General features: G+C 47.6%; 86 protein-coding genes and 1 non-coding gene across 93 annotated transcripts; 49 read left to right on the top strand and 38 right to left on the bottom strand.

Moving 5' to 3' along the window:
- Nucleotides 1–232: 232 nt before the first annotated feature.
- E1B28_002826 (uncharacterized protein) lies at nucleotides 233–774 on the bottom strand (the record flags this gene model as incomplete). The annotated part of the gene is made up of 2 exons (XM_043159773.1): nucleotides 233–302; nucleotides 362–774. The coding sequence occupies 2 exons, from the start codon at nucleotides 772–774 to the stop codon at nucleotides 233–235; spliced, it is 483 nt and encodes a 160-aa protein (XP_043003379.1).
- A 408-nt stretch (nucleotides 775–1,182) lies between these two features.
- E1B28_002825 (uncharacterized protein) lies at nucleotides 1,183–2,364 on the bottom strand (the record flags this gene model as incomplete). The annotated part of the gene is made up of 8 exons (XM_043159772.1): nucleotides 2,120–2,364; nucleotides 1,931–2,065; nucleotides 1,817–1,867; nucleotides 1,660–1,756; nucleotides 1,599–1,606; nucleotides 1,410–1,533; nucleotides 1,265–1,351; nucleotides 1,183–1,201 (listed from the first exon to the last, which is right to left on the bottom strand). The coding sequence occupies exons 1-8, from the start codon at nucleotides 2,292–2,294 to the stop codon at nucleotides 1,183–1,185; spliced, it is 696 nt and encodes a 231-aa protein (XP_043003378.1). The 5' UTR covers nucleotides 2,295–2,364.
- Nucleotides 2,365–3,202: 838 nt separating this feature from the next.
- E1B28_002824 (uncharacterized protein) lies at nucleotides 3,203–11,259 on the bottom strand. The gene is made up of 34 exons (XM_043159771.1): nucleotides 11,057–11,259; nucleotides 10,869–11,000; nucleotides 10,680–10,788; nucleotides 10,583–10,612; nucleotides 10,501–10,516; nucleotides 10,206–10,441; nucleotides 10,126–10,142; nucleotides 10,045–10,072; nucleotides 9,963–9,975; nucleotides 9,859–9,901; nucleotides 9,738–9,803; nucleotides 9,338–9,668; nucleotides 9,102–9,279; nucleotides 9,018–9,047; nucleotides 8,749–8,932; nucleotides 8,604–8,672; nucleotides 8,497–8,540; nucleotides 8,317–8,438; nucleotides 7,995–8,254; nucleotides 7,900–7,934; nucleotides 7,773–7,842; nucleotides 7,678–7,714; nucleotides 7,466–7,609; nucleotides 7,321–7,404; nucleotides 6,689–7,260; nucleotides 6,279–6,630; nucleotides 5,554–6,221; nucleotides 5,090–5,491; nucleotides 4,784–5,028; nucleotides 4,655–4,724; nucleotides 4,572–4,591; nucleotides 4,406–4,514; nucleotides 3,643–4,344; nucleotides 3,203–3,589 (listed from the first exon to the last, which is right to left on the bottom strand). Exons 1-34 carry the CDS (start codon nucleotides 11,104–11,106, stop codon nucleotides 3,325–3,327), a joined length of 5,733 nt encoding a protein of 1,910 aa, XP_043003377.1. The 5' UTR covers nucleotides 11,107–11,259; the 3' UTR covers nucleotides 3,203–3,324.
- A 249-nt stretch (nucleotides 11,260–11,508) lies between these two features.
- Nucleotides 11,509–12,201, bottom strand: E1B28_002823 (uncharacterized protein; the record flags this gene model as incomplete). Its single annotated transcript, XM_043159770.1, has 2 exons — nucleotides 11,509–11,813; nucleotides 11,865–12,201. 2 exons carry the CDS (start codon nucleotides 12,199–12,201, stop codon nucleotides 11,509–11,511), a joined length of 642 nt encoding a protein of 213 aa, XP_043003376.1.
- A 355-nt stretch (nucleotides 12,202–12,556) lies between these two features.
- On the top strand, nucleotides 12,557–13,316 carry RPL20A (60S ribosomal protein L20A; the record flags this gene model as incomplete). Its single annotated transcript, XM_043159769.1, has 4 exons — nucleotides 12,557–12,690; nucleotides 12,758–12,809; nucleotides 12,922–13,098; nucleotides 13,167–13,316. The coding sequence occupies 4 exons, from the start codon at nucleotides 12,557–12,559 to the stop codon at nucleotides 13,314–13,316; spliced, it is 513 nt and encodes a 170-aa protein (XP_043003375.1).
- A 327-nt stretch (nucleotides 13,317–13,643) lies between these two features.
- Nucleotides 13,644–14,813, top strand: E1B28_002821 (uncharacterized protein; the record flags this gene model as incomplete). Its single annotated transcript, XM_043159768.1, has 3 exons — nucleotides 13,644–13,718; nucleotides 13,772–14,185; nucleotides 14,253–14,813. The coding sequence occupies 3 exons, from the start codon at nucleotides 13,644–13,646 to the stop codon at nucleotides 14,811–14,813; spliced, it is 1,050 nt and encodes a 349-aa protein (XP_043003374.1).
- Nucleotides 14,814–15,742: 929 nt separating this feature from the next.
- On the top strand, nucleotides 15,743–17,761 carry E1B28_002820 (uncharacterized protein). Of its 2 annotated transcripts, XM_043159766.1 has the most exons (10): nucleotides 15,743–16,055; nucleotides 16,120–16,132; nucleotides 16,197–16,251; nucleotides 16,318–16,515; nucleotides 16,574–16,656; nucleotides 16,723–16,830; nucleotides 16,883–16,942; nucleotides 17,008–17,122; nucleotides 17,197–17,504; nucleotides 17,560–17,761. In XM_043159766.1, the coding sequence occupies exons 1-10, from the start codon at nucleotides 15,958–15,960 to the stop codon at nucleotides 17,629–17,631; spliced, it is 1,110 nt and encodes a 369-aa protein (XP_043003372.1). In that variant the 5' UTR covers nucleotides 15,743–15,957; the 3' UTR covers nucleotides 17,632–17,761. The 2 variants fall into 2 exon arrangements, with proteins under 2 accessions (XP_043003372.1, XP_043003373.1); XM_043159767.1 differs by having other exon boundaries at nucleotides 15,743–16,132.
- Nucleotides 17,762–18,549: 788 nt separating this feature from the next.
- On the bottom strand, nucleotides 18,550–19,734 carry E1B28_002819 (uncharacterized protein; the record flags this gene model as incomplete). Its single annotated transcript, XM_043159765.1, has 1 exon — nucleotides 18,550–19,734. One exon carries the CDS (start codon nucleotides 19,732–19,734, stop codon nucleotides 18,550–18,552), a length of 1,185 nt encoding a protein of 394 aa, XP_043003371.1.
- Nucleotides 19,735–20,523: 789 nt separating this feature from the next.
- E1B28_002818 (uncharacterized protein) lies at nucleotides 20,524–20,907 on the bottom strand (the record flags this gene model as incomplete). Its single annotated transcript, XM_043159764.1, has 2 exons — nucleotides 20,524–20,831; nucleotides 20,886–20,907. 2 exons carry the CDS (start codon nucleotides 20,905–20,907, stop codon nucleotides 20,524–20,526), a joined length of 330 nt encoding a protein of 109 aa, XP_043003370.1.
- A 30-nt stretch (nucleotides 20,908–20,937) lies between these two features.
- E1B28_002817 (uncharacterized protein) lies at nucleotides 20,938–21,309 on the bottom strand (the record flags this gene model as incomplete). The annotated part of the gene is made up of 4 exons (XM_043159763.1): nucleotides 20,938–20,949; nucleotides 21,003–21,077; nucleotides 21,134–21,157; nucleotides 21,217–21,309. 4 exons carry the CDS (start codon nucleotides 21,307–21,309, stop codon nucleotides 20,938–20,940), a joined length of 204 nt encoding a protein of 67 aa, XP_043003369.1.
- Nucleotides 21,310–21,863: 554 nt separating this feature from the next.
- On the top strand, nucleotides 21,864–26,291 carry E1B28_002816 (uncharacterized protein). Its single transcript, XM_043159762.1, has 6 exons — nucleotides 21,864–22,569; nucleotides 22,650–22,856; nucleotides 22,918–22,955; nucleotides 23,019–23,226; nucleotides 23,280–25,188; nucleotides 25,247–26,291. The coding sequence occupies exons 1-6, from the start codon at nucleotides 22,286–22,288 to the stop codon at nucleotides 25,415–25,417; spliced, it is 2,817 nt and encodes a 938-aa protein (XP_043003368.1). The 5' UTR covers nucleotides 21,864–22,285; the 3' UTR covers nucleotides 25,418–26,291.
- Nucleotides 26,292–26,470: 179 nt separating this feature from the next.
- On the top strand, nucleotides 26,471–29,273 carry E1B28_002815 (uncharacterized protein). The gene is made up of 5 exons (XM_043159761.1): nucleotides 26,471–27,206; nucleotides 27,267–27,368; nucleotides 27,422–27,499; nucleotides 27,555–28,427; nucleotides 28,479–29,273. The coding sequence occupies exons 1-5, from the start codon at nucleotides 26,531–26,533 to the stop codon at nucleotides 29,123–29,125; spliced, it is 2,376 nt and encodes a 791-aa protein (XP_043003367.1). The 5' UTR covers nucleotides 26,471–26,530; the 3' UTR covers nucleotides 29,126–29,273.
- Nucleotides 29,274–30,336: 1,063 nt separating this feature from the next.
- Nucleotides 30,337–31,185, top strand: E1B28_002814 (uncharacterized protein). 2 transcript variants are annotated; one of them, XM_043159760.1, is made up of 3 exons: nucleotides 30,337–30,734; nucleotides 30,798–30,902; nucleotides 30,958–31,185. In XM_043159760.1, exons 1-3 carry the CDS (start codon nucleotides 30,586–30,588, stop codon nucleotides 31,025–31,027), a joined length of 324 nt encoding a protein of 107 aa, XP_043003366.1. In that variant the 5' UTR covers nucleotides 30,337–30,585; the 3' UTR covers nucleotides 31,028–31,185. The 2 variants fall into 2 exon arrangements, with proteins under 2 accessions (XP_043003366.1, XP_043003365.1); XM_043159759.1 differs by having other exon boundaries at nucleotides 30,798–31,185.
- A 290-nt stretch (nucleotides 31,186–31,475) lies between these two features.
- Nucleotides 31,476–31,940, top strand: E1B28_002813 (uncharacterized protein; the record flags this gene model as incomplete). The annotated part of the gene is made up of 1 exon (XM_043159758.1): nucleotides 31,476–31,940. The coding sequence occupies one exon, from the start codon at nucleotides 31,476–31,478 to the stop codon at nucleotides 31,938–31,940; it is 465 nt and encodes a 154-aa protein (XP_043003364.1).
- Nucleotides 31,941–33,368: 1,428 nt separating this feature from the next.
- E1B28_002812 (uncharacterized protein) lies at nucleotides 33,369–33,727 on the bottom strand (the record flags this gene model as incomplete). The annotated part of the gene is made up of 2 exons (XM_043159757.1): nucleotides 33,369–33,650; nucleotides 33,707–33,727. 2 exons carry the CDS (start codon nucleotides 33,725–33,727, stop codon nucleotides 33,369–33,371), a joined length of 303 nt encoding a protein of 100 aa, XP_043003363.1.
- Nucleotides 33,728–34,664: 937 nt separating this feature from the next.
- On the bottom strand, nucleotides 34,665–35,095 carry E1B28_002811 (uncharacterized protein; the record flags this gene model as incomplete). Its single annotated transcript, XM_043159756.1, has 2 exons — nucleotides 34,665–34,920; nucleotides 34,965–35,095. The coding sequence occupies 2 exons, from the start codon at nucleotides 35,093–35,095 to the stop codon at nucleotides 34,665–34,667; spliced, it is 387 nt and encodes a 128-aa protein (XP_043003362.1).
- On the top strand, nucleotides 35,032–38,696 carry E1B28_002810 (uncharacterized protein). Its single transcript, XM_043159755.1, has 6 exons — nucleotides 35,032–35,082; nucleotides 35,141–35,435; nucleotides 35,497–35,734; nucleotides 35,791–37,745; nucleotides 37,802–38,392; nucleotides 38,444–38,696. The coding sequence occupies exons 3-6, from the start codon at nucleotides 35,593–35,595 to the stop codon at nucleotides 38,525–38,527; spliced, it is 2,772 nt and encodes a 923-aa protein (XP_043003361.1). The 5' UTR covers nucleotides 35,032–35,082; nucleotides 35,141–35,435; nucleotides 35,497–35,592; the 3' UTR covers nucleotides 38,528–38,696.
- Nucleotides 38,697–41,448: 2,752 nt separating this feature from the next.
- On the top strand, nucleotides 41,449–41,973 carry E1B28_002809 (uncharacterized protein; the record flags this gene model as incomplete). Its single annotated transcript, XM_043159754.1, has 1 exon — nucleotides 41,449–41,973. One exon carries the CDS (start codon nucleotides 41,449–41,451, stop codon nucleotides 41,971–41,973), a length of 525 nt encoding a protein of 174 aa, XP_043003360.1.
- Nucleotides 41,974–42,287: 314 nt separating this feature from the next.
- E1B28_002808 (uncharacterized protein) lies at nucleotides 42,288–43,040 on the top strand (the record flags this gene model as incomplete). Its single annotated transcript, XM_043159753.1, has 1 exon — nucleotides 42,288–43,040. One exon carries the CDS (start codon nucleotides 42,288–42,290, stop codon nucleotides 43,038–43,040), a length of 753 nt encoding a protein of 250 aa, XP_043003359.1.
- A 25,694-nt stretch (nucleotides 43,041–68,734) lies between these two features.
- On the top strand, nucleotides 68,735–69,515 carry E1B28_002807 (uncharacterized protein; the record flags this gene model as incomplete). Its single annotated transcript, XM_043159752.1, has 4 exons — nucleotides 68,735–68,933; nucleotides 68,988–69,101; nucleotides 69,158–69,327; nucleotides 69,384–69,515. The coding sequence occupies 4 exons, from the start codon at nucleotides 68,735–68,737 to the stop codon at nucleotides 69,513–69,515; spliced, it is 615 nt and encodes a 204-aa protein (XP_043003358.1).
- Nucleotides 69,516–69,628: 113 nt separating this feature from the next.
- Nucleotides 69,629–72,042, top strand: E1B28_002806 (uncharacterized protein; the record flags this gene model as incomplete). The annotated part of the gene is made up of 10 exons (XM_043159751.1): nucleotides 69,629–69,889; nucleotides 69,949–70,119; nucleotides 70,175–70,330; nucleotides 70,390–70,545; nucleotides 70,613–70,772; nucleotides 70,852–71,035; nucleotides 71,276–71,373; nucleotides 71,445–71,599; nucleotides 71,660–71,786; nucleotides 71,849–72,042. 10 exons carry the CDS (start codon nucleotides 69,629–69,631, stop codon nucleotides 72,040–72,042), a joined length of 1,662 nt encoding a protein of 553 aa, XP_043003357.1.
- A 2,428-nt stretch (nucleotides 72,043–74,470) lies between these two features.
- Nucleotides 74,471–75,799, top strand: E1B28_002805 (uncharacterized protein; the record flags this gene model as incomplete). Its single annotated transcript, XM_043159750.1, has 2 exons — nucleotides 74,471–74,985; nucleotides 75,049–75,799. 2 exons carry the CDS (start codon nucleotides 74,471–74,473, stop codon nucleotides 75,797–75,799), a joined length of 1,266 nt encoding a protein of 421 aa, XP_043003356.1.
- An 81-nt stretch (nucleotides 75,800–75,880) lies between these two features.
- E1B28_002804 (uncharacterized protein) lies at nucleotides 75,881–77,148 on the top strand. The gene is made up of 3 exons (XM_043159749.1): nucleotides 75,881–76,508; nucleotides 76,575–76,661; nucleotides 76,737–77,148. The coding sequence occupies exons 1-3, from the start codon at nucleotides 75,974–75,976 to the stop codon at nucleotides 77,138–77,140; spliced, it is 1,026 nt and encodes a 341-aa protein (XP_043003355.1). The 5' UTR covers nucleotides 75,881–75,973; the 3' UTR covers nucleotides 77,141–77,148.
- A 630-nt stretch (nucleotides 77,149–77,778) lies between these two features.
- E1B28_002803 (uncharacterized protein) lies at nucleotides 77,779–80,077 on the top strand. The gene is made up of 7 exons (XM_043159748.1): nucleotides 77,779–78,154; nucleotides 78,241–78,280; nucleotides 78,342–78,564; nucleotides 78,652–78,765; nucleotides 78,823–78,926; nucleotides 79,004–79,331; nucleotides 79,409–80,077. Exons 1-7 carry the CDS (start codon nucleotides 77,962–77,964, stop codon nucleotides 79,988–79,990), a joined length of 1,584 nt encoding a protein of 527 aa, XP_043003354.1. The 5' UTR covers nucleotides 77,779–77,961; the 3' UTR covers nucleotides 79,991–80,077.
- A 158-nt stretch (nucleotides 80,078–80,235) lies between these two features.
- Nucleotides 80,236–82,339, bottom strand: E1B28_002802 (uncharacterized protein). Its single transcript, XM_043160718.1, has 2 exons — nucleotides 81,775–82,339; nucleotides 80,236–81,716 (listed from the first exon to the last, which is right to left on the bottom strand). Exon 2 carries the CDS (start codon nucleotides 81,574–81,576, stop codon nucleotides 80,467–80,469), a length of 1,110 nt encoding a protein of 369 aa, XP_043003353.1. The 5' UTR covers nucleotides 81,577–81,716; nucleotides 81,775–82,339; the 3' UTR covers nucleotides 80,236–80,466.
- A 125-nt stretch (nucleotides 82,340–82,464) lies between these two features.
- On the top strand, nucleotides 82,465–86,146 carry E1B28_002801 (uncharacterized protein). Its single transcript, XM_043159747.1, has 13 exons — nucleotides 82,465–82,667; nucleotides 82,720–82,869; nucleotides 82,937–83,847; nucleotides 83,932–84,105; nucleotides 84,163–84,250; nucleotides 84,316–84,566; nucleotides 84,621–84,733; nucleotides 84,792–85,118; nucleotides 85,177–85,222; nucleotides 85,318–85,469; nucleotides 85,543–85,700; nucleotides 85,759–85,774; nucleotides 85,841–86,146. The coding sequence occupies exons 3-13, from the start codon at nucleotides 83,629–83,631 to the stop codon at nucleotides 86,142–86,144; spliced, it is 1,848 nt and encodes a 615-aa protein (XP_043003352.1). The 5' UTR covers nucleotides 82,465–82,667; nucleotides 82,720–82,869; nucleotides 82,937–83,628; the 3' UTR covers nucleotides 86,145–86,146.
- A 1,183-nt stretch (nucleotides 86,147–87,329) lies between these two features.
- E1B28_002800 (uncharacterized protein) lies at nucleotides 87,330–87,851 on the top strand (the record flags this gene model as incomplete). The annotated part of the gene is made up of 1 exon (XM_043159746.1): nucleotides 87,330–87,851. One exon carries the CDS (start codon nucleotides 87,330–87,332, stop codon nucleotides 87,849–87,851), a length of 522 nt encoding a protein of 173 aa, XP_043003351.1.
- A 4,475-nt stretch (nucleotides 87,852–92,326) lies between these two features.
- Nucleotides 92,327–93,845, top strand: E1B28_002799 (uncharacterized protein). Its single transcript, XM_043159745.1, has 4 exons — nucleotides 92,327–92,777; nucleotides 92,850–92,913; nucleotides 92,984–93,353; nucleotides 93,410–93,845. The coding sequence occupies exons 1-4, from the start codon at nucleotides 92,614–92,616 to the stop codon at nucleotides 93,658–93,660; spliced, it is 849 nt and encodes a 282-aa protein (XP_043003350.1). The 5' UTR covers nucleotides 92,327–92,613; the 3' UTR covers nucleotides 93,661–93,845.
- Nucleotides 93,846–94,328: 483 nt separating this feature from the next.
- Nucleotides 94,329–97,907, top strand: E1B28_002798 (uncharacterized protein). Its single transcript, XM_043159744.1, has 14 exons — nucleotides 94,329–94,415; nucleotides 94,474–94,493; nucleotides 94,554–95,034; nucleotides 95,120–95,467; nucleotides 95,525–95,751; nucleotides 95,840–95,999; nucleotides 96,059–96,182; nucleotides 96,247–96,479; nucleotides 96,545–96,565; nucleotides 96,625–96,740; nucleotides 96,815–96,838; nucleotides 96,895–97,448; nucleotides 97,528–97,603; nucleotides 97,666–97,907. Exons 1-14 carry the CDS (start codon nucleotides 94,341–94,343, stop codon nucleotides 97,736–97,738), a joined length of 2,532 nt encoding a protein of 843 aa, XP_043003349.1. The 5' UTR covers nucleotides 94,329–94,340; the 3' UTR covers nucleotides 97,739–97,907.
- A 2,797-nt stretch (nucleotides 97,908–100,704) lies between these two features.
- E1B28_002797 (uncharacterized protein) lies at nucleotides 100,705–101,480 on the bottom strand. Its single transcript, XM_043159743.1, has 3 exons — nucleotides 101,267–101,480; nucleotides 100,846–101,180; nucleotides 100,705–100,791 (listed from the first exon to the last, which is right to left on the bottom strand). The coding sequence occupies exons 1-3, from the start codon at nucleotides 101,358–101,360 to the stop codon at nucleotides 100,735–100,737; spliced, it is 486 nt and encodes a 161-aa protein (XP_043003348.1). The 5' UTR covers nucleotides 101,361–101,480; the 3' UTR covers nucleotides 100,705–100,734.
- A 1,093-nt stretch (nucleotides 101,481–102,573) lies between these two features.
- E1B28_002796 (uncharacterized protein) lies at nucleotides 102,574–103,930 on the bottom strand. The gene is made up of 5 exons (XM_043159742.1): nucleotides 103,752–103,930; nucleotides 103,316–103,705; nucleotides 102,972–103,261; nucleotides 102,677–102,905; nucleotides 102,574–102,621 (listed from the first exon to the last, which is right to left on the bottom strand). Exons 1-4 carry the CDS (start codon nucleotides 103,834–103,836, stop codon nucleotides 102,696–102,698), a joined length of 975 nt encoding a protein of 324 aa, XP_043003347.1. The 5' UTR covers nucleotides 103,837–103,930; the 3' UTR covers nucleotides 102,574–102,621; nucleotides 102,677–102,695.
- A 1,366-nt stretch (nucleotides 103,931–105,296) lies between these two features.
- E1B28_002795 (uncharacterized protein) lies at nucleotides 105,297–105,858 on the bottom strand (the record flags this gene model as incomplete). The annotated part of the gene is made up of 3 exons (XM_043159741.1): nucleotides 105,297–105,404; nucleotides 105,455–105,547; nucleotides 105,604–105,858. 3 exons carry the CDS (start codon nucleotides 105,856–105,858, stop codon nucleotides 105,297–105,299), a joined length of 456 nt encoding a protein of 151 aa, XP_043003346.1.
- Nucleotides 105,859–106,909: 1,051 nt separating this feature from the next.
- E1B28_002794 (uncharacterized protein) lies at nucleotides 106,910–110,097 on the bottom strand. Of its 2 annotated transcripts, none has more exons than XM_043159740.1 (13): nucleotides 109,880–110,097; nucleotides 109,192–109,820; nucleotides 109,055–109,131; nucleotides 108,979–108,999; nucleotides 108,624–108,918; nucleotides 108,476–108,565; nucleotides 108,097–108,419; nucleotides 107,917–108,035; nucleotides 107,803–107,862; nucleotides 107,667–107,752; nucleotides 107,604–107,610; nucleotides 107,509–107,551; nucleotides 106,910–107,455 (listed from the first exon to the last, which is right to left on the bottom strand). In XM_043159740.1, exons 2-13 carry the CDS (start codon nucleotides 109,523–109,525, stop codon nucleotides 107,195–107,197), a joined length of 1,716 nt encoding a protein of 571 aa, XP_043003345.1. In that variant the 5' UTR covers nucleotides 109,526–109,820; nucleotides 109,880–110,097; the 3' UTR covers nucleotides 106,910–107,194. The 2 variants fall into 2 exon arrangements, with proteins under 2 accessions (XP_043003345.1, XP_043003344.1); XM_043159739.1 differs by having other exon boundaries at nucleotides 107,509–107,610; nucleotides 109,192–109,625; nucleotides 109,687–109,820.
- A 2,581-nt stretch (nucleotides 110,098–112,678) lies between these two features.
- Nucleotides 112,679–115,167, top strand: E1B28_002793 (uncharacterized protein). Its single transcript, XM_043159738.1, has 12 exons — nucleotides 112,679–112,797; nucleotides 112,859–113,026; nucleotides 113,088–113,228; nucleotides 113,287–113,940; nucleotides 114,001–114,082; nucleotides 114,135–114,271; nucleotides 114,325–114,408; nucleotides 114,469–114,575; nucleotides 114,647–114,791; nucleotides 114,846–114,875; nucleotides 114,939–115,050; nucleotides 115,112–115,167. Exons 2-11 carry the CDS (start codon nucleotides 112,891–112,893, stop codon nucleotides 115,034–115,036), a joined length of 1,614 nt encoding a protein of 537 aa, XP_043003343.1. The 5' UTR covers nucleotides 112,679–112,797; nucleotides 112,859–112,890; the 3' UTR covers nucleotides 115,037–115,050; nucleotides 115,112–115,167.
- Nucleotides 115,168–116,291: 1,124 nt separating this feature from the next.
- On the top strand, nucleotides 116,292–119,102 carry E1B28_002792 (uncharacterized protein). The gene is made up of 11 exons (XM_043159737.1): nucleotides 116,292–116,452; nucleotides 116,507–117,146; nucleotides 117,197–117,337; nucleotides 117,386–118,018; nucleotides 118,074–118,155; nucleotides 118,212–118,348; nucleotides 118,400–118,483; nucleotides 118,536–118,642; nucleotides 118,701–118,845; nucleotides 118,902–118,931; nucleotides 118,999–119,102. The coding sequence occupies exons 2-11, from the start codon at nucleotides 117,041–117,043 to the stop codon at nucleotides 119,097–119,099; spliced, it is 1,566 nt and encodes a 521-aa protein (XP_043003342.1). The 5' UTR covers nucleotides 116,292–116,452; nucleotides 116,507–117,040; the 3' UTR covers nucleotides 119,100–119,102.
- A 395-nt stretch (nucleotides 119,103–119,497) lies between these two features.
- E1B28_002791 (uncharacterized protein) lies at nucleotides 119,498–121,904 on the bottom strand (the record flags this gene model as incomplete). The annotated part of the gene is made up of 10 exons (XM_043159736.1): nucleotides 121,756–121,904; nucleotides 121,087–121,704; nucleotides 120,949–121,006; nucleotides 120,521–120,897; nucleotides 120,169–120,451; nucleotides 120,014–120,098; nucleotides 119,901–119,943; nucleotides 119,776–119,831; nucleotides 119,631–119,718; nucleotides 119,498–119,566 (listed from the first exon to the last, which is right to left on the bottom strand). Exons 5-10 carry the CDS (start codon nucleotides 120,242–120,244, stop codon nucleotides 119,498–119,500), a joined length of 417 nt encoding a protein of 138 aa, XP_043003341.1. The 5' UTR covers nucleotides 120,245–120,451; nucleotides 120,521–120,897; nucleotides 120,949–121,006; nucleotides 121,087–121,704; nucleotides 121,756–121,904.
- Nucleotides 121,905–122,468: 564 nt separating this feature from the next.
- On the bottom strand, nucleotides 122,469–125,134 carry E1B28_002790 (uncharacterized protein; the record flags this gene model as incomplete). Its single annotated transcript, XM_043159735.1, has 13 exons — nucleotides 122,469–122,522; nucleotides 122,579–122,681; nucleotides 122,735–122,845; nucleotides 122,896–123,184; nucleotides 123,292–123,331; nucleotides 123,381–123,487; nucleotides 123,540–123,598; nucleotides 123,654–123,712; nucleotides 123,768–123,845; nucleotides 123,913–124,071; nucleotides 124,128–124,782; nucleotides 124,836–124,975; nucleotides 125,030–125,134. The coding sequence occupies 13 exons, from the start codon at nucleotides 125,132–125,134 to the stop codon at nucleotides 122,469–122,471; spliced, it is 1,959 nt and encodes a 652-aa protein (XP_043003340.1).
- A 290-nt stretch (nucleotides 125,135–125,424) lies between these two features.
- Nucleotides 125,425–125,979, bottom strand: E1B28_002789 (uncharacterized protein; the record flags this gene model as incomplete). The annotated part of the gene is made up of 3 exons (XM_043159734.1): nucleotides 125,425–125,505; nucleotides 125,564–125,735; nucleotides 125,792–125,979. The coding sequence occupies 3 exons, from the start codon at nucleotides 125,977–125,979 to the stop codon at nucleotides 125,425–125,427; spliced, it is 441 nt and encodes a 146-aa protein (XP_043003339.1).
- Nucleotides 125,980–130,133: 4,154 nt separating this feature from the next.
- Nucleotides 130,134–130,883, bottom strand: E1B28_002788 (uncharacterized protein; the record flags this gene model as incomplete). Its single annotated transcript, XM_043159733.1, has 6 exons — nucleotides 130,134–130,202; nucleotides 130,267–130,354; nucleotides 130,409–130,464; nucleotides 130,534–130,576; nucleotides 130,650–130,734; nucleotides 130,805–130,883. The coding sequence occupies 6 exons, from the start codon at nucleotides 130,881–130,883 to the stop codon at nucleotides 130,134–130,136; spliced, it is 420 nt and encodes a 139-aa protein (XP_043003338.1).
- A 688-nt stretch (nucleotides 130,884–131,571) lies between these two features.
- E1B28_002787 (uncharacterized protein) lies at nucleotides 131,572–135,213 on the bottom strand. Its single transcript, XM_043159732.1, has 10 exons — nucleotides 134,652–135,213; nucleotides 134,527–134,595; nucleotides 133,977–134,468; nucleotides 133,911–133,921; nucleotides 133,806–133,846; nucleotides 133,267–133,755; nucleotides 132,546–133,206; nucleotides 132,375–132,500; nucleotides 132,242–132,317; nucleotides 131,572–132,182 (listed from the first exon to the last, which is right to left on the bottom strand). Exons 1-10 carry the CDS (start codon nucleotides 134,947–134,949, stop codon nucleotides 131,926–131,928), a joined length of 2,520 nt encoding a protein of 839 aa, XP_043003337.1. The 5' UTR covers nucleotides 134,950–135,213; the 3' UTR covers nucleotides 131,572–131,925.
- Nucleotides 135,214–136,929: 1,716 nt separating this feature from the next.
- On the top strand, nucleotides 136,930–139,113 carry E1B28_002786 (uncharacterized protein; the record flags this gene model as incomplete). The annotated part of the gene is made up of 6 exons (XM_043159731.1): nucleotides 136,930–137,610; nucleotides 137,663–137,732; nucleotides 137,782–137,966; nucleotides 138,022–138,610; nucleotides 138,673–139,036; nucleotides 139,098–139,113. The coding sequence occupies 6 exons, from the start codon at nucleotides 136,930–136,932 to the stop codon at nucleotides 139,111–139,113; spliced, it is 1,905 nt and encodes a 634-aa protein (XP_043003336.1).
- A 507-nt stretch (nucleotides 139,114–139,620) lies between these two features.
- E1B28_002785 (uncharacterized protein) lies at nucleotides 139,621–142,201 on the bottom strand (the record flags this gene model as incomplete). Its single annotated transcript, XM_043159730.1, has 3 exons — nucleotides 141,973–142,201; nucleotides 141,524–141,897; nucleotides 139,621–141,462 (listed from the first exon to the last, which is right to left on the bottom strand). The coding sequence occupies exons 2-3, from the start codon at nucleotides 141,887–141,889 to the stop codon at nucleotides 139,621–139,623; spliced, it is 2,208 nt and encodes a 735-aa protein (XP_043003335.1). The 5' UTR covers nucleotides 141,890–141,897; nucleotides 141,973–142,201.
- A 3,446-nt stretch (nucleotides 142,202–145,647) lies between these two features.
- Nucleotides 145,648–146,041, top strand: E1B28_002784 (uncharacterized protein; the record flags this gene model as incomplete). The annotated part of the gene is made up of 2 exons (XM_043159729.1): nucleotides 145,648–145,801; nucleotides 145,854–146,041. The coding sequence occupies 2 exons, from the start codon at nucleotides 145,648–145,650 to the stop codon at nucleotides 146,039–146,041; spliced, it is 342 nt and encodes a 113-aa protein (XP_043003334.1).
- A 217-nt stretch (nucleotides 146,042–146,258) lies between these two features.
- E1B28_002783 (uncharacterized protein) lies at nucleotides 146,259–148,322 on the top strand (the record flags this gene model as incomplete). Its single annotated transcript, XM_043159728.1, has 11 exons — nucleotides 146,259–146,312; nucleotides 146,366–146,536; nucleotides 146,723–146,906; nucleotides 146,960–146,995; nucleotides 147,053–147,130; nucleotides 147,153–147,196; nucleotides 147,250–147,353; nucleotides 147,412–147,615; nucleotides 147,675–148,110; nucleotides 148,163–148,234; nucleotides 148,293–148,322. The coding sequence occupies 11 exons, from the start codon at nucleotides 146,259–146,261 to the stop codon at nucleotides 148,320–148,322; spliced, it is 1,413 nt and encodes a 470-aa protein (XP_043003333.1).
- Nucleotides 148,323–148,674: 352 nt separating this feature from the next.
- Nucleotides 148,675–149,714, top strand: E1B28_002782 (uncharacterized protein; the record flags this gene model as incomplete). Its single annotated transcript, XM_043159727.1, has 8 exons — nucleotides 148,675–148,722; nucleotides 148,776–148,828; nucleotides 148,889–149,084; nucleotides 149,150–149,188; nucleotides 149,235–149,272; nucleotides 149,345–149,374; nucleotides 149,516–149,554; nucleotides 149,612–149,714. The coding sequence occupies 8 exons, from the start codon at nucleotides 148,675–148,677 to the stop codon at nucleotides 149,712–149,714; spliced, it is 546 nt and encodes a 181-aa protein (XP_043003332.1).
- Nucleotides 149,715–154,251: 4,537 nt separating this feature from the next.
- On the top strand, nucleotides 154,252–158,417 carry E1B28_002781 (uncharacterized protein; the record flags this gene model as incomplete). The annotated part of the gene is made up of 5 exons (XM_043159726.1): nucleotides 154,252–154,539; nucleotides 154,604–155,587; nucleotides 155,644–158,109; nucleotides 158,172–158,255; nucleotides 158,307–158,417. The coding sequence occupies 5 exons, from the start codon at nucleotides 154,252–154,254 to the stop codon at nucleotides 158,415–158,417; spliced, it is 3,933 nt and encodes a 1,310-aa protein (XP_043003331.1).
- A 46-nt stretch (nucleotides 158,418–158,463) lies between these two features.
- Nucleotides 158,464–158,998, top strand: E1B28_002780 (uncharacterized protein; the record flags this gene model as incomplete). Its single annotated transcript, XM_043159725.1, has 2 exons — nucleotides 158,464–158,469; nucleotides 158,723–158,998. 2 exons carry the CDS (start codon nucleotides 158,464–158,466, stop codon nucleotides 158,996–158,998), a joined length of 282 nt encoding a protein of 93 aa, XP_043003330.1.
- A 1,275-nt stretch (nucleotides 158,999–160,273) lies between these two features.
- On the top strand, nucleotides 160,274–160,562 carry E1B28_002779 (uncharacterized protein; the record flags this gene model as incomplete). Its single annotated transcript, XM_043159724.1, has 2 exons — nucleotides 160,274–160,333; nucleotides 160,392–160,562. The coding sequence occupies 2 exons, from the start codon at nucleotides 160,274–160,276 to the stop codon at nucleotides 160,560–160,562; spliced, it is 231 nt and encodes a 76-aa protein (XP_043003329.1).
- A 410-nt stretch (nucleotides 160,563–160,972) lies between these two features.
- E1B28_002778 (uncharacterized protein) lies at nucleotides 160,973–162,578 on the top strand (the record flags this gene model as incomplete). The annotated part of the gene is made up of 10 exons (XM_043159723.1): nucleotides 160,973–161,036; nucleotides 161,093–161,279; nucleotides 161,335–161,421; nucleotides 161,479–161,512; nucleotides 161,581–161,652; nucleotides 161,713–161,840; nucleotides 161,901–162,080; nucleotides 162,141–162,205; nucleotides 162,281–162,318; nucleotides 162,381–162,578. 10 exons carry the CDS (start codon nucleotides 160,973–160,975, stop codon nucleotides 162,576–162,578), a joined length of 1,053 nt encoding a protein of 350 aa, XP_043003328.1.
- An 878-nt stretch (nucleotides 162,579–163,456) lies between these two features.
- E1B28_002777 (uncharacterized protein) lies at nucleotides 163,457–164,028 on the top strand (the record flags this gene model as incomplete). The annotated part of the gene is made up of 3 exons (XM_043159722.1): nucleotides 163,457–163,647; nucleotides 163,700–163,950; nucleotides 164,000–164,028. The coding sequence occupies 3 exons, from the start codon at nucleotides 163,457–163,459 to the stop codon at nucleotides 164,026–164,028; spliced, it is 471 nt and encodes a 156-aa protein (XP_043003327.1).
- Nucleotides 164,029–164,058: 30 nt separating this feature from the next.
- E1B28_002776 (uncharacterized protein) lies at nucleotides 164,059–164,365 on the top strand (the record flags this gene model as incomplete). Its single annotated transcript, XM_043159721.1, has 2 exons — nucleotides 164,059–164,243; nucleotides 164,296–164,365. The coding sequence occupies 2 exons, from the start codon at nucleotides 164,059–164,061 to the stop codon at nucleotides 164,363–164,365; spliced, it is 255 nt and encodes an 84-aa protein (XP_043003326.1).
- A 526-nt stretch (nucleotides 164,366–164,891) lies between these two features.
- On the bottom strand, nucleotides 164,892–165,248 carry E1B28_002775 (uncharacterized protein; the record flags this gene model as incomplete). Its single annotated transcript, XM_043159720.1, has 1 exon — nucleotides 164,892–165,248. The coding sequence occupies one exon, from the start codon at nucleotides 165,246–165,248 to the stop codon at nucleotides 164,892–164,894; it is 357 nt and encodes a 118-aa protein (XP_043003325.1).
- Nucleotides 165,249–166,158: 910 nt separating this feature from the next.
- On the top strand, nucleotides 166,159–168,271 carry E1B28_002774 (uncharacterized protein). The gene is made up of 5 exons (XM_043159719.1): nucleotides 166,159–166,291; nucleotides 166,344–166,551; nucleotides 166,612–166,654; nucleotides 166,709–166,881; nucleotides 166,952–168,271. The coding sequence occupies exons 1-5, from the start codon at nucleotides 166,244–166,246 to the stop codon at nucleotides 168,238–168,240; spliced, it is 1,761 nt and encodes a 586-aa protein (XP_043003324.1). The 5' UTR covers nucleotides 166,159–166,243; the 3' UTR covers nucleotides 168,241–168,271.
- A 227-nt stretch (nucleotides 168,272–168,498) lies between these two features.
- Nucleotides 168,499–171,786, bottom strand: E1B28_002773 (uncharacterized protein; the record flags this gene model as incomplete). Its single annotated transcript, XM_043159718.1, has 4 exons — nucleotides 171,380–171,786; nucleotides 170,960–171,315; nucleotides 170,727–170,888; nucleotides 168,499–170,663 (listed from the first exon to the last, which is right to left on the bottom strand). The coding sequence occupies exons 2-4, from the start codon at nucleotides 171,231–171,233 to the stop codon at nucleotides 168,499–168,501; spliced, it is 2,601 nt and encodes an 866-aa protein (XP_043003323.1). The 5' UTR covers nucleotides 171,234–171,315; nucleotides 171,380–171,786.
- A 75-nt stretch (nucleotides 171,787–171,861) lies between these two features.
- E1B28_002772 (uncharacterized protein) lies at nucleotides 171,862–174,335 on the top strand. Its single transcript, XM_043159717.1, has 2 exons — nucleotides 171,862–172,407; nucleotides 172,471–174,335. The coding sequence occupies exons 1-2, from the start codon at nucleotides 171,946–171,948 to the stop codon at nucleotides 173,944–173,946; spliced, it is 1,938 nt and encodes a 645-aa protein (XP_043003322.1). The 5' UTR covers nucleotides 171,862–171,945; the 3' UTR covers nucleotides 173,947–174,335.
- Nucleotides 174,336–174,675: 340 nt separating this feature from the next.
- Nucleotides 174,676–176,166, bottom strand: E1B28_002771 (uncharacterized protein; the record flags this gene model as incomplete). Its single annotated transcript, XM_043159716.1, has 11 exons — nucleotides 174,676–174,750; nucleotides 174,832–174,869; nucleotides 174,942–175,006; nucleotides 175,066–175,177; nucleotides 175,235–175,293; nucleotides 175,352–175,425; nucleotides 175,482–175,535; nucleotides 175,592–175,660; nucleotides 175,716–175,749; nucleotides 175,810–176,074; nucleotides 176,133–176,166. 11 exons carry the CDS (start codon nucleotides 176,164–176,166, stop codon nucleotides 174,676–174,678), a joined length of 879 nt encoding a protein of 292 aa, XP_043003321.1.
- Nucleotides 176,167–176,800: 634 nt separating this feature from the next.
- On the top strand, nucleotides 176,801–177,307 carry E1B28_002770 (uncharacterized protein; the record flags this gene model as incomplete). Its single annotated transcript, XM_043159715.1, has 3 exons — nucleotides 176,801–176,919; nucleotides 176,982–177,048; nucleotides 177,107–177,307. 3 exons carry the CDS (start codon nucleotides 176,801–176,803, stop codon nucleotides 177,305–177,307), a joined length of 387 nt encoding a protein of 128 aa, XP_043003320.1.
- A 5,240-nt stretch (nucleotides 177,308–182,547) lies between these two features.
- Nucleotides 182,548–185,517, top strand: E1B28_002769 (uncharacterized protein). The gene is made up of 19 exons (XM_043159714.1): nucleotides 182,548–182,698; nucleotides 182,754–182,763; nucleotides 182,819–182,836; nucleotides 182,891–182,951; nucleotides 183,001–183,160; nucleotides 183,219–183,259; nucleotides 183,323–183,353; nucleotides 183,406–183,447; nucleotides 183,493–183,539; nucleotides 183,593–183,683; nucleotides 183,731–183,853; nucleotides 183,910–184,147; nucleotides 184,216–184,400; nucleotides 184,451–184,496; nucleotides 184,548–184,571; nucleotides 184,621–184,671; nucleotides 184,725–184,819; nucleotides 184,877–185,029; nucleotides 185,087–185,517. The coding sequence occupies exons 1-19, from the start codon at nucleotides 182,576–182,578 to the stop codon at nucleotides 185,414–185,416; spliced, it is 1,869 nt and encodes a 622-aa protein (XP_043003319.1). The 5' UTR covers nucleotides 182,548–182,575; the 3' UTR covers nucleotides 185,417–185,517.
- Nucleotides 185,518–185,696: 179 nt separating this feature from the next.
- Nucleotides 185,697–186,928, bottom strand: E1B28_002768 (uncharacterized protein). The gene is made up of 2 exons (XM_043159713.1): nucleotides 186,106–186,928; nucleotides 185,697–186,051 (listed from the first exon to the last, which is right to left on the bottom strand). Exons 1-2 carry the CDS (start codon nucleotides 186,395–186,397, stop codon nucleotides 185,753–185,755), a joined length of 591 nt encoding a protein of 196 aa, XP_043003318.1. The 5' UTR covers nucleotides 186,398–186,928; the 3' UTR covers nucleotides 185,697–185,752.
- A 435-nt stretch (nucleotides 186,929–187,363) lies between these two features.
- On the top strand, nucleotides 187,364–187,783 carry E1B28_002767 (uncharacterized protein; the record flags this gene model as incomplete). Its single annotated transcript, XM_043159712.1, has 4 exons — nucleotides 187,364–187,426; nucleotides 187,477–187,578; nucleotides 187,633–187,669; nucleotides 187,725–187,783. 4 exons carry the CDS (start codon nucleotides 187,364–187,366, stop codon nucleotides 187,781–187,783), a joined length of 261 nt encoding a protein of 86 aa, XP_043003317.1.
- Nucleotides 187,784–187,847: 64 nt separating this feature from the next.
- Nucleotides 187,848–188,489, top strand: E1B28_002766 (uncharacterized protein; the record flags this gene model as incomplete). Its single annotated transcript, XM_043159711.1, has 4 exons — nucleotides 187,848–187,861; nucleotides 188,099–188,281; nucleotides 188,336–188,378; nucleotides 188,424–188,489. The coding sequence occupies 4 exons, from the start codon at nucleotides 187,848–187,850 to the stop codon at nucleotides 188,487–188,489; spliced, it is 306 nt and encodes a 101-aa protein (XP_043003316.1).
- Nucleotides 188,490–188,946: 457 nt separating this feature from the next.
- Nucleotides 188,947–189,666, bottom strand: PPI1_3 (cyclophilin peptidyl-prolyl cis-trans isomerase Cyp2; the record flags this gene model as incomplete). Its single annotated transcript, XM_043159710.1, has 4 exons — nucleotides 189,636–189,666; nucleotides 189,303–189,534; nucleotides 189,116–189,250; nucleotides 188,947–189,053 (listed from the first exon to the last, which is right to left on the bottom strand). Exons 1-4 carry the CDS (start codon nucleotides 189,648–189,650, stop codon nucleotides 188,947–188,949), a joined length of 489 nt encoding a protein of 162 aa, XP_043003315.1. The 5' UTR covers nucleotides 189,651–189,666.
- A 661-nt stretch (nucleotides 189,667–190,327) lies between these two features.
- Nucleotides 190,328–191,099, bottom strand: E1B28_002764 (uncharacterized protein; the record flags this gene model as incomplete). The annotated part of the gene is made up of 5 exons (XM_043159709.1): nucleotides 190,328–190,438; nucleotides 190,651–190,693; nucleotides 190,755–190,770; nucleotides 190,833–190,988; nucleotides 191,063–191,099. The coding sequence occupies 5 exons, from the start codon at nucleotides 191,097–191,099 to the stop codon at nucleotides 190,328–190,330; spliced, it is 363 nt and encodes a 120-aa protein (XP_043003314.1).
- A 1,929-nt stretch (nucleotides 191,100–193,028) lies between these two features.
- Nucleotides 193,029–194,557, bottom strand: E1B28_002763 (uncharacterized protein; the record flags this gene model as incomplete). Its single annotated transcript, XM_043159708.1, has 10 exons — nucleotides 193,029–193,296; nucleotides 193,347–193,395; nucleotides 193,457–193,600; nucleotides 193,656–193,743; nucleotides 193,808–193,939; nucleotides 193,996–194,188; nucleotides 194,243–194,271; nucleotides 194,334–194,347; nucleotides 194,401–194,429; nucleotides 194,480–194,557. The coding sequence occupies 10 exons, from the start codon at nucleotides 194,555–194,557 to the stop codon at nucleotides 193,039–193,041; spliced, it is 1,014 nt and encodes a 337-aa protein (XP_043003313.1). The 3' UTR covers nucleotides 193,029–193,038.
- An 820-nt stretch (nucleotides 194,558–195,377) lies between these two features.
- E1B28_002762 (uncharacterized protein) lies at nucleotides 195,378–197,744 on the bottom strand (the record flags this gene model as incomplete). The annotated part of the gene is made up of 12 exons (XM_043159707.1): nucleotides 195,378–195,539; nucleotides 195,600–195,814; nucleotides 195,865–196,029; nucleotides 196,080–196,149; nucleotides 196,195–196,237; nucleotides 196,292–196,474; nucleotides 196,533–196,848; nucleotides 196,904–196,940; nucleotides 196,990–197,091; nucleotides 197,141–197,264; nucleotides 197,318–197,366; nucleotides 197,426–197,744. The coding sequence occupies 12 exons, from the start codon at nucleotides 197,742–197,744 to the stop codon at nucleotides 195,378–195,380; spliced, it is 1,785 nt and encodes a 594-aa protein (XP_043003312.1).
- A 443-nt stretch (nucleotides 197,745–198,187) lies between these two features.
- On the top strand, nucleotides 198,188–200,091 carry E1B28_002761 (uncharacterized protein). Of its 2 annotated transcripts, XM_043159706.1 has the most exons (11): nucleotides 198,188–198,491; nucleotides 198,572–198,857; nucleotides 198,910–198,943; nucleotides 198,995–199,063; nucleotides 199,117–199,170; nucleotides 199,229–199,302; nucleotides 199,365–199,423; nucleotides 199,488–199,605; nucleotides 199,661–199,728; nucleotides 199,798–199,835; nucleotides 199,898–200,091. In XM_043159706.1, exons 1-11 carry the CDS (start codon nucleotides 198,407–198,409, stop codon nucleotides 199,979–199,981), a joined length of 969 nt encoding a protein of 322 aa, XP_043003311.1. In that variant the 5' UTR covers nucleotides 198,188–198,406; the 3' UTR covers nucleotides 199,982–200,091. The 2 variants fall into 2 exon arrangements, with proteins under 2 accessions (XP_043003311.1, XP_043003310.1); XM_043159705.1 differs by having other exon boundaries at nucleotides 198,188–198,857.
- A 33-nt stretch (nucleotides 200,092–200,124) lies between these two features.
- Nucleotides 200,125–202,251, bottom strand: E1B28_002760 (uncharacterized protein). Its single transcript, XM_043159704.1, has 5 exons — nucleotides 201,637–202,251; nucleotides 201,348–201,588; nucleotides 200,572–201,297; nucleotides 200,400–200,497; nucleotides 200,125–200,318 (listed from the first exon to the last, which is right to left on the bottom strand). The coding sequence occupies exons 1-5, from the start codon at nucleotides 202,217–202,219 to the stop codon at nucleotides 200,170–200,172; spliced, it is 1,797 nt and encodes a 598-aa protein (XP_043003309.1). The 5' UTR covers nucleotides 202,220–202,251; the 3' UTR covers nucleotides 200,125–200,169.
- Nucleotides 202,252–202,335: 84 nt separating this feature from the next.
- On the top strand, nucleotides 202,336–202,426 carry E1B28_002759. The gene has a single exon. It is a non-coding gene; the product is annotated as a tRNA-Ala (tRNA).
- Nucleotides 202,427–202,978: 552 nt separating this feature from the next.
- E1B28_002758 (uncharacterized protein) lies at nucleotides 202,979–208,166 on the top strand. The gene is made up of 8 exons (XM_043159703.1): nucleotides 202,979–203,851; nucleotides 203,920–204,871; nucleotides 204,946–205,024; nucleotides 205,097–205,287; nucleotides 205,460–205,484; nucleotides 205,543–205,637; nucleotides 205,801–205,930; nucleotides 206,188–208,166. The coding sequence occupies exons 1-8, from the start codon at nucleotides 203,359–203,361 to the stop codon at nucleotides 207,844–207,846; spliced, it is 3,624 nt and encodes a 1,207-aa protein (XP_043003308.1). The 5' UTR covers nucleotides 202,979–203,358; the 3' UTR covers nucleotides 207,847–208,166.
- Nucleotides 208,167–208,484: 318 nt separating this feature from the next.
- On the bottom strand, nucleotides 208,485–209,655 carry E1B28_002757 (uncharacterized protein). Its single transcript, XM_043159702.1, has one exon. The coding sequence runs from the start codon at nucleotides 209,375–209,377 to the stop codon at nucleotides 208,631–208,633; it is 747 nt and encodes a 248-aa protein (XP_043003307.1). The 5' UTR covers nucleotides 209,378–209,655; the 3' UTR covers nucleotides 208,485–208,630.
- Nucleotides 209,656–210,737: 1,082 nt separating this feature from the next.
- E1B28_002756 (uncharacterized protein) lies at nucleotides 210,738–211,303 on the top strand (the record flags this gene model as incomplete). Its single annotated transcript, XM_043159701.1, has 2 exons — nucleotides 210,738–210,740; nucleotides 210,809–211,303. 2 exons carry the CDS (start codon nucleotides 210,738–210,740, stop codon nucleotides 211,301–211,303), a joined length of 498 nt encoding a protein of 165 aa, XP_043003306.1.
- A 469-nt stretch (nucleotides 211,304–211,772) lies between these two features.
- On the top strand, nucleotides 211,773–212,889 carry E1B28_002755 (uncharacterized protein; the record flags this gene model as incomplete). The annotated part of the gene is made up of 8 exons (XM_043159700.1): nucleotides 211,773–211,947; nucleotides 212,011–212,145; nucleotides 212,202–212,252; nucleotides 212,315–212,411; nucleotides 212,465–212,472; nucleotides 212,534–212,660; nucleotides 212,723–212,809; nucleotides 212,874–212,889. 8 exons carry the CDS (start codon nucleotides 211,773–211,775, stop codon nucleotides 212,887–212,889), a joined length of 696 nt encoding a protein of 231 aa, XP_043003305.1.
- Nucleotides 212,890–213,177: 288 nt separating this feature from the next.
- Nucleotides 213,178–214,048, top strand: E1B28_002754 (uncharacterized protein). The gene is made up of 2 exons (XM_043159699.1): nucleotides 213,178–213,597; nucleotides 213,656–214,048. Exons 1-2 carry the CDS (start codon nucleotides 213,372–213,374, stop codon nucleotides 213,910–213,912), a joined length of 483 nt encoding a protein of 160 aa, XP_043003304.1. The 5' UTR covers nucleotides 213,178–213,371; the 3' UTR covers nucleotides 213,913–214,048.
- An 873-nt stretch (nucleotides 214,049–214,921) lies between these two features.
- On the top strand, nucleotides 214,922–215,827 carry E1B28_002753 (uncharacterized protein; the record flags this gene model as incomplete). The annotated part of the gene is made up of 5 exons (XM_043159698.1): nucleotides 214,922–215,024; nucleotides 215,082–215,148; nucleotides 215,206–215,250; nucleotides 215,312–215,426; nucleotides 215,480–215,827. The coding sequence occupies 5 exons, from the start codon at nucleotides 214,922–214,924 to the stop codon at nucleotides 215,825–215,827; spliced, it is 678 nt and encodes a 225-aa protein (XP_043003303.1).
- Nucleotides 215,828–216,529: 702 nt separating this feature from the next.
- E1B28_002752 (uncharacterized protein) lies at nucleotides 216,530–217,761 on the bottom strand. Its single transcript, XM_043159697.1, has 3 exons — nucleotides 217,213–217,761; nucleotides 216,702–217,142; nucleotides 216,530–216,644 (listed from the first exon to the last, which is right to left on the bottom strand). The coding sequence occupies exons 1-3, from the start codon at nucleotides 217,418–217,420 to the stop codon at nucleotides 216,619–216,621; spliced, it is 675 nt and encodes a 224-aa protein (XP_043003302.1). The 5' UTR covers nucleotides 217,421–217,761; the 3' UTR covers nucleotides 216,530–216,618.
- A 2,152-nt stretch (nucleotides 217,762–219,913) lies between these two features.
- On the bottom strand, nucleotides 219,914–221,027 carry E1B28_002751 (uncharacterized protein; the record flags this gene model as incomplete). The annotated part of the gene is made up of 8 exons (XM_043159696.1): nucleotides 219,914–219,929; nucleotides 219,996–220,082; nucleotides 220,144–220,270; nucleotides 220,332–220,339; nucleotides 220,393–220,489; nucleotides 220,555–220,605; nucleotides 220,664–220,798; nucleotides 220,853–221,027. The coding sequence occupies 8 exons, from the start codon at nucleotides 221,025–221,027 to the stop codon at nucleotides 219,914–219,916; spliced, it is 696 nt and encodes a 231-aa protein (XP_043003301.1).
- Nucleotides 221,028–223,030: 2,003 nt separating this feature from the next.
- E1B28_002750 (uncharacterized protein) lies at nucleotides 223,031–225,767 on the bottom strand. Its single transcript, XM_043159695.1, has 5 exons — nucleotides 225,065–225,767; nucleotides 224,903–225,004; nucleotides 224,772–224,849; nucleotides 223,844–224,716; nucleotides 223,031–223,792 (listed from the first exon to the last, which is right to left on the bottom strand). Exons 1-5 carry the CDS (start codon nucleotides 225,735–225,737, stop codon nucleotides 223,158–223,160), a joined length of 2,361 nt encoding a protein of 786 aa, XP_043003300.1. The 5' UTR covers nucleotides 225,738–225,767; the 3' UTR covers nucleotides 223,031–223,157.
- A 327-nt stretch (nucleotides 225,768–226,094) lies between these two features.
- Nucleotides 226,095–228,340, top strand: E1B28_002749 (uncharacterized protein). Its single transcript, XM_043159694.1, has 5 exons — nucleotides 226,095–226,901; nucleotides 226,957–227,420; nucleotides 227,482–227,778; nucleotides 227,838–228,022; nucleotides 228,092–228,340. Exons 1-4 carry the CDS (start codon nucleotides 226,269–226,271, stop codon nucleotides 228,016–228,018), a joined length of 1,575 nt encoding a protein of 524 aa, XP_043003299.1. The 5' UTR covers nucleotides 226,095–226,268; the 3' UTR covers nucleotides 228,019–228,022; nucleotides 228,092–228,340.
- On the bottom strand, nucleotides 228,341–229,362 carry E1B28_002748 (uncharacterized protein). The gene is made up of 5 exons (XM_043159693.1): nucleotides 229,201–229,362; nucleotides 229,083–229,149; nucleotides 228,981–229,025; nucleotides 228,805–228,919; nucleotides 228,341–228,753 (listed from the first exon to the last, which is right to left on the bottom strand). Exons 1-5 carry the CDS (start codon nucleotides 229,301–229,303, stop codon nucleotides 228,541–228,543), a joined length of 543 nt encoding a protein of 180 aa, XP_043003298.1. The 5' UTR covers nucleotides 229,304–229,362; the 3' UTR covers nucleotides 228,341–228,540.
- A 114-nt stretch (nucleotides 229,363–229,476) lies between these two features.
- E1B28_002747 (uncharacterized protein) lies at nucleotides 229,477–231,883 on the top strand. The gene is made up of 8 exons (XM_043159692.1): nucleotides 229,477–230,003; nucleotides 230,059–230,483; nucleotides 230,549–230,630; nucleotides 230,708–230,932; nucleotides 230,989–231,139; nucleotides 231,200–231,400; nucleotides 231,470–231,645; nucleotides 231,709–231,883. Exons 2-8 carry the CDS (start codon nucleotides 230,260–230,262, stop codon nucleotides 231,799–231,801), a joined length of 1,152 nt encoding a protein of 383 aa, XP_043003297.1. The 5' UTR covers nucleotides 229,477–230,003; nucleotides 230,059–230,259; the 3' UTR covers nucleotides 231,802–231,883.
- Nucleotides 231,884–232,278: 395 nt separating this feature from the next.
- Nucleotides 232,279–233,160, bottom strand: E1B28_002746 (uncharacterized protein; the record flags this gene model as incomplete). The annotated part of the gene is made up of 1 exon (XM_043159691.1): nucleotides 232,279–233,160. One exon carries the CDS (start codon nucleotides 233,158–233,160, stop codon nucleotides 232,279–232,281), a length of 882 nt encoding a protein of 293 aa, XP_043003296.1.
- A 465-nt stretch (nucleotides 233,161–233,625) lies between these two features.
- On the bottom strand, nucleotides 233,626–234,987 carry E1B28_002745 (uncharacterized protein; the record flags this gene model as incomplete). The annotated part of the gene is made up of 2 exons (XM_043159690.1): nucleotides 233,626–234,095; nucleotides 234,150–234,987. The coding sequence occupies 2 exons, from the start codon at nucleotides 234,985–234,987 to the stop codon at nucleotides 233,626–233,628; spliced, it is 1,308 nt and encodes a 435-aa protein (XP_043003295.1).
- Nucleotides 234,988–237,416: 2,429 nt separating this feature from the next.
- Nucleotides 237,417–238,727, top strand: E1B28_002744 (uncharacterized protein; the record flags this gene model as incomplete). Its single annotated transcript, XM_043159689.1, has 4 exons — nucleotides 237,417–237,462; nucleotides 237,515–237,738; nucleotides 237,810–237,868; nucleotides 237,920–238,727. The coding sequence occupies 4 exons, from the start codon at nucleotides 237,417–237,419 to the stop codon at nucleotides 238,725–238,727; spliced, it is 1,137 nt and encodes a 378-aa protein (XP_043003294.1).
- A 2,121-nt stretch (nucleotides 238,728–240,848) lies between these two features.
- Nucleotides 240,849–242,107, top strand: E1B28_002743 (uncharacterized protein; the record flags this gene model as incomplete). The annotated part of the gene is made up of 7 exons (XM_043159688.1): nucleotides 240,849–241,026; nucleotides 241,073–241,317; nucleotides 241,367–241,404; nucleotides 241,456–241,523; nucleotides 241,573–241,649; nucleotides 241,701–241,757; nucleotides 241,808–242,107. 7 exons carry the CDS (start codon nucleotides 240,849–240,851, stop codon nucleotides 242,105–242,107), a joined length of 963 nt encoding a protein of 320 aa, XP_043003293.1.
- A 1,166-nt stretch (nucleotides 242,108–243,273) lies between these two features.
- On the top strand, nucleotides 243,274–244,288 carry E1B28_002742 (uncharacterized protein). Its single transcript, XM_043159687.1, has 4 exons — nucleotides 243,274–243,373; nucleotides 243,433–243,585; nucleotides 243,642–244,007; nucleotides 244,060–244,288. The coding sequence occupies exons 2-4, from the start codon at nucleotides 243,471–243,473 to the stop codon at nucleotides 244,113–244,115; spliced, it is 537 nt and encodes a 178-aa protein (XP_043003292.1). The 5' UTR covers nucleotides 243,274–243,373; nucleotides 243,433–243,470; the 3' UTR covers nucleotides 244,116–244,288.
- Nucleotides 244,289–245,939: 1,651 nt separating this feature from the next.
- Nucleotides 245,940–246,926, bottom strand: E1B28_002741 (uncharacterized protein; the record flags this gene model as incomplete). Of its 2 annotated transcripts, XM_043159686.1 has the most annotated exons (6): nucleotides 245,940–246,255; nucleotides 246,319–246,406; nucleotides 246,459–246,514; nucleotides 246,587–246,668; nucleotides 246,709–246,787; nucleotides 246,848–246,926. In XM_043159686.1, the coding sequence occupies 6 exons, from the start codon at nucleotides 246,924–246,926 to the stop codon at nucleotides 246,187–246,189; spliced, it is 453 nt and encodes a 150-aa protein (XP_043003291.1). In that variant the 3' UTR covers nucleotides 245,940–246,186. The 2 variants fall into 2 exon arrangements, with proteins under 2 accessions (XP_043003291.1, XP_043003290.1); XM_043159685.1 differs by having other exon boundaries at nucleotides 245,940–246,406.
- A 2,850-nt stretch (nucleotides 246,927–249,776) lies between these two features.
- E1B28_002740 (uncharacterized protein) lies at nucleotides 249,777–250,834 on the bottom strand. Of its 2 annotated transcripts, XM_043160717.1 has the most exons (2): nucleotides 250,556–250,834; nucleotides 249,777–250,508 (listed from the first exon to the last, which is right to left on the bottom strand). In XM_043160717.1, exons 1-2 carry the CDS (start codon nucleotides 250,767–250,769, stop codon nucleotides 249,838–249,840), a joined length of 885 nt encoding a protein of 294 aa, XP_043003289.1. In that variant the 5' UTR covers nucleotides 250,770–250,834; the 3' UTR covers nucleotides 249,777–249,837. The 2 variants fall into 2 exon arrangements, with proteins under 2 accessions (XP_043003289.1, XP_043003288.1); XM_043160716.1 differs by having other exon boundaries at nucleotides 249,777–250,564.
- Between the last annotated feature and the right edge of the window lie 3,774 nt (nucleotides 250,835–254,608).

Below are 254,608 nucleotides of genomic sequence, written 5' to 3'. Positions count from 1 at the left end.
GTCGTTCGAGTCGTTCAGGCAGAGGTGTTATCCCATCTGATTCATCAATCCATGTCTTTGACGTTGGTTCTGCGGTTCATCTCGGGAGAAGTTTCTTAATATGTGCAATGCCACCTTGCGTTATCTATATCACCGTTCATCGTGATTCCTTCAGGCACTTCGTTGTTATTCAATCGTACAATTTTTGCTGTAATGACATCCGTCCTTTGTTCAGAATCATCACACGTCCTTTTCAGTACTTCTTGGCCAGTAAATTTCCGCCATGAATTAACATTGCAAATGTGGGGATGGCGGCAGTATTACTATCCCGGACCCCCGCGTTAGCTCTTCTATACAGGAACGACAGGCAAAAAAAACTCACTAGAAGATAGACCTAAGGGTTCCGTTTCCCTGAAGATACGCCCACTTATACGCCGCACGAGAAAGGAACCATATAATATGATACGCGTTCTGGTATTCGGGCTCCACTCCAGCCAACCAACTGACAAGACTGGCTACGATAAAAAGCGGCATGTTTTCCGCCAGATTAGTCGCTGCTGCTTTGGCTCTGGTGATTTTGACCAGTTTCTCCGGAGGAACGGCTCCCTTTTCGTTCTCTGCGCGACGGAGAAGACTTGCAGGGTCTTCGTTGTTCTTTCCAAGTATGGGGCCATAGTACTGGCGAGGGGTAGCGACGGCGTTGATACCCCAAGTGAGGATTAAGGAAAGTATGGGAGTGGGTGGTAGACCGAATGGTCTCAAAGTGGAGAAGACGCCAGCTTGAGCGGTGGTCATTTTTCGAGTGGGAGGAGGTTACTGTGGTGGGGATTTCTGGGGGGGGATCGTATGAAGGTTGCGTAACATTTATGTATCATTATCAACCGGCGTGCCGCACGACGCGTACTATGTTCTAATAATACGAGTTCAATGTGTTTCCGCATCACGAATTTGAATGATCGTCAGATCAAGCATCAAAGCGGTGACACCACGATTTCCCGGCCTGGAGGAAAAAGGAGTTTGGATCAATGGACGCGCCAAGGGTTCGACTTCCGCTCATGATCATGTTAAAGTAATTTATATTAATAATTAAATTCAAGGAAAAGGGTATGTACTCCGAGGAATCATTGGAGAATAAGAAGCTTGAACGTTTACTGCCTCACTTCCACTTTGAGAAGTTCGACTCAATATATATATAGGATAAAGTTATCGGCCTGTGGCGATCCTGCCAGTGCAAGTTTCGGAATTAATCATCGGGGTGTCTGATTGAAACTAGTGGATTGCTTACCGTTTAAGCCCTGCCATATCACCGTTGAAACTATCTTGATCGCCAGGATTGCTACCATGATCCGCAAATTGCCAGAAGGTGTGGAAACTGATAATCGACCTCATACTTGAGCTCAACTGTCCAAATAGAAGGCGAAAGAACTCACCCCCAACCCGCTGGCAATTCACCAGGGACAGAATTGTAGCGAGCGATCCAAAGTGGATTTGTAGAACCGAACGCTGCGCTGTTGCCGGTGCATTGTTTCCACCAGTTCGTATTTGTGTAGATGACTGCGTAACAGAAGAGTGTAAAACCTAACTTCGTCCACAAATATGGGGTAAGATGGTCTACTCACTCGGGTACCTGGGAGAACGCATCAGTATCAAGAATTAGAAAGTAGCAAGGTGCCGCTTTACCTGCTGGTCTTGGCGTGGTACGTATTGGAAAAATCCTTGATCCAGCTGACCATGGCAGCGGGACTCAGACCGTAACAAGTGGGGCCACTTGGATTGACTGCCCGTTGAACGTGTCGTCAGATATCAGTGCATTCACTGCAAGATGAATGGATCTTACACTCCATGTCCACCGCACCAGGGAGAGTGATTCCATCAGGGGACCATCCACCTATGAACGAATATGATAATTCAGGTCTGAGTTGAGCTGAGCCTTAGTGCGGAAATTGCTTACCCCCATGAGCCAAAAAGAAATTTGCCTGCGTAGCTCCTGAACTTGCACTTGGACGGGCAAAGTGGTATCCTCCACGAATAATTCCAGCCTTTGTGGCGCCAGAGTAATGAGACGAAAACGAGGGGTCCTGGAACGCTAGATATCGATATCAGTCAGCAAATTGTCCGGCATCGTTGCACAGGAACGTACTAGTTCCGTCGGTTGCTTTGATAAAAGCGAATGAAATCCCATTCGATTTGACCTGTGCCCAGTTGACATTAGATTGGAAGTGAGAAACATCTATGCCTTGCGGGCTGGCCCGTTTCTCGACAGCGGTAGCCAAAGCGAGGGGGAGTAAGGGTAGAAGAAGATGCAGAGATTTCATGTCTGTGATTGAGAGATGACTTGAAAAAACCTTTGCTTTTATACCAAGTTTGATTGAATGCACCGGTGAGTTTCAGTTCTTTAAGTCTTGATGTATCATGTCATCAGTCACTTGCCAGAGCACCTGACAGCTGGCGAGACATATGGATACCAAATCATTAATGAAAACGCCAGTATTCGTTCCCAGGTATGGGCAGATAGAGTGGGTAGTGGGTAGAAAAGCATTTGATGGCCATATTCTCCGAAGGCACCGGTTTATACGGATGAATCAAATCTATTTCCGAGTACTGCCTACATATGTAGTGCAGGTAACGATTTTGGCTATATTGCGACGCGTAGAAAGTACGACAATAGTAGTGTGCGGCAGGCGAGTGTGCGGTAGGCGGGGATGTCGATGAAGGGTGGAACGCCACTAGAAGGCTTGTAACACGTTAATCTGCAGAAACCAAAAAAAAAGGGTGGAACGCGTATTAGTGGCGGTTGCGGTTTGATATCAATGGTTCGGTTCCGAAGCGATCTGAACCAAAGCCGAAATTGCCGAAAGTTATACAGCAAGTGACCGTCGAAATATACCTGGCTCTTGACCCACATTCTTAACCGAGATAGGAGGTCCATCATGATTAAGGTAGCTTTGGAACGACAGGAGCTATGGAAGATTGCCCCGGATTATACTTGCCAAACTCTTCTCGCTTTGCGGGCGGAAACACGTCATTTATATGCAAAAAGCCGAAAAAATCTGACAAAAACCAGGGCAAACTTCAATACGGAGCGGTCTGGTTGGTCTGGAACAGTGAGAGGTTCCCGAGCATGCTTCGTGAATTTGAATTTGCCTCGCTGCCTCTAGTAATACCAACTCGGTTCATCAGGAAGTCAGCACTTCAGTACTTAATAGTCGACGTCAGCGGTCTGGTGAAACATATCAAATCGTACTCTGGCGAGATGAGGGCATTGTATATTACAACCAGTATCATAGACGTACATTCCTACATAGCTAGATTGATTCAAGAGACAGCGAAAAGGTAACGCAACCATCAATCTAAATCTTCGGTGTTGAGGGGTGGATTGACCTTCGGCGCCTCTACTGGCTTCACAGGTCCTACCAGGACACTTTGCACCACAACCGACAGATCATCGTTCACCTCGTTGAGTACGCCAGGATGCGTAGCGTGTACCCGTGAGAAGAGGTCTTTTAGCTCACGTACATGGTTCTTCAACTGAACGATATCCCTTCCCTTGTGAAATTTGCTTTTGGGTTCGAGTTTTGATTTCAGTTCCCGGATAGTTTTGAGGAATTGACTGGCCAATAATTCGATTACTCTAGGTGATATAGAGAAGGCTGAATGACTTACACGACTCCCGTTAACGCCTTTCCATTCGTCTCAATATCTTCATGACTCCCTTTCGCAAACTTCTTCTTGTTCTTCAGTTTCTGAGCCTTCGCCCATCCATCAATAGTATCCAAACACACCATAGCGTGTGGTATAGCACCAAGCAACAGGAAACGGTAGCGATTACTTTTCCACGGAATGGATGACGCTTCAGCTTGAGCAACTTTGAAGAAAGCAGCAACTCGAGCATTCGAAGAAGGTTGCCTGTGTCGGCGAATTCGTCTATACGCCTGCTGGATCGTAATGACTGCCGAAATCTCTTCCTCCGTGCGTGGACGAGCATTCGACTCTTCAGCCTCTTCCTCCTTGGAAAGTTCTACCACATCCTGAGGATCGTCCTCCACCACTCTGACATCTTCGTCCTGATCCTCGACCTCGACTTCCTCTGCAGGCTCGGTTGGAGCGGCAGTTGAGTTAATCGACGGCTGAGCGAAACTTGGAACGAATTTTGGTGCGTCAGCTCGCAGCTTTGAGGTGAACGGAGCAGGTTGGCCGAGGAGGAAAGGAATTTGCTTGAAGTCGGGGCAGACGATAATGCTATGCCCTGGCTTTTCTCTGGCTTCCCCTCGGCTGCTCAAGGTGATGATACGATCCATCGGTGAATCCGTTTCGGGAGTATGGATCATGCGGGCGACCTCTCCCCATTTTCGAGCGTCAGCATACCTGGACGATAGTTAAGGTAAGCGTTCAAAATTCCATGTAACTCGGTCATCGAGGTACTTACTTGGCGAAGATGGGATGTACACGAAACCGCTGGTCAACAGTACGAAGCTTGTTAAGGATCTCGATTATACGGAGGCGGTGGATTCCAGCACATCTTTCGTTGTAGCCGACTACAGACAATGCACGTTAATCAATGTTTTATTATTTAGGAATGCAGAGACACGAACGAAAACAGATAGCACGACATCTGCGGCGGATGTAAAAAGATTTTGAGCAAAATCGGACAAGCTCAAAAGGAGATATGCCTTACAGCCGAGCAACAAGTACATTCCTCACACTGGTGGAGTGTAGCAAGTCATGGCCTTCGAAGCTGAGGAACTCTAGATGGCGAAATCGACTTGAACATGCGACGAAACCGCTGTATGAAGTACCGACATACCTCCAAGTCCTGCGTGAACGACGTTCAATATTTGCCCAATGAGATTGACCATCTCCAATGGTGGAATGACATCCACCCTACTCGCAGGATCCAACTTGGGGAAGAGCATCAAGAACCAGCTTCGTGGCATGGTGAGGTTATGGAAAGGTGTAGGAGTCCGAGCAACGATGAGCGCTGCACAGGTGAGATCAACCACATCGCACAACATGCCGATATCGAAGGGTATCTTGGTATTAACTATGTGCCTTTAAGAACAAATCAGTCAATCATTGTCCAATAAAACGAGATTTCTAGGAGATTACAGACTTCACAAAATTAAAACCATGAATGATGGACGTCTTCTCCGTAACCCGTATTGTACATAGATAATCTCGGAAGAGATCCTTTGTAAATCCATTCGGTGTCACTCGACGGTAAACCGGAAGGGAGGCACATGTAGTGGCTGCCTTTGAATTGTAAACATACGATGTTTGACCGTCTTCGCCGAACGAAAGTGCGATATTCGCAGCTCTCGAGACCCGAGTCAAGAAGAATCGGAGTTGGGCAGCTGAAGGAGGAACAGCCTTTTCGAGGGTGTCTTGGGACCAGTACTTGAGTACTTGCATCCCACGTCGTGCTTCAGGAATAGAAGACGCTCGTAGACACGATACACTGCCGAGTGTGTGGTAAGGCGGATAGAGCACTTGGAAAAATCCATCCATCCATTCCCTGGATGGGAGCGAAGGATTTCAATAATCGTGTCAAAAGGAACCCCATAGAACTTGACTCACCGACGTTTGATCCGTTGCTCATCTCCCTCTCCGGATAATGGGAATGACCGGAGGATGAGAAATTGCTGTAAGTAGATTCGTATCTGAGCGTTATACCTCTCGGGTGTCAAATCGCCTTTCTCGATATGAGGCCGCCGACAATCCATCCTATTACACAACCCAAGAATGGTATGAGCCAGGCAAGGTGGTATGAACGCTTGAGCATTCCAACAAGCCAGATTTTCTTCCAAGATTCGACTCCGCGCCCGGAACTTCAACTCGTGATGTAAACAGTGGAGTAGGTCAGCGTAGGTCACAGATATCCCTTCATCTGAAGAGGAAATGATGCGGGTAGGGCCGTTCAGCACTGCAGAGTGCAAGTAGGAGCCAGGCGCGAGAAGGAAAACGTTCTGCGTCGTCATCTTGAAATTGAACAGATGTTGTACTTCTGGAAGACTACAAGCGTCGGATCTCGAAGCAATGTCGGAAAGTAAACTGGCATAAGTGGTGAACAGTTTTAGGACTGGTGTGATCTCCACCGCATTCATGACTTGGATGTTCGGAAAATGAGTGAACCTTTGGTCGAGACACAACAAGGCAGAATGATGTTGTTTCTTCTTGTGAAATGCGAGACCGAGTCGTTCGAGGGGTGATTTCTGGTTCTCGAATATCGCTCGGAACATTTCGAGCTACAAAAGTCAGTGTTAAAGAAAGATGGGGAAACATCAATTGTCGAAGTACAGTACCTCTTCCTGTTGATTCAACGTGAGCTTTTGAGCGTTTATTTTTCCTACCAACCCAAGAAGCTTCTTTACTCGAACGTCATTCGTAAACTTCTCAGCCGAAGATCCAAATAGTCCAAGTCCCCAAAAACCATCCAGAATGTAATCTGCAGCTTTGGCCTGAGACGTTTCGCTATCCGTGTCCTTCAAGAGAAGGGTAATAGCCTCCATTATCCGACCTTCTTCCATGTGCAGTTGCGCTGCACCGGCCACATCCCCTATGGCTTCTAGAAGGGATGCCTTGGCAACGTCAAGGTCGTAGTCTTCGCAAAACTCCAGCTCTTCTTCAACGGAATCGAATAGTTCGTTAGCAGCCCTGTAAAAGATATCTTATCAGCTTCAAAAATATCATATTGTTTCAGAGAAACCCTCACCGCAACTTGTTCTCTCGGAAGTAGTACAGCCGAGCCACGAATATGATAGACTCAGCTGTGTCTTCCGCCATACGAGACCGATACCGCTTTACGACATCCACAGCTTCATCAAAGAACCCATGTTGACGATAAAGCAAGCCAGCAATCCCAAACTCCCCAGCCAAAACATACGTCTCCGCAGCAACTTTAAAATCCTCCGCCGTTTCGAAAGCCTCAGCTGCATTCCGATAATACGTCAACCGATCCTTGGACCCCTTTTTCGTAACGTCCACACAGTCCAAAAATGCTTGAGCAGCTTTCCGAAACGCAAGAGCCCTTGTCGCGATTTCGCCTTTACGCGTGGATTTGGGGAGTCGTCGAGCCAAGAGTCGGAGATGATAGGCTTCGGAGATCATAGTTTCTCGTTTCATAGAGGCTTTTTCGTAACATTTCATGGCGTGGAAGAACTGTTTGCGGTCGAATAACGCTCGTGCAGTTTCTGCCCATTCCGACGAGGTGGAGGAAACTGCTAAATCGGGAACGCCTGTCTCGGGTGTGCAGTCTTCGATTTGGTCTCTGCTTGCCCAAAGGAGCTGGTGGGGATGATGGTTAGGATATCAGAATTGAAAGTCGAAATGGGTGATGGTACATACTCGCATTGGTTCACCTCTACCAGACCTGTCGACAATCCACATGTTTTTACGTGCTCTAGTGATAGCAACGTAGAGAAACTTGAGCTGAACAGGAAGACAGTTTTTCCCGTAAGAGAATGTGCATATGCTTTTCCCATGAACTCACCTCACTGTTTACACCAGCATGTTGAGTTTCTTCAAAACGAGGAGCGGAGATGAAGTTCCGATCGCTGGGAGGGATGAGATTGAGGACAACTCTCCATTGACTTAGGTCGACGGCAGAATCTTCGAAAAAGTCGAAGAGGAGTACCTGAGCGACAAATCACTTGGTCAGACACCTCATCAATCTTCCCAGAGAGAAAAAAAGGGATCACGAACATCGTCAAATTCCAGCCCTTTCGATTCATAGAGCGTCCTGAAGGTCACATAATTGAACGTCAACAGGGGTAGGAAAGAACAAAATGTCCACGAACATGATAAGGCCAATATCGCCTACGTGTTGTCGAAGCTTTTCGCGAGCAGCTTCATTGCGAACTAGGATACCTAGTAGAAGGTCTTTAATTGTCCGTGTCCTTGAGGAGCCTGGTATGGGAACCTTACACTGTTTAGCACCAAACTCGATGTAATTTCCGCTTCTAGAAATGAATCGCGACAGTCAGTCGAACATACCACAAAACCAAGTTGCAAACACTCACGAAGCTTTAAACAGAAACTGCTCATAACGAACATTGGACTGATCCCATCCTCTAAAAAACACCGGCTTAATACCGTCCACCAACCCTTTCCCAGGTTTTAAAACATCAATCGAATACGGCCAAAACTTGACGATAAGTTCAATGACCGTATGAGCACAGTTCAATATACCCGAATGCGATCGGTAATTGGTGGTAAGTTGAAAAGTCACCGGTTCGGATGAACGAGTTGACATCCCAGGTTCATCTTTGAAGCTTTCTTCCTAGTAAGAAAAGACGAGTTTTTACGTGTGAATCGACAAGGGAGAAAATCGGGTTTACTGACCTCAAGTCGGTATAAAAACGATTTCAGGTCGTTAAACCGGAACGAGCTCCCAACGGAAATTGTTTGTGCCGTATCCCCGGCCCAGAATAAGCCAGTTGGGTTGCGACACAGGAGTCGCATGACTGTTGTTAACGACATATTGAGGTTCACCCCAATGAACGGAGTATCAAAGAAACCCACGTAGAGTGTCAATCAAAAGATTGTCCTGAACCTCGTCGACGCATCTAAAGTCACCACTGAGATTAAAACCATATCCTCGACAATCGAAACAAAAAGCAGGTGCTTACAGATAATCAAACCGCTGACCAAGAGCCGGAGGTGTCCCATTTTTGAACGCCGCGAGTAACTTGTGTGTTCTAGTGTCCGGTGGGTTTGAAAGTAGCAGTATGTCAGCAATTTAATCAATGGAAAGGCAAAAGCAATTATGCTAACCGATCCGCAGAATCAAAATCTCCATTTAACCGCTTTTGCCGAAGGTACTGCTCAAACAATTCGTATACACGGGACCGTTGAGTAGCAAACGTGGCTTGCATCCTGATACTCAGGTGTTCGTACGCATCGCGTGAGAGATATCGGTCTTCGGAACGACAGGCTTCTTCAGAACCTTTGATTACGCCTACGGAAGGAAACGGTCATCATCCGACGATACCATTAGAACATATTCTAAGGAGCAGCCAACGTTGGTAAGAGATTAGACGTACCCATGATTTCACTAAATACGAGCGAAGGGTCTATTGGGTGATCTGAGAAGATTCGGTAGCCATAAAACGCAATTGAACACGTACCCAACCCTTTTGTAAGGCTCTGAGAAAAATGAGGCCAATACCTTTCCAAGAACACCTCATACGTGATCAAAACCCCCGTACTTTGTTCCACGGCATCCGAAGGGAGAGCACCAGGAGGTTGAACGGGGCGGGCGCGGTGTTCTGAACCGAAAACGTCAGCTTCCAGGAGTTTACATAACTGGTTGCACGATATCAGACAATAAATCTATACTTATCGATGGGAACGAAACACACACCTTATCAAAAGTAACAAAAAGCGGGAAATGTTCGTCCTTGAGTTCACTGAACCTCGTGGGTAGCGTGCTCCGGTACTCCTCTTCCTCATCTTGATCCACCAGACATTCCTCCTGTGTCTCCTGATTGATTCTAGCAAGTTGAACGAGTTCTTTGTTGGTTTTCCCTTGAGTTGTAAGAGCCTTTGTAAGTTTTAAAAATGACTCTTCAACACGGATAGCCAGAGACCGAGATTGGGTAACGAAAACTTGTCTTGGTCGAAAGGCAACGCTGGTCATCTGTTGGTAGGCTCTCTCAATTCCGAACATTTTCCACATCATGGTAGCAGTTTTTCTGAAATTAAGTCGGGGTATAATCAGCGTTATGAAAAGGCTCCCTTTGAGCGTTGAAAATCAGACTTACCCCGTCCCGCTACGGCCAAGAACATAACAGGATTGAGAGTGACGAACGATCTCTTCTTCCTCCACACTGGGGCAATTTTGATCAAAAGGCATGGACTAGGGAAAACTGTTGAAACACGTACGATAACTTGGGAACATAGGAGACATCCAGATCGGCAAGAATACCTAAAATGCGTGATTCACTGATATGTAGAGGGGTGCATGAGATAGACGGGATTTTTCCTACATGACAAGAGAGTCTGCAAAATGTCATTCACTCCCATCAGTACCGAAAGTATTTCAATGTGAAAACGCGCAGGGGCACCTACGTGGGTGAAGGGAACAAACTTTTCCAGTCTACACGGAACAATCGTTGTCAAGGAATCATCTATCATGGGAGAAAGACGTACACCAGAAGCGAATGAAGCTGAGGCCATGATGAAAGTCAATTTTCTTCCCAGTACGCAACTCCAAGAAAAAGGGAACGAACCTCTTCCAAATCTTCCTTCGGCAACACCGGCAACTGACTCCCATCTTCCTGCTCCTCTCTCTCCACAGGCGGAAACGAAGCAGGAAAATAGACGTTATCGCGGTCAACCAGAGGCCGAGTTCGATAAGTGACGCGTCTTCGATATTCTTTGCCGTTACGAGCGAGGTGGTTGCCTAGAGATGACCATAGACGTTTGTCCAACTGCGCGTGGGTGTAGATTCCAAATATTTTGAGGGCTGTTGTGGTTTTTTCCGTCTTCTTCTTCAATATGAGGATATTGCGATTGCTGACTTACTTTGACGTTCTCGGTTCTGATAACCAGGCGATTTTGAATCGTGTAAGTAAGTAGTAAATTTTCAGGAAACGTAAAAACTCACCTCGTCTTCCGGCACACAGTCAACTTGATACTACAAGTTCAGACACGTTATCTCGCACCCGTTCTGACTTGAGAAGAATTTAAAGCCCTGTACTCACAACAAGACGCGTATCTCTCGTCATCTTCGCTTCAAAGATCGGCACTTCAACCGCAGAATGGTTGAGTCGTTTCTGGTTATCATCGGAGAAATGCCCGTTTGATAGTTCCCTTGTTGCCGAAGCGCAATTCATGATCAGTTCGAATCAACATATAGGAAAACGCTCAAAAAGAATTGACTGAAAACTTACTTGATCTTCTTTACAATGATAGTAAACAATTTTGGATCTCGACATCTCGCATCTCGCAAGTCTCGATTGGCTCTTGTAGATATGTAGATTCGCCACTCTCCAAAGCCTTCCGCGTTGTCAAACTGAAGTGCGCTACAATAAAAATAAAAAATCTAGTGAACTATGTCGGATAATGACCAAAAGCTCACGCTTTCATGGGTAACACGTTGGAAATCGGAGAAACGGTGTGTGGGGCCATGATGGAAAGAGGGAACGCGGCGAAGGGGATTATATGGAAAGTTGCGGTTGTCACATTAACGATGAAGCTTTGAAGCTTTGAAGTTTACTACGCTAGAAGTGGGGGATCCAATTGAAACGCAAACAAAGCAAGGTGCGGGTCACTGTGGCGGAAGTACTAGTTGTGCTACCTTAGATAATTGAACGACTTCCGTACCACGTTGTTGCCTCGTTGTACGCCTCGTTATGTAAATAAAAATTGCATTCACTACGATATTCATCGATTACTGAAGAGAACCCATCGAGCACCTTCGTAGAACTCTTTCAAGTTGGTATTCCACGTAGACGATGGCTCCCGTTTACGACCCGTTGCACCATGGGCTAAGGATTCGTCACTAAGAACGCCGAGCGCGTAATTCAAGCACTAACTTGATGATTCTATCCTGCTACCGACACCCAACCCAGACGGTGACTCTGGCTCTGACTTTTGCGCCTTCAACTGTCTTTCCATCTCCTCAAACACACTCAACGTCACGTCCTGCCTACCGTCTCTCCTCGAATCTGAGTCTTTGCCGTTGTCAGTGTCGCGTAAAGTCCTAGGCCACTCGCTCTCCGGAATATTCATGGACCGAAGGGTCGTTTTAACCTTCCCAACTGCGTCATCATACGCGGACAGCGCTTCGTCGTATAGGTCGTATACGCAGATTGCGCAGCCGGACATGCAGCATTCTGTGATTCATGCGTGAATTGAGAGTGACGCTCGGAAAGTCAATAACCCACCATCAGAAGAGGGCTCTTGTGGTTTCACAGGTATCACTAGCCCTCTGAATCTTTGCGTCCCGTTGGCTGGCTTGTCCGAAGTACCTGCGACCGTCGAAGTCAGGTTCCTCAACTCCTCTGCCCGATTTTCCAAAGAAGTTTTCCCGATAAGGGACTGTTCCAGACGAACATGCCGATTTGAGAGATTCTGGCCACCTCGTTGCGGATTCCTTATATGTGAATGCCGGAACGCGGAGGAAGTGACGGTCGTCTGGCCCTGACAACGGATGCGAATGCAGTGAAATTTGAAGAAAGTAGAAGTGAGTTTAGGTTTTATGAGGTTTTTTAATAAGGGCATGTATACATGATCGGGACCAAGAACCGGAGGGGGAGACAGTTGAAGAGAACTCGAGGGCGGGTAACACGGCCGAGTATTGTGAGATCACGTTTGCTCAGTGGCAGTGCATAACTAAACACTATCAAACACCGAAAACCTTGCTCTATCCGCCCACAGAAACCACCACCTCAAGAACACCATCCAAATCCTTCAAGGTACGCCTTCATTTGACTCTTTTAGCCTACGTTCGAGCGATCTCCCTCGTTCTATGCGTTATCTCTGTCACTTTTGGAGGGAAACGAGATGGATGGGAGGGATCGCGATCGGATGTTCACAGAATCTCGGCTGACTACTCCTTTCGAAACAGACAAAAAGAATGGGCCTTCAAGAATACCAAGTCGTTGGTCGCCACCTCCCCACGGAGGCTGACCCTACGCCTAAAATCTACCGTATGAGGATCTTTGCTCCCAATGAAGTTGTTGCCAAGTCGAGGTTTTGGTATTTCTTAAGGTAAGTTTCACTATCTTCATCTTTTCCTCAGAAGTACCTCTAATGCAGATGTTCCATCCCTCGATAGGCAATTGAAAAAGGTCAAGAAGGCCAGCGGAGAGATCATCGGCGTCAACGTTGTGTGTAGAAATCATCCCCTGGACCAGTAGATCCAATCCCTTGCAGCCCTCAAGAGGCAGGCGGAAATGGGATTACTGACCGCCTTCTTTGGCACTTTGTTTTATCACCTAGATTCATGAAAAACGACCCTTGAAGGTGAAGAACTTCGGTATCTGGCTCCGCTACGACTCTCGTTCCGGTACACACAACATGTACAAGGAGTATCGAGAGCTGACTCGCGCTGATGCTGTGAAGAGCATGTACCAAGACATGGCTGCTCGTCACCGGGCCAGGTTCCGGTCGATTCATGTATGTCATTGGAATTTTTTGGTCGTTGGGTACACGTTAACCCGCGTTTCTTTTCTTTCCCTCTCTAGATCCTCCGTGTCGTCGAAATCGAAAAGACGGACGACGTACGCAGGCCTTACATCAAACAACTGTTGACGCCCAACTTGAAATTCCCGCTTCCTCACCGTGTAACGAAGGCTCGTTCGACGTTTGTCGCTCGTCGTCCTGCCACTTTCTAAAGTGTTTCGTGGCATGCGAAGACATGTGATCTGGCGTGGTGTGTGGTGAAAAGGTTATGCTGGGCGTGTCGGGCGTGTGGTTTGAGGTGTGTAGACATCCATCGCATGCGCGTATACGATTTTGTTCTGTGTTATGTAGTATATACTCTTCTCCACTGACCAATGATTTATGGCTCATGCTATTATGCGTTGGATTCACACAATGCCTCGTTCCGGAAGTAAGTAAACTTGCGATCGTGTGGCTTCAAACATCAAAGCTGTGTGGCAGCGTGCCAGCGTCAGCTCAGAATCGTCACACACTTTCCATGCGCAGCTCCCACAGCGACAATGATCATCCAAAACGAAGAAGACATGCACGATAAAGCTCAGGCTCCCAATCTGACTGTCATACAACGACATGAGGTATGTCCTTCTACATCCTTCAGAAAGAAGAAGCTCGAAGAATAGCCCTATAGGAAGCACCACCACCCCAATATGAAGAATACGAATTCTCAACATATCGACCGAATCGCACAACAGGCACTAGTTCTGCACCTCGATGGTCCACTAGCTCGTCTTCATTTTCATCCTCAACTCCAGGTCCAGTTCCAGCGGACAGCAGAGCCGTCAACTACATCTCCATAAACAAACCCCTTGGCTCAATCGACTGTACATACCTCCTGGATCCCACCATCCACATCCCTTCCTCCCTTCTCCCCAAGTTAGAACCAGGCCAGACCGAAGATGACCGCAAGAATCTCAGTTTAAAAACCAAATTGGGAACGATAGTAGCCAACATCCACCTGCTTCATCGCGAGGGGTCGGTTTCGACTACCAAAAGGACGACGTTGGAGTGTAAGACGACTCTGGGTACAATGGTGGTGAAAATTGTGCGTTACCAGTGGCTTTTGTTTCCCGATTCAAAAAAACCGACTGACGATAATTTCTTTCAAAAAGGATGCAACACCATCTAAAACCCGACCCCCATTCCATCTAAAAGCTCAAACCCAATCCGGAACCATCGACCTCCAGCTCCCCCGAAGTTTTCGCGGTTTTCTAACCATCACAACCACCATCGGAACTGTCACACTCTCACCTGAAGTTCACCAAGCCAATCGATGGATCCACACCGGGTCCGCAGGAAGAGTCAGAAGAGGGTTTTTAGGCGACTCTTCTTCTTTGGATGATGTAGGGCTGGCTTCGGGTTCGTGGAATGGGGATGAAGTTGTGATTGAGACGGCGATGGGGAGTGTCGATGTCAGTTTTGTTGGTGGTATTCCTAGCGGGGCTTATGGGTTTTCGGGTATCCCTCCGAGGACGACTACGTCGTCGTCGTGGCACTCATCGTCGTATTCGTCGTCATCGTCATCGTGGTCGTGGTCGACGTCGTACCGTGGCGGAGCGTCAGCTTCCTCTCCTCAGGGTTTTCCTCCCTCTTCTGGTGCCGGAGCTCAGACTGGTAGTTCGACTGGACCTCCTCCTTTAGCGGCACTTTTGGGCTATCGTGACCATAAGTAAAAAGTCCGGGGGAGTAGTTTGATGTTTTCTTTTCCTTTGTCTATACAATTACCGTTTGCGTTCTTCCGGTTTATTCGAAAGTTTCTGCTCTATTTATGAATGTATGTACATATCTTTCGTAGCTCTCAGTTCTACTACAATGCAGCGTCTTCGTGATATGTTTGGGCACTATCTTGATTCTTTAACTTGGTTGACTACGGTCCTCGGTTTCCGCCTTCGTCGCACACCGCCTCGTGGGAATTCAGTAGTGGTCAACCTTCCCTTCGACCATGATCCCTATCACTACACAGCATGATACTCGCCCTTTTGGTGCCTGTGTATTGTATTTTCTTCTCTCGCCCACACATCTTCCGACATATCCGATACACATAGTCTAGGCACGTTTAAGATATGTACGTCCTTCTGCTACAGGGATTTGATTAATTCCGTGAACACGCGAACTCTGCGTTTCACGCTCGGCAGGGTCGGAATATTCAGCGATATTAAAACTCCGCTGATAGTCGCTATACAGGCGAATCAACGTGTTCAAGTATCTTGCATCCTCAAATACACTGTACTTAGTCTCCTACCAACTCGAATACTATATATTGTGTACCATTCCATTATGAGAGTTTTTCAACCCCTCGGAAACAGGCTCCTGGAGGCTGGACATAGATGTTTGAGGCTCGAGACTCCTAGGGAAAGGTGCGAGACGTCCTATCGATAACGTCGGATTTACTTCGGAACAGAGTCGGAGTTTCAATCTCAATCATCGGCCGTATGTATGCCACGTACAACCGCCCATTACCCGAGGGCGCTTGCTTAGCCGACAGGCGCACCAGGGAACGCATGTTCACGGAATTAATCAAATCCCTGTAATGATAAATCCGTGATTATGATAATAATAATAGTAGGCCACGGAAACTCATCCAACACCAGAATTGCCATCTCGAAATCTGATAACGATGACTTGAACGACTCCAGGCGTGCCAGTGGACAGCAAAACACTCATTTCACCCACCGTGTCGACGCCGGTCATGATGGTCTTCACCCACTGAACATTTAATTATGGGGTCCTCGGGGTAAATGAAGATGACCGCCTTTTAATAATCAGGTTGAATCAAAAAAAAAACAACAGTTTTCCCCTCCTTCCTGGACTCGAAGGATGCTGAAGCCTGGCGCGACGTACGATTATAATAATGACGGTACGCTGGCTCTTACTTCTGCCGTCGTAACTCCCATCCCCCCGAACATTGGTAACATGTAGGTCGTCTATCCTTTCAGCAACGTGACTCGTATACGTACTGATTGGACAAAACCAATCCAGAACAGGACCACTCGTGCGTTTTACTGTGTACCTTCTTGAGGTCTAGATGATGCTGAACAAAGATCGGATGAATATAGCTCATCGGATACCTGGTCAACTTTGGTCTGTTTGGCGTCTTGTCTGTACAGACGTGTACGTTATTCAAACACCTCCCTCCTTACTCAGAGCGTTTTGACTGATCCAGCTTGCTACTTGAAGATATCTACTATTTAGCATTTCCGAACGATGCCAAAAAATACAAGGTTTTGGTCTTTGGTATTTACCTTACCGAGGTGGTCCAAACATTGATGGTCGCCCATGATGCTATGCAAACTTTTGGGCACGGATTTGGCCGCCTGGACGTATTGAACGATGTTCAAAACATATGGTTCCATGCATGTGTTCTCGATGGCATCAGTAAGTTGGAACTTTTGCCTCGTATCGCTGCATCACTGATGAACGGTCTATCTTACAGTCGCCTGTGTGATCCAAATCTCCTTTGCATACCGAATATACCTTCTATCCCACTCGAAGATTATTCCAGCAGTCGTGTCTCTCGTACGCCATTTCCAATGATTTGAAAACTAGCTTCTTCTGAACTGATATAATTCTTTCTCTTTTCAGTTGGCTTTGAATCAATGTGCAGCAGCTGTTACGACAGGTGCACTGGCCAAAATCAACGGCACAGTTTCGAACATATCGTTCGATCGTACCATGCGACCGGTTGCGGGTGTGAGTTTTTCTATCCTTCTGTCTGCACCGACAGCTGATGGGCCTTCCTAAGCTTTGGCTCGGGGGCAGTGCGCTCTGCGACATCTTGATTGCACTTACCTTGACATACGTGGTAAGTGAACTTCAGTGTAGCCCATAAATTATTAATGGTTAATAGCCGTCTTTCGCTGATTCCAGCTCTCCAAGTTCGAGCTCTCCAAACACGAATTTTCCAAGCACAGCAGCTTCACTGAGACTCGCGATCGCATAAAACGAATCATAAGACTCACAATGGAGACCGGTAGTTTGACGGGTGAGCACCACTTTGAGCTTTGACTTTCTCATTCCCCCCGATGACTGATTCCAATCGTTTTCATGTGTGTGTAGCGATCATTGCGACCACTGCCCTCATCCTCTTTATAGTGTTCCCATTCGAGGACTACGAAATCTGTCCCGCAATCATCTTGGCCAAAATGTACTCTAACTCGCTCATGGTCATGTTTAACAGCAGAATACAAACCCAGACTGGCCTCGGCCAGCGAGTAGATGCCAGTGGCGAGTCAAAACTCGAGGCCACTGTCGTCAGTTTGGCTCATCGGAATACGGACGCAAGAATGGGAAGTGGGCCCGTCGGAGTGAGGGTGGATGAGACCACTTCTGGACTGATTTTTTGGAACGGCGCGGCATTTGCTATGGTGGGATTTCCTCCTGTTCGCTCCAGAACAATACCTATTATACTGCCGTCTACAGGAACCAATTCCCGCTCCTGGCGAGGCATTGTGTACGACGTCAAGGTCTAGTGGTTTATCCAACAATGTATGAGGATCTGAGGTCTACCCTATATGTCCGAGATCACCTCTTGAGGTGTCTATTATAATCATTAGGTGGTAAATCCTTGGACCCCGTAGGATAGAGTATTTATGTATGTGTTTATGTAATTTCAGGGTGGGCCCTCAGACCATTGGTGTTGTACAGTAAGGTGGATTTGGCAGGTTCTGGGTGCCTAATGGACCGATTTCATGTAAATTATCATTTTATACATAGTTATCATTTCGGTAGAATGTGATTGCGATCGGGACTCGGACCCAGTGAGGTGGCACTTGAACGTTGAACGTTGAAACTTCAAGTTGATGAACACAGCAGCCATGCCATGAGGATCCTTGAATGTCCATGCCAGCAAGTCGCACTGAGATCAACTTGGAGCAATGGCAATGGTGATGGTAAAGCAGTTACTGCTTGTCACCGGGAATATGAGACGGGAGGATATCAAGGAAGAGAGACCATGGGGTAGTTGGAGCTGAAGTCGGGACCCGGTACCGGTGCCAGGAAAGGTATGATTTAATTGACGTCCGAGAACGACTAGCCGTACTGTACAGAGGAGCATTAAAACGGGAACATTGCTCAACGGCAATGTAGCGGGCTTATAAGCGTTGGGAGACTGTATAAGATTATAATCCGTGTTCCCTACATTATACATGTCCCTTCAGAAATTGACTAGAAGAATCGAGGCTGGGCAGATCATCGTCCTCGATTCCCATTCGAAAAGCACCGTTCAACATAAACTCATATCCAAATTGAAAAACGTTTCAAAAAGTGAGGGTGTAGATACGTGCAAACGAAATCACGACATAAAAGTACATATTTTGGATAGAAGATTTACAAATATTGTGTGAAATACCGTTGATTTGAAGTAATAAGGGTAGCAAGCATGTAGAAGAACTAAAGTCCTTGGTTGTCGCTTCACTGGGTTGGCAGGGCGTCAACATCGACCGTCGGCTGTGTGCCAGTAGCTGGGCGGTTGAAGTTCTGGTTGAGTGACACATAGTCGGCGAAGAAGCCGCCGTTGCGGAGGTAGAAGCGTCCGTTCTCCAGGCCACCCGCATAATCCATGCGCTGCGCGTTGGTTGCAGTAGCATCACCTGTGAAGTAACCAGCGGTGACCTCGGACCAGGTCTTGTTGACGTTGCGTGCCCACTGGTTACCGTATTGCACACGGCGACCAGTATAGCCTAGAGTATCGATGAAATTCTCCAGGAAGGAGTGGACGCCGGACTGGTATGTGTTGGTGGAAGGACGCTTCCAGGTGGCGATGTAGCGCCATGAGTTCGACTCTGGTGTAAAGAACCACGTTGAGAAGAGAGTGCTGCCTGAACCATCAGGACGAATGCGCGTGATGAACTTGTAGGTGGTACCGGCCGCCCATTTGAAAATGAGGTATGCCTGGCCTCCGGTCCCCTCTCCACCAAAGGTATTGTCGACAACACCTGCACCCTTGCTCACGAGCGTGGTCTTCTGGCCGTTTTCTGCGTCCCAGACGGAGAAGAGGATCCGACGTTCAGTTGTCGAGTTGACCTGAATGCCGGAGTAGCCACCAGTAAAGCCCGCGACCATGAAGTACGACCCAACGACATCCTGGCCTGCGGGAACGGTCACCTCGTTGTAGAAGTACTCGCTGTTGGCCGGCACGGTGTAAGTCATGTGGACTGATGGGCCGCGGCGCGACCAGTAGTAGTTCGCTGGGTCATTGGCGTAAACGAGCGCAGAGGTCGTGGTCACGCTCAAGCCCGACACGTCGCCAAAATAGCCACCGTCCTTAGTCACACCCTGCATGTCCACCTTCACGTAGCCAGGAGCGGTCACGTTGACGGTGCCAACAGGATAGGTTTTGGCAGTCGTGCCAGCGAGCTGGACCGTGAAGGCGGTCCCATTGACGGTGACTCTGACAGTGCTGTTGTTACTGCCCGCTAAGTACGCGTTTAGCCCGACAGTCACCGAGGCGGCAGAGGCCATGCGAAAATAAGCGCTACAGATAGTGTTTGGGTTGCTCCAATTGGCCAGGCCATTGTCGTTGATGACCTCAACAGCTCCTGCTGGCACCGTCGTGAGAAAGGCGTTGCCTGATAAGGCCACCGTCTTTGTCGACATGGTAGTAAAAGAGTAGCTAATGGTTCTAGATGTGATTCAGCTGGCTGGCGTTTTATAGCGGACTGGTAGGGGAGTCATGGGAGATCGATGAGAAGACTAATCGAACACCGTTCGATGCTAACCGTCAAACGGTGACAGACAGAACGAAGAATACAATGCACGATTGCCGTACAACGGTAGAAGCTGGTACCACGCAAAGGTCAGAAGGGGCCAATTTCGGGAGCTTTCACTCACCAGGGACAAATGGAACCATAAATCATCCCGTGCATAAGTGCTTCCTGTCGCCCATGGCTTAGTTATATTAATGTGTAGGGGCCCGAGCAAATTCTTTTGGGGTCTCCATGTCGTGGATAGGCTGAAGTTTTTGCTGTATCGTAACACAAGTATAGCGTTCCTCGTATTCGCCAAGCCTTACCTGCGCTTGTGCAGTGTTCTTGTCAAAAGGCATGATACGAGACGGCGAGATACGCGGAAGATGCTTTTGAACCCACTCTCCATCTTTTTCTGTGGCGAGTTCGAGATCAGCCTTGACCAGTTCGTCCTCCGTAACTCTGCTGGTGAATGGAAAGCTCTTCACTATTGGGGGCCCCTTTCAACACATTCGCGTCTACCATTTCCACATTTGCATTAGCACGATCGTACCACGGCCAATAACACCATGACGGGCGAATATGAGGCGAGCGAGTCGATACGTTCCTCATATCCTCCAAGGGACAATTCTATGCCAGTGAAGGGATCGTTTCTGAATGCCTTTTCCGAGTTGTTGGCTTCTTCGCCTTCAACGTACGTCTACAGATTCTCCTCGCCACCATGTAACAGGGAACCCCATTCCGCCAGAGTTAACTGGTAGAGCTCAGCGATAAACGACTGCCGCTCATTCTCGTCGAATGAGCAGATCCCGCGTGTCTTGACGTCACGGAGTGAACCAGGATTGAAGTTGGACGTTTCGCCCATCGACAAGCATTCCGAACGAATAAGCGAATTCGACCACTCGTTAATGACTTGAGAGCAAAACCAGCATGGCAATCTAACATGACCAGGGTGGTCGTTATCCGTTGATGGTATGCCTCTTCGGTCCAAAACCCAGCGCGAGACAGCTGCAAAAACGTTTCAAAACGGTTTTTCAAAATAACTGTGTCTGTAGACTTAACGGGAATAGGGGTGGATATGCATTGTCACTTCTGTGTCTACTGACCAGACTGATTACTGTCGAATCTGGTGCAGTGGTATCTAGTGCTGGATTGAAATGAAAACAGGTGAACGCTGACCTGACCACGCTTGTTCCAACAAGATGAAAAAGGAACACCCGAACTGGCCTGGGAGCTTTCACTTCTTGATGGCTGCTTTAATTTGTGGAGAGGTCAAAGAGGAATAATGAAGATCTAGGAATTCCACGAACATCCGCATTTGCGCCAAGATTTTCCTGAATCCTTTTTTATCAAATCCCAGGTGAACGTTTTTGGCGTTCTTGAGCAGCCCAACTTCGCCAGAGTGTATCAATAACGTCGGGCAAGTGTCGAGCATAACCGCAGCTCTAAAACCCTTGTCATGATTGCACACCACCAGCGACTTCATCCCGGCGTGTCCTGTTATATTTGTTGCGATAAACCATAACTTTTGAAAAGGACCAGAGTCCGATCTTGAGACTGAGCCAACGGTGGCGATGCTGAGTACCGGGCACCACAAATCAGCCCTTCGTGACTTGCTGCTTTTGACGCTGTATGGCGTTAGGTGCCAGGAGAATATTATATTGGGTTTGTACGAGAATGAGGCAGGAGGACCTTTTGTGCGCGTCACGCGTGACTGCTGTGGTCTGTCACAAAGCGTTACCATCTTATCCTTATCTAGTCGGTCTTATCATGACCCTAAGACGCACTCCTTATACTCCACATAGCCCTCCTATCTCCCTTGCTGGAGTATCATTTGTGCTGTTAATAGTCATGAAACACCCAACGCCACCCAGCGTTGTTCTTCACGTTATTCGATCTGATCCTCTGTCGGAGTTGTTTGTTATTGAAATTGTAACCACACAATACATGTCCAAGTGGAATTCGCTGCCATCCCTGCGCTCTGGAAAAGTAGAAATATCCGAATTCTGGGACTACGCCGTGTAATCTATCTATATATCTTTCTAAGTTATCTGAATACTTGTGGGCAAAGTGGAGCTGTGAGGAGGATCGGACAGAATCACGTGGGTGGATCCGGCTTTTGCTTGTAATGCCATCTTAACCCTTCTTCGATGGTACATCCTCTAGGTTTACCAATCCGAAATCTTGTTCCACTCCCATAATAGTCCCAGCCCAACGAACAAGAAACCCCTCTTTTGCATAACGACGGGGGACACACAATTGAATTGTTCCAACGTCCCTCTTCAATCACTGTCTCTACTCAATACCACCAGTCGCTCGTTTCAACACACTCTCGCAAGAAAGGGCGGCATTGGACCGACTATCGACTATATTACGAGCTTACGCCACCCGAAAAGTCAAATTTCCATTCTTCCAACCCTCCCAGCTGGATATTGGATGATCACACGTTTGACATTTAACAAATGCCTTCAACATTTCCCCGACGTTGTCCTTGGTCCGATGGCAGGACGCCAGAGGAAGTCTCAGACAATCCAACAGGAGCTTCTGGAAAAACATTCCAAGATTTTATTGCACATGTTTTTGGCTATCACCATTATCCTCATCCTCATCCTCATTCCAAGACTCTCTGGATGGAAGAGTCCAAAGGACGAGCTGGAGGAGGGGGAGAAGGAGGGGAAACACACGTGTCTGTGTGTGCTGGCGGCAGTACCAAGAATCTGAAGGGAAAGGGATGGAACACGAATACGTAAGTCTGTCACCCAGGTTCAGAATTCAAATATTCACGATTTGCACGCTGACGATTTTTTCGGGATTGTTTTTTACCAGGCTGCCGTTCCACCTAGCCGATGGTTCTCGGACTCAACCACCACCACCACCATGCCTTTTTGTTGACGACCACCCGTCAAAACCTTCTTGGGGTAGTCGTCCTTCAGCGGATGCCAAAGAAGATACGGAGTCGAGCTCAAGTGCTATTGATAAGGCTAACGGTGTTTGGAGGGTTTCCGGGAAGCGGTTGAAAAGGCAGTTTCAGTCGTACGTGCTTCGCTTACCCCATTATATCCATATTACTCGTTTACGTTTGAACTATCCCCAGTATTACTATGACAGAAGACGAACCAACGATATCAATTGGTATTTCAATTTCCATCGGATCACCTACGACAACGAGCTCTAGTGATGAAACTCTTCCACCAGAATCAACTTACACAATGACGAGTTCGAGCTCTGAAACTTCCACTTCCACTTCTTCTTCTTCTTCGTCGTCGGCCACAAGCAGTTCAACCTCAACCTCGACCTCATCTTCATCAAGTGGTTCTTCATCGTCGTCGAGCAGTTCATCATCATCCTCTTCGTCGAGCAGTTCTTCTTACTCTTTGTCAACTAGTTCCTCATCCTCCTCGTCGTAAGTTACAAGTTTTTTGAGCCATTACTCCATGGTGATTGATCATATGGCAGCTTCTCAGCATCTGAATCCTCATTCTCGTCATCGTCTACACGCACCTTCCACACTCATCGGTCCTCCTCCTTCTTTTCTATTTCAACCAGTACCTACACTACCATCTCCGCGGAATCGACACAAGCACAAACACAGACGCAAACTTTAACGAGTTTCACTACCACGACCACGTTCAACACCAGCCCAGGTACCACCACTATCACCCAATCTACCACGAGCGGTGTGCTCAATACCGGGCAACCTGGTCCAGGCTCCCGGTTCTCACAGAACAAAGGCGGGATCATCGGTATCTCTGTGGGCGGTGTTGTCTTTGTGATCGCTCTAGTCATGCTACTCTTTTTCCTATGCAGACGGTGGAGGAAATCTGCTGTAGTACTTGGAGTTCCCGTCGGGGGATCCATGACAACGGACGTTACGGGTGATGGTCTAGGTGGTAGTGGCGGAGCATTGACAGCGGGCGTTACACGCAGTGCCGGGTCTAGTTCTCGAAGGTTATTGGTGAGGGATTATTCATCTAGTGAGACTGGCCAGTGGAGGTCTCCGTTGAGTGATGAAGACATTGAAGATGCACGGCCGCCACCTTTACCGAAATCGCCTTCAACGATTATGGCTGTCGGTGGTATGGGTATAGGAAGTCAGGGGCATAGCTCGAGTGAGGAAGGAGAGGAGTTGGGGAATCTGAGCGTTAGTGGGCATGGTCATAGTTCGAGTCATTCGAATCTACATGACTATCCTTACATTCAACCCACTACTACCGGGAGTGCGGTTGAGATTGGACGGAAACCCTCCGTTGCGCGACAGAATGCGAGTGTTTCCTATATGCCCGGGTTCGGGCAGGCTGCGGAACATATGCATATCCCTGGTGGTGTCATTGACTCTTCGAGGATATCGCCCACTATTCCGGCTAAAACGCCTACTTCCCCCGTAGTCTCTATTCCTGTTGCGCCTGGTTTCTCGACGTCTTCCTCTGCCCAGGCTGGATCTCCTACTTCTCCCCCTCCTCCAAGTGCATACACAAATATGGTGTACTCATCTTCTTCACATTCCCATGACCATTCGTCTTCTGGGCATCTACATGATGATAACGGTCTTGGAGGGTTTAGAGATTACAGGAATGGAGGTTCTATGTCGTTGAAGCATACGAACACGATGATAAGTTCCAGGAGTCACACTTCCTCTTCTGAATCTCATTCTCAGTCGCATTCGCATTCACTATCGCATAACCATTCATCTCCATCTCCAATACTCCCGAGTGTCCCACGTGTACGAATACACGAAGCTTCAGCTTTTCCTCTAAACGCGGCCTTCAACTCCAATGGGAATCGGAATCGGAATCGAAGGCAATCATCATCCAGTCTAAAAGGTTTTATCATGAGATTACGTGGTGGTGACGGTGGACCTCGAACGCCGTCGTCGGGCCAGGGGTCGAGTCTGTCGAGAAGCCGGAGCTCTACTTTTTCTGGTGCTCCTCCTCCTCCAGCGTCATCGTTTTATTATCCACTTACAGCGACGACACGCGGCCCTCCTTCGTCGTTGCTTAACCCACCTTTACCACCACCACCACCACAACCACTTAGTCTGGCTTTACCTCCACCCGCGGTTCTTCATGGAGGAACGGGCAGCCTTGATCCGATGTCGTTACCGTTCCCCTCACCTGTACCAACGGAAGAATCGACTGATATTCGCGTCACGGAGGGGCTGTTGGATCCTCAGCTCGTTCTCATGTCCTCAGGTGCTGATTCTGGTGCCGATGGTGGTGGTGGTGGTATGACGTCGTTATCGTCTTCGGCAGCTCGGGGGAGAGAGATGGATGGGAGCTGGGTTTCAGATGGACTAGGTGGACTTGGAGCGACGCCTAGTTTGACCAGTTTGAGGGATCATGTTGATTATTCGAGGCCTTATCGCGGGGTGAGTGGTTGGCTTCCGCCTCATGGGTTAATTACTAACTCTTTTACTTTCTTTCTAGTTTGTATTCAACAAATTGGGAAGTTCAGCAACGTTTGATACTGTTACCACTGCCGCCACTCAGGGGCGTACTCCGGGAGTGGATACTCTGGCTTCGATCCGAGTGGATGGTGCCACACCGGCCATGAGGATTGAGGAAGGGTCTGAGTTTCCTTTTGGGATCGCACGATGACCGCGGACCGCGACCGCGTTTTACATTCTATGGTCGTCGTTTTCTTTCGTCCCCTCCTCCCCTCCCCTTTTTCATCTGGACGCCTTATTTCCAATCCTTCTCCGTTTCGTTCACCTTCACCCCTCCTTAAGGCCCTTTGACCGGCGGTCGCTTCAAGCGTCCTTTTTCTTTTTGTGCGACCACGATGACCGGTAACCGTAACCATTGTTGCTATCTAATGTCTATTCCCCCCTCCCGTTCTCATACATCTTCCTTCCCTCCTTTTCTTAATCGCTGCATCAAAACTTCTCAACGCCACTGTCACGGCCTTGTCTTTTTCTTTTATTCTATTTTACCCACCTGCTTTGTGTACACATATAGTTTCTATATCGCATTTACGCAATTCCTTTACGACCTCCTTGTTTTTTAACGACCGATCAAGGCCACTTGTTTGCTGATACACGGCTAGAAGCACGCTTTCTGATTCTCAAAAAGAGGGACGTAATTGTCGTTGTTCTCCTTATTTTAATAGATCTTAAGCTTTTGCATCACGCACTGCTTTTTATGATATTTTCCGTTCCTGCTGTCGCTTGTCACTCCTTTTTCACATACACGCGTACGGGACGTTTACTACAAATGATCAACACACGCTCACTTTTTTTTTTTAAAATCGACGATCATTTCTTATACACGCTCTTTTTTGTTTAGTTGATACCCCCACACTGTCGCTTCCCCTCACCTCATCACACACGCCGTTTTTCCAGTCACATACATTATACCTCTGAACTCGTTGTAGATAAGGATAAAGTCCATTACTTCGAACTTGTATTAGTAGTTCATTTGATAGTATTACCGGTGACCGGTTGTAAATATAATAATGTGAATACTGCTTGAACTCTCAACTTGTGGTTAGGGGGGAAAACAATTTGTATGTCAACTGAAGGATAGCTAGGAAAAGTGCACGAAGTGGCGACAAGGAAATTTCTGGGTCGGTATACTTAAAGTTAGTACATATTCCTTCGGAAAAATCACCTGCCCCTTCAGTAACAGCGGCGGTCACGTGGCTTGGTTCCAGGTTGATATATCACACCGACGCGCTCTTTTCTCGCCACTATCATCCATCTCCCAACGGTCATGGCAGACGCACAGGGTCCTTCCGCAAAAGCCCCAGTGACACCTCCCTCAAAAACTAAACCGATCCCTCCCAAACATACTCCGCACAGCCTCACAGCAGCGAGTCACCAAAGGGATGACCACTATGGAGGTAGGATCGGTACTGAGCAGCCTCCCACCGTTGCGGTAGAAACTGTAAAGCAGCATCTGGTGGAAGATTGTAATACCGCACAGTTGGTTTCATTTGAGGTCTTCGCCACCCAGATTCTTGGTCTACCGAACGATTGGAAGGTTAAGTGGTCCAAGCAGCTTCGTTCCGCTCTCGAGTTAGCCGAATGGGAGGATTACAAAACCGCTTGGTACGAAGAAACTCAGGAAGAGGGTCTCTACGCTCCCTTTTCAAAATTGTGTAATAAGGTTTTCGCCACAATTACCGGAGGACAGAATCACAAGAATTCGCTGGTGATGTACAACCATAGCACGGGTTTCCAGACAACTGGTTACACTCGACGTTCACCAGATACTGCTGTCACACTCTGGGGATGGGCGGAGAAGGCGGGGGGCAAGATCGACAGGAACAATGTTTTCGTGGGATTTTTTGATAAGCAGAAAGGGTTCAAGAAAATCTCGTGGGCACAGATGCGGATGTTCGTGGAGATCAAGAATACACCAATCGGCAAAACACTTGGCACGGAGTGTGGGTAGTCTTCTCGATTTCTATTATCCTTCCCTGATCATGACCATTTGAATGATCCAGTCGTTTCCCCATACTTCGTAAAGAAGCCTTCGAAAGCTGAGAGCTCCCAGGCTAGTAGTTCCGGTGTTGCTACTTCATCTGGTTCGAAGAAACGTGGTCGCGGTCAGTGCCTGTCTGTTTTTGTGTCAATCCAACACTAGACGTTACTTCAACAGATCCAACAGCAGTTGGTCAGACTTCTGGCCAGGGGACACAGAAGCGACAGAAGAGTTCTAAACCCACCTCTGCTCCCGGTGAGTACAGATACCTCTTACTCCACAAAAAAGCCCCGTTGAAACGTTATTACAGTTGTCTCACGGACGATTCCGAACAGCGAAGAGCGAATAGCAGGCTCACTATCGAAAGATAACGACAGCCCCGAACATGTCAGGTTGCAATGTGCTGGTTACGCTCTCGAGTTGTTGACGAGTGGTCGCATTCGATCTCATTCGTTCGGAATGCTTGTCGATGGCCCCAACGTCCAGCTTCAGTACTACGATCACTCCCTGATTGTCAAGACACATGGGATCTACTTATTCGACGAGAAGGAGCGACAGCTGTTTATCGCTGCACTTTACTGCTTTACTCAGTTTAATCCAGTGCAATGGGGTGTCATGTTGCATGGTGACGAGGAAAATCCAGAGATGGACGCTGAAGAAGAAGATGAAGATGAAGAAGCCAACAAAAAAACCGGCAAGGCATCTAGAATTGATCCATTCGCTAGGATACAATTGTTACTTGAAAAGGACGACATGAAGAAGCGTATTCGACTCCGTCGCCTGCTATTCCGCAGTCACGGAGTTATTGGCCGTGGCACGGTTGTAGTGGAGGCTGAATGCATATGTGGAAACGGGGGATGTGAATGTGATTGGAAGGGGCCCTTGATAGTGAAGATCAGCTTTCCGGCCACGAGCAGAGTTACGGAGGACGAACTGGTCAAGGATGCTCTCAGACTCGCCACAGGAAAAGATGGAGAGTGGGTTCAAAACCATCTTCCACGTATCTTGTGGTCTCACATCATGCCTTTCGGCGAGAACACTCCACAAGCGTGGCTAGCGAAACACTTCCATAAGGAATACGAGGAGCGACATGCTTGCGTCACTGTGCAGCAAAAGCTTCAGCCTATCCACGAGTTGAAGACGCCCGAAGAATTTGCTCAGGTCTTCTACGATATTCTCCAATGTATGTACTTCCGTGTCGCTTTCCTCATTCCGGAACTGAGACTGGTTTTAGGTCACCGCTGGTTGTACAAGATTGCTGAAATCTTGCACCGGGACATCAGTATGAGTAACATGATGTTTCGGCGAGATGAAGCGACGGGCGAGGTTTACGGTGTTCTCAATGATTTTGATTTGTCCTCGAGGGTTGAGGAGAATCGCAAGGCTTCCTCAAAGCAGCGCACTGGTACGAAGCCATATATGGCGTACGACCTCTTCGACAAGAAATGGAACGGTGGACATCTATACCGCCATGATTTGGAGTCCATCTTTTATGTATTATTATGCCTTTGTGTGCAGTACGCAAGCCCCGGAAAGCAGGTGGCCATTCCTGCGAAACACAAGCTTCCGCATGATTCTTGGTTCACCGGAACTTATAAACAAGTCTCTCTCGAGAAATTCAAGTTGCTTAACACACCCGAATTCGAACCTGAAGTCACCGACTTTTTTCGACACTTCATACCATGGCTGACTGGTATTCACAACCGGATTGCCTCTGGGTATATTAGCAAGTCCATCCTCACCGTATCGAAGGACCCTGGTGCCTCTTTGTTTGATATGAAGACGCTCGGTGGCCACTTCACTTATATCCCCGTCGAAGAGATCATGTCTACCTTCAAAGGAACTCACTTGAAGAAGCGAACCGACATATCACTTGTTTGACTTCATTTGGATCAATGATCATTCGGGGGGATATGCAGATGGGTTCCACAATAGTTTCACGCTTCAGTCATGCTCCTATAGTTATGAGGATGTATCATATCCGTATAATAGTTCGACCTCTTCCAGATGCATATGTAGAAAATCCCGCTCTAAACAGCAGATGAAGGCCCCGAAAACTCCGGGCGGACCGTTGATCCAGTGCATCAAGAACGCGTCGCACGCGTGTTTCCGCTTCACCCTCATCATGTCGTACTCACAGGGTCCTTGTGTCCAGACACCAGTAACTACGAGTCCATCCATAACCATTACACCAACCCATCCCACTTTAAATCCCATCGATAGTCCTCCCGCTCTCACCGAAAAATCAGCCATTGACCAAAAGCCCGGCGAGATTCACGACGGAGTTGTCGATTAACTACGAAGGCCGCCACAGAAGACGGAATGGCACCGTCCAAACTACGCAGTGGTACGAAGCCATTCAGGGCGTACGACCTCTTCAATCGCAGGTGGACTGGAGGACACCTCTACCGTCACGACCTCGAGTCCTTTTTCTATGCGTTGCTATGTCTTTGTTCGAGGTACAACGGCCCTGGAGAGCAGGCAGATGTTTCCAACAAGCCACTTCCATATAATTCTTGGTTTACGGGAACCTTTGAAGAAGTGCGGCTGACAAAAATGGACTTGCTTACTGACCTCGAATTTTACCCCGAGTCCACGGACTTCTTTCGAACGTTTACCCCATGGCTGACTGCGATACACCACTGTCTCATTTGCGGAATAGTATCCAGGACTGGATTCAAGCTGTCACATTCACTGGCAAGTCCGATGAGGACCGACGATGGCTCGACGTTCGACGAGGAAACACTTGGTGGCCACTTCACCCATATCCATGTTGAGGAGATTATGTCGACCTTCAACGAAATCAAGTTGAACCTTGATTGACTCGTTTGAATAGTGGATTATTCGGAGGGGGTCATTGCTTATAATTATACAGACGATATACATTCGATTGTCGATGGATTTCCCGTTTTCTCACAGACTACAGTTCAGTCATTAGGCGCACGTATCTATAGGGTTGTGGTGATACATCTACGATTTTTACATGCATCTGGAAGAAGTCGAAAACAACTTTGAGGATTCTCTAGAGGCTCACTTCGCGTCGCCGGAAACAATTCCCGGCGGACCGTCGGCCAGGACATAAACGCGTCGCATGCGTGTTTCCGTTTCACCATCACCAGACACCAGACACTACTACGCCATCCTTAATCATCGAGTCGACGAATCCATTTTCAGCGTCTCCCATTGATCATCCTCCCTGTCTCACCAAAAAATCAGCCATTTACCAAAAGTCCGGCGAGATTCACTGCGATGGAATCCTCGATAAATTCGGATTACCCACGAACGTCCGCACAGAACACGAAGGGGGACCCTCCAATCTGCGCACTGGTACACAGCCATTTATGGCATACGACCTCTTTAACTCTGCGTGGACTGGTGGACACCTATATCGCCATGATTTGGAGTCCATTTTTTATGTGTTGCTATACCTTTGTGTGCAGTACACGAGGCCTGGAAAGCAGGTATCCGCTTCTGCAAAACACAAGTTTCCGTACGATACTTGGTTCACCGGAACTCATGAACAAGTACGGCTCACAAAATACTTCTTGCTTAGGCAACCCAAATTCAAACCTGAACCCACGGACTTTTTTCAACACTTCGCCTCTTGGCTGACCGAGATACAGGGCCAGCTTTGTGATGGATATTGTGACTACGTCAGGTTCAGACGATCTCAGCAGATCAAATTAGATGAGGGTCTGACGTTTGACGACCAGACACTTGGTGGCCACTTCACGTATGCGATTGTTAACGGGATTATGTCGACGTTCACTGGAGTTGAGTTGAAGGAGCGAACCGAATCACTTGATTGACTCCTTCGGAGGGGGGTGCAAATGATGACAGTTGGATTCACGAGAGCTCCACGATTCAGTAATTAGGAGCATGCATCTAAAGGGTTATGAGGATGTATCATATTCATATGCTCGTTCACCTTCTTCGATCTATCTATGTATGTGTAAGATGAGACTCCGTAAACTCCGGCCCGGCGGACCGTTGGTCCAGTAAAGCAAAAACGCGTCGCACAGTGTTTCCGCTTCACCCTCATGTCGTCCTCTGTCCAGAGAACATTCACCCCTAGTCCATCCACAACTGTGACCATTACTCTCTTCGATATCCCTCCCAGTCTCACCGAAAAATCAGCCATTCACCAAAGATTCACTGCGATGAGATTCTTGATAACTTCAGATTACTCACCACCGTAGAAGATAGTAAAAAGGCGCCCTCGAAACTGCACATGTACACTGGTACGAAGCCATTTAGGGCGCACGACTTCTTCAATCGTAGATGGACTGGAGGATACCTCTACCGCCACGACCTCGAGTCCTTTTTCTACGCGTTGTTATGGCTTTGCTCACGGTACAACGGCCCTGGAAAGGCTCTCAATGATGGCGAGGCGCTTCCATATGATTCTTGGTCCACGGGAACCTCTGAAGAAGTACGGATGACAAAATGGGACTTGCTTACCGAACCCGAATTCGAACCTCAAATCACGGACTTTTTTCGAGACTTCGATTCTTGGCTGGATGAGATGCAAACCCAGCTTTTTTATGGAAATTTAGACGACGTTCACCCTCAGCAGACGCAGACACAGACCGATGTGGATTTCACGTTTGACGTTGAGACGCTTGGTGGTCATTTCACGTATGCGAATGTTAAAGGCATTATGTCAACCTTCGATGGAGTTGAGTTGGAGGAGTAAAGTGCCGAATCATTTGGTTGACTTTATTTTGGATAGAAGAGTCAAGACAAATAGAAGGTATACAGACGATTAAACGTTCTATTTTCATGATTCAGTCATCTATAGAGTTATCTGAAGATGTATCATATCCATATCCGTACACTAGACAATTCAATTTACTTTATTTTCAGTTCGTCTATCAATTCTTCGTTACGAGGCGGGTGTCAAGCTTCGAGTCGTGTTGGGCAGGCTTGCTCATTCAACAACTTCAATGGGGCAGGAATTGCTTCATGCGGCTACCCAAATCCTTCATCGATACTACAAAACAGAGGAACCGTTGCTCTAAGCATATACACCTATCAGAGTCCGTAACTGTAGCTACGAGTGGCCTCGAGTAACCTCAGGACGCCGTGACCCACCGTCCCCGGGCCACACTCAGAATCGGAGATTCTGTGAGTTCCTCAAGCTTTCAAGTTGTGGGCTCCCCCCACGAACTCCGAGTCGATCCTGGCAAAGAAATATTGAAACTTCCACCGGTACCCAACGTTACGCTTTGTTGCACCTCGAGGGTTGAAGGGAAGGGTTGGATTCCGAAAGTCAAGAGATCTAACCGTGAAGCATGGGCTAACTGAAAAACCGTTACCGTTAAGTTATGTTGAATCTCGGGGCCAAATAACGTCGCCAAAATAAACGCGAATTAAGTTTGAAGGGTGGAAAGTGGAATAGCTTCGCATCGATGATTTCCTACTGAGGAAATTTACTGGCCAGGAAGTACTGAAAGGGACGTGATGATTCTGAACAAAGGACGGATGTCATTACAGCAAAAATTGTACGATTGAATAACAACGAAGTGTCTGAAGGAATCACGATGAACGGTGATATGGATAACGCATGGTGACATTGCACATATCCAGAAAACTTCTCCCGAGATCAAGAACCTTGCAACCAACGTAAAAAGACATGGATTGATGAATCAGATGGGATAACATACCTCTGCCTGAACGACTCGATGGACCTCATGCACGTGCGATCAGGATCGCCACTCAAATCAAAGGTAAAACCTGTGTAGACCCATGATCCACGATTATGATGTACCGGGGTGCTGAGAATTTGATGTGGAAGTCAGCTTTCGATGGCCGACAACCTCCACACCAGCCACCGTTCGAATTGAACCTCACGAGGCTGGGTAGACATTAGACGGTGGTTTGGTTTACGACTCAGAAGACGAAGGCGGCTCACATACTCGAGTTCTTGTTCAATGCCTTGACTTCAGGAACGTAACAATGAAGCCCTGCAGCCACGCATTCTGCCTCTGCCACCACCGAGTGTCCGCATGGATCAAGTGACCAGTAGTAGAGGTTCGTTCACGGAACCTCACCCAGTTATGTCAGGGAAACTTGCGGAGAACCACGAAAAGGGGCATATGAAAAAATGGCAAGGATGACTGAATCAATCGTGCGCTTCAGAAGGGGGATAGTAAATATCACTAGGGGTAAGTTCGAGGACTACGATAGATAGTTGTCCTGGGAAAAGAAAGATCAGTAAGACCGTCAGACTCCACAGGGAAGAGATCACATTCCGTAAACCTTTTCCAGGGGGAACATTTAACGTGCTAAAGACACGAAACGCTTGAGCTAACCAGACGAAAGCCTGTTTTTGTTTGTAGGGTGGGACTAAATCGAAGCTGAACAGCGGTTTGGCCAGATCGTGGGGTGGTCGGGTATTTGACACCTGAGGGGATACCTGGGTAAGTGAGAGGGTAAGGTTGGATTTAGAATCGAACGTACCGCCATCCTCCCATCATTCATGAAAACTCGACTATCGATACATTTACGACTTCCAATGCAGCGTCGACTTCAAGTTCGGGAAATCTGCCTATGCGTGTGCAAGAAGCTTCGGGAGAATGAGACCATCCAAAGTCTGGCCCGCAAGCATGATGCTGATACAAATCCACGGTCAGGAAGAGAATGGAATGGCGTTGAACCAACTTGAAGCTTCGTCGAAAGCTGCGATGACTAATAGTATTGACTCGAGGCTCCATTCATGAAGGTGAATCCACACGCGCCGAAGGAAAGAGGGTGGTACCGTGTACGGATTGAGCAGCTATCTACTTAGAAGTTAACTTCAATAACTAAATAGAAACCAAGACAGAGACGCACCGAGGTAACATGAAAAGTAAGATACTTCAACAACGCTCGTCGACAACGCGGATGACTTTGAATGAAATGTTGTATTGAGATCAGCTCTGTACGTTTGGAGTTAGTAACGAAACCATTCCAGATGCTGTTGAACTCACCGTCATGAAAGAAATCACAGGTACGGCAAGCTTCCATGCACAAAAGGTGTCAACAGTAATAGAGCACCTTCCGCCGACTCGAGCATCAGAACGGCGTGTATGAATTGACTATGAAAAGAAAAAAAAACATTATCAGGCTAGGGCTAGAACGAACAACGCGATAGTGGGAAAAGAGTACGTACCAGGTAAATAGATTTCATGGCCGCGTCAAACGCCAAGATGGTGGTGGTAAGGAAGAGAGCCGGTGGGAAATTCAGTCGAAGGCTTTTCAAACTCATCCATGCATTCACGAGCTCAGGCTACAATCGATCCAATATCAATACCGGCGAGCAGTCGTCAAATACGCTCTCCTCAACTGTGCTACATCGTCGTCCTCGTCACAAACAGGATACACTCCCGAATAATGTAAAGCAGCCTTGATACACGGAGCACAACAAATGCCCACATCTCTAGCACATGGAGCACTTGAATTCGTCCGGCTCTTTGACACCTTCCTCCAGCCACCCATCTTTTGAATCTGCCACAAAGTCGTATGGAGGGTCTCCGAGGTCCTCTTCGTCTTCAAACGATGTGTCCTCAGGGTAGATGTCGGGGTCTTGACAGCCACCTCCACAGCCCTGCAAGGCTAGCTCGTCTTCCCAATTATCTTCGCGTTTTTCATGATCATCCTCATCGTCTTCGTCATCATGAATTCGCGATGGAGGGCTGCGTAATCAACGTGCTGAAGGAGCCGAGAGGAAATGAATTACGCGGCCCGTTTGAGGTAGAAGAAGGCAACAGGACCACCGGCAGAGTTGAAAAGCTTATCGCATGCGACGCAGTAGTGGTGGCCAAGGGTTTTCGAGGTAGTGCTGTGCGGAGGGTGAGGTAAGTTTGGCATTCAATATCGATGGGCACTTATCACACACAAAGTATTCTTATTTAGGAACTTTTTATGGCGGATGTCGCATCAAGGATGGCTTTCCGTAGCCTACGGATTTCGCGACGTTATCCGTGGTCGTAGAAGTACTCGTTGCAAGGCGCGCATTAGGAGGTCGATTCATGGTAGTCTTCTTCTGACATGTTTATGGATGAAGGGGTGATGGTAGTTGGAAGTTCCGAGTTAATCTTCAGCTGGGAGTGGGGGTGAGGATGGTTGTCTGAGACTATACACCAATATAGGATCTAACTACCCAGATCAAACCCCGTGCTCGAGAGCCAATTCATGCTGGCCAGAAACTGTCAGTAACTTCGCCACCGTCACAATGTCATTCTATCAGGACTGAATCGTGAGAATGACAGGTGCTGCCGTGTGCGGCTGTACTTTCTCAAACAACAGCATGTCGACGCACCCCCGACCTCTATCCACCATCATCCAACTCGCAATAGGTCTTCTCTATGCCCGGGTCGTCCCAAATCTACTCTTTCCAGGCTGGAAACCAACACATACTCAACAATGCCCGCGACACCAGGATAGGAAATGCGGTATTCAATAACGTCGGTCGCGATCTGTTCAATCAGAATCTTTATACTGGAAATCGTGGGTAACCATTGTATGTTTCTTTCAGTGGAAACAACTAACGGTTTATTCTGCAGCACTTTGGGAAGCGATCGCAGACGTCGGAGCATCTCATAATTCGGAACAACAGGTTGACCGGGGCCGTTGTCTCCCTGGAACTCGTAAAGCAGTTCTCAAACTGATTCGGCAATGGGGAGTTTCCAACTGCGAGAGTATGCCAATTTGTTGGCTTTCTGGCGCTGCGGGTGTAGGAAAGTCAGCCATCGCATTGACTGTTGCCGAAGAATGCGAGAAAGATGGCCTCGTGGCCTCGTTCTTCTTTTTCAGATCGGACCCCAAGCGAAACAATCCTTCATCCCTCATTCTATCCATCACACATGGCCTCGTAGTGACAAGGCCACATTTGAAGCCCTTCGTTGACCAGAGAATCGCTGCTGATCCTCGGATCCTCAAGGCTAGGCTGGAAGATCAGTACAAGGAACTCATCCTAGAAAATCTGAATCATCCTCCCCCGTCATCTGCTCACAGGGTCCCCAACCTGGTCATCATCGATGGCCTGGATGAATGTGGTGATGCTGCCATGCAGCGCCGTGTCCTCTCCATCATTTTTGCCACATATCAACAACCATACCACTACCCTATACGGTTTCTCATATGCAGCCGTCCTGAATCCTGGATTCGACAAGAATTTAGTTGTTTCAGTGACCTGACCAAACATATCGAACTGGATGATTCTTTCTGCCCCCATTACGACATTGAACTTTATCTCAATCAGCAGTTCCAGGAGATCCAAGAAGATCCAAGCTATTCGCAGGTTGTATTCCCAAACCCGTGGCCATCTCCCCATCATGTTCGGTTCCTGGTTCGGAAAGCTGACGGTCAATTCATTTTTGTGATAACTGCCATGAAGTTTGTCAAGATGGAGTACACGCTTCCAACTGATCAGCTTTGCATTATCCTCAATACTATATCCAATCCTTCCTCTGTATCTTTGATTCATTCGCCCTTCAATGATCTCGACCAACTTTATCTTGTGGTATTGCGTGCCAACCCTGACTGTGATAAGCGTCTGCTCCCTGTTCTTGCGGTGATCACCATAACTCCAAAATCATCTCCAGCATTCATTGAACTTTTACTTGGGCTCTCTTCTGGCACGGTGGCTCAGACATTACGTGCGATGCACTCGGTACTCAATGTCCGTGGTTGGGAAGATGACATTGGCATTTACCACCAATCTTTCACCGATTTCCTTTTCAGCCAGGCACGTTCAAGGGAGTTCTACATCGACCAATCGATGTGGAAGGACTCCCTGGCCTGTCGGTGGACTAGACTCCTTACCAAGCGGTGTAGAGATGATCCTGGGTTGCTAGGGACCGCACGCTCAGCTTACTCGAGTTCTTTACGAAAATTGGTACAACGCTGGAGCGGTCGCCTTTATCAAGTGGGTCGTATCAGTAGTGTGCTGATGTCGGAGGTGGATGCTTTCTACCACGTGGCTTTGTCTATTTCCGCAGAGTTAGTGGGTCACGACATGCTCCTTCGGACACTTGCGGCAATTCTACTACCATCCCGTGGGTCAAACTCACCTGCTTTCATCCGATTTTTGGTTGGACTCCGGAGAGAGGATTTAAATCAGACATTGCAAGCAATGGACACAATTATTCACGTGGATCAACAATTTGGTTTCCAATCCATTTCTCTTGTTGTCTCCACACATTACACATTCCGGGATTTCGTCTTCTCCCGTTCTCGGTCAAAGGAGTTTTTCATCGAAAAACGCTATCATAGCAACCTCCTTGCACTGAAATGCCTCCGTTTTTTGCGGAGGGATGTAGTCCCTTGGAGCGAAGATAGGGTTTTAGTCATGGAAAATTGGGCTCGCATCTGCACTGACGTCGACAATCCTACTAGTGAGGAATTGTTGTTCGAACTCTACCATATGGACTTAGGTGGTGCCTTCGCGAAGTCTCCCAACTGCCTGCATCGCCTTCTTTGTGACTTCAAAATGATCTCAACTTGGCTAGAATCTAAAGTAAGTCATGCATCCTGTGAGGAGTTGTGATGAAGTTCACTTAAGCTTGTTTCTAGACCAACACCGCCGATCTTTTGGATCAGTTTAAAAGCATTCAACGCGGATTTCACATTCGAAGCACAACATTCCCCAATGACGTCATTGCTCCAATAATCCTCTCAATCGTCGATTGGTGGCAGTCTTCAAATCCTGAGGGTGAAACAATTCACGTCGAACGGATGATGGATTCTGGCATGAACTATGCCCAGTACCAGGAATTGCGTAGATTGGCTACGATCAGATTGCGCTCAGCCGAGTTTTGCCGGTGCGAGTCAAGCTCTGCATTTGATTCTAATTGCGTTTCGACTCTGATCCCTGGTATAACGGACATGTATCACGTCAATATCCCAGCTGGCTGTGCTCAAGTTTTCAAAAGACTTGTAGCCAGTTTGGACACACACAAAACACAAGATTTGACCATCCTGCGCCGCGATCTCACTTGCCACCTATTGGTGAAGTGTCCACGTCTAATTGCAAAATGTCTTCCCTTACCTGAACTACTTCCCCACTTTCGGATGCTCTTGGATTTTGCTAAGACATTGGGATTGGGCAACCATGACCCAAGGAAATTCGAGATGCCGAGGAAGAAGCTACTGTCGTGGCTCGAGGTATGGCCTTCAGCTACATCATTCTTTCATTGTATTCACACGCATTTTTAGAAGTTCCCTCCCGATTGTGCCTATGAAGTTGAAACTCTAAGAAAAGACCTCCTTTCTCTAATGCCTATGCAACTTGATGAATGATTTCTTCGCATTTCGTTGAATTGACTATGATCCATCTGCCAGACGGCATGCAGGTTGCTTTGTTCTGGGGAATACTTGGCATCCATCGCATTAGAGTACCACTTGGCAGTCAGAGCGTTTAGCTACGGTATCACTTCGGCTGTCGAGTTGTCTGCATCCATATTCACACAAGATTATATATAACATTGAACTCGATTGAAGATTTTGGCTATTCTTGCACATTCCAATGACACAAAATAAGCAGGTCCTTCGAATATGCATATGCATTATCCGAAAGTTACTGTAAGCCCTTCCCCCCCAGAAATGGTCATTCCGCAACCTCTTCAAGCCTGCAGATGACTTCCCCCTTCAGGCCGTGAAATGTTGGGCTTCGTGTTCGTGATGCTTAATAATCCGTATCCGAAATCCAAGTCGTCTACCCTCCATTGTAATGTCAACAGTGAGGTGCTCAATCCGAGTGCAGCAATCATCCACATCCATACCGTTGTCTTCAACCACACCCATGATAGACCAGTCTCTCGATGGCCTCCAGTCACCAAAGTCGACGCCAGAGGAGGACGAAAGATCCATCTACATAGAATCTCCACTTTAAGCATTGGATGGTAAGAAAGTGTGATCCTGGAGACCAGACAGGTCAGGCAGAGGGACCTAGTTAGTAGGAGCAACCATACGGTCAGCGACGGGCATCTTGTGAAAAATAAAGCCACTTACACCGATGGAACGAACATTTTGAACTATCTCAAGCACAGGATATCCCATCACACGTGGCCAAAATCACCTGGCAATGTTTGGTAAACCATCGGAAACCGGGGAGGGAGGGTGTGCAAAGATAGACAGGGGGAGATCAAATCTCTCGCGAGGTTCCTCAATGAATGAGAAATCCTTGTCTCCGAGAGGGTGGTGAATGTCGCCGGGACGGGGTTGAGGACCATCCAGCGTACAGTCATCGAAGACAATGTAAGAGGGAGGAGAGTATACCTCCACAATGTTGCCCTCATTAAGCAACACATGAAGGAAGTGGGACCTATCAGAAGCGAACATACAATCAGTTATGCATATCCAATGGCAAAATCAAGACATACTAATACCATCCTCCTTCAAGAAGAAACAATCTCAACGATAACGGAATCCCATCGAACACGCAAAATCGGTCGTGGTTCGGTGCTTGAAGTTCCCACAAGAGCTCATCATCCTCCAAGAAACCAGGGGTAGCACGGAAGCCTTGGCGCTACGCAATCCTCCTCCGTCGTTGGAACCAAGAGACCAATAGTATAGGTTCGTGTCCGGTAGCCGAACAAGGGAACCATGGAAACTGGCGCATGAAAAGACAACAGGGAAGATCCCAATTCTTGAAAGCATGGGTGTAAACTTGAGATAAACGGTAACCGAAACACCTAAGGGAAGGAACAGATCAGTAAGGTCAACCGAATCGAGAGACGAAATAGACACAACCGTTATCATTCCATCCATCCTGATGCCAAATCAACGATAGTTTTCCGTCCATATGATTGGTCTAAACCGAAGGTGAGGAGGTGTTTGACCAACTCATGGACCATCCAGGTAGTTGAAACCTAGAGCTAGGTAAATCCAACATTTTTGGGATTGGAGCCGGACGATCGATGTACACTCCGTGCCATGCAATATAGATTGTGCGCTTGGTTCGAGAGCAAGTCGACGTTGATGCAAAGGTGTTCGAAAACCTGAAAGTAGACAAATCAATGTGAATCCTAAAGTCAAACAAAAACTCCATCACCCATACCTGTGACTTCGCCCTTCTACGAGAGGCTCTTTCATCCCATCACCGAGGCGGGTGATGCTAAACATGTCCTCCAACTGCCAACAAATCCCTCATCTCCCTCAATTCCTATCACTGAGCTTTCGCATATGCATATCGACTTGAGCCCAAAAGCTTGATCCTCCCGGTTATTAGGCCCTACTGAAGAAGAAACAGAAACATCTTCAGCCAGGAAGAACACCCACATGGGTATGGCATACCTCGCGGCATCATAAGAGGGCCACCATTGGACCATCCCGCCACCCATTTACTGGCAGAGGCTCGCACACGAGCATCGGATTCGCCGAAAATACCCATTCCATTCATGAAGGTGAATCCACAGGTTCTTGCGCCAAAGGAAAGAGGGTGGTATGGAGTGGGCGGGTATCTACTTAGAAGTTTACTTCAATAATAACAAAAAAAAATAGAAACCAAGACAGAGACGCACCAAGGCAACCTGAAAAGCACTAAGATACTGCAACAATGCTCATCAACAACGTGGATGACTTTGAATGAAACGGTGTACTGGGGTCAGCTCTGTACGTTTGGAGTTAATAACGAATCATTCTAGATGCTGTTAAGCTTACTGTCATGAGAGAAAAAAGTATGGGATCATTGGAGTCGTTGAACGCGTGAAGTTGCGCACAACTTGCATGCCTGCAAATGGAGGTCGAGGTTTTATAATCAAGACAAGTCGGTAAACAAGCAAAGCCATGCACTTGATTCAAGAGAGATTGATGCATTGTTCGACACCTGCAAAAGCTGAATTAGGGTCGATTTGGCAGTGACTGACACCTGGGCTGAATCATACATACTTGCCTCCTTCATGCCTCCTTTGCATCACGACCTGGTATGATCACGTCTGTTAGTGGACTCGGCCTAGCCATGAACTTCATGCACAAGAGCAATAGAGCACCTTCCGTCGAGCTCACGGAAGAATCAGAACGGCGTGTATGACTATGAAAATGAAAAAAAAAATAATTATCAGGCTAGGGCTAGAACTAAAAACGCGATAGTGGAAAAAGAGTTTGTACCAGGTAAATAGATTTCATCGCCGTGTCAAACGCCGTGGTGGTAAGGAAGAGAGCCTCGGGCGGTGGACCGTTGGTTTAGTACAGCATCACACGTGTGTTTCCGCTTCACCATCATGTCGTCCTCTGTCCAGAGAACGGTCACCCCGAATCTATCTACAACTGTGGCTATTACGCCAACCAATCACATTTTAGCATCCGCCTTTGATAGCCCTCCCGGTCTCACTGAAAAAGCAGAGCCCGGCGAGTTCCACTGCGATGAGATTCTCGATAACTTCAGATTACTCACGAGGATCACCGTAGAAGACGAAAAGGCAACCTCAAAACTACACACTGGTACGAAGCCATTTAGGGCGTACGACCTCTTCAATCGCAGATGGACTGGAGGACACATCTACTGCCACGACCTCGAATCTTTTTTCTATGTGCTCTTATGTCTCTGTTCGAGGTACAAGGGTCCTGGAGAGCAGGTGGACGTTTCCAACAAGCCACTTCCATATGATTCTTGGTTCACTGCAACGTATGAGCAAGTACGACTGACAAAAATGGACTTGCTTACTGAACCCCGATTCGAACCTGAAGTCACGGACTTTTTTCGTCATTTCGAGTCTTGGCTGGCTCGGATGCACGACCAGCTTTGACGGATATCATGCCTACAGACGATCTAAGCAGAGGGCCAATGCAGGTCTCACGTTCGATGATCAGACACTTGGTGGCCACTTCACATATGTGGATGTTAAAGGGATTATGGTGACCTTCAAGGGAATTGAGTGAACTACCGAACCAGTTGCTTGATTTTGGAGGTTCATTCGGAGCGACATGCAGACAATGGAAGTTGGATTCACGAGGTTTTTTAGTAATAGTAGGAGCAGGTAATAATTCAAAAACTGGGCCGGGCGGACCGCTAGGTTCAGTATGACAAAAACGCGTCACACGTGTGTTTCCGTATCCCATCATGTCGTACTCACAATGTCCTGCTGTCCAGACACCAGTAGCTAGGAGTCCATTCACAACCATTACCGTTCCGACCAATCTCATTATAACCCCCATCGACAGTCCTCCCGGTCTCATCGAAAAAGCAGCCATTCACCAAAAGCCCAGCGAAATTCACACTGGTATTCTTGATAGCTGCGATTTACTCACGGTAGAGGACAAAACGGCATCCTACAATCTGCGCAGTGGTACAGAGCCACTTATGGCCTATGACCTCTCCGATCGCAGATGGACTGGAGGACGCCTTTACCGCCACGACCTCGAGTCTTTTTTCTATGCACTGTTATGTCTTTGTTCGCGGTACAAGGGTCCTGGAGAGCAGGTGGATGTCTCTGACAAGCCACTTCCATATGATTCTTGGTTCACGGGAACCTATGAACAAGTACGGCTCACGAAAAGGGATTTGGTCACCAAAGGCACAGTCAACTTTACGATCACACCCTTTTTTCGAGACTTCACTTCATGGCTGATTGAGATGCACAATTGTCTTGTTTGCGGTAATATATCTAGGGAAGTGTTTAACCTGGCGCGTCTAAGGGCGACCGTCATCAGCGATGGCTCGACAGCGTTTGACGATGAGACGCTTGGTGGCCACTTCACCTATGCCCGTGTTAAGGAGATTATGTTGGCCTTCACGGAACTCAGCTGGAGGCACAAACTGCCACATAGGGATACATGCGGGGGACATGCAGACAATAGACATTGGATTTCTTGAGGGGCCTGGAAAGGAGCTGGCCGTGTTAATCCCGTTCGATTGTGGCGTTTTTCAACACTTCACCTCTTGGCTGACCCAAATGCAGGGCCAGCTTTTTTGTGGATATTGGGACTACTTTAGGTTCAAATGATTTCAGCACATCAAAGATATTGGCGACCTTCAACGTCGGAATTGAGGTTTATCGATATCGATTAGTGTACTCTTCGCAAACAGCGTTCAAGCCGAGTCCGGAAGGTCAGACCCTCTGTTAAGATTCCGAGAACTCCGGGCAGACCGTTGGTCCAGTATGACAGCAAAAAAAAAGTGTGCGACACGTGTTCCCGTATCACCATCATGTCGCGTTCACAAAGTGTTTCCGTCCAGATGAGTCTGTCCATTACGCCGACCTATCTCATTTCAGCTCCCGTTGATAGTCCCATTCTCACCGACAAAGCAGCCATTTACCAAAATTCCGGCGGCGAGATTCACAATGGAGTTCTCGATAACTTCGATTCACTCGCGAAGGTCACCACGGGAGAGGATGGAAGGGCACTCTCCAAGTTGTACAGTGGTACAGAACCATATATGGCCTATGACCTCTTCGATCGCAAATTGACTAGAGGACACCTCTACTGCCATGATTTAGAGTCCATTTTTTATGTGTTGCTATGCCTTTGTGTGCAGTACACGAACCCTGGAAAACAGGTGTCTGCTTCTGCAAAACGCATGCTTCTGTATGAATCTTGGTTCACCGGACCTTGTGAACAAGTACAGCTCACAAAGCACTCACTACTTGCTTACTAGGCAACCCGAATTCGAACCTGAAGTCACAGACCTTTTTCAGCCCTTCGGCTGTTGGTTGATCAGTATTCATAAGCTGATTATTGTTGTGAATAGAAGAGCTCAGTGCAATAAACGTCAACTGTATTTGTGTATTAAGTACCTGTTGTGAATAGAAGAGCTACGAGACTGTCAGAAATATAATAAGTAAGAATGTAAAGTAGGGCTCACCTCAGTGCGATAAACGTCAACTGAGGGAGCCCGAATGCTATGTGAAACTATATAATGTATCGAAGGTAAATAGAATGAAATAGTAAGAGAGTAAACAGAAACTGGAAGCATAACGTCAAAAGGGGCGTCCGAGGGGGAATGTACTTGAGAAGGAATGTGGCTGTGGAGGACGGACGAAGTATTATATTCAACACCCCCCCTACTTCGAACCGTCCAAGCCCAATAACCTGACAATCTTCCGATGCTGGGGTCCTCCGAGCTGTTTCGTGAAGATGTCAGCGACATTGTTCCCAGTATCAACGTCGACCGTGCATATTTGTTTTGAAGCCACCTTCTCCCGAATATGATGGTGCCGTAGGTCGATATGCTTTACCAGGCCATGGTGCTTCGAATTCTCCATAAGGCTTTGGCTGCCTTCGTTGTCCCCATGTAGATTAATAGGTCCGTTCGTCTCTATCCCCACTTCTTTAAGCCACGAGACCATCCAAACGGCCTGTTGACTCGCTCTAGCCAATGCAATGTACTCCGCCTCCACTGTCGACAGCGCTACAGAGGCCTGTCGCTTTGATCCCCAGGAGACAGGCGCGCCAGCCATAAAGAATACATGTCCCGATGTTGAACGCCGGGTGTCCTTGCATCCCCCCCAATCCGCGTCCACCCAACCAACCGGTTTCAAATCCCCCCCTGGAGTATATCGTATGCTATAGTCCAGAGTCCCCTTCACGTAGTCGGCGACATGGACTAATGCCTCCCAATGTAATCTTCTGGGATTGTTTTGGAATCTCGCCAGTACATTGACCTGTTAAGGACGTGCGGAATGACTCGGAACCAAACGGAACCGAAGGGAGAAACGATAAGATAAGATATAAGATATGTACGGAAGGATATACTAAAAGAGGAATGATCTAAGATGAAGAGAGGGAAGAAACGGAGTTGATCGGAGCGTGTCGGAGAGCGACGAGGAGAGTGGAGGAGTTTGAAGAGAATGACGGAGTCTTGACAGTAGCCGAAGTTATTGGACAACGGCTTCCTGAGTTGAGCTGCCTTAGACCAGGTCACTGGGAAACCAGAGTCGAGTTTAATTCTAAAGAATGTAACTACTAAGTTGTACATCTTATATAGGATAGAAATGTACAAGGTCCGAGACGGATTCAATAGTCGGATCTGCATTCGGACCGCCGACTCCCAAGCTGATGGTCTAGGCTTTAATAGGTAGTACGGAGATTAAGGTAAGTGGAGTAAGTGATTGTCATGTCAGTCCGGATTGGTCCGGCATGGATGTAACAGTATCCCCCTCTTAAGGTTCTTGCCCTCAAGAACCTTTCCAAGACGGAAACCGATGTAAATATAGTAAGGTGGAATTTCGAAAAAAATGAAGTGAGTCGGATCTGTGCGGAGTCCGATGAACGTGATTTTCTAAGTTGAAAACGATCGAGTGATTGCCGAGAGGCAAAGGGAGACAAATAAGAAAAAGGATATATAAAGCGTACCATGAAAATTTCTAAGTCCATTCCCCCTTAACCTCCTTCCTTCACCATCATGAGCGCAGTCCCCACCGAGTTCCTTCCCCTCCTAATGCCTAGACCCACCCTTAACAAACGAAGACCATTCGACAAGCCGCGTCCGATCGGGGTCGAGCCTTTTGATGCATCCAAGTTCACGTGCCCCGGCGGAGTTTCCGATATGGAGTGGGCAAAAATGGTGCGAGACGAAAAGAGTCGGATCCGAGCGGCGCAGGAGGAGTTGGATGAGTGGGAGTGGGAAAAGACGGTTTTCGAGGATGAGGAGTACAAGAAGGAAGTGAAGTCAGCTCAGGAGCAGGAAGCGTGGGATACCGAGCAGGCTGAGCATAGGGAGAAGTTGGCGAAATGGAAGCGAGATGAAGCCGAACGGGTCCGACGGGAGGACGAAGAGAGGAGATCAATGGACGCGAGCGGGTCCAGGGTAGGACAAAGAGAGGAGATCAATGGACGCGAGCGGGTCCAGGGTAGGACAAAGAAATGAGGAAGCGCAGATGGAAGAAGAGTTGTCCGAAAACGTAAGTCCCTTTTGTTGTTAATTTAGTACTTACTAACCCTTTGGATAGTTGAAATTAATGACTCCTTTCGACGCGTATGAACTCGGAGTGGAGGAAGGAAAAGATCGGGCGAAGCGGCCGATCGGAAATTATATGGATGGAGGCAAAAAGAAACGAGTAGTGAAAGAGGCAGAAGGGGGTCGGATTATCGCAGCTCCGAAAGGTAAGTCTTTTTGTTTCTGTTTTTTCAACACCTGTCTGACCTTTCCTTAGTTTGCGATTGTTGCTCTTTGAAAGAGCTTGACTGTTCGGTCCCGGCGGCTTCCAAGCTTGGTCATGCTTGTACCGAGTGTAGGAAGTCGAAAGTCAAGTGTTCCTTGACCTCGGGTGGTCGTTCGGCTCCGACTGTCCAGGATAGGGACAGTGTCTTAGAAGAGATTTTGGAGGAGATGCGGAGAAGCAACGAGTTAGCGGAGGAAAACAACGCGTTGCTACGCAAGTTGGTTCGGGGCCGAGCGGGAACGAAGAAAAAACTTCAATTGGAAGCTGTTGAAGTACCGAAGCGGGCTCCGAAACAGAAGCGTGCGACAGGTGAAGAAGATGAAGTAGAAGTGGAACAGAGTGAAAAGAAGAAAGGGAAGAAAAAGGCGATAGAGGAAGAGGAAGAGGAAGAAGAAGCGGATCCGAAGGGGAAAAAGATGGAGATGAGATGGAGGTAGAAGTGTAAGGAACGGAAGCGGCCGATGTCGGACCTTAATAGGTAGAGAGAGAAAAAAATGTATATAGTACGGACCGAAACGGCCACTTGGCCCTTGGTATTTGTAAAAGTTTTCTTGAATTTGAACAGAGTAAAAAAGGTTGAAATAAGGATCATACGGATCCGGAAGGACCTGGTCTATTAGGGTACTTAGCGTGAAATTCTGTAATGATCTCATCGGCCTGGAAGTTATCGGCCGGGATCCAGGAGTATTCTTCGTCAGTACCTTCATATCCTAACCATCGTACATAGTACTGTAGCTTGCATCGGAACCGTCGGTCGATTTTGGAATCGAGTATCTCCGAGACCTCGTAATGATCTTCAGAGTCTTCAACGATAACGGGTCCGGGCGGGTCCTGGATAGGATTAGGGATAGGATTAGGAAGGATAGATTCTAGTTGAGAGACGTGAAAGACGGGATGAATAGAGCGGAGTTCTGTCGGAAGCCGAAGAGTGTAAGCAACTGTGGATGGTTGAGCTATGATTTCAAAAGGACCGAGATACTTCTCCGAAAACTTCTTGGTCGGCCGAGTCGATTTGATGTTTTTGGCTGTCACCATGACTCAGTCTCCGACCTTCCATTCGGGATGCGGTATAAGCTTTTTGTCCTTCTGTTCCTTGTAGCGTTTCTGAGCTGCTGTTAACTCGTCACGGAGCATAGAATGTAATTTGTCAAGATCGACGACAAACTCACGGGCCCGTTCGGATGCGATATCGCGTTCTGGATGGACAGTGATGTTCGGATGATAACCCTTGTTGGCAAAGAAAGGAGAGATGCCGGTGGAAGCGTTCGGAGCGTTGTTATACGCGAACTCTGCTAATGGAAGAAGTTTGTCCCAATTGTCCTGCTGATAATTGCAGTAGATTCGGATGTACTGTTCTAAAGTTTGGTTAGCACGTTCGGTTTGTCCGTCGGCCGAAGGGTGGTATCCGGAAGTGAAGTGAAGCTTCATATCCAGAGCGGTACCTAAGGAGCGCATGAATCGAGAGACAAATTCGGATCTGCGATCGGAAGTGACATGATTCGGAACCCCGTGTTTAGAGAAGACGTGAATAATGAAGATGCGTGCGAGCTGTTCGGAAGTGATAGTAGTGTCGGTTGGAATGAAAATGGATTGTTTAGAGGCACGATCTATAATGACTAGGATGGAATTATAGCCATTAGAATTCGGGAGTTCTTCGATGAAGTCCATGGATATAGAATCCCACGGATGGGCCGGAACTGGTAGAGGCTGAAGCATACCGTATGGTCGATGTCTCGGAGACTTGTTCCTATTACAGATAACACAGGACTTAACGTAATCACGGACCAATTCATGGATCCGTGGCCAAGTGTACTGTCGGCGGATAGTCTCTAGGGTACGATTCTGACTGAAGTGTCCAGCTAGAATATGGTCATGAAAGATGCGGAGGACCCGGAGTTGGAGATCCTTAGCATCTGGAACGTAGATTTGTTCATCAAGACGAAGAAAACCAGACTCATCTAAAGACCAACGGGATTTCTCGGGATCCGTAGCGGACCGGAAATGTTCCCGAAGGGATTCGTCTTCTGACTGAGCTGTTCGGATGTCTTCGTGAAGTCGTTCAATATCCATAATGACACTAGCGCGAAGGACGGGGCCTTCAAGGAAGGTAGTACGGAGGGAGGAGGAGAGTTGTTCTTGTGTAAAGACTGGACAGAAGTTATGAGGATTAAGACTGGCATAAGCGGTATCCCCCTCTTTAGGGTAGACGTCCCATCGTCTAGTAAGAGCGTCCGGTTTAGTTCCGAGACGTCCAGGACGGAAACGAATAACCATGTTAAAATGAGAGAGATATTCGGACCACCTAACTTGCCGACGGGTAAGAATCTTGGTAGAAGTGAAGTATTCCAAGTTCTTGTGATCTGTAACCACGTCGACCGGATCTCCGGAACCCTCCAAGTAATGTCGCCACTGTTTGAACGCTTCGAATATAGCAAGAAGCTCCTTGTCGTGGACGTCGTAGTTGAGTTCGGGAGGCGTGAAAGTGCGTGAGTGGAAAGCAATAGGGTGAATCTCACCGTCCTCGGTCCGAAGGGAAAGGATTGCAGCTAATGCATAATCGGAAGCGTCGGTCTCCAGAATGATTTCCTGATCAGGAAGCCAGTGCATAAGTATAGGAGCATGAGTAAAAGCTTCCTTTAACGTTTCAAACGCTTTCTGACATTCGGGACCGAAATTCCATTTGATCTGCTTCCGGGTGAGGCGGGTAAGAGGGACAGTGATGGCACTATAATCGTAAATAAAGCGCCGATAGAAATTGCAAAAACCAAGGAAAGATTGGATATCCTTGATCTTACGTGGCGGAGGCCATTCGGTAATGACTTTGACCTTTGCCATGTCCATTCGCAAGCCTTCGGGGGAGAGAATGTAACCGAGGTATTCAATGGTGTCTGTGTGGAAGTCGCATTTCGAAGCTTTACAGTAGAGACCGTTCTTTCGGAGTCTACGGAGTACTTCCTTAACATGCTCCCGATGGGATTCGAGGTCGTCCGAGTAAATAAGGATGTCATCCAAATAAACAAGGACATTGACATCAAGCATGTCAGAAAAAATATCGTTAACAAAGCGTTGAAAAACAGATGGAGCATTGGTTAAACCTTCCGGCATAACACGCCATTCAAAGGATCCATAACGAGTCCTGAAAGCGGTTTTTGGTTCGTCTCCGGGAGCGATCCAGACGAGATGATAAGCATGACATAAGTCTAGCTTGGTGTAAATCCGAGCCCTCCGAGGTGAGTCTAGAAGGTCAGATATAAGAGGAAGCGGATACCGGTCTTTCTTCGTGATCTTGTTAAGGCCACGGAAGTTGACGCATAGGCGGAGATCGCCGGACTTCTTCTTGACAAAAAGAACCGGAGCACCGTAAGGGGATTTCGAAGGAGTGATGAGTCCAGCACTGATATGTTCGTCTATGAAGTCTCGAAGTGCTTTGAGTTCGGCTGTGGAAAGAGAGTAGATCGGTCCATAAGGTGGATCCGAACCATCCTCTAGATTGATTTTAATATCGTAAGGTCTATGCGGGGGGAGTTCCCCGGCTTTCGACTCGGAGAAAACATCAGCGAACTCATGATACTCCGTAGGAATACGTGTGAGATCCTCATCGGATAAATCCAAGGCTCTTCCGGTCACCGACTTTTCTGTTGTGTCTACCATCTGCATGGTATAAGATCACGCACCTGATTGCTTTGTAGCGTTCAAGTAAGCACGAGTGGAGATGATGGAAACCAGCGGAGTCGAGTTGGAAGGAGCGTTAAGAAGATCTGCATAGGAGTAAATAGGCTCAAAAGGAAAGTGAGAAGTTTTAGAAGCGTAGCGGAGTTTAGCCTGTTGGCGTTTGCTCGGGCCAGCCAGAATGGATTTGTCTGAGTCCTCGACAGAGGGAGTTGGACAGTCGGCCGGATTTGGAAGTGTGTCGGTTCGGAAAGTGATACTGTTTTCAGACCAGTCAATCAATAGATTGTAGCGGTTGAGCCAGTTGTATCCCAGAACTAAGTTGCAAGTAGAATCTAGAGGAGTGACGTAAAAGTCGATTAGAATGGTTTTGCCTGTGGAGAACTTCATCGGAAGCGAGGCGGATGACATAATAACGGAGCCGATGGAACCATCGAGTAATCGTAAAGATATAGGTGAAATTGGTATTGTATGTACTAGATTCTTTGTAACAAAGCTTTTATCAATAAAGCAATGGGAAGAACCGGAGTCCACTAGGGCCAAGAAATTATATGTATTGGAGGTAAGAGGAACCGTAAGCAAATTAGAAGAAGAGAGCGCAGCTGCGTTGAGTGTAACCTCAGGATAGACACAATCCGGTGCAGTGCAACTCCGAGCTTGTGTCAAGGCATCGGAGTTGCAGCCTAGTTTCCCGACTTCTCGTCGGACTTGGCCTTCTCCAGAGTAGAAGAAACTGTCGCTGCACGGGCTTTAGCGTCCTTCGCAGTCTGATTAGTCTTCTTCTTTTGACAATCCTCAACTTTATGTTTACCCAACCCACAATAACTACACAACCCTTCCTTCAACCATCGGGCCTTCTTGTCGGCGTTGAGTTTTCCATCTGTTCCTAACTTCTCCAAGAATGGGAGACGGGGAGCGGCGGAGGCCAAAGCGGAAGCGTTGGAAGTGGAAGAGTTCGAGGTCTGTCCTTTGCCTTTCGGCTTGGACTTGGATTGCGAAGAGGAAGAGGAGTTGTTGTTGGAAGTAGAGGTAGAGGAAGAGGATTGTTTCGGGGTAGAATTGGAATTGGAATTGGAGTTGGACTGGCGATTAGCTCGGGATTTTTCGGCCTCGCGCTGCCAATAGCGAAGATCTACGGCTTTAGCGGCCGCTTTGAGAGAATGATACAACGCTGGCTTCCCGCCAGTGATGTTACTAACTCCGTCCTTTAGACGTTCAGGAAGACCTTTATAAAAGGCATGCTGAAGAGCGGAGTCGCTATAACCAATTTTAGCTGCGATGTCGTTGAATTTAGTAATATACAGCGCTATTTTCTCGTTCGACCACATAACCAAGTAATCCAACTTATCCGCCGCTTCTCCGGCGGCATCCACTTGACCAAAGTTAGTTTGGAGTTCTACTACCCAAGCTCTGTAGCTAACCATCCAAGCTGGCGGATCCAGCTCGGAAAACTCGCTACCTAACAAATCAGGTTCAAAGTAATCAAGAGCTATACCACGGAGGAAGGAAAGTCCGTAGTTGACTTTGGAAGCGGAGTCGACGAAGGATTCGGAGAAATAATTGAACTGGAGTTGTAGACCAGTGAGGAAGTTTTTGAGTTTGGTGGGGTCGGAGCCGTTAAAGGTTTCGGGGTCCTTCGGTTTGGCACCTTTCTTCGGTTTTGCTTTCTCGCGTAGCATTTGCTGAAGCAGAAGATTGTGAGTGGTGAGGTAGGTAGCATAAGCCGAAAAGAAACCCTCGGCTCCACTGCCTTGTGGCGGACCATGACCACCTCCTCCACCACCGCTAGGAGGACCACCGCCTCCTGAACCACCTCCTGAACCACCGATCGGAGGTTCCGACGGATCCTCCTCGGGGTCAGTACCATCGTCAAAAGAGTCATCCTCGTCGTCATCCGCTCTACCCTTGCCTTTATTCCTTCTGGGTGTCTCCGGAACCTCCTCGATGTGCATTTCGGAGATGATCGGAGATTGTCGGGGGGTGCATTGGTTGGAGCTGCGATTGCTGGAAGAGCGTCGGGGACGATTAACGGTACCTTGGAGTTTGCTTGGAGATAGTAAAGTATTGTATGGGTCGTTGGAATCAGAAGCATAAACGCTACTGACCCTTCGTGAAGAACTGGGAACTTGAAGATGGGATATACGAAGATGAGACCCGACATGGGTCGTAATCGGAGTAGGACGGGAAGGAAACATAGAATCGAAGATCTTGAACTGATCAGAGACGTCGTCTGGAGTGAACGACATTTCGACTCAAGAAAAAGAATTAAACTACTGTTAAGGACGTGCGGAATGACTCAGAACCGAATGGAACCGAAGGGAGAAACGATAAGATAAGATATAAGATATGTACGGAAGGATATACTAAAAGAGGAATGATCTAAGATGAAGAGAGGGAAGAAACGGAGTTGATCGGAGCGTGTCGGAGAGCGACGAGGAGAGTGGAGGAGTTTGAAGAGAATGACGGAGTCTTGACAGTAGCCGAAGTTATTGGACAACGGCTTCCTGAGTTGAGCTGCCTTAGACCAGGTCACTGGGAAACCAGAGTCGAGTTTAATTCTAAAGAATGTAACTACTAAGTTGTACATCTTATATAGGATAGAAATGTACAAGGTCCGAGACGGATTCAATAGTCGGATCTGCATTCGGACCGCCGACTCCCAAGCTGATGGTCTAGGCTTTAATAGGTAGTACGGAGATTAAGGTAAGTGGAGTAAGTGATTGTCACGTCGGTCCGGATCGGTCCGGCATGGATGTAACATGACCGCAAATGAGAGGTTGGGTCTGGTACATATTTGGCCCCATTGAATCGATCCGAGAAGTTCGCGGTAGGGTTTGTCAGACATAAACTTCCGGTCTTCCATAGGTAACGGATTAGGCGATTCGGTAAGATTCGTAGTAGACGGTAAGGGAGTACTGCGAGAAAGACGATTAGCCAGTCCAAAATGGCGTAACATACGCTCGAAGTAGGTTCTCTGTGAGAGTGCTATACTCCCATCGGATTCGTGAGTGATTTCTACACCCAACAATACGCCATTTGATGCATCGCTAGCTTCCCACTTTTCACCTAACTCAGTCTTCGCTTTATCCCTTCCGAAATTGGTCGATGAACCTCCAAAGACATCGTCGGTATATGTGTTGGTGATTGTGTATTCCGACTCGACTTTCCGGGAGCATACGCATGGGTCGGCCCTTGATTGGTAGTATCCGAGCTCTTTGTAGGTATCGCCTAGGGTTTGGTACCAGTTCGCTGCTCCCTGTTTTGTGCCATAAAGTGTCTTGTTCAGTTTGCAGACTAGGTGCTCCTTTCCTGGAACCACAAATCCGTCCGGTTGCTTCATATACACATCGTGTTCTATCGGGCTATTCAGGTATGCACCCTTGAAATCAATTTGAAACGTTTTGAGACCAAGGGTAACCGCCAGAGCGATTGTCATGCGAACTGACTCCATACGTACCACAGCGCCGTACGTTTTATCATAGTCAACGCCGTAGACTTGCGTAAAACCCTGCGCGACATACCGAGCCTTGTATTTGACAGCGACACCATCAGAGTTCCATTTAATCGCATAGACCCACTTTCCTCCAATTAACTTCGCTCCGGGCGGTAGTTCAACTAGATCCCAACAGTTTTTCTCCATAAGAGTGTCGTATTCGGTTTGCATCGGTGGCATCCAGATATCCGCAGACTTCATCGCTTCTTTGTAGCTTCTTGGCACCCATTCACGAGATGATGTCGATGCAAAAGCCCACGGACTATTGATGATCAGCATATGCGCTTGATTTGGGTTGTACAATACTCCCTGTCGAGGTTTATTCATGTCTGTCGCCCAGTCCTTTCTGTTACCCTTCGCATCCCTTTCTATCTCTTCAGTTTCCAACATATCCCTTTGCGCCCTTGACGGAATGGGTATTCTGCGAGTCTTGTTGCTTGCTAGAGATGGTTGAACGGGCTGAATCGGAGACTGTACCGGCTCTTGCGCTGTTATCGCATCTTCGGTGTCAATCATGGGTTCCTTTGCATCTGTCAATGTCAGAGGGACGGCGTCTGGTGTCGGATAATGAATTGGTCCGACAGGGTTATTGATTTCAATATCAAAATCAGCCGGATCATCGGTCCTAAGCACCGGCAAAGTCCGATGTGGTGTACCTTCTTCGAATCGAACGTCCCTCGACTCAATAACACTCCTAGTCTCCGGCACCCATAATCGATATCCCCTCCTTCCCAAATAGCCTAACATCTGGCACTTTATAGCTTGCCTCGATAATTTCCCATCACGATGCCTCTCAGGAAGTTTAGCCCAGGCGTCACAACCAACCAGCCTCAAGTGCGAGACATCCTGCCTTTTTCCAGTCCAAAGTTCAGCAGGTACATCGTTCGGGAAACGACGTGAAGGCATGAAATTGTCGATGTAACAGAATGTGGACACAACTTCTGCCCACAAGAATCTAGGGAATCCAGAGTCCTCAAGCATGGTACGTGCCCCCTCTATTACTGTACAGTTTGCACGCTCAGCCATTCCATTAGCTGCCGAAGAATATGGCGTTATACGTTCAACGTTGATACCGTGCGTTCGACAATAGTCATCCATGAGGTGATTGTCTAGCTCACCGCCACCATCAATCCTGATGACCTTGAGTTGCTTTCCAGTTTGTCGTTCTGCCATAACGTGGTACTCCTTGAATGCCGCTAACACTGTCTCGCCTTCTTTATTTGGCAGGAAATAGGGTACGTGATATGATGAGCGCCCATCTGTGCATATCATCAGGTATGACTTCTTCCCTAAGCTCTGTGTCCTTGCCGGTCCCCATAGATCAATATGGACACGTTCCAAAATTTGGGTTTCATGTGTCACTTTCGCATCGAACGGTTGCCTAGTCGCTTTCCCGTACAAACAATCTTCGCACATCCCCACTACTTCTTTTGACGTGATATTCAAACCGTCCACCAGATTCTTCGAAGCCAGTCGCAATATTCGTCTAACACCGTTGTGCCCATATCTTCTATGCCAAGTCATAAGCTCCACCGGTTTATCAAGCGACCTCGAATAATTTATTGAAGCGTTCGTATCTCCGTCCGGTAAGAACTCATACATTTTGCCGTTGAGTTCAGCTGACATTATCGGCATATCACTTCCAGGTTCACAAATTGATATTCGACCTTTTCCCCAAGTACCATGGTAACCCTCTATGTCAAGCGAGGGCATGGAAACCAGATTGTTACTGAATGTAGGGGTATGTCTGACATCTTCCAAATTAAGTCGATTTGTCAAATTCTTTGTACACAGCGATACCTTTCCTATGCCAGGGATCGGGAACTCGCCGGAAGGTCCTGCTTGTGCTGTTTGGCCTCTACCGTTAGCCGCGTGGTAATCTGTGAATGATGTCCGATTTTTCCAGCAGTGGTCGGACGCTCCAGGGTCCATGTACATTCTCGCTGAATTTGTCGAAACGGAGATATTATAAGGAACGCAGAGAATACAGGAAGCTTTCGGGATAATATTTATTGGTACGTGTATTTCCTCCCCTTCAAGTTCCTCCTCACCCATGCCTTCACCCTCTTCTAGAATGGAAGGGTGTACGAAGTCGTGGCTAGGGTTGTACACATCAGGTGGAGGAACTTTCAGTTTGGGTGGGTTGGACATACCAGTAGCGTCGGTGTTGAGCACATAAGTGTCAGCGGGAGTTGAGACAGTATTTGCGTTTGTGGGTATTGAAGGAGATGTCGTCGATACGTTCGCCTTCGTCTTCAATCGTTCTTGGTGAGCTTTAACATATTCGTCCCTAGGTTCTAATCCTGCTGAGAACTTCCATCCGCTAGGGTTTTGGCCCTCCTTTCCTCCACCTTTCGCCCAGCAATCCGGCTTGTAGTGTCCCCGTCTACCACACCCATCACATACTTTCGGGCTTCGGGGAGACGTGGTAGTCTTGACGTTAGTAGCCATAAGTGCCTTAACTTTGGCTTTGTCACCCTCTCGTTCAATGCGCCGTGCTTCCCGTTTGATCCATCTGGACTCGAGGTGTGTGATCGCATCAGAGCTCGACGATCCGGGAACGCTCGTTGTGATGTCATCCCATTCCTCGGGGAAAGAGTCGAGTAAGATAGAACGGAATTGACCATCGGACACAATGGCCCCAACATCGCGAGCTTCTTTCCAATAGTTCCGCATGTGTTGGATGTGCTCATTGAAGTCTTCCCCATTGATCATCCTTTTATTCCGGAGTTGTTTTTCTTTGATGGCAATAAGCTCTTCTGATTTAATATCAAATTCACGACAAAGTCCTATCCAGATAACGCTGGCCCATGTATTGTGTTCGTTGTCGATTCCAACTGCGACGGGATCAACAATGTTGGAAACAATAACGCTAGCGACAAATCGATCTCTAGCTTTCCATTCTTCGATAGAAGGCGTTGTACTGTATAGAGGAGTTGGAGAAGGGGAAGTAGGAGGTAACGGCTGTGGAGGCGGGCTAGTGGTATCGGGGCCTGGTGGTGTAACGATAATAGCAGGCGCTGTAGTAGTCGTAGATGGTTTCAGAATAGTACCATCAAGGTATCCACCCAATCCCTTTGCGCTGACCTGGAAGATAACTTCCCGCTTGAAAGCGATCCAATTTTTGCGACCGCTCAAACGTTTCTCTTCGACGAAGACTGGGATCGATGGGGTGTGTGAAGCTGACATTACGTTGGGTTTGCACTAGGGCGGCTGAGCTGAATTGGATGATTCTGTGATTGTTCTTGTAGTATTAATCACAATGCACCAGGTCTCATAATCTGTTGTGAATAGAAGAGCTCAGTGCGATAAACGTCAACTGTATTTATGTATTAAGTACCTGTTGTGAATAGAAGAGCTACGAGACTGTCAGAAATATAATAAGTAAGAATGTAAAGTAGGGCTCACCTCAGTGCGATAAACGTCAACTGAGGGAGCCCGAATGCTATGTGAAACTATATAATGTATCGAAGGTAAATAGAATGAAATAGTAAGAGAGTAAACAGAAACCGGAAGCATAACGTCAAAAGGGGCGTCCGAGGGGGAATGTACTTGAGAAGGAATGTGGCTGTGGAGGACGGACGAAGTATTATATTCAACAATTATATCTGGGTAACCACTGCAGGATCGGCTTCCAGCTATCGCCGGATGGCTACAGTGGCTCTTCGTTTGATGAGGAGCTGGAGGCACTTGGTGGCCACTTCACCTATGCCCGTGTTAAAGAGATTATGGCGACCAAATGGCGACTTTCCATGGATGATGGGATCGACTTACCAGTGAAGGCGTGAACTGCCGTATCAACAGATTTGGATAGAGGATCCTTCGGTGGGACATGCAGTTCACGATTCAGTCGCTAGAATTATTATTTAGAGTTCTGGGGTTATATCACTGTTGGCATAGCCTCAGGCTGAGTATCTCGCAGTGCTAAAGATTCACTTAACTGTAGTCTGTTGTGTACAGTAAATGGACTTGAAGGCATACTATTTCTACGTATGTCATCAGCAAAAATCTGGCCACGCTGCCACGCCGCTGTATACCTCGGGATCCGTTGTCTGGACCGCAATCCGAGGTACTGGGTGGCAGCTCGATTTAACAGAACTCCAGGGTTTATAAGGGTCTTTTGACATTTTCACAACACTGTCATGATACTGTCGCCCATAGAACAGTTCGTTACCACACCCGAGGGGATTTTCAACGAGTTGTAGCCAGTTGAAGCGGGTTGGGGGGCATATTGGGGCATTGTCGGCGTCGCAGCGCGTTCAGAGGGTCGCAATGGGTTCCAGGAGTTTGTAGCGGGTTGTGAGGCGTAGTGAGGCGTTATGGGCGTTGCAGCACGTTCAAGGGCTCGCGGCCAGTTGTGGGGATTGGAGCGGGTTGTGGGGCGTATTGAAGAGTGTTGGCGGTTGTAGTGCGTAGCCAACATCACAACGAAGGGGAGAGCTCGCAGCATGTTTTGTTGGTTTGTAGTCAGATGTAAACAATTTAACGAATTAAAAGCCTTACAATGAATCATCAGTGTGGCAACAAGTTGCGGGAATGAGAACGAGATGCAAGACTTACAGTGAGTAGGTAGCGGGTATAGTGCATCTCAGTGTATTGTAGAACATATAACTGATTATGAGCGACACATAGTCGTATTCGCACTCAAAACCACAAAAAATAAACAGTAGAATTATACATATCATTAGCAGCAATAGCAGTACATACTACAGACCAAGCAAGCAAAGCACAAGAAGGAGAAAAAAAGAGGGAGCTCTACATGGAAGTATCATCGGCTCCACCGTCGCTGCTGTCCCCAAGACCATCAGTACTGGCGCGCCAACCCGCAACCATGTTCCCGATCTCGCTTTCAGGGTCATCTTCCAGGATTTCGGCCTCCTCGTCATTGCCAGGAAAGATCTGCCTATTAACAATAATGAGAAGCAGTGTAGCTCAAAGAGAAAGAAACTTATGAGTTCAAATAGTCAAATAGTGCCATCTTCTTGTCATGAGGCATCGAGTCCAGCATACCGCAGATGAGGTAGTAGAACCGTCTGAGATCGAAGGCAGTCACGGCAGGCTGCCACTCCTCGCCGCAGGAAAGGGCGAACCATATCTAAAGAGTTCTTGTCAGTGAGATGAATAGGTGAGGAAGACGATGGAGTACCTGAGCAACTACGTAGGCAAGCGTACGCTCGGTAACCGTAGTGAGGTTGTGAATCTTGGCGTTGCCAGCGCGAGTGGATTTACTGGGACGATCTGTGGCGGCGCTTGGAGCCACCCATAAGAGTCTAAATGCCTACAACAGATATCAGCTCGTAACTAACAGGCAAACGAAGACACTTACCCTAACAATGAGAAAGCCTTGGAAAATGGAATCATCTTGACTGGGTGGTGCAGCGACAGCATCTTCAGTGGCTGGGGAAGGGAGCTCGTACTTGGAGTAATCAAACAGAAATGCAGGCAGCTGGGTGCAATGCAACCTGATTATCTGTCTCTGGAGCTTCGTCATCAATCTGAAAGACAAGTTATTAGCCAGGTGAACGCAAGAGAAAGGGTCACGTACTCTTTACGAATACCGTCCACCTCTGGACGGTTGATCAGATCTGCCATGTGTTGGGAGGGGCAAAGCAAAGCCGCAGTCATGGGGTGGTTGTGACCGCAGGTTGATTTCAGTTCTGGCTTGAGGGCGGGTATGATGACACTATCGTTGATTGCCGTTTGCTGCGGGTTGTCGGTGATCATGTGCACGATGTGGTGCTTCAGTTGGCTGGTGTCAGTACACCTTGCAGCAGAGAAGGAATCGTTAATCTAAAGAATAGAAGTCAGCAATACCTAGAATGAGCGAGAAACGAATCTACTGTACCCTCTTGGTGAGTTTCTTGAAGATCTCAATAGCGCCATACTCGAGGCAAGACTTGAGCTGGGTGTGTAGCCTAGGGTAGCGCTCCTTCCATCTCTTGTACGTTGAGGTAAGTTTTCTTTTTTCAACCGTGGTCCTGTGGATGTACGTTAGCAATAAGTCAAAAAGGGTGTATATATGCACACATATTGTCTCCGACAGAGAACAAATCCTCAATGTCCTCGGCCTCCTCGATGCCCTCAGGGCCTACACCATCATCTACTTCGTCGTCGTCATCGTCATCTTCGTCTTCGACATCAACCTGATCTTGATGGCGCTGTAAGATGCCTTCGGCGACGAGCTCCTCTTTGATGCAATACCGCAAAGTTCCGTCAATGGATTTAGTAAATCCGTCGAGTCCACGCGGCCACCAGGTCCCACATTCCTTGTATGGTTTCAACGCGGTCGCATTACTAGGAAGTGTATATCAGTTCAGGCGGTGCTACGAGTGTTGAAGACGTACTCTTTCTTCACTTTATTGGCCCAAGTGTTGAACGCCTTGCGTTTCTGTTTCGCCAACCTGATCCGACGTTCCTCCTCTGTTGATGGTCGATTGGATCGTCGGTCACGGTTGACGTTGTTGCTGCCATTTGGGTTGTTGGTACGTATTGGAGGCATCTAGAAGTGAGGGGAATCAGTGCGAGAGTAATGGAAGCAGGAGAGAAGAATACGGAGAAAGAAACGAGGAGATGATAGAGGTAAAAGACAAGGTAGAGGTAGAAAGGGCAACGCGAATTTAACGGAGCATCTGTTTGTGCATATTTGGTATACGCGTCCATCAGGCTCTAGCATACATTGACGTTAAGTATAACAGATCAAAAAAAATAATACATGCTGTACAGTATGTTATTAAATATTGACGGATCAAAAATACACGTGTCTAGATATACGGCTACAAGATAAGATTATAGATATAGGCCGTCCAAGATACAAGGAAATTAAGTGATAGGTCGGATTTTGGTTTTACGGCTGTTCTTTTGAAGGATGTCGTCTCGGACAGGCTTCAACAGCTTGTTCGCTTTGGCCCTATCCTTTTCAGACTCTTTTACCCTCACTAAGTCGCATTTAGGGTCCAGTTCGAGTCGTTCCTCGGTCAAAACTTCGTCGCCAGTGCCCGTATCCTTCCTGACAACCCCGACGATAATCCAATGGCAATCCTCATTCTTCGTACCGAGATAGAAGTTGGAGAGGCGGCGCACAAACTTCCCAATGTGTTCAGGAGCGCCGCCGACAACCACCATCAAATTCTTTTCGGTGCTGGGCTTGATTGCGTCTGAAGACCTCTCGATCCTTGAGAGATCGTTGAGGTCTTGACTACCCGCATCGACTTTGATCCGAGGTACGATTTTGCCATTTGGGTTTCGAACAACGTTGACATAGACATTTGTACCGTCAACTGCTGCTTCAACGTCGAGACCGGCCAGCTTCTGATGGACAATCCAGTGCCAGGGAGGTGCTGCTGCTGCTGCGCCTGCCTCGACAGCAGAGGCGTCAACAGGATCTACAGTGGAGGTGTCCCAACTTGGATCCCAGGGCGGAACATCCCCCACTTCATTCTGTATGGGAGAGCGTGCTGTTGGATTCCACGCGTCTTCTCCTGTCTCCAGCATCTCCACCAATTCGTTGGGTGATGGAAGGGGAGTACCAGGGGGAGTACCAGGAGAAGTACTGACCAGCAGACTCCTCCATCTCTCATCTCCCTCCCAGTACATTCTAATCAGGTCGTCGAGCGACAGCAGTTCAGGATTTGGGGGGATATCCTTGACATCAATGGCTGCAATAGCTGCGATGGCATCGAACGGGTTTTTAGACCCTCGCGAGGAAGCCAGAACTGGTGGCTATGACCAAGCGGGCGCCAGACATTGAGGTGCTTCTTCGAAGCGAGTTCGACGACGTGGAGGTAGTCGATGACTTCGAAGGGCTGAGCTCGATGCGCCTGGAAAACATCCAACTCGATTGTCAGATGTAGTCCGGACTTTGGATCAGAAGACCGGTCCAAAGCCACTTGGCGAACTGTACCGGTCGAACCTTTGTGTTGAGTGCCGATGACCTGAACCTTTGTCCCTATCCAAGGCTCTCTCACCACTGACATTGCTGGCCCCACACCGTAGATCCGCTCTTGAACCTCGTTCAGAGGTCGCCAATCGACCAGCTTCATCTGCGAACTCGACTCAACTACATCGTTGTGGTTGAGGAGCGCATGGCATTGCAGCTCAATGACGTGGACGCTCAGCATCAAGCATCTTCCCTCCCTTCGCTCCTGCCGCACAACATCCTTCACGATACACCGTCTGTAGGCATGAGGGCCGCGCTGTACGCTGACAGTCACTCCTACCCAAGGTGTATCGGTGTTCGTGGAGGCGATGACCTTGGTAGAATTGGCGTGAACTTTGAACTGTACAAGGGTTAGTACGTGCTTTGATATAGCACCCAATAACTCACCCTAGTCCGGTGAACGGTTTCTTGCGCTACGTCCAATATACCGTCTGAAGATGAGAACACGAGGCCTTCTTTCTCTGCGTGGAACCCCCCCAGCACACGAATGAAGTCTCCAGGGTCTATAGCCTTGCGAACCTGTCGCACAGGGAGGCTGAACTCGCCATCGTCAAAGGAAACCGTACAGGTTTGGGGAAGCGTATGGTCGATTCGTGCGTCCAGGCGTACGAAGGAGCTGCACGATTTGCTCAAAGACGGTTTTGCATGGGATATGTTTTCGCCAACCGCAAAGTGCCAGTCTTCGGGATGTGGCATAGTGAACTGCTTGACGAGAGGGTGATGTGAACGACTGAAAGCAGCATCCAGTCGAGGAGATATAGTGATCGTAGACTCAAGTTTGGTTTTTGTGACCGTGATGGAGAGTAGTCCGTGGACGAACGTATCTCCACCGAATTCGTAATGCGAGGCTGCGATATCGACTGGTGTGGATTTTCGGAACAGACGTGGTTGAAAAAGTGCAGGAAGAGGTCTTGTTCGACTTCTTTTGCGCTTGCGAGATTTCCGGTCTTCGTTTGGATCATCCAGGTGAGGAACGAGCAAGATAGTGTACTTGTTCCGTCGCTTTTCAGTAACCAAGGCTACGTCGCCTTTGTACTTGCCAGAACGCAAGCGTACCCATTCACCGACAATGAACTCATGGGACTCGAATCGGAGCTCCTTCATCTTCTCTTTCATCCACACTGTCCCGTCTTTCATCAGCGTCTTCCCGCTTACTCTTCCCGCTACCCAACTTTCAGGATTGAGCTGCCTCTGCCTCTGATCTTGCATCGTTCCTTCCGATGGCTGCGATACTGTCTTGTCAATATAGCGGGCCTGTAGATATTGAATAAACAGTGATTCTTCCGCTTCCACTGTATTGAACGTGCGAGGAGTATCGTGGTTTCCTACATTTTCTTCCTCTTGTTGGTCATCGAAGAGCGCTAAGAAAAAGCCGTCAACGGGTGGTTTGAGTTCAAAGGACAGGGCCTGCTACATACCATCGAACGGTTCATCATCCTCAAAATCCTCCGAACCGCTGCTATCGTGTTCAGCTTCGAGGTCGAGAAATGAAGCCTGGAGAAAATGTCAGTCAGTTTTCCACCCTCTTTGAGTGATTTAGAGCGTATACTACGCACCATGTAAAATCCTGAATCTTCGGAAGTTGAAGTACGGCTGCAAAGTGCGATAGCTTGCCCTATAAAAACGACTGTCAGCACTGTTGGTTCGGTTTTTTTTTTTTTTTTTGACGCAACAAAAAATATATTATGGGGCTTTTTTGCTCCCGTTCTTCTCTCTTTCACATTCATAGGAGACATTTTCATTGATAATACTATCTACTCTATGTACTATACGAGAAACGAATGAAAACGAACGGGGGCTTACCATAAATTCACCAACGTGAACGTTGATGATGGAGGTTGGGGAAGAAGGGTTGCATGACTTGTTTCCCATGCGAGTCATGGTACTTGTTGTGCCGTGGCAGGCAGATTTCGTCGTGCGGACTCAAACCGGTCCGGTGGATAAGATAAAAGATATAAGATAAGGATTATCTTAATTAAAGATAAGGTGTTATCCGTTATCACCGGTCCGCGGGGATAAGGATAAGATAGATAACCGGTGATAACGGATAACACCTTATCTTTAATTAAGATAATCCTTATCTTATATCTTTTATCTTATCCACCGGACCGGTTTGAGTCCGCACGACGAAATCTGCCTGCCACGGCACAACAAGTACCATGACTCGCATGGGAAACAAGTCATGCAACCCTTCTTCCCCAACCTCCATCATCAACGTTCACGTTGGTGAATTTATGGTAAGCCCCCGTTCGTTTTCATTCGTTTCTCGTATAGTACATAGAGTAGATAGTATTATCAATGAAAATGAATGAATAAGCTTCAAAATTTAGTTCAATACATTGTGTTTTCTGCAAAAAAAAAAACCTATGTCGATCGTTGCTGACGGTCTTCACCCGTTTTCTAGGTTATTTCACGCTCGTTTATTGTACCTCGGCAGCCGCTATCCTTCGTTAATATCACCAATCGTTTTGTGAGTATTCGTTAATCGTTCTTCCTTCGAAACTAATCGTTTTTTCTACATAGAAGAATGCTTAATTGCTCAGATTGCGGAAAGCGCTTCAATACAGACCATGCGCTGAGGATACACCAATCGCTTTGTAAAGAGAAGGATCAGCTTTACTACGTGCAGAAGAAGAAAAAACGCGTCAAATTGAACGGTCCCACAGAAGAACAGCCAGTAGCAGGTCCATCTGACGATGATCGGATGGAAATGGTGGGGAATTTGGGTCACGAACAGACAGAAGCGGAACATCTGGAAGGGGGGTTTATTGAAGAAGAGCCGCCGAGGAGGAGGAGGCGAGAGACTAAGGTTCCCGGAAGATTCGAGGACTTCGAAATTTCCTTGATGTCTGCAGTTCTCAGGGGAAGGCGAGGAAAGTCGAATACGGTCCTCTCAGCACTTGCTACCCCCCTTGCACCACATACGCCTCCAGCCCTACCTTTGCCTCCAGAACTTCCTTCACCTCCAGAACTTCCTTCGCCTCCAGCACTCAGAACGCCTTCTCCTCCGCCTCTACCAGTCATAGAACGGTTTTATTACAAAACTGAACCAAATGACATCGGTGTATACCGAGTTTATGACTCGAACGACCCTACTCGATGTCCAGATCACGACGGAGATATATCCCAGTTCATTGACGCTCCCACTCTTCAACAAGCTGAAGCGCCGAGCCCAGCTGAACGTATACGCCAGAGCATGGGTCTCCCTAACCAAAACCCTGCCCCGCAACCCCAGGAGGAGGATGCAACGTGCGAGGTAGACCCCAAGGAGCTTGGTCCATTTTCCAATGTATCCATCCTTCGGCTCACTCACTGGGCATCCAAGGAGACGACCATCAGCGTAGCGTCCTTGAATAGGCTCTCAAATGAAGTCATTCGTCAACCAGACTTTGATCCGCGTCATCTTGAAGGGTTTGACGCGCAGCGCGAGTTCAACAGACTCGATAGGTTCTTAGAAACACTCAAGAACAATGATTCAACGAAACCGAAACCGAAAAACGTTCACTTGCTGCCTTTCGAAGCGAGTGACGTTTGGCGTCGTGGTATGATTTCTATCCTGATGCCCTGTAAAGGCCATACATTCGATTCTGAGGATGCAGCTCCCCAACTTGTCATCACAGATGTCTGGTACCAGCGACCGCTGGACATCATCAAGTCCGTGGTGAAGGATGAAGAGTTCATGAAGTTCCATGTTCGTCCCTTCAAAGAGTTTTGGGATTGGAATGGACGCGTTCAGAGACTCTACGGGGAGGCTTACATGTCAAATCGCGCAATGAAAATTGATCGCGATAAGGTGGAGAGGCTAAAGGAGAAGGGTTTGCTCGACAACTTGGAGGTGGTTGTTCTTTGGATGATGCTAGCTTCCGACTCTACCCACCTCACAAACTTCGGCACCGCCTCCCTCTGGCCCATCTACCTCTACTTCGGTAACCGCAGCAAGTATGAACGTGGACATCCTAAATTCCATGCAGCTCATCATGTTGCGTACATACCCCAGATCGCCGACTTGGCTCGCGATGTTTATCGTGAAGCGTACCGCCAACCTCCTTCAGATGCCGTTATGCGACAACTCAAACGAGAGGTTATGCAGGCAGTCTGGAGACTCGTCATGGACGACGATTTCGTGGATGCCTACGAAAATTCCATCGTACTGGAATGCTTTGACGACATCTCTCGACGATTTCTCCCCGATTTCTTCTCTTATTCAGCTGATTACCCCGAAAAAGTCGCCGTCGTTTGCACAAAATACTTAGGTACCTGCCTTTGCGTTCGTTGCTTGATTGAAAAGCATCAAGTACAAATGCTTGGCACCAAGCTTGATATGGACCGTCGCCAAAGGTTGCAGCGTATTGACAGTACAGCTCGCCAGAACTTGGTGAAAACCGCCCGTTGGCATATATTTGTTCATGGTCGAGGCGTCGAGAGCACAGTAGTGAAGGATTTACTCGATGGCAAATCCCTCACACCCGTTGTCAATGCCTTCTCGGAGAAGCTTTCAGAGTTCGGCTTCGATGTCTACCAACTCTTAACGGTAGACTTGCTCCACGAGTTCGAGCTTGGGGTGTGGAAAGCAGTCCTCACACATCTGATCCGCATGCTTTACACTCTCAAAGACGGTTCCGTCGATGTTTTGGATGAACATTATCGTTGTGTTTCAACTTTCGGGCGGTATACTATACGGAGGTTTCACAACAACGTCTCACAAATGAAGAAGCTGGCTGCTCGCGATTACGAGGACATCCTACAATGTGCCATTCCGTGCTTCGAAGGCCTGTTCAAGTCTGAGAAGATCAAGTCAAAGAAGACAGAAAATGTCATACCAGCTCTCCTCTTCGACCTCGTTACATGGCATGCATATGCCAAGCTCCGTCTGCACACCGATTTGACAGTAGCTTCGTTTGAGGAGGTCACCAAAGAGTTGGGCAAGACTCTGAGATCCTTCCAAACAGCTGCCAAAAAGTTCAACATGCACGAGACTCCCAAGGAGGTGGCAACGCGCCAGCGTCGTGAGGCAGCATTGCTTCAAAGGACTGGAGCCAAGGCTGTTGTTGGTAGATCAGAGCCAGAGTCAATGAAGGGGAAGAAGAAGAAACAGGTCGATGGTACGGCGCAGAAAAGACAATTCAACTTGTCAACTGCTAAGACCCATTTCCTTGGCGATTATCCGCAAGCCATAAAGGAATATGGGTCTACCGATTCATATACTACTCGAAATGTCCGTGCTCTGCCCTCCCCATCGTCCATTGTCTGTCACTGACTGAATTCCTTCTCGCCTGCAGAGCGAATGCCAGCACCAGCAGGTGAAGCAATTCTATTGGCGAACCAACAAGCAGAACCACACCGCACAAGTCGTTCGCCTCGAGCAGCGGGGTCGAGCACTCGAAGCCCTCGCTCGCAACATCCCTACTGTACAGAAGCAGAAGAAAAGGACTACAAAGCCCAAAAGGGTGAGATACCTTGCTGGGGGTCGCCAACGGTTGCCCAAGACGGACCCCTCTGTGTGTTACCATATTGCCAATGGACAAGAGTTTCGAGTAGATCTGTCAGAGTTAGATTGGGTAGACGAAGATGGCGATGAAGATATCGCACTCCAGGTAAGTATCGCGGCGTTATAAAACTCCGTTGCTCGACTAATTTGTCGTACTTAGGACTTTGTTCCTAAACTGAAAGACCACCTATTGCATCAGTTGCTGGGGCCGGATTCGAAGACGGAATTCACGGACGAGGAGCGAATGCTTCTCTCATTCACCAATGATTGCATCTATGCCCACCGAACCCTCCGCGTCAACTACAATACATACGACAGGCTCAGATCTCAGGATTCTATCAATATCCGTACCCATCCAGATATCATTACCCTGAACTCAAATGCAGCCGAAAACGAAGAAATCCATCCTTACGAGTACGCACAAGTGGTTGGAATTTTCCACGCCAACGTCCGCCTTTCACCATCGCTGCACACGAAGAAGGTATCGATTACGAGGCGTATTGAGTTCCTTTGGGTTCGATGGTACGAACTTGATACGTCTCACAAGGCTGGTTTCCGAGCCAAGAGACTGTATCGCATGTTGTTTTCTCAGCCAGATGGTCCCGAAGCTTTTGGCTTCTTGAACCCAGCTGACGTTATACGAGGATCTCATCTGATTCCCTCCTTTCATAATGGAGCTGCAGATCCGACTACCTCCCTGGTACCTTACTCGCTGGCGCGTCAACTAGAATCCTTGAATACTTGTGGGTTGCGGGAATGTGAAGAGGAAGACTGGAAGTTCTACTACGTCAACATGTAAGATTTCTCAACTTTCTGTACCAACAGTTCTAAACTGACTCGTAACATGACAGGTTTGTGGATAGAGACATGGTCATGCGTTATCGGGGAGGTGGCGTCGGCCATATCCAATTCCAGGAGTATCTGAGATACTTTGAGAAGGATGCTGGCCTGTCTGAACAAACATTGCCATCGTACGACTCAGACGGTGAGGAGATACCAGCGGAAACCAATTACGACGACGAAGACGAGAGCGAACGGTCTGGTCCGCAAGAATCTGGTTCTTCAGAGTCGGAATCAGGTAGTGACTGGGTCATGAGCGACCCGGAGAGTCAACGACCCAGCGCGGATGAGGATAGTGGAGACGACGACGAAGCTGACTGGGAGAATGATTACCAACATGCCACGTTATGATTCTGCGGTGGCACTAGTTATGTTTGGACGATCCGAGAGTACTTATGCAAATTTGGGCACACGTTGTAACGAGTTTTATATATAATAATGTGATACTACGGTTCACAACGTCTACATTGCAGCATAACGTCCACAACTCATTACCACACCGACAACACCTTACTTCGGTATGCTACGCTTTTCCGGCCTCGTAACAACGTCATGTCGGGTTTCAAGGAGTACTGACTATCTTATAACAGCATTGCGATACCCTCAAAACCTTGTACCACCCGTGGCGGACATATGGGTGAGTTACATTGAATTTCATTGGTGTTGTAAGACTATTACAATGTAATTACAAGACTACTATAATGCTTACTATCCATAACGCCGTACTATAATGGCCATTACGGATGGTACCGGCATTGCAGCGTGGCCGGATTTTTGCTGATGGTTACGCGACCACGAGTACGAGTACATACCGCATTCGCATTCGATGAGGGAAAGTTCCAGTAAGTTGTAACTTGGTTGTAACAGATGCCGATAAATGCCGTTAAGAAAAAGCGCCCGCAGCTATGTCGAACCGCAGCGCTTCTTTAGCTCTTACTTTCACGACTCACATCTACCATCTTGTCTCTCTTCAAATAAGATGCCTTCAGGCCCTGCTCGAGGAGGTTCACCTTCTACCCCGTCTCAATCTGGATCTCAATCTCAAGCTCCTCAAGCCAAGGGAGGAAGAGGCCGAGGTCGAGGTCGAGGTGGTCTAAGTGGTCCTTCACGATCCGGACATGAGAGTCAACCAACAGGCACCCAACAGAGCCTCTTGATTGACCCAGTTGCTCTTCCAGGTGGGTTTCTTGAAGTCTTTCTCGCGGCTTTCATTGACGATCTTCGTTTGACAGTAACACCAACAGGCGTTCGAAGGTCTGACCATGGAACCGCTGGACGACGTGTTCAGGTTCTTGTGAACGCAGAGGAGATTGATGTTCCCAAAACGATAATCCATCATTACGATGGTAAGCTCTCTGATAGCGCCCAAAGGCTCTTCTAACCTTTTTTTCCATCAACGCAGTCACGATTACCGGCCCGTCCGTCAAATCTGCCAGGTTCACCCAACAGCTCGTCAAGCAGCTCCAGAATGACACGGCTCCCAATATATTTCAACCTGCCGGCGTTTACGATGGAAATAAGAACCTCTACATTTCACATCTGTTAGATTTCGGGGAAAGTGACTCAGCAACGGTGAGTCAGGCTGCTCTATCGTACTTTATTTCCGTGCTTTGATTGACTCTTCTTAGTTCACTGTTTCTGTATCTCCCGAATCAAGCACCCGCCCACCCTTTCTATACACTATCAAATTGTCAAAGTTGCCTCTATCGATCCCGAACCTCTCGACCGCTTCATCCACGCCGAACAATCTCAAGATGTAGGCGTGTCGACGGCCTTGATGGCTATGAACGTGACCGCCCGTCAATCACTCGTTGACCACGGGTTCGCCTCTCGCTTTAAGACCCGCTCGTTCTTCCCCAACACACCCGACACGATGTCTGAACCCTTCATGGGTATCCAATTCGGTCGTGGTATATTCCAGAGTGTCAGAGCTACCCTCGGAAAAGTGATTTTGAACGTGGATTTGACGACTGCGATGTTCCACCAAACGGGCTCTTTGATCTCGTTGTGCTTGGAGTATCTCAGTGGTGGTGTTCGTCAAAGAAGTAACCCGTTGCGGCTCTCGCCGGCTCATGGTTTACCTGACCGAGAACGTATACGGTTGCAGAGGTCTATTGCACATATCCGTGTCCAGGTCAGTTACCCTTTTCTTTACTCTTCGTTTTTTTTTTCTTACCTCGCTGTTAACGATAGGTAAACACCCCATCGAATTTTCAGAAGGTTATCACTATCGTCAAGCTTTCCAACGTAGGCGCGCGTAATCTGACTTTCACGCAACGAAATGGAAAGTCGACCACGGTCGCTGAGTACTTTAAGCGAGTTCATGGAAGGGAGTTGCAGTATCCGGATGTCATTTGTGCTCAGGTGAGGGGTGTTTTCCCCTTGAACCTATCGTATGACTCACCGCTCTTCTTGACAGACCTCTTCCGGTGCCTCGATCCCCCTTGAAGTTCTTACTGTTCTGCCAGGCCAGTTCGTTCATAAAAAAGTCCGTCCTGAAGTTACAAGTGGCATGGTTGAGTTTAGTCGGCTCAAACCGGCCGAGAGGATGGGGGAGATCAAGAAGGGACTTAAGGTGAGTGCTCTCAGAGCTCTTCTGTTATCATGCAGTGCTAACGAAATACGATACAACAGCTTCTTGCTCACGGCCAATCCGAGTACGTCCGCAACAAGTTTGGAATGGGGATGACCAACCCTACTTCTGGTTTTCCGATGACGATTGATGCGAGGGTTCTTACCCCTCCAAGGTTGTATTATGGAGGGAAAGGCACCACGGGGCTGGTTGCTGTGGTAAGTAAAGCTGGCCTCTTTGTCTTTTCTCATCCTGTTTTAACTCTTTTCGTTACTTCGCTGTTAGGAACCTCGGAACGGGTCATGGAATCTTAAGGACAAAACCCTCATCGAGCCACGTCCCGTCAACCGATGGTGCATTGTCATATTCGAAGCTCAAGACCGGTTCAAACCTGTGGAAGCGAAGGAGATGGCAAAGACGATCATCGGGGCTTTTGGTAGTGTCGGTAAGTAAAGCTAGTGGCAATCCTTCGTTATTCCTTTTTCTCTACAACTTTTTGACTGCCGTGCTGCTTGTTATTGTAGGCATACAAGTCATGGAAGCTGACCCCATTATCCACTATGCCAACCCGCAAGCGGACATTTCCAAAGTACTCCGGGAGGCAGACAGATTGTCTGCGGGGAAACACGGAGATGGAAAGGGACCTGATCTATTGGTGGTGGTTCTACCGGACTTGGGCAATGCAGAGATCTACCGTCGTGTGAAACAGTAAGTCCCTACTGGTCGAGCTTGATTTCTACTTATTTGTGATTTTTCAAGTTTCGGAGATATTGAAATGGGCGTGACTACAGTGTCTCAAAGCGTCAAGGTGTAAGAAGGCGAATATTCAATATTGGGCGAATGTTGCATTGAAGTGAGTGGTTCTCTTCCTGGATTGTTCCTTCTTTTCCTTTGCTCGGTATTGTATGGTTCGGGTCACGAATTTATTGAGCACGAATCATATTATAGGGTCAACCTCAAACTCGGTGGTATCAATCACAAGCCCGACCCGTCTTCTGGAGCTGCGACTGACTTGAACAATCCGAACCATCCTACTATCGTTCTCGGTACGTCTTTTCTCTCTCATATTGCGCTGCTTCCTCTGAATATGAGTTTGTCTATCACTTTTGTTGTCTAGGGGTAGATGTGATGCACCCATCGCTAGGTTCTCATGCGCCTTCCTACACCGCCGTTGTGGGAAGCGTAGATTCTGATGTTGTCAAGTATATCTCAGAGAGCAGGGTCCAGACTGGGAGGAATGAGATTATTGAAGACTTGGGTGGGATGGTCAAGGTGAGGACACGTTCTCATACAGTTAGATTTCCTTTAGTAACTTCTCTGTTTTTGCCGCAGAACATTTTGGAAAATTACATGGACTACCGAGAAAACATTGAAGGGAAGCCGAATTTTCATCCTAAGAGGCTGGTTTTCTTCCGCGGTGGTGTTAGCGAGGGACAGTATCAGCAGGTCAAGACGCAAGGTAAAAAAAATCCTCCCATTCCCAGTCTTCGTTTCTAAATCTCATACCACCGTAATTCTCAGAACTTCAAGTCATCCGAGAAGTCTGCCGCTCTCTCAACATTCAACCCAAGATCACCCTCATCATCGTCGCCAAACGACACTATTTCCGCTTCTTCCCTCGAGACCCCTCCAACCGGAAGGAAGCAGATAAGAGCGGAAACTGTCTCTCTGGAACTGTCATCGACACTGGTATCCACGCATCCTACGGAATTTGACTTTTATCTTCAGAGTCATGGACCATGGTGGGTTGGTGGGTACGAGTAGGAGCGCGCATTATCATGTTTTGGAGGACGAAAGTGGGTTTACGGCTAATGGGATGCAGAAACTTGTGTTCTGCGCTTTGTCATGTTTTTGCGCGGTCTACGAGGACGATTTCAGTCCCTGCTCCTGTTGCATGTGAGTACCCTAACTCGTTTCCTAAAATCGTGAATTTATTGGCCTGACTTGTTTCTGTTCAATTTTGCGTGCTCCCAATCATTACAAGTCATCTTTTGCTATGTCGGATGGGGAGAACATCATGATGGATGGTAGTGCCGATTCGGCGGCGTTGAAGAAGATGAAGGAGGAGTATAAGCCTGTTCATAAGAATCACGGGAGGAGGATGTTCTTTACGGTAAGCTTAAGCTTGGTACGGATGCAGTAATAGAGCTGATCTGTTATGGTTTTTGTAGTAATGGATCTGTGTTCGACGGTCCCTTTGCTTCTGCTTCTGATATTTTTGATGAGCGTGACTCTTGACCCTTTACTTTACATTCTTGGCGATTCGAAACACTTCTTGCCTGCCTCTTCAGCAGCGCTGGGGGTGAGCTTTTTTGTTGTGATTAGTGGGAAATTTTGAAAATTCATAGTAACGACTTGTAAATCTTCTTGTAGCCATGTAATTGGATTTCTCTGTCTTCTATCCAAAATAAAGTCAACCAAATGATTCGGCAGTTCGCTCCCTTCAACTCAACTCCATCAAAGGTCGACATACTAATATTTCCCATTACCGTGACGTGAAATGACCACAAAATGACCACCAAGTCAACGTGAAACCCCACATCATCAGTCTGGCCGACCGGGGGGAGGGGGTGAACGTGAACGTCGTCGTCTAAATTTCCATAAAAAAGGCCGAAGGCCTTGCATCTCATCCAACCAAGAAACCGAAACCGAACTCTCGAAAAAAAAAAAAAGTCTGCGGCTTGAAGCTTGAGAGCTTGAGAGTTCGAATTCGGAGTTCGGTTAAGCAACATCCCATTTTCTCAGCCATACTCTACGATTGAAGAAGTGCAGTAACCAGTTCTGAGGGCGCCTTTTTCACTAGCCTTACGGGTGACGGTTCTCGTGAGTAATCTGAAATTATCGGATTCGCAGTGAATTTCACCGGACTTTGGATGAATGGCTGACTTTTTGGTGAGACCGGGAGGGATATCAAAGAGAGTAAGTCACAGTTGTACATGGATGGATTCGAGGACGACACGATGGTGAAGCAGGAACAGTTTTGGCTACAGTACTGGACCAACGGTCCGGCCGGACTTCTCGGAATTTTTATCGAGGATTTTCTATCCTTATCCTTATGGCAGTTACTCGAATCCTTCATCGATACTAGTTGAAGTGGAGGTTCCGTCGGTTTAGGCATACACCTATCAGAGTCCATAACCGTAGCTACGAGTACCACACTTCCAAGCTGTGTGGTTCTCATTCGATCCTGACGAAAAAGATATTGATTCAGTACTTTGTTAAGGGTTGGAAGTCGAGAGGACAGTGAAGCATAGGCTAACTGAAAACCGTTACTACCGTTGAATCTCGGGGGCGGAATAGCGGATTAAGGAATTAAGTTTGAACTTGAATGGTGGAAAAGCGGGATATGTAGCTTCGTATCAATGATTTACTACTGGGGGGGGGGGGGACGGAAATGCCATCATCATCATCGTCATCAACATGACCATGATCCCACGCGAAAATCGACCCCGTATGAGAAACGCGAATAAGTGGAAATGGAGCATGCAGTCGGAACTTCGGAGTCAAGCCTGGTCTGAATTTCTAAACACCCGTCAAGTATTGTACTTTTTTTCCAGGGCACTGGAGGACACGGGGTGGCAAGAAGAAGAAACGCAAAGGGGAATTGAATGTTGCACAGTGGACCTCGATCCAGGATGGGGCCCGCTTCCCGCGATTGTTTTATCTATCGTTATTTTCAGGAACACGGGCACGGGGGGAGTGTCTCCTCACCCCACATTTTGATTTTCTGATTCCATATAGCCAGGTGGATTGTTGGAGCGACAATTGAAATATTTTTAATTATAGGTACAATACACGATATCTAGGTCCGACTACCAACGACCGCGGATGTGGCGAAAGAGGTGCTAGTATTCTAATCAGCAACGAAGAAGGAAGAAGGAAGAAGAAATGTCACGCTCACTCGCAGGTACCTTCAACGTCGGTCAAATGTCGAAGCAACAGTATCCGCCGCCAAGAAGTAGAAGGCTTCCCGCGAATTTTTCTAAAATCGTTTTTTCCCTGTCAGCCTTCAGGGCAGATTGGTTCCACCGGGTGCTCCCCCCCACTCCCAGTCCATTAAGGCCTCATGACTTATTCTACCGCATGCTTAAAAAAAAGGTCACCACTGCCAGAAGTTAGAGAAAACCCACCCCCTCCCTACCCATGTACCTATCAATTGCAAATTTCCTCGCTGCCAGCGCTAGCGTCTTCTTCGTGTTCGTGCTCGTGAACGCCCACACTCCCGAGCCCGATACGATATTCCCCTTCAACCCCGGATTCAACATCCAAAAAGTATCCTCCCAAGCCTCCATTCTCCCCTCTCACTCATGGGAATACGGAACAGCATCCGAAGCCCTCCTCGAACTATACAACCGATCGCTCTCCGTATTCGGATGTAACCCCTTCCCCCCGGGTCCGGGTCCGGAATCCCTAGCCTCCGGAGGCGGCGTGCCTGGGTTGGAATACGCATCCCAAAAAATCGTGATTGGGGATCCACCTAATGGGTTGGCGGATGGAGATGGAGCGGTGGGGGATCCTGCGAGTTTAGGTGTGAGTGCTGTGATGTTGGGGTTGGAGTATGCGGATGCTGCGAGGAGGGAGGTGGAGTATTTGGTGGAGGGAGCGCCGAGGTGGGAGAATGGGGCGATATCGCATCGTGTTGAGGCTCCTGAGCTTTGGTGAGCACCCCTGCCCCTCAACTCCCCGATCGAGCTGACGTGTGGTGGGTGGATTTAATTTAGGGCGGACTTTGTGTACATGGCACCACCGTTTATCGCGTATTACGGTGTTGTTCATTCTGATTTTGGGCTACTGCAAGAAGCGGTTAGACAGTGTGGGCTTTATCGAGAGGTGCTTCGCGATCGGAAGAGGAATGTTTGGGAACATATTGTGGGACCTACGCATCCAGATCCTGGGTTATGGTCAACAGGGAACGCTTGGGCTGCAGCTGGAATGACACGGGTGCTTGCTACTGTTGTCAAAGCACCACACCAGGTTGTTTCGTCTGAGGATTGGAGGGAAGATACAGTTGGCCAGGTTAGTTCATGGATAAAAGAGATTGTGGATGGTGCGATGGAGTCTCCGATGGATGGAGGGCTGTTACGGAATTACCTGAACGACACGGACGATGACGGACATGGGTACGGAGAGATATCGGGCACTTCGTTATTGGGAGCTGTCGTGTATCGGATGGCGGTTCTTCAACCTCGTGTGTTTGGTGGAAAAAGCAGTCGATACATCCGTTGGGCCGATGGAATTCGGAAGACGCTCGGGGGTCGGGATGACGAGGGAAAACCACATGTGACCGAAGCAGGGATTGTGACACCGGCTGTGAACCCGTTGGATTGGGGGGATACGGTGCCGTTTACGTCTGGGAGTCCTGAAGGACAGAATTTTGTGGTGCTGTTGTACGCTGCGTGGAGGGATTGTGTGTGGAGTGGTCAATGCACAGACTCGGAGGGTCACACTCAGGCTGATACGGATAGATGTTAACATAAGTAAGTAAGTAAGCGCACATAGCTTAGCCTAGAATAGCATCATCTTTGCCTAGACTTGGATTCCAAAAGGGCCATGTGACGACATCATTGGCTTATTTATAAAACCCTTCTCAGCTTGGAGTAACACTTTTTTATTCGTTTGCAAAAAAACATTAAAGAAGCCCCTTTGATGACTGGCAGAAGCCTTGATAATTCCCACCGACACAGCCCTCCTTCCTCATCCGACATTCTTTTTCTCCACCATTTACCGCCATCTAATACCCTCGATAAAACCTACCCTCGAGACACCATCGGACGACACGTCGACGTCTACACCCCCACACCCACACCCACGAACGGGAACGAGCCCCATCCACCGCGTCCGCATTCCGTCGGGGGGAACACGAACACGAACACGAACATACCGCAGGATTATAGCGCTTCCACCTCTGCGAGTGTGAGGACGTCGTATACCCGAGTTGATTTGACTGCGATGGAGCCTTCCGTAGAAATGGACAGTCACCGTCATCCGACCACGACCCCGACTACGACTCAACAACTCCAACACCAACACCAACATCCCTCAACGCCTATACCCCCACCCCCAACACCCCAAGTATCGTTATGTTTCTTGTTGATATCAGGAAAGAGAAGAGTGATGCAGTTTGAACCTGATATGACGGTGGGTAGAGTGAAAGAGCTTGTTTGGAATGCGTGGCCTTTGGGTGAGTGGTTTTTTTTTTTTTGCGTACTTTCTTTTGTGTTTTTACCTTTTCTTCTGTGATGTGTAGACTGGCAAGACGAAAGACCGCCTACACCGTGGCATCTCCGGTTATTGTATTTGGGGAAGATATTACAGGATGAGGATACGTTGAAAGGTGAGCTTGTTGAAACTGTTCTTATTGACACACACGGAACGGAACGTAAAATAAAATAACCCCCTTGTTCCACAGGTCTGTCATTCCCGATACACACACATGTACAACCACCGCAACCCCAACCCCAAACTACTACCACTACCGCTACCCAAACACAAGAACCTCCCCCACCACCAACTATAGTCCATCTCTCCGTACGACCATTTGGTCCAGGCGCACCTACTCCTGATGATGAGATTAAAAAGAAGCGCAAGTCGATGAGGATTGGGAGGTGGGGGTCTACCAATACCACCACCACTACCACCACCACTGCTACTGCCGCCGCCGCTGCCGCTACGATGGGTACTGGTGGTGAGGGTGCACGTGCGGGTGTGGATGTTCCGAATTCTATGGGTGGTGGAGGTGGTGCTGATGGGGGTGGGGGTGGGGGCCGAGGTGGAGGAGGGTCAGTTGCGTGTTGTGGGTGTGTTGTTTCGTGAACTTGGCTATAGGAGGAAGGGGGAGGGGGGGGGGGGGTGGTTATGTTGTTTTATGGCTTCTTTACGTTCGACGTCTGTTCGTTTTTTTTTGATAGTTTTTTTTTTTTTGGATACCTTCTATCTTTGTAACGTTAAGTTATTCTTTTTTACGGGTTTTGACAGAAACGACGGGTTGCTTTTTTTGGTTTTTTTTTTTTTTTTTGGCAAGCTCTATGTACCCAATTGAGTGATGGGTTTTTTAGACATCCATGCATCATGCATCATGCACTAACGTACTCTAGGGTCGAGTCTTCGATATCGTCTTTGGTATTCGGTCTTTGTCCGTTGTTCGTGTCAACCCATTCCCGAAGGATTCGATTCAGGTATAACTTACGTTGAACGTTCAAGCACGCACACGGGTTTGAATTGAGTGTAGATACTGATCACTGGGTACATGATGATCCACGCAAGATAGTCGACGATGACGATGACGAGGGGGGGGGGTTGTTGAGAGCGAACGAAACATAAGGCCCGTAAATTGTAATTGAAGCGAGCTTCGGTTCGCGTATCTCTTCAGTGTCTCTCCCATGGCCTTGGAACTAAAAAACAAACAAACAAATGCTAACGGTGATATGTAGTTGAATTAGAGTGAAATGCCTGTAGAACACGGTCACGGTGCCTGTACCTCCAGCTGGAGTCAGAACGACACTCGGACTGAAAGAGCGTGGAAGCTTGTGGAAGCCCAGGGTCAAACTTTCGTAAAAACCCACGGCCAACTCCTTTTCCTTCCTCTCCTTCTCTATCTTGTCTCTATCTCTATCTCTTTGGTATCTATAAAAAAAATGTCGGAAATAACGACTACGGTCTCAGAAACGGTCGAGCCTCCACAAATTGGAACAACTGGTGTCGAAGAGGCCGTAACGTCAACGTCGTCTACATCGACGAACGGAGTCAAGGGCGAGGGCGAGGGCGAGGGCGACGTTGAAATGGGCGATGACGAGGAGAAGAATAAGCGGAAGAGAGTCGTTAGCCAGGGTACTGTCGATTTTCTTTCTCTTTTCCGTTTTCCGTTATTCTTTTTTTTTTTTTTTTTTTGGTATACTGATAAAATGCTACGACAGTCGAATTCTATTTCGCCGATTCCAACCTTCCCTACGACAAGTACGTGAAAAAAAAGAACTGCCCCAAATGGATTCGCTCAAAGTCTTTTTTTTTCAATAAGGTTTATGTGGTCGTTACATTCGAAAGATCCAGAACACTGGGTACCTATCGATACTATTGCGGGTTTCAAGCGCATGCGTCCATACTCAACGTACGGCGTAGACTGGGTCGTTGAGGCGTTACGAAGCAGCGAGTACCTCGAGGTCGATGAGGGTGGGGGAAAAATACGGAGAAAGAACGAGGTGAAGGAGCCGAAGGGTCAGTTTGCGAGGAGTGTGTACGCAGTGAGCCTTTTTTTTAAAAAAAAACTCATTCTACGTGTTCGTTCCTTTTCTCTGATCTTTCTGTTTTCTGTTTTCGGTTCTTCTTAGAAAGGTTTCCCAGACGAAGATGAAACTTTGCAAGGACGGTTGGAAGATTTCTTCCAGAGCTATGCAAGCACGAATGAAGTACGAATGAGGAGAGATGAGGATAAAAAATTCAAAGTAACCTTGTTTCTCTCACTTTCGCTTGATTATCCTTCTGTTCTAACAAAAAATCAGCATTCGGTCTTTGTCGAATTCACCGAACCAAATGGCGTCGAAACATTCTTGAATGCAGATCCCAAACCTGCTTTTGACGGGAAAGAGTTGCTCATTATGTCCAAGTTCGTTCGCTTTGTTCCCTTTTCATCTTGTTCCCCCCTTATCACTTAATCCCCATTATTAACACCTCCTCCTCCAGGGAAGCCTATTGCGAAATGAAAATCAAAGAAAAAGGTCTCACAGGAAAAGCCGCCGACAGAAGACGTGACAACTTCACCACTCGTAAAGGTTTCAACGCCTTCACCATCCCTCAAAAAGATGGAGGACTCCTCCCCGACGATGCCGCAGCCATGACTAAAGATGGTAAAAAACTAGACGTGTATATGGAATATTTCGGGAAAAAGCTCTTGATAACGAAAGATAACCACGGGAATGGGACTGTTAAGGAGGAAGAGATACCGTTTGTGAAGGGTTCGACGTTGAAGTTTGAAGGTGTTGAAGAGAACTTTTCGTGGAATGATATCAAGGTGCGGCGTTTCAACCCCCCCCCCTCCCTCCCTTGGAGATCCCCACGTAAATAACTAACTGGCTTTCATTTCCTTAGACCCCCATACGCGAACTATTCAACAACAAAACACCCTATATCGAATACAACCGCGGAGACAACCACGGTCTAGTCGGCTTCCATGCTGTCCTATCGGAAGAAGACGTTGAAAAAGTAAAGGGAGCTGTGAAAACGATCAACGGGAAAACGATTACTTGGTCGTCTATATCGGAGGAAGATGAGAAGTCGTTCATGATCAAACGAGCACAGTCGGGTGCTAGGTTTGCGTTGAGACAAGCTGAGGAGTCGTCTGGGGATTCGAAAGGGAAAGGAAGGGGTGGGAATCAGGGGGGACGGGGTGGACGGGGTGGTTCGAGAGGTGGGAGAGGTGGAAGGGGTGGGAGGGGCGGTGGGAGGGGTGGAAGAGGAGGAGGAGGAGGGCGGAAGGGCGGTGCCGATGCGAGTGGTCGGAAGACTGGTGACGGCTCAGAGGTAACGGCAGAAGATAATTCTGCGGTTGGTGAAAAGAGGAAACGTGCTGTTGAACCAGATGGTGGTCCAGATGTGGGGGTTAGAGGGCAGGATGCACCTCCTACCTTGCAACCGGTAAAGAAGGCCAAGGTAGATGGGGAGGATTCGTAGTTTTTGGGTGTCGATTCTTTTCTTGTTGTCAATGTATGATGGTTGTTGAAATGTACCAATAGTCAATGCCAGTGTTTTGTAAACCTTTCGTCTGATGTGTCGGGTCGATGATTCCGAAGACTCTAACTAGACGTTTTTCAGCCTTCGATTGTTGACAACGACAGCAAGCGCTGCTTTTGGACGGTATGTGAAGTTGTGCTTTTTTTTTTTTTTTTTTTTTTTTTTTGTATCTCGTTTATACGCCTAATGTATTTACATATGTAGCGTGTACTGTACTATATACTTCGTTGTCCGTCCTGTCATCTATTCCGACTTGTCATGTGTTGTGTTCACCAGAGGTGAATCTGTCAACGCGTGTGGGCGTTGGAGCCTCGGCTTATCGCCTTAGCAAGGTGGAGTTGTCTTGTCGTGTCCGCTCTCCTGCATCTGTCCAGTCCAGTCCACCCTTCTCTGTTCCTGCCTTTCTCCTGTTCACCTTATTCCTTGTCTTCTGTGTCTGGTGGTAGCTCTGGTATGGTGCCGAATACCGATTGTAACCTTCCTGTCTCCTCCACATACCTTAAGGTCTCTCTGACTCCACTTCTCGTAGTGAGCATCTGTTTCATATCGGCGTTCATGTTCCTCAGTCTGGTCCGTAGCCGGTTCCTTTCTCTGGTGTGCGCTGGGCAGCGTAGTAGGAAGTGCACTACTGTCTCTTCTGACTCCTTGCAACAGGGGCATGTGGGGGACTCGGCGATGTTGAAGCGGTGCAGGTAGTGGTTGAGTCCAATGTGGCCCGTAAGTAGTTGTGTTAGTACGCTGGTGTGCTTTTTTGGTAGATCTGTGGCGAGCCTTCTGAACATGTTGGAGCTTTGTGTTGCACCTCCAGGCCATAGCCTTGTGAATCGTCCATGGCAGGGCGATTTCTCGAACATGCTATCATGACTGCCCTGTAGTTGCTTCCTGTATGTCTTGACAATCGATGCCCGGTTGCGGGGTAATATTTTCGTCATAGCGTGGGGGAGGGGGTACTCCGATGGGTCAGAAACGTCCAGCTGTGCTGCCGCTTTCGCTGCTTTGTCCGCTTTCTCATTTCCCTGGATACCCGTGTGACCTGGAATCCATCTGATCAAGATTTCGCAGCGTGGTGCTCGGTTGCGGTGCATGTGGATTAGGGAGTGGATGATGTCAAGGAGGTAATGTGATGATCCTGCTTTTGCATTTCCTATTGCCAAGATTGCCGCTTGGTTGTCGACCCAGATCGATGTCCTGCTGTTAACCCGGTGTTTCTTCATCAAGATTATCCCCAGTGCTAGGCCAACCACCTCCACCTCATATACCTCATGGTGTTCCTCTGGCCCTACGTACAGTCTGACTTCGTCTTTGATCACCCCATCATAGGTAATCACTGCTGCTGCTCCCACCCCTCCGTCGATCCCTGATCCGTCTGTGTATACCTTCCATCTAGCCCTGTCCTCCTCATGTGCTTTCGTCGCAAATTCCGCCTTCCCATAGACTGTGGTCTTGACCTCTGGCACCCAGTGGGGTTGGAAGCGAACAGCTTGTCGTCGTTCCATGAGAGTTGGCTGAAGGTGATAGTCGTGCATAAGGTGGTGCAGGGGGGATTTATGCCACTTGCGGTTGCGACCTGCTACTCGCCGTGCTGCCTTTGCTAGTGGATGTGGGTCTGATTGAAGTTGTGCTTCAAAACGGATTGACACTCAGAGTCGTCGTACCGATCTATAACCTTGAATAGCAGAACTTTCAATACACGAATTTCATATTACATAGATCAGTTCTCCGACCTCTGTATCGCTATAGCAAAAATACCCGACCCTTCAAAGGCTTCACAGGAGAAAGGGAGCGGTAAGCATTGACCAGAACGAGGTTTGCAAAATAGCAGCTTCCGGAGTGGGTAATAATACATCTTGAGGTGCTCTACACGTCAGCATCAAGGTTCCAATGGGTAGATAACGAGTGGGTGAGGAAGTCGGGTGGTACGAGCGGTGTACATGTGCTGATGCTAATTTCCTCCTGGTGCTTGTGCAGCTGCTTCAACGCGGATCGTACGCGTATACTTCCTGCTATTCTCTCACTACTGTAGAACGATCCGTAGATGCATGCACGTAAAAGATGAAGACGCCAAAAAAAAAGCGATTATTGAGAATGATACTACTGTAACTTAAGACTCGGAGTAAAAAAAAAATGTAGCACCTCTGGTAAGGAACAACCATTCCACGTCTTTTTCAAACCGCAACAAATGCTGGAATGAGCTCCAGCTGAGGCGCAGTAACTCGTACTCTTGGAACAAGCAGTAGGCTCCTATGATATGGTTCGTGTAGAATCGTAGGGGGACAATAATGCGAGTCCTGAAATGAGTGAAGAAAAAAAAAAGAGGGGACGGAGCGGGGTTTTATGCATATCCGTGTGTTTGGTTGTGTTGATATGGTCCCTGATAAGGCATGTGATAGGGCCATGGACTTCTGAGACTGCCACCAACTTCCAAGACGTCCAAAATTCGCACTGGTCCTCTGATTTTCTTCTTCAGAATCTTCTTGGGATACACGGAATATCTATCATGCTACTTAGTTGTGGTTACCCGTCCGACAGCTCACTAATTCACTACCAGCAGCGGTAGCTTGCTCGCTCCCTCCCCCATAGAAATACGGGGCCCACGCGTTTTCGTTTTTTCACGGTGGTAAATCATCATTTGAATTCAATGATCTCTTATTCGTGATTTCTGGATCTAGTGTTTCCTAGGATCGACCAACACCAACAAGTTGAAAAAAACCAAAGTACCAACGTTGAAACAGAGTTCTTCGCTACCCACGTTTATCGCGAGTCGCTGGACGCTCAACGGTTCATGGATCATGGTAACCGTGACTCCCCCACTGTGGTTAGTCAGTATCTTTCCTTCAAGGGACGGCTTGAAGACATATACTTACTCAGAACAAAACTCACAATCAGATAGTAGTCTCTAGCCGAACACTCTAGGCGCAACATCACAAAGAAATCTTCGAACCTATTGTACTCGTACCATGAGCACGACTATATTCTTCGAAGCAACGGGTCGACTGCGCAGCACCAACACACACTGAAACTGCGGATTTCAATTTGCGATCCTTTCTCTGTGCTCTTTCCCCCAGAGACACGACGAAACGGGGGTTTCGGGTTTGAGGCACCCACACTTCAAGTTACGAGTAACTGCGGATCTGTGATCTTTCTCTTTGCTCTTTCCCCGCCCACACTTCGAGTTGCTGCGGATTGATAGAGATAGAGATATTAGAAAGCCAACGACTTGTGACTCGGAGTCTTGGGGGAAATTCATATTCAACGGCGCTCGTTTACCAAATAGGTCCACGAGGGGTCATTTTTTCCCTTCCCGCTTGAACCAAGGGCGCCGTACGCGTATCACATTCATTTTTCGAGTAAGGCCTCAAGGCCTCAAGCCGAGTCTTTCCACGAGGATGGGTCCAGTGTATTACCCTTGAAGAACCCATGCGGCCCCCCACTGCCACCCTGGGTAATAACGATAACATAGGAAGTATTGGAAGGAGGGAATAAAAAGAGATGGGTCGGAATGGCGGTATGATAGGGATCCCCCACCATCGTTATCGTTGTCGTTTTCACTACCAAGAATCGACCCAGAAAATTAACAGATGGTAATGGTCGCGAAGTTCAATAACCTCTTCACCTCTGTCTTCATCGCGGTTTTGTACGCGTCCGGGTCCTACACCATGGGCATGGTTGCCGCCACGCCCATGTATTCCACGGATTCCGGACACGGACGCGAGTCGACGAGTTATCATGGACATGTGCGCAGTGTTGGGGATGGGAGGGTGAAAATCAAGGTTTACCATCCAGAATCTGTGTATACGGTCTGTACAACTGCCACCCTTTTTTTTCTTCTTGTTGTTTTTCCGGAGGAGGAGATTGATGAAACTTCCTCTTTTTTTGACTAGATCTATGGGGAGGGAATGGACGTTCCGTCGTCGTTTGTTGAAATGGGGATTGAAAACAAGACTGTTTCGTTCGTTTCTTCGAAGCTTGGTCTTGATATCGAGAAGGTGGGGTTCAAGTCGGGGTTTAGTACGAGTGCTCAAGGGGGGACTTTTGGGTATGCTAGGCAGATGCATGTGAGTATTTTCGACCTTCCTCTCAGGACTTTTTAACATACTCACATTCTACCCCAGGATGGTATTCCGTTTGTGAATGCGGTTGCGAATGTTGCTTTTAAAGATAATAAGGTCGTTGCTTTTGGTCAATCTTTTGTTGATACGAGTAAGCTCTGGGCTTTTTCGTATTCGTTTATACTCTTTTTCTGAAATCGCCGGCTGATGTGACAGGTAACATTGCCGATTCCAAGCCTTCTGTAGATGTGAGTAGTGTCGTAACCTCGGTGGAAACGACGCTGCAGGGCAAGATGTTGAATGAGGTTCCGCCTTCACTTGGGTATCTCGCCCGTGATGATGGGAGTGTTGCCCTCGTACATATTTTCCAAGTGCAAAACCGTGATGCCCACACGTGGTATGAGGCGTATGTTGACGCGCATTCTGGAGGGTTGTTGTCTGTTACTGATTTTGTTGCGGATGCATCTGTGAGTTGTTTTTTTGGCTCTTCCCTCCCTCTTATGATTGATTATTTTCGATAGTACAAAGTCATTCCTGTGTGGAAGCAAGATCTTACTGAGGGATTTGAGACTCTCATCGACCCCCAACTCGCATCTGCGTCCCCGAAAGGATGGCATGATAACAACGCGACTGCGTAAGTCGTCAGTCTTCATCATATCACATTCATCATTCATCTCAACTGGGGGGGACAGTGGTAACAACGTTCTCGTCTACAAAGGTCCAGAAACCAACACCACCGTTCAATCCAGCGAGATCGACGCACCACCACTCACATTCGCATACACCTTCGATCCCGAGCTCTCACCATCTGATGGTCCAAATGTGGATGTCGCCCGAACGAATGCGTTTTATTTGATGAATAGTTGGCATGATACGCTTTATGAGTATGGGTTTACGGAGAGTGCGTTTAATTTCCAGAATGATAATTTTGGGAAGGGGGGTGTTGGGGGTGATCGTGTGTTGTTGAGTGTACAGGATGGAAGTGGGGTGGATAATGCGAATTTTGCTACTCCTCCTGAGTGAGTTTCTAGTTTCCTTTTTTCTTCCCCTGTCACCATATATGCTGAACTTGAATAGTGGCCAATCGGGACAGTGTAGGATGTTCATATGGGATGAGACGAATGTGAGATTCGACTTTCGCGCCGCTGTTCCGGCTAGTTTATACAGTTCACGGATCTCCGCTTCTTCTCTTTTTTTTTTTTTTGATGTGGTCTATAGCCGAATCGCGACGGCGCGCTTGAGAACGATATTCCTATCCACGAGATGACGCACGGTCTGACCAACCGGATGACGGGTGGGGGTACTGGCAGTTGCTTACAGATATTTGAAGCTGTTGGTATGGGAGAAGGGTGGTCCGATGCTGTTGCTGAGTGCGTTTGACTCTTTTTCTTTTTTTTTTCGTTGTCTGGCTGACTGGTTGATTGCGCTCTTCGATGAAAATAGTTGGTTTGCCCACTCGGACAGTCCTGAAATCACAGACTTCGTTCTCGGAGCGTATGTTACGAACAATCCCGCGGGTATTCGTACCAAGCCCTATTCCACTTCTATGACTACCAATGGATACCGGTATTCTGATATTGCTAATATGAATGATGTACATGGTACGTTATTCGAATATTGTGAAATCATGTGCTGACTTGAATTCGTAAATTGTTATAGATGTTGGAGAAGTCTGGTAAGCCTCTACAGTGATTCCTTTTCCTATATCCCGTTTAAGATTGAATGTCTTGTTTTCACTTAGGGCTAACATCCTTCACAACCTCTACGCCGAACTTGTGGGCGCGCATGGGTTTTCGGATACGGCACGTACCAGTGCACAGGGAACGGAGGGCAATATTGTTTTTTTGCAGCTCCTTGTTGACGCGCTTCCGCTTCAGCCGTGTAATCCTCTGTTCTATACCGGTCGTGATGCGATTATACAAGCGGATGCTAATAGGTATGGAGGTGCGAATAGGTGCTTGTTGTGGAAGGTGTTTGCTAGTAGGGGTGTTGGTGTTGGTGCGAAGAATCGGAGGGATTCGATGGATGTTCCTGATGATTGTTAGGCAAGCTCCCTGCTCAGAGTGGTGGTGCTGGTTCAACAGTGGACTACTGGGTTTCTTTTATTGATAAGAACATATTATTTGATTTGATGGGATAGGAATCCTATCAGTTTTGATTTTTTTTTCACACATCCAAGTATCCTCTCCCTCATCTGACAACTCCGAAAACTGGATAGCTGAATTCCATCCGACCCATCTCCAAGTCAAACAGCCGTTGCATTGTGACCGACCGTGACATACCGCGACCCTTGTGACTCAAGGAGACATTCACTTTTTCTTTGGACCGTCATCCTCAGCGCGCGCCATCGTATCATTCTCTGGTCGATCAACAAGCTTCGTTAGGGAAATATTTTAGCTCTCCGAGGCTGGAGATCTCAAGACTCGTCTCGTCTCCCTCGAGTCGTGGTTGTGGTCGTGGCCGTAATACTGTCCCCCATTCATCAGCAACTGAAGGCATGAACAATTACATATCCGCAGGTGCCGATTAGCTTTGTCTCGATTAGGAAGAACGACCGGTGTATTAGACTTGTGACTTGTGCTGTGGAGAAGACTGCTGTGTAGCCTGGAAGCTCACAAGACATTTAGTCTGGTACCCCATTCGATCTGTCTGCAAGCGAAGACTTGAAGGTCGACAACTGGTACTGAAGTACTGAAGTCTGACTGACACCCCGGTCTTCCATATGAACACTGGCGAACAGGGCTACTGCAGTACGATCGGCCTAGGTCTGGCCCGTGGACTGGACTTCATTACTTCAATTTCTGGGGGTTGGACTGGAAGTTCGTCAAACTCACATCGCTGTCGCAGAGTCAAAGACCGACCGAGTATCAGTCTCAGTCTTGTGCTTGTAGAGAAACTTACTATGTGGAATTCGAAGCTCACAAGACTACTGAGTCTGGCGCCCCATTCGATCTGTCTGCCAGTGAAGACTTGAAGCCTTGAAGGTGGACAACTGAAGTCTGACTGACACCTCGGTCTTGGACTTCATTACTTCATTCATCTGGGGTTCGACTGGAAGTATAAAAGGTGGGGGGGTTCGTCAACTGAGATCTCCAGTATTCTGCTCGCAGAGTCAAAAAGTAAAACCAAAGACAGCCTCAACGACCCCCCCCCCAAGGTAAGCACGACTTATGATCTTTCCGCTCACCGTCGTTAGGTCTAACCAAGGACACACAGAGCACTCAGTGAATATGGGAGACACCAGGAATGGAATTATGAACGAAATCGTCCGGTGGGGTAATGCCAACGGGGACAAGATCTCAGAGGCCTACGGTTTCATCGGCGGATGGGAAGGATGGGTCCAAGTCGAACTCGCTATCGCATTCAAAAAAGCCTTTCCCGGCATCACCATCTCTCGCGAAGACGCCGTCTATCAAGGCAACAACCAACGATCGGATATTCTATTCACTACCAGGAACCCCACGCTTTTTACGAACATGCTCGAGTTGAAGTGTGAGACTTCAAGAGCTGGTGGAGCTGCTGCGTTTGCTGCTGCTGCTCAGGCAGATTGTACGAAGGTGAATAATGGGCTGATTAATCAACGGCTTATTCCTTGCAAGGCGTGGGTTATTGCGTTTAGTGTGACGAGGAATTTGACGAATTTGACGGTGGGAGAGCCGGGGCATCAGAGGAATTTGAGGGCGTATCCGGATACGATACGTGCAGGCAATCATACTATTACGTTGTATTGGGGGTGGAAGGATTTTGCTTGAAAAGTATTGCTGGGGTAGTGTTGATAAGAGTGTATGAAATTAGTGGATAATTCAATGCATATACAGTATGGATCATCACCTTTTGATTGAAAGTTGGTTGGTGGTCTCACCGCATCAAGATCCTTGGTTAAAAATTTTGGCTACATCTTTGTCCGAGTGTCTTATCGCCACTATTTTAGTGCTCCCGGGCAGCTTTCAATTTCATGCCCCCTCCCCCCCCCCACCAACTCCTTGGTCGGCCGCATGGCGCGCGGAAACAGCTGAACTTGTGCTTCGTTGACGGTATCGCGTGGCTTACGCCTTAGAAATCTTCCCCACAATCCCTCAAGGCTCATTCAAGTTTCGCCAAATGACTATAGTCGAGCATCCGATACTTGGCAAGTTGACAGAAGCAATGGGCCAAGAGTATGCACGTTTGAACGGCCGACGTTCGATGTTGGTAATAGATATGTGAAGGATCCGTGAAATCCCAGTGGCCAGTTAGGCTTCTACGACTCGGAGTCGGACTATTCCTTGTAGAAGGCCCGGGTATTTGGATTTTGGCACGGTAACGAATAGTTCTAGGTTAGCCGGTGTGTAGATTTAGTAGATCGTGTGGTTGTTGAGTGTGCAGGATGGAAGTGGGGTGGACCGTGGATGATGTGAATTTTGCTACTCTCGGGCCTCCTGCCAGTGAGTGAGTTTCCAGTTCCCCTTTTCTCCCCCTGTCGTGTAGTATGCTGAATTTGAATAGTGGCCGATCGGGACAGTGTAGGATGTTTTCATATGGGATGAGACGAAGGTGAGTTTCGACTTTCGCGCGACGGATCTCCGCTTCTTCTTTTGTTTTTTTTTTTTTTGATGTGGTCTATAGCCGAATCGCGACGGCGCGCTTGAGAACGATATCCCTATCCACGAGATGACGTACGGTTATTGTGAAATCATGTGCTGACTTGAATTCGTGAGTTGAATGTTTGGTTTCACTTAGGGCTAACATCCTTCACAACCTCTACGCCGAACTTGTGGGCGCGCATGGGTTTTCGGACACTGCACGTACCAGTGCACGGGGAACGGAGGGCAATATTGTTTTTTTGCAGCTCCTTGTTGACGCTTCCGTGTAATCCTCTGTTCTATACCGGTCGTGACGTGATTATACAGGCAGATGTTAATAGGTATGGAGGTGCGAATAGGTGCTTGTTGTGGGGGGTGTTTGCTGGTAGGGGTGTTGGTGTTGGTGCGGAGAATCGGAGGTCGGATTCGATGGATGTTCCTGATTATTATTAGGCATTCTCCCGCTCAGAGTGGTGGTGCTGGTTCACAGTGGACTACTGGCTTTCCTTTACGTAGTATTTCTCCAAATCCAGCTGTTCTTTGATTGATAAGTCGATGGAGTTCGAAGACCTCACCGCACCTTAGGCAGGAGTTTGACAGGTGCCGTAACCCCCTGTTAGGGGGGGTTTTAGTCGTGTGGGAAATGGACCTAAGAGGCCCCGCTTCCGAAGTGCTACCGACTTTCTTTTGCTTCCTCCGTTCGCGTCCCTTGCTCCCCTCCCGTCCCCTACGCTTTGCTCTCCCATATCCTCTCATCTACACTCTAGTATCTGGCCACATATTTTCAAGCTTGCTTACTCGATGCTGTCTCTGTCTCACGTTGCTCTGTCACACAGGTGCATAACAGTGGAATGGTTCTCGGTGCAACAATGGTGCGCTTTTTTTTGCTTGCTCACCTACCACTACCTGCACCACCCTCTGCTCGAGTCCTAATACCTCAACCTCTGTTCTTCGCCATTTCTCCCACATATTCTCGTTGTGCTTCGCTTAGGCTCGAAAATTGTCCAATGAATGCTACCAGCCGGTAAATACCAAAAATGAAAATGCGAGGATTACCTGACCAGCTCTACCACCTTTCTTCTAGGATATACCATTCAGGCTACGAAGTATGGTGACTGGCTCTAGAGTATGCCCGTACAGCATGAAGGGTTAGGTACAGGTCCCATTGGGTATCGGGGTGCACGTTTCTACCTTTCCCACAATCGTCATCGTCTGATCTTCATTAGCAGTCACCCAATACACGGTCAACACATGACACAACCTTCCGAATCCCAAACTGTAGCAATACGCAAAGCCCGTACATGCATACACACCAAATTAGCCCGCCTGACAATTCATGTATGTATCAGCGCCGGCACACTTTTCGACGGAGCAGGTGCAGCTACGAATCTGACGCAAGGAAACAAGGTTGTCTGTGAGTAAAATCTGCCCTCCGACCCCTCCGAAATGCTTATGCAGACCGCACATTTACAAGCCAACAAATCCGCTCTTGCGCAGGGGAGGAGACCTGCACCTGTTCGGTGTCGGTGTGGCCAGTCTCGTGTGGCCGGGTGAAGAACGAGTATGTGCGGGTTTTAGGCGTGCATGTACATCTCAGACAGCCTGCCATGGTTGCTTTTGTTCGGGGTGGGCAGGGCTGGCTTGATGAAGTAGACAAATAAGACACGGACTTAACTACGGAAATGCAAGTTGTATCCATTGTTATAGAATGGTGAAATTAATCTGGCTATCAAAAGCCCTTCTTCTCTTTTCCTACCAAGCCGCCGTCTTCAGTGTACTGGTTGAAACCGCAATATGTACTAGGCCAGGACACCGGCTACTGAATAGCCGGTCATTTTAGGAGATTTCAGGAACATAAACTGCATATTGTCGGTGTTCTATGTGCTCTCCCGCTTAAATATTCAAGACTTAGTGTTGGCCTATGGTCTAGATAAACCTATCAAGAGCTGACCACCTACAGCTTGAAAATGAATTGGTGTGAAAATTGTCGTACTCCCTGAACAGTGAAGACGCGTCTCGTGTATGGTAACTGTAACAGCTTGACCTATCTTCGTAAATAGGTTGAACCTTCAGAGAGGAAAAGTTCTTTGGATAGTTCTTGTTAATATCAGCTCATAAGTAGGAGTACCAATAAAGAATAAGGACCACTGTAATTATGTAGACGACCACAATCTGTGCAAGGTAATATGTCGTACGTATAATGTATCCTCCGAGTCCTGCCAGTTCCTGAGATCATTTCATTACATGAATATACATATGTACCTACGTGACAGATTAGCATCCTCTATGCCTACTTCTCCTTAGATCAAACCCCCATGCTCCAAGGTATTTGAATGTGCGCTTTATAGGTAGGCAGGTAGCATTGCAGAGCGGTTGTTTCAAGAGCTCACAGAGGACCAAAATTCTTTCAGTGTAATACCATATAGTAGATTACAATTACACGACTTGATCGCTCCTACCTGTACTCCGATTCTCTACGGCTCAGATACATCTCCAGAGTCCAGACATTGGTATGGGTAACAAGAACCTATCGAAAGGGGCTCCGCAAAATCAAACACCAACTTCATACTCACAATGCAACCTTTCCCAGTCAAGACATGTTATCTAGCGCCGGTAGCCAGCAACATTTGTTACGACGACCAGTGCCAAATGCTCTAATATTGCAGAGCCATGGGCATGTGGGCCTAGATACAGGAGACGGCATTAATCATAAATGGCGGATTGACGGAATGCACTCGGGTGTGGATGAGAACATACGGGAGAGTCGGCACTGGTTTCGACTATTAACGTCCCATTTGCCACGGGTGAGTCGCAGATTGCATCGAAGGGTTGGATAGCTTGAGGTTAAGGGCCGAGTGCGGCAGAAAGGCATGGGTGAGAGGATTCGGAAAAAGACGAGAACAAGGTTGCGGGTGACCAGGGGAGCAGAGGACATCGATCGGTAAGGACGCCAAGCTGCACAAATGGATTGTTGCACTCCAGCATTTCACCGTGCACGATGCACGTACTGTAAAATTTAGTTTAGATAAAAGGAAAATGAGCATCTGCTTGTAGAGGATGCATAAACAAACCTTTTTGAGCTGCGGGGAACACTACAAGAACGATTCCAAGCAGTATCGGCGCAGGGAGGGAGCGTGGAGGAAGCGAAAGAAAGTCAGTAGGCACTTCGGAAGCGGGGCCTCTTAGGTCCATTTCCCACACGACTAAAACCTCCCCTAACAGGGGGTTACGGCACCTGTCAAACTCCTGCCTAAGGTGCCTCACCGCATCAGGATCAGGAACTCGTACTTGGTAATTTTTAGCTACATCCTGGTCTTATCGCCACTGTCTAGTGCTCCCGGGCAGATTTCACACTCGAAATTCCTTGTTCGGCCGCACGGCGGGAACAGATGAACTTGTGCTTCGTTGACGGTATCGCGTGGCTCGCATTCCCTCTTAAACTCCCTCGTTTAAGCTCGCCAATGTTGACTATAGTCTACTTGGCAAGTTGGCAGAGGAAATGGGCCAAGAGCATGAATGGGCGGCGTTCGATGGTTCGTTTAAATGTGTTCCAAGGGTCGTGCGACGTGACCTTTTGGCGAGTTCTACCACTATTTTTTGCGCAGAGGATTTGGGGTGTGGTACGGCAACGAATAGTCAGTGGAGAAGAACAAATAAGCGTGTGTACAGTGTAAGATTTCCTCAAACCGAAGTGGCCGAGGAAGTGGCCCGGATCGGATATAGAGCGGTGCCCCGGTTGGTTCGCCGCCAAGGATTGGTAAATTTTTCCTTTCGTTTTTTCTTAACCGCCATGGCACGACGCGACTTTTTTCTTCGTCTTCTTCCCATTTATAAATACCGCCCTTCTAGTCCGTAAACCCAACTATTAGACCTCCCGCCCTCTCCCTGCACTTGTCCGTCGACAATCAAACGGCCCTTTTTTCATCCATTTTTGTCTAATACCCCACCCAAGATGCCCAGTACTGACGAAGAGCACGGAGGCTTGGTGTCGAGAGAGGATACCTTTGTGGGGAGACCTAGGAGGTTGTCGTTGTTGGTGCACTACTTGAAGGAGGATGTCGATCCCAAACAATGCACAGTCCCTCTTGCTGCTTATTGTTTTATGACCGGGTTCATGTGCGTTTTCGTCGCATTTTGCTTTTTTTTTTTTTTTCTTCAATAAAAATTGACGCTTGATTTCGCTCAAAGGGACGCGGTCTGTTTTTCTGCGATATTTGTATGGTGTGGGTTCCAAACTGGGAATTTTATCCAAGTGAGTTGGACGGTTATGTTTTCAATGGTTCTATAGGGGTGGATCTCATCTCATACTTCTCGGTTCATAGCTTGCTGTCGCTCTTGCAAGACTTTTCGAAGGCTCGCCCGGAAATCGAGATCAGACTTTCCACAAGGCTGATCAGCAAGCTCTCGCTTCACTCGTTGCCTTTAATGCTGGTGCCTTTATCGGTCGTTTGGGTGATCGTATAGGGGCTCACAAGCGGATTTGGCTGATGTTCGGCACGTTCCTGCAGACTCTTTTCACTATGGCAGCTGCAGTGACGATATGGAAGAGCGGTTCGGGATCCATAGCTGATCACCGAGCTGATCCAGCTTGGACGAATGGCCTCTCCTATGCGGCTATCGTTTTTATGAGTGCCAGTCTTGGTCTCCAAGGTATACAAGCCAAAAGGTTGAACACACAGTTTACTACAACAAGTACGCCATTCCCCCCCTTTTTTTTTCAAGATTGACTGACTGATTGTTTGGTTTAGTTGTTCTCACCACCGTCTGGGTTGAGCTTATGACGGATCCTGGCCTCTTCAATCTCCGTCAAAAAGTCATCACGCGCGACCATAAACTTATCGCCGCAGGTGCTCTTTTCATTGGAGGCTTTACTTCTCGTGCGATTTTGGCTAAACTTGGGACCGGAGGTACTTTGGGAGTTGCTGTGGGATTTAGAATATTGATCACCTTGGCGTGGTTGTTTGTTCCTGCTAAACCTCAGAAGGCACCCAAGGCATGAGCTTTCCCCCCGCCCCCCTCCTTTCTCTTTCTCTTTCTCGTACTTGGGGCTGTTCTTTACAAGAACGTCCGATAGGGTCGATTGTTGTGATTGATGCATTTTAGATTTCCCTTTCTTTTACATATTCAACATATTCAGGTGTACGATAGAATCATAGAAACAAGCATTGTTTTTCTTCTCGGTTCCTTATGCAGTGTTGTGGGTCCAGTACCGACTAGACTGGCGAAAGAAATTCAATTGAGGGCAGCTCCTTAGGTCAATGTTGTATATGGTCTTCCCGAGAGACGGCTCGCGTCGGGTTATCGGGCTCTTCCGACGGTTGGCCGGTAGTCGCCGGGAGATGTCACATCTGATACGTCACTTACCCCGCTGAGCGTGAATTCTGAAACGACAGAGTCCCCCAGCGCTCTCAGCCAACAATGCGCAGCACTTCAATTCAATCTCTCTTGAAACTCGTACTCTCCATACTGTATCATGGATAACGACGACGGTACACCATTCAAAAAACGGAGGCTTCAAAATGCTTGTGATGAGTGTCGAAAACGCAAGAGTGAGTATTTCCGTACGTTCTTTTGAATCAAGAGTTATAATGTATATCGCTTTATGTAGTAAAATGTAGGTTCTTCGTCTGGGGTTGAAAGAACTACAGGACTGAATGGGTCGCAGGTGATAGTGCAAAAATGCCAGGAAATTCCTGTAGTAATTGCCTGTCCTTCAGGACAGAATGCACGCATATTATGGCGATGGCGAAAAAGGTGAGTAAATTGAGGGATATGTTATTCGTTACTCTGAAGTGTTCTAACGGTCGTTTAGAAGCGTGGACCTCCAAGAGGGTATTCCATCTTACTCCGTTCTTCATAATGTGAAGATATCTGAATTCGGCCTTTCACCAGGACACCCCGAGGTCAGAAAACCATCCAGTCGATAGTCAAGTCAATCCTGTCAACCTCGAAACCTTACGTCGTACCCGATGACCCAGAAGATCTACGTCAAGTCCTGGTTGATCTTGCTAACCGGATAGTCACGCTTGAGGAAGAGTTAGACGAGATTCGGCGATCCAAAACCGCTAGTGGGGACTCTCCGGCCGAAAGTGGCTCGTCGGGTACAAGTACAAGTCCTCCCTCCATGGCGGACACCTACTATACTGCAGCCTCGGTACCTCCCGTACAGCCATGTGCCGATGCCTGCATATCCAGTCTAGTCGCGGACTTTGTGAAACAGCTCAGAGTCAATCAAGCCCACGAACGACATTACGGTCAACATCATAACGTCAATCTATTGATCAACGCTTTGGATCTGGAGAGAGACATTCCAGGGAAACAGCTTGCTGGACGAGTCATTGACCGACGAGCGGAATTTTGGAATATACATCCTGTAGGGTTTGATTGATTTCATCAAACGGATATCTTTCTAATCTCATTTCCCCTCCCCCCCCCCCCCCCCCCCCCCCTTTCAACAGTGGCAAGCGGAAATTGTCGACCCAGATCCCAACTACGTGTTCCCTGAAGAAGACCTCATGAACGAGCTCATTAACCTCTACTTCGCCCACGTCAATTGTTATTACCCCATCCTCCACCGCGGTCTCTTCGAAAAGGCTGTAGCAGAACATTTACACCTCCACGATCGCTATTTCGCAGCGGTGCTTCTCGTCGTCTGTGCTGCTGGATCCCGTTATTCGAACGATGCTAGGGTGTTGGACGATCCTCAGTGTACTTTGAGCGCTGGATGGAAATGGTTTAGACAAATCCGGTTGATACGGTCTAATTTTATAAAACCTCCGTGTGTGTATGAGTTACAACTCTACTGTGTGAGTTGTATTTCTTACCGGGGGGGGGGGAGTTACTCAAACATCGTATTGAAATAGATTGCTATCTTTTTCGTGCAAGGAACATCTACACCAGAGACTTGTTGGATCCTCCTTGGACTTGGTGTCCGTTATGCCCAAGATCTTGGAATTCACCGAAAACCACCACCGAACCATAAACCGACTGTTCAATCCCAGTTGTGGAACCGGGCGTTTTGGGCTTTGATTGCTATAGATGTGGTGATGAGTTCGTTCTTGGGAAGACCTAGAGCAACACATACTGATGAGTAAGTTTTTTTTTGTCCTCTTCCTCTTTCGTTTCCACACGATACGCAAAACCCCGTTTTAGTGATTTTGATGTTTGCCATTTTGTAGTTTTGATTTGCCACTTCCTATTGAATGTGATGATGAGTATTGGGAGATGGAAGATCCGGATCAAGCGTTTAAGCAGCCTTTGGGTAAACCGTGTAGTATGAGTTATTGGGTTGAGTTTTTGAAGTTGTTGGATATTGTTGGGTTTGCTCAGAGGACGATTGTGAGTGGTGCCCCGCCTTTTTCGATGGTAACGGTTCTATCTCATCCCCTTCTATATAGTATGCTGTTCGTAAATCGGATATGTGGACGAGAATGGGGATGTCTGGACCGGAATGGAACGAGAAAATCGTGGCTGAGCTTGACTCTGCGCTTAACTATTGGGTTGGTCGGATTCCGCAGCATTGTGAGGGATCCTTTCTTCTTTTTTTTTGTGGGGGGGCCTGTCTCTTATGTCGTTCTTCCTATAGTGAAATGGGATCCAAATCAATCAGACTCGATATGGTCCAACCAATCTACTATCCTCTATATGACCTATTACTGGGTTCAAATTTTGATTCACAAACCGTTTATTTCACCTACGACCGAGGAGGCCGTATTGACTTTTCCGTCTTTGAGCATTTGTGCTAATGCTGCTAGATCGTGTTGTCATCTTGCTGAGGTTCAGAGCCGGAAGGCGATGTTGTTGTTCCCTACGACTTTGGTAGGTTTGTTTTCTTTTTCCTGTCTTTTTGGATGTTTTGTTTTTTCTGATTAGCGATTTTATAGAATGCGATATATTCATCTGCGGTTAGTATTGTATTGATCCTTTCGCCCCCTCACCCCTGGCTGAATTAGTTCCTTTTCAGATCATTTTGTTTCTTAATACATGGAGAGGAAATCAGATGAAGACTACACCCGATACTTATAGGGAGCTGAGGGACGTGTACAAGTGTCTCGTTTTACTTGGTTCGATTGAGCGCAGGTAGGTTGTGGATTCCTATCTTGTAGAGGTTCTTCTCTTCATCTCAACTCGTTTTTTTTTACTTCTCCGCACAGCTCACAGGTTGCCGGTCGTTTCTGGTAAGCCTCAAACGTTATCCATCATTTTGTTGAAAAATAAAGTTAATCCGAAATAGCGATATTATCAACGAACTGCTCGCGATTTGTGGGTTACCAACGAACCGGACGTCTGCGTTGAAACGTTCTCAAACTCGAACGATGGAAGAGGATTCTAGCACGGCGTCGAGTGATGAGGGAGAAGAGGAGGGTGAGGAGAGCAATACTTTGGTATCGACAACTCGGATTGTGCATCCTCGTCCTATTGCGGGGTCCAGACGTGTTTCTGCGTCCACCAGCACAAGCACAAACAACAACCTTCAAGCGAGCGGGACGGAGTATACTTATACACCGTCCGCTGATTCTACTTTCTCTCTCCCTACTAGTAGTGCCGAATTGGGAAGTTTACCGCTTCATGAGGCATTTGCATTCCCTAGCAGTAGAACGTGGTTTCCGGAGCAAACTAGCCTTTTTTCCCCTACAGGTTTATTTCAGTTTGAAACTGACCATGGGGCGTTTGCGGGTGGGGTGGTGGATCCGGATCTTCGTGGTAGGATAGGTTCGAGTTTGCCGGAGTCGAGTTATATGAATCGGTTTATGGCGGAGTCGTTGTCGAGTGCTTTTGGGAATGCAGGTGAGTGCGATGCGGGGATTGAGTTTGCTTGGAGGTTGTTTGGGTTCTGAATTCCTTTTTTTTTCGCCTTTTTTGCTAGGTCCTGGGATATCGTTCGCGTTTGAAGGACAAATGGGGACGCAACCCTCGATTGCGTCTACTACTGCTACTACAGGGTTCGTTGCATTTGTTGTTGGTCGGATTTTTGGATTTTTGGACTTATGCGGCATTTTCTTAGGTCTTGGACTGATTGGAATTCATATATGGCTGGTTTGGATGAAATGTTGCAAGGTTTTCCTGCTACGGTATAGGAAAGCCGTCAATCTTGACGCGGATGTATGAATGAATGTTTTATGTAAATGTAGAGTAGACCCTGGATAATCTCTGACAGTATTTATTTAGCGATAGGTATATATGTATGTAGTAACGTACAACACAACGGATATGTAATGAATATAACTACTGAAACGAATGGCAGATCTCAGTAAGTAAAACATGGGCGGAGAATGCAAGACCTGTCGGCAGTCGTTTTATGCGATTGCAACTTTTCCATCCAGCGTCGGCACGACGATGTTCATGGAGGTGAAATCGGTTTCAGAACAGGTGCCTCGTAAATTGCCCCGCACCGTCACATATCTCTCCACCCTCAAGGCCAACTCGGTGTGCGCCTAGATCATCCCCAAGTACCAGAAATGGCCTTTCGAATCCCATCTGCCCGAGCGATGTATTTTGCACTGGGTACTCCTAGCCTCAGTATCACCATTCGGTGAACGACAAAAGCCAACATCGAAGAACTTGGTAATGGTACCCACATAATTTGACGCTGTCGTAAAGGAGGTTTCTGTCGTTAACGTTGTTTCTACGGCATAGTAGGACATGAAGGGGAGACCATGTGCATAGAGTGGAGTCTATAATCAGATCCGGTCAGTGGGGTTGACGAAGGGAGAGCGGGAAACGGCAAACTCACTGAAGTACTGGAAGGTCTGCCCTGCCGGAGATTGCGCCATTCCAGAATCTCGGTGGGTACTTCACGAAAAATGTATTCTAGCTGGGCTTCCGCGGCGGTCAGGTTTGAACCAAGAAAGGATATGAAAACATCGGCATGTAATGATTGAAACCCGTGCCAAAATATCCTGATTGGAGTACGAAGACCGAATCGTTAACACCAGATCAACCTTCTAGTTGAGTTGATGACGACGAGTATCATTTCGTTTCGTGTCAGAGACCCGGACTGTTCGCGGGCTAAGACGGGAGAGCAAAGACTCCTAGCGAAGGTCGGAAAAGCCAGATGGGAGGACGTTCTAGGTTCTTGCGGTTTGGCGGGGGTTGGCAAGCGCGATATATCTTGGTTTATTGTCGATAAAGGAATGAATCGAGCCAATAGACAGAGAAAGACGGGAGCAGTGAGACGAGATGGAGATGGAATCCGTAGATGCGTTATATAATGAATTAGAGCGTGGACGAGTGTTCTCGAGGAAGTGACTGTTCTCCCTAGGATTCCATCATGGGCGAGAGCAGATTGGATCGTGGATAAAGTTTAAAGGTTTGGTACGGGTCAGAAGTCGAATGGTTGAACATCTCGCAGGGTGTAGAAACTGCGCAGGCACCAGTGGTAATGGTGGCGAAGAAGAGCTGTTAGAGGCTGCGGCTGTACGCTCATCCATTAGGGCTGTTCAATTCTAAATTTTCAAACGTTGCAAATCCTGCAATTCAAACTCCGCCCGTCCAATCAGGTGCCTCATACGAGCCCATTTTCACCCCCTCGTTCATCGTTCCGGCTGGTCCCCAATTGCGCTCCTTAGAAAACATAATCTATAAGTCTTTAAGTCTCTATATCACTATAGTATTCCCCCGTTTATAATGTGATATAAATAAGACTAATTGACACCTAGAAGAATCCACTTGATCTACTTGCAGCAGCAGCTAATAAACCTCCTCCTCACTCAACCCAGCCACTGAACTTCGAACGTAACTCTCTGATTGCTCGTGTTACGCGCCTGCAGTATAAAACAACGGTGCCTGCACCGATTCCGACCTTCAGTGCCATATCTTGTTGGTGAAGCCAGTTGACCGTAACGTATTAGGAATGTGCCAAGTTGGTGCTTGAGATGGCGCTGAGGTTTTCGGCCCTTCGACTGGAACAATGGGTTCGGAGCGAGAAGCTTGACAAGAGTGTCGAACATATCACGGCTGACTCTGTAATCAAAAATCAAAGTGAGGTAAGAAAAAAGTATAACTAGTACGATACCGGAAAACAGAGCGGAACTGGCGGTCAGGAAGTTGCAGCAAGCACTCAAAAAAGTCTTTTTACTTCGGAAACAGGAAATATGGACCCCTTCTACCACCACCACGAAGTCTACATGCCATCTCCAACCATCTTGCACCAAGTGCCCGTAACAAAACTGCCACTTCTTCGTTGTCCTCCAAGTCCTCCACATCTTCCTCTGAGTCAGATTCCTCTTCAAGGATATCGGCCGCCACAAGAAGATGTTGTGCATCCGTGGGAAGAGCATTCATGCGTTGAGTTATGGTCGCAGTTGGCATGAGATAGCAGAAAAAGAAGTTGGATATAAAGGAACAGGTGTTGATGAAGCTAGAGGGAAATTGAATGGGGGAAAAGTTCAGAAATCATAGAGAACATATGATAAAATAGACATACCGAATTTTGGTCCTTACGAGTGACAGCTGCACCGTGAGGCTGGACGTCGAACGAGACGGCGGGGATGATGCGGGCAGAAAAAGACTGGGCGCTTACAGGCCGGGGTGCCCGATCGAACCGACGATGGGGCGGAGTTTGAATTACATGGTTTGCAACGTTTGAAAATTTAGAATTGAACAGCCCTATTTTTGCTCGGCGCTTGAACATATGTATATCCGTTTCCAACGCTGCGACGCCAAGAAGGACAACCATTGACCTAGCACAGAGCCAATGATGATGAGGATAGGAAAATTTGGCACGCTCCTTCGCTGTATCCTGAATGTTGCCTCAAATGCAAGAAAAAAACTTTCCACATCCACCACGACAATCATTTTCACTTATTGCTCAACCCGAATAGCTCACGATGCCATCGAATGGTTGCTTGAGATTGAAGGAGTCAGTCTCGTCTTTACTTTCTCAGTTGTTTTGGAACTGTTGAAGATTTATGTAGCGATATATAGGTATTCTAAGTATATCACTTCACTTTTACAAAACTTTTTAACTGTGGAACCGTTACAGATTTATGCCTCTTTTTCCTATATCGAACAGTTACCCCCCCCCCCCCCCCCCCCCATTAATTCACCCCAGTCTCATCCATAAGACATCAACTCAACCGAATAACCAAAACTGGTTGGTATTACCAGGTACGCAATCCCATATCTGAACCTAAAAGTAGTTGTGGTTTAGACGGGGAGAAAACGCAAGTTAACCACGACGTACAAGAGCCCCAGCCGTGAGGTTCCCATCTCGTATATCCAAACACTTATTCTGCCCGGTCCAAGAAATCGTGGCAGAATCTCCGTTGTATTGCCACAACTGATTCGTGTTCCCATTTACACACGACCACACTTGAACCAGATTCCCGTTTGTAGTAAGACCATCACGAACGTCGAGGCATTTCGTTCCGGAAAACGTCGTTATCCGTCCAGACTCATCAAGTGGGGAAGGAATGACCCAGGTGACGTTTCCATTGGGGAAAGTGGAGTTTGGGTCGTTGCATTGAGCGAGGGCGATGGCGGAGCCATCGACGTTGGAGGTGGCTGTCAGGCAAAGAGCTATACGAACAGAGAAAACGAGATGTAACTAAGTATGTTTGCGTGTTTTGCGAAGGGGGGAGAATTTAGAAAAACGCTGCACTCACGAGGGTTTGTAGGTGGTGATCCAACGAGCCTGACAGGCAACTGGGCTGAAACCACTGCAACGAGGACTGAGAGGGCGATGAAGACGGTCTGCATCTTGTGAAGACAGAGACTGGTTTTCCTGTGGCCTTCCAGTTCGACTTTTGTACCTGTCCTGAAAGTTCTGTTGAGCGCCTGGACTGGTAGAAATCAATGATCCATCTACACCGACTTCGCACACGGCGAAACAAGCCCGCAGGAATAGAGTTACTCGGGTGAGCGAACACGAAACCGAGAGCAATCAAACCCGTATTGAATCTTCAGGGAGGGTGGGAGGTAATGATGTATCATTTTCAGAAAAGCGAGTTCAAAAGCAATTCAAAAGTGCTGGGTAGTGTATATTGAGTAGTTAAGTTCGCAGATCCCTGTGCCTAGTGGACTTGTTCAAATTTTTACTGCTGTGAGGAATGAGGAATGAAATAGTGCTCACCGAAAACCCAGTATCTGTGTATGATGTAAAAGTTTGATATTCACTAAATGAGAGATTTCCAGAGTTTAAAATCCGCGGAGTTCAGGCTACAACACTGTAATGATACCCGAAATCAAAAGATTGATATGTATCTGAACGGCAAGACCAATCTTCCTGTGTAAAAATGCGGAGGCATCGGCTTACAGGCTATCCAGCATGTGGAAGCGAATAATTGGCAAACCCTCATCACACACATTATTATATCGAAGAAGCTCAACATCTTGCAAAACCATCTCCCTTCCCTTGGATCCTTGGATCCTAACCAAAGACGCATTCAATAAGCTCTTATATCAACAACAGGCCACCGAAGGTCTCTTACCTGCCTGTTCACATGTACCATCGCCTTGTGAAACCTCTTCCGCGGGGGTCCTAACAGACTGTGCCGACTTTGCGAATCGAGCATAGAGGATTGTTTGAATGTATCGCAAACCCCGGCGTCACATGGGAAGGGAAAGTTTCGGTCGAGATCGTGCTGCTAACAAGTAACTTCAGCGGCACAAGAAATGGATGAAATGGATGAAATGCATCGGGTTCGGCTACTTTGTTTTCCGGGTTTCATTGCACATTGCGGAAAAAGAGAATTGGCTAAAAGCTCCACTGACACCTATTAACGATGATGACAATGCGAATTAGAAAGATTTATCAGCCTTATATCTTGACTTTACATACCGTTGCTTCCTGAGGCTTCCTCTCCTTGGTTTGTCTTTGTGGAAGATTCTTCGCTTTGTAGCAATCCAGGACGCTTGAGAGGTCGTCTACTGCTTACGTCTGGGTCGCCAGGCTTTATGTTAACTCATGAAAGAGGGTATGGAAATCCTGTTTCTATTCTCATGAGTAGATACGTATAAACTGTTTGGTTATGATCAGAACCTTTGTTCAAGTTCATGTGAAATGGGCGACTGACTTTACATAGCCCATGTCCGCTACGACGCTTCATGAGCGTCTGCTTTTGGGGATTGTCCGCTTCCGGATGCGGGCGCTTCAGCTAATAATGGCCCTTGCAATCCGCCCATCTGATTACATATCGAGCGAGCGTCACCATGGAATGCTGCAGGTAGACCATCGTTCTTTTTCCCGAGAAGGATGAGAGGCAAAACGCGAGTATGGAATACCCTATGTGCCACCGAGCCACCCTAGAAAAATAAGAAAGAAATACTGAGTTTGACGCGCTTTTTTGAAGCAATGAATAACAGACGTACAAATTGGTGGTACATTCCACCGATAACGGCTGCCACAGTATCTCCCTGCACCTTATACAACCCAACGCTCTTCATTAACGAAGTTTTATCTCCAGCTGAACCCAGTCTCTCTGCCTTGACAGTCGGCGTCCATCTCATTACACGACCCAAACCCCACTTTGATCCTACGTGCTCTCCGAGAACATAAGTGTTGAGCGTCCGAGAGACGATTTCTTCTAGGTCATCCGATACTTGCAGGTGAGGTGAAGACGACAGGAGTAAGAGTAAGTAGGAGTGAAGTACTCGTCGACCTGATGAACGTTAAAGTTAATTCAGTTGGATGGAGCCGGGGGGAAACGACGGACCGAGAAAGCTAAGGCCGCCATTATGTCCATATACAGCTGCAGGATGACTTGCGTGGGTAAGAATTCGCCTCGCGAGCTCCTTCGGAAACTGAAGTCCTGAGAAAAGTCCACCCAAGTGTTCTGCGAAAACGGGATCTGGTTCGCGCATTGTTGAATAGTCCACCCTCTCTTTCAGCTTTAGTTCCGGTACTCGAGACCTATAGTAGGTCACTTTCCGTCTATCGGAACCCTCATGTTTTGTACTCGCCAAGTTGATATTCTGGGATGCCTCGTCTGCCTCTGAGTTGTCTCGCCGCCAGGTCCGGTTCGCTGCGAGCGTTGCTCGTGGTGGTTCAGATAGGTATCCTGTATGAGTTCGCTTTTTGAGGACGGCTGGGGCATAGTGCCTTCCTGAAGTTCTTTCAGTTTCTAATTTGAACAAGAAGGCAAGACTTACCCGTCACTGTCCGGGAGGGAATTGAAGAGGAACAGGCGAAGAGTGACCTTGCGGTATAGTTTAAGCAGGAGACGCCTCTCGACATACTTTGGTTGATGGAATGAGGAGAAAGAGAGAGACCGCCTGTTTCTTTTTCTTTTTTTCGTGGTCCTTGGAGGGTGTGAAGCGGTAAAATTCTGTATGTCACGTGGTACCATCATCACAGGATACCCTGTGCTCATCCAGTGTCACTAGTAGTAGGGTTCAAATTCGTGTCAACTGTAGGTATGTAACTTTGTGTCAGCGTTATTATTTTTTCAATCACAGAATCTACACCTACTATATCAAAATGTTGTTTACTAACTTACCACCTTGTAGAACACCTAGCCACGCCCCATTACCTCAAACAACTTCAAAACAACTTCCAGAGTAAGTTCAAGCGGATGGCTGCCAAACCATTTAAAACGGGGTCGGGCCTATCTTTGACTCAGAATAAAACGAGTGGATGTCCTATTAAACTTGTGAGAACTTCTTTACCTCTCATGTACCGCCATTACGAAGAGAAAAACAGCCGACATCCCACTGATTTGTCGGCACCGGCACTGGCAGTCACTTGGTCCTCGCCTCGAATTCCGGGCCCTTTCGTTTCAGAATCTTCTCAATAACTCTGGCGGCCGAATGTCTCCATGACCCTCTCTGTTTTGAGGGAAAATTCGACTCTTCTTTCTCCAGATCGTCTCCACCTTCCAAATCTAGAGAAGTGAGGACGCGAGAACCCCAATATTTACGCCTCCCCGCTGAATCTTCCGATGTTCGATGAACCATGTCTCGAAGGGCTGTGGAATACAAATGTGACTCCCCAGCAAGTACCAATGAGCCCAAGCTTTGGCACCAAATGTTCATGTGCCCTTGACAATCAAAATTTAATCGATCCTTATTTCAATTGGATGACCCTCGTTTTGCTGTAAAACCTCAGGCTGTTTGGACCTCGCAGCAGCCTTTGTACGCGAATTAATCGCAGGTACCTTAGGGAGCTTGGGACGGCCGCAAGGGGCAGTGTGGGGGACGAAAGCCATCGCATCGAGTAAAAGCTCAGATCAATCGATTGGACCATTCCTCCCGTCTTCATCTCCTGGGTCACACGGATAGCAGCTCCGTCTTTCGATCAAAATTCTAATGTCGGAGAATTGGACGATCTATAGGGGTCAACCCCTCCGAAGCACGAGCAACCCGACCTGCTCCCATCAAGGTGCATATACATTGAGCGAACATCTTTCTATAGACGTAGTTCTCAAATTGACCCTGGCACTCAGCCAGTTCTTCTGGACACCACCAGCAAGGATGTCAGTGATTCCTACAGTTATTCGGCACTGTCACGTAGTCTACCCATAGTCAAATCAGTAAATTTCGCTCACGGATCTCACATATTGACGGCGGCTTATCACCGAAAATATTTACACAGGACGGACGTCAGTCTGTAATGTAGCGGAGAAAAAGTCTTCATTGACACGAGGTCAGCCTGAGAAATAATCGATGGAAATGTCTCAAGATACCATCCTATACTCTCTAATTCGAGACCCCAGAGAAGCTAATCCTTGCAAGGATGGGTTTCAGCTCCTCGTCTGCAATGTACGGAGGTGTATTCGCATTGCGAGGGATCTCAACTCCGAGTTTCTACTGAGGTATCAGTATCGGAAACAAGTAACGATCTCAAATTCTCTCACAAGTATGTCGCCTCGTTTGAGAGCATAGGGGCCTTCCAACCGGGCGCCGTTCACGAAAGTGCCGTAGCCAGTTCCAAGGTCCCTGATATAAAGCTGCCGAGATTCAACTTTCAGTGATGTTGACGCAACGAATGACGCGGTGGGCTGACCATATTATTCGAAATCCAAGCCTCCGCGTGCCTAGAGTCTAGGCTAAGCGGCACGATAGCTGCGCCAGTAGTTGAGGACGGTATGGGGGCGAAATAACCATTCGTTGGCGCTGCTCGTCTCGAACGATGCTGAGGATCGACCTGGGAGCCCAGAACGACTCTCATGTTTCCCTGAATCGGAATGAACTTGGCCTGAAACGGGAAGCTTCCAGAAATCGGCTGAAGGCTGAGGAACGGTGGCGGAATGATAGACATAGCGCTGTAAATACGCCACCTGGGTAAGCAGTAGGTATAACGAGGAATTGGATTGACAAAGGAGGATTTCGAGGGAACGCTTTGCTATTTAAGTGGGACAATCGCGATTCATATCGATTCACTTCTCCCAGATTGAGGGGATCGAATGTCCAGTATTCGTCCTTTGTGAAGGTTCTGAAATGTTTTGGGGACCTTCCACATAGAAGGTCCACGATGACAGCTTGGGCCCCGTGGGTGTGAGAACAAAATCTCGGTAGATCATTTATATTAACTGATCCGCGCAGCGAGAAGATCCGCGTCATTGACGTACAAGGAATGGGTGACATTCCGCCCGGATTGTACTAATTCCTGGTCCGGGGTTCTTATTACTGGCACGTCTGAAGAGGTCCTGGAGGCCTGTTTGGACCCCCCGTTTGCAGAGCTGCATGGTTGGAATTGCCTTGAGAAATGTTACGAGCAAAGGAGTGATGTGCACGGGCTGGGTGACTCCATTTTGGACCCACACACCGAAACCCCACCATCACTCGATATCACAGTCCCACAGCCGCATGGCTTCAATCTTCACCTCAATGAGGACTCGGAAAGGTCTTATCGACCCCGTTGAGTCCCGACGACGGGCCACTTTCCTTGTTGCACGCCGAGCATACACCCAATCACGGATGCCAAATAACTTATCTTATCAGCCGTATCATCTGAATGTAAATCACGTTGAGTTGGCCTATATGGCAAGGGAAGGGAGAGGGAGCCTTAGAAACCCCCCGTCGAGTCACGTCACCCAGGATTGAGAGTTTTGAATGTCCTGCGCTTTGATATCTTTGAATATGTTCACGTCGAACAGCTTGCGCCCCGTGGGTGTGAGAGCAAACGAGTCATATCTTGCCAGATGATTTAAATTTACCATTGATCCAGAATATGTACGCAGTACTTATGCAGATCCGTGCCATTTACGTACCAGGGAAATCGGTACAACCACCGCTGCGAAGACTTGCCACTCAGGTTAAAGAGGACGTCTCGAACTATGTGTTCTTTCCATTTGCCACCGACCATCACACGCCTCATGTCCATGGTCCGACATATGAATGTGAAAATGAAAAATAAGGCACGATAATCAGCGTCCCCTCTTGAACGCTCCTATACCGACTCGTAATGCCAGAATGCGGTAACTAAATTTGTTGCTTCAACTGTGTGGTAGGTGTATTCCTAGTACTGGTGTCAATACCTTTAAAATCTCCTAACGTTTCGGAAGGCACCAAAAGTCAGAAGATTAGGACATATCTGGATGACCTATACACACTCTTGTCGTCAACCCAAAAAGGAAAGCAGAATTGAAAAAGATTTATATCATGGTTTGATCTGTCACTCGTTCGCTCATCCAAAATGTACACCTTTCGATCTCTGCAACGGAAATTTCTTCCATCTCGGTGAAGGTGGTCTTGTCAGTTCCTCTTGCCAATCTCAGTCTTCCCCTCGTGTTATGTGCCGGTGAGGACATGGGTTCCCAGCTGGGCGAACCGGAAAGCTTCGAACTCGAAGGATCTCCAGATGCACCAAAGGACGTCCAGTACGCGATGGCTTCTCGTGAAAGAAAGGATTCACTCTGTACGGAGAATTTGGTCAACGTGGTTTTTGGAAGAAGCAGATGACAGATACCGAATTGAAAGGCGTGAACGTGTTGCCAGCATTGCCAAAGGTACTTCCATGAACAAATATTAGGAATTAAATCTAGATGTACGTGAGAAATTTACTTTGTTCCTGTATGATATTCAGTTTAGAGGTCTGACTCACTGAACTACTAATTAGAGACGTACCATCAAAGAGAAAGTACAGATCCGACGTATGCATGGCACCTAGATATGGTCTTGCATCGTAGAGCACCCGGTCAGGGGCGTCCCAGCTAAACATACATGAGCCCCATGAGCAGAAGCGACCGATATCGTCGCTTACGCGAACGAATAAACATTCTTCAATCCTTTTGCCAACAGACCTTCAGCGAGGAACCAATCCCTGTTGGGTAACAAGTGAGCTGCAGAGTGAAGTTAGAGATAGTCGGTCACCGACATGCAAGCGAAGACAGCTTCCCCAGCCATAGTCCACGCTCGATCCCACTCAGTTGGGAAGGTGCCATTTTCACTCAAGAGAGGATACAACGCCAGAGCCTCATTTCTGAGCTCCTCCGACTGCGTGGAGAATTTGATCAGCCAGAAACGGGTGCGACTCGCAGGAAAGGCATAAATTTACCACCCCAGGCCATCTCGAAAACACAATCCGCTTCACATCTTCGTCCGTGACAAACTGATCAGGACTCCCACTTGCAAAAGTCTTCCCGTCTCCGGTACAATGACCTCCATTGTACTCCACCTCAGCGAATTTACCGGAAGCGATCAGGCGGGAAGGTAAGTCTGGAAGGAAACCTCCCGGTCCTTCGACCACGGGAGCGAATTCGCCGTTAGGAATGCGGTTCATCGCACTCACGATAGCACCGAGAGATGCGTTGCGCATGCAAGATAGAGTTTCCGAGGAGCTCCCGGTGGTAGGACAACCAATAAACTTTGCTGCGTTGGCTATGAAGAACTGCATGGATACTTCTTGAGCTCGCCAGCAAAACGAAAATACATACCAAAGTTTCGCTCGATCTGCGAGTCATTTCGTGTGGGTCCAAAGCCAATAGATTGAGGCGTGGCGCGTTTGAAGGGTACTGGTTTGGTTCCTGATGAAAACGACCGTTAAGTATTTTATCTCTAACGCAGCTCAATCAATAACCCCACCCCCGTACGCTGTGACTTGCATGACAACACTCGCTCCGCCTGCACTCTCACCGTAGATTGCGACATTATGTGGATCGCCACCGAACTTGGATATATGCCTTTGAACCCACTCCAATCCAGCACGTTGATCGAGGAGTCCTACATTGAGATCACCATTCCCTGTATCGGGAGAGAACGCGGGGATCTTCGGGCCACCAAGGAAGCCCATCATTCCCAGGCGATAAGTTATAGATACCCCGACTATTCCAGTCGGATGTTGAGCCACCCAGTCATATAAAGGAAAACCTTGAGGTGACTATGAAGACAACGCTGAGCTGAGAAAGAGTTTCAAAGGTCCTGATCAAAATTGACTGACGTTCGCATAAAAACCCCCGCCCTGGGCATAATTTGAGCAAGAGACAACGCACAAAGACGCGGGGACGGAAACGCACATGGATATATACAGCTACGGGCAGCTTGTCCCCTGCTGTCGCGTTGGTCGGCTTCCATATATTCAGTGTCAGGCAATCTGCAAACAATTGAAGCAATCAGTTGAAGCTTCGAGGCGAATCGCATGAACGAATTCTACCCTCGATTCCTATGCCCACCACAGCTGGACGCTGAATGCAAGGTGGACCCCAGTTCCGTGCATCTGTGATCGAACCGCTCGATTTCGCGTCTTCATTCAACATTTGTGGAGCTCTCCAGCGAAGATCACCAAGCGGGGGTCGAGCATAAGGTACTCCACCAAAGAACGTAACAGGTCCGACGACTGGAGTGTCTGGATTGGTTGGAGATGCTGGTGGGGTACTATTACCAGCAAAAGCAGCATATCCCAGATCAACGACAGGACCCAGTGGAGAGGTAAGCTGCGCAGAAGTTGCGGAAAATGAAAGCGAGAGGGTAATAACAAGTCGAAGCATTGAGAAAACCGATGCCGTAGTGCACAATTTTTCTGGTTAAGAGAGCACGCGGGGAAACAAGATCAAGGAAAAGTCCAAAAGACTATCATGTGCGCCAACTCTGGGAGAAGTTCCGGCCCGTAAGGTCGTATATTCTGTAATGATATTATTAGAAGGCAAACCTAAAGGACATGTAGCTGATCTTGAATGGTGGCGTGTACAACTTCTAATCTTCAGTAAGATTAACTCGTAGATCTTGCGGATCTGGCGAGTATTTTGCATGATTCAGAGTCATGTTCCAGGTAGGTATCTGGGGCTAAGCAAAGATCTGTATGTGGAAGCATGGGATACTTTAATAAGTCGAGTCTTGCTCACCTAGATTCCTGTAAGTTCAAGGTAAGTGAGTGGACGCTGCACGAGATTACTACTGCTACTAAAATGCGCAGTAAAATCGTGAAACGATGATGTCATGCGGACCAATGAGCCCATTGCGGATTATTACATTTGCCTGGGAAAAGATCGAGGTCATATAGAGCTGGAATCAATCAGAAGAAAATTCGTGATGCCTGTTGGAAGAGGAGAAAAACTGGTTTAGGACTCGGAGTCCGTGCGTGGAAAACTTTCCAACACATCACGTGCTAGGACTATGCCTTTTCTGGCACTTCCGGACCGCGGACCGCCAGGCTGATTGACATTTCCCCTTTTTTTTCACATCCATCCCTCAGCTTCAAGATAGTATGGCCTTTGAATTGCGATAACAGGTAGATGGGAATCTTGAGGCCTTTGATAAACTGCGGGTAGAGTACTGCTCACTCTTCTTCCGTTTCACCCGATGATTCATGATTCATATAATTTTCTATTCATCAGACGTCTCCGCGCATCATCACCACGAAATCGGGACCAAAATGTCCATATACTGATCAATACCGTCAGCCATCGTTAGTGCCTCTCAAATTGACGTTACCTGGTATGGACCTGAAATTCAAGTTCAAATCTAATATAACCTTTCATTCTGAGAGTGAATGGTCAGGTTGACCAAACTGAGCAGCGGAGTGAAGTGTGATGATGTCGGACCAGCCATCGCCAGATGGGCTGAGATGACAAGATGTTGTATTATCATCAGATACTCGCCAGTCTGGGTTGGCTTGGGCTACCATATTTAGAAATTAATATAATATTTGATATAATCATTTCAGTTCTCACTCGTGCAGTCTGATTCCAATAGAAGATATTATATTATATTATATCAAGAATAGTGATGTGCGGGCTCGGGCTTGGCCTGAAGCCCGGGCTTGGGCTCGGCTTGAGAGGGCTTGGGCCTGTAAATTCTCAAGCCCGAGCCCTGAGCCCAAGCTCCGGGCACTAAGCCCACGGCTTGGGCCTGGGCCCAGGCTTACTGTACAAAATTTTAAAAGAAGTATGGCTGTAAAAATATCAAATTTTTAGTACATTCTATGAACCCAGAGCCACCTTCCTTTGTGTCTGTTGAACTTAGTGCCAGAATTTGGCAAAGAAAGCCGTTTGGAAGTAATCGGCAACAGTGGGGGCCAGCAGCCAGCATATATTTATGGCAAATTTACGGTCATGTGAATTATTTATATTAAATTCAGAGCCGGCCATTAATACTTCGGTGTAATGGACCATTTTGGTAACCTGCCAGTCCCGAAAAAGATGTACATTGATTACATATTAGAAGCCTGGGCTCAGGCCCAAGGCTTGGGCTTTCCAAACTGCAAGCCCGAGCCTTGAGCCCTTCAAAGCCTTATCCCGGGCTCGGCTCGGGCCGGCCTAGGGCCTGAGCCCGAGCCCGCACAACACTAATCAAGAACAGTACAAATATACACACATAAGGAATAACAAACAATCAAGAAATATGAACTATGAACGGACCCGGCACGCAACTACGGCGACTCGTTATCACTACTTGACCCAATCTTGACCACACAGAGTGTCGCTATTGTCTTTGTTCTGCATCGAGTGTGAGTAAGTCAAGAAAAAAAAAGAGTCAAGTTCTACTCACATAAGAGGGAGAGAGGTGTGGGCAGGATGCATGCGGCGGGCATACTTATATGTTGCGCGTTCTTTGGTCATATTTGTTGGCATGATGCACTTCTGTGGAGAGGACCCATGTGGGATCCACAAATACCCACTCCGTCTGTAGGGCATTGGTGGAGCAAAATCAATATGGGGAACTCGGCGTACCTGCAGTTACCCTGTGCAGGATGGAACCCTGAACACGCCGAAAGCAAAGTTCAACGCAAGTTGAAAATTGAATCTTGTTAGATAATATATCAACTTAGCATTTTATTTTTCTTTGGTTACATAATAGGTAGGTCCGCTAAGTTTACCAAATATTGCGACTGATTTATGCCAGTTTCACTATCAACAACCTGGGCTGTGCTGACACTAAGCTGACTATCTCGAAAAATTTGGACAGCGTATGGGCCAAATGTGGGCTGACTATGACAAATAGCCGTAAAATCTGAATTGACATGACTCTGTAACGGTATTCTGACCCTATCTGGCCATAATCTGGGCTGATGTTGACCATACACTGTCAGATATCATCAGACTGAGGCTTTGAGTTCAGACACTCATCAGAAACTGATTGCATCTTGCCCATCTATGCACAGGCTGTTGATAAGTGCCCACTCAAACTCAGGTTGGGATTTAATGGTAAATACATGGTTGTGTACTGATTATTTCTCCCAGACTAATGTTACTTTGTCATCCATATCAGGAGTTGAACAGAATCACCCCGGTTTCGTGGTGATGATTCTCGTGGGCTGGCCAATTTGTGCAGAAGGGGATGCATTCGGGCTGACCTCCAATGAAAGTTCGACAAATTGTGCTTAACTCGTTCCGTCGAGGTGTTGCAGGGCAGCTGGCAGGGTCAACAGGATTGCAGGTACGTATTCTAGTTTATTTTTAAACGGTGGCTCACTGTTGGATCAGCACGCATTCCAGGTCTGGTACATAGGGAAACTGAACTGCCAGCGGACTTGACTCTCTTGAAAACGGTTTATTTCGAGGATACGGATACACGATATGCTGACTGGAGGAATAGTACTCTCAGGATCCAACACAACCTCAAGGCTGTAGACACTTGTATGCCACGTGGCTGCTTGAAACCGAAACTACAGTACGCTCCGTGCACGTGGGGGGTAAGGACTCCTTCAACTGGGAAATTTATGCTGTAACAGTGACCTCGGTTTTTACGTCTATGATCAGCTCCACTCCAATCAATGTCACAAGTACTAGTACCTCCAACATTGTGCTTTTCCACTTCAAACGTGCGTCAATTCGTCATGTATCTAGGACTTCAGTTATGTATAAATCGATGGCCCAGGTTAGATCGTTGAACTTGAGTTCTTCTTTCTCATCCCATGTCTTCCTCTTCGGATCAAGACCATACAAATCGCGTCCCCTTGCAAGAAGTCGAAAGCAAACGTCCTGCGTTTATCTTGACCTGGACTGAAGTGAAGTTGCTGGGTATCGCGGGCGTAGGTTTCTTTCTCGATGGTACGTGTGTACCAATCATACCTTGATTTGGCATCTTGGAATTTACATGATTCTCTGAAAGCCTACGACCTGTTTATCATCAACCCCGTCGCAACGATGCTCCAATACCGATTGTACGGTGGAAAATCGTTGCCACCGAACCTCGAAGGATTCGTGAAAGCAGGAGCCAACATAGGAAGTGTCATTGGACAGTTCCTCTTCGGTCGGTCCTTTTTTTTTGCGCTTACTCCGTGGCTCATGCCATGATCATCGACTCATAGGTTACCTCGCTGACTCGCTCGGCAGAAAAGCCGTCTACGGAAAAGAGCTGATGTTGATCATCATTGCGACTATCCTCTGCCTCACGACGCCAACCGGCCGACTCTCTCCCGATTCATGTTTGATCTACTTGGGGATATTCCGTATCTTGCTTGGGGTCGGAGTTGGAGGTGACTATCCTATGTCAGCCAGTGTTACCTCCGATCGGGCCAACCTTCGTAAACGAGGAACGATGCTTGCCTACATCTTCTCGAACCAAGGATGGGGCTCGTTGGCCGGGTCTTTGGTAACGATAATCGTGTTGGCGTGTTACAAACATGTCATGGACGTCGAGGGAAAGACGAGTAAAGTGGATGGGGTTTGGAGGATTGTCGTTGGGCTTTCCCTTATTCCTGCTTTTGGAACGCTGTATCAACGGCTGACGATGCCTGAGAGTAAGCGGTTTGAGGCATCGAAGAATTTGGAGCATGAGGAGACTTTGATGGAGCTGAAAAGGGCTAATGGTCAGACCGAAGGATTGCATGATATTTCGTCCGACTCTAGTCTGGAAAAACCGAAGGCGGGCGCCCCAACCGTCGCTGTTAGTGGGGTGAAGTTCAACGCGAATGAGGATCCGGAAGCGTTAGCGACTAAGAAAGAGCAAGCGCATTTCAGCGGTAAGCTCGAATTTTACTCCTGAACTACTGAGCCTTTTGTCGATCTTTTTTGCAATCTAGAATTTCTCCGATATTTCTCGGAATGGCGCCACCTTAAGCTCCTCATTGGAACTAGTATTTGCTGGTTCCTTCTCGACATCGCGTTGGTGGCTAGTCCCAAATTTCTTGTTTAATGTTACTCACTTTCCTTTTAGATTCTATGGCATCAATTTAAACCAAAATGTCGTGCTGCAACAGATTGGCTTCGATGGCAAGTCAGGATCGGCATGGGAAAGACTGTTCAATGTGTCTACCGGTGGAATTATTATCACCGCGCTAGGCTTTGTACCTGGTAAGACCTTTTATGCCATCGACAAGGTTTCTACTTAGTGAATTATTATCGAGGCTACTACGTATCGATCTTGACTATCGAAATTCTCGGACGCAAGGTGATACAAATCCAAGGGTTCTTAATGGCCGCCCTATTTCGTATGTTCCCCGATTCCTTCGTCAATTCTAGGCTTATGCGGGATTTTATTTATCGCGCAGTGGGGATCCTAGCTGGAAATTTTGATACGCTCAGCCACCCCGCTTTTGTTGTCTGCTTCACATTTCTCCAGTTTTTCTTCAACTTTGGGGCAAACACGACGACCTATGTATAGCTTCTTCATATCAATCAATCGATTGAGGACTAAAACACCGCTTATTTTTTCTTTGCATCTTACAGTGTTATCCTGCCGAAGTGTTCCCAACGCGATTCCGTGCATTCGCACATGGAATTTCTGCTGCGGCAGGCAAAGCCGGAGCGATTATCTCTGCTTTGGCATTTAACAACTTGAGTAAGGATATCGGGACACCTGCTGTTCTCTGGAGTGCGTTTTTCTATTCTACTTCTCTGTTGGTTGGTGCCTCTAAAAACGGTTTAGTTTTCTTCGGCGTTTGTATCCTCGGTGCTTGTAAGCCTCTGTTCATCCCTGAAGTTCTCCGTTGCGTAAACTAACGTTTGCTCTGAATCAAAGTCTCCACGCTTCTCTTACCGGAGGTCAAAGGACGAGACCCTGATCTCATTTTGGCAGAAGAGATCAGGGAAGCGAGAGAAAATGCAAGGAGGACGTAGCTTGCTCTCTAATCGTATGGCCATCTCTTTCTCAAACGACTTTTTTGTAATGAGACTCCAACTAAAATTTGCTAGTACTTATTTATCACATGTATCCAACTCGCAAAACACGCAAAACACACAGTGTCGCTCACGACTTTCGTAAACCTCTCGACCGTAAATCCAATATCGTCAACCTCCGGCACCAAAAGTCTTAGGACCGACTATCCGAGGTGGGTGCACGCGACGAAGGGCGCGGTGTCAGAAAAAAAATTTCGTCAAAACGAACGTGGATCTGGTAATGGCTTTGGGGAAATAGCACTGACGATGACAAAAAATCAGCATGAGGCGAGGCAAGGATACCGTCTTACTTTGCGCTCAAGGAAGCCTTCCCATCTGTTCTCGTCGAGAAACGATCTTCTAAATGCTTTTGCATCTTGTTCCGCGAGCTAAGTATCGTCCATGAAACGTTCGACGGCGATTACAGTGTGATCCAGAATACCCTGGCCTGATTTTCCTCGTCTCTTCGCTGACGTCTACCGATTTGCATCATGGCCCCTTCCTCTGAACTGACCTTCTTTCTGTTTCTTTTCCAGACACCTCGTTCAGCTAAAGCGCTGCAGATTGTTTCGATCTACATAAAGGTGTCTGCGCTGCTGTAGAACGGGAAATGGAAATTGTCGACCATCTGGTTAACTTTGCTTGGATCTAGTGTTAGTTGAACACGAATAAATTTGATAACAAGGACATTATAGCTGAATGTCTAGGAGTTCAGAAGATAATGATAGTGGAAGTTCTAATATCCATTTCGTCTCGTTTGAGAGCTTTCGGTTTAGCTGCTTCCTAATCGCAAAACAAGTAAACCAATTCAGAACAGTAAATCAGAACAGTCTAAAAAAGTCCACATACCTCAACGTTTTTGCGTCACTTCCCTATTCGTGAGATGCTTCATCCCATGTAACCTCCGCTGGGTTTAATATCCGGCAGGAAGAGAGGCATTGACCAACGCCGTCGTTCGGAATATGAACCCGCATTATTGTGGCGGGAGTGATCGTTCCAAAAGTCGCTGCAGGTAAAGCGGCGTATAGCCTACATGGCATAGTCTTCCTCATCCACCTCTTCAGGCGCGATTGTACCTTTCTGTGATTCTGGGGGGGTGAAACCAGCGGCGCTTTCTTCCTTTGATTGACTTGCTTTTTTGAGGTTGTATATAGATGAGGTGGAGGTTTGTGGGTTTGGCTAGCATGGCAAGTCCGAGCCGCGATGGGAATTTTGGGCGCTAACCCGAATCTCAACTTCACGGCATACCATTTGTTCCAACCATCACCATCCTTCAATTGCAGTCGCTCGCATTTTCTCGAGCGATAAAATAAGCATGCTCCTCTACGAACCTGCATGAAGGTCAGCTACTAGCGAGGAGGTGAGAGGAGACGAGAGGTAAATTCGCCAGATGAATTCATGCTACAGCTGAATTCATTGATGCCTAAATAGCTCACGCTCTGGTTTATGGAAAAATCAAGTAAACTAAGATGCATTATGCAAAGTCGATAACGAATATCGAATATGGGAAAGGACATGCCAATAGAAGTATGTATGGAGAAGTATCAAAGACAGCGGTCACAGGAAATCCATTGACACGATTCATGTATGTTCTGCATCATTTCATCATCCCAAACAAACGTTCTTGAAACTTCCCGCAGCGCAACAAATATACCAAGTATGGCACGTATTCTGGAAGGACTTTGAAGCACACATGGGGACGCTGTCAACGAAGAATCCTGTGTCCAAACAAACGGTCTATGCCCAGCCTGCGGCTTCCGGAGTACCTTTTCTCGCACCCATGACCCTTTCATCGGGAGTCCTTCACTATTTATGTGGGTCTTTTCTCATGCCGAATGCGCCTCGCGGCCACATGCTTCAAAGGTTATCGAAGTATAACTTGCGAGCCGAATATGCTCCAAGTTATGTAGTCTCACTTCGGTGGTTGACTTCAAGAACAGCTTTAGCTCAATAATCGTCGCTGCCATGCCTTCTCCGTTGCAAGATGTGGAAAGGAGACGTCCTGCGTTTGTTTTGACCTTGGCTGAAGTCGAGCTACTGGCTATCGTCGGTGTAGGTTTCTTCCTTGATGGTACGTAACTTTATCACTCCTCCCTTGCACTTATTTAACAACTTATCTAGCCTACGACCTTTTCATTATCAACCCCGTCTCCACAATGCTCCAATACCGATTGTACGGTGGAAATTTGTTGCCCCCACGGCTCGAGGGTTTGATGAAAGCAAGCGCCAACATAGGCACTGTCATCGGACAACTCCTCTTCGGTCAGTCGCTCTTTGGCTTTCATATACATATTGCGCTCACCCATATAGGCTATCTCGCTGACTCACTTGGCAGAAAGGCCGTTTACGGAAAAGAACTGATGGTCATCATCATCGCGACTATTCTCTGCCTCACTACCCCAACCGGCCAAATCTCCCCCGACTCGTGCTTGATATACCTGAGCATCTTCCGTATCCTCGTTGGAGTCGGAGTCGGTGGTGACTACCCCTTGGCAGCCAGTATCATCTCTGACCGGGCCAACCTTCGTAAACGAGGAACGCTGCTTGCATACATCATTTCCAACCAAGGATGGGGCTCGTTTGTGGGCTCTTTGGCAACGATTATTGTGTTGGAATGTTACAAACATGTCATGAATGTCGAGGGGAAGACGAGTAAAGTGGATGGGGTTTGGAGGATAATCGTTGGGATCTCTCTCATTCCTGCGTTTGGAACGCTGTATCAACGGGTGACGATGCCTGAGAGCAAGAGATTTGAGGCGTCGAAGGATTTGGAGCAGGAGAAGAATCTGATGGAGCTGAAGCTGGCGAATGAGCGGACGGAGGGATTTCATGTTAAATCTTCCAGTTCTGGCCTGGATACGTCGAAAGAGGAAGCGGCTGCCACGGCGGAGTTTAACATAGATGAGATTCCGGAAGCGAGAAAGGAACGAGCGCAGTTCAGAGGTAAGATCAGGTTCCACTTGCTCGATGTTCTTTACACTGTTTCTTACTATCTCAGAATTCTGCCGATACTTCTCCGAGTGGCGCCATCTAAAACTACTCATCGGAACTAGTATGTGCTGGTTCCTCCTCGACATTGCGTAGGTCGCCAAAGTCCTACTCGAGTCGTGTCCAATCGTCACTTACCTCCTTTCAGATTCTATGGTATCAACCTAAACCAAAATTTTGTGTTACAACAGATCGGTTTCGACGGCAAGACAGGAACGGCATGGGAAAGGTTGTTCAACGTTTCAACGGGTGGAATCATCATCACCGCTTTAGGCTTCGTACCTGGTAAGACCACCATACCGTATTGGTTTCAAGATGACCCTAAGTCAACTTCAGGCTACTGGGCAACTATCTTGACCATTGAAACTCTCGGGCGAAAGAAGATACAGCTCCACGGGTTCTTGTTGGCAGCTCTATTTTGTATGTTTCCCACTTCTTTTTGGGTTCCGAAAGAGCTCATGCGGCAGGGCAGTGGGCATCCTGGCTGGGAAGTTTGATACTCTTAGCCACGCTTCGTTCATTGTGTGCTTCGCGCTCCTCCAGTTCTTTTTCAACTTTGGGGCGAACATGACGATCTATGTAGGTTTCTCTATATCACTCACCCCGGATTGATGAAGACTGTTTTCTTCTTTACTAGATCATCCCTGCTGAATTATTCCCGACCCGATTCCGCGGGTTCGCACATGGGATTTCCGCTGCGGCTGGTAAAGTCGGAGCCATGATCTCTGCTTTGGCGTTCAACCAGTTGAGCAAGGATATTGGGACACCTGCTGTTCTTTGGAGTGCGTTTTTCTAGTCTACTTGTTTTTTTTTTGTTAAATGCCTAAAAATGGTTTAGTTTTCTTTAGCGTTTGTATCCTTGGTGCATGTGAGTTTTTTCCGAATCTTGGATGTTTATGCGTTTTTGACTTTTTCGTTTCGTTTCCCTCAAAAAGTGTTTACGTTACTCCTACCGGAGGTTAAAGGACGAGATCCCGATCTTATTCTTGCGGAGGAGATTAGGGAGGCGAGGAGAGACGTAGGAAACGGTGCTTGACCGATTCATTTCTCAAAGACTCTGTGCTAGTGAGAAGTCTCGAAATCGAAAATCAAGTTGAACTTGCCAATCCGTAATTTAGTCATCTCCAAAGGAAGGTAACCGACATTCACGATATGACCGCTTCATTCCTCCGTTTACTTTAAACCGTTCTTTGGGGTTGAAACGTAAAAGCTAAGGATGCTCAGTGTTCTGTACAGTAGGCTTCATCTGAATTGCTTTGTTGAAACATACTCAGGCTATGAAAAAATATTTCTAGGTTTTGTATTTATATGAATAGCAAGAAGAGAAAATTCTGCAGAACCCGGAAATCTGAACGAAGCTTTTAGGTTAGCGGCCCATCTGCGTGATATCGAATGCTTTGGTATTTTCTAGGGCGGTAGCCTGACCGGATGTCCTCAGAAAGGATTACCGTCACGTCCAGGATCAGCTCTCCATTGTCCACATGGGTCGGTCATAACACCACCCTACGCAGACCCATCGTTAGTTAAGTTGACCCCCCAATGTGGCGAGAACCAGTCAACCACTCACCTGTTTACCATTTTCACCACCAGTGTTGCACCTGTCGACGGGAAGACGAAGGAGACGATTACAGTTTCCGTCGATGGTGAAGGAGCATCTAGGAGCGCGGATAAACGTCATTGAATGAATCCTTATCGTGAAAATGCAACCATACCCATTGATAGCTTTAGCAGACAGCCAATAATCCACATCCCCGAACTCGAAGACGGTCTACGGTAGCGGTTCCAGTCAGCTTTGAGGAGAAATGCAGGTGATTGGATGGTCTGAGCATCTACTCACGCTAACTTCTTGGCCATTGTTCAGGTGCGTTCCGATGACCTTTCTGTTGGAGAGGGGGTTTACAATAAGCTCTCCGGCCCTCGCGGTATCACAGTCGAAAGGGAAAGCCTTACGCGCACCACTGGTCAATTGCAGCCACAAATGGCGCGCGGTTAGATTTAGTGCCCCTGTTGTAGCAGTTGACGATTTCAGGTTGAGCTGGAAGGAAAGAGGATCATTCAACGTCAGCGGCTCTGGTGAGCGGCGAGAAGAGTGAGAGCAGACGCACCCATATCGACGAGCTCAGTAGGACTGGCGAGAGCTTGACCAAGAATGGCAGCGACGACGAAGAACGAGAAATGCATCGAGAAAGAGAACGGTTAGAAACTGTCGAGAAAAGCTACGAGAAGCGTCTGTTTGCTGTCTCTAACTGTCCTGACCATCCTCCTTATATACCAAAATGACCTACTATCCTCCAGGAAAGCTTTAACTGCGATGCTTTATCAGCTTCCCATCGAAACGGCCCACATTCCGAGGTTGAAAACGCCCGGGATACTCGATCCGTATGCGCTCTTCACATTGAGTTCACATGTAACTTTGATTCAATCAGCCATCCACGTTAGGTCAAGCAACTAATTTACCGATGCGAACTTGCAGAATCACTTCTGTACTATCCCTGACGAGAAATACCTCTTTCGTAAGTCGTCCTCCCCCAGTCCAATGGCCGTTCCTATCACCGCCCATTTCTGTGGCTTGAACCCAACAAGGAATGCGATTCCACTGGACAATAGGTGTAGGAAACGTTCAGAAGGTCATATATGGTGACGAGTGCACGCATTCCGAGAGGGACTGGTCTTCGGAATCGATGTGAGCACAGGGGGAGATGCCAAGAGCGCCCGAAGCAGGGCTAGACCAAGTTAGCACGATATGAATACTATCATGAATTTCATGTTGCGATATGAAAGAGTATGAATATGAACTCGGGAGTGTTTATAAATCGATATGATCAGAATGGTATCTATGAAGGTCATTGGGAATTGGAGGAAAGAGATGAAATGACATAACGTACTTCCTCAGAGATACTTGGGCTTGTCAGTGTTCGCTGAACCATCCAAGGGGGGGAAACCCTAGTCCGATGAGGATTGACGGCGTCAACAATGAGGAAAAAATGAAAGCAAATAGAACGAGAGGAACGAAAGCAACGTACCTGATCACGCAACCATCCAGAAGATGGTAATATAGCACCGAGGAAGCTTCTTCTAGAACGGAGCGACTACAAATACGCTGTCACTCTGGGAAAAGGACCGGTGATGGAGACTCGAGCCCGGTACGAGCAACCACACAAAGGCAAGTAATAATTGAAAGCAAAACTGGAGAAGTCTTCAATGAGTGGAGATCCTCGCGGAACGTCTCCTCCTAAACCGCCACTTCGAAGCTCCACCTGACCTTAATTCGGCAACTTCGTCAACTAGCCCCACTCGTTACATTCTTAATCACCCCAGGATTAACGGGCGGCGGTGGGATCCTTCCTGGTTCGGTAATGGCTGAGCGCTGAGAGGTGGTGGCAGAAGGCTATCAGCCGTTGAAAATCCACTCCACGCATCGTAGGTGAGCATTACATCCGATGACCCCGTTAATGGCACCCAACCATATATCCTCGTCGCAGCTCGAAGCTGGTCTGCTGCCAGCTCTCCTCCAGTTCTTTTTCAATTTGAGGGCAAACAATGAACATGTCGATCTATGTACGTTTCTCTGCATGGTGTATGTGGGCCAGCGAAGACCGGCTGGCAGGTACGAGTCCGAGGTCACGACGGATGTAAGTGCACTTATTCAAGAATCAGACAGCCGCCCTGTAAAGACCGAGAAGGAAAGTTACCTTGAAGCGAAAGGTTGCGTGTTGAAACGTTGAAGAGCTAGAGTGACCTGCTGGACAGTCGTAAGCCCGGGGAAGCCTAAGCGTTTGCTGTCTCTGACAACGCTCCACAAAAAAAAAAGAAAGAACTAGAGTGACCAATAGAGAGTGACTGACGTCACTGCGATAAAGCGTTGGGAGTTATCTTATCTTTGCGATAAAAAGGGAAAGAAATTCGCACAGTTAAGCGGACCTTGGAATCACTCACCCCGGATCGATGAAGACCGTTTTCTTCTTCCTGCTGAATTGTTCCCGACCCGATTCCGCGGGTTCGCTCATGGGATTTCCGCTGCGGCTTTACCCCCAACGAGAAATCAGCTGATACTCAGTGATATCTACTGATAGCTACTGATATACTTGAAAAATATCATTAGATATCAACATGTATCATTAGATGAGAAATATAGTGATATACATTGATACTAGATGATTCGAGAACCCAGCGAGACCTTGCATCAATTAATATCACTGGGAACCAGTTAGTATCATTGGATATCAACGGAATATGATTTTATTTGATACTAATCACTACGAACCCGATACTAGTCGATACTATTCACATACCAGTTGATACCATTACTACTCCCTATACTCCCACCTTTCACCCCGGTATTGCTGTAGCCCACACTTCGTCACCTCAAACACGTTGCTCAGTCCCAAATTCCTTGCTACCCAAATCAAGTTGCCTGGCGGTTCTTTCCGAGCTTATCATCCACGCGAGCCTGGTATACCTAAGAACTATGTTAGAAAAGGCGAGTTGAGGGAGAAAAAGAAACTGAAAACGTACCATCACCCTCTCTTTATCTTGTGACATTGTCTTCCACTCTTTTTCGAACTCTTTCATCGTGCCATGTGGATTTTGAATCTTCCAATCGACGGCGTACTCCCACCTATTAACCCCTTTAGCACGCAAAATGGATCAAGAGGTAAAATAAATACATACTTGGGACAAACATGCTTCGGGATCGCCCAAGAACCTCGGTTTCGCTTTCTTGGTGCTGCCTTTGTTGTTATGACTGCGGTTGAACTTGAGGTAACCTGTCGCTCCGTTACCCTAGTGTACTCATATCAGTATATGTACAGAGGCAAAATAATCGGACGTACTGGTCAATTGCAGCGAGAAGGCGCTTCACCTTCTGTTCCAGTAACGATTCCGCGACTTTCCGGTCCCGTACCAGGTGCTCCATGAGCTTGACAAGCCCCATGAGCCCATACTTGCCACGTAGAACAAGCGGGCAAACTTGCGAGATGTCTGCTGGAATTAGACGGGTCAGCTGCGAATCCCATCCACTTTCCCAAACAAGTCCGTCTTCTGGACAGTCCGCAGTGAGAGTTGCCGGATCTACGCTGTACCCGCCAAGAAGACCGGTCTTCGTTCCCAACGGTACGGTACCTGGGAGGCTATCAACCGCATTCTTCAAAGTCTGGATGATGGTGAACGTGGCAGCCTGTCAAGGGTACTGAGGATGGCGGTACATTCTTAGTGGTAAGACGGTGTACTTGCCTGGGCGGTTGGGGTAGAAGATGTAGGTCCAGGTCCCTAAGGTAGCGGGTGAGGTACGGATGTCGAATGGGTCAAGGGTACATACCATTGAGGGTGTGCGCTCATTTGGTGCTGGGCCTGGCACCGAGGCACTTGGCTGATTGACTACTGGACTGGCTGGCGTCGACGTTGATGCGGTATTTTCATCTGGCTCTGTAATGTGTTCAGTCCGAAGATAAGACATCAAAAAACGATATTAACGTACGCGAGTGACCGGTTATCTTGTCTTCCAACGACTGAACGTCAATGTGGATCGCTGCCAAGCTAGGAATTCGGAATGAGCATCTTGACCCCACTGATACACCTAAATATTGCGCACAGGGGGTCGCATTGATTCGACGAGTTTAACTGGGAATTTTTAACTTGAGGTAGTACGCGCTGATACCAGAAGAAAAAGCGTCAGTTCAGTGAATTTGGTGAGTTGACGACGTACTGCTTTTCCCTTCCTGGCGTTGGAGGTGGGATTGGTAACTTTAGGGGGGATAATGACTTGAGTTGCTGGAGGTGCTCGCTATGATATAGAAAGAAACGTAAGTGAAGAATCATGCCAGCACGTAGACCAGAAACCCGGGTCTTACCTCTGTTGCGGATACATCGGATACGTCGGACAGGGTAGCGGGCATCGTGGCTGCTGGGAGATCTGCACTTCCAGCGCACAGGGTAGCGGCAGTTGCGGGCATCGTGGCTTCTGGGAGACCTGAATCTGATGCAGGTCCGGCGGTGGATTGATATTTGTCCTTGATGACGGGGGAAGGGGAATCAGTATCATCCAGCTGAGTGAAAATTGCCTTACCGTCACCGAAGATTTTGTTTTCTTCGGGGGAGAAGGTTTATCCAACCTTTTCAAACGAGCCTTGAGCCAACTATGATAGTTTCTTTTCCAGATCTCTTCCACCTTCCATCGACGTGAGCACAGCTGTAGAAAGGGATGTTTCTCTTCGAGTACATCCCGAAACTCGTCACGTAGCTCTGCCCCTGCAGAGGACCAGTTTGCTGGCGGTTTCGCAAGGTCAATTCGTTGATTCCATATAGCCCGCGCATCGTCATAAACCATTATCTTTGTATTCAAATCCACAACCTTGCCATTCTCATTTTCGAGGTATGCCGGTACACCATCCCGCTTGCTCTTTCCGTTCTTCTTTCCCCCATGCTTCTTTCTTCTCTTCTGAGGTACGCCTTGTTTGTTGTTGTCAGAATCCGAATGAGCTTCGCTTTCTGAACTGCTGCCATCATCTGAGATGTCCGAAAGGTTACTAGAGTCGGTGACTTTGATAATGGCTAGTTGCGAGGTGTTGTTTGGTGTGCGATCCCAGTGCTTGACAAGAGGATAATCTGATTGCTTGAGAGGTATCTTGAGTCTTGCCGAAGGCTGTGAGGCAGCGAACGAAGAGGAAGAGCCTGGCAGTAAAGGAGAGCTTGATGACAGTGCATATTTGAGGAGTTGTGTTCTAAAATGTAATGTAAGTAGCCTATATGCACGCAAAATTCAACATATACGCACTGAAGAGTATCTATTCTCTCTCGAAGTTCGTGGTTTTCCTTCTCAAGCTGCAGAAACACGGTATTTCCAGATGCGCGAAGTTGCTGTTCAGTAATTGACTGTATAAGGAAGGCTTGATTTTGCATAGTTTTGAGAAAGTTCTATGAAGAGACGGAATTAAGAGAGTAATTAATCTGAAAATAACGAAAATATACCATGTTGAATTGCTGTGAGTGTAGAGATTCGTTCCCCATGTCAGAGAATGGACTTGAAAGAATATCTTGACCCTGATGATACAGCTGAGAATGGAAAGAGTTCATAGTCGTAAATCAAGCATGAGCCAGAGAAACCCAGGGAGAAGCAGAACAGTGATGGTGGTAGAAACAAGGCCGCGGACGCGTCCCCCACGTTGTTCAGTGGAGGTAAATATGTCGAGTACAAGTTTTCGATATGAAATCAGTATGAATAATATTTCTACAATGTTTCTACAACATGAATCAAAGCGAGAGACAATACAGAGACTGAAAGCAAACATTAACAACAGTTTGAGATGGAAGCGACCAAAAGGTAAAACAGTTCGAGACGGAAGTGACCAAAAGGTAAAACAAAGTTATATCCCAAGCTGTTTCATGCGTTCTCTGTATTCCTTCAGGGTCTCATCGCGAGAATCAAAGTCGTAGGGGCCTTTCACCTAATTGACAACAATTGTGAGATGTGATAACATAACCACAAAAAAATTCAAGACATACCTTCTTCAATGGAAAACGGTTGATCCAGTACAATCCACGGTGGCTGCGAGACCGTTTGACAATATACTTGATGCTCTTGACCCACTCAGTGTCGTCGGACTCATCACCGGTTGGCTCAGTCAACGTTTGACGAGAAGTTCTTGAACCTGCACGCAACAATTCAAGTTCATTTCTAGAATATCAATAACATCAGTAAGCATTTCAGAAAAGACCTTCCTGGACACATACTCTTGCTCACGACACTTGTTTTTCAACGCCAAGTATGCTTCGTTTTCAGCAGATGTAAGTATGTCTTCATCAGCCTGTTTGAGAATGGTTGACATCACGGATATCATTCCCTGGTTTCCGATATGTCCAGCCACAGTAGCCACGAGCGAGTACAGTTTTGAGAAATCTTTAGTTTGAGGATCCGCCATGGTAGTTGAGAGCAGAACTATGTGAGTGGTTCCAAATAAGGAAATGACGCACTCAAATTCATCTAAGTTCGCAAAGCCGACTCTTATTCTATTCAATACATATCATGTACTATACTATTCTACTGACTGTTCCTCCGAGTCATTGACTGTATTTTGTGCGTGCGAAGGACTCAGCTTCTCAAGTACAAAAAATTCCAACCCATCCCATTCAACTCCACGCCGTTGGAATGGAATCATTCCGACTACAGAATCTATCCATTTGGTATCAATGATCTGGGCACCCTTGTCTCGCTTGCAAACTTGCAGTGTATGGTCTGACACCTGGAGGAGAGCTGGATTTGGATCCGAGTAAACGTGAACAGCTGCTAAGGTATATCGTGTATCGCCATTCTCGACGAGGAAGAAATAGGCCACCTCTGCAAATCGGTACCCACCATTGAAGGCAAACTATTGATACCAGACGTAAGTAAGAGGCTCGATAGGCAAGAAAAATTAATTACCTTGATGTTCCGTGCTCGACGTACTTCATTGTCAGGTCGCTTCCCTTCTTGCCATAATGACCTTGCAATCTGTCCATTTGGCAAGCGCAGGCGAGCGAACCGAGAGACAGTAAGTCCAACTTTTAAATTACCAGTCTGCCATTTCTGCAGGTGAGCAAAGTTACAGAATGCCTTCAGAATGTCTGAGTCCATGTCGTGAAGCTCTTGAGGGCAGAGTAAAGTGTATCCGTTGCCGACATCAAGGTGATTTCGGGGTAGTTTGAGAGTAGGGTCATCTGGGAATAAATTCGGGGCCATCGCGTGAAGGGCATTGACCCGAGCCCGCTCAATAATTCTCTGGCTAACATTTTCATACGGGTTTGAGTGTAATCGCAGTTCCTGAACAAGGTTTCCGATTGTACATTCCATTGTATACTGAGAGAGTTCCAGGAGTGAGCCAAGCCGAAGTAGTTCAGGAACAAGATGGGTGAGAGCGTGAACACAGGGTCGTACAAAGTGAAGTCGTTTCATGTCCCGATTCATGTAAAGGAGTTCGAATTCTACAACCCACTGCAGAAATGCTTGATGTACATCAACAAGATCTTGACGTCGTATACGGCGTCTGTGAAGCACCCGAGTTGCAAAGACAAGCTTGCAAAAATGTCCGTAAAAGGGTTCCGGAAGGAGACCATAAAGCAAAGCTGGGCAGAGTCCAAAAACGTAAACCAAGTACTCCACAATCTTGTATCCACTATTAATCTTCTCGGCTGGATTCCTTGGTGTTCGGGCCTCCAAGCATACCGGAATATACTTTCGAGCATCACCAACCTGTTGACCGTGAGCTTGCCAGACAGCTTTATCGAAGAGAACTGCAAAGGGCCAAGATCCAGGGTGATCATCAGCAGCGTGATCCATCGCGCCTCGCCAAGAGGACGACAGCAATTGAACAAGGTTATAGAAAAGATGCATGACATCAGCTGGCAACGATCTGGGTGCTGGAATGGCTTTGGGAAGAGAGGATACGATTGAACGTCGGCAAATACCAGTCTCCTTTCGACGCTTTCGGTACTCGCGTGTTGTTTTGGAGGACAAGACATAATGAACCTGATCGTCGTACTCTTTTGCAGTTCGAGTCCGAATGGTGTTGACATCTATATTGTCATGACGAGATCCTATCGGTAGATTGTCGCCATGTGGCCGGAGCATTGCTGGATAATACATCCCTACTCCAGGTTTGTGTCTGCCAGGCATTAGACACATGAGTCGACAACCGTTGCGACCGTGGTGACCGACCGAACCACTCAGCTCCGCCATCCCTACGGTATCTGCCATGCCAAAGGCAAACCATGGATGGGAGACAAATGGCATGCGCGTTTCGGCATTCCAGATCCGGATCCCAGAGCTTTGACAGGCAGATAGATGAGCAAAGGTTGGAAAAAGAAACGAGTCGTAGTCTTTAGGTGCATTAGGGCCACCAATAGTGAAAAGAGGGAGTACATGTTCCTTCTTGTGCCGGATCTCCCCTGGAAAATTGAGGATGGTTGCAATACCGAACCACGTATCGGAGTCCTTATCACGATACAGCTGAGCACCGTCCATTGAGATGGCAATCAACATGTCGTCCTCTTTGAGCTGCCCTGAAGCGACCAAATCCAAGTACTCGGAGCCACAATAGATGTCGTCAAACAGTTTGACGCCTCCACTTGCACGTTCAGCCAGCAGTGTTTCGGTACGAGCAAGTCTTTCTCGTATCTTGGCAACAGATTCGGGATGTCTCCACAAGGCTTGAAGCTGAGGACCGAGTGGTAGAGTCGTGAAGTGACGGCGAGGAACTAGGGAACCAGCAGCCTTGTATCGCGCCTCACCGCAGTAACCGCACTCCTCGAGTCCAGAATATGGCCCAGTGAATGCCATGCACGAGTTAACGCACATGTCGAATTGCAAAGGCAAAACCCCTGTGAACGTACGTAGCCGAGTTTGTACTTGCTCGAAAGAGAGCATCTTGCTGTCAGGAAACCGTTCCAGCACGAACTGGCGGACTGCTTTGTATGCATTTTCGGAACAGTGGGCTGAGAGGGAGAGATAACACTGGAAGGAGAATTTAATATCAGGGTCGTCAGTAGCCCAAATGCCTTCGGGTGGGTCTACAAAGCAGTCAAATTCAGTATCATTCCATTGCTCCCTCTCGGCTTCGAAGTCGTAGGACCGGATCTGTTCCAGCAGTTCTTCGTGCATCAAGAGGTCGTCTAATGTAATCGACGTTGCCGGGACCGTCTCTTCTCCATCGAGGTTGAAATCATCGGTAGGTTCTACATGCTCCTCCTCAACGTTGTGTCCGAAATCTTCAGAAGGAAAGGTGTAGTTGTCGAAAAAATCTTCAAGAGGTTCAGTCGGGCAACGGCCATTTTCAAATGTAGGATTGTTGTTGTTGTTGTCGAGCCCACCAGCTGAAGCGCCTTCAGTTTCAACGTTGTGCACGGCAGTACTGGAACCTGCGTCAGCTTCGCCGTTTGCAAGATTATTCGACTATACTTCTGTGTTAGCCCATATACAAACAACTGATGAAACAATTACACGCACCTGAGTCTTTCGTCGCCTTCGAAACTCTGGCGGCTCTCCACCCTCTCCACAGGCTTGCTCTTTAAGGGCACGTTGATGTCGATACCAACTTGATAATGGAATATTGCGACCTTCTGGCGGAGCTTGGCAATACTTCTGGCAGTAACATGTTCTGGTTTCATTGGACGGCATCGTAGTGGAGAGTAAAACACTGGCATTGGGACTATGTACTTTGTAGTGCTAAGTCGTTGGATGTAAGAACGGAACGAAAATTAAATCACAGCCACGAAAAGAAGACCCGCGGCATCAAAATCGGCGACTAAATCATTCCGTATCAGTTGATATCAGGTCTATCACCTGATATCACTCTATATCGGCGAAAATCAGCTCATTTCTCATTGGGCTTTACCAGCCGGAGCCATTATCTCTGCTTTGGAGTTCACCAGTTGAGCAAGGATACCTGCTGTTGTGACTTTGGAGTGCGTTTTTCTAGTCTACTTTGTTGTTAAATGCCTAAAAATGGTTTAGTTTTTTTTTGGCGTTTGTATCCTTGGTGCATGTGAGTTTTTCCCGAATCTTGGGTGTTTCTGCGTTTGTGACTTTTTCTTTTCGTTTCCTTTGAAAAGTCTCCTACCGGAGGTTAAAGGACGAGATCCCGATCTTATTCTTGTGGAGGAGATTAGGGAGGTGAGGAGGGACATAGGAAACGGTGCTTGACCAATTCTTTTCTCAACTTTGTGCTAGTGAGAAGTCGGCTCGAAACTGGAAATCAAGTTGAACTTGCCAACTTGTAATTTAGTCTGCTCCAAAGGATGGTAACCGACGTTCACGATATGACCGCTTCATTCCTCCGTTTACTTTAAACCGTTCTTTGGAGTTGAAACGTAAAAGCTAAGGATGCTCAGGGTTCTGTACAGTAGGCTTCATCTGAATCACTTTGTTGAAACATACTCAGGCTATGAAAACATATTTTTAGGTTGTGTAGTCATATGAAGAGCAATAAATGAAAATTTTGCGAAATCCCAGGGCTCTGGACGAAGATTTTAGGTTGGCGGCCTATCTGCGTGATATCGAGTGCTTTGATATCTTTTAAGGCTGTAGCCTGACCGGATGTCCTCAGCTAGAATTACCATCACGTCCAGGATCAGCTCTCCATTGTCCACATGGGTCGGTCATAACACCACCCTATGCAGACCCATCGTTAGTTAAGTTGACCCCCCAATATGGCGAGAACTAGTCAACCACTCACCTGTTTACCATTTTCACCACCAGTGTTGCACCTGTCGACTGGGAGACGAAGGAGACGATTACAATTTCCGTCAATCGTGAAGGAGCACCTAGAGCGCAGATAAACGTCATTGAACGGGGCTTATCGCAAAAACGCAACATACCCATTGATAGCTTTAGCAGAGAGCCAATAATCCACAGCCCCGAATTCAAAGACGGTCTACGGTAGCGGTTCCAGTCAGCTTTGAGGAGAAATGCAGGCGATTGGATGGTCTGAGCATCTACTCACGCTAACTTCTTGACCATTGTTCAGGTGCGTTCCGATGACCTTTCTGTTGGCGAGAGGCAGGTTTTCAATAAGCTCTCTAGTTGTAGTGGGATCAAAATTAAAAGGGAAAGACTTACGCGCACCACTGGTCAATTGCAGCCACAAATGGCGCGCGGTCAGATTTAGTGCCACTGTTGTAGCAGCTGACGATTTCAGGTTGGGCTGGAAGAAAAGAGGATCGACCAACGTCAGCGGCACCAGTGAGCGGCGAGAAGAGTGAGAATAGACGCACTTCTGTCGACGAGCTCAGTAGGACTGGCGAGAGCTTGACTGAGAGCGACGACAGCGACGACGAAGAACGAGAAATGCATCTTAGAGGCAAGAAGCAGTTAGAAACTGTTGAGAAAGGCTACGAGAAGTGCCCGTTTGCTGTCTCTAACTGTCCTGACCTTCCTCCTTATATACCAAAATGACCTGCTAAGCTTTAATGTTAGCTGCAATTAGAGTTCAAATGTTCACATTTCAAAACCGAACCGCGAACCGAATTGTCGAAACAGATCTATAAACGGTGAGAACACTGAATCCAATTGTCAGTAACAGCCCGCGCTTGGCTCGTGATCCTATCGAAACGGCCACATTCGGTAAGTTTATGGGCGGCGAGAACAAAAAACCATGAAACGTGTTCCAGACCAGACCTGAACGTGAACGCCAAAGAATAGGTAGATAAACTTGTAAGATTTCAAGTCAATTAGCTCAAACCTTCGTGTTGTAGGGATGTCAGTGGAGGTCAGAGGGGAATGAGAAGACCAGCGAGAGAGAGGTGGGGCCCTGTGCGCGAGGCGAAGTTTAGCGCCTCGATCCAGTGCGGCATCATCTCATCCTCTGATAGTTTCTCGCTGTTTCGGAACACTGGGTGGTGCTTGACATGAGAACTGGTGCGCTCGGGATACTGAATCCGTGTCTGCAGCTGTATATATCATTGTGTTCACTTGTAACTTGTAATTCAATCAGCCATCATGCATCATACGTTAGGTTAAGCAACTACCTGACACACCGTTGGAAGGCGCTGAGGAGTCATGATGTCGAAATCAATTTGGCGAATAATCTAGATGTTTATAGATCTACGATGATACTTGTTGAACTACATCGCAAAAAAAAACCGGGATAACGTTGCACGTCTTGTCATTGCGCGGCAGGACGATACCCCATACTCCAACTTGTGATCCGTAAAGAAGTGTCGTGAACGTTTGCTAGATGTGCGGTACAAGAAGAAGTTGTTACGAAAGCATGGTTGAGAGCGATGGGAAAAGATAGTTGAAGATACCAGTGATAGCGAAGTATTCATAAAACAAGCAACAGCATGAGAAGAAAGCAGAAGGGGAGCCAGATTTTTTCCTTGTAGTACAAGGGGGTTTACACTGAAATAAGGGTTCGGGAATGGTGTATGAAGCTCTCGTGAATTACCTGGATCTGTCGAGAGGAGGATCCGCTATGTCCTGGCATCGAACCAGCGCATGGTCTGGCTGTGAGAGGTGTTTCCACAGATGGTCGTTGACCCCGAACCTCGACGACCGCCGTCACTTCATGATGGGGGAAAACGAGTGTCATCGTTGTTCGTTGAAACGGAGTTGTGCTCGAATTCGCTGAGAGTTCTTCCGGAAATATTGTGTCTGCAGTATAAAGACCCCCGTCAGCGAGTGTTCTGTCAAAAAGAGGAAATTCTACCCACCGTCTTCGAGCACGTACTTGTACTTGGCACAAAACCTTTCGCAGAACTGATCGTTGTCCGGAAAAACGTCGTCGGACTATGGAGCTCCAAGTCAACACTCGATATCAGGACGGGGAACTTTGAACAAAATTACCTCCTCTATAACACTCATCCAGTGATCGTCGTGTGAAAAGAAAAGTCCGAAAGAGGCAGCCGGGTCGAGTAAACGAACCAGCAAGTACCCAAACTTGTTGATAAGTTGGCAAGGCTGTCTATAGCTCTACGCGACGTTAGTCGAGTGGAAAAAGGAAAGAGATGAACTTACTATGATATCCAGGTCAAAGCGAATTTTCACCTCTTGAACACTCGAATCGTCCAAGCAAACAGGATGCAAATTATTGAGAGTAGTGAACCAGTTATTGCCGCCGGGACCGTACGGATACGTCTGTGGAGCCGCGCCCGATGGTTCATTGGATGTACCGGAATACCTGTCAGGTGCTGAATCGGAACCACCTCCAGGGTTAAAGGCCCCACCACCCTGGTTTGAGGGTGAATGTTGGGACTGTGGCGGTAGCCCTGGCCTCCCGTCGCTCATGTTCCCGTACCAATCCATCCAGAAGCCGATGAGGAAGGCTGTCTGATCCATGCAAGTGGCTTCCTTCTCCTCCTTTTTCGTTGGCGGGTACTTCCTAACCTCACCACGACCATGGATGTATTTGCCGGTCCAATCCCATTTCCCGCTATGAAATTTGGCACGAGTCGACTTGCCCGAATCCCATACTGCAGTTGCCCATGCGGAGCAAGTTTCTGTGCCAGTAACAACGTAAAAAGATGTATGAGAAGTGAAATCAAGCCACTGAAGCCCATATCGCTTGACGCGATTGAAAATTGCTTTTCTGTATGTGACCTTCAGACGCTCTTGGTGGCTTCCGCGTGGCAAGATCAAAGCTGCAGCAGAATACCCTTTCAACGGTAGCTCGTAAGTTCTGTAAACACGGGTCAGATATCAGGCCAGTCAGAGTATGGTAGGTGATCGAGCACTCAACACTTCTTTGGATAGAAGCCTCGACTTCCTCTGTAGCACGTTACCGAACGAGGTATGCGGACGATAGTGACAGGCCATTGAAACAGAGTCCCCCGACGAGCTATTCTGTGGCATGTCAATAGCAGGTAGAACCCCGGGCGGCACGTTGTCTCCCTCAGAGGCAGTAAAGAGATTGAAAAGGGCCTCAAAGTTGTGTGCAGGTGGAATGACTCCTACATCACCAATTTTAGGGGGGCATCTATAAGCGACTCTACGATCTTGACCTAGAATAGGAAGCGGGGATAGAATATATAGAGGAAACCCCCTGCAACAGGTGAGAAGATATTTTTCATAGTATTCGTGGATAAGAAAAGGGTCGTGGCCATACATCCTTTGCGTGCCGGAGGGAGCAGTCGAAGCAGAGTTCGAGCTTCCAGGTAGAGATGAAGGGGTTGGGGAGGACGCGCTAGAAGAAGGGTTGGAGACACGCGAGTAGCTGCCGTCTGAAGCGCTGTTGTGCATGCGTCAGATTTGTCGCTTACAACTAAGAAAAATTCGTACTGGTAATTGACTAGAAATAGATTGCCACTTGGATCAGTCCGCTGTCGTAATAAAGGCATTATGACCCTTTAGCTTCTGGAAGCTGAATTGAGTTTCGCCACTGACCTGATGATGCACTGTCAAGAACACGGAATAAATCTGTGTGGTGCAGTTAACATAAACAACGCTTACCAGTAGTGTTACCACTGTTATTATAGTTAGAACTGATGTCCGAAAGAAGATTGGGTGCTGGGTGCAAAGTGGAGTTGATGGATGGAAGATGGAGGTGGGAGGTTGAGGAAAAAGGCGCGCGCGTAGGCCCCCTCCTTGATTGCTCGGCATTTGCCAGTATCGGCACGTGGTTGGCCGATTCCTCTCTGGAATTGTGGCGGTTATGAGATCGGGGTTGGGATACGGCGCCAGGCGTAAAATTCGATTGCTCTAGAGAAGTTTGTTGAGAATTATCAAACAGACCGCGGCGCTGCTGGTACACGTCTGGCGGAACATTGAATTGGGACTGCTGGCCTCGAGGTGGGAACTGGGCCGATGGATAGTCACTAGTAGTATAATTCCGAGGTTGCCCGGCCCAAGGGGAGTGTTGCTCGCTGTGGAAAGGGTTGCGAGGCTGTTGCGACTGCTGCCAGGGCGGTGAATATTGTTCATTAAAGTGACTTTGACTTGAGTCTGGCCCAGGAACTGTTAATTACACCAGCATACTGTTACGTTACAAAGTGAAACTCACTACCGTTCCACAGTGACTGTGGTTCCAGGCTTCCGCCGCTGCTTTGGAAAGGCATGTGAGGATTGTTCCCTAGGATGGACCTCGATTCAATAAAGCCGAGCCGCAGGAGATCAAACAACACTCACGAGTCATTCCATCTCCATCGGTTCTTGGTCGTATGTTCGTGAAGGGGGCATTCGCATTATAAGGTCCGGTGGTATAGCTGGTCGTAAGACTCGAATTGAAGGACTCGTTAATGTGGTACGCGTCTCCATGGTGAGTGCGATGCTGGTTCCCAGTGACATTGCTGAACTCTCCGAGAGGAATTTGTGTGTCAGAGGAGCATTGGAAAAAGCCAGGGTGCTGGCGGTCCATGGCTAGTAATCCTGTGTTCGAAAGGCAGGACAATGATTCTAGGATTCCCTTCTCTTTTACAGGCAACATGCTTCCTCTTAAACGCCAAGGCCCTACACTTGCACCGGTCCCACGATTACTCTGTACATCTGACTGTGCCTATCCGAGACGAGTCAGCTCTTCCTGACATCTGATACTACTATCAGAGATAGGGCCATAAACGGTCAACTAACAAGCGCCTAAAATTTCAAACAACACTGCGTCGTTGGAATTTCCCCGGCCAGCATCCTTATTTGTGTTCTGAAATTTCGCAGTGTGAGGTAGGCAGCTCGATAGTCGAAAAGATCATCCCGCTATCGCATAAAGTATCAGTTAGCCTGAACTATGGTCCGAAGTGAGTCAAAGCACCGTAGCGCCGAGGCAACGCATCTCCGTCTTCATATATTATCATTATTAGCAACTCACTGAACTATGAGTGCCATCAGAACATTTCCAGAAAAGAAGACTGCCTTGTGGGGCTTGTGTGGAGAACAGCTATTTCTGTGTGGGTCCGCGTGGGTTTTATCTTCAGTCCAAATGCGTGTTTCAATCTGCCTTTCGTACGGTGTGGTTGACGAGTATGTACTAGCATCTCACCAGAATAACCGCGAGCAGAAGGAAGAGTAAGATGGTAGCTTTAAATAAAGCCGTTCGAGAATCGAGAGGGATCCGACTTGCGTCCGCCGAAGTTGCTGTGGACCAAAACATACACATAGTCGCGCTCCCCACGAAGTGAACGATACGGACAGAACAATAACAATCTTACAACGTAACCGTAACCGTGAATGGATCCGAGAGATTCCACGGTTGAGCCAAATCAGAAGGGTCTATTGACTCAAAAGCCTTCTTTTGATAGAGACGCACAAGCGCTCACCCAGAACTTGAGCTTGAAGATTGACAGCACAATTGAGTCGGTTCGAGTCAGAAAGCCTCTTCTGCATCAACGGAAGTTTGAGAAAGCAAGTTCGCAGAATGATGCCAGTGAATCTGATAAGGCAGGTCAAGGGTGCATGTCATTGGTGAGGTTTTGGTCTCTCGCGCGAGGCCATCGTGTCCTCCAATTACCACCACCACCGCCGATTCCGAAACACAAAAACCGCTCTCTTCATTTTCCGGAACGATGCCGCACTCTGACCTTTTAATGCCAGTAAGGTCATCGCCCACGGAGAGATCAGAAACGAAGCAGCAGAGGCTTTTGGATAGCACCGTGCTCTTTCACGCTATATGGTCATTTCTTTGCAAGCACATGAAGGATGACAATGGTCATCTTTATGAAGGCTGAAATGAAATCACTCATGGCATGAAGTTCGTCCCATTAATTCGTTTATGTATCTTATTCGATGACTCACTGTTATTTCGGCAGCTGAGCAGAATGAACAGATCATTTATTGAAGTAGAAAACCCAAAAACGAGTCAAAACCCCAGCTTAGGCAAACTTGTCACTACGGACGGAGGAAGGCAAAGGACATGCGAGTCAAAGCGTCCAATCTGGCACAAAACAGCACGTTAAACAATATCTTTTACCGGCCTCCGACGATTTGTTTATCATCCTTCCGTTCACGTTCCCGCAGCATGCACATATACCGAGCATGACTTTCTTATTACAGAAGAAATTTCAAGCACGCCCCAGCATGCGAGATTCTCTTCTTCATTGATCTCGTTGAAGGCCTCTCCCATGCCCTGTACAGAACGCATTCAACGCTCAACATTCAAAGAAACGTTCCGGCCTCGAGGATACTGGCTGCTTGTGAGTACCTTTTCTAGAAAGCACATGACCACACAAACGAGCTGCTAAATGGGTCTAGAGTAGCACCGTACCGGGGCTATTAAGTATCACAAAAAGCTTTTGAGCCTCGCGCTTACCATGCTTCAAGGGTAGTCGAGGTATAACTTGGATCCGGAGATGCCTCATGTTATCACAGCACCTGTGTAGTCGGACTGTTGGGCGTTGACAGTGCCGTATCAACTGTCGGTGAGCTTCGAAACAAAAGCATTGTCTGTTTTGCATCTTACCAAATTTCTCAAGAGAACATGAACATCCCCTCCTCAACTGTCCTGGCGGGTTCGACTTGGACTGCGAATGCTAGTGCGATAACTGTCCTCATTGACCTCGCTTGGCAAAGCAGCCCACCTCCTCACTATGTCATCGATCGACTGTCGTTCCAATTGCTCTACCATATCGACCTCATAATCATCTCTGCCTTTGCACTCATTTTCCTCTTCCGTTTCCCTCGTCTCCTCGCTCGTTTTTGGTCTATATCGGAAATATTCGGAGGACTCTTTCTACACCACCAGTCTCTTCGAACACGTCGTCGTGTACAATTCAACGGTGAATGGGGACCCAATCACAGAGACTTATCCACCGACAATTCTCACAATCGAGGATACGTACCCCGAAGTGCACGCAGAGTCAGTGAGAAAGGATCTTCAGTAGCGCCTTCCTATCCGACTCATGTCCGACCATACCCCGTCTTCCTACGCCATGTAGCGCAGCGGCTGAGGAGGCGGATCACTCCTGGTATATCGGTTGGGAATTTGATAACCATGGTGTTATACTTCTCGGTGCTGCTCTACCCAGGATTTTATAGAGCCAATCCTTTCGAGGCATTTGACCGATATGGGTGGATTTCGATATCACAGTATCCTTTTGCCTTGGCCATGACGGGAAAGAATAATGTGTTGGGAGCTCTGTTAGGAATGGGATACGAAAAGGTATGTCAATCATTCTTCGATCCGTTCCACGTTTATCTCACCCGCCGTGCAGCTGAACTTCATGCATCGGCTCATCGGAAGAATAGTGGTTCTCTCAGCCAATATACATGCTTTGGGATACCGTGAGTTCGAAAAATACCCGTTTCTCCCGTTCCTCAGACCATCTTGTAGTGTATCAGTGGACGATGTTGGGAATAATCAAGACATCAGTCAAGACGAGAATGGCTTTTTGGGGTATAATTGCTCTCATCTGCCTAGATTGTCTCTACTTCTTCTCAACCTCGTTCTGGAGGAATAAGGCGTATAGAGTTTTTCTGTCAACGCACGTTCTTAGCATGGTCATTCTCATACCATCCGTATGTGCCTCCTCCACTCATTTGTCTGAAATCGCCTTGATGATACCCTTTGTAGACTATCCTACACAAATTCGGAACTGCCCCTTATGTTTATGCGACTCTTGGTCTTTTGTTGTTCGACCACTTTTTCCGCCTTCTTCGCTCACGCTGGACAACTGCTATCATCCGGCCCCTCCCTGAACTTGGTATAACTCACATTGCAATACCCAAAGTCAACGCAGGCTGGCGAGCAGGTCAACATGTTCGTCTTCGTGTGTTATCGAGTGGAATGGGCTTGCTTGGATGGACGGAAGTTCATCCCTTTACGATTGCCAGTATACCGAACGGAGCAGAAGGAGTGGTTTTGATGTGTAAAAAGGCTGGCGACTGGACTGAGCGGTTGTATGACCTTGCGAAGAGTGGCGGGTACCATAAAGGACGTGGTGGTGGTGATCACGACCCAATGAAAGTGAAAGTTTGGGTGGAGGGTCCTTATGGTGGAACGGGACATATGATGTTCGCTAGTTTTTCTGCTGCGGTGTTCATTGTTGGAGGGAGTGGGATCACCTTTGGGCTGTCTATGGCTCAAGATCTTATAAGGAAGGATTTGGAAGGGCATAGTCGGGTCAAAGTTATTGAGCTGATATGGTGTGTTCAGGACCCTGGTTAGTTTGAAACATACCGTTTTGAACCTTATGCGAAAGCTTACTTTTTCCCGTCTGTACAGCTTCCCTTGTACCGTTACTTCCGATATTCACCTCCATGATCCAACAATCGGTGTTCACACCGTTGCGAATATCAATATTTTATACTCGCGCTCCTACAGGCCAATTCCCGTTCTCTGAAGAATTCTTTCGCTCGACTACCCTTACCCTTTCGCCAGGGCGACCGAAGATATCGAAGATCATAGAGGGAGCGATATCGAAGACGGTTTCGCTGGGATCAGAAGAGTTCAAAGAGCGGGGTAGGATAAGCGGGCTTGGGATCGGGGTTTGTGGGCCTGAGGAGATGGTAGAAGGGGTGTTTGAGGAGGTTGAGAAGGTTGATCCGACACGCAGAGATCAGGTTGGGGGAATTGAGATTCATGAAGAGTATGTTTCTTTTTTCCCCCTTCGGCTTCAGTTGTGCGTTTCTAATTTATTACTTTTGTAGGACTTTTGGATGGTAGAGAAGGCGTATTAGAATTCTGTGGCGGGCCCATAGTGCAGATTCGAACACCTTTTTTATAGATGTCATGTTGTATAATTATAATTTCTTATGTATGCTAGACTTGGCTGAACCGCCATTACATAAATATATAGTTCTTTCCAACCTCTGTTATGAATTACAGTGAAATGAAACTTCTCTTGGGACGATGGGACGGTCACTGTATATGTACATAGAGTTTCTATTCCTCTGTGGAATTATCTCGCGCTTAGAAACTACAACAAGTTCTAGAAGTATCGAATATGTTCTTCCCGGTTCATAGGTAGCGAGCCAGGGACGGAGGCGGTAGGTAAAAATACACTGGAACATCCTTCAACGCGGAGAACGAAGAAGGCTACAAGAGTAGGGGCAGTTCGTCCTTGAAAACCACTTGAATATGTAACGTTCGTCGCAAGCCACGATATCCTGCTGTCATGTATCTGAGAGTTGCAGAAAACCTAAGACCTCCGATGGAGGTGTAGAACGCCGCCTATCGCAGAGCCATCATCTGTGTCTTAACCCAACCTTGTTTAAGGCTCGGCTTTATCGGTGTATCGTCGAGCAGTTCATCTCTCTCTTCATCAGAATCGTCATGGACCCTTGTCTGTGACCAGTGAGCGGTAGAAAAATGAGGTCGTTCCTCATTGGCACTGCTAGGACGCAACAGTAAAGACGATGAGGCTACCGATGGTTCTCCAACGACCGCAGGTTTGGGGGTGCTGAGCTGATTTCGAGGTTCCTGAGGTACTGCGGGTTTCTGTTGCGGTCGCATAAAAGAAGTGGCTCTTGGGGGCGGAAGTTCATGAGGCTGTGTCGTAATGACAGTGGTCGTAGACGTCAGGGAGGAAGGGGTGCTGCCACTTGATGCCTTTCGCACTGGTATTGGTTTTGACGGAACATAGACCGAACCTCTATTGGTCGCTGTATCAACGACCAGGGGGCGGTCAGCCTGCTCGACGGCTTTACCGTTATCTTGGCCACTTGTATGCGGCGTCGACGCTTGGTTCATCGATGTATCGTTGCCCACTGGGCGTAAGGCAGTTTCAACAGCCTCGCTGGCGTCACCCGTACACCTCCCTCCTCCTCCTGTCCCTTCGTCCACGTCAAAGTCAAACACAAATTTTTCCCCCATGAGTTCCATCATACTCTTCGCCATCGCACGGATCATCTCCCCTTGCGCCTCGAGGACCTTGCTCTGCTGGTTAATAAGCTTCTCTTGCCTGTTTAGCTTATCGAGTGTGATTCCCCAGTCTAAGGTGCTCTTCGAGCCCGATAGACTAGCGGTGGTGTCTTTCACCTCACCCAGGTCAGTTCGCATAGTTTTGACCATGCTGGTTAGCGCATTCAGGGTGGTGACGACGGTCGGGAGGGTAGATGTGGTAGGAAGCGGACGAGGTTCTAGGGCGCCTGTGGGAAAGAGAGATGACGAAGGATCTGGTGTAGACCCTATCGATGAGGGTGGCGAAGAGAGTTCAGAGATATCGCCGGGTTCGTGGGCTTTCTGTTTTCCTTTGTCCGCCGCTGAGTGCCTCCGTTTCTCCTCCCCTTGTTCTTCCTCCTCCTCATCCGTGTCTGCATCAAACTCTTTCCGGGCGGGACGAGCACTCCGCCTTGGATTCGAACGAGTTTTGGTATGTCCAGGCCAATCTAGAATCCTGTCTGACACCTTTTCCCCAGCATAGTCGGAAAATGTCGGAGCCACGGGTTTTTCTCGACTCGATTTTGATATTCCTGCGGATTCTTGTCGTCGCGTGCGATTTCTATTATGTCTCGAGCTCGAGGCAGATGCAGATGCAGATGCAGACATGGATGATTCTGTCGAAATTGACGCCGGCAATGGCGTTGGTGGTCCCAACCTCAATGTCGGTGCGGACACCGACGGGGGTGCGAGTATTAGCACGGGGAGGCCTGACGATGTGCAGGACATGGACGGACCCGAGGGTTGGACGAGTTCGGAGATTTTTGCCTTTTCTTTCCCTTTAGCTGTGGGCGCTGACACTGAGACCATGTCCTTAGAGGAGGCCGGCGCTGATTTAGAGGCACTGTTGGTTACTGTTGATGTTTTCCCAGAAACTGTAGAATACGAAGTTGGATTGCCTTTCTCCCCCACCACTTTACTTCCGGTGTTGTTCGAGCCGACAGTCTGAGGGTGCCAGAGGAGGTGCTTCAGAGCGTTCGCTGAAATTGTGTTGTTCTTCGGCTTCTTTCCTTTCATAGAAGGTGGGTTCGTGGCACATTTCCAGTGATGATGGAAGCAAGCGTTGCAGGAAGATCGTGTTTTATTGCCAAGGCAGGGGATATCCGCTTCTCTGCATCTCCAGCAGGGTGGATTCTACATCGGCAGGTTGTCAGGAATCAGAAAACGAGTAAGATTATGTATTAATAAGACTCACCCGAGCGTTACTAGGCTCCTCCAGCTTAAGTTTTTTCGCTGCTGGTTTAGCCTTCGCCATGCCATTAACGCCTGGCATTCCATTGTGAGCATTGGTGGAGAATTCGGATTCATCTTCGGCATCACTCTCCTCCAATGGATCATTATGGGCCGCTCGCTTTTTCCCCTCCTTCACTGTCCCTGTAGCATCGTCTGATTTCCTTGAGTCAAATTCCAACGCGTGCGGTAGCTCCATATTGAAGAGCTCCTCAGTTTCGCTACTCATGGCCCAGTCTCGCCCCGATTCCAGGTTCCCTGCATTGGAAGGTCTACTGGCTGCAGTTGAAAGGCCTTCGGAGCTGGCGCCAATGTCAGGGGTGACCTCCATACGCTTCCCTGCTGTCGTTGAAACAAAGAGAACAATATTAGTCTTGAGACGCGGACCCAAGGAGGAGGGAGAGCAGGGAGTACCTGTTTTATTTGAGGATTCGAAGGTAGTTCCGGGCTCTAAATACGAGAAGTTGTGAGTTTACAAAGAAAACATGTGGGAGGTAGGAGACAAGTTATCCTGCGCAACGGTTTTCTCAGGTCGCGGGAATTACCACGAAAGGTCATACATACCCACGGTGGGAGGAACCACAGGCCGCCGCAATTTTCGGGATCATGAAACCGCGGCTAAGTAGAACATCGCCGTGGTAAGTGCGGGTAGATGACTCATGAGGAAACCTCGGGTTTGGCTCGGAGGTGACCTGTTAATATTTATGTTTACCAACTTCGTTAAAATAGTGACCTTCAACTGCTGTACCAGGACTGCTTTACAAGGTACCATTACGCAACGCTAGCAAGGAAGGAAGTCAAAGAATGGTGATCGGAGGGTATCAGACCGAACTGCAATCTCGTTTTTTCGGGCACTTTAGGTCCTGATCCTTTCTGACCAGAGCAGAGCAGGAAGAGCGATACCAGTGCTCGACGTGATGCCGTCCCGCATCTCTCCCCATAACAGGCTAGTACAACTTTACGCCAATTCATCGCCAGTACTGCAACGCATCGAAATTACCTGGTAGAAAAATGACAATAGATTGAAACACCACATACCAGTGATACCTGAGTTTAGGCCATTAACTCCATGTCACTGTGTGCCAAGTACAGCGAAAGGTACTTGGGTACTTGCATCTGTGGGGTCCTTCGGTATCCTACGGGGTCCATAGAAGGATTTAACCCTGATGATAATAATGCCTTACTGAGTGCCCAACACCCTTGCAGGACCGGTGCCTACTCGTTCTAGACATAGCAACGGGCTCAAGGTGTCGAGTCGGGGTATCGGTAACTTCAAAGAAATCCCCGCCCCGAATACTGGGCCGCCCTGCAGCCGTAGGGACTGGAGGTTTGTTGCAAAGTACATAGCAGTATTTCATCAATGCTTGGATACTCACATACGTAGGATAAGGAGCATGCCAAGTCCGAGGATTTAGAAACTTGGACTCGAGGAAGATCGCTGAACAACTTGATAACTGAGATGTTCTTGTACTCCGAACCCCAGATCCGGTACCATCCTAGTATCAAGGGTACGATATGGAGCGAGGACCGATTCTGAAGCCAAAACTTCAGCACCCTCAAACAGGAGAACAAAGGAAAGCAAGTTTTCATCCTGAAAATATGGCTTTAAGTTGAACTATGTTAATCTGGTTACATGAGCAATTTTCGGAGACGCGGATTTAAATAAATACTTTCCCCGAAAAAAATTATTGTCTTTAGAGAAGCCAAAGCAAATCTGAAGCGACTTGGTGCCAGACAAGACGCTCGGAGCGGACAAATACGCCAATGCAATAGAGGAACGTGACCGTGAGAATGACAAGTTACAGTGCATCGCCCCACGGTCGCGGTCCACCTTCTAAAAGCATGAAAGGGTCATCGATTCATTGGTCAAGCTGGGCGATCTGTCCACACGTTTTATTTTCTCAAGCTTCCCAACCACGTGGTGAGATACAATTCAGTTTATTCCACGTACCCACTTCCATCTCTTCTCACTTTGGTGCTTCCCGATACTGTTGACTGCAGAGGCATCGGGAAATGTGGTTGCCATTCGTCTGAGCAAGGGAATTCTGTATCAATCTTGGAATCTGGAAAAGATGTCTCTACCGAACATGAAGTCAGGACTAGGTGAAATTTGAATCTGACGAAGTTATGGGTCCCTATGGTTCTATGATCGCATTATATAATCGCTTCGGGGTCAAGCTTCACTATCATCTCCATCCCTGCACTTCATCGCACACTGTACAAAGAGTTCGACTCGAATATTGAAAAGGGAAGAGAAAACCAGCCAAAAAATCATATCCTATATATCAACATTTAGTGAGTTCTCTCGTTTGTCTGCTCCGACTGACGCTCACATGATTGCTACTATTTATAGGAAGCTTACTGCTATCCACTTGTGATGATTGGTGTGGCAGGTCATTCTTGGCATAAGCGGGTTGAGCCGAGCGGATATTGTAGCTGAACTAACTAATGTCAAGTTTAAGAGTGCGTTTTTTCCCTTTTATTTCGTTTCTCTAATTCTCATAAGCGGAACATAGTGAAAATCTAAAGAAATTAGCTTCAATTCTGCGACCACAATGCAATATTCCGACTGTTGTCTTCTGCGAATCAATTCCTCCATACCTTCCGCGATCCACACATGTCCCTGAATAGACCTGAAGAATAGGACTGTCCTTGTTGGCTAGATTTGAATGTTCGAACTGGCGCTCGTGGATTCTCATCAAACTCCGAAAAGGGAAATTGGACGCTTGAGTATGCATCTAGAGATGAGACACAGCTGATGGCTCTGTGATAGGCGTTCTACGCCTCTAATTCTTCATAGGTTTTCCTACCTCTCAGACACATGATGGCACGATATCGTGATGACAATTTTTCAACGAAGTTACATATGCGACTGGTTTTCAAGGGCGAATTATCTCTACTCTTGCAGCCTTCTTCACTCCTTCGTATTGAAGGATGTATCTTACCTACCGCCTCCATCCTGGCTTCTGGAAAAAACATAATCAATGGTCCTAGAACTTGTAGCTATGCACGAGATAATTCAGAGTCGCGTTCATGCATCTGGAATGTGCACACAGCGCCAGTAATTGACTCCATCACGCCCCATTCCATCCTCCAGGCCCAAGAGAACGAAAATGGAATTTCATTCACTCCATAACGATAGATATTTCGTTCGGCAAGTCTAGAATACACGCCGATAGGAAATATTCTCTACCCATCCAAGAGTCTACAGAAGGAAGAGATTAGAAAGGGACATTGAAGTCGGAGAAAAAGAAAGGAAACAACATAGTCCCCCCCAACCTGATTTCTGCGTGTCTGGTCTACTTTCGGTCGACGTTCTCAACCATCGTACACGATCCAAAGCACACTTATCCTACCCCCCTTTAAACTTTTTTTCCGGACTCGGAAAATCTTTACCATCCTCGGGTAGCTATCCGACCTTCCTTGAGGTTAACGTCTTTATCGCGATATCCATAGTATGAGACCAACAGTAGCGACGTGCGGCGACTGTTTGAAGAGCGTGGTGATGATAAAACGATCCCAGCGAAACCGTCTTCAACACCGCTCTCTCTATGATCTTCGGTATCTTCGGTCGCCCTGGCGAGAGCGTAAGGACAGTCGAACGAAAGAATGCTTCAGAGAATGGGTATTTGGCCTGTAGGTACGCGAGTGTAGTATATTGATATTCGCAGCGGTATGGACACCGATTGCGGTCCAAGGGAAGCTGAGCAGACAGGGAAGGGGTAGGGGTTTCACATAAGCTTCAATATACTTTGAACTCACCAGGTCCAGCCTTGACCCGACTATGCCCCTCCAAATCCTTCGGTATCAGAACTTGAGTCGTTGAGTTCCATCCATCCAAGCATGTCATCGCCGCCTGCGTTCAATTTGGGTAGTATCTCCGTGTGGGTTAAATGATCATGATGTATCAGATGTAGCCGTGAGCGAAGAACGTGTAGTACCAGTAACATGCTAACGGCTGATGCGGCTTTCACCGGCACCGCCCAGTCTAAGCAACCCAAAACAACTTCACTTCATATTCCGCTTCTCAATTAAATATGGGCAGGCTTCACATCTCTTTCTCTATCCTTGAGCCTTCCTCACTTCAACATGGCACAAGTTCCCAATACCGTTGACTACATTGTTGTTGGAGGAGGCACAGCAGGCAATGTAGTCGCCGTGCGTCTGGCTGAGCAAGGCAATTCTGTATTGGTTTTGGAAGCGGGGAAGGATGCTTCTACTGAAACTGAAGTCAGGACGCCAGGTTCGTAGCTTAAATTCTGTTTGGATCGCATCCGATATTGAGATGATTTCAGGATTGGGAATGCTCAACATGAGGAATCCTGAACGGAACTGGAACATCTTATCGTCGCCGCAAAAAGCTTTAAATGGAAGACAGATCTCCCTTCCACGGTCAGACAACTCATTCGTTCAAGTCCATAACTTGCGTTCTGATTCGGGCTCAAACACAGCGGGAAAGTCCTCGGAGGGTGTAGTAGTGTGAGTCTAACTACGAAAGTTCTCGTTCTGCGTACTTCACAAGGTCGTTATAGATCAATTTGATGGCATGGAACAGGTATAAGTCTGAAGTTGTGATCTAATATCGAATGGCTCCAACGAATGTCTCACAGACCATCCTCCCTTGAATTCAATGATGGTACATTCCCCCAAAAGCCAATCTGTGGAATACGCCCTAAAGTCATCCCGGTACAGCTTTCAAGATGTTCGGCATCAAAGGATGGGACTGGGACGATCTCCTACCGTTTTTCAAGAAGGTCAGTTACCTTCCTCTTTATCATTCGATTTTCTTGACAAACCCCTCTCGCAGTCTGAGAAACTCAATATCACCAGTCAAGTTGAGACCCACATTAAGCCTGAGCCTAGTGCGCACGGTGATTCCGGCTACATACACTTAAACACACCTTATGGGACTGTCCCTTCTCGGGAAATGTTTTTCAAAGCCATGAATGAGGTTGGGGTTCAGACCAATCCCGATCAGGTAAGAGCTGTCGTTATCTCTCTATATCGAGCGGCTATTGAATACCCACAAAGACACGGGGGACCAATGTTGGTGTATGGAACTCTTTCCAAGCAATCGATTCAGATGGTGCCCGTATATCCTCTGATACAGCGCGTATCCTTCATTTTCTTCCTGTCGTGACGAGGCGTTGACGATCCCTTGCAGGCCTACCTAAAACCAAATCTGTCTAAACTCCCAAATTTACATCTGGTAACGGAAGCCCATGTTGCGCGCGTTTTATTCACGGATTCTGCTGGTAAGGGGGATCTCTCTGCCGAGAGCGTGGAGTACACCAAGAACGGCGAGACGCGTACAGTGAAGGCAAAAAGAGAAATTATTCTCTCTGCTGGTGAGTTCGGACAAGGTCATCGTATCATCAGCCTTCAATGACGTCCATTTCAGGAAGCTACGGAAGTCCACAGATTCTTGAGCTCTCCGGTGTGTTCAGTACCTTTGCATTTCCGTAATCTAATGCAAGCCTAACATTGAACTCAGGAATTGGGGATCGTAATGTACTCACCAAGTACGGGATAAAGACTTTGGTCGATTCTCCAGGTGTTGGTGCCAACCTCCGTGAGTTTCCCTTTTACATTAGAACTTGGCTGCGAAAGCATGGTACTAATGTATCAGGATATAGAGGTAAGATTATTCTCGGTCAGGTTGAATGCCATTGCACATCGAATTGCCTTCAGGAACACATAATGGCTCCGATGTGCTTCGAATTGGCGGTGGGCATAGATTCTTTTGATACTCTGCGAGCGGATCCTGCTTTCGCGATGGAAGAGCTGAAGAAATAGTGGGTTTCATTGAACGGTCTTTTGTGCTTTGGAGGACAGCTGACAGTCGGTCGATAGTATGGCAGGCGAAAAGACCAAATTCTCCTTTGTACCAATATCGTTTGCTACGCTGACTGCCAGTCAGATCTTGCAAACCGAGGAGAAAACCAAGTTCAAGGATACTCTAAGGGAGATCTCCAAGCGTTCCGAAAATTCATTTGCATCGAAAATGGCGGAACTGCGGGTTGGATGGTTGGATGACGACGCTGTGCCTTTCTTGGAGTGAGTGTCAAAATTGTTGCGATTGTCAATGTTTGTTACTTACCATTCCTTTTTTGCAGGTTCATGGAATCGTCTGCCTTCGCGCTCTCCACTTCTGGAAAGACACCGGCCCCAGGGAAAACATACGTTTCCATTTACATCGCGCTTCAACACCCTACTTCACGGGGAACGGTACACATTACTTCAGCTAATCCCAACGACAAGCCAGAAGTAGATCCTTGCTTCTTGCGGAATGAAACAGATCTCGAGGCCATGCTCGCAGGGTTCAAATTTATTCGGAACGTGCTAAGCAAGACTGAGGCCTTTAAAGTCTCTGTGGTTGGAGAGGTATCACCTGGTAGTGACGCGGATGGGGATGAGGCGTTGAAAGAGTATATCAAGGGTAACATCGATGTGGTTTTCCATCCCGTAGGAACTGCTGCTATGTTACCGAAGGAGCTGGGAGGTGTAGTTGATAACGATTTGAAGGTGTATGGGACAGCTAATCTGAGAGTGGTATGCATCCTTACCGCCCTCAAGATCGCAAATATCTCTGACTGTCTTTCAGGTCGATGCGTCGATATTCCCTATTGAGTTTTCCGTGCACCCCATGGCCACGGTTTATGCAATGGCGGAAAAGGTACGTCTGGTGGTCACCCTATCCTCTTCCTGATCGCCGTCAGCTGACAACCTTCCAGGCGGCAGATATTATTGGTGGATCTAAATGAAAGCAAACTTCGAGTACGCTGTTATAAAGACCGATTTATGCGAACTGATTTTTATTACCGACAACTTGGATGGAAAGTCCCCACCACCCTCGGTTAGATTTCGCCGCTACATGTAGTTCCTGTCACCACAAAATGGTATTGAAGGGTGACTAACGAATCTTTTGTTCTGACGCCCAGTGTGTCACATGCGATGGTGTCACAATGTTATCGTTTCTCATCGACATGAACCACGAACCACAATCATGATCAGATCCGCACCGGCCATGTTCGAGGCCTTGAGGCTTAAACGCTAATGGCTTGAATTGACGTACTGGAAGTCGATTGTGCGGCTCAGTGACCGCACCATAATGCCATGAAGACCGGGTCTCCGAGGTGTACCTATCAGAACTGCTCGCCGCTGGTGAGCGGTGATGATTCCGTCCCCTGTGCCCCGTTCAGATGGACGTATTACAGGCATATCGTATACAGCCATCCTGGATTCTCAAGCCTTCTCAAGATCGCCGCAGGTATGGCGACGTTGTTTTTTTTGCGCACTACTATTTTGCCTCACTGACCATGAGTCCTAGGGTTCTACGCCAACATGACAGTGAATACCTTTCAAACACATCGACCATTCTCCTCGATCGACAATCGACGCTCCTGAATTGCGACCTTTCTTTTTTGCACAAATTGGGCAGGGATTTTCGAACCACGCCACGAGGACCAAGAAACGCCGAAGGATTCGAGCCTCGTTTCAACCACGCACACCGTCGAGCGCACAAGGTGGGGAATCACTCTGACTAACTAGTTCTCGTCAAGTTCCTTATTCGCCAAGGAGTGGACCCCAGAGGCTCAAATCCCTTTTTGTTGCTAAAGGCATCCTCGTGGTGGATCGATTTATGCACCAATCATTATATGATCTTCCCTCACTAGCTCGAGGAGTTTTGTGCTACACTATCTCGAAATTGGCAGTAAGGATCGAAGCTAAAGCTCTCACCTCACTAATCCACCGCTCATGACCGCATATGTCATATCGTTGGCAGTATAAACTGGGTTTATTGTCATCAATTCGTGTACGGTTCGCTTCAATCATCACTCACAGATCAATTAATTATGGAACTACAGATCCCGTGAGCTGGTTAACACTTGCTTTCATAGCCTTGTGATAATTGAACCTCTCCAACATACAATCTTCGGGCCTCTCGATCTGACAGACAGCATGTTTGCATGTTAACATCGAGATCTCATTCTAGGTTTCGCTGCTGTTATTTGTGGTTTTTGTCCATGTGCAATTGACAATTTTTTTACAGGTGTCGTCGCCATAGGGGCTGGTTCGAAGAGTGGTTCCCATTGAATTCCGGAGAGGCCGATAGACTTACAGTGACTGCTACGACTCGGAACCTTAATTTCTGAGAATCGAGGATTCGTAGCCTCGCGGCCTCCCGGTGCGAACGTCCACGTCCAACGTCCAGGACCCTGAACATCGACGCGTCAACTTATCATGATTAAGGCAATATAATATATAGTGGCAAATGAAAACTTATAAGTGCATTGAATGGCAGGGTTTTTCTGGCCAGTCACGGTCGTCGTATGGTTCTGAACTAAAAAAAAGTTTCCTGTAGACGGAGGTGCTCCATCCCTCGGTCACTGGGCCCGAAAGTATGCATTCTTATGCAGGACAAATACACAAATACAGGGTCACTCAGGCTCAGGTAGCGGGCTCAAAAACGCTCGATCTTCTACCGGTGAATCCGGTGAATGACACTATGATTTTCCAGAGAATGTTTTCGGTTGTTGCGGCCAAAGAATGAAAGGAATCCCTCCAACCCTCTAACCCTTGATAATCGAGTCTCATGCTTTGTGCGATGCGCGAAGCAACATATCCTTCAAAGTTCGAGGTCTTACGGACTCTCGATGATTTTGTAATACCACGGTAGGGACAAATTGATCTCATCTTTGAAATTACTCCAAGTATGGAGGTTCGGGCCCTCAAGATCTGATGATGCGACATTGCATTTATGGAGGTATTAGCCCCAGATCAGCGGCCGACTAGGATCATACTCACCCCAATTTTTGCTAGTTGGATCCAATTCGAACCCAAAATCTGGGAGAACTGGCACAGCCCAAGATGGATCATGTGTGTAGGTGACTGGGTCATGCGTGTAAACTGAGTGGGTGAAGCGGCGCCAAAATTCAACGTCTGTATCAATTACCGGTTGTTGACTGTAACAATCGGCAGTTATGTACTTAGTAGGAGGCTGTAGGCGGTTGTAAACCCGCTCGCTTCCTCCAATTCGCCCTGAGGCTCTCAGCTCGGTGGTTGCTCGGTGGCAACTCGGTGGGCTGGTAGCGTGAACGTTTAAATGCAAGTACAGATGAATCCCCTATAATGCATATGTCCGATAATGCATACTTTCCAAAAATGCATTGATTTTCGGCTTCACCGACTCGGTTTGCGGGTGAAATTGCATACCTTTCTGATTTCGCATAATGCATACATTTTTGGCTCAAAAACCGATCCTTATGGGCTAAATTCACCTCCAAAAATGCATACCCCCCTTAGTGTGTATAGTTACCATAGAGTAGATCATTCGTAAATTTGTCTCTACAGTACTATTTACACCCAACATGCCCCCAAAAATCAGAGTTTTGGATTACTTTCATCTTTTGGCCATAAAACACGTCCGGAGGCTTTCCAATCTCAGACTGCACAGAGATCACACATTATTTTGTTCAAAAATAGTCTTTTTCTACTAATAGAAGGTCTACAATACAGTTTGAGCTCTTTTGAACCCATTATAGTGACCCTGAAAGTGATATAAAAAATATTCTAGAAATGCATACTCTCTAAAAATGCATACGTTTTGGACCCAACCAAGGGGTATGCATTATAGGAGATTCATCTGTACATAACTACTTACACCTATTACAGTTTGTTCATGATATCGCCAGTTCGGGAATGTCCGACGGGGCCGAGACCGTGGACGGGTAGCAGGACCAAACGGGCCAATATTTTATATTATATGTCGGAGACTAGTATATGCTCCTCGGGGCTTGGAGCATTTCCTGTTGCCCGTCGACGCCAGCGTCCCGCATCCGACGTAACACCTAGTTACAGATTAGTTACGGAATTACATCTTCGCGAGGGGAAACTGCACCACGAGTCACCATCGATTTTCTAAGCGTGAGTGCCAGTGGCCAGGGAATGACTAGAGTGTCTCTCGGAGGACGTGACCACTTTCTTCAACTTTCTGGGGTTACTACATGGTCGTGCTTTGCAAGGATCGATGAGGCCTGTTCGTAGCCTGTAGGTACTAAGTACACAATCTTGCGCTAAGTTGAAGAATCTAGACCAAATGGACGGGGATTAGCTTGAATACGCACTCTGGTAACCAACTCACGCGCACGGTAGAGTGAAACCCTCTAGGAAACTGAGTCATTCAGTTGTAGTCAACGTTGGAGCAACGATCTCGAGGGGCTCCCGGTGCGAACCTTATCGGGTCCGTCTCTGAACTTGGACGAATTATCGCGACTCAGAGAGGGTCGGGATTTTGAGAAAATTTCTTCAGTGTTTGAGCTGTTCGGAGAAACAGCACAACATAGACGATCGATGGCAGGGCTGTGTCCATCCCAGCTTTTGGCACAGCCTTGATCGATCAGTGTAACCATTGCATATTGCGCCGATGCACACATGTTTCATCCACGTACGGTAGCTTGAAATTCGGAACGGGCAACAAGGCTTTGGGTCAGGGACGAGCAGAGTACGGAAAGACTACGACTGCAGTCTGCAGTCAACAGGAAGTCTACATGTAGCCCAAGCACTCGACTCTTCGATACCGTCGACCCCGATGCGTCCGACTGGCAGCCCGCAGAACCTGAGAGTGCGTCATTGCATTCAGTCGTCGCAGGGCACGATCGTGTGCGTTTCTGGAGACGAAGCAGTAGGTAGTTGTAGATTTGAAGAAATCACGGATGTCAGAGTGACAGGAGAAAGAGTGAATTGTCAAAGCGATTGCAAGCGAAGGACCGAGTTTTTTTTGAACCAAATCATACAAAGAAACCAGAGTGCAACTTCAACGATCAGAAGTGATGACACTCGGGTACATAAATATTATCCCGTAAGTACACCCTATTTCCGAGATACCAGGGTTTCGCAATTTGATCTTGATCGCGAGAAGGCGGAGAACGACTTAGAGTAGGGGATTTGCAGAATTGAAGTTGCTTGTACAAGAACGGACGAACCCAGTGCACTCAGGGCAGGATAGCGTTTCAAAGACCTAAGGTACCAGGGATATAAGACCAATATTGACTTGTCATTGGTACCAAGTTATGCCAGATCCTGAGAGAGTCGGCTGAGTAACTGTGGGTTTGAATTCGAGCAACCAAATGGAAGCTCGTTCGGTAGACGAGAATGTGGTCCTTAGACTGTATGTAATAAGAGATGTCTATCCCTGAGTTTTTGAATTTCACGAGAGCCTGATCTATAGGTAAAGACGTGGTGAGCCATACAAAGAAGCTAAGAAAGATACCAGAACTAGGATGAGAAAATCAAGTGAACCCGGAGCCTAAGTCCCCTAATTTCAATCAATCAAGGACTCGTCACTTGCACTTGACTGAATCTAGTTGCTCCACACAAGAAGATGGACATCGAGTTCGAAAAATATTCGGGAGTGAAGAACAGGAGAAAGTTTAGAGTTGTATAAATGTTGGGAATCAAGACACGTTGCTTTCAACACATGATCTCAGATCTGAATCGTCCTGGGTGGAAAGGTGCTCAGTGAGAAACAGAGAAATATATACGATGGAGTGGAGTACTGTACCCGTTGCCAAAAAGAGCACGGTTGAATTGTAGACAGTGCTGAGAGTTCATATCATGGTACACAAGAAGACTAGGATTTACGTCGGGGAGTCAGGCAATTGGGTCCGATTGCCGTCGCAGCCTTTCTGTGGATTACCGTTTGTCGGGAAACTGAGTCCTAAAATGCATGAGAAGTCGCGAATAACTTTGACCTTCCACCGAGACTTACCGTTTTTGAATGATAGACATTCCAGTAATTGTAGAAATCATACTGGCTGTCCTACATGTGTCACTCTATTCGACATCTTGACCCTGTCGAACATGATGTCGTTTGTTAAGTGAATCCGAGGGTAAATGTTGTCTCAATTCGATAAAGCGAACTTACCCTCCTCTGTTCAGAGCCATTAATCCTATCACTTGGAAGATCCGAAACCATTTCTGCTCGTACTGAAGCACCAGTCCACTATGGTTCGAGAAGGCATTTGAGAGCAATCTGCCAGACGCCGTGAGAATAATGAACTTGCCAATGTTCACGATCAATAGAGAACTGAGAAGTACTCACGTATGGCACTAGACTGAACAATTCATGAAAGTGCTTCAGCTACACGAGGTTCCCGCTCCGAAAGACAAATTTCACGTACATTTCCTCGGTCGGCGCTCTCTCGCTATAACATCCCAAGTCTTGCACCTTTCAACTCTCCTGGCGATTAGGACGGCTGTGTTAGAGGTTCCAGGAACTTACTGATAGCAGTTCGGGGCGGAAGCAGTGATACCAGAGCGGAAAAAAGACGTATAACCGCGATGAGTAGACGAGAAAATCGGGACGTGTGAACGAGGCGTTTTTAGTTATGGAACTTCTAGGCGTTTGAGGGTTACGGAGGAATTCCCAATGGGAATACTCGGTCGTAAGACCTGTCACACAAACCCTTGATGACCACACTGAAGCCAAACATATCCAAATAACTGGGAGATTGCCGAAACTGCCGTCGGCTCGGAAAAATATTTTAGGGCACCTAACAATTTTCTTGCGTGGTATTTACTCCCGTAATCCCGTTCCGCTGGAACTTTCCCCCACCCCGAACCTTCTCTCCATCCCATCGCTGAACTGGCTTCCTCATCGTCCTCTTGGCTGCGCTCGACGCGTTCCAACAGATGCATCACTACTCCCAGCATTCTCTAGTTGACGAGCATGAAGACGGCATTCGTATTCATGATTGGGTCGCGCAACAATATCCCATGTCACAGGGCATCGAGCAAGGGAAACTACATAAACCTACGTTGGACACTGTAAATGACGATGAAGACCGCTTCTTGAAGGACGAGACTGACGTCGAGAGCGACTACTCCCAACTAGAACTACCACCTATGACCTTCAGAATAAGTGGGGATTCTTATGAAAGCAGTAGCGAGAGTGAAACGCAAAACCTTGGAACCGAAAAGGTACTTACTTCTCCCCCGCGTTTACCCCCTTTTTGAACGCGTTCTTATTTACCGTTTCCCTTAGCCATTACCCTTACCACCGTCCTCCGACTCGTTAGCATACCATTCTCCTTCGCCATCCGTGTCTGCGCCCACAGCAGAACTATCACGTTCCAGAAAACCTTCTCTAGTCTCCCTGTCTGGATACCATCTTCCGTCTTCTGTGCAGGTTATCGCGTCACCACGTCCTTCACTTGTATCACTATCGCGGCAGTCCAGCTTGAACGGTCACTTTCCCCATCTTGGTGTTCCGCATTCACGCCAGCCAAGCCTTAATCGGCAGCCTAGCCTACCTCTTCTATCACCCAGCTCTTCCATAACGCTGTCCGAGGAAGATGACAAATTAGAGATCTATGCAAAATGTCCTTCGCAAGAAGGTGTCAACAATACAGTGATTGCCCACAAGCGATCACCTTCAAAGGCAAATTCCCTCTCGCGTGACGAGACAAACATTCATATCCTTTCGAGGTCGGGTTCTGGGTCGTCAGGGTCCTCTTCCTCTCTGAGAAGACTGTCCTCGGTCAGATCCTGTCAATCCATTATGGGCTCTTTGAATGACCGGCGTGCTTATCCGCGACACTCGTCTGCCGGAAATACATCGAACAGTGTCCCTTATCCAGCAACAAGAAGACATCATTTACATTCACCCTCTCTCCCCTCTTTACTGACTTCAACCCCTACTCCCTCCATGTCATGTCACATAACCGACAGCTCACATGTAACATCCCCCAGCTTCGATGATGGTGATTCCCAAGTTACCCATCAGTATACGCTCGATTCTTCTCCTGTGTCAACGTCTCTATCCACCCCACCGCCCACCGCTACGTTTGGTCCTAGCTCTAGCATTTCGGGAGTTGCAGCTGAAACCACTAACGTGGCAACTCTCAGAAATCGTGATGCCGTTTATATTGACGCCTTTGACTCAGCGGAAGTCCAACGCAGACTCGCAGAATTACTGATAGCATCGGGCACCGCTTCTGTGGTGGGCGGTGATGCTCATTTCTCGGAGGTATTTGTTATTTCAATATGTTATTTTCAGCAATGTTCTGATTAGAATGTTTTTAGCGCAACAAAGGACAGATCATCGAAAGCTCAGATGACTTCGTTCATTCAGGTCGAGAACCTTGTCAACCTATGTCATCTCAAACAGAACTTCCATCTCAATCTTTGACATCACATAAAGGTTACGTTCTCAAAAGTCCTAAAGAGGAGCAATCACATTGGTCCCCTTCGTCCTCCAATGAGCATCTCCCACTTTCTCCCACTACAGTATCATCCGGCCAGTCCGACACCATCGCCAAGCTCCCCGCCACATCGGATAGTTACAGTTACGGGGTGGGATTTGGGACTGTACCTCTGATGGCTATCGGAATAATGGGAGGAGGTGTGCCTTCTAACGCGCGGAACCCCAAGCCTAAGAAAAGGAAAGCCGATACCGAGAAGAAAAAGAGGAAAAGCTTAATGGGTGGGAAGGATAACAGTAATAGTGGCAAAAGTGACTACATTGCCGATAACGCCGATGGTCGGGTTGACGATGGGGCTACGACGAAACCCCCTCGTCAACGTTTCGTTAGCCTCATTGCACGGGCAATTGGCAGCGGCAATGGCACCAACAGTACAAACTCCGCGTCTAGTCCTGTCTCGCCAGTGCTCTCACCGACATCTGCCAATCCGACATCTTCTGGCTCTGGCTCTACTCCTCATCCTGGAATAACTTTAGGCCTTGAAACCGCTTCGAGCCACCATGAACCGCTCTCTTCGTCGAGGTCAAGATCGGACAGCATGATCTCTCACCAGGAGATACCTGTGTCATCGACGGGCATTTCCTCAGCTCCGACCCTTTCAAATATGCCCTCAGAACTTACCCCCCATATCGTACCTTTTACAAGAATGCGCTCTTCTTCAAACGCAAGCAGAGCGTCCCCTCTGAGGATAGAGGTTCTGCCATATGCCCCTTGCCCCGCTACTGCCGTCACACCTGCCCCCGCAGCTTCCACCCCTACCTCTGCATCTAGGGGACGATCCATTTCTATCACAGGCGGACTTACAACCCCTCTACCACCCCCTATTACACCGGGCCGGATGAGGTCGGAGTCACAAACTTCTGAAATTTCCAACATTTCCTGGTCGTCGACCTCTGGTAACGTGTTCACTCCTATGTCGCCGCCATCCGCTTCTTTGAGTCTAATGCCTGACCGCTTCCTTCCGCCAAAAGATGCTCGAGGTGGTTCCGAGCTCATCGAAGAGGACGAAAAAATCTGCGAGAGGTTTGAGGAGGCAAGTGACGAGGAAGCAAGATCTGATGTCTCAGACATGGAGGATGACGGCGCCTACTACGTCAAGTCCTTCGAGAGGAGCTTTGGGGATAAAAATCGCCTGCGGAGTCCAAAATCCAGGGAGTTCGAGGACAGAGACGACGGAGATACCACAGAGACGGAGGAGATGGTTAGGGATCTATCACCTAAGTCAACAAAACCCTCTTCAAGGCACTTATCACGGCCTTCATCCGGTACTCTGTCATCAAAACCCATCCTGCTCCCCATCTCGCCCCCGCCGTCCATCGAACCGTCACCCATTTCCCCTGTTCAAATGACACAAACTACGACAGATCTTCTGGACTCAGATCCTTTCGCGGCGACGTCACTGACCCTTATCACTGGTAGAAATACCACCACCCCCACCGTCTACTTCCAAGATCACCCATCACCTTTCCTTGTCCCGTCGATCGAAACGCGTCGTGATACCTCTTCAAATTTTCCCTACATCTCACGTTCAGCGTATGCCTCCAAGAGCGCGAGTACGCTCCATAAAGCAGAGTCTACCAACCCACCTACATCGTCCCCTTACTCAAAAGCAAAGTCACTAATGAGTCCAGGTGACTTGCCTAAACCCCGGAAGCAAGTCAACATTCCGGCGTTGTCGATGGCTAATTCTAATACTCAGACTACCACTTCTGGCTCGAAATCTTCTCCTACATCTCCTTTGCGTGGTGACCGGTCTCAGTTGTCACCACCCAATAGTCCCACGTTTCCGAGGAGTAGGACACCCACCAAAAGCGGCTCGAGGATGTCAGTAGTATCGGGGATGATATCTCGGTTTACTTTTGGGAACTTGGCCAATCGTACACGGGAAATGCCAGCTGCTATACCTCTTCCTCCACCCACTCCAGGTGAAGGAGTAGAGGCAAATACTACTTACTTCTCACCGCCTTTACCGACGCCTGTCACTACTCCGACTATTGAGGCTGCAAAGTTACCGTTACCTTTGGAAAAGCAGCTGACAACGCCTTTCAGTGAACTGGAAGTCGGAGTGGAGCCCGATGGGGATGTTGACGATGGTGACGACAGCATGTACGAACCTCCATCTCCCACCACACCTTCGTCGCCGCATGTAGATGCGTCCTCAAGGAGGGGTAGTGGAGGTAGTCGGCTCTCGTTGTCGTATATTAGGGCCAAGAGGTACTTGCTAGTTGTAAACGGAGCTGGACTTAGTGGTGAACGCCCTTTTGAGTCCGTAAAAGAGTGGTGTAAGGTTAGTTTTTTTCCAGATATCTATATTGACTTTGAAAGACCTTCACTGATTCTCGTCCCCAGAACTTGGGTGAAGTCCGTCGATGCACTCGAAAACCGAACGGGGACTTGCATTTGGAGTTCAAGCGTGGTAGCATTCCCGACGCAGTAAGTCTCAATCGGTCTTGATTATCCATTGCGATTGACTGTTTCCAACAGCTTTGTCGTAACCAAACGATAAACATCGAAGGTGCGGGAAGTGTCAACCTCAGCTGGCATAGAGGAAAGGACAAAACGGCCAAGAGTAGTAATGTTGCGGCACGGGTTTGAGAGGGGAACTCCCCACTCATTGCCTTCGATCTCATCGCCGACGACAATGTGTGTGTGATTGCTTTTTCTTGTTGATTTTCTTTCTTTCTCGTTTTCTTTCTTGTTCGATTTTTTCTTCGTCATTTAGCATCCATAGATCTCTTCTCGTTTGATTTTGTGTAGTAATTCTATTTAGATCACCTTTTTGCCACCGGTAGTCACATTCTATTTCTGTGCGGCAACGAGTCGATGGTATATTCGGTATGTGTTTCTGAACTGTGTGCCCTGTGGGATAAATGCTAATACGATTTTACCCTTCGTCTTAGGCCCCTTTGACGGATCGGGAACCCCAAAGAACTACCGAGGGCGACGGATTTCCGGATGCAATATCGAAGTACTCCAACCTTTGCCGTCATATTCAGTCTAGTTCAAAAACCCATCCATCACTCGTCTTCAACGCCTATCAACAACCAGGTGTTCTCATACCGTTTTTTCGCACACCCACGCATTCATGCATTTGGATTCGCACCGATCCTGGATTTCTACTCTACGTTCGTTCATTGGGAACGACAGTTGCTATGGACGTCAAACTCACATCGTGACTCTGACTGATATTCTACCCATCTTTCCTGTATCTTGTTCACTCCGACGTTCGGGTACGTCTGGGGAAACATACTTTACACCGATTTCCACTATTCCGTCCCGGAGTCTTCCTGCCCATCTATCGGACATCTCTCACTCTCGTTTAATTCTCTCACCCTCTATCAGACTTTGTATTGCCAGTGACTGCTCACATTCATTTCTCCAACACTGTTCACTCGTTTGTCTTTTCATATTTCTATCTCGGACGTCACGGTTGTGGACATCTTTACTTCTGTCGCTCATTTCTAACCCATCAAACACACTCGCTATCTTTCCATCTCTCCACCCCCCTTCTCTCCTCTCCTCCCCAACAACACGCGTGCTTTCTCTCCCCCTCGGTGTTTTTCCTTTTCTTCGTGCGGGCCTTCCGAATTATGCTTGTAAACTGTGCTTGTAAACTGCTGGATGATTGTAGCGTTGGCGGATCTATTATTTGTGCTTACTATTACTTAGAAGATTTTATCTAATGAACCTTCACTGTTTGTATAACCTTTCCCAATAGACGTCAGAAGGACAATTATTTTCTGCAACTGTATGTGTGGACTCGTTGAATACTTCTTCGCTTTTTTTAGTACTTGAATGTTGGAGACTGTAAATAATCATTTGAGTCCGCACAGATACTACAACGCCTTGAAACTTGATACGATGAGAGTCATGTACCAGGTAGCTTCGGCCGATTCGACTGCATTTGCTGTCTTCTGGAGCTTTTAAGCACACGTTAACTAAGTACAAACTTTGTAGGTCCTGAGAGCACGGCTAAATCCCCTTCTTATTAGCGCCTTGAAATTAAATCCCTACTAAGCAGACGCAGTGACTGGCAGTGGAAGTCATAAGCGGACTTGGGATTCGCAAGGATTGGTGCAGGATATACCTATCAGTCCGCACGAGTCAGTAAGGGTCCAAAAGCTGTAAATGAATCAAATGGAAATACACGACCAGTGGGGCAGACTGTGGATCTACAGCCTTGTACCGCCGCTTCCTTGCTGTGAACCAGAGCAACAAGTGGATTTGTCAACCCAACGATACTATCTCGGCATGTATAGGACATTCGTGAAGAGGTATTGATATCCTTTTCTAGGAAGGTTCGTCGTTTATCTCCTCGGTCTAGCCAAATCACATCGGGACTTAAGTTTGCACGAGTTTGCAGCTTGACCTGCAGACTCAATCTCAAAGTCAACCTTCTACTTTATCCTGAATATACTAGACTCTAGCAGACCCTACCTAGTTCTTCCGTCATGTCCGGTTATACCACAGAAGCTCAGCGCGGAAACTGCGGAGGTGTGGTGACTCGAGAGGTGCGTTATCATCTCAACGTATTTTCTGATTTTCTTTGGATTTCCTGCTGGCCTCCAGATTGCTGTCACAATGGACTCAGGCTTCCTCGCGATACACATCACTGACAGGAACATATTCGAAGTCGGTCTCGTCGAGTTTGCGCCCAATCTGTCAATTTTCATCTCTCGAATCAGTTCTCAGAAAGAAGATAAACGCTGGTCGGGCGCCACCAAGGAACAAATGACATGATGGATTTCCCGTGGGATCTCGTGGAGAGTGAAGTAGATCGAGGACGTCGGTGCGAGGACTGCTCCGCTGTGCGGCGTGCAAAAAGGCTCGAATTTTGAGGAATCTCCGATATTGTGGATTACGAATGGCTGTTGGCATTAATATCTGTTGGGATGCAGTACAGTACGGATGGTTTAGGCTGTGGTTGATTACCATTTTTGGTACGTTTTCCCTCTCCTTTACACCACGTTGGACACATCGGCGCTGGCGCTGTGTATGTTCACATATAGAAGAATGGATGTCCATAAGGCACGTAATCATATACAGCTGTCTCGTTGCCCAATATATAACACGCACCTCATAGGCTCCATAGACGTTTTACCGCCCTCGATTTCACATTCACCTTTCACGCGAACCCATGGTAAACTGCGATGCTTTTTCTACGTCTGCTTGCAGATATCTCTACTCTGCATGATGATTCTGCGAATACCAGCCGTTCGTATCGATCATTCTCTCATGGTGCCTTAAAAAAACCTGACAGTCATTTCCAGCTAAACCATCGTCACAAGATTTCCAACCCGCCGCTCTTACCGACCTATTCTTTGCTCTCCAGCTCACATCTTTAGGAGGATTCTTGATCATATTGCTCACGGTCCTGCTTTCTGATCGAGTCACCAAAAGACACCCGATTTGGGTTAACTTTATCTTGAGCTGGATTATCTCATGTATCTCGTACAGGTGTGTCTTCAACACGACTCTTACGAAGCGTGTAGCTCATGGTGATTCTACATAGCTTCATGGTTGGTCACTCCATTGACTGGGAGCCTCCTCGCGAACTCTGCTTGACACAGGCCATTTTGGTGTACACCGTTCCCTCCTTGTAAGCTCGAATAGCTTCGCTCACGAACCCCGCGCCATTCCGCTCACTATCTTTCAGAACCGCTGGGGCCACGTTTGCACTTCTCGTCCATGTAAAGCGTGTTCCTCTTCTCTTTTGTCATCATTATCAAGTCAAGTCGGAATCTAACCTCCTAACTAGGTTCTGATTTTCTTCCGTGTAACGTTTACTTTTCCGGAAGCTACGCGGCCCAGAGCAATCTGGTACATCTTGGTACGTACAAGCATCTGTGCATTCACATAAAAGACAACCACCTTATATAACATGTGTCAGTTAATCTTCGTGCCTTACGTTCCAGCCTTGGGTATGTTGTTCCTGTCCCTCGGCATCGGGATTTCAGATCCAGGAACTGTCAAGATACTCGAGAATGGGATGTATTGTAACATGCGCAACGAATTTCCGTGAGTTGTATATCCTGTTCGCCGACGAGGTCAGGTTGCTCACTTGTGATTTGTATACAGAGGGAAATTGTCGGCAATCATAGTGACTGTGTGGATGATTGCTTGTGTCATTTTGGAGGTCTTGATCTTCAAAGACCTTCGCAGGAACTGGCAGGCCGTAAGGGATGAAGTATTCGCACATATGAAAGGGACAACCATCAGGATTTTTGTCTTCAGTGTATCGACCATTATAGCTGCCTGGTGAGTCAGCTGTGTTGATCAGCCATCCATCGAACGAATGCTGATTCCGGTTTTCTGCAGTCTCGGTGTCATATTTTTCTTCGAAGATAATCACGGACCGGCTTTGAATATCATTATTGCTCTTAGTACGTTCCCGCTTCCATCTATGTCCAACTTGCTTCTCGATTCGGCTTCTGATTGTACTTCTGCGTTCCGCTCAGTTCCGCTGAACGCCATGCTTGTATTTGGGTCTCAAGGGGTAATGTTTTCTTTGATATGTATCCTCTACCAGTTTGTCACTCATTGTGGTTTCCCATATAGGATATCATTCGTTCATGGATATCTGCCTTTCGTAGGATAGGTCGCTTATTTTGTAGGCGCAACTCGGACGACCTTTCCTCTTCTTCCGGAGAAGGGATCATTGGAATGACTAGCTGGAGTAGTCAGAATAACTCGACTGGCTCCAATTTGAACACCCCACACACAGCCTACCCTCCTTCGTTTTATAATGCCATGTGAATGGGCACATGCGGCCGTGGATTCCTGATATGCCAGTCCTACATACCGCCACATGAAAATCAGATGGACCACATTCTGAATTCTGAAAATCGACTTCTTTTCCCCCCGTTACACTACTACCCCACTCTCTTCTATTTCTTCTACGGTTGTATATGGGAAGTTGATGGCGACGCCATGGTTACACCGATTTTTTCTTTCTCCCTGTTCTATTTGTCCACGCCGTACGGCATGCTTTTTTATCCATGTTCTTTCCTTTTCAACTTTTTTGAACTCTTGCACGAACTCCAGCCAACCTTTTCATCGCTGTACACCATACTTTTTTTGTAGCATATGATCGCCCGCCCCGCCTGCGCCGTTACATGTACTCTGAATCATTGTAATGTTTCGAATTCACCCAACATTCTTCAATCACTTTCTTATTCGTTCGAGAAACTCATCTGAACGGGTGTCACAGTGTTCTGTTCTGTTTCGGAGTTCGGAGTGCATCTCAGGCAGGAGTTTTTGACAGGCGCCGACACCCGGAGTTCCGTTATGGGAAACGGCACGTGTCGCTGTCAGTGTCACAGAGGATGCACAGAGGATGTCACCGCAGGCGCCTAATTACTTGATAACATTTAAATGACCACCAGCTTACCGTCTTCACCTGCCTCATCCCTGTCTACTGTCCCTGTAACCCTCCCTCAAAATTTTAGACGTTGCAGCAACCCCCATCCGCTGCATGGTGTTAACCCCCTTGAGGGCAAATCCCCACAGATCGTTGTCCCGGCCGAATTCAAGATCTCATAACTTGTCAACAGCGATGGGTTCCGCAAGATATACAAGGGGGAAGTGATTATTAGAGAGGAGGAGCCCCAGAAAGTTATATTCAAATTCGGTTTATGGGAGGAGCTTTTGCCGGAGAGCCAACACATGAGTTGCTCTCCAGTTTACAGGGGGACTGTGTACCCAAGTTCTTCGGACTGTACGTCAAAGCAAACCCGACGAAAGGTGAACGTACCACCTGTATAGTGCTACAAGACTGTGGTCAAACCCTTCCATGGGACTTCTGTCGGCTATCACGAGACGAAAAGTGCGCCCAGTCACATCTTTTTTTTGTTGTTTCCAGCTGATGTTATATGTAGAGCCCGGATTCTCAACACATTGCTAAAAATTCACCGTGTAGGGCTACTACATTTGGACTTTCACGAAGAAAACTTGTTGAAGGATGATAGCAATAAATACACGGTCATCGACTTTGACGAGATGAAGACAGGCCATGTGTGCGCCTGCGGTGGAGATTATGATTTCGGCACTCACGACGACATGAGCCCAGTTAGCCCCGCCTGCCCTTACTTGTTAGTTATTGCCCACAACATGAGCTTTTATGATTCGGGTGAGCCATCTCTCTGGCATTGGTGGTTTGCCATCTTACATTCGCACAGGATATGTCGATGTGGATGGTTACGTCTGACACGAGAATGGGCTCCCTCCTCCCTATGTTATGGACGAACTGAGACCTGTGGACTATCTCCGGCGTTATAAGCGTACAGAGTGCCTTGGGACACTGCTGTACGACTACTATGTGGACATAAATTGTCGAATGAAGGCAGATCCGCAGTTGAATGTGGAACAGCTCTCCAAAGACAAGACGGCCGAATTTATGCGGTTTGAGGCGAAATGGGTGAAGTGAGTACACGAACCTGATTCCTGGAAAGGCTCAGTTAACGAACTAACATAGTGCGAATGGAAACGACAAGCTAGAGGAGTACCCGTTGTTTAGACGTCTCCGTATGGCCGGTCATATTTGAATAATTTGAGTCCTCGTAGAACCTGCTTGTTGCCACTTCTATGTATAGTAAAATCCGTTACGTGCCAGAGTTCGATTTGAATGAGTTGAATATGTACTACCATCTCCGTGAGGCACTTCAGGTTAAATCTGTGTCTTCCACCCTGCCTAGAAGGTATGTCTCGACTCTCCAGACTTTGATCCAACCTCAAACCAGGTTATCGCACACAGGTCAAGCTCGACAACCGACAGCAGAAATCACTAAGCTACTGCACCCCGCCCGGTACACGTACTGTAGCAAATTCAAACGCTACGTCAAGGAAAAACATGCCATATATCCGACAAGACAGATACGACTCCGTCCAAATGGCCCTACGGGACTTTGGCAGCAGGGCTCGGAGGAGATGGCCTAAAAGATTTAACACCGATGGACCCCCAGCAGTCTTGACACGTATGGCTTCGTCTGAGGATTGAGTGAACCTAAATATGTCGTCCGAAGAGAATTGGCCAAACTTCACGAGTCACGACGTACTTCACCACTTGCCTTCTCATCCGATGAGATGTGTGCTCCCGATGGACGGGAGGAAGAGGGAAAGGGTGGAAAGGGAAGAAAGGGAGATACGAGAAGAGTGGGGTTGCCGGAGGCTGGCCGGGAGGGCACGGACTGGGTGAGGCGGGAACAAAAAACCGTCAATCCGTGAGTCCACTGGACCAGACCTGAACGCCAAAGAGTAGGTAGATGAACTCGTAAGATACAAGTCAATTACCTCGAACCTTAGCGTTGTAGGGATGTGGAGGGAGGGGAAAACGAGAAGAAGAGCGAGAGAGATGTTTGTCGATGCTGCGAGCGGCGAGATGGACGCGAGAAGAGAAGTGAGTGCGAGCGCGTCCATCTGCCGCGTCATCTCATCCTCAGATAATCTCTCACGAGTTCGAGCTTATCACGGACCAGCCTCTGTCCCATCCACCGCAACCCCTAACTTACTCTCCAACGACGTCACCTCCAAGCTTTGCACCTCCAGCTTCTTTTTCTCCTTGAGCATGACAGTCTCCGCCCACCACTTCCGAGGCAAGCAAGGTGCGACCGTTTGATGGTTTCCTGTTGCTCGAAGGTATCTACAAGAGTAAGCCAGAACGTAAATGTAAGGCCAGCGGGCGTGAAAGCCTCGTTGTCTCAGATATTGAGCTCAAAAATATGACCTGCTGCACAGGTCAGTGTTCGGGTACGTAGAAAGGAGTTTACCACATGCCAATCCCATGAGACTGGGATCCAGAAACGCAAACGGCACACTGCGCTAATACTGTTGATTAATGAGTTGCCAATACTGGATGTGTTGCTTTGTGAGCGTGCTCACTGCTTGACTCCAGTCAAGAAAACGGCCTACAATATCTTTTCTGCGTAGACCTCTCCCGATAGTCCCAACACGGACACAAAGTGGTCCAGCTTGCCCAAAGACCATAGCATGTGGAAGGTCTTATTTATGGGAGGTTGGGCGAGATATGTTCTTCATGGACTCGTTGTAGGCGTCAAGTAGGTTTGCCGCATCGGGGGTGAGGAAATTTAGATGGTACGCCTTCCTGTCGGTGACCGTACGGGTGGTGGCTGCCTTACTTCCTGCTGAAGTTGGGATATCCACGTTAGATCGAGTTGAACCATGCCTCCTGACAGTAAATAGGACACCATCTGGCCAGCGGAATTTGAAGTGTGCATGCCAGATGCTTCTGATGAGGATGCCGTCGGATGGGCCCTTAATATGTTATCGCGGATTGAGAGAGATGTCCATGACTTTTTCGGGCCGATCGCGATTGGCTCTTGCTCGCTACCCCCCATGACCAAGTTGAGTCGCTGTATCATCGATACCTTCCTTCTATACTACAACCTCAACAAACTTGCTTTATCATGACACCAGTAAAGCTGACGGATGAATTGAAGAAAGAGATAGGTCAGGTATGTTTTTCTTTTTAGGATAATGATATTTCTAAATCTGATAAATAACCAGCACTTCATATTCGGATTCCATACCCAAGACCTCTCGTCTGATATCAAAACACTCATTGGACCACCCTATTACGTCGGCAATGTCATTTTCATGAAGAGAAACGTTCACGACGCATTGCAAGTCAAAAGACTGATTCGAGATTTACAAGAGCACGCAAAGAATTCTGGACATGAGATGCCTCTGCTTATTGGAACTGATCAGGAAAATGGTGGGTGCTCTCTGTCTGCTGGAACTAAAGGATGAGGACTGAAATTTGACTTCTTTGTAGGCCTCGTTTCAGCTTTCAGCTCAAAGACCACGGTTACCCAATTGTACGCATCATTTCATAGAATGGAATTGAGGGCTGTCGTAATTTCGGTTTTTAGTCCTGGAGCTATGGCGTTAGCATCTACAGACTCTGAAAGCATCACAGAACAAGTTTACTCTGCATCAGGGAAGGAACTGAATCTTCTCGGCGTACATTGGGTCTATGCTCCAGTTGCGGACATCAATATTGACAAGCGTAATCCAGTCATTGGCGTTAGGAGTTTTGGGGATGGTAAGTTCAACTTCTAGCCTCGAAGTGAAATCCACCTATTGACAGCCGGTTTGGGTTTCACTCCTTACAGACCCCCAACGAGTCTCTAAGTTCGTCACCGCAGCAGCTCGAGGTCTAATAAAGTCAGGGATAGCTCCCGCTGTCAAGCATTTCCCTGGACACGGTGACACACACGTCGATTCACATCTGGCACTTCCGAAGATCATGAAAGATAAAGAAACGATAACTCGAGTCGAACTTGTACCGTTTCAGCGAGTGTTTGATGAGGCGAAGAACAATTCCTCATTGGGTGGCCTGCTTACCGTGATGACATCCCACCATGCACTACCCGTCATCACTGGATCCGACGAGCCATGTTCGTTGTCAAAGACGATCACTACTGGTTTGTTAAGGGAGGAAATGGGGTTTCAAGGGGTTGTGGTGACGGATTGTTTGGAAATGGATGCTATCGCTGCTACAAAGCAAGATGGTGGCGCTCAAGGTATTGGAGCAAACGCTGAGCGCGAATCAGGGTGGGACGGTGGATGTGGTACGGAAGAAGGTGTCGTTAGAGCTTTGGAGGCAGGAGCTGATATAGCTATGGTCTGTCATACCATGGAAAGGCATGTGGGTTCGGTGAAGAAAGTTTGGGGTGCTGTAGAAAGCGGAAGAATCAGTATGGAGGATATCAGGAAGGGAGGGGAGAGGATCAAGCGATTGAAGGAAGTGGTATTTGGTGATGTTGACCCGTGGAAGCGGGCTCTGGAAGGCAATAGTAGTTTCGAGGAAGATTGGAAGAGGGCAAAGGAGGAAAGTAAGCGAATAAGCGAGGAGGCGTATGGGAAGAGCATTGTCGTCATACAGGACATGAATGGGATTTTACCGCTCAAAAGGGGTAGGACTGTGCTTTATACCCCCGAGAACGAGAGCTACAATAAGGCGGTCGACGACGCGGAAGGTGTTCTACGAACGAAGGGCGGTCAATTAAGGAACACTGCCGGGGCTTTTTTCCTGTCTTTCGCCTCGTCAATCAAGGAAAGAGTCGGAGTGTTGGACCATGTCGTATATCTCAAGAACGATCCTCACGAAGTCAATGTCAAGGCACTAGAAGATGTAGATCAGATCATTTTCGCCTTGAAGAACGCGGACCGAGGAAAATGGCAGATCACTGCGTTGAGGGAAGTTCTGCGTCGAGCGGACAGTTCGACGAAAGTCGTCGTCCTTTCGTCGAGTACCCCTTATGACCTGGATGACGTTGAGCTAGGAGTACCATTCGTACACTTGGCGAGCAGTGAATATACGGCCGAAGCGCTGGAAGCGACCACTTCGGTGATATTTGGGGAACGAAAGGCTCCGGGTTCATTGTCAGTGGTTCTGTAAACTCGTGTAGTTGTATCGTTATATGTGCCTGTGATTGGACTCTATTGTGGTAGTTTTTGTACCTACGTTATCAATATATGATGTAGTTTATGTAGTTTTGGAATGAATACTGTGCAGTCATACATAGAAAAATTGTCCGAGAACCACCGAATAAATACAGTGTCAAGAGGTAATTCCTAGTCAAATACAGTCCCAATCGCAGTGCATATCCGTGCGATACAAGCGGTCCAATGCTACAAGAAAAGTGGGGGTATATATTCATGACGCACTCGACCAAATCAATCCTTCAGGCTTTTGTTCCTTCGTTTGCTGTTTTTTAGGCGACAAAGACTTAAACGAAAGGCCAAGTTTTTTGAGTGGCGAAGCGGACTGTTTTTCCTCCGTTTTTCCTTCCTTGACTCCAGCGGCAATACCAGCGACAAATACTCCATCTCCATTCACAATCCCTTTTCCTTTCTTTTTGCCAAAGAGCTTGAAATAACCGCTTTTAATCGGTGATGCCCCCCGACCGTAGCTCTTGCTTGGCGACCCGCCACTACCACCAGACCGCGACTTGGTCAGCTTATTCCTTGCATTTCCAGAGCTTGGCCTCGAAGTGATAGCTGGCTTCGCGTCTGTGGATTCGCCCTGATCATCGACAATGCTAGGTGCTAAAGAGAAAGTTGCAGTTCCAGTCGGCTGACTGCCAATCCAAGATGCAGTTCCAGTACTTTGGCTTCCGATAAACATATTTGGGTCCATAGCGGCCATCGATAACTCTCCTGTACTCTGAGACCTCAGGTACACCTCAGAGTGGGTAAAGCTCGGTGCATATCCCATAGCCGAGTAGGGACGCTGAGGGATCCCAAAACTGGAGCTACTTCGACTCGGATGTCTAGAAATCGGAATAGGTAGTGGGCGCGATTGGGGGAAAGAAGGAGTAGCGGGTGACGGAGAAGGGCTAGGCGTGGGTCTACCAACACCACCAAACCCAGTGAATATCGTTTCATCTTCCTCTTCCTGGGGTTGAGATAAGGGTACATGGTCATAGGAATGACTACGGGTATGACCATGTCTACGTGACGGTGGTGGAGGAGCAGAAAAGGTTGCTCCCCCTTCAAAAAAAGAAGCGGCAACCCAGGACCCATTCGATCCGCGACGTCTATATCCGTGACCGAACGAACCAGAAGGAGAGCGCTTCTGTTCACGTCCTGTTGCAACAGAAGGTGTATATCCGCCGCACGAATGAATAGATGAACCGTTGCGTTGGTACTCAATTCCGAGTCCATTATTATCATGCGAACTGATTCGTTTGTGACCACTCATGAAGGAGCCCGAACCAGAACCTGTTCTTCTATGGCCATTTCCACCTGCAGCGAAGGACTGAGGGGGGAAAGTGGGACTGGTTGGACTGGGACCACCGAATGTCAAGTCACCAATGAATCCGCTCAGAGGTCTGTTTCCAGCCATCCCTCCTGAAACACCCCCGGTGAATCCACCCATGGAAGAGACCAAAGATGTACAAGAAGAGTTTCTGTGGTGTGCAGGCATGAGTGTCGGCGGGACGGGAAGCCGAGTTCCAGCGCGAGAGTGTGGTCGAGGTGGGACGCGCGACAAGTCGTGTTCTGAGCGTGAAAATGACCTAGGTGTATGCGAACGTGTCGGAGATTGCGGAATGAGCTGTTGTAGAGGAACAGGTTGAGGGGCAGGTACAGGAAAACATTGTGTATGGAAGGGCAAGCGCAGTGACGATGATTCGTCATGGTGAGCGTTGCCTACAAGTCGAACTTTACCACTGGCCTTGGGCGTATCATCCATGGGAGCGGGAGACTCGCTTCGTGCCATCTGCAAGGTGTGGTATGGGCTGCATTCCGGTTGGAAAGCCGTTGAATCGCCTTTAGAATCACTAGCATTGTTCAATAAAAAAGAGGATGAACGTGGAGTAGGCCTTTTTAATGGAGACGCAGCTCGGTTAGATGCAAATGGGCTGCCTGAATCTTCTCTATGCGGCTGTGAGGGAGTACCTGGACGAGGAACGTCAATACCAAGGGAGAAGGACGCCGATAGAGGTGAAGGCGAGGACGTGCGGTGCGCGAGACGCGGCCCGGATAAAGCTGATAACGCCGCATTAGATGACAAGGGAGACGGCGTCTTCCCTCGTTCACCCAGAGGACTAGGCATCCTGGCCTTAAAGTCATTTGGACTTGGCGGTGGCCTCAGATAATCCGCGGCACCCGTGCTTGACGCAGAGGTGACATAAGAAGAATTAGAGTTGGTCGAGGCCGAGGAGACAGACTTTGAGGAAGTAGAAGACGAAGCAGAGGGTGTTCGCGGGTATGGCAATGGGTTATTGAGGTTGGCCAACGCGTTTGGAAGGGATGTTGAAGGAGGGTGAGGGTTTGGCAATGGTAAATTAGCGTTAAGCTGCATTCTTCCACCATCGCCTGAAGGAAGAGCGCATTCAGAGTTACAATTAACTGTGGGTAGCAGAAGGTAAGGAAGCTTACCTTGAAATTGATGAGTAGAGAGTAATGGATCCGAAGACAACTCGTAATTGGCACGAGGAATCCACGAATTCGAAGACGAAGCCGGGTGAGTCGGTGAAGACCCAGAACCATACTCCCACGTGTAAGTAGGTGCTAGAGGTTTGGGAACTCTGAGATTGTGCCCTGCGAGGGCACCGACAAAAACGTTTGACGGTCAGTGCACGTATTCCCATGATAGTCAAGACTGGGCTAACCTTCATGACCACTTTGATAACCTAAGCGTCCGACGTAACGTGGAGAGGGCGAAGGAGGCGCATCGGCGACCTCTAAACTCAACATAGAGTCCGAGTCGGTGTCTGTTCCGCACGGCGAGGGTGGTTGATGAGAGTAGGGATATGTCGTACTTCTCGTGGTTGAAGTAGACGCTTCCTGAGCAGAACCAGAGATAGGAAGAGGATTGAGATTAACAGAGGAAGTATGGTGGTGGGTATAAGTGGTCGAGGGAATCTGTATAGTCAGCTTGGTCATGTTGATGAGGGTTGTGCGGGTTCGGTCTATCGGTGCTAGGCTAATCGGTATCGGGTGGATGAGACGGAATTAAGGCTAATATCTGCAATAAGGATCAAATTATGTGAACAAAATTCGTCGTGCGAAGAGGTACCAGAGAGACTCACGGAGTATTTCGTCGCTTCTTAATCGCCGACCCAGATCTGAAAGGCGGTGTAAACCAGACTGCCCGTGTGAGGCTGTCGATTTGCACAGATTCCGCTAGCTGTTGTAAGAGTCTGGCTGGGATGGTGCTGTTCGAATATGACCAGGATAGGCCAACAACGCGCAGTTTCACAAAAACAAGCAGCCAATATTCGACGGTTTCCTGTCACGTTCCTCGCCCTAAAGTAATTATGCTGTAACTCGTTTCTTCCCGTAGCTTTAGCTCGAGCCTACAGCGGGTATTTTGTTAGTTATGCACGCCAAACAGTTTTCCACGCCGCCGCCAGTGATCAAGTCCAGCCAGAACAGGACAAGGGGTAGGTCTGATAGTGAAGCGAACTGCCAGAAGTCCCAAGAAAGGGAGAAGAACAATTGAAGGATGCGGAAAGTCAAAGCGCGTCGCGTCAGGCTGGTTGTTTGACTACCACGTGATCAAATTTTGCCTCCGACAACAGAAACCACCGCCAGCGTCGTGTCAAACGTCGTATACACTCAATTTGTTGGCGCTCTCTACCATTCGACCTCAAAAATGCAGCGCCCTCTCCGCGGTTCTAGGATATCTTCATTTTACCCTGTCAAATCATTGCCGCAGCTCAGCTCACTAGATAGCGCGTTCCAGCTACAAGAGTACATCTCACTACTAATACGGCTGGACGTCCACGATGTAGAAAGGATTATAGAGGTTCCGGGAAAGAAGGGAAAGGAGGAGAGTTCTAGCTCAGATTCCAACGCAAAGGACTCGAAACCCTCGGAAGAGCAGAAGGCTGAGGATGGCTCAAAGCTCGCTGAGGACAAGGAAGGCAAGGAGAAGGACACGGCCGTGGATGAATATTGCTGGATTTATGAGCACCTGCGTCGGCTTGCTCAAGACCTTACACATCCGCTTATTACCATGCTACAGCAAGAATGTAATCGCTCGACTTGTCCAGAGATGAAGGCAGGCGAATGGTTGTATCTTTGTGTTGCCCATGGCAATGACGGTGCTATGGAGGTATGCATACAATGACAATTGGCTTTGCTTTTCGCGAATGTTCACGAATCTTTTTTTCCGTAGCAATGTTGCGCAATCGACTATATTCTTCATACCATAGACTCAGCTACGGCGCTGTTGAACTCTCCTCGTGCTTTCCCCTCTCGTCTATCGATCCCCCATACATCCCATCGACATTTCTCCTCTCTAGCACGCCGACTTGGTAGAGTTTTTGCCCACGCGTATTACCATCATAGAGAGGTTTTCGAGCAAGCAGAGGCCGAATCATCTCTGTACAGGAGATTCCTGAGGCTAACAGAACGTTTCGGACTAGTTCCGAGAGAGTTCCTTGTCATACCGGGCAGTGGGGAACCAAACACGTACGAGACTCGAGGAGAATCTACAGAAGACGTCGCTGGTGGAAAAATGATACTAGGCAAGGAAGTACCGTACGAACAAGCCTATCCAACGTGGTCCAGAGTCTCTCCTCAGTCCTTCTCTGAGTCCCATGAATTGTCCTCTCCAAGTCATCATCAACAAGAACATGCAACCAGCCTTGACTCGCCACTTGATCCCGACACCTCATTCTCCTCTGTTGGTCCACCAGGGCTTTCCACCTCTTCCGGAAACAATTCACCTTCCCCTCCTGGCTCTGGGTTTGCCCGAACAGGCAGAAGCCGTACAGATACGATGGTTTTACATGCCAAAGAGGATAAGGAACCTCCTGTGACCTCCACTACCTCCGGCAACGAAAGTTCTGATAGATCATCTGAATCGAAGTCGTCATCATCCCTATCTGCACCCGTTCCGGAGCCTCAGAGTGTACCACCAGCATCACCGTCGTCACCACAATCGTTGGAACCGACAGAACCAACCGAGCAAGTCGAAGTAAAGGAAGTAAAGGAAGAAGATGAATCTACCAAAAAGGAGGACTCTCCTTCTACGTTAGTAGAATCGTCATCGACCGTCGAATCCTCAGATGTACAAATACCTTCCCAAGTTGAAGCCGCAGGAGAGGTTAAGCAAAATGAAGAGGTTGAAGTGACACCTTCATCATCGACTGCACTCCGTTCTTCGGAAGAACAAGTGGAATCGGAAATCGCTTCGAGTGACGTACCTGTTGAAGCCAAGTTGAGCGAGGTGCCAGTCGTCAACTCTGACTCAGGAGCAGAGGCTGAGGGAACAACTGGAGAGCTAGAGCCACCGGCAGATGCCGATCCTGTTGCTGAGACTTTGGAGGAGACGAAAGAAGTTGTTGAAAAAGTCGAAGAGGAGAAGGCTGAAGATGTTGCGTCAACGGAAGAAACCAGAACGGAGTCAGAGGGCGGGGACGCGGAGACAGAAGCGCCCCCTAGAGTCCAAAAAGAGGAAGAACTGGGACCTGTGGAATCATCTGAAGTGGAAGAACAAGCTGATACGAATCCCCCTGTCGAGCCGGCAAAGGTGGATGAAGAAGTCGACTCTACTGCGACCAAACCTGAGGCGGAAACGTCGACGGTCGTGCAGCCAGTTGAGGTTAAGGAGGTTGGAGAGGAAGAAAAGGGCAAGGAAGGGTCATAGCTCCTTCGCAGATGCAGGCACTCTCATTTCTTACTGTGGTTTCACTTCTCCGTACGCTCTTTCTGTTGTTCACCAATTTTTCATTCTCATACCCTCTTACATATCATTATCAGGAATGTTGTACTTAGGTACACTTGTTCTCGAAGTTTGCTAATTAGTCGCCTATCTACGCAGAGTCGAGCTTCCCTGAGCAGACATGAAAGCATAGTCCCTATTATCGTTTCTATATTCATTTCTAACACCAGCCAGCGCCAGATCAGTTGCATCGACCTCGAGGTGGAATGTGGTCACATTCTGCCTCAAACTGGCAGTCGTTTTACTAGTCTCTCTTCAGATATCTGTAATGCGGTATTCTCAGCGCTACACACGGAAATTTGACGTTATCTCCGTAGCCTATCCGTTCAGGTCCGCGAGACCACCGTTTCGTCAAATTGATGATGATTGCTCAACAGATGTTTACGACAATGCATAGATTGGCCTTGTATTCCTGCTGCCATTGGATTCTGACCCCAAGGTCTAGTAGCGAACATCCTTGCGATTTTGGTCTTCTTTTCCGTTATAAATCCCCGTAGATTTGAGATGTAGTCCAAGACGGATCTTTACAGCTGCGTGCGCCAACGTGTTTTCTTTTGCAAAGTACACATTCTGTTACTTAATGTTAACCGGGCCAATACTTGATGTGGATGGCGGCGCAGATCGGCCTCGGGCGTTGCTGTCATTTAGCCTTCCTCAACTCTCGGGATTCCCCTCTACGTCTCTCTTCGCGGATCTCCATCTCCAGAACATCAATACGCCCATCAGGTCCTAGAAGCAAGGAAAGAAAACGTGCAAGCAAAGGAACGAATGAGCGGCAAGCAAGGGGGGGCGTTTCAAAGTTTAACGAACCCTTTGTGTCCCGAACATAATTATGGCCGCAATCGGTACTGCCAAGATGCAATCGAATATAGTTGAGTCTCAGAAGGTTCGTGGAAATAAAGGAGGGGAAATCGACTCACTGGTTGACACGACGATGTTCATGTGCGGTCCCTTGTTTACCAGAAAAGTGAAAGTCAACGAGAGGCTAAATAGAAGAAACGATAAGTCAGCATTTTGTGAGGGGGGAGGAGGGGATAGACTGACACGGCCGCAATGAAGCCGAAAATCATGAATAACGTCCCTCGAACCACTAGGGATCCCACTGTTTGCTCCCGTAAGGCCTTCCATCTTTTTCGGATCGATATAATGATCAAGGCTATCCGGTGTTTAAGTCTTAGTTTTCGTTGTAAACGCGTGAACACAGTATTACTACCTTCTACGATGATAGCTAGAAGCAGTATGATGGACACGAGGGCGGCGGATATTCTTCCACTGAAAGCGGTATAGCTCAGTTAACGAGAAGAATTCGGAAGGGAAATGGAAGGCTAACGGAATTATGATCCTACTGCTGCAGTACATCCCACTGCTGCTCCTTTTAACTGTATCTGGGTACATGAGGGCTATCTGTGGAACATGTTAGAATATGGCAAAGATCAGGATTAAGAGTGAATTTTTCATACCACTAGAGATTCGATGACTATCATTAACCAGAGGATGTAAGGAAGGAGAAGGAACTGGTGTCGTAAATCAATTAGCAGCCCGCTCGTAACTTAGGACAAATTGAACGTACCACGTGCGCCCATATCCTCTGCCCCGTGAAAGGCTTCTTTCCCAATCCTTCATGAACACTAAACCATATCTATTTCGACATTAGAGACATGGAAAACGATTCTGAAGCCACTGAGATAATTTACTTGAATGACCAAGCCCAGGGTGGAAGCAGCAGTACTGGAAAAATCGAGATCAGTGTTCTTCTCCCTTCCCAAGTTATGAAAAAGGGGGGCGTACTGAGGCGGTGCGGCATATATCAATGATGCTTGAGCCATGCACAGACCTATCGTAGGTGTTGGGTCATCATGTTGCCCTCCGAAGAATAATAACGTATATGAAACGCTGGATATGATCCAAGATATCATAAAGCTGTACCACGATCCATATCTCTTCACGGACGCAATGAGAGCACAGATCAAGACGATGATGGACCCAAACAATCCGAAGAGCTGCAAGCCGAGGAAGATGTTGACGAGGACAAGGTTATGCTGAAGCGCGTTTGCTGGTGAGTTGTTCAGCATGGAACTAGTTTCGCGAAATCGCAACGTTCTGTTACACACCTGATGTGGATCCTGTCCGAATACTTGAGTTCATTACTAAGGTTCGTAAAACGACCTTCAAGGCCGGAAATTGGCTGCGCTCGCGCAGAGAGAGAAAAGAAAGGAACGAAGAGAGGGTGGTGGAAGAGGAAGAAGACCCGCTTCGGCACGCCCGTCTCCCAACTTCGAGCCTTTTGTATTCCCCTCAAAAGCCAATCATGGCAGTTTTGACAGCGTTGATTTTGACTGGAAATAAACACAATCTCGGAATTACATGATCATCTTTTTGATATGTCTGATGAAATCTGCAACACACCATGGTTTTTGACGGTTCCATTGCCTTGAACTCGATTCTACAAATTCCAATGCCGACTGAAGGGATTACAGCATGACGTACATGGTCACGGTAAATAAAAACCTAGGTCGCCATGATCATGTGGAGCGAGTGGATAGAGGGCTGTACACAGGGATCCACTAGCACTGGTCGTCGACATATAAGTACTGGGTTTGTAGGGTAAGAAGGAACCAATAATCACCCCACAGCAACAAATTACACTCAAAGAATGGAATTTCTTTTTTCCGACTCAAACCCTTGGAATACCGTCATCTTTCTCCCTGATGGTAGTCCCTCATACCACGTCGAAACTCGCATGGGCCTGTTTTCGAAAAGTAACACCGTTATCAACAAGATGTCGGGAGCGAAAACGGCGCAAATGGCAGTCATCGACTCGCATAGTAGCTGGGGAGACAATCTCGTCCAGGTGTGGGGTCGTGGCCATGCACCACGAAGAGAAGGGTTCTTTTCAACGTGAGTGATGTTCCTTGTACACAAAGTCAGCCATCCAAGCGTAACTGTCGTCATATTTGCAGATCAGAGGTGTTCACAGCGTCGGATGGGAGATCGTACAGGTGGAAGAATGACTGGGACTGTATGATTGTACGTCTAGATCTTGTACTTTCAATCCACTGCGCGCTGACCTGGAAGCGTTAATTAGCTGGTATCGGAAGATGGGACTTGCGTCACATCGTACGAACCTGGGTCTTATGGTCTCTTTTCTAAACCATCGCCACCGAAGTTGACCGTGTCATGGAACGCTGTCCAGATTGTCGACGAAATAATTGCGACCTGGATATACATGCAGCAGAAGAAGAGGACGCGAAGGAAAAGGAGGAACAGGAGAGCCATTATGTTCTGAATGAAATAGCCGCCTTGTGTTTTGTAATGAAAATGAGATGGGAAAATCCCAAGGCCCTTAACCCGGACCATAAGATCGAAGCCGGGGTGGAAAATTACACCAATAACCTGGCCGGGCAAAGAGAGTGAACTATTGCGGCCTGGCGCTAGCTGATGGCGTCGGTTTTGAGTAACGGTGGATCGCTGTATCCTGAACTTGAAATCGACATCTAGTGTGACGTATACCGGCTTAAATTGGCGCGACAAGTATCAGGATGGATTCCTTGTCCATGAACGAGCTTTTGTTCGATATAGACAAAAGTGGGCCTGTTGTCACAGCAGAAAGGCCGTCAATGAAGAGACGCGGATTGTGCTTGTACATCTTTACACCTCGTTATATAATTCCGAGATAAGACCGAGCTTGCGAGAGATTATCAGAGGATGAGATGACGCGGCAGATGGACGCGCTCGAGGCACACACTCCTCCTCACGCGTCCAACTCGCCGCTCGCAGCATTCACAAAACACTCCCTTGCTGTTCTTCTTGATTTTCTTGTTCTTGATTTTTTCGGATATGCCTTTCCTTACACGTTCCGACTCTCATAATCTTCCCGGCAGAAAACCGATCACACACAAGAGACGTTGTTGTTCAACAACTCAAAAACCTCTCCCTCACCAAGCGAAACATGTTCAACCAATCTCAAGAAAAATGCGGAGATCAAGAAGACGACAATAGCATCTGCAAGATCCAGAGAAAACCCCGCTTCCAACTGCGAGACGGCATCTCACTATTGGATGATGAGGAGTGCACGACAATAGAGCAAACATATCTTTCTATGATCAAATCAAAGATGTCTCCCACAATTTGTGTTGGGGTAGTCCATCCAGTGGTGCAACATCTGTTGGGCAGACATATGCACGAACTTTCGAGCTATTTCCCATGTTCCGAAGAAAGAAAACCCTCTCGTATTTCCTGTAGCTCTTCACGCGCTTTTCCTCATGATACCCTCCCTTTAGGTCTCCTTCAGACAAGTACATCAGATAAATACACAAATCTTTTCGCTCTCGATACCAAGACTATCATCCCTGCTATCATTCCCACCAACTCAACCTCTAAACTGACGAAGATCACGGTACTCAACATCACGAAAATATGCATGGAGTTACACGTCATTCTCGAAAGCTCATCTGTGTTTCGTTCAGGTCGTTCTTTCACTTCTTCTTTTCAGAAGGACAGGAGGGAAAACAGGAAGAGCTCGGCTCCTAGCTTCCTTCTCTGCGCCGGACCTGACGACAAACAAGCCCATCCGCATTTACAACCCGTGCTGTAATGTTGGAGCCCTGCTCGAAAGTCCACATCTGCTCCTTCTGCGGCCAGTCTTATCACCGCGTCCTAAGTTGGAGATATCGGGACCAAAAGGCTGTCGCCCGCGAACTTGCTTACTCCTCACCAGTACACTGAATTTCCACTTATCATCCTCTATCATCCTTGCCTTCCCAATTTCGAGCCGATCATCACTCCTTACTACAGTTCTGTCTTCATCAGTCTTCTCGTCAGACTAAACATACAGTTGTCGCACCCAACCCTCATTCACAATCCGCGTCATGGTTTCCCATTCGGGAACATGGCATGCATCACGCCCAACCATTTCTCAGTCGCTTATTCAACTTACAGTCATCACACTTGGTCCTCGTTCACAATCTCTGCCATGGTTTCCCACTCGAAAACATGCCATACATAGAATGTGTCATCATGCCCAACCACTTCACGGTCGCTTCAGGGGGCTCTTTCTCTGAAGATGCTACAAGGCTGTAGTCTGTGGTCACGTTGTTTCATCACTGTTCATCATGACCACTCTGGACCAAGGACTAAACCTCCCTCCCAAGCCGCCAAGCGTCATGTCTATTAAAACCTTTTACGAGTCCTATCACCTGATAGTAACGCTTTATCGCAGTGACGCTCCAGTGACATCTCAGTCACTCTCTTCAACACCGACCTTTCGCTTCAAGCACACTTACATCCATCGTGACCTCGGACTCTCACTCTTGACCTCCCGTACTCCATCACTCTTGACGAAAACTCGGTCACCCCCTCCCCCCCATACCCGGTCACCCCCGAAAAAAACTCGGTCACTCTTGACCTCTTATACTCTGTCACTCTTGACAAAAACTCAGTCACCCTTGACCTCTCATACTCCGTCACTCTTGACGAAAACTCGGTCACTCTTGACCCCTCATACTCGGTCGCTCTTGACCTCTTATACTCTGTCACTCTTGACAAAAACTCGGTCACTCTTGACCTCTCATACTCCGTCACTCTTGACAAAAACTCGGTCACTCTTGACAAAACTCGGTCACTCTTGACCTCTCATACTCTGTCACTCTTGACAAAAACTCGGTCACTCTTGACCTCTCATACTCCGTCACTCTTGACGAAAACTCGGTCACTCTTGACAAAACTCGGTCACTCTTGACCTCTCATACTCTGTCACTCTTGACGAAAACTCGGTCACTCTTTCACTCTTGACCTATCGAAAACTCAGTCATTCTTGATCTATCAGACTCAGTCGTACTTGTCTTCTCTTTTGACTCACTACTGTACTACTCAAACTTGAACTCATACTATATCTTGCTCAGGTCGCTTCTGCCTCCCAGGTACAAGAGACTGTTCTCTTGATACTGCCAAACTTTGTTGTACATGTCAGATCTGTCCACAAACGACCAAAACCCAGATCCACCTACTGCCACAATCAAACTGAACTTTTTTGTCACTTTGAAACTCTGAGGGCAACACTGAATTTGTATTCATCGCCACTTTCATTGGCTTGCTCTGGGACCCACCGCTTTATTGAGTGTCTTCCCAAAATGAGGTTGAATATCTCAGCCATGTCACTGCGCAGTGCAAAATTCACGGCACCATTCTCCGCCACTGTGCCTTTATCTTCACCGATGACTGCTTATACTCGTTTCTCATTTTCATGTTGCGGTTCAAGGGGAATAACTTTATCCCTCTCTAGCCTTGTTCTGTTACCAGTGATATCTCATTTCGGAATCAATTTCATTCATACAGTTCCTTTTACTGCCAACTACACCCTAAAAGGTCTTCTGTGCAATATAGAATTTGGTTGTGATATCTGTTGGATAGTGCGGGGAGTTAGGAAACTGCACCCATATCATCTCAATTTCCATCGCGTCATTCTATTCTCACTGGCATTTCTTCTCGTCTTCACCCTCTACTCATTTCTTTTGTTAGAAATGGCGCTCATATCACGAGTCCGAGAGGATACCATGACGCTTTCATTCAGTTTGGATGACTCTCAGACTCAACTGCCCGATCAACCAACTCGCTTCCACTAACAGTATGACAAGTGGCATCAATGGCGCCTTGAAAGTCATCTCGCCCTCCAAACTTGCACATGCCATCCTTCGTACCAATGAATTTGAGGAGCAGCGCGAGGTGTTCCTTAGTGGTTATGAAGTCCACAGCGACTTTATATTTTCATCACTCTCTTCGACATGTTGAACAAAATGAAATGCTCACCAGTTGTTTTTGTTATCTTTTCTTCGTCTCTCACGCCTTCCCGTGCTGACATTTCTGACCTTTTGCTTCAAGGACGTCCTCGCAATCTCGAACTTGTACATTTGCTGGCTCACATCCATCCATGTCATATATCCGGGTAACGAGACCTCACCTAGTTCTTTTTTGTGCACTTGCGACAGCAAAGGATCACATTTCCCTACTCACTAGTCAAACAGATCAAAGCGCAAAATACTCTCCCAAAGGGCTGACTGTGACTCGAGTCACCATCTCAATGTTCTTGACATTCTGCAGTCACTTGGCGTGGGCGTAACCAATCAGGGATGTATTCTTGACATCACCATGACTCGACGGGAATCTTATTACACTCTATTTGCCTCGAAAGCTACCTCTGGTACTATTTTTGATAAAACTAAAAATACCTCCAAACTTGCGCATGTCGTCCTTCATACTAATAAACTCAAGGAGCAGCACGAGTTCTACGATTGGCGGTTATGAAGCCCATAGCAACGACTTTATCACTTTCGTCTTCTCCTCAACGCCTTGGGCAGAATAAAATGGACACCAGCCGTTTTTTGTTATCTTTTCTCCATGTCTCACACCTTCCTGTGCACGACATTTCCGACCTTTTGCTGCAAGGACGCCCTCGTGATCTTGGACTCGTACCTGCCAGCAGTCCTTCGCTGGCCCACATCTATCCTTGTCATGTTACGAGTCCAAGTAACGCCTCATTGTTCTCAATCACTCTCTTCGACCCTTTCGCTTCAAGTGCACTTACATCAGTCGTGACCTCGGACGAATACTACGTACCTGCCAGTGGACCTTCACTGGCCCACATACACCTCAACTTTCATTACCTGAGGCCTCACCTAGTTCTTTTTGTGCACTTTGTGCCAGCAAAGGTTCACATGACACCCTCTTTTACCTCGCCATGCCCGCTGTTGGAGGCGACTCAGAGTTGACTCAGACTCGGAGAGACTTTGATCCTCGTTTCCATACTACGCACCTCTTCAATCAATTTCAGCCCCACGGTGGTATACTGCTCTCCCTACCATCTTACTCCATAGGACCTTGGCCTATCTCTACGACATCATCAGGCATAGTAGGTCCTCCTAAGATTGTTGCTCACACTGGTGGTTGGAGCTCGCTTACTTTTCTTCTATACGGTATTGGCGCCGGGCCTCAAAGAAATTGAAATTGCCACTAATCTTAATTCTCATGTATCTCATAGAATACAGTTCTGAATTTCATGGCCGCTGATAGAGATGTACATTAGATTAAGTAGTCTACTTTCTTATTGACCAACTCTCAGAATGAAGGCCCTCCCACCCGCTATCCGGTGGGTGTACAGGTCCCGTTTCTCGCGTGTCCTGCACGTTGAGCGGTTGCTCGGTTTGGGGCGTTCAGGCACCTGCTCGAAACATTCCCTTTCACTGGGTGGGTGGCCAGCCTCCGGCAACCATACTCTTCTCATAGCATTCCCTTTCATCCCTTTCCACCCTTTCCTCTTGTCCATCGCAAGCACACATCTCATCCCGGCGTAATATCCCAACGAATCCTTGTACATGGTCTGGCATCGATGTTATTGCTCAATGCCAAATCGAGGTGTAATGCACTCCGATAGCTGGCTGCATTCTCGAAACTTGTATGAACCGTTAAGCTGGGTACGAATACAGTGTGAAGCGGTCTGAGGAGGACGCGTCGGATGTCACGTTGCAAGCAGCACCCCGTTCCTCTACCTCCTACCACCATCATGTCCACCGCAGAACGCGAACCTTTGATCTCAGAGAGGAAGAAACAGCTTGGTCCACATGAAATACCCACGTCCGTGAGATATGGAATCTTAGCAGGGGTTTGGTTGGGAACCTTCCTGTCGGTATGCACGTCACAATCTGTCTCGTATTCGCAGGAGTTAACTGACATTTCGCCAGTCCGTCAACAGTGAGCGCCATGGATCTTATTTCATTTTGTACGTTACCGACGCCGCCCTGCCCAGTGACCCTGGTGCCTACAAGTATGTCCAACACATTTTGAATGAAAAAAGGACTCATTTTGAATTGTCTCGTAGTGTTACCATCCATATCGTCCCAGTTCGAGAAATCCCACCAAGCCAGTTGGCTTGGGACCGCGTGAGTTGTGTTATCAATGCTTAGGGCTCATGCTCAGCCGGTTAGCTAGCTATCTTCTTTCAACATGCACTTTCACTCCATTGTATGGAAGGCTATCAAACGTCATGGGTAGGCGAGGCGCAGCACAGACCGCTGTATTTTTCGCGGGTTTTGGTACGCTAGCCTGCGGGCTATCGACCAGTATGGAGATGTTAATCGTTTCGCGCTTTGTAAGGATACGGAGGTTGATTTCTTCTGCCACTTTGAATGTTGAATGTTAACTTACAGATTGCTGGAATAGGAGGAGGAGGAGTCAACACGATCGCAACGTAAGTTGAATTCTTTGAACCTTCAGTCAAATGGCCGTTTGACACTCACTCATATCTATCTAGCATCGTAGTCAGCGATATGTACAGTCTTCGCGTGAGTGGTCAACCAATGGTACGATAATGCGACTTTGACGGTGTTGTGTCAGTCTCGAGGCCTCGCGCAAGGCGTTGCCAGTGTTTTCAATGGAGTGAGTTGTACTTTTTGATGAGAGGTTGTTCCTTACAACGTGCAGCTTGGACTCGGATTTGGCGGTCCATTCGGTGGACTGATAACTGACTGGTACATTTCCTCTCGCATTCCTCGCATATGACTGACTTCAGCTGGTCATGTAGGTTAGGGTGGCGATGGGCATTCCTTATACAGATGCCTTTGTTTCTGCTATCCCTCCTCCTGACCACATTCAATCTACGTTACGCCACCAAGGTTCGCTTTTGGTCTTAGTTGTTGATACCTCTGCTCATGAAACGTAGGGTAAAGGAAAGAGTCCAAAAGAAGTGCTCAAACGGATTGATTATCTTGGTAGTTTAACCCTGTTGATCGCCGTCGGCTCGATTCTTGTTTTTCTTAGTACCAAGTACAACTCGGATCTTCCGGTAAGCATAGGGAGTACTCACTCTTTGCCATGTATTCTGATAACCTTCTATTTCAGTGGTCGAATCCTGGTGTCATAGTCCCACTGGCATTGTCCTTCATATTCTCCATTCTCTTCATTATTGTGGAGCTGTATGTTGCACCAGAACCAGTTCTAGCACCATTCCTCCTGAGAGAACGTATCCCAGTGTTAGTCGGGATATCCAATTTCCTGGTCGCCATCTGCAATTTCTCTATTACCTACTTCTTCCCGATGTGGTTCCAGACTGTCATGCTGACGAATGCTTCGATCGCTGGTAATCATTTTCTTCTTTCCGTTAGCCGTCATCGGGATGAGGTTGTTGATGTCTGTCTGGTCTTGTAGGTTTGCACATCCTGCCCAACAGCGTGTCGATGTCAATGGGCTCGATGTTTGCAGGCTGGATGATGCATCGTACTGGCAAATATAAGATGATCAATTTGATCTTTGGAATCTTACCCTTCATCGCGTCTGTGCTGATAATTCAGATTCACGAGACTTCTGGATGGGTGCAATCTTGGCTAAGTATTGTACGTTCCTTCCTATTCAACTTCTGAACTGCTCTCATCGATTCTGCCAGATACCTTTGGGTTTCGGAAATGCCGTTGTACTTCAGACTATGCTCAGTGTGTAGGATATACTTCGGTGCTGTTCCCCCAGTCTAATCGTCTCTACAGTTGCGCTTTTGGCACATACTCCCGGTGCGTTTACATCGCCTAACGTTTGACCTCGACTTGACGGGATACGTAGAGTCTCACATGGCCGTTGCGACTGGATTTGGGCAGTTATTTAGAGGGATCGGTACGACTCTATCGCAGGCTTATGTATCTCGCTCAACCCCACTTTTGGCACAGGTCAAGTCGGAGGCGTGGCTATTTCCTCCGCCATATTTCAATCCAAGCTCGACTGGGAACTGAAGCAGCGCATACACGCCCCCAACGCCGACGAGGTATCGACGTACTGTCGCCGTCCGTATTCATCCCTCGGCTGACGTAGATTTGTTCAGATTATAGCACATATTCGACAGAATGCACGATTAGTCGCATCTTTACCTCCAGATATCCAGCGACAGGCGCGCGATTCCTATGCTGCAAGTTTGAAAGCAGTTTTCATCTTTGCTTCCATCTCAACTCTATTGGCCTTCATCGCACGATTACCTGTTGCGTACATTCCATTAAACTTTTCCAATGCGTTGCTAATTACTTGATTCATGTAGATCCCGGAAACGGACCTTGACCGCAGTCGTTTCAAGTCGGGATCCGCACCTGCAACGCCAGTGCCTCCTCAATCGCTCCGATCCCCAGTTGCTGGACCAACAACCGCATCTGCGTCGTCTTCTGGAGCGACAACTCCTTCGAGGGTTGATGCTGATTCCGATACCGAAAGCCGAGCTACTTCTACTTATGGAGCTACCCGCCAGAGCAGGCCTATCATGAAACCCAGAAGAAGGCTCTCCATGTTTGAGTCCACCGAGGGTGGAATGGATCTTGAGAGTAACCGTGTTGGGGGCTCGGCGCGTGTGTCTTCTATGGCTATATCCGTTTAGCATTACTAGACAGAGGATGTTGTCGCCTTGAGTAAATTTCTATTTAGATACTCTACTCATAAGCTAGTTGTCGACTATTTTCAAATTTTCTTGTTTCCTGGTTGAGGGTAGGGTGAAAACCGTGTATTGTTGAAATAAGAAAAACCGGCCACATGCAGTAGCCCTCTGCGCAACAGGTGCACTCAACCTCATAACAGCCTTCGTCGTCGCCACCTCCCAACAAGTCGTCCCCAACGCCAACTTTCCCTCTTTCATCAACTCAGGAAATTGGTCCTCGACAATGCGCACTAACTTCGGATCGAAAACTTCACTTGCAGTACTCACAATCATTCGAGCCTACCGTAGACAAGGAAACTGCAGTTCTGAGGATTTATTGGACGAAAAAAGGGCGTCGACTGTCTTCCATGTAGACCAAGGGGCGGGGCCAACGGCTCTCAAAATCGAGTTGGGAGTGTCTACAACGACTACAAAAGTAACGACTCGGAGAAATGGTATTATGGAGGACTTCTGGGCGATCGATACAGGAAACAGGGACTGAATCCAGGCGATAGGGTTGTACGTTAGGGTTTGGCGTAAGCTCAGGAGGGTGAGCGACTGGAGATTGGGAGTGTAACCGAGATGAACATTGTCCTTGTCTAAATCATACATGATGAGATGCGGTAAGGCGAACGAACAATGTACGTGCATACCTTCTGACACACGGTCGGGTCCATGAAGTTCAAGATGATGAAGACTTTGCCCTACAAGGCTGAGTAGTTGCGCCGTCGTGTCGTAGTCGAAAAGTTTCGCTCTGTGCAGACGCAACGTGCGGAGAGACGAGAAATCAAGCGGGCAATGTGGTTCGCTGAAGAACGGGACGATATGGTCGAGAGGGCACAGACTGAAATGTAGACTGTTCAGATGAATTGATTGTGGTGCCGCAATAAGAGATGAGTCTTGTGCAGGGGGTAGTACGCGACCATCAAATCCGATGTTCACCATACTGATGTCCTTCAAGTTGGTGGCATTGAAGAGCACGAGCAGAAGATCAGGGCGTAACGTGCAAATGTTGCTTCGAATCGAGTGAGAGTTGGTAGTCGGAAAAGGTGGATTAGGACGTCATGGAAACCATCTACAACACCAAAACGAAGTAGCCTGAGCGTTTTGACACTCGTGAGTTCCAACAAAAGGTTGCGTATGGCAGTCCTCTCCTCCTGTTCCTTCTGCGCTAAAAACATCAAGTGCGTGCGACCAAAACTTTCGAGATGGCGCAGTGAAACTTGCTGAATGTATGTAGCGAGTCGAGGATTGTGACCAATATACTTGATGAGCAAGTTGTAAGCAACCGTTGCTTGGGTACTTCTCTCGAAATAATCCTCGTGCCGGGGAGAGTCAAATTTCAGGATGAGATACTTGAACAGATTAGCCTGTGCAATCGGAGCCCAGGAAGAATGAACGAGAGCGCAGCTCTTTAGAGTTTGGTAGTCATCGTGGTTATCGAAGAAAGAGTGTGCGTGGATGTCTCGAGCTAGGATTTCTACACGGATATTAGATAAGCACATTTTTACCTTGCACTTTTTTCGAAGCCGCCCTTGGCGACCTTTCGCCGAAACACGACTGTAACCTTCCAATCAAACCTGAAGCACTAGCTTTCCTAGTCTCCCCGAGATCGAGCCTTGTCAAAGCCCTGTGAGGTTTGATTATCGATTGCTTTGAGAATGAAGGCTAAAGGAGTTGCGGTGTCGTAGACCTAGAACCTCTACAGCGGAGAACGGGCTTTGCGGTCGGTCAGACGAAAACATTTTCGTTGCGGATGGTGAGGAGGCTACACACTGTTTTCTCGCCCAAATGATCACTGAACCATCGCTTCGGAATAGTCGACTTCGTACTCAAGTGTGATGAAAAAGCATTTATGCAACACCAAGCGTTATTCTCAGGGCATCAGGAAGCGTTGACATTGCATTGATAATGTGGATAGTGGGCGCAACTATTGCTGCAGCCGGAACTGCTGTTTTTATAGAGCTCGGAACAGTGAGTGTTGGTAAATCTTCCGCCCGAGGGTCAATTTTCAGATTCTCTAGGGATTACCTCGAAGTGGCGGAGAGAAGAACTACCTCGAGTTCATGTATCGGCGACCAAAATTTCTCATAACTTGCATCTATACGATTTATGCTGTCGTTACGGTACGAGACTTTGCAGGTTGCATCTGCTCTGCTCGCTTCTGACACGTTTTACAGGGTACGGCTGCCGCAAACAGTATTGTTTTTGGAGAATGTGAGGATCTGGATTGTCGACGACCCTCTTTCTATAGCTTATCAGGATCCTTCAGACACTCTACATGCCCTCGCTATAGAACCGACCAGCTTCAATGCCAGGTTTATTGCCTAGCTGTTGCTCACATTCGTAGTCCCAGTCCACGGAACTTGGCTTCAATTTGGCCTTCGGCTCCAAAATGCGTTGGGACTTGTCAAGTTCCTCATTCTCTCCTCCATTGCGTTGTGTGGCCTATTGTCTCTAGCAGGCGTTCCCAGACTTGCCGTGAAGGATGAATACGAACCGCCCGACAATTTTAAGTGGGATAAGTTCTGGGAAGGAAGCAGAACCGACGCGAATTCATTCGTGTCAGGTCTTTATAATGTGACTTGGTATGTTCTTTGTACCTATGGACTCTAGATCTCTTCTTGGCTGACCCCCGCCATCAAGGTCGTTCATTGGTTATTCAACCGCAAACTATGCTCTCTCAGAAGTTCGCGATCCCGTGAAGACAATCAAACGTGCTGCGCCAATAACCATGATTGCCGTCACTGCGATATATCTCTTCTCTAATATTGGTTATTTCGCCGTGGTATCCAAAGGAGATATCCTTGGGAGTAAGCGCATAGTTGCGTAGGTGTTTCTTTTCAATGCAACGCGCGGTTCAACTGACGGAAGTCTGGATAGTGCGCTCTTTTCCGAAAATTTATTTGGGGAAGCAGCAGAACGAGTGAGCATAAAGCTATAGTCGAGGCAGCCTCTAACGATGTTGCAGACTTTAAGTGCGTTCGTTCTCAACCATGGGCAACCTTCTCGCACGCCAATTCGGTGCTGGCCCTGATTGTCTTTTTCGGAAAGCGATTTTCCTTAAAAACGGATGTCATGAATACCCATATCTGTCATAAGCTCGAGTGCAAGAAAATGCAGTTCTACCGGCCTCTTCAACGCAAATCATCAGCGTTGAAAGTACCACCATCCCTCCTATCCAGTCAACTTCAAGATGGGAAACATTCCGAGTGTGTGTAATACGCCCAGAGGAGTATAACGATACCGAACACCCCGCAGTTGGGATGTAATGGATACTAATGTGTTCACAATTGCGCTGTAGTAGAGTGGCGTTACGACAAATTCCAAAGCCGCCGCACATCCCGGGACGGACGAGAATACTTAGCATCCGGGCCGCTGCAAATGCACATGACAAATCACTCGAATTTTGAGCTACAAATTCCTAATGTCACAGTTATAAGGATAACTTCTTAATCTTAAAAGTCCTTTGTTTTTCACCAGCTTCTCGTCATCTAAACGGTACCAGAGTTGATGATCTTGATCACCTTGTTCGTCTTTCCGGAAGAGGAGCCGTAGGACTCAATTTTCTTGACAAGATCCAAGCCCTGAACGACTTCACCTAGAGAACAAGACCAGAGAAGTTAGTGATCTTCATCGCCACAAAGAAGACGAATTGTTCACCGAAGACGACGTGCTTGCCATCGAGCCATGACGTAACAACAGTGGTGATAAAGAACTGAGAGCCATTGGTATTGGCGCCGGCGTTAGCCATGGAGAGGAGACCAGGCTTCGTGTGCTTAATCTGGAAATTCTCATCTAGGGCGCCAATCAGTTTTTCTCTCATCGATGAGATGTAATGAAGACACACCAGCGAACTTCTCGCCATAAATGGACTTTCCACCAGTACCGTTGCCTTTGGTGAAGTCACCTCCTTGGAGCATGAACTGAGGGATGACACGGTGGAAGGTGGAGTCTTTATAACCGTATCCGTGTTGGCCGGTGGCGAGCTCGCGGAAGTTTCTGGCGGTCTTGGGCACTACATCGTCGTAGAGCTTGAAGACGATCTTACCAGCGGGCTGGTTGTCGATGGCGATGTCGAACTAAAACAGGCGATCGTCAGCAATCGATTGGGTAAGGTCGTGTATGAGAGAGAAAAGGATGAACGTGATCTATAACATTGAGAACAAGAAGGGCAACTCACGAATACGTTAGACATGGTATAAGATGGGAGTAGAAGTTTGAGTGCGGTTTCCAGGTGTCTCGAAGCTGTTCTCCCGTCGGCAAATACCGAGCAGATGATCAATCGATAAATCATGTGATATGATGGTAATCTCAAACGTTCCAAAATTCCAAATCAGTGAAGGAAAGGCCATTTGTACATCCAACCCAGTTGTGGGTGAGCTCACTGAGCATTGGTCTTATTCCAGCCTGATGCACACCAGGTGAATAGTCGGATAGTTCTGCATTCGTGTTACGACGTAAGAAGGATTTGCCACAACCAGGCCATGGCTCCAATGAGTCTATAGCGAGTAGTAGGGAGCGCTCAGAACATCCAGTAGTACGTGTCTGTCTGGGCGAAAAAAGGCAAGTTGTTAGTACATAAGTTATGATTACAATACATACAAAGTATTCTGGTACTTGATACGGTATCAATGTCTACAAAGGTATACAAGTTTTCTCCTATCCAAGAAAACAGCCATTACCGTAACATATACTACTATTGTTCTCCCAGTGTTCGAAATGGAAATGAGCAACGACCGCGTCGTGCTTTTTCATATTATCGAGTCGTCATTCCGAATCTCGGTCCTAGTAGTCTCAGAGCGCAAAGGTATACTAGGGATTCCGAAGTCGTTAGAGTTGAATGTATCGAGTTCCACGTCCGTGCTCGTGGTATTACTCCCGAATACCATGTTTCCAGTAATGGACATGGTTGAGAGCAGGCCCTGGTTGGGCGAGGAACAATGTAAGTTGAGCATTAGGCGGGACATTAAGGTCGTTGCGATGCTAAAGTACGGACATTCAACGGAAAGAAGCCGAGAAAAGATTTTGAACGAACCAACTTGAGAAAGTCGATAGTGACCCTCGATTAAAGGGCTGTATTTGACGTGATTGAGCTTGCGATTTTTGAGGGGGAAAAACTAGGGTGTGAACGTACACCGGCGAACTAGGTATAATCCTGTGAGGAGAGTTTGAGCTAGAAAGAGGAAGACACTCACATAGAACGTCAAGATATTCACGAGGTTTGCAAGAGCCATAACGCTAAGGTGGATAACACTATATGGCCCAGCTGAACTTCCAGATTTTGACTCGGAGAACTCACGCATAATAGATCGCGCCTGAAAAAAGCGAGAGACATTAGCCGTGTCCAAATGTTCGTCACCGACGAAAAGAAACGCACCATCGCGTAGTATCAGGGACAAGAGTGGTAGATATACACGTCCTTCTGTCATTACTATACCGCGACGTCTCGGTCGCTCTCTCCATGTTTTGTGAAGGGTTAGCACGAAGAGAATCGTGTCGTAGACAAATAATGCTTCCCATGCTGCTGCAAGTCCTGAGGGTAGAGATGGAGGAGGCGACGCGAGTGCTTAGATCGCGTTCAAATGTCAACTGAGTAGATGAACTCACGGATAGCCCTAGCATCCAAGAATGTTATTGATCCCATCTTATAGGTATGAAAGAAACTGAACGCGAACTTACGTCGTCCGTGTCAGTCCAAGATGGCAGCCAGAACTTCCGATCGAGGGTGAGGGATCCTCTTGTCCGAATAAAACGTACTATGCCGACCACGAATATCAGCACATCGAAGACAGTTGAATAGGAAGAACTCAAAACATACACATGCTACGCCTGCCAGTATCGCACCGCTAGTCAACATGTATGCCAGGACCTTCTTGCTCTGCGAATAGAGAGCGTAGATCCGTATGGTGAGAAGCACTAGTCGCCTCGTATGGTCAATTCCAATTCGCGTAACGACCGAGATGATTTGGAAGGAGCGCACCGCCAACCAGAACTTGATTGAAGATTAGCAGAATCTGTCGATATAGAGTGAACGTTCTACAGCTGAGGACCGGGGACTTTCTCAGTATATAGGCAAGACGCGAGGTGAACGTATCAAACCTCTGCAGATTCAAGTAATTAGTGCGACGCATACCCAGATTCAATGGCATGAGCTTACGGATTCACTTAGGTTAATGAAAAGGAGCGCAAGGACGGATATGTTGGCGAGAGGCGTAAAATAGCGATTCAGGAAGAACCAATACGAGCTTGAAATTTTAGATCGTTTCCAGACATATTTCACTTCGTCGGCTTTTGTAATTCGAGAGATTCAAGATGAACGGTCATTGTTGATATTGGAAGCGACATACGGAGTGTGATGATGTGGTCCCAAAACAGGAAGGCTGGAAAAAATTCAATAGATGTCAATGGATGTCAAAGTCAAACAAAGATTAACGCACTGATAGCAAATAGATGAAGGTAATTATCGATTTGACTTCATTTTGCGGACGGTGAAAGCATTTCATTGAAGTAGATCGTCAGTTATGTGGTAAAACATGCCAACAGGATCTGTGTCGAAAAAGCCTGACGATGGCTGCTTACATTTGTTCCAACGTTGAAGCAGCTTCATTATCCATCGCGCATTGAAGTTAGAATTGGGGTGAGAGCGGTTCCAACGCCAGTCGTTTTGAAGGTGAAGGGGAAGAACGAACAGGACTGGGCGTGCTCGCCATCCCGGCGCTGCTACTAAAAGGGATGGATTTCGCTAATTTTGCCAACTTTCACACGTTTGCCAAGTTCAAACGATAAAGGACGCAAATTGAATGATCATCTATCTTCTTGCTATCTTCATTGCCTGACGGACCAAGAACGGCGGAAGAACGAAGTCGTAAAGTTGCAAATTATCTCTTTACAAGAATGGTCAGATGGCCCTGCAGATAGGCGACAGTCACTTACCATCACAAAACAGAAAGATGCAGCTCGCGAATACGGGAACTCGAGAAATTCAAAAAGGTACGTCGTGAGACTTTGACAGGCACGCCGCATCGCTCATATGATCCTACTTATTGCCCTTCCAGACGCTGCGTTACCGGTCAAAGAGAGGCTATCATTAGGAACAAACTGAGGGTCTATCCAAGCCGTCAACAAGCCGCGACATTGGATCTATTCGGCTGTACTGTACCGAGTATACACGGGCGCGATGGATCCCGCCTCCTCTTTGCGCGGTGCGTTGAATCAAGGTTGCTATATATTAACGTGTTCATATTGGTAAAAGTGTAAAAAAGTGTAAAAACCTGAGGAAGCCGAATCCGAGTCGGACTATTTGTGAGAGGAGTCATTTCTTATCCGTCCAAGAACCTGATCGAAGGATGGAAGAGATATTCTGGGGTGTGAGGTCGTATTTGCCGCCTGTTGATGATCAGACTATTCCCAATGAACGAAGAATAGACCACGCTCAGTCAGTAGCTTAATGTTAATGCTGAATGAGAAGGATTAAGCCCTCTTCGGGCGGGAGGTCGGAATTATTCGACTGTACCTACTAGATATGGGCACGCCGGATCCCACTTCTTCTCTCACAGGGGGCGTTGAATCGATATTAACACGTATCAACAATGTGGTTGTATTGGCGGCTTGGTAGAAGCGTAAAGACATGAGGGGGGGTCGAAATACGGAAACTGTTTGTCGGGACCCTTTATATCTGACCCAAGGACCTGATCGAGGGATGGGAGGGATATTTCGGAAGGTGATGTCGTGTTGGTTACCTGCGAGTCGTAAAAGACGCGCCGGAGGTTGATCATCAAACGATTCCCGATGAGCGAAGGATAGGCCACACCCAGACCAGTTGCTAAATCAAAAGTATTGGGCTTCATCGACAGTCAGGTTACCGGTATCCTCCTGATAAGTACAAACGCACGAGTGAGTCAACCCATAGGGAAAGATTGATAGCGTATATTACGCAACACCTATGAATGGAAGATAAGTTTGCATACTGCTTTGATGGGCTAGATGACCAGCTTCACCCACCCCATGTAATAGCCAACCGAATCTCGTATGAGTACATCTTGTAGTCCGACTTGAAAGCCTGCCCAAGTCACAAACTGCTGATTTGATGCTCTTAGGCGTTCGTATCCCTTGTTGAGAGCCAGACAACATAATAAACATTCGTAGCTATATAGAGACGAGAATCGGTCAGGCCCGAAAGGTCGAGGTACGAGAGACATACGCCAACAACGTCACCCAGAAAGCCCAAAAATTCGACGCCACGTTCAGTACTTGACACTTTGAAAGAGGTCCAACAGCGGTCCATTTAACTGTAAGAGTGAACAAGATCTCAGACTTCATCCATTCGCATTTTAGAGATGAGAACTATACTACCTTGCCCTGACCTGGCACCATTGATAAAGATAGCGATAATTGCTCCGAGTTGGATGCAGAAGGAAAGGATTAGAATGATCTTGATATGAAGGCTGCGCTCGTACAGCGCAAACAACCGGAGCTGCAGAATTACTGTCGCACGAGGAAAACGGTAAACACAGGAGTAACATGACCTAGAGTGCACGTACTCTGAACAGACCAGCAGCACGTCATCCCAAGGAAACCTTCTATGAGGAACCACGCAAAGCCTGGTCGGGGAATCAAACTAAGACGGTTATTCGGCGAAGAGGACGACCCGCCATTGCTCACATCTACAGGGAATCGCGTTATATTCGCGTCAGTCGAGTATGAATACGGAGGGTTGGACATCGAGACAAACGCCTGAGTCTAGTGAATGAGCGCCAGGATAACACGTTAAGCCCCCCAAAAACTCACTGAATCAGGCATGGGATGCGACAAGGAGACTGTTCCCAGTAGGGGTCTGTTTTAGTGACGACCCAGCTATCCGCAAGTTCACGCGACGTACCGACAACCCCACACCTAGATTAGAGGTTTCAGCAGAAGCTTGAGTTTAGATTGAACTCGTAACATACAGAGTGACCAGGATAGTGAGGTACCGGCTCTTTGGTAACTGTTAGGCGAGATTGAGTAGGTATAGCCGTATGTACGCACCATATAAAAGAGACAGGTCGCAAACGAGCAGGGTTTATTCTGAAGAAACTTCATCAACTCCTTGTATACGGGAAACATCGTTTGCACCGACCCAAAAAAGTTCTCGCTATAGATAAGTGTTACAACCTGAATTTGCAACAAGTACGAACACCCACTTCGTCTTCGAGAGTCAACACTGCAGTCCGGTACTGATGAAGCATCCAGAAACGATCGTAATCAAGTAGAACTCACTAACATCCCATAATAGGACTGCCAACGATCCAACTAAGAGTGCCATCAGTATGCCATCGCATTGATAGTCCGAAAACCACAAGACCTCGAATGGAATTTCCCTCTCGAGCCATGTGCCAGGTTCGCAAGAACCCATCCTCGTCTGACATCAAGAATTCCAGGTCGTTGCGCAGCGTCTGTGTTCAGAGGGGCGGAACTCTTGAGGAAAGGAGAGGGAAAAGAGAGTAAGAGATGCGCACACGCACTCGAGCTTATGACAGATATGGGTATTTATGACGTTTTGTTTTTATAGAAAGTCACTTCCCGCAAAAGATAATCAGGTTGTACAGCGTGGGTTCCAATGATCTGCCTAAAACGGGATGCAAATGTTCGTTGTCGCACGCAGTGGTAGTTGATCAATTGATGACAGAAGAAAAGAGGCAGGAAAGTAAAGCCCTTGCAGTTCCCATGGAAATTTGGATTCTCTCCAGCTGACCAAAAGATTCACATTATGCTTGCGTATGACACTTCACAGGATACTGACCATGTATGTCCCAATTTTGACGTGACAATACGTTTACCAGAAGGGCCTGCGTCGGAAGTCAACGAATCAACGCAAATTGAAGGGAAAGGAGGAATCTGACTGAGCGAAGAAAATAAACCTGAAGTTCATGTTCATCAAAGACTTCTAGATTACTGTTTTCCGAAAGACAAATCTAGAGACACCATCATCTTGTAAGACCCATTCCCGATGAAGTTCGTAACCGCGTCTCCTTGGGACCCAAACTGTCTTGAGGTACCAATAAATAATTCCAATGATCGACAATCCCAAGGATGTAACAACATGCGACTAAGCAACGAGAAGGGGTCAATGAATATAAATGGAGATGTTCCGGAAATCACTACTAACCCAGTACGGAAGGCGATCGTATGTTCTGGCATTAGATGCCGGTGGAATGAGGGGCACAGCGACGAGAAACACATTCGAGATGAAAAATGATACCACTACCACGGTATGAGCACGGAAAGGAGGCTTCCATTCCCAGCTGCGATAGGCTGGGGTGTACAAAAGTAACAGTCCAAGCGAAACGAACAGGTTGACAACAGCCACAGAATAGGATGATACTGCCGGAAGGCGGTTAATATAAGATTTGATCGACAAAGATGAGACTTACGGCTGATCATGAATAAATATGCATCACTCGCAGGAGGTAGTACCATGAAGGCGCAGGATAGGAGGTACTGCGTAAACAGACCAGCGAGGGGCGCGTTGAATGGCTTGCTGCTGGCAAAAAAAGACGACCACGGCAACAGCCCCTCGCGACCAAGCTCTTGGATGACTGTGGGGTATGTTAATAGGTCAATATAAGGAAAAGAACTCATTGCCTACCTCTGCTGGCACCGAACTGGCTTGCGAGAAGGTTGCCCATGGTTGAGAACGCGACGAACGCACTTAAAGTCTGCAGCATCGTTAGAGGCTGCCTTGACTACAGCTTTACGCTCACTCGTTCTGCTGCTTCCCCAAATAAATTTCGGAAAAAGAGCGCACTATCAGACTTCCGTCAGTTGAAACCGTGCTTTGCATTGGAAAGAAACACCTACGCAACTATGCGCTTACTCCCAAGGATATCTCCTTTGGATACCACGGCGAAATAACCAATATTAATGAAGAGGTATATCGCAGTGACGGTAATCATAGCAATTGGCGCAGCACGTTTGATTGTCTTCACGGGATCGCGAACTTCTGAGAGAGCATAGTTTGCGGTTGAATAACCATTGAATGACCTTGATGGCGGAGGTCAGCCAGGAAGAGATCTAGAGTCCATAGGTAGAAAGAGCATACCAAGTCACATTATAAAGACCTGACACGAATGAATTCGCGTCGGTTCTGCTTCCTTCCCAGAACTTATCCCACTTAAAATTGTCGGGCGGTTCGTATTCATCCTTCACGGCAAGTCTGGGAACGCCTGCTAGAGACAATAGGCCACACAACGCAATGGAGGAGAGAATGAGGAGCTTGACAAGTCCCAACGCATTTTGGAGCCGAAGGCCAAACTGAAGCCAAGTTCCGTGGACTAGAACTACGGATGTGAGAGACAGCCAGGCAATAAACCTGGCATTGAAGCTGGTTGGTTCTATAGCGAGGGCATGTAGAGTGTCTGGAAGATCCTGATAAGCTATAGAAAGAGGGTCGTTAGCAATCCAGATCCTCACATTCTCCAAAAACAATACTGTTTGCGGCAGCCGTACCCTGTAAAACGTGTCAGAAGCGAGCAGATGCAACCTGCAAAGTCTCGTACCGTAACGACAGCATAAATCGTATAGATGCAAGTTATGAGAAATTTTGGTCGCCGATACATGAACTCGAGGTAGTTCTTCTCTCCGCCACTTCGAGGTAATCCCTACAGAATCTGAAAATTGACCCTCGGGCGGAAGATTTACAACACTCACTGTTCCGAGCTCTATAAAAACAGCAGTTCCGGCTGCAGCAATAGTTGCGCCCACTATCCACATTATCAATGCAACGCCAACGCTTCCTGATGCCCTGAGAATAACACTTGGTGTTGCATAAATGCTTTTTCATCATACTTGAGTATGAAAGAGTCGACTATTTCGAGATGCACACACCCGGTCCCAATAATCCGATTGAAGATTAGAAAAACGGCACTATAAAGCCCTGAAAATGATGACGATGAACGTTCAAGACGATAAAGAGAAAAAGATATCACAACGCACCTAATTGTCGTTTGCTCTTCGGAACATTATCGAATGACTCTCCTGTAAGCTCTTCATCTTCACCAGAGACTACATCTGTAGGTCCCAGGAGAGGATCTCGTTCCGATGCCATGTGGTATGGCAACCGGGGGGTGGTGATGGTGGTGGGAGACAAACCATGATGCGTGTCCTTCCTCTCGATTACCACGGCGATCGCGCAAGAACTTCCTCTCTCGTCGCCATTCTTCTCGGTTTCACGGAAATTTTCCAAGAACGTGTTACGAACCGCATGGGCAGTACTTGCCCATGGAGGAAGTTGCCTCTCGCGCTTCTTATTCATATCTACGACGTGCATACGGACTTGTCACCTCATGAGAAGACACTTGAAGGGTTTAGTGAAAGTCCAGTGAAGGCGGAGTGCATCAGGGATGGGAGGGACATTAATGTTTAACCCGTCTCAGTGAAAATGCGATCCAAGTAGGTATATATTGGAAATATTCTCCTTCGGAGGACCGTCCAGGTTCGATTTTTGCTGCTTGTAATTAGGACAATCTGGGAAGGATAAGTAATAGATCTGGGGTCCAACTTTCGACGCTGTGAGCACCCATTATTGGACATGTATCGATCCGCTGCCAAGTTGCCAAATGTGCACTAAAATTTTACCGAGATGGCGATCTTCCGATCCGTCTTTCCTAAATTTCCTACATATGTAGTCGGAATTAGTCGCCAGTGGGTGCGACGTGCGTAGTTCCAGCACGTGACTTACGCAAACAGCCTCTCGACGACGGATCGGAGTCATTGTTTAAAATCTTCCAAAATCCACCTGTATTTCCCTTTCATATTTTTTTATTGGGCACATGCACTTACAGTTTTAATTATACAGCATTTCATGTAGGCAATATCCTGGCCTGCCCGTTGTGAACGTGCATTGGTAATTTCAGGGTCGCTCTGCCAACACTTGCAGGTCCATTGGGGCTACTTAAATTCAAATTCATAGGAATCATGAACAACGTTCCTTCGGCTGTGCAGGCCCCAACCTCTTCCTCGCGGTCTCGTACTCTTTTCGTTCGGTGTCTGCAGGACAGTCGTAAGGTCCCTTTCAATCCAAGACCAGGCTTGACGCCCTGGCTTATTATCCTACACTATCCCCTACTATTATTCTCACAGATAGAAGGAAACTTATGGACGCACCCCACCAGAAGGAGCTGTTCATATCAAGCTCTGTTTTCTTTGCGTTGCAGTTGACTGGTGGCTTGGGTCTCTCTCTCCTCGCAATCATCGTTGCCGCATTTCCGAACGTCAATCGACATCCAACCTGGTTCAGCTTCTGCATCTCATGGAGTATGAGTGCCATCTCATATTCCTTACTACTCCTCGCGGGACAGAAGAATAGGGCTCCGATATTTCAGTTGTGTGCGACTCAAGCAGCGTTGGTATATTCTGCGCCTGTTCTGTGCGTCTTTAATATTCTCTTCTATATGTCGATCGGCTGATCGTGATTACAGAACCGGAATGACGACCTTTGCGATGTTTTTCCATGTCAGTATCCACTTGAATAGGTTTCTCATATTCTTATCGACTCCATTATAGGTATACTTAACGATCCACACGGCTCTAACGAAGGCAGACTTATCCCGTATAAGAGGACTCAGAAAACTGGTGAGCATGTTTAGTCGTTAACGAAGGTCATCGAGCTAACGATGTAACCGCAGCTCATCATCACGCCCTACGCTAGCTGGACCATATCCTTCGTCGCCCTTCTTGTTGTGAGTGCAAAAGACTTTGATAATCGCGAATCTAAAGAAGATATGTCCTATGGTGTAGTTCTCCGCGATTAAACCGGACTACGTTCAGATGGCCGACAACGGCTATTACTGTAACTTCTCGACTCCAGTACCGTAAGTCGTTATGAACTAAACCATTTGTTCCATTTCCCTGATCTATTACTGTAAAATTCTAGGAAGAGAATATCTGCCTCAGTCTCGTTCATCTTTCTCACCGCCATCGTCGCCTTTGAAGGTAGCTCTTCCCGAACTTTGACACCATACACGGTCATCTCATACAGTCGTACATACCTGCTCAGGGATAATCACTGTCTGCCTTTACCGACAATGGAGGCGACTATCCACTATTGGCCCCAAAGCAGTGAACATGACGATCAGAGTGCTGATATTCGGAATAGGAGCTATCCTAGCATGGATGTAAGTTTATGCGCTTTTTCACTGATTTGCCACTCTAACAAACCCTGTCGGGCAGCCTTTGCATTATCTACTTAATCCCAGTAATCGTTGCCAGTCCATCTATTGATATCATCCTTGCGATCCGTATGTATCCCCCCACCCTAAGCTCAGGCCGTATCTTCAATGGCTGACTCAATCTTTCCAATTCAAAAGTTCCGTTTCTTGGGCTAATCATCTTTGCTACTCAATCCGTAAGTTTCCTCTCAACGTTCTCTTGAGCGTTCTCTGTCAGTACTAACCACGGCATACTTAGGATCTTTACCACGGGCGAGGTTCGAACCGTGCTAGCAGCATGTCGTCCTCAAAACTCACCGAGATACCTTCTGCTACACTTTGAAAGGAGTGAAAGTCTAAGAAGAGTACGACTTGGGGAGTCAGTACTGAACGTTGAACGTTCTGAATGGTCGGTAATGTATGATATTGTATGAAGAATGAACAAATGCACCGATGCACCGATGCGTTTTCAAGGCGGATGAGAGGTAACACTGTTCGATAAACCGCAACCGGGAATGTATTAGGTAATGCCTAGGAGCCTACACTGTTCTCCTTCTCCTTCTCCGAAGATTTCACATCATACCATATCCTCCTCACCCACCGTCTTCGTCGTGTTACAGCACCCTGGTAAGGAAAAGGTTGAGGTTCAACCCACGAATCATTCGTGTACACCCAACCATCTGAACAGTACAGAATGCATGAGTTAAACCGTAACTAACGAACCGAGAAAGAATTTGAGAAAAAAAAAACTTTTGACTTACCCTCATCACCACTCCCAGCCCAGCTCGCCTCCAAATCGGCTCTCCAATCTTCAGTCGACACAAAGTTCCAGCCGGGCGAAAGAGCAAAGGTAAGGTTGCTGCTACCGACAAAATCAGGTAGTCAGAGATTTCGGAAAGGTTAAGAAAGCTCGGGACTACGACCGGCGCGCACCTAACAGACCCATCCGACCCGACGCCACTCCATCCATCCCGTCCTCTCGTCCAGGAGGCCCTCTCACCAGACCGTAAATTACTCTTGCTCCATCCCGTAACAGGACTAACATTCGTCACAATCCGGCTCAACCGTACGGTAGGCTGAGGACCAGACGTTTCGTCATCCTCAGTTACCGTTCCACTTCCAGAAGACGAAGACGAAGTTGAAAGCGACCTAGCCCTCGCCAAAGCTTGAATTCTATCCAACCTCTCGTTTTCCCAAAGCTCGACTTCTCGAATCTCGCTATTCCAACACTCATCGGTGAGATTGTTGTCGTCTATGAGCCTCTGAACCGTCCATCGAAACTTTTTTCTCAGCGACGTCTGGTTCAGTTGGATGAACTCGGGGATTCTGGTTTTCCATTTCAAGGGTAAGAGATGTCTTATGGTTGGAGGGAGACGGAGAGTGAAGACCCAGGTTGTGACTCTACGCTGGGCAATGTATGTTGTGATGAGGCTGTAGATGTATGGATGGAGAAGGATGACGGGTCCAGCACCAGCGACCAAAGCAACGAGGCGGAATGGGAAGTAGGGAGAAGTGACAAGGAAGAGGGTTGGTAGGAGTGTGAGTACGAGGAAAGTGAGAAGAGGGAGGGCGTAGGGTGATTTTGGTTTTGCGGTCTCGGAGCCAGGGGCCAACGAAAGATGGGAGAGATGAGGGGTGACCATGGCGTGGGTTGTTGCGCTATTAAATCATGATCAATTTGAAGTCTAACATGCAGTGATGGGTCGTACTAGAAGCCCATCAGATTCTGGATGGCTTGGACATTGGCCTGCCAGTCGATGTTATCCTGTGCAACAGGGGGAGGCAGTGGTGGTGTTGAGGTATTCGCGTTGGTCTCAGGTGGTGGTGGTCCAGCCGCAGAGAATAAAGTTGGAACCGGCGGCGGTTTGGGTTTCGGGTATCGACACGTCGAAAGCATGATTCCAATAAGGCCAAGATGGGGTAGAAGCAATACCAATTTCGGGAAGTAACCTAAATGATATTAAGCAGTAGCCCCGGAGATAAGCCTATAAGACTCACAAATGAAAGCGTATATCGCAAGCCATGTGCAAGTCATTCTCCAGCCTCTCCGCCAAAATACAATTTCTTCAATCCTATCTTGCAGCCAAAAGACGGGTCCGACACGTTCAACGAACTGTTTGAAGTTCACAGACATGATGGGTATTGATAGTGGGTCCCTGTTCGAGAGCAGCACGACCGGTTCGCGCTGATTGAAGTACCTTTTCGTGCGTTTCCCACCTGGGTTACTGCCACTGTTCCCACTTGTACCTGCAGCTGGAGACGTTCCTTGAGGGCTGGTAGGCACTCCAGCAGACGACAACAGCACTTGTGGTATCAAATTGAAGGTAGAGCTGGTCACGAAACCTTTCAGGATTGGTGAGCCCATGCTGCCTGCAGAGTTGGGAGAGTCGGTATCATCCTCAGATATAGATCGTGGTAGAGATGTTCGTATTATTGGTGAGGATTTGCCCCTGGAATTACTTTGCTTTCTGAGTTGAGGTGAAGAAGTTCGATGAGTTCTTGTGTGGAGGAGTGTTGCGCAAGGAGGAATAGTGACGTAGTTGAATGTAGAGGTCATTTTGTCCGAGTTCACTGATTCCATTAGCGTCTTATTAGTGAAGGTTGGTAACAACGATGTCGAGATGATGTGACAGTCCTCCATCACCGTGACACAGCTAATTCCCACCACTGATACTAAACAAATTTATTGTACTTTATGGGCGTTTAGCGCAGTGGTAGCGCGTATGCTTTGCAAATCCTTTCGGGTTGAATATGTATAAGGTCCAGGGTTCAATCCCCTGAACGTCCATCAATCGATAAGCAATCTCTGTTTTTTCTTCTCGCCTGTGTATAGTGAAGTAAAGTTTGACTGAAAAGCTAATGCATAACAGAGCAACTACGTGGACCACCCGGAATGCCCTTCGGAAAGCTGACAAGCCTGCCAGATGATATGTTGACTTGCTCGGCTGGCACCATCAAAGACGTTAATTATGACCGCATCAGCCTCAAACTTCAACCATTCAATGCCGTTTTTCCATTCGTTCGCCGCAAGGTAAACTTCAAATTTCATCATATCGCTCCGAAATGAAATGGTGTAAAAAGACGGACCCAATGATGCGTCAAGGCAAGCTTCTCAAACAAGCTGTCAACCGGAAGCCCTAACTGGGAGTAGACTTTGTTTGAGCGTTCAAGAGGCTTTCATACGTCGAAGAAGTCCAATTTTCTTTCGTCAGACGGCCAGAAGAAGAATACGAAGCTTCCAAACAACTGGAAACAAAGCTTCAATCGCAATGAGCAGCGAGGAGACTCTCCAAAAGGTTCATTCCAAACAGCTAAAGTCAGGCACCAATGGTTATCTATCTTTGTGCATGTTGGTGCTTCCGTTGGACGCCAATACCTGTCAATTATGGGCTTCTAGAAGACGAAAAAAGGACCAAAAATTCGCTCAATTCGCCTCGGAAATCGGCGCAGGAGGGTCGGTTGCCAAAAAAGGAAGACACGAAAAGTCTGACCTAACACGGAGGATCGAGGGATTCATATAAACCAAGACAACGCGAATTAACGCGTCTCTTCTCTTTCTTTCCTACCACCACCATCTCCGTGGCCTCGTTAAACTTTCCGCCCTTTTATTCTTAATCGCCACTTGGCTCATCAGCTCTCCACTCAGTATCGCTATCGACTTGCATAAGGCTTCCATCGCTATCATTCCTTGTATAAACATCCTCGTTTTCGTCCAGCAGAATGTCTTCCAACAACACCAACAGTACCCCTTCTCCGGCTCGAGCGCCTCCTTCTCCACCCGATTCACCAAAATCTCGCACAGGTATTAATAATAGTCCAGCTTCTTGTACTTCTCGAACCGGGGTATCTCGTCCTCCATCTTCAGCTTCAGTCCAGTCTTTGCACATAGCCTCTGTACCATTATCTTCTTCCCTACATCAGCACACCCTCGCTACTTCCTTGTCTCCTGGATTAGATACAGCTATATCGACATATTTACCTTCATCACCTCCTTCCCGTCCGTCTTCCAGCTATCGTTCTTCTTCGGTCAGTCCTAACCCTGCGGCGGCCCTACATCGAGCGACTCGTCGTGACCAGGACGCTGAGGATGCCTCTTTTGAGCTCGGATCGGAGGTTTCTTCTGGGGATGTAGCAGAAGCACAGGGCTTAATGCACTCTTTGGGTTTTAGCAGTCCAATCACCCCCCCGCCTCTAGGCCCCAAGGCGATGAAAGGCACGTGTCATAGCTTCTTTTTTCTTGCATAACGGTCGCTTAACAACGTGTACCTTTTTCGTTACTAGATGCTGGGCTCGAGGATGGCGAGATATCTGAGGGCGTTCTTGCTGAGAAGATGTCTTGTGATTCTTCTGTCGCATCCGTTGTTCGTTCTCGCCAGTCCAGTTCATTTTCTTCCGCCTCCGGATCGCCACGCCAATATCGTCAGACTGGCCCTAGAGTCCGACACGATTTCCAGCACGGAAGCGCAATTCCCTCCTCTCCCGAAACTGTACCTGGGATGGACTTGGAAGCCTCGCCAGGTCATCGTCGTGGTAGCATTACCGTTGGCTCTATGCACTCGGCCGTTAGCAGCCAGAGCAACACGCCAAAGGGCAGTGTAACTCCCGTTCCTACTTCAGTAATCCAGAGGCCTAATGGTACTGGTGTTCAAAACGACATCGACGCCACCGGTAGCATTTCCGCTTCCATCGCTGCTAGTAATAGCTCCAAATCCGCGATTTCTAGTCTACCAAGTATCACCAGCACTCTTTCAAGCCTCAGTTCGTTCCACACAGCCTCATCGTCTACTGGTTCAATTCCTACTTCCGTTTCCACCTCTGGATCGCCTGGAACAAACCACTCTCTTTGTGACCCGCAGCAGTCGTCTTCTGTGCTTCCGCAAAGTCAAATAATTATATCTGAATCGGGAACGATCCATCTCCCACCACCTACGATGGACGTCACTCCAAATGGTGGCCCGACTAGCACGCTTTTATCCTCCCCATCCTCCACTCTCAACCCTAACGCCCCAGAACATATTCCTACGTCTCAAGCCACTTCCGACATTGATGCTGGTCTCAAGTCTGAATCTATGGACTTAGAGAGCAAAAGTCCGAATGTGTACATTAACGGTCTACCCCCTCATTTCCCCGAGGATCAACTTTTCGAACTTGCGGCGCCGTTTGGCGAGATTAGAAGCGTGAGGAGCTTTACGAGACACGTTGGAGAGAAGGAGAGCGGTTACGGCTTTGTCTTGTGGGTTCCTGTTCTAACCTGCACCGCATATATGCGGTGTTTCGACATCGTTTACCTCTGACTTTTTTATACAGGTTCGAAACGGTAGAAGCCGCCGAAAAATGCATCAATAACCTTCGCAAATTTAGGAATCTTCACCCTACGTTTTCCAAGGTACGTTGATACCACGTCGCCGTTTGGTTATAATTATTCTGTGCATTTGACTATTCTCGTTATACTCAATAGCAAACCCACAAGATTCCTGGTATACCCTTCGCACCGGAGCAGGACAATGGCAACCAATCCGTCACGGGTTCAGCTAGTCCTACGGGCAGCTTCTACGCCAGTGTCAACGGCGTTGCATCTGAACCTTTCACGTTCAAATCTAAAATGGAGCGGCTGGCCGATCCCTCGAGTACGAATTTGTATATTGAAGGGTGAGTTGCATCTATTATCTTCGTTACTTTCATCGGTTGCGCCTCGACTCTATTCCCTAAAACATTTATTGTCGTCGGAACGATATCCGGCTCTCTTTTACCTTTGTTCTACTGTTTGAGTTTTGTGACCATTTGGAGGATATTAACATACTGCTGTCTTTGTGTCTTTTAGGCTGCCCCTTAGTATTGATGAACCCGTAAGTTTTTCAGATTATCTTCGCCGTACGTATCACATCAGGCTGATATCATTATCAGTCTTTGATTGCTCTGGTATCCCCTCATCGTATCAAGAGTAGTCGGTTCTTCCAGACTAGATTGTCCAATCCTCCTCGGATCATTGCTTTCGTACGGTAAGTTATCCGTGGCGTTTTCTATATCTACTCGCAGCTTTACCCTTCCTATTTCAACGTTACTTCCTTTGGGAGTCTTTCATTTCCTCGGCGTCATCTGCCTCTTTGATGAATTCTCCCTGTTCTTTAATGGACCTATTCTCATCTTCGCATGCGATTATAGCTTAGAAACTCGATCTGGAGCGGAAGAAGTTGTTGAACGTCTCCATGGTCGGATGGTTCGAGGCTGGAATGACCCCGGCAGTCGGATCTCGGTGCGCTTTGCGGATACGAGCGAACAACGTGAATTGAGGGTGCGTTTATCTTCATTTGCCTCTCTCCCAAGCTCTTCGGATTCGTCCTATCCGGCCACAACCCGCTATCGTTAAACCCTTTATCCCCTTCGCTTTTTCTCATCCGAGTCGTTCGGAATCTTGATATGCTTTTCGCCTATTCGTGCCCGTCGTCTCCGTTTACTTGTGTTTGCTATCTTGAACTTCCTCCCAGTTTTCCGTTCATCCTTTCCCGTGTCAAAGGAAAACTTCATTCTAACTGATGTTTGTCTTTCCAGAGGCAAGAACGGACCGTTCGTGGCGGAGAAGAGTCATCCCCTGCCAGATTAACTATCGCCCAGGCTGCCCTTCTCAACCTTCGTGGCCGGGACCAGATGCGGGCACAAAGTGTCCCAGTCATCGGCAGTCGTCATGGCGGTGCTCGAGGATCTAGCGATGCTCCCACAGCTAACCAGGCGTATCATGATTTCTCTTCCAACATGGCAAGGTCTACTTATCGTTCTGGCAGTGATTATCCGGTCCAGTCTGGCAGACGCACGTTGGCCCAAACTGCTCCCTATGACCAACCTATCTCTCTTCCGCCCCCCACTTCTCTTCTCCAAAACACGCAGAACATTGATCCTGCTATGGCTGCAATTTTGGGTTCCCTGCGAGGAGACGGGATGTCCCCCAATCCAAGTGTTGCGAATGATATCGGCACGGTCTATGAGGATTGGCCCGATGAAGCCCTACAACACCAGGGTGGATACCATCAGCGCCAGCATATGTCTGGTCTTCGCAACCAAGTTCTTGGGGATGTTGATCTCAACCAGCTGGGTTACGCTGTTAACCAGTACCGGCGTGGTGGTGCGGCTCAGGCTAGAGGAGGGTTTACTCCCAGGGAGGAGTTGATCCTACAGGCCCACAATGCTGCCCGTAATTCGCACCGCCTCGTTCCTCACCGCGACGCACAACTACAGACACAGCACTTCTGCCACCCGGAGGCGATTTCGGATCCTGCTGTCGCAGATTACAATGTCGGTGTTGGTGTTAGGGGATATCGCACACAAGCGTCTACCATCTCGGTGTCCCAGTCTCAGCATCAGTCCTCGTACAGTCCTGGTGGCTTGCCCGCTGTCATGGAAGACGAATCTCAAACCATTTCGCCCTCTGCTCCTGTGACTTATACTCGCTCCCAGATTCTGAGTATTGGAAATCGAATGGGAATTATTGGTCGTGGCCATAGCGACGCCTCGAGCGGGGGTCAACATATCTCTTCGCAGCAACACGACTCCCACGGCAGTCGGGCTCAAGCTCAGTCATCTAACCGTATCTCGAACGATAATAACCAGGCTCATGTGCGCTCTACAACTCTTCCCAGCGCCTCTACTACGTCAGCCCACCGTCAGCTGCGCCACGCTCAGCACAGCAGCATGAGCATTCCTAAGTCTAGGAATCTCATAACTGACATCATGCGGACCACGGCGGCCTCTCTCCCACAGCCGAGGCAAACATCTTCGAATTCTTCTAGCATCATGTCCAACAATGACCCCCTTGTCAAGAGCAGTGCAAAAAACAGCGATATTCGTACTGGAGCCTCCACTTACACGAGCGAGGTTGCCAGCAATCATCTTCATGATGGGACTGCCCATTACTACCACGGCAAACAAAGCAATAATTTTGATATATACAACAACCAGCCTCGCCAACAAGCCCGACAGTTGGGACAAGAGTTTCATCAGCACCAACAGACGCAGAAGTCCTTTCGGAGGGATGGAGGAATTGGGAACTATGATAATGGATCCGGGGACGGTGGAGAATCTGGATCCCCGCTTGTCTCCCCGGCACTCACTTACTCGTCTCGTGGGTCTGCTGGAACGCTCAGCCCATCAACGCCATTTGTCGGAACTTTTGCACAAGCGCCGGGGAGTGGGAGAGGCCTAGAGGCTGATGCTTAGATGCGTCAAAGAAGTCTTTTTTTTTGATACCCCGATACCAGCGTTCATCGCAAATTTGGAGCTACGCTCTTCGTCTTCTTTTCTCGTGCACAATCGACCGATCAACATCCTCCGGGTTCAGTCTTACTTCACTTCTTTTTCTTGCCCAAAGTCGTCATCGTCGCTACCGAATTCCCTTGATACCTCTGTTCTGATTGATAATGTTTCTTACTGTCAGGGCTTTCGCGAAAATTGTAATGTACCTTTATTGTATTAGTTAGCATCGCCCACCGTCACCGTTTTCTTCAGACTATAGAACCCCTCCCCCCGCTATATACCGATCAGCAGCAGTACATACTATGTCGTTACAAATGTATGTATTCTTTTTGTAAGATTGAAAGGGCTTTTGTGCCAGTATGATCATATTTGCACCTTCACGACGCCCCGCATTTGGAATGTTGACTACCTTTATCAAGTCACTTTCTCTAGCTATAATACGGCACCTTCCTCCAGGAAAGATCGACAGGTGAAAATTATTTCAGTCATTACGGTATCTCGACGGGGAGACTGATACGTGACAGGGATAGTTTATCTGTCCTCTGCCACCAGCAGGTTCTCTGTTGACGCAGTCTCTGTGTCACGCATAATAACGTGCTCAGGAGGAACGATCTTAGTCGAATGGGATAGAATTGATCGAAGGCGAAGGGATGCATAGTACATTGAGTATCGTTTACATTGAGATTCCTACACCTATCGATTGCGGATTGGTCCCGACAAATAACAAAGAAAGAACCGAAGGGCACACCTAGATATCATCCGGAAGTATCTGCTTCACTTTTTTGACCATCGGGGGATCAGTCTGCCCATGTCGGAACTCAAATCCTTCTCTAGCTTCCCTAACAAGCCCGACAAACTCTGCCAAGGTCTCTGGCAACTCGGTATATTCCCCGACAGAATCCTTCAACTCTCTCTTATCCTCAGACCAACCCTGAACGGAGGTTTCCTTCAACTTCCCATCCTGAGCACCCTTGACGAAGAATCTATCAATAGGCTGAGATGTCCTCAACTGGTTGACGACCCAGGTATTTCTGAAATTGCCTGTATCGGGTAGATCGATTGTAATCTTCTGGGAGAGGGTCGTGAGCCCTGCATAGTCTGATTCTGATAGGAGCAAAACTCTGCCCGTTGCGTCGACTGCGACGTTCTGATTCGGATCATCGTGTTTGAATACGGCCAAGGAGAATCCTTCCGGTATCGCTTGGGCGTTCTGGAGAGCGACGAACACGAGGTTCTCCAATTTCGGTTGGTACCCCTCGGGATCGCCTGGGTAAGGTGTGGATAGAGATCGGGAGTGCCAGCCTTTTAGGTTTGGAGTGAGAGAGTAGGAAGGCATGATGGATTGGAGTTTGGTTGGGAGATGAGAGTGGATGGATTGGATGTAGTGGTGTACTGAAGATGGGGATTGGGAGAGGTAGAAGAGGGAGAGAACGGTGATTGAGGCGAGAGCTGTAAAAAGGAAACGGCGGGCCATGGAGTGTGTCAGGCTCTTCATTCATCCGCAGCGTCACCGTGGGGTATTTATGATATGGAGGCTATGGCGTCGATTGCGTGGCATTTGGAATGTAAAAGCATGCTGAGGAATGGCCTAGGATCATCGTGTCCATATGGGCTGCTTGATCTGGGGAAACATCGGAAAGTAAGCAGAAGAAGCCATTAAGAGAATCTGTTAAGAGAACAGGTCCTTGATTTCCTTCTGGAGACTGTTGTCAATGCATTACGAGGTCGGCGTAAAGAAATAGAAATTTATCTACATATGTAATCGCTGTCAGTAGCAGGTCACGACACTCACCCGAAACTACCTTCAAGCTGTAATCCTGTATCATCAAATTGGTACAGTAGGCATGCTTGAAAGGAGATCTGGACTTGGACTTGGGCTGTGTCCTTCGACGAGATCAGGTTCCAGTGATTCCTCGACTAAGGACTTGCCCATCATTCGCAGCCATATTCTTTGGCCCAGCTCCTCCTCGATCACCAAAATCCCTCACTCTAACGACTCGAGGAAGGGCAATATAGATGTGCATGGCAAAGCAAATCCAATGGTTCAAACGACCGAGGTCTGAGAAGTGGTGATTGGGATTGGGGAGAGACAACACCAGTCTGAGTAACCCAGAAAGAAACGGGAGACTATGGTATCAAAGGTAAGATATCGATTGTACATATACACAAAAAAAAGTGAAATGCCAAAATAATGATATTTGATATAGGCTCATCACTTTTTCGACACCTTCAACAACGTCTTAACACCCTCAATCCCAAATCCACCCTCTGTGGTAGGATAACAAACATACATCGACACCCTTCCAGAATCAAACTTGGCTCTGAAATCGCCTCGTTTCAGTAGACCCGCTGTTCCAGCTACCTTGGAATACACCTTCGACAACCCAGCAATTTTCCATCCCGAGAGGTTCGCTTTCGGGTGGAGTGTACCAGATGCTGTTATGCCGAATGTGACCTTCGGAGGTTGTGAAAGCGATGCTCTTTGAGGGAGTTCAAGCGAGGTGTGGATGAGGAGCTCAGATGTGCCCCGGGGTGCGGAAGGGAAAGAGATGGCATTTCTTTTGGACGCCATATGAAGAGAGAAATCGGTGTCGAGGGAAGAGGAAGGTGAAGAGAGACTATGAGAGGAGAATGTGGGTGATTGAATGGGAGATTCAGAATCCGATGAAGAGGTAGATCGGGAACAAGAATTTGCGTTTCTGTTTGAGCGGCGATGCGGTTGGGGTTCAGGCAGGCTTGGATGATACCTCAGAGGCAGGGGGCTGGTATTGCCCGTGGATGGGAGTGAGGATCAAAATCCCGACGATCGACGGTGCCGTTCATCTATCCATGGAGGTCCCTTGGTCTGCAGGTACATGGTAAGTCCTCTAATCCAAAACTCGTAGAAAAGAGAGCAACTTACAGAGGCCAACTGGACACCTTTCAGACCTTTACTCTTTCGCCACTCAAGTTGGCCATCTTCCCTGTCCATCATGCTGTGACAAATTGTCGGTGGTTTCCTCAACAGAAACACCAGCTCTCTCTGCCCTCCGGAGATCCTTCTTCAAATCTTTCACTGCACCGACACCCTCCTTCCCCTTCGCGTTTGTCAAGTCCAGGATATGATCTGGTTCGAGAACTTCCTCTTGGATACACTCGACCGAAGACCATCAGAGCCCACGTTCTTTTCGTTATTGGCCAAAACGGTCTCGAGAGCGAGATCGGCGCAAAACCGAACGGGTTTCGCTTTTTGTTCATTGACTGCCCAGGACTCAAAGGCATTGGCGGTGGGACCAAGAAGAGAAGGATGGAAGACGAGAGGGTTACCCCCATGCAAAGATGTATTGTTTATGTTGCATGTATCCCTGGATGGGGAGCCTCGGCGAGGAAAGAGGCGGGCGCTTGCCATATTCTGTACTCACTGTGCCCATTGCAACCGTGATGTTAAATGATCCGCCACTAATATGCTCAGGTTTCCAGGTCCATCTCGCCCATCGCAATACAGCCGTTTTCGGAGCCCTTGGTCGAACACTGCTGTTGGCGTAGTTTCTATGTGTTCGTGATGATCACAATGCTGCTGATGGTTATAGCCAAAATCGTTGCCTGCACTACATATGTAGGCAGTACTCGGTGCGTAGGAACTAGGTTTGATTCATCCGTATAACTTATAAGTAAAGCGGTGCATCCGTAGAATAGCTTCAACACCCACCAATTGCCCACCCCAACTGTCCATGGGAAACGAATACTCGCGTTTTCCCTAGTGATTTGGTATCCGCCTGTCAAGGTTGGTCTGGCAAGTGACTGACGGTATCAAGATTTTTTTTTTTTTAAAATCACCGGTGCAATGAAATGCCTCGAACGGTATAAAGGCAAAGGTTTTTACAAGGCATCGACATCTCTCAACCACAGATATGAAATCTTTGCATCTTTTACTACCTTTACTACCCCTCGCCTTGGCTGCCACTATCGAGAAACGGGCCAACCTGCAGGGCATAGATGTTTCTCACTTCCAACCGAATGTCGACTGGGCGAAGGTCAAAGCGAACGGGATTTCATTCGCTTTTGTGAAAGCGACCGACGGAACCAGTACGTTTACCTCCCGTCCTTCCTGCGCAAACGACGCCGGACAATTTGCTGACTGGTATCTAGCGTTCAAGGACCCCTTGTTTTCGTCTCATTACACTGATGCCACGAATGTTGGCCTTATTCGTGGAGCGTATCACTTTGCCCGTCCAGACGCAAGCTCAGGAGCTGCGCAAGCAACTTTCTTTTTGGCTCATGGGGGTAAGCAGTTTCCTTACTCATGCTCAGTTCAGCGCAAACAATTAACTCGACCATAGGTGAATGGTCCGGTGATGGAATCACTCTCCCCGGTGCAGTGGACTTGGAGCGTAAGATCCATTCACGTTGCGGTGAACGAACTGATGTCTAACGACATGTGCAAAACGGACAGCCGGTCCAAAAGGTCACACTTGTTACGATCTGAGTCCCGCTGCCATGGTCAGCTGGATTAAGGACTTTTCAGATACGTACCACGCAAAGACCACTAGGTGAAGCGACACCTTGCTACTTTGTCATTCCTGATACTGATGCGTTATTCTAGGTTCCCGGGTGAGTAGACCGTCTACCCCATATTTGTGGTGTTAGAATTTACACCTCTGCTACGCGGCAGTCATCTACACAAGCACGAGCTGGTGGAAAGAATGCACCGGTAACAGCGCAGCGTTCGCTTCGAATCCACTTTGGATTACTCACTTCACCACTGCCACTAGCCCTGGTGAATTGCCGGCGGGTTGGCCGTGAGTTCCTTTCGTCTTCTATTTGAATGGTTGAGCCAAGAGTGAGATCAAATATTTATTAGAACCTTCACCTTCTGGCAATTTTCGGAGACTGGTCCTAATCCTGGTGATCAAGATAATTTTAACGGTGACCTTGTAGGGCTCAAAAAGTAAGCAACCCGCTAGTTCTCAGAGACCCGATGATTACTTCCGAAACTTAATTCTGGATTGCAGGATCGCTACTGGATAGTTGCTTCTCAGGCCGATATATTACATATCGATCTTTTCAATGTGGAAGTGGGGTAGTAATTTACGCGTTGCTTCTTATTCTTTAATGACGGGTATAGATCCTGTTCCTTTGTTTGAATATTAATTAGTATATAAATTGCTTCAACCAGTAGGAAATCTTGAGGAAATCGGTTCAAGCCCGAGTGATCACGTGCATCGCTACTAAGTCCGAAGTTCAATTCAATTGGTTGAAGCGCAAAGCTTATTGTTCTTTTGTTATTTACATTTACTCGGTGTTCCTTTTTGTTCTTCCGCATCGAGGATCACAATAAGAGCACAATAAGAGAATACCCAATGATTCAGATTATAAAAAGTACAGTTCCTCCCTCCGCATGCCTCTCATTAGTGCCCATTGATCAACCTCTTTCTCCAGGATCATCCTCCTCGAGACCTTTTTTCTACCATCGGGCGGTCACCAAACGCATAAAACCCTAATTCCACACGATGTTCACACATCTACAACCCCAGTCCCAACAGACTGAAACGACCACTCGCGGACCATCCCAACTAGCTAGATGGGACAGCACCACCACCACCGTTGGATCATCATGTGCCGTTCAGTCCGCAGACCTGAAATCACCAACTACCGCTTCGGTATCGGACGCGCAGTCGTCGACATCCGAAGAAGAACCTGAGATATACGCCAAGTTGTTGTTCAGATATGGATTTTGTACGTTTTTCAGGCTCTTCTTTTTCAACTCGATCTTTAATTGATCACAACGCTCTAGTCTTCCCTCTTTTCTGGCTTTTCGGTGCCCTTATCCTCCGGGATCCACAACACCTAGAAGACGTTTCCGAAATTGATATAGAGACCGGGAAGCGGAAACAATGGACGAAGCGTGACTTTGAGAGTTTTGAGAGGACGAAGGGCGAGGAGAGGAAATACGCGAGGAGGTGTCTTTTCGCACTTGTTGCTTTTGGAGTGGTGGTTCTGATTGGGCTGGGAGTTGGACTGGGAGTGGGGTTGACTGTTGGGCAGAGGTGATAAGTTTGGGACATCCTTCGAGCTTGCTCGCTATGTACTTTTTTCTTTCCTTCTTGTTATACCCTCGATGTACCATCTACGAACATTCTGTAGCATATAATCGGTAGCGAAACGTCCAGAGTAATGTTGCCGTTAGACGACCTGAACTTGAAGAGGGTTTATCGATGAAGCACCAGATTTTCAATCTTGGTGTCTCCCCGCTGAGTCTCACTGGCCTTGAAACCTGAACGTTTGAACGTCTATGTAACGCTTCTTGTTATTGCGAGATGTACATAAGAATGTCGAGTTAGTATCATCCACTACCTCTTGACTAGCTCCGGCTTCTGTTACGATGGGTCCCTGGCCGCAGCCACAGCTAACTGTTTGAACTTCCGTGAAGAAAACAACGGAAAAATAGGTTCGGTCACCCTTCTTTTCTCAAAAAAATCTCGGGCTGTTGAACTGTAGGATCGACATCGATCGGTTTTATGCTGCGAGGCATACCCCAACCGTTGACAATCAATGGGAGAGACCTCTGTACTTGCCGTTGAATACGTTGACCGCTTTCGACTCATCATATGCACTGTTTCACCAGACCTTCCTCTGCCGAGCCCAATGCGACCATTAAGTTGCTTTGAATATAAAAAATGATCAAGATGGACTGTCAGACCTTTAAAGCTGGGCTGAGACGAACCTGCTTCTGCAATTGTTATTCTCTTGCCTATGAGATTTTCATCGAGAGCAGCGAAAACCAGTGCCTCGTAAAGTTTTATGTGAGGCTCCCCTTCCCGGAAATCTGAGAAATCTACCTCAGAACCTGCGCGGGTAGTACTAGTAATGTCTCCAATTGGGCCGCCATTGAAGGAGATAGGAATAATCGCCACTTCCGAAAACGAATTCAAAGTCCTTTTCATTGCTTAGGACACTGCCACGAGCTCTTCGGCAATCAATTAATCACTGATCGGAGGTTTTACCGTTGTCACCGTTTATGAACGGTTTCTCGGCACAGCCTCGACCTCGACTTGACACCATGTTCTTTGCTCCCGCCTTCGTTACCCTCTCTGCCCTCGCTACCTTCGCTTTTGCACTTACTGGGCCCAAAGTTCTTGTACCTGCAAAGGATCAGTGGTGGGGTAAGTTATAGCCGTCTATATTCTTTTTTTTCTTTCTTTGTTGACAGATCTTTCTAGTCGCAAAGTCCAGTAACGTCCTTACATGGGATTGCCACAACACTCAGGCGATACAGTTTGGGGTTTAGCACGTCTTCAGGAGTGTTATTCTTAATTGTTGTCTAACGAAATTTATGGTGAATAGCATAAAGAACAAGGACCCGAACGTTCTCTCAGGACCACTGGGCATGTGCGTCCAGTTTTATTCTTGTCCTCTAGCTCGGCCCTGAATAACTCTCCTACCTTGACAGCATTGCGAGACTTGAAAACACCGTTTGTTCAAAGGAGATCGACCTACAACAGGTCAAGCTAAATGTCGGACCTGGTTACACAATTTTGATCACCAACGTAGTGAACCAGACTGATGTGCGTTCTGTTGATTCTTATTCTACGAACTCACTCTGACTTGCATTAATCAGGTTCTATCCCAGTCTGAGGAGTTCGAAATCAAGCCTCTTGGTTCACCGTACCCTACCCCTCCCGCCTCTAGTACTGGGGGTAGCATACCTCCTAGTTCATCAAACCTTTTCCCTTCGGCCCTCGCCAGTGATGCTGGCACCGGCACTGGCACCGGAGTTGGTAACATACCTCCCGGTTTATCATACGTTCTTCCCCCGGCCCTCGTCACTGGCACTGGCACTGGCACTGGCACCTCTGCTAACTCTCAAAACACCGGAATTGGTAGCAACGGCGCGTCCTCCTGCAAAAGTTCACTCGGTTATAGCTTCGCTGTCGTTGGTGGTTTGGTTGGTTTGATTGTTGCTTGAGACGGGGTTTGGTCTCCGGAAATGCTTTCTTATGTATAACCACACTGTGATCACTTCTGATTACTTTTTCTCTTTTGCGTTTGGGACCGTGTTGTGTATTTATCTATGATCTATCTATCTGTCTTGTATGCATGGACTCGTTCTGTCATGACCTGTTACTGCGAGATGAGCCCGAGAAAGTCGAAGTAGTATCCACTACCTCTTGAATAGCTCCGACTCCTGCTACGATGGGTCCCCTGGCCGCAGCCGCAACTAACTGCTTGGACTTCGACTTTTGAAGAAAACAACGGAAAATGAAAATTCGGTTCGGTCACCCTTCTTTTCCCAAAAAAATCTCGGGGTAGGCTGTACGATCGACATCGATCGGTTGTATGATGGCGCGAGCCGTCCCCAACAGTTTAAGCACGCGAAAACGGTCCTAAACCTCGGTCTGCCTGATGTGATACCCCCATTGCCATGATCCAGTTCTAAGTTCGAACGTCCGGTGGTAAGCATGCCTCGAACGCTGCCAGCTTTTAATGAACGTTTCAGATAGAGCGGGAATCAATAACCTCTTCAGAGTCCCTTCCATGTATCTGTAAATAACAGAATATGAAGAGAAGCAAGTCACTACCATGAATCAGAGGTGATCAGTGGAGAAAAGACTTGGGATGAGCGTGCCAACTTCCGACTCAATTACCGGATTTTGTACAAGCGGTTTGGGGCGGTAATAGGATGATGATGACGATATCATCTCGGGGGGTCCGAGCAGTGAAGATTATCGATATACATACTTCATACAGGACGTGCAATCATTTCTTCCAAGCAGAATCCGCATCTATTCGGGTAGTGTGATTAAGACTCAACGACTCAACACGCGAGCAAATTGACTCACCAGGATGTATCTCCGGCTCCTTAATACCCTTCCTAATCTCCCTCTTTCTCAAATAATCAGTCCCAAACCTCGCATCCCTTTCCATCACGCTCTTCTCAAAATCAAACTGCGTCTCTTTCGTAAAACTCGTCATAAGCTGAGGTTCCCCCAGTGGAAGCTTATCCCCACGATCTGTCTGCCACAAATGAAACACTTTCCCGTACAACTCAATCACATCCTTCATTTCCTTCGTCTCGGCAGATTCCCAAACACCAGTAGGAACTAGTTTTGATGGCTGAGGCATAATCAACATTCCTGATTTGACCTCGAAAACATGAGAGTGCCAGTATTTCCGTTCGCCTTCCGGTAGCGTTGCGTACAACTTGGGTGTGATCATGTATTCGATACCAATAAGTCGTGCGTTGGGATCCGGTGAGTCGTAGAGGATACATTGGCGGATGTCTAATAGAGCGTCGGTTGTGGAGTTAGAAAACGAGTACGGCCCTTTAGACCAAGTCATGGGGGAACTCACCTTCATTCAGATGTGCGCAGTAATGATTCGCTTCGACGTGGCGACTAGTATCGTTTGCGTACACATGGAATGCGTTGAGATGGGCGCAGATACTTTTGACTGGTCGGAAATCCTGGGTCACAGCTGCTCCGGTTTCGAGGATGGTGCTTTTTGAGCTCAAGGGCTCGCCGAGGGCCTCGTTGGTGACTGGTATGGGTTTGGAGGTCATGTTGAGATGAGAGGAAAGAATGAAACTGGGGTAAGTTAGGCTCGCGAAAGGGACTTGGTGACGAAGGTCAAGACGTCCAGACTGACGTCAAGTGCGAGGAAACGTCATCGTCTCCACCAGAAACAGCTTTCTGTAAGCTTTCCCTGGTCGTGGATGAGTGCTATTTGAAGCTGTTGGAACTTGATAAGATGTAGTAGTCTGAGTTGGAATAAAGGTCATGGGCTACTACCGCAATAACTCATTGGATGGTCAAGGACCTTGTCTAATCCGAGGCTTAAACCTGCTTCCGATTCTCGACTGCCTTAGAACATTGCCATCGTGACGTCTCCACAAGTTTTGCCCCTTGCTCAGTCTCTTGAAGTTAGAATTTCGAGTGATTAAAAGCCGTAGAATGCTCCCGGAGGAGTGAATGTGTACTGTCATTGCCCCCGAAGTCGGCAATCTAAGGAGAAATATTTATATAATTAAGAAAATACATACCAGAACCTGTAAATAAAGTGCAGTTGCATAGAATACCTTTTGAGGTATATGCCTGCCAATTTTCGTGTGGGTAGGGTGTAATGCTGTTGAGATATGAATTTTTTAATGAGGGGGTGTCGAAAACGTGGCCCCACGGCGAAGTCGGAAATCGCGGGCCGGCAACGTGATTACATGTGACACAATCATACACATTGATGAATCGTCCAAGAATCGTCAATATCTCATATATAAGAGTTTTGTTTGAGCACCTGGGACCTATAAATTCATTTTAAATGCTCTTGTTGCAAGATGCATTGATAGAGGCTATCCTTGTGGGAGGATGACCTTAATTTGGTAGTTTTTCCTCATTTAAGTACAGTCAGAGTGCACTGGTGGCACCAAAATTTATTACAATTCATTGTTGGGTCCTAAGGGGAGCAAATGAAGATCATCTGACATCTGACAGGAATGTTTCCTCCCCTCTAGAAACAATTTTTGGGTGTAAAACACAAAAATCTGGGATATTTGCAGGTATGGGCTGTGTAGACTCAAAAAAAATCATAAAAATCCAAGGATAATAGATTCTGGTAGCCTGATAGGTATATATAACTGTGCTGAGAGCCCTGCCCATGGCATGTCCAGCTGAACTTGAAGTAGTCACTGCAATCTAGAGTCAGAATGATAGAAAAAAAACTGAGTGTATTATATAAACCTGACTCCAGAGACTTGTAAGATAGTTATGGGTGTAGTCCTGGGTGTCTGTGAGATGGAGAAGTATGTTGCGGTCATAACATACCAAGAACGGCGAGAGGTTGATGAGTACTTGTGCTGCAGTGGCCGATCTCCTGATTAGGAAATATTCTCACGCTTCGATTTTTGGTCGGAAAACTGACCCCTCATTGTGCTACTGCCACAACTCAGTGAGGAACCCATCCCCCGTTATGAAAATTGTCAGGCATGCATATAAGACCCCGCTCCTTCTTTTTTGATAGTATATTTGCTCAAAAATCTAGTCTAACACTCACTATATCACACTTTTCCGACTTCCCCGTTTTTCCGACTTCAGGGTCGATGACAGTAAAAGAAGTCACGATTCTATAGCTGCTGCAGCTGATGACAGACTAGCTGAAAGACTGTTGAAAATTTTTGACGAGAACGAGAAAAAGGCGGAGAAGGCGGAGAGATGCATGAGCGCAAACGACGGACTTGGAATCTTATCGCGCATCTGACTATCTTATCCTGATCAATCCTCCGTCACAAGCAGGTCACGGTCTACTCCTTAGAATACTCCCCTTTTTTCGACCTTCACAATCTCCAATGAGCTTCAACAGGCTTCAACGCGACACAGGTTGGACCACAAGTCTCAGGGAGGGCGGAAAGTTTGTCGGAATATCCGGATGAGCATTTTCGGTATTGGATATTTAGCTACCTTTGTTCAATTTCTGTCTTCCATTTCTCTCAGAAATTATTGCAGATAACCTTACATTTGCGAACAAAATCAATTGCAAAACTGGGCTCACGAACTCTGGAACGAAGATACGGATAACTACAGGCTGTTCTTGTCGTCCAGACTGCTTAACCACTTCCTACCAAGTCTGCTCCGAACTGCCTGGACACTGTTCTCTATGAATACTCGCGCCAGAGTCCGTCAAAATTCAGCAAGGTTCAATAGTTCAGACCGCTCGCGCGCGATCGTTGTCATTGTATCCTGGTCACTTCTGAAAACTTCAGGGTACTCTGCAGGTTTGAGAACATGAGCTGCAAGCGGAAGGCTTTTAGCAGGCGTGTCCAGAGGGGAGCGCTGAGCTCGGCTATTTCACAATATCAGACTCAACCCCTCGTCCTCACCTAGACCTGTAACCGTTCCAAGTACCCCTTAGGTGAAGCAAATTATATACTAATTAATATTCAAACAAAGGAAAGGATCTATATCGTCATTAAAGAATAAGCAACGTGTAAATTACTCCCCCACTTCCACTTTGAAAAGATTGACTCAGATATATCATATATATAATATATCGACCTGAGAAGCAACTATCCAGTAGCGATTCTGCAATCCAGAATTAAGTTTCCAATGTAATCAATCGGGTCTCTGAAAACTAGTGGATTTGCTTACTTTTTGAGCGCTGCAAGATCACCGTTAAAATTGTCTGCATCGCCAGGATTGGAACCATGATCCGCAAATTGCCAGAAAGTGAACGTTCTAATAAATATTTGATCTCAATCTTGGCTCAACCATTCAAATAGAACCGAAAGGAACTCACGGCCAACCCGCCGGTAATTCACCAGGAGTAGCGGCAGTGGTGAAGCGAGCAATCCAAAGTGGATTGGAAGCGAACGCTGCGCTGTTACCGGTGCATTCTTTCCACCAGTTCGTGTTTGTGTAGATGACTGCGTGGTAGCAGACGGGTAAATTCTAACGTCACAAATATGGGGTAGACGGTCCACTCACTCGGGAACCTAGGATAACGCATCAGTATCAGGAATTAGAAAGTAGCAAGGTGTCGCTTCACCTAGTGGTCTTTGCGTGGTACGTATCTGAAAAATCCTTGACCCAGCTGACCATGGCAGCGGGACTCAGACCGTAACAATTGGCGCCATTTGGATTAACTGTTCCGATTTTGCACGTGTCGTTAGACATCAGTTCGTTCCTCACAGCATGAAATGGATCATACACTCAATGTCCAATACACCAGGGAAAGTGATTCCATCAGCCGACCATCCACCTATGAACGACTTAGTTATTTGCGCTGAATTGAACTCTGAGTTAAGGAAACTGCTTACCCCCATTAGACAAAAAGAAATTAGCTTGCGCAGCTCCTGAGCTTGCGTCTGGACGGGCAAAGTGATACGCTCCACGAATAAGGCCAGCATTCGTGGCATCAGTGAAATGAGATGAAAACGAGGGGTCCTTGAACGCTAGATTACCAGTCAGCAAAATTGCCCGGCCATCGTTTGCGGAGGTAAACGTACAGGTTCCGTCGGTCGCTTTCATAAAAGCGAATGAAATCCCGTTCGCTTTGACCTTCGCCCAGTCGACATTCGGTTGGAAGTGAGAAACATCGATGCCCTGCGGGTTGGCCCGTTTCTCGATAGTGGCGGCCAAGGTGAGGGGTAGTAGAGATAGTAAAAGATGTAAAGATTTCATGACTGTAGTTGAGAGATGTCGATGTCTTGTCAAAACCCTTGCCTTTATACCGTTCGAGGCATTTCACTGCACCGGCGAGTTTTTTTTGAATCTTGATACCATCTGTCACTTGCCAGAGCAACCTGACAGCCTAGTACGTGGTGAAACATGCGGATACCAAATCACTAGGGAAAACACGAGCATTCGTTTCCAAATGACAGTTGGAGTGGGCACTGGTGGGTGTTGAAGCATTGACGGCCATAATTCTACAGACTACGGATGCACCGCTTTTACTTATAAGTTATACGGATGAATCAAATCTAGTTCCTACTCACCGAGTACTGCCTACATTTGTAGTTCGGGCAACGAGTTTGGCTATAACCACAAGCAGCATTGTGAGCATCACGAACACATAGAAACTACGCCAAGTTCGACCAAGGCGGGGCGCACCACGAAATCGGGACCAAAATGTCCATATACTGATCAATACCGTCAGCCATCGTTAGTGCCTCTCAAATTGACGTTACCTGGTATGGACCTGAAATTCAAGTTCAAATCTAATATAACCTTTCATTCTGAGAGTGAATGGTCAGGTTGACCAAACTGAGCAGCGGAGTGAAGTGTGATGATGTCGGACCAGCCATCGCCAGATGGGCTGAGATGACAAGATGTCGTATTATCATCAGATACTCGCCAGTCTGGGTTGGCTTGGGCTACCATATTTAGAAATTAATATAATATTTGATATAATCATTTCAGTTCTCACTCGTGCAGTCTGATTCCAATAGAAGATATTATATTATATTATATCAAGAACAGTACAAATATACACACATAAGGAATAACAAACAATCAAGAAATATGAACTATGAACGGACCCGGCACGCAACTACGGCGACTCATTATCACTACTTGACCCAATCTTGACCACACAGAGTGTCGCTATTGTCTTCGTTCTGCATCGAGTGTGAGTAAGTCAAGAAAAAAAAGAGTCAAGTTCTACTCACATAAGAGGGAGAGAGGTGTGGGCAGGATGCGTGCGGCGGGCATACTTATATGTTGCGCGTTCTTTGGTCATATTTGTTGGCATGATGCACTTCTGTGGAGAGGACCCACGTGGGATCCACAAATACCCACTCCGTCTGTAGGGCATTGGTGGAGCAAAATCAATATGGGGAACTCGGCGTACCTGCAGTTACCCTGCGCAGGATGGAACCCTGAACACGCCGAAAGTTCAACGCAAGTTGAAAATTGAATCTTGTTAGATAATATATCAACTTTGCATTTTATTTTTCTTTGGTTACATAATAGGTAGGTCCAAGTCTAAGTTTACCAAATATTGCGACTGATTTATGCCAGTTTCACTATCAACAACCTGGGCTGTGCTGACACTAAGCTGACTATCTCGAAAAATTTGGACAGCGTATGGGCCAAATGTGGGCTGACTATGACAAATAGCCATAAAATCTGAATTGACATGACTCTGTAACGGTATTCTGACCCTATCTGGCCATAATCTGGGCTGATGTTGACCATACACTGTCAGATATCATCAGACTGAGGCTTTGAGTTCAGACACTCATCAGAAACTGATTGCATCTTGCCCATCTATGCACAGGCTGTTGATAAGTGCCCACTCAAACTCAGGTTGGGATTTAATGGTAAATACATGGTTGTGTACTGATTATTTCTCCCAGACTAATGTTACTTTGTCATCCATATCAGGAGTTGAACAGAATCACCCCGGTTTCGTGGTGCCAGGGCTCCGAAAACGGCTGTATTGCGATGGACGAGATGGATCTGGAAACCCGAGCATATTAGTGGCGGATAATTTGACATCACGGTTGCATGGGCATATCTACCTTTCTCTACGTCAAATTGCGACCAACAGTGAGTATAAGTGAAGCTTTGGTCGAGCGAGTCTGCGAGCGTTTTTGATGTAAGCTGGATCAACGGTCCGCCCGGAGTTTTCGCAGACTTTATCCGGACCCAAGTCTCCATCAAGCGGTTTTCTGTCCTTATGAATCTGTAAAAGTCGAACTAGCATGTGGTGATACACACTCATAACCCTTTAGATACATGCTCCTAATTACTGAATTTTGACCTGTAACCCCCGCATATCACTCCGAATAATCTTCGATCCAAATGAAGTCAATCGAGTGATTCGGTTCGCTCCTTCAACTCAACTCCATTGAAGGTCTTCATAATCCCCTTAATGATTGCATAGGTGAAGTGGCCACCAAGTGTCTGGTGATCAAACGTTAGACCCGCATTGGTCTGCTCAGATCGTCTGAACCCATAGTAGGCATAATATGCGTCAAAAAGCTGGCCATGCATCCGAGTCAGCCAAGAGTCGAAATGTCGAAAAAAGTCCGTAACTTCCGACTGGAATCCGGGTTCGGTAAGCAACTCCCTTTTTGTGAGCCGTACTTGTTCATAAGTTCCGGTGAACCATGAACCATACGGAAGCTTGTGTTTCACCTGCTGTCCGGGGCTGGTGTACTGCACACAAAGACATAACAATACATAAAAAATGGATTCCAAATCATGGCGGTATAGGTGTCCTCCAGTCCAGTTCTTGTCGAAGAGTTCGAACGCCATATATGGTTTCGTACCAGTGCGCTGTTTTGAGGAAGCCTTGCGATTCTCCTCAACCCTCGAGGACAAATCAAAATCATTGAGAACACCGTAAACCTCGCTCGTCACTGCATCTCGCCAAAACATCATGTTACCTAAACTGATGTCCCGGTGCAAGATTTCAGCAATCTTATACAACCAACGATGACCTAAAGCCAGTATCAGCTCCGGAAGGAGGAAGGCGATACAGAGGTACGTACATTGGAGAATATCGTAGAAGACCTGAGCAAATTCTTCGGGCGTCTTCAACTCGTGGATAGGCTGAAGCTTTTGCTGCACAGTGACGCAAGCATGTCGTTCCTCGTATTTCTCATTAATGGCGGACAGTTTCGCTAGCCGTGCTTGTGGAGTGTTCTCGCCGAAAGGCATGGTGTGAGACCACAAGATACGTGGAAGATGCTTTTGAACCCACTCTCCATCTTTTCCTGTGGCGAGTCTGAGAGCATCCTTGACCAGTTCGTCCTCCGTAACTCTGCTCGTGGCCGGAAAGCTGATCTTCACTATCAAGGGCCCCTTCCAATCACATTCACATCCCCCGTTTCCACATATGCATTCAGCCTCCACTACAACCGTGCCACGCCCAATAACTCCATGACTGCGGAATAGCAGGCGATGGAGTCGAATACGCTTCTTCATGTCGTCCTTTTCAAGTAACAATTGTATCCTAGCGAATGGATCAATTCTGGATGCCTTGCCGGTTTTTTTGTTGGCTTCTTCATCTTCATCTTCAGCGTCCATCTCTGGATTTTCCTCGTCACCATGCAACATGACACCCCATTGCGCTGGATTAAACTGAGTAAAGCAGTAAAGTGCAGCGATAAACAGCTGTCGCTCCTTCTCGTCGAATAAGTAGATCCCATGTGTCTTGACAATCAGGGAGTGATCGTAGTACTGAAGCTGGACGTTGGGGCCATCGACAAGCATTCCGAACGAATGAGATCGAATACGACCACTCGTTAACAACTCGAGAGCGTAACCAGCACATTGCAACCTGACATGTTCGGGGCTGTCGTTATCTTTCGATAGTGAGCCTACTATTCGCTCTTCGCTGTTCGGAATCGTCCGTGAGACAACTGTAACAACGTTTCAACGGGGCCTTTTTGTGGAGTAAGAGGTATCTGTACTCACCGGGAGCAGAGGTGGGTTTAGAACTCTTCTGTCGCTTCTGTGTCCCCTGGCCAGAAGTCTGACCAACCGCTGTTGGATCTGTTGAAGTAACGTCTAGTGTTGGATTGACACGAAAATTGACACGCACTGACCGCGAGCACGCTTCTTCGAACCAGATGAAGTAGCAACACCGGAACTACTAGCCTGGGAGCTCTCAGCTTTCGAAGGCTTCTTTACGAAGTATGGGGAAACGACTGCATCATTCAAATGGTCATGATCAGGGAAGGATAATAGAAATCGAGAAGACTACCCACACTCCGTGCCAAGTGTTTTGCCGATTGGTGTATTCTTGATCTCCACGAACATCCGCATCTGCGCCCACGAGATTTTCTTGAACCCTTTCTGTTTATCAAATCCAACGAAAACATTGTTACCGTCGATCTTGCCCCCGGCCTTCTGCGCCCATCCCCAGAGTGTGACAGCAGTATCTGGTGAGCGTCGAGTGTAACCAGTTGTCTGGAAACCGGTGCTATGGTTGTACATCACCAGCGAATTCTTGTGATTCTGTCCTCCGGTAATTGTGGCGAAAACCTTATTACACAATTTTGAAAAGGGAGCGTAGAGACCCTCTTCGTGAGTTTCTTTATACCAAGCGGTTTTGTAATCCTCCCATTCGGCTAACTCGAGAGCGGAACGAAGCTGCTTGGACCACTTAACCTTCCAATCGTTCGGTAGACCAAGAATCTGGGTGGCGAAGACCTCAAATGAAACCAACTGTGCGCTATTACAATCTTCCACCAGATGCTGCTTTACGGTTTCTACCGCAACGGTGGGAGGCTGCTCAGTACCGGTCCTACCTCCATAGTGGTCATCCCTTTGGTGACTCGCTGCTGTGAGGCTGTGCGGAGTATGTTTGGGAGGGATCGGTTTAGTTTTTGAGGGAGGTGTTATTGGGGCTTTTGTGGAAGAACCCTGTGCGTCTGCCATGGCCGTTGGGAGATGGATGATAGTGGCGAGAAAAGAGCGCGTCGGTGTGATATAATTATATCAACCTGGAACCAAGCCACGTGACCGCCGCTGTTACTGAAGGGGCAGGTGATTTTCCGAAGGAATATGTAAGTATACCGACCCAGAAATTTCCTTGTCGCCACTTCGTGCACTTTTCCTAGCTATCCTTCAGTTGACATACAAATTGTTTTCCCCCCTAACCACAAGTTGAGAGTTCACTGTACACCGGCCACGTGCCACATGATCTGTGACAAGGAACAGCCTAAATAAAGCAATTATTTCGGGCCACGGCACTATTTTGGAAGTCGAATCACCCAATTTTGGCAACCAAAGTCCCGCTTTTTGTTCGCGTCCAAGCTGACAACTGCAATCCCCCCGCTGTGCCACAATGGCCCACAGAGAAAATCTTCGCAGTGCCTTTCGATGGTTTTCTTTTGCACTATCTGATGCTGTTCCAGACTTCCCGACCCTTCCATCCAAACCATCGACATCGAGAAGCAACGACACGAAATGGATCATTTTAGATCAAGAAACTACTGTTTTCGAACTGCCCATTTCCGATTCTCTCGTCGGGTACGATTTAATACTGGAGAAGGATCTAGACCTAGCCGGTGTCCGCAGGTGGTTAGAACGCTGCGATCGGTATTTAGAACGAAAAGACTACAATTTCTGGCATCGCCTCCTGTTTGTCGGAGACGGGATGATCGACCTTCCCCCCGCGAAACTGATCACGGGACCGAAGCATGGGTGCTACAAGTGGCTTTGAGTATCGTTTCAACAATGTTGAGGATTTTGCAGCTCCAGATTCTAGGAGAATGGGGGTTGGAGAATGATTCTGACGAAGCGAAGGAGGCACTACAGCTTCTGAGGAGATTTTCGGTTCATTGGCAATACGCTAACAAGGGGAGCATGCCCGACATCACTATTACGTTCGGAACGAAGGACCATCCCACGAAGCGGGCTGCCACCATAGCTACGAAAGGCACCAGTATAGTCAATTATCGCTTTTCCTCCGACTCAGAATCATTCACACATGACAGCTACATACAGTCCCTCATAGAGTCTCAAGTGAACGTATCATCGCAATACGATAGCAAAACTCCATACAGTTGGAAGAATGATGCACTTCAGTTGTTAGCACAGGTATGGTGGTGACGACTTTTGGACATTCTTCCACTGACTAACTACGCTTTCCCAGATGACTGGTCAAGCGAGGAGCTCTGATACCGGCCTCTGCTTTTCCACATCTATCTATGGATTCACTCGTATCGGCTACGCAATCCCGAACGATGTTATGCTCATATCCCAAAACCTGTCTGAACGTGATTCCCTAGAATCACGCCAGGTTCCTGGAACTTATTTGCCCTTCCTCTGCCACCTCCATCGATTCGTGCTCTCTGCGATGATGAAAATAGCGCCTACCATCCTTGCTCCTGGATCCCAACTAGCCAATTTCTCGATTATCCCACAGAATAACTCAACCTCAATGCCAGCTTGCACAGAACCTTTATTACGGGGAGCTGAGTTGGTTTCCTCTTTATTACAGTCGGCTAACATGAATATCTCCATGTATTTGATGTGGACAACACCAGGAATCCTCAAGTACGTCTCCGCCTTCACAGCAACCGAATTTCGGGGAGAATTCAGAAACTTCAGCCCCAGGTAAGTTCGCTATGTTGTGTTTCCGAGTCTGTCAAAAGGCTTTTACAGCAATTTCAATTAGTGTCTTTCGACTCCCACAACTTCAACTTCAATTCCCGCGTCCAAAAATAAGGAAATTCACTGCAATCAGTATCAACTACGAAACCCGACTCGTACTGAAAGAGTTTCGCAATGAGGAAAAGTTCACACGTGAACTTTCCGCATACAACATCTTTGACCGATCGAAATTTCCTCATGTTCCAAAGTTCTATGGGGCGTTTTATAACACTTGGAGACGGACGAGATGTATTTTGATGGAGTATATAGGGGATAGGTTGGGTTTTGGAGGGGAAGGGGAGTTGCTCAATGACCAGGAGTGGTAAGTTTTCTCCAATTCCACTCGTGTGTTCCCTCAATCGCTCTCATGATACAAAACAGGGACGAGTTAAAGATTTGCATCATGGCGCTACACGAGTTGGGCGTACACCACCATGACCTCGCATTCGAAAATATAGCGCGTACGCAGGATGGGAAGCTGCGCCTTGTTGATTTGGGTTATGCTTCAATTGGGGATGATGATTGCCCTGGCTCTCGCTGCCAAGACTTCGACTGGTTGTGATCCGGTGAGGTTTCCGCTTTTTCAGTAACAACTTGAACCTGCTCGCTGATCTCCATCATCGTATATGTCTTAGTCAAACCGCCGTCCGCATACCAGTTCTGTTGAATTTCGTTAGCTTTGACACTTCGCAATCGTTGTCATTATATCCTGGTCACTTCCGAAACTTCAGACCTTTTGGAAATTGGAACTCCTTTAGCAAGTCGTTGTCCCGGTTTAGACCTGTACCGTTCTACATGTTGGCCATCGCCCACAGATAGGCAGCCTTAACTTACTTACGAACCTGAACTTTCCTTCACGCAATCAGAGCAATCTTATATGCAAAAGAGTGTATGATTAAAGGAGCGGAAATAGGTGCCCACATGGGTTCCTACATAAACACGGAATAGTTGATGTCAACATATAAGAGAAAGAAAGGAGGAAAGGTCCAAAAGCAAAAGATATAAAAAAGTGGTCAGAATTGATCACAGCCTAGACATACGTAAAAGGTTCCCGGGGATCCCAAAAAAAAGACCAACACCCATCTCATGCAGCAATCAAACCAACCAAGGCACCAACGGCGGCGAAGCTGTAACCAAGTGAACTTTTGTAGGAGGAGGCGCCGTTTTTACCGGTGCTTTGAGAGTTAGCAGAGGTGCCGGTGCCAGTACCAGTACCACTACCAGTGCTAGAGCCGGGAGGGGTAGGGTATGGTGAACCAAGAGGCTTGATTTCGAACTCATCAGACTGGGATAAAATCTGATTCATGTACGTTAGAGAGTTCGTAGAGTAAGGATCAACAGAACGTACGTTAGTCTGGTTCACGGGGTCGGTGAACAAAATTGTGTAACCAGTTCCAGCATTCAGGTTGACCTGTTGTAGAGTGATCTCCTTTGAACAAACGTCGTTCTGAAGTATCGCAATACTGTCAAGGTAGGAGATTTATTCAGGGCCGAGCTAGAAGACAAGAATAACATTGGACGCACATTCCCAGTGCTCCTGAGAAAACCTTCGGGTCCTTGTTCGTTACGCTATTCACCATAAATTTCGTTAGACAACAATTAAGAGCGACACTCCTGAAGACGTACTAAACCCCAAACTGTGTCGCCTGAGAGTTGTGGCAATCCCATGTAAGGACGTTACTGGACTGTGCAACTAGAAAGAACCGTCAGCGAAAAAAAAAGGATACCAACGACTATAACTTACCCCACCACTGATCCTTTGCAGGTACGGTGATTGGGGGCCCAGTGGCGGCAAAAGCGAGGGTGGTGAGGGTAGAGAGGGTAACAAAGGCGGGAGCGAAGAACATGGCGTAGGAGTGAGCAAGGGGTTGGTTCGACGTCGAGGGGAGAGAAAAACGAGGCCTCGTGATGCCGAGAAACTGACGTGACCGAATCCCTCCGCCAATCGGCGAATGCCGAAATAGCGCGTGGCGAACACTCCCACGGAGACGACACAGGAAATCTCAGACATCGTGCACAAGAAGACCCTTCAGGCCATCGACATTTACTATCATAACCTCTGACTTCGCTTGTCGTGCTTTTCATGTGGAGGTGCCCAGAATTGTCTCCGTTCATTAGCGGATAAAATATACTACTTGCCGACGGTGTCTTTGGATGCCAACTTCTCCTCGAATTAAACCGTCTGGAGCGAAAACGGGAAGGTCATCGAATACGAGATGGACAGAGATATGGCTGCTGGATGTCTCTGAAATACTCGTCGAGGGAAAACGCAACCCCGAATGCACACTGGTGACCAACGGGAGGTTCTTCCCAGACTAGTACTACTCCTCCCTGGAATTTCACTTTCAAGTTCGCACCTTGAGTACCTAGAACACGCTTTGTTGCCACAAAGTTTCCCACGACTCTCGCCGTGCACGAGAACGAGTGGCAAACGAACGGCAACGTCAATATCCGCAACAATCATCTTTTAGATTGCGGCAACCAGTAAAATAAATGTTCGTTCATCAGAACATAATCACAAATAGGTCAACGGCTATCTTCCGAAAAGTAAGTCCCTTTGCCTCTCGTGAAACCGACTTTTCCCCAACGGCTGACTTCCGAGCCTGAGAGACTTGTTCTCAGACAGTCCCTCGTATTTAACGTTCAACAATTCACACCAATGACATCGAGGGTTACAGGTTATTAATCATTACTAAAAAGCCCAGCAAATCTCAGCTAGTATAAAAACCTCACAACATCTGTCTACTCCATCTCAAACTTTTCCTTTCAAACCAAACCAGCCCTTCAGAATCTCTTGAACAAAATGTCGGCCTTCGGTCCTGCTCCTAAACCAGCTACCAAGCTCGGTATCTATCGTGTTCTGTCATCTCGAGCTGGGGTTCGCGTCTCTCCATTATGCCTTGGTGCGATGAGCATCGGCGACAAGTGGGAGGATTGGATGGGGTCGATGGACAAAGAATCCAGTTTCAAGTTGATGGACGCGTATTTCGATATGGGAGGGAACTTTATCGACACGGCTAGCAACTAGTAAGTTTCGATCTGAAAGACCTGATGGAGGTTGTTAATACTGAAATTTTGTTTGTGAAATATAGCCAGGACGAGACCTCGGAAGAGTTTATTGGCGAGTGGGCAGAAAAGAGAGGAATTCGAGACCAGTTGTTTATTGCTACCAAGGTAATGTCACCGCCCATTTTATCTTACGGTCCCTCTGCAATGGAGACTCATGTTGTGGGCCCCAAACGTCTTTGCAGTACACAACTCTCTTCAAGAAAGCAGACCCGAAGATCGTTCAAAAAGTCAATTATGTCGGGAATAATATGAAGAATATGCATCTCAGCGTCAAAGCAAGCCTGAAAAAACTTCGCACCGACTACATCGATCTTTTCTACGTACATTGGTGGGACTATGATACCTCAATTGAGGAAATTATGGATGGATTGCACAACCTAGTCGTTCAAGGCAAGGTTCTCTACTTGGTAAGGCTCCGTACTCCGTATATCTGTTACAGTAGCCTGACCTCGAGACGACACAGGGTATCTCGGACACACCGGCGTGGATAGTGGCACAGGCTAACCAATACGCTCGAGATCACGGAAAGACACCCTTCTCTGTCTATCAAGGACAATGGAATATCCTGCAGAGATCTTTTGAAAGAGATATCATTCCCATGGCGCGATCCTTCGGTTAGTTCTTCCTCCATAATCATCTTTCCTAAATTTCGTCTCAATATGGTTAATTTGAAGGCATGGCACTCGCCCCGTGGGGTGTTATCGGTGGAGGCAGACTCAGGACCGATGCTGAGGAGCAACAGAGAAAGGAAAGCGGGGAGGAGGGCAGGAAGCGGGGTGGTACTTCAAGTTGGGAGAGGACGCCGGACGAAGCAAAGATGAGTCGTGCATTGGAGAAAGTCGCACAGGAGATCGGCGCGAAGAGCATTTCATCCGGTACTGTCTTTTTCCCCCGCTCCCTCCTCATCGACGGCATACGTTTCTTACCACCATCTTCATTGACAGTTGCAATTGCGTATGTGATGCAAAAGACCACTCACGTCTTCCCGATCATTGGTGGGCGGAAAGTGGAACACCTGAAGCAAAACCTTGAAGCACTTGATATTACTCTGTCTCCAGAACAGATTCAGTTCTTGGAGAGTCAAGTTCCCTTCGACGTTGGCTTCCCTATTTCAATGATTGTAAGTCTTACGCACCTTATCGCTAGCCAAAAGCACTCACGAAAGCTTTTTTCGTATATACAGGGAGACGGAAAGCAGCCCAGTTTCTTGTTGAACATGGCATGTCAGTACCAGAAGGCTCCCGAGGCGCAACCCCTTCCTGCACCTAAGTTGTAGTTCTGGCACTCAAAATTTGTGTACTTGGGCTGTAATCGCCGTGTCAGCTCGATATTGTTCAATGCTAATGGACCCACTCGCTGAAATCTAAGACTCGTTGACACCGAAGTTTGCCTTGAAATGATCTTGCATCGCGGTCTTGCCAGTAGGCAGAAAAGAAAGTTACTTTTTTTACTAACTTTGATAACGCCGAGACAGTGTATCAAAACACGCCGGCGTGCTACCACTACAGAATGTAAAAACGTACTTACATGGGATGTATACTACAACAATAGTCGATATGTACAGCGTAAGAAGTGTGACGATTTCATGGAAAGGGAGGGGAGAGCATAAACATAAAGAGCATAGTATACAGTCCACGGGAAAGGCATAGTAAGGAAAGAAGAATCATAAAAATCATAAGGACTCAACACAGGGCAATTTGAAAGGAACACTCCGAGCCCCGTTCATCATCATCGAACCCATCCCTTCCCAGAACTAAATTACCATCGCATCATCCACCAACTCCCCCCTACTCCTCAAAAATTCCCGATACACCATATGGCAATCCTCCCTATCCCCAATTAAGGCATCATACTGCACTTGAAAAATCTCATTATACCTCAACTGTCTTTGCAATTCTCGCTCATACTGTGCTCGAAGACTTTGGTCTTCAGGGACGACGACAAGCCTCTGACTGCATTGACCTGGGGATCGGACCCAGTTCCCTGGGATACTGGCGGCGATATCTCGAGGACTTAGGAATCGAGGGGTACTTCTCGTTGAGAACGGGGTAGCGTTGGCATTGGCATCGCCCGAAGACGTCGTTGCGGCCACGCCAGTGCTACTGTCGTGACGAGGTGGGATGAGTACGAGGTTACGAGTGTCGAACCGGACATGAGGTGGGGTCTGGGGAGAAGGTGTCGTGAAGCGATCGTTCGTGCTATCCATCATATCCATATCCGAGCCTTCCACTCGTGCATCCAACGAAGTCGAAGGATCGGTTGCAGCGATGGGGGAGTCGGGGAAGCTGGATCTGAATGCGGGTCCTCCATCAGACTTTCGTGGAGCTCTAGGAGTGGTGGGTAGCCCTCGGTTGGAATATCGTGCGGGTGTCGAGATCATGACTACGACTTGGTGCCGGGGCATGCTCTTGCCTCCAGCGGCCTTCTTTTTGCCCTTGCCCTTGACCGAAGCAGGTGACTTTACAGTCGAGAAAGCCTTCCCTTTGGTTTGTGCTTTCGGAGTCTTGCCACTAACTCGTTTGCGGCCGCTACGGCGGGGTGTGGTCGTGACTGAGGAACTCATTGTAGGTTCTTCAGTCGACTGCTGATGTCCCATGGCGGCTCTTTTGCGTGCTTGACTACGAGTAGTGACCATGATTAGGAGAGTTTATGTCGCGTTCTTGGAAGGGAAAAGGAACGATGGTCGATGACTGCAGGTGTAGAATGTGAGGAAAGGAAGAAAGACTTGAATGGGCCGAGTGGCACAACCGTGTCTCCTTTTATCCACTCATTCATGTGCGCTTTGACACGCGCTTTAGCCATGAGTTCTTTGTGGCATGGGCTTTGGCCGCCCAGTTGTCATGAAATCGATGAAAAGGAAACAAAGGGCTTTGTTCAGGTCAAAAAAAAGAAGCGCCCAGTGGTAACCGTGGCATCCGCTAACCCGCCTGCTCAAGCAAGTGCCTCTTTGTCCAATTTACGGGTTGCCCTCTACCACTACGCTATCAATGTGATACGACAGCCGGCGGTGGTCGAAAGACGAAGTTAACTGACTTGTTGCGGGTAGGGTGAAAACCGTGTATTGTTGAAATGAGAAAAACCGGTCACATACAGTAGCCCTCTACGGAACAGGTGCACTCAACCTCATAACAGCCTTCGTCGTCGCCACCTCCCAACAAGTTGTCTCCAATGCCAACTTTCCCTCTTTCATCAACTCAGGAAATTGGTCCTCTACAATGCACACTAACTTCGGATCGAGAACTTCACTCGGAGTACTAACAATCATTCGAGCCTGTTGTAGACATGGAAACTGCAGCTGTGGGGATATATTGGACGAAAACAGGGCGTCGACTGTCTTCCATGTAGACCAAGGGGCGGGGCCAACGGCTCTCAAAATCGAGTTGGGAGTGTCTGCAACGACTGCAAAAGTGACGACTCGGAGGTATGGTGTTATGGGTGACTCCTCGGCGATCGATACAGGAAACAGGGACTGAATCCAGGCGATAGGGTTGTACGTTAGGGTTTGGCGTAAGTTCAGGAGGGTGAGCGACTGGAGATTGGGAGTGTAACCGAGATGGACATTGTCCTTGTCTAAATCATACGTGATGAGATGCGGTAAGGCGAACGAACAATGTACGTGCATACCTTCTGACACACGGTCGGGTCCATGAAGTTCAAGATGATGAAGACTTTGCCCTACAAGGCTGAGTAGTTGCGCCGTCGTGTCGTAGTCGAAAAGTTTCGCTCTGTGCAGACGCAACGTGCGGAGAGACGAGAAATCAAGCGGGCAATGTGGTTCGCTGAAGAACGGGATGATATGGTCGAGAGGGCACAGACTGAAATGTAGACTGTTCAGATGAATTGATTGTGGTGCCGCAATAAGAGATGAGTCTTGTGCAGAAGGTAGTACGCGACCATCAAATCCGATGTTCACCATACTGATATCCTTTAAGTTGGTGGCATTGAAGAGCACGAGTAGAAGATCAGCTGTGGAGGCGTAACGCGCAAACGTTACTTCGAATCGAGTGAGAGTTGGTAGTCGGAAAAGGTGGATTAGGACGTCATGAAAACCATCCACAACACCAAAGCGAAGTAACCTGAGCGTTTTGACACTCGTGAGTTCCAACAAAAGGTTGCGTATGGCAGTCCTCTCCTCCTGTTCCTTCTGCGCTAAAAACATCAAGTGCGTGCGACCAAAACTTTCGAAATGGTGCAGTGAAACTTGCTGAATGTATGTAGCGAGTCGAGGATTGTGACTAATATACTCAATGAGTAAGTTGTAAGCGATGGTTGCTTGGGTACTGATCTCGAAATAATCCTCGTGTCGGGGAGAGTTGAATTTCAGGATGAGATGCCTGAACAGATTAGCCTGCGCAATCGGAGCCCAGGAAGAATGAACGAGAGCGCAGCTCTTCAGAGTCTCGTAGTCATCGTGGCTATCGAAGAAAGAGAGTGCCTGGATAATGAGCTCGAGTGGTAACATGATGGTGAGAGGTAAAAGAAAGGAGTGGCCATTATTTATGACAAAGGCGCTCCGTGTTCCCCACATTTTCTCCACTACGCCAATGTGCTCTCTGTTGATAACAAATCTCGCAGCCAGTATTACTGAGTATTGAGTAATAGATGTAGGTCATGGACTATACTAGATCGGACGAGGAAATTATGGTAAGTCACTTAGTTATCATACAAACACCAGTGTCTGTCGAGTAATCATTCCTAGAGATTACGCGTTTGGCAGCTAGGAATGATTAATGACATCCCGTATTCGGCAACCAAGACGGCTGCCCTGTGTAGGTTTTCGTGAGCTGACGATAGGTAGTGCTTTGAGTCCATTTATGATCTCCTCAATTGAGGTAGCTATAGCATAGTCTCACAGATGCACGTAGAGCTAATATCGATGCAGTCAGTGCGATGCTTTCTCATGCTGCGTTGACGCTGAGATGCATGTTCTTCGTATTGTCCCCGGAGTAGTTTACCTTTTGAGCGATTTTCGGGTCTGCTTTCTTTGAAACCAGTCGTTTACTGCGAGATAGCGTATAATGCATGAGACTTGGACGTCACGTAGATGCCGTACGAACTACAAACATACCTTGAAAGCAATAAACGGATCCCTCTTTTTTCTACCCACTCGCCAATAAAATCTTCTTCCAAGGTCTCGTCCTAGCTGTATCATCACAGAATTCAGTATTACAACCTGGATCACGTCTTTGAGTCCGAACTTACTAGTTGTTACCCGTGCCGATGAACTCCCCTCCCAGATCGAGAGACGCGTCCATGGACTTGAAACTGGATTCTGTGTCCATTGATCCCATGACACCCACTTGCCACCGTGCTCATCGCAATGGAGAAACGTGAACACCAGCTTGAGAAGACAGAACACGATAGATACTGAGCATCGGATGTCTGCATTGGCCCGTGATCGCAGCATGTCCTGTCGCTGTATTTTAATATTCAGCTGCTTGCAGACACTTCTGTCGAGCTGAAATTCCGAAAGATGCGCCGGTCATAGTCGGTCCAGGGAGCGTTATAATCATCCCGTCAATCCCTCTGCCTCTCTCCCATGGGCCATTCCATGGTCCCCTCCATTGGTCGTAAAATCTCGTTCTTGAACATCGCATCTTCACGAGCCGGCCTTTCTTCTTCGTCTCCACTGAGGTGGTATCGGAGCCTTATGTCAAATCAACTTGGGTATGAACCACCAAAAGCGCAGGTCGGCACCCTCAGTATGTCTGATTTTAGATTACGAATGCATCTAGGGCACTTAGGAAGATTGAAATACATGCAGTGAGGACAAAGCCAGAGGGAGAAATAGACTTAGCTGAATGTCGAGGGAAGAACGGAAGAGCGATGCCATTGGCTATCGTTACCTCACGTATGTAACTCAGGTATGTACATATAAACAAATAATCAAACTGAAACGCGGAAGACTCGAAGAATCCATGCATAGAAACTGAAAGGAGAAATAAAGGGGACATTTAAGGAGTCCAAAAGGAGGTCAAGAGAGAATAGGGGTAGCCCGGTTCGTAACACTGAGGACGGTGACAATGGTGTTTGGCGTGACCCGTATGAGCTTTAATCACTGGGGGCATTTTGCTGTCATGTGAGCGCTGTCTTGTCTATGTCATGTGGCAGTAATGTAAGTCGTATGTGGAAGGGTTTGATGTGACCGAATTGTGACTCAAGCAATAAAAATTCATGAAAATTAACCTAAATAGGATAATAGTTTTGTAGTAAAGTATATTAGTTATTGTTCCTAATGAAGTGAGTGTTTGTGTAAAAGCCACTGTAATGCTGATTCAATGTTACATGAGGTCACTATTCACGTGACTTAGTGACTTCACAATCGACGTCGAAGCGACAAAGACCCTGCATTGAGTTAGCATTCCGGCACCTTTTGCGCAAATGATCACTGCATTGGCCACAACAACTAATATATTTTACTACAAAACTGGGATCTCATTTAGGTTAAATTTCATCAATGTTTATTGTTTGAGTCACATTTTGGTCACAATAAGCGTTTCCACATACGGCTTACATGACATAGACAAGACAGTTCCCACATGACAGCAAAATGCCTCCAGTGAATTTACACAAGCTTCACAAGAACCCCAACCACAAACGCAATGAAATTGAGGATGAGTGAACCTATTCAGCAGAAATTGAACAGCCTAGGTACGACTTTCATTCTTTAGGCTAACTTGCAACTAACCAAACATTCTATTAGACATACACAACTGGACCTTCAGTACAACAGGATTCGAGAAGGCTCATGAAGATTGGCAAAAGTTCTATAGAGTGTGCCGGAGCACTGAACTGCAAACCAATCAAAAGTTTACTTTCCCGACAGTACAAGGTAACTTTCGGGTAAGAGCACGTTACGACGATTTATATTCAAAAGTGTGGACGTTGGCTATGGATGAAGATCTTCAAATTCTCATTACTGGCCAGGCTGGTACAGGTACGTGGGATCTCCTTGCTGTCCGTCGCCTAGTTGATCATAAGTAATGCAGGCAAAACTGTTGCCCTGTGGTACCTCATCCGCCGTATCATCCGCGAGACAGATCAACCACTTGTTTACGTGGAAAACCAGATCACATACGTCTTCTACGACGGAACGGTATTCTACGGATCCACAAACAGTGCTTGTGCTTCAGAAGAGCTACCCCGTTCCAAGACTGAATTAGCGACTCTCCTTGTTTTTCTGAACCTCGACAGAATGAACGGCTCCTTGAGTGTCGGCAATCGATGGACCAGGATTATCCAGGCCTCCCCCCCAATCCAGCCAACCACTTATGGACCAAACAGGACGATCTTCATACACAAATAGTGCTTCCTCTCTGGACAAAAGACGAACTTGTGAAATGGTATGAAACATATCGTCATCCGATACCCTCAATCTCACTCAACGCTTACAGTTTTGAAGTGACACCGAGGAACACAAAGTTTCTGAATACACTACATGAATCCTTCGATGAGCATGGAAACGCAAAAGCAGGCGTCGATCAAAACATTGCCAGTCGCTTCAGGTCAGCTTTAGAGCAAGCACGTCTACAAGCAGACACGCATCCCGGCCCGCTCGACCGCACCAGCAAGCTGTCTGTGCTAATCGATGTCGCCACAGCCAAATTCGGCCCTTTAGTCCGCGACGTCTTCGCAGCCATCGTCGACGCGTCGCGCGTAGAAGCGAAACTGGACGACGCTCTAATGAGCCTCAACTTGGACCATCTAGCTACTGCTGTTACATCGACTGCCAACCCGTTCTTACCAGGAACTTCACATTGGATCATTCTCGTGGCTGCCGACGGTGAACAGATCCATAAGGTTGCTGTAAATCCAGAGTTGAGGATCACCATTAGATCAACAGAAATCGCAAATCGGGCAATGCGCCGACTGCGACAACATCAACTTGAAACCGAAAGAATTGTTCACGCCTGTGTCAAGTTATTTTCCCTTCAGTGTGCACGGTGGCTAGCTGGTTGGTTGTTTAAAGGTGTTGCCCTGCGATTCCTCGTAACATCACAGCAAGGCATTCCTTTAGTTCGTATGGTGCCTACAGATCCCACGAATACCTCTAATCCAACGTTCACCACACCAAATGATCTCGACATCGTCCGGAATGCAACTTTACCGTTTGAGCGGTCCAAATTCCCTTTAACTCAAGCAGCTGGAAGGACATCAAAACAGGCGTTTATATGTTCTCCGACATCTGTAACACATCGCTAATGGACGGTATTCTTATTGAACTCCGGGGTAGTACTTTTATACTATGGGTACTTCAACTCACAGTGGGTGACGGTCGGCTTGGGGGTTCCGATGAAGGATATACGCTCATAGATGGGATAAAGAAGTCCATCCTCTCCGAACGACCGAACCGTACTGTTATCATCCGCTATGTGCTCGTCAAACCAGCCAGTCCTATGGAGAAGGAGCCTGCATCCTGGACGATGCCCCCAGGTTGGAATGAATGTCCAGGCGATGTGTTCTGTGCACATCTCCACATCTCCAAACCACTTACCATATCCGAATAGAGTATATTATGTTCAGCAAATATGCACAGATGTTTCGCAGTCTATCAATGTATTTCTCACGTGGCGGTCTTTTTCTTGTTCAATCATTGTTCTCTTTCCCTTTTTCCTTCTCGCTTTTACCCATCAGTCAACTTACGACGTCGCGACTTTCTTTCTTCGCAAAGCCGCCATATTTTCGAAAGCTCTAGAATCTGTTTTGTTTCAAATCAAGTTCAGAATGTCATCGGACGAATATCAAACGGTGTCACTGGTGAAGTGTTCGCGATTTTTGAGCCTCAGACTGTTGCGCTGCCCCAATTGCTACTGATCTGAGAGTAGAAAGCCTCTCCGCGCAGTGTAGCCCGGATGGTCTCAAAGCCTCTCACATTGGATACACGATCCGACCCCATACCTAGATCCGTTGGTTGAAAATAGCTATTACAATATTCGAAGACATTTCATCCGCTTCTAAGTTGGAGGATAAACTGATCCTGAATTCCGAGATTTCGAGTGGAGGGACCAGCCGGGCAACAGTACGTTCTCGGTCATGCTAGTAGAGCAATTCGGAGGAAGCGTAAACTTTTGATCCTGGATGAAGGTGCGGCCCGATTTCGGCATTTCTCGTTAGCCTGATTTTAAAATTTGTCTGGTTTGCAGCTACTCCTGCCGTCGGTAAGCCACCCTCGTAACATTCTTTTCGTGGTAAAACGGTCCCCTTCCCAAAAAAAAAACCAACTGCTTCCAACTGAGAAAAATCATGGATACCAAGTTGAGGTCGACGTTCGATGTTACAACTTATGGGCTAGTTTCACGAATCAAGGGCTAGCAAATTTGGTGCCCTCGCGGTCAGCCTCCGAATGTCTACCACACTCTTCCCGAGCATTGTAGTATCGTTCTCTTGAATGTTCCTCGAATTTTTCAGCAATGCCAATTATCCCAGGGATCTTTTGCGAGTGGAGATCATGGTGGTATTAGTAAGAGTACGTAGTGGTGACCAGGCTCGCGATGACGGACACCCAGCGCCAACGCCGACGTTATGCACCACGCTTCTCCGTCAGTATCACTCGCAAACAAGTTCAAGCGCGTGAGAGTTGGTTCAATAGGAGGGGGGCATATACACTGGACGGTCCTATCCGGGATGTACCAAAAATGGGTCTCATTTTGGCCGCCACTCCGATCCTAGTGTACCTAAAACGACCCAAATTGAGTACCACCTACGATCCCTAATGTGCATAAATGGGCTCGTCGGTAGCCAAGTCCGATCCGTATGTACCAAAAATCGGGGTTGTCCTGGGTACCGGATTTATATGCCCTTGGGTTTGTTTTCAACCTGAGTGCTACCTTTCACTTTCTCACCGCAACGTCCACCATGCAACCACGCACCAGGATCTGTTCTGTGCGAGGGCTCGGACGCCTCAAGAGTAACATACCTTACGAGTTTGGCTCTGAAGACAGAGAGGGCGAGTCAGATTAGCTCCTCCAATTGTTCTTAGTGTTTGTTTCGATTATTCTACAATATAGTACCCTTAAAATAATCAGGTATGGTAGATATGAGGTTGTATCGGTTATGTACACAAAATGGACCAAAATTCACCTACCCGATCCAAATGTACCAAATACCTGCCCAAATTGACCCAAAAGTATGTACCAAAATTGGTCCAAAATGGGGGTCAACGGATCGGACATACTACCCAATGTGCCCCCCTCCTGGTTCAATCTATCTCACCACTCAAAGTGGGGTGCTGTTCAAAATCCCTGGCCATCAACGTTGTCATGCATATGCACAGGAGTGAGGCCACGTCGCTTCCTCGTCCTCTCTTGAACCTGCCCAACTCGGATGTCCTCAGGTCGCTTTTTCGAGGGAGCATCACGTATCCAATTCTATGGGGGCCAGTCATTTACGAACGCAAATAATATCATCAACAATTACAACAGCTATATTTCAGCACGCCCCGAACTCGAACATGGATTGTCGATTTCTCGGAGGGACGATGACCAATGGCTGACTTTGGTGAGTAGGCGTACAGTCTGACACTCGTTGTGGCTTACATGTAATACCAGCGTGGCGGACAAAGGCTCAGATTGATATGTGCGATATACTTATTCTATGCGAAGTGTCCTCAGAGACGCATCATGTGTCCGTCAAATTGAAGACCACAAACCCATTTCGAAACAGAGTGGGAGGTGTTGTGAAGATTCGGAAAAGGACGCAAATCGCGGAAATTGTTCCTGGGTTTGAAGATCGACGATTTACGGTCGTTTCGCTTGAACCTGAGGACGGTGGGGATGTCGAGAAGATATGGAGGGTATGACTAGCTCATTGACGAAGACGCTAAGCCTGACATATTGGGCCAGATATTAGAACCACTTTGTGAAACTGCTCTTTCTCAGCGGTGAGCTCTGATTTCTATAATTGGGCTCCACAGCTTCTTATTTGGTTGAAGTCAAGTCTGGCTTACACAAATATTTGGAGTGGGTCGGTCGATGACACCAACGTTGATATACCACGACGGTGCGTTCTGCTGCTTTCTTTACATTGTTAGAGACTGAATTGCATCTAGAGGCCATTGATGTGGAGACTATTATAGAGCAATGTGAAAAGACACCGATTGTATGGACCTACCTGTTCTACAGATTCGTGCGGATATCCACCTTGATGGTCGTCGATCTCAGCTGATCTCGTGTTTAGAATCATTCCTTTTTCGACGTAGTAGGCGACGAAGCTTTACAGAAATTGGCAATTCCAGTAAGCTCATTGTCTCACATTCCCTGCAGCCTAAAATAGCTTTGTTTCAGCTTGCATCTGGGTGGACGTTCAATCTGAAGACTCGTTCATTCCAGTATGACATCGTAGCCGTAACCTCCGATGACGACGAAGACCGTTACTACTTTGATCGACTGCCCCCACTTCCACACAACTGCAACCCACCACTCGATTCCAACGAGATCATCCACGCTATTCCAAACATCTTACAGCTGGTCTCATCATTCAGAACATATCGCAGTATATCATCCTTTGTCCGCCACCATGACGTTCTCACATTTGGCACTGTTCATCAGGAAAAGCCCAAAATGCGAATTTGCACAAATCAGTAATAATTTGTACCAATTCGCACCAAGGCGTCAAATTTGTGACCGTTAGTGACTTTCTCCGAATTTTGCTATTTCCACATCCCCCCAACGAATTTTGACTAATTCGTGCTTATTTGTGCTATTTTGCGTGCATTTGGGTGTCTCTAATTGACGCAAATCTGCACATTTCTTACAAATAGTTGGGCCTCGTTTCGTCGCACTTGTAACAAATAATCAAGTAGTGTATATTGACGTTGTTCACTAAGTTACATGTGGTTGTATCTAAATATGTACATCAATGTGATTAGGACCCGACATCTCCTGCCAATTTATCACGAAGTGTAAAGCCTGTGTGTACCAGTGAATAATAGCCAGACCAGAAGTAAACAGTTACTGACAGTACTAGTGGAAGAAGCATCAAGTCTTTGATGATCCTTGTTTGATGAGAACAAATTATGAATCACACAAGCCTAAAAATTCGTTGAAAGCACGATAAGGCGGACAACAAAGACGACGTACTTGCTTCTACAGCTGTTCCAAACCACCCGAGAAACCTTAGCTCAGAGCTGGACCCGGGCCTGAGTCTTGCCGGCATTCTTTTGTCGAGCATACCATGAAGAATAAATTATATGAGAGAGTTGGGGAGAGAAGGAAAGTTTGGAGTGCGAGTGGTAGTGATGGAATGAAGGAAAAAGGAATGAAGAAGAACGTACATATAATAACCAGACACGTCGTACTACGTAACCTGCAACCCGGTCCCTCGGATAAATCGGTGATCTCGGCAAGTCATTCAATGACTTGACGGCGACCACTAAATTTCACAACTGTGACAACTATGAAAAAGAATTGAGAATTCTCTAAGTCCAACTAAAGTCCAATGCCAGGATAGAGTTCACTCAGATAAAAGCAAGTATCCAATACCCCTCCCACTACTTAAATCTGTGTTATCATTTATGGATACAATTCATGAATAAATAGCAAAGTTGCCTTTTGCTTTGGCAAAAACTTAGGTGGAATTCGCACAAACTAGTGCAAATTTGCCCCAAACATTTCTGGGCATTATCCTAATTTACACAGTTTTGCGCCAAACAGCCAAACTTGCGCAGATTAGCTAGGTTAGTTCAATTTGTGCGAATTTGCACCAATTCGCATTTTGGGATTTCCCTGATGTTGTTGATGTCAGAAAACCCGGAATCCTCGCGTACTTTCCTTCCATCTCATCTCCTGTGTGGTCCGTTCAACTTTCTACATTTGGTACTCCTGACATCGTTGCCAGGTATTCAAAATCAGGTGATCCCTTTTTTCAGAGTCATTTCCCGGTTCTAATTATTTTACAATCCCTTCACTAGTTGATCTCACTTTCGTGAAGAATAACAAGAAATCTAAAATGACTGTTCGGTTTTCGTTACGACTCCCACCGGAGGATTACCAGCAACTTCGCACTGGCTACCTCGTGCAGTCATTATCCTTATACAAAGATGTCGTTGATTTTGATGATATGGGTATGAAATTGGCATAACTATCTAGTAATCACTATTAACACGCGTTGTATTCTTAGTCTTCTTTGATGAGCTTGGCTTCCAACTTGCTGGGACCTTCGCATCTGCTCCGTCAAGTTGTGATCCACCGAGATACCTACACGTCCCACCTCTTTCCCCTGAATGGATTGACAACATGCCGTGCCTTCACTGGCCGTTGAAGGATCGATTGTTTTACTGGTCCTTTGACCGTAGTGGGAGGATGGAGATTGCAGAACAGGACTGGGAGAAGTATGACATTCCAAACCTGAAAGTAGTGACATATGTCGGGTCAATATGGTATAAAGAGGATTGTGGGTCAGTTCAGGAGTATCTACAGCATAACAAGTATGACTTGGGTGGCCAACAGTTTGCCAATGGCCATGGGTATCCTATTCTAATTAAAGGTAAGAGACTGGAATCCTTGATATCAGGAATTGCTCCTAAGATTTATCCCAGGTGATCCTCATATGGGTCATATCCAGGCAAAGTCAGAAGAGTCTGACGAAGATTAGCATGCATACCGAAGAATACATTCAAGCTAATTTAAAGTCAGGCAGTCATTCTATGTGTATTCTGCTAAACCTTTGTTACGACTACACGAGAGAAAGGGGAAGGGCAACCGATTGAAAGTCCACGAACCAAATTCCCAGATTGATGCCCAAGCTGGTCGTATCGTACAAACACCCATAATTGAGATTTTAGATTAATATTACAAACATCCATCGGAGCTTGTAATTGTTTAATTGAGCGTTGCATGAAGTTGATCATTCAACTTTACAAGGCTGAATGACCTTTTAAAACGCCAGTGTCTTATCCCAGCGAGACGTTCAGACTTGAAACATAAGTTACTAGTACACGTCAATTGTCTGCATTCCGAAGTAATAGGTACCGGTACCGTACTTCAACACCCTCAGCGAAAAAAAAAAAAAGAGAAAACAAGAACATCCTGTCTTGCTGTGGCCGTAAATATGTGACTCGGTTCGTACATATATACAGTACTGTCGAAGACCGTACTCAGTATCCTTCCGGGGTACTCTGGGGAGGGAACGCACTGTCAGTGTATGGTGCAGATGCCCGAAAAGCGGTACAACCGATTGTGCATCCTTCCCACCCGCACATAAAGGCTGTCCGCTGACGCGCTGCCGCGGAAAGGTGATAAACGGTCGTCCACGTCCTGTATAGACTGATTCTGAGAAAAAGTAACGTAAGGTGTAGGGAGGTCCAAACCCGTAACAGGTGTTGCGTCGGAATTGAATTTGGACGGTGGTTGATGAGGACAACGATCGCCCTGGGAACTGGGCCAAAACCAATTTATGAGGGGGGTTGACGCCAAGGTTGAGTTCGGTGTATCTTCCGTTGTAAAATCGCCTCCTGAAGCTGCATGTACGTTGGGGTCATTTGGGTCGTTGTAAGAAGGTGAAGGTGTATCGGGAAAGGCGCTGATAGGGTTTTGCCGCGTAAAGAAATCGTCCTGGTAATCCAAAGAGTGGGTATGGAGTATCGATGTCGATACCCAGCGCTGCAAGTTGCGCAGCAGAATAGTCGTAGTATAGCAACCTATTATAGAAAATGTATCTAGACGCCGTGCCAGAAATCAATACCACGTATAGACTCACAAACTCAAGTAGTAGGGTAATGACTGTCTCAGCACCTATACCATCCATCAAGGCCGCCTTTATCTCATCGCTATCGCTATCGTATTCGGAGGTCCAAGTTTGTCACGTCATCGGAAGCCGCCTGGCTTCGCTTTCCTTTCATGATGAAGTTGGGACAAGTCTTTCCTATGACATTGCCAATATCAATATATTGATGATGTCAAAGAACTGGGAACTCACTCAGAGCGAGTCTCATTAACCACGAAGTCCATCGATTTTACAGAATACGAGTCCAATATCATATGGGGTGGTCGAACCGTAGAATTCCGTGTCCAATGTTTTGTAGTAATAAAACAGAGAGCGCAGGGTTAACTGCAGAGGGTGGGATGTCAATCACTTTTCGCCGAAAAAAGAATGATCTGATCATGATAGTGAAACGAAAGACTGAAAGAGAAATGGCTGACGCGGTCATGTGATACCTGGAGTGCGTGTGACATCTTGTGACATCTCAACTTCACTCCTTCCTGTTCCTTCAGACCTCCGCTTCAGACAGGTTCTTCAACCAGAAAACATCAGGTGGTCAATCTAATCCAGTGAAAAGGTAAGTCAGAGAATAATTCTACGTCGAGGGGATCTTCATCTCACCTGCACGCCACAACAACCAAGGATCGGGGAATCAGTCGAACATAGCGGTCGGGGGAACAATTTCCAGACCTCGGTCAAACCGGCAACTCAGGATACGCACGGACCAACTTTAGGGGAGGTTATTGCGCGCTCGAACATTACCAGACCGGAAATAATCATTCAATAACTCTACAGGCTACGAAAACGTATTTTTTAAGGTTTTGTGTTTATATGAAGAGCAAGAAAAGAAAAGAATTGCAGAACCCAGAAGTCTGGACGAAAGCTTTAGGTTGGCGGCCCATCTGCGTGAATATCTGGTAGTACTTTTGATATCTTTCTAGGGCTGTAGCCCGACCGGATGTCCTCAGAAAGGATTGCCGTTGGCTCCAGGATCAGCAGTCCATTGACCACAAGGGTCGGTCATAACACCACCCTACGCACAGACCCGTTAGTTAAGTTGACCTCGCAACGCGGCGAGAACCAGTCAACCACTCACCTGTTTACCATTTTCACCGCTGGTGTTGCACTGGTCGACTGGGAGACGAAGGAGACGGTTACAGTTGCTGTCGATGGTGAAGGAGCACCTAAAGCACGGATAAATGTCATTGAATCCTTATCGTGAAAATGCAACCATACCCATTGATAGCTTTTGCAGAGAGCCAATAATCCACAGCACCGAATTCGAAGACGGTCTACAGTAGAGGTCCCAGTCAGCTTTGAGGAGAAATGCAGGCGATCGGATGGTCCGATGAGCATCTACTCACGCTGACTTCTTGACCATCGTGAAGGGTCGTTCCGATGACCTTTCTGTTGGCGAGAGGCGGGTTTTCAATAATTTCCGCAGCCCTAGTGGTATCATAATCAAAAGGGAAAGACTTACGCGCACCACTGGTCAATTGCAGCCACGAATGGCGTACGGTCAGATTTAGTGCCAACGTTGTAGCAGCTGACGATTTCAGGTTGGGCTGGAAGAAAAGAGGGATCGTTCAACGTCTGCGGCTCTGGTGAACGACAAATAGACGCACCCCTGTCAACGAGCTCAGTAGGACTGGCGAGAGCTTGACCGAGACCAACGGCAGCGACGACGAAGAACGAGAAAAGCATCTTAGAGACAGAGAGCGGTTAGAAACTGGTGAGAAAAGCTACGAGAAGTGCCCGTTTGCTGTCTCTAACTGTCCTGACCATCCTCCTTATAACCAAAATGACCTGCTATCCTTCGGGAAAGCTTTAGCTATGATGCTTTATGCTTTATTCAGCTTCCTATCGAAACGGCCCACATTCCGAGGTTAGGTACGGTGAGTGGTTCTTGAGGTTGAAACGTTGAGATCTTGAGAACTGATCACTCAGTACTTGATGCGTTCTTCACGTAGTTGTAACCATTGAGCACATATAACTTTAATTCAATCAGCCGTCTACGTTAGGTCAAGCAACTAATTCACCCATGCGAACGTGAATCAATCCCTAACGAGGAACGCCTCTTTCGTAAGTCGCCCTCTCCCAGTCCGACCTCGGAATCCAAGTCCAAATCCGTTCCTATCACCGCCCATTTTTTGTGGCTTGAACGTAACGAAGAATACAATTCCAACGGACAATAGGCGTAGGAAACGTTCAGAAGGTCATAGATGGTGACCAGTGATCTTCGGAATCGATGGCACACACGCCGCCCAGGGGAGAGATGCCCGAAGCAGGGCCAGACGGCCATCAGCATTGTATGAATACTATCATGAATTTCACGTTGCAATAAGTACATACGAAAGAATATGAACTCTGGAGCAAGAGGTTGTTAGATTTTACCGATTCGTTGGTCGCATGGCAAATTGATTGGCGAGGCGGCATAGTTTGTCGCTGCAAACACGTTTTCGCGCAGTTTCCCGTCAAGTCAGCCCGCTCTAACCGACGCATATGTCCGACTCAGCCCGGTGATTTGACAACATATTGAAAGTGCAACAGTAGCCTCCGAAGCACGCGAAACTCATAGCACCTCCAATGACACCGAAAAAGGCGTCGTACCTCCACTATTCCTATCAGGGCCCCTCGAGCACCCGCCGTGTGAAGACTGAGAGAAATAACTAATAGCGTAGAATTGATACCCACCCGTACTTGAAATTACATGTATGACTATCATGGAAAGAAAACTTGGGTTTCAGAGGGTTTGTGTGAGGACTTATACACAGAGGTGAAAGGAAACGAGCACCATGTTGACGCGGTCATGTGATACCTGGAGTGCGAGTGACAGTTAACATTTTGTGACATCTCAGATCTCAACTTTGCCCCCTCCGCTTCAGACCCATTCTTTCGACACAAGGCATTCTCACACTGGCCAACATTTCCATGATTCCATTACCCAAGAAGGTCCAACAAGGAGTCCTGGAAAGTAGGATGCCTTTGTTTTCCGATCTTCACGTTGAAGAGCATCGGCGGCGGACTTTTGGGTTTTCATAGGCAGTTTTGGACCCCCTCGACTTTCTCCTTACCACATAGCTCATCCCCGAGCTCAACAATTATTTACTACTACTTTGTCGGCTAGTATGCGTCACGGTCCAAATTCCGAACCCGATTCTGATATGGGTCTGCATTGGGAGATCGCAAATCCAGCATGATCGTGGTCAGTGCGTCGATGTGTCTCAATGTTCAGTTGTACTTGCAGGCATTTCGGTCACCTGAAATTCCTTTTTTTCTCATCGATGCGCTCGCTTGTCCAGAGTTGGTTTAGGGTAAAGAAGGTTATCTCCTCTGACTCTCTCCCATGACCGTGTCATCAAGGGTCTCTTCAGCCCTTGGCTGTGAAATCCCGCTTTTGGCCATGTTCACGAGCCTTCAGGTTTTCATTTTTTCGCCTCCTTAGATTCATGTCATCGGATGCTGCTCATACGGGATCTGCCATTCGGTTTTGTTTGTTTGCTTTTTGACAGGAAATGTCATTTTATTCTCATTTGCCGTTGACAATTCGATGCACACAGGAAAATGAGGGTTATCGTATAAACGAATACATCTCCCATATCTCGCTCAGTACGTCGCCGTTACTCCTTATCGCCCGCGTTGGCGCGAAAGTACTAGACTGACCAATTTTTCAGAGTAATGCATACTTTTTAACCTTTCCAACATGGATATGGGCACAACGGCGCATTGGTAGCACCCACCCTGGTTTCTATGTGACGTTCCTCGGTTATCTATCTATCATCGTTCGAAATTTCTGGACCGTTACACCTTCAGAGTACAAACGAACAGCGGGTCTCAAGGGATTCCCCTTTTGGCTCTGACCAGTGACCACAGACGTAGGTACCAACCACGCTCATACTTTACCTGGTGAGTCGACGTCGTGCCTTGTGTCGTCCGTTTCTCCTACAGGTGTCCACAAAACTTCAAACTTTTCATCAGTCCTTTGCCGGCCTGGTACAGATCTAGGTGATGGTGGGACGTAAGTGACGATGCGGTACTTTGTCCATAAACCCTCGATTCGACGCAACTAGGCTAATGAACTCAACAGTCATGCTGATATTCATGGTCAGGCGTGCTCTAGGAGCGGACCAAGAAAGTCCTGGTGACATTCGCCAGTACTTTCACAAATTTCCCCGACGACGGCCAACGGTCAGGTTCTTTTTAATTCGGAAGGCGAGGAGGCTAGGTGGGAGGAGATGAGGATGGGGAGTCGTGCGACTGAGGGGCTAAGAACTCGGAATCAAGCCAGTGTCAGACAAGCTCGACGTTCAAGACACCTGATACGTACTAGTGATGGTATGTGGAGCAACCGAACAGTACGTGATATTCGGATTGTTGACAGAGTGTTTAGGCTGTTTTTGCATAGTTCTGTAAAGTTGTAGAAAGGCGGGGGACTTTATACTGAGGGGCGTAGTCGATAGCGTACGTACCTTATCTGGTTAATCCTATCTTGTTTTTCCCGCGATATGATATCTCCGCATCGGCCGATTTTCGTCATCGGCGCAGCCCGCTGTTGTCGTAAAATGCCCGCCCCGTGCTTTTTCGGTTCATACTGTCTAATACAATATAGAGGAGATTATATGCCGGTAAGAATTCCTAGAACAGTCTCTGCGGCCTCATAGGCCTCGCACTCCTCTTCATCACCCTCACTTTCGCCGGAGTCCTCCCCTCCGTTGTCCTCCCCAACAAGCCCTTCATCATTGCAAGCTCCTACTTCTCCACCGGGAACCAGCGGTCTTTTGAGTCCTCGTCCAGGCTGAAAGAAGGTGCAGTGTTGTGGATTAAAGCCTGGCAACTGTTTGATGTTGTTGAGCCGCATATGGTGGAGGTCGAAGAATCGCCCCCGTTGTAAGCGATGGATGTGGATCTGATGGCAGAGCTGAGGGTAATGAGGCCTGTAGTATAACTCCATTCCCTTCAGATATTCCGTTTCCTCCTTCATCCAGGTAACCAGAGACTTGATTTCATTGTGTAGCCGTGGAAGGGTTTCTTCGGCTCGGGCATACTTGAAAAATGCGGTGGCGAGTTCCCGGTTGGCTGGAATAGCCCAAGGCTTATCTCGAACATCCTCTCGTGCATCCTTCAGCAGGTCAAACTCGGCCAGAAATGTACAGTCAACCACCTCTTTCCACTTCAGTTGACGTCGTCCAAGTGCTGCTGCTGCAGCATTGTACCTTTCGAGAGCGTTCTCGATTGCCTTAGAGCGAGATTTGAGGGCATGTGAGAGATGCTGCCTCATTTTGTAACCTGTTGGTTGTTAATAGAGGGATAGGGAGGATAGAACGGTTACTTACCAGTGCCAGCTACATTCATTCTGGATAATTCAAATATCCGTGCGGTAACGAGGCCCTCCAACTGACTGAGTGTCTGCTGGAACTCCGACTCATTCACGAGCTTCTCTGCATTCCTCCACTCAACAGAACCCTTCTCCCATCGTTCACCAGGCGGAATGTTAAGGACCTCTTCCAAGTGCTGAGCATCACGTAGCAGCTTTGCTTCATGCTCCATCTCCTCCCTCACTGTTCGTTCTTCCTTAGAGGTGCTGTCCCTACTTCTTGGGCCTGTATAACGCTTCCAAACCCTCCTTGCTGCCGCTAGTTTATCCCTGAGCTTGAGTGAGTGTAGCATCACTTCAAAAATGCCAAGACTTACTGGCAATTGTCCAACTTCTTCAGGATTTGAATATATTCCATCTGCCTCGTCTCAACCTCAGGAACCATAGATCGAGACTTCAAGAACTCCGCCTCCTCTGCTAGCCATTGGGGGAACATGTCGAAGTCCCTGATATTCTGCTCCTTCATTTTCCTAAGTAGGGTGGGGAGAGCGGCTTTGGTTCTGAGGGCCTCTTTGTAGTTGGCGTATATAAGCTTTGAGACGTTGGCAAAAGTCTCTAAGTTGTCTTGCTGATGGGCATATTCCACGATAGCCTGCTTTCGATGGAAGGTGCTCATGTATCTGGTAACAGCTGCCAGCGCATTAGACTTGGAGAAGAATCGCTCACACTGTTCGAGGTTTTCGTTCCCAGCTCCAAGCACATATATAAGGAGGTAGACGAGCTGGCAGAGTCGACGATGTGCATGACCATGTAGAATGCCAACCAGCATCAGGAGTTTTTGGCGAACTGCGAGTGCGTTCAAGGGGCTCCGACCTATGGTCTTGACGATTTTGCAGCCTAGGTCGTACCCGATGCCTAGGTACCCCCCTTCATCGTCTTCAGGTATTCCGTGGGCCTTCCGCTCATCTTCGCATGAGCTAAGGAAGTCATATAGAATAGATAAGGGGAGCTTGGACCTTGGGAATAAAAACATCAGTAGAAGCTTTAGGAAGGTTTCGTTTAGACTTACTGTTCACCCGATCGATACATGTCAGCAGCTTTCAGAAGGAAACTATGACGACAGAGGAGGATGAACCAACCCTGGACGTCGAAAACACCCCATGCCTTAGCAGTGTGGGCGTCGTTCATATTCTTCCATTTCTCCTCGCACGGACTGGTGCCTTCGTCATCACTGTCTTCATCATCAACCTTCCTAGTTCCATCCTTTTTGATATCCCATGTTGATAGGCTCCATCTATCGACCTCCTCTTGAGAAAGAAAGTAGTCATCATCAACCCGGCGGGGATCTTCACGTTCCTTCAATGCCCCGAGCCTAGGGCCAACAACCTCTGTCGCCATCTCTCGCCTTTCCACCCTCTTCAAAGAATCATTTCCGTCGATGCAGCCTAGCATCCTGATATGTAGTTTTGGTTGCCCTTCCACCGGATACTGGCATGCTGGACAGCAGTTAAGCATTCTCCAGTTTGGGGTACTGCGGCTGAGAGCCTGCTGCACCCATTTTCTGATCGTCCGCTTGACCTGAAGAAACCGATCATACGCCGCAGAGAACTGTACGCAAAGATAATTTTTGAACCAGAAGCCTTGCAAGTCACAGAGACCTTTGATGAACGGCTGGATGCCCAGGCGAGGACAGCGGGTGGTAAGGAAGTAGAAGAGCTGTAGAAGTTTTGTTGAGATGACGGAGTTGTGAACAAGAGGAGAGGTCGGGAAGTAGCCCTGTCGAACAAAGCTAGCTGACTGGTAAAAATCCTCTGCATAATGCTTGAGGCTTTTGGGTGCATGGTCTAATGATGAAGCTTAGCCACACTGGAGCAACGCGAGGAAAAGAGGAAACAAACGCACCGAAACAGGTGAACGCCTTCACCGTCAGCGTTGTATTCACGGCTCCTGTAAAGTCGTCCTCCCTCCGGTACTCCCAATCCATGTGTGCAAGCGCCATTTTTTCCATCTGTGGGGACCAGTGCTGCTCCTCGATAACATTCTTATCCTTGTGCGTGCGGTAGTCTCGATATTCGCTGTCTGATTAGTTAGAAATCAGATCAAACAAACACAGGAGAAACACTTACATGCGACGGTGAGTGTCCTTAGCGCAGAAATAAACAGTCTTGAAAACGTCGGCGGTTTGTACGTTGGACATATCTACCGCATCATCCACATCCTCCCATTCGGTGTCACCACTCTCTATTGGTGCATCGCTGTCATATTGCTCCGGATCGCCTTCATATTCGCCATAGTTGCCGCCGTTCAGAATCATGTCGTCCACCATTGCTTGACCGTGTTGAATTAGCGAGTCGGTCACATCCAGCGCCACGTCTTCATCTTGTTCAAATCGTTGTTTTTGAATGTGAGCCGCTTTTTGAATCTCGTGTTGGGAGTACCAGCGTAGGTCCTTTTTTCGCCGTAGTTTACCCGCAGCATATGAGCCAAGATCAAGGATGTCGACCGGCGCACGCATCCGCCGTGAGCTGCAAGCCTTGGTTTGGACTTTCTTGCTTCTGCCCATGGTGGAATGCGTAGGTGTACTTGGATGACTTGGACTTAGCGGAGTCAACCGGAAATGCGGGCCGGGAAAGGTACGCATGTGCCTATGTTTTGAAACACGCAGAAACACGCAGCGTTCGATTTTGCCTACTTAAACCTCTCCGTCTCACCGTTTCCCTGCCTTCTCTTTCTTTCGCGTTTGTCGATGGCCGAGTCAACTAGTGGCGGTAGGTGCCTTCCTTCTTTTGTTCTCGAAGCAGCCCCGACCTTGGGGCTGCGGTGTTCTTTATTCATAATCATGGTAGCCCCGACCTTGGGGCTACATCGTTTATTTCGCCCAACCGTTTGTTTTATTTGTTTTTATCTATGGGTCCTGACTTCTTTATTACTGTATCTATAGGTAAGCGGCTTCGGAGCAACAAAGAATTCAGCCCTTATACGCTGCTTGGGCCCGACATCAGTGTCAGCGTCAGGATATCCTCATTAGTCAATAAGGGTGCAAGGAATGAGGAGGAGAGGGTGACTTGGACAGAGAACAAGAAGGAGCAGCCGTCCGAATGCGAAGATGATGAGGATGGAGAAAGATATGAGGATGGAGAAAGTTGTGAGCCAATGGCAGCCACTCCCATCGATACCCTCCCTCTCTACAAACCCAGCGAAGGCTTTACTATTCCTCAAGTCGCAAGCAACACGAAAAACAAACAGCACACCCCCAAACAAATCCACAACCAAAGCCGTCGAGCGAAGTGGCGAGTCAGGCGCAAGAGTGAACGCATTGCAAAACAGAGCATGGCAGACACCAAGGTGAAGGAGTGCGCAGCGAACAGGATACGCGACACCGTCGATTCCTCAAACAACGTTAACACCACCTATATGCGATCGCCTCGTGAGTGGACAGGCCCACGTATTCCGCCGAATACAGCATCGTACAGGCTGGCGCGTATTCTCAAAATGCCCGGTATGCGCTTAATCGAGTGGAGGAATATGCGGTGAGAACTACCTTCCTACGATGCTCCCATTGCTTATGTGGCACCTCACTCAGACAAACACGACTTATCAAAGATGTTAATGAGCAGCGCATTGGCGTTCTCGCTGGATGGCCTTGCGATGATTGGGGTGAGGTGTTGAATAGATTTCATAGGAAGTGTAAGGAAGTGGAGTCAAGGATGAAAATACCCGCGAAGAAGAAGTTCAACCGTCGTGGACCATACCCCTCACTAGGTATGGGCATAAGCTTTGGAGGCGGTCAAGAGGAACCAACAGAGCTGTCCAATGATGAATGGAATGAGAAGCTGTTGAAGGAGTTTCGAGAGGACCCAGATGTGCAGAGAGTAGCAAGGTACCATGACTGTGAGTTGCGCTTGAATTCTAGCATACATTTACTTATACATTACGCCTTCAGATGTTCTCAAGGCTTACTTCCCGGAACTACACACTCACTATGCCCACGTTCTTGAGAAGATCGTCCAAGACAACCCCGATCTTCATCCCAACTTTAGCCACTGCTGCTTCGCTGCTGCAACACTGAACA

Source organism: Marasmius oreades, chromosome 10 (genome assembly GCF_018924745.1).
Source record: "Marasmius oreades isolate 03SP1 chromosome 10, whole genome shotgun sequence".
Lineage (NCBI taxonomy): Eukaryota > Fungi > Basidiomycota > Agaricomycetes > Agaricales > Marasmiaceae > Marasmius > Marasmius oreades.
This window is presented reverse-complemented; position numbering and strand designations above follow the sequence as displayed.

What these genes read in the sequence shown, in the direction of transcription:
- E1B28_002824 (XM_043159771.1), bottom strand. Translation starts at nt 11,106, where the DNA reads ATGGCCCCACACACCGTTTCTCCGATTTCCAACGTGTTACCCATGAAA. An exon ending in CGTTTTTATACCGACTTGAG is followed by an intron (nt 8,255 to 8,316) that starts GTCAGTAAACCC and finishes TTTTCTTACTAG; the next exon opens with GAAGAAAGCTTCAAAGATGA. An exon ending in GTAGAGGTGAACCAATGCGA is followed by an intron (nt 7,261 to 7,320) that starts GTATGTACCATC and finishes CATCCCCACCAG; the next exon opens with CTCCTTTGGGCAAGCAGAGA.
- E1B28_002820 (XM_043159766.1), top strand. Translation starts at nt 15,958, where the DNA reads ATGCTGAAGCCTGGCGCGACGTACGATTATAATAATGACGGTACGCTG. An exon ending in ATGTGTTCTCGATGGCATCA is followed by an intron (nt 16,516 to 16,573) that starts GTAAGTTGGAAC and finishes TCTATCTTACAG; the next exon opens with TCGCCTGTGTGATCCAAATC. An exon ending in GGAGACCGGTAGTTTGACGG is followed by an intron (nt 17,123 to 17,196) that starts GTGAGCACCACT and finishes ATGTGTGTGTAG; the next exon opens with CGATCATTGCGACCACTGCC.
- E1B28_002816 (XM_043159762.1), top strand. Translation starts at nt 22,286, where the DNA reads ATGCCTTCAACATTTCCCCGACGTTGTCCTTGGTCCGATGGCAGGACG. An exon ending in AAGGGATGGAACACGAATAC is followed by an intron (nt 22,570 to 22,649) that starts GTAAGTCTGTCA and finishes GTTTTTTACCAG; the next exon opens with GCTGCCGTTCCACCTAGCCG. An exon ending in ATTCGAGGCCTTATCGCGGG is followed by an intron (nt 25,189 to 25,246) that starts GTGAGTGGTTGG and finishes CTTTCTTTCTAG; the next exon opens with TTTGTATTCAACAAATTGGG.
- E1B28_002815 (XM_043159761.1), top strand. Translation starts at nt 26,531, where the DNA reads ATGGCAGACGCACAGGGTCCTTCCGCAAAAGCCCCAGTGACACCTCCC. An exon ending in CAAAACACTTGGCACGGAGT is followed by an intron (nt 27,207 to 27,266) that starts GTGGGTAGTCTT and finishes TGAATGATCCAG; the next exon opens with TCGTTTCCCCATACTTCGTA. An exon ending in CTTCTACGATATTCTCCAAT is followed by an intron (nt 28,428 to 28,478) that starts GTATGTACTTCC and finishes GACTGGTTTTAG; the next exon opens with GTCACCGCTGGTTGTACAAG.
- E1B28_002814 (XM_043159759.1), top strand. Translation starts at nt 30,586, where the DNA reads ATGGCATACGACCTCTTTAACTCTGCGTGGACTGGTGGACACCTATAT. An exon ending in TCTGCAAAACACAAGTTTCC is followed by an intron (nt 30,735 to 30,797) that starts GTACGATACTTG and finishes CTTCTTGCTTAG; the next exon opens with GCAACCCAAATTCAAACCTG.
- E1B28_002810 (XM_043159755.1), top strand. Translation starts at nt 35,593, where the DNA reads ATGCCCGGGTCGTCCCAAATCTACTCTTTCCAGGCTGGAAACCAACAC. An exon ending in GAATCTTTATACTGGAAATC is followed by an intron (nt 35,735 to 35,790) that starts GTGGGTAACCAT and finishes TTTATTCTGCAG; the next exon opens with CACTTTGGGAAGCGATCGCA. An exon ending in CAACTTGGCTAGAATCTAAA is followed by an intron (nt 37,746 to 37,801) that starts GTAAGTCATGCA and finishes GCTTGTTTCTAG; the next exon opens with ACCAACACCGCCGATCTTTT.
- E1B28_002804 (XM_043159749.1), top strand. Translation starts at nt 75,974, where the DNA reads ATGACTGGCAGAAGCCTTGATAATTCCCACCGACACAGCCCTCCTTCC. An exon ending in TTGGAATGCGTGGCCTTTGG is followed by an intron (nt 76,509 to 76,574) that starts GTGAGTGGTTTT and finishes TGTGATGTGTAG; the next exon opens with ACTGGCAAGACGAAAGACCG. An exon ending in GGATGAGGATACGTTGAAAG is followed by an intron (nt 76,662 to 76,736) that starts GTGAGCTTGTTG and finishes CTTGTTCCACAG; the next exon opens with GTCTGTCATTCCCGATACAC.
- E1B28_002803 (XM_043159748.1), top strand. Translation starts at nt 77,962, where the DNA reads ATGTCGGAAATAACGACTACGGTCTCAGAAACGGTCGAGCCTCCACAA. An exon ending in GAAGAGAGTCGTTAGCCAGG is followed by an intron (nt 78,155 to 78,240) that starts GTACTGTCGATT and finishes ATGCTACGACAG; the next exon opens with TCGAATTCTATTTCGCCGAT. An exon ending in GAGTTGCTCATTATGTCCAA is followed by an intron (nt 78,927 to 79,003) that starts GTTCGTTCGCTT and finishes CTCCTCCTCCAG; the next exon opens with GGAAGCCTATTGCGAAATGA.
- E1B28_002802 (XM_043160718.1), bottom strand. Translation starts at nt 81,576, where the DNA reads ATGCACGACTATCACCTTCAGCCAACTCTCATGGAACGACGACAAGCT.
- E1B28_002801 (XM_043159747.1), top strand. Translation starts at nt 83,629, where the DNA reads ATGGTAATGGTCGCGAAGTTCAATAACCTCTTCACCTCTGTCTTCATC. An exon ending in ATTTTGTTGCGGATGCATCT is followed by an intron (nt 84,567 to 84,620) that starts GTGAGTTGTTTT and finishes TATTTTCGATAG; the next exon opens with TACAAAGTCATTCCTGTGTG. An exon ending in CATGATAACAACGCGACTGC is followed by an intron (nt 84,734 to 84,791) that starts GTAAGTCGTCAG and finishes TGGGGGGGACAG; the next exon opens with TGGTAACAACGTTCTCGTCT.
- E1B28_002799 (XM_043159745.1), top strand. Translation starts at nt 92,614, where the DNA reads ATGCCCAGTACTGACGAAGAGCACGGAGGCTTGGTGTCGAGAGAGGAT. An exon ending in AAACTGGGAATTTTATCCAA is followed by an intron (nt 92,914 to 92,983) that starts GTGAGTTGGACG and finishes CTCGGTTCATAG; the next exon opens with CTTGCTGTCGCTCTTGCAAG. An exon ending in CACACAGTTTACTACAACAA is followed by an intron (nt 93,354 to 93,409) that starts GTACGCCATTCC and finishes TGTTTGGTTTAG; the next exon opens with TTGTTCTCACCACCGTCTGG.
- E1B28_002798 (XM_043159744.1), top strand. Translation starts at nt 94,341, where the DNA reads ATGCCAGGAAATTCCTGTAGTAATTGCCTGTCCTTCAGGACAGAATGC. An exon ending in TTATGGCGATGGCGAAAAAG is followed by an intron (nt 94,416 to 94,473) that starts GTGAGTAAATTG and finishes ACGGTCGTTTAG; the next exon opens with AAGCGTGGACCTCCAAGAGG. An exon ending in TCTACTACTGCTACTACAGG is followed by an intron (nt 97,604 to 97,665) that starts GTTCGTTGCATT and finishes GCATTTTCTTAG; the next exon opens with GTCTTGGACTGATTGGAATT.
- E1B28_002797 (XM_043159743.1), bottom strand. Translation starts at nt 101,360, where the DNA reads ATGCAGACCGTCTTCATCGCCCTCTCAGTCCTCGTTGCAGTGGTTTCA. An exon ending in ATCACCACCTACAAACCCTC is followed by an intron (nt 101,181 to 101,266) that starts GTGAGTGCAGCG and finishes CTGTTCGTATAG; the next exon opens with CTCTTTGCCTGACAGCCACC. An exon ending in ACCTCACGGCTGGGGCTCTT is followed by an intron (nt 100,792 to 100,845) that starts GTACGTCGTGGT and finishes AACTACTTTTAG; the next exon opens with GTTCAGATATGGGATTGCGT.
- E1B28_002796 (XM_043159742.1), bottom strand. Translation starts at nt 103,836, where the DNA reads ATGTCGAGAGGCGTCTCCTGCTTAAACTATACCGCAAGGTCACTCTTC. An exon ending in TCCCTCCCGGACAGTGACGG is followed by an intron (nt 103,706 to 103,751) that starts GTAAGTCTTGCC and finishes AAAGAACTTCAG; the next exon opens with GAAGGCACTATGCCCCAGCC. An exon ending in GTGGAATGTACCACCAATTT is followed by an intron (nt 102,906 to 102,971) that starts GTACGTCTGTTA and finishes TTATTTTTCTAG; the next exon opens with GGTGGCTCGGTGGCACATAG.
- E1B28_002794 (XM_043159740.1), bottom strand. Translation starts at nt 109,525, where the DNA reads ATGCTTCGACTTGTTATTACCCTCTCGCTTTCATTTTCCGCAACTTCT. An exon ending in GCAAGTCACAGCGTACGGGG is followed by an intron (nt 108,566 to 108,623) that starts GTGGGGTTATTG and finishes CGTTTTCATCAG; the next exon opens with GAACCAAACCAGTACCCTTC. An exon ending in CGTTCACGCCTTTCAATTCG is followed by an intron (nt 107,456 to 107,508) that starts GTATCTGTCATC and finishes TTCTCCGTACAG; the next exon opens with AGTGAATCCTTTCTTTCACG.
- E1B28_002793 (XM_043159738.1), top strand. Translation starts at nt 112,891, where the DNA reads ATGTCTTCCTCTTCGGATCAAGACCATACAAATCGCGTCCCCTTGCAA. An exon ending in CATTGGACAGTTCCTCTTCG is followed by an intron (nt 113,229 to 113,286) that starts GTCGGTCCTTTT and finishes ATCGACTCATAG; the next exon opens with GTTACCTCGCTGACTCGCTC. An exon ending in CGCGCTAGGCTTTGTACCTG is followed by an intron (nt 114,272 to 114,324) that starts GTAAGACCTTTT and finishes ATTATTATCGAG; the next exon opens with GCTACTACGTATCGATCTTG.
- E1B28_002792 (XM_043159737.1), top strand. Translation starts at nt 117,041, where the DNA reads ATGCCTTCTCCGTTGCAAGATGTGGAAAGGAGACGTCCTGCGTTTGTT. An exon ending in CTTGTTGGCAGCTCTATTTT is followed by an intron (nt 118,484 to 118,535) that starts GTATGTTTCCCA and finishes GCGGCAGGGCAG; the next exon opens with TGGGCATCCTGGCTGGGAAG. An exon ending in GGGCGAACATGACGATCTAT is followed by an intron (nt 118,643 to 118,700) that starts GTAGGTTTCTCT and finishes CTTCTTTACTAG; the next exon opens with ATCATCCCTGCTGAATTATT.
- E1B28_002787 (XM_043159732.1), bottom strand. Translation starts at nt 134,949, where the DNA reads ATGTTGCCTGTAAAAGAGAAGGGAATCCTAGAATCATTGTCCTGCCTT. An exon ending in ACAGTCACTGTGGAACGGTA is followed by an intron (nt 134,469 to 134,526) that starts GTGAGTTTCACT and finishes TTCCTGGGCCAG; the next exon opens with ACTCAAGTCAAAGTCACTTT. An exon ending in GGATGAGTGTTATAGAGGAG is followed by an intron (nt 132,318 to 132,374) that starts GTAATTTTGTTC and finishes GGAGCTCCATAG; the next exon opens with TCCGACGACGTTTTTCCGGA.
- E1B28_002774 (XM_043159719.1), top strand. Translation starts at nt 166,244, where the DNA reads ATGACACCAGTAAAGCTGACGGATGAATTGAAGAAAGAGATAGGTCAG. An exon ending in TGAAGAAAGAGATAGGTCAG is followed by an intron (nt 166,292 to 166,343) that starts GTATGTTTTTCT and finishes ATAAATAACCAG; the next exon opens with CACTTCATATTCGGATTCCA. An exon ending in TGGAACTGATCAGGAAAATG is followed by an intron (nt 166,552 to 166,611) that starts GTGGGTGCTCTC and finishes ACTTCTTTGTAG; the next exon opens with GCCTCGTTTCAGCTTTCAGC.
- E1B28_002772 (XM_043159717.1), top strand. Translation starts at nt 171,946, where the DNA reads ATGCAGCGCCCTCTCCGCGGTTCTAGGATATCTTCATTTTACCCTGTC. An exon ending in GCAATGACGGTGCTATGGAG is followed by an intron (nt 172,408 to 172,470) that starts GTATGCATACAA and finishes TTTTTTCCGTAG; the next exon opens with CAATGTTGCGCAATCGACTA.
- E1B28_002769 (XM_043159714.1), top strand. Translation starts at nt 182,576, where the DNA reads ATGTCCACCGCAGAACGCGAACCTTTGATCTCAGAGAGGAAGAAACAG. An exon ending in GACGAATGCTTCGATCGCTG is followed by an intron (nt 184,148 to 184,215) that starts GTAATCATTTTC and finishes CTGGTCTTGTAG; the next exon opens with GTTTGCACATCCTGCCCAAC. An exon ending in GCTTTTGGCACATACTCCCG is followed by an intron (nt 184,572 to 184,620) that starts GTGCGTTTACAT and finishes CGGGATACGTAG; the next exon opens with AGTCTCACATGGCCGTTGCG.
- E1B28_002768 (XM_043159713.1), bottom strand. Translation starts at nt 186,397, where the DNA reads ATGGTGAACATCGGATTTGATGGTCGCGTACTACCCCCTGCACAAGAC. An exon ending in ACCCGACCGTGTGTCAGAAG is followed by an intron (nt 186,052 to 186,105) that starts GTATGCACGTAC and finishes TGTATGATTTAG; the next exon opens with ACAAGGACAATGTTCATCTC.
- E1B28_002761 (XM_043159706.1), top strand. Translation starts at nt 198,407, where the DNA reads ATGAACAACGTTCCTTCGGCTGTGCAGGCCCCAACCTCTTCCTCGCGG. An exon ending in CCTTTGCGATGTTTTTCCAT is followed by an intron (nt 198,944 to 198,994) that starts GTCAGTATCCAC and finishes ACTCCATTATAG; the next exon opens with GTATACTTAACGATCCACAC. An exon ending in CGCCATCGTCGCCTTTGAAG is followed by an intron (nt 199,424 to 199,487) that starts GTAGCTCTTCCC and finishes ATACCTGCTCAG; the next exon opens with GGATAATCACTGTCTGCCTT.
- E1B28_002760 (XM_043159704.1), bottom strand. Translation starts at nt 202,219, where the DNA reads ATGGAATCAGTGAACTCGGACAAAATGACCTCTACATTCAACTACGTC. An exon ending in CAGAATCTGATGGGCTTCTA is followed by an intron (nt 201,298 to 201,347) that starts GTACGACCCATC and finishes ATGATTTAATAG; the next exon opens with CGCAACAACCCACGCCATGG. An exon ending in GGCTGGGAGTGGTGATGAGG is followed by an intron (nt 200,319 to 200,399) that starts GTAAGTCAAAAG and finishes TGTACTGTTCAG; the next exon opens with ATGGTTGGGTGTACACGAAT.
- E1B28_002758 (XM_043159703.1), top strand. Translation starts at nt 203,359, where the DNA reads ATGTCTTCCAACAACACCAACAGTACCCCTTCTCCGGCTCGAGCGCCT. An exon ending in ACGAATTTGTATATTGAAGG is followed by an intron (nt 205,288 to 205,459) that starts GTGAGTTGCATC and finishes TGTGTCTTTTAG; the next exon opens with GCTGCCCCTTAGTATTGATG. An exon ending in CCCTTAGTATTGATGAACCC is followed by an intron (nt 205,485 to 205,542) that starts GTAAGTTTTTCA and finishes TATCATTATCAG; the next exon opens with TCTTTGATTGCTCTGGTATC.
- E1B28_002757 (XM_043159702.1), bottom strand. Translation starts at nt 209,377, where the DNA reads ATGAAGAGCCTGACACACTCCATGGCCCGCCGTTTCCTTTTTACAGCT.
- E1B28_002754 (XM_043159699.1), top strand. Translation starts at nt 213,372, where the DNA reads ATGTTCACACATCTACAACCCCAGTCCCAACAGACTGAAACGACCACT. An exon ending in GTTGTTCAGATATGGATTTT is followed by an intron (nt 213,598 to 213,655) that starts GTACGTTTTTCA and finishes ACAACGCTCTAG; the next exon opens with TCTTCCCTCTTTTCTGGCTT.
- E1B28_002752 (XM_043159697.1), bottom strand. Translation starts at nt 217,420, where the DNA reads ATGACCTCCAAACCCATACCAGTCACCAACGAGGCCCTCGGCGAGCCC. An exon ending in CTGCGCACATCTGAATGAAG is followed by an intron (nt 217,143 to 217,212) that starts GTGAGTTCCCCC and finishes ACGCTCTATTAG; the next exon opens with ACATCCGCCAATGTATCCTC. An exon ending in GGAGCCGGAGATACATCCTG is followed by an intron (nt 216,645 to 216,701) that starts GTGAGTCAATTT and finishes CTACCCGAATAG; the next exon opens with ATGCGGATTCTGCTTGGAAG.
- E1B28_002750 (XM_043159695.1), bottom strand. Translation starts at nt 225,737, where the DNA reads ATGGCAGACGCACAGGGTTCTTCCACAAAAGCCCCAATAACACCTCCC. An exon ending in TAAACCCACCTCTGCTCCCG is followed by an intron (nt 224,717 to 224,771) that starts GTGAGTACAGAT and finishes ACGTTGTTACAG; the next exon opens with TTGTCTCACGGACGATTCCG. An exon ending in CTTCTACGATATTCTCCAAT is followed by an intron (nt 223,793 to 223,843) that starts GTACGTACCTCT and finishes TACTGGCTTTAG; the next exon opens with GTCATCGTTGGTTGTATAAG.
- E1B28_002749 (XM_043159694.1), top strand. Translation starts at nt 226,269, where the DNA reads ATGGATCATTTTAGATCAAGAAACTACTGTTTTCGAACTGCCCATTTC. An exon ending in CACTTCAGTTGTTAGCACAG is followed by an intron (nt 226,902 to 226,956) that starts GTATGGTGGTGA and finishes ACGCTTTCCCAG; the next exon opens with ATGACTGGTCAAGCGAGGAG. An exon ending in TTGCTCAATGACCAGGAGTG is followed by an intron (nt 227,779 to 227,837) that starts GTAAGTTTTCTC and finishes GATACAAAACAG; the next exon opens with GGACGAGTTAAAGATTTGCA.
- E1B28_002748 (XM_043159693.1), bottom strand. Translation starts at nt 229,303, where the DNA reads ATGTTCTTCGCTCCCGCCTTTGTTACCCTCTCTACCCTCACCACCCTC. An exon ending in GCGACACAGTTTGGGGTTTA is followed by an intron (nt 229,026 to 229,082) that starts GTACGTCTTCAG and finishes TATGGTGAATAG; the next exon opens with CGTAACGAACAAGGACCCGA. An exon ending in TTCTCAGGAGCACTGGGAAT is followed by an intron (nt 228,920 to 228,980) that starts GTGCGTCCAATG and finishes CTACCTTGACAG; the next exon opens with TATTGCGATACTTCAGAACG.
- E1B28_002747 (XM_043159692.1), top strand. Translation starts at nt 230,260, where the DNA reads ATGTCGGCCTTCGGTCCTGCTCCTAAACCAGCTACCAAGCTCGGTATC. An exon ending in AAGGCAAGGTTCTCTACTTG is followed by an intron (nt 230,933 to 230,988) that starts GTAAGGCTCCGT and finishes GAGACGACACAG; the next exon opens with GGTATCTCGGACACACCGGC. An exon ending in TCCCATGGCGCGATCCTTCG is followed by an intron (nt 231,140 to 231,199) that starts GTTAGTTCTTCC and finishes GTTAATTTGAAG; the next exon opens with GCATGGCACTCGCCCCGTGG.
- E1B28_002742 (XM_043159687.1), top strand. Translation starts at nt 243,471, where the DNA reads ATGACTGTTCGGTTTTCGTTACGACTCCCACCGGAGGATTACCAGCAA. An exon ending in CGTTGATTTTGATGATATGG is followed by an intron (nt 243,586 to 243,641) that starts GTATGAAATTGG and finishes TTGTATTCTTAG; the next exon opens with TCTTCTTTGATGAGCTTGGC. An exon ending in GTATCCTATTCTAATTAAAG is followed by an intron (nt 244,008 to 244,059) that starts GTAAGAGACTGG and finishes GATTTATCCCAG; the next exon opens with GTGATCCTCATATGGGTCAT.
- E1B28_002740 (XM_043160717.1), bottom strand. Translation starts at nt 250,769, where the DNA reads ATGGAGCATGAAGCAAAGCTGCTACGTGATGCTCAGCACTTGGAAGAG. An exon ending in AATGAATGTAGCTGGCACTG is followed by an intron (nt 250,509 to 250,555) that starts GTAAGTAACCGT and finishes AACAACCAACAG; the next exon opens with GTTACAAAATGAGGCAGCAT.